Below are 288,358 nucleotides of genomic sequence, written 5' to 3'. Positions count from 1 at the left end.
CCCCATTTGGCAATGTCACCTCTACAACTCGCAAAAATTTATCAAACAGCGATACCCTTGATAACACAGATGGCTGCCGAAACAGGGCTTACACAGGCAGTGGAAATACACAAACAGCTAGTGATGGAACTGGGGGATGTCTTCTATCCAATAGCCAGAGCAAAGAGGTATGTGCCTAAAGCTTATCCTTGGTTTAACAGTGTCTGCAGAAAATTAAAAAAGAACCTTCTTACAGCAATTAAATTAAAAAAAAAAACAATATCCGAGATGCTAGACAAGCATACAAGAAGGAATTGTCCAGGAGCAGGTCGGAATGGGAAGAAGAGAGGTGGGAAACGTTGAGGGATGCCCTAGTGACAAAAGACGCTAAACTTTTCTGGGCATTAGTGAATTCCACTATAGGAGGTAGTGGGGAATCTTTTTTGCCAAATATTGCTCCCTCAGTGTGGGAAACGCATTTTGCCACACTGTATTCTTCCCCCTCGGTCGCAATTTTGGAGCGACCGAATAGGGCTTTGACAATGCAATTAGATGATCAATTCTGTGCCCCACCGGATCTAGATCCCATACACGAGCATTGTCCGCAGGAGTTTCCAGACTATGGAAACCAGCTTGGCCATCTAGGAACAGGGATGCAGATGACTTCTGAAAGTGTCGAGAGTATCACAATTAAGGAAGTAGAATCCGCAATTGCTAGACAGCCCCCTAATAAAGCTCCAGGACTCGATAAAGTGCCAGGTGATCTTTTTCGTTCCCAACCTAACATCTGGGGACCCTACTTAGCTGTATTATTTAATGCAGTTCTGTTAGGAGCAAATCTACCAGACACCTGGGCAGGGGCTGAAATTGTTCCTATTTATAAAAAAGGCTGCCCCTTAGTTCCCTCAAATTATAGGCCTATAAGTCTCCTGGATACTACACAGAAACTTATGGGCCGGATCATACTAGATAGAATACTTGGGTGGGCGGAGGAGAATAAGATATTAAGTACCTTCCAGGCAGGGTTTAGAGCTGGGATCTCGACTTTGGACCAGCTTTTTAGATTACAGGTTCTGTTCTGGAAGACCGTAATTCTGGGGGGCGGTAGCCTTTATTTGGTTTTCGTAGACTTACGGGCTGCTTTTGACCTCGTGCCTAGAGAGAGTCTATGGAGGGTCCTGGAAAATCTAAACCTCCCGCCCTATTTACTAGATGTCTTGAAGTATTTTCACAAAGAGAACTACGCCCAGGTACGCTGTGGGAAAAATGGAGAACTCTCGGACCGCTTCCCCGTTACCAGAGGAGTACGTCAGGGCTGTGCCCTGGCTCCCACGCTCTTTAGCCTCTACATCAACGGTCTGGTGGGTGAGCTAGATAATGTCAAGAATAGCGATGTCCCTCGGTTGTCATCTGGACGGGTGCCTGCTTTGATGTTCGCAGATGACACTCTATTGCTGTCTCGAACCTCTACAGGCATCCAGAGGGTATTGGACGGCTTTGTAACATTCTGCGCATCGCGGGGGCTTGAGATCAATCTAGAAAAGACAAAGTTTATGATCTTTGGCCCCCCGAAGCGCACCCGCCCCTGCCCAGTTCTAAATGGCATCCCACTAGAAAGGGTTGGCACTTTTGTTTACCTGGGTGTTACCCTGACTGAAGATTTTGGCTGGGGCCCACAGGTAGTTAAATCTGCCCTGAGGCTCGCACAGATAGCGGGGGTATAAACAAATTGCAAAGGAAAACGCTATTCAAACCAGTCTCCCCAGGTCTCGAAATATATAAAGCCCAAGCTAGACCCGCTGCAATGTACGGTGCAGAGCTCTGGGGCCATACCCGTGTATTGACCCTTTCCAAGGTCGAACACACATTTATTAGAAATTTGATAGGGCTCCCCCAGAGAACCCCGTTGATACCTCTGAGATTAGATCTAGACCTAGAGCCTATTTCTGAACTCCTGTCGAGCAGACCCCTCCTGTATTGGAGAAGGTTGTGAACAGCACCAGAGCTCGATGACTATAGAGCCGAGTTCTCAGCAATCTGGGATCAGCTGAAGAGTAGAAATATACCTTGGCTATCTCATATTAAGGCTGTATTATATCAGATAGGTCTTCCTCAATTATGGGAGACTCCTGAGAAAAGTTGCATAGCGGTAAAGAGAACGGAGTTGCTAGCTCTATTTAGACAGTATAATTTGGATCAGCTATACCGTCTATCATCTATGGGTAGGCTGACCATGGAATTCCTGCAAATAAAATTGACACCTAGCAGGGAGGAGTTCCTAGACTTGATCCAGCCCCCCAGAGCAAAGAAATTATATATACAATTAAGGTATGGTTGTCTTCCAATTGGGGAATTGACTTGCAAGTGGACGGGAAGAGGAGCGGGGGTTTGCCCTGTCTGTAATAAAACCAAAGAAGACCTTGCTCATGTTTTATTTTTCTGTACCGCCTACAACGAAATACGCAGAGCCTGGCTTGTGCCATTGTGCAGAAATCTGGGTCTAAAGCATTGTGCCCAAGCCTGCAGGATTCTACGCTATGACACTTCCCCCCCAATTGTGTTCTCTGTTTCTCGCTTTTTATATGGCATATGGCGAAGAAGGTCTGCCTTGATAAATTAATTAACAAATTGCTTTTAATTATTAATGAAATTTAACTGTTTATTGTTGCTTCTTTGATAACTTCTGTTTAATAACTTTTTATCTCAAGTGCTGAACTATTTATGTATTTTATCTGTATGTACATATTTTATTTGTGCTTTTATGGTCATTGACCGAAATAAAGCTATCAAAGTGAAGTGATTTTGAGCTCCAGAGGTACCAATGCGCTGGAGAGTTTTCTCGCTCCGAGGTTGGAGAGACCACGGAGGTTTGTCTCTGTATTACCTCGTCGATGGAGTGCCGTGGTGTGTGAGCGTATGGACAATGATGGCTTCGAAGGGAGCTACTCGAGTTCAGCGTGGTAAAGGCACTGCACCAGTGGCTGGGACTCCCGTCAAGACCAGATACGCTACGGCTGCTGCGGGAGTTAAGACTGCGAGCAAGCAAACCGTCAAAACTACCAGGTCTATGACCCATAAGGGTTCTCTAACGCAGACCCCTCCATCTTTGGTTACGGACTGCAATGTTGTAACGCCCGGCCGTGTGTTAGACACACAATCAAACATTCAAATTGCACCTACAACTGTTCCGGCAATGTTTTCGCGGATTGCGAAGAGAGGACCTGCTTCTGAATCAGCGGTCGCGCCTATGGAAGGTAGTAGCATGTTGTGTAGCGATGTGGAGGGTGATACTGATGGCGTGGTTGGTGAGATCACTTCTCTTCTCCAGGCTCGGTTAACTTCCATATCTGCCGGGGGGGGCCCAGGTTTCGGATGTGGCTACAGATCTGGGTCCTGATTTCCGTGTGCTGAAACTATCCCAGAAAGTCCTAGTAAGCATCTGCCAAAACAATGCATTCTGGGAAATGCAGGCTCTCTTGAAAATTCTATTGACTTACGGGAGATGCAAGCTCCATCGGCACCATGTCTGCATGAACCTATGTCTTTAATAGAGCTGAGAACAATAGAATACAATACTGACGCAGGTATGAGCAGCGTGGCCAGCAATGCACCTGAAAACCTGGGGGCCCCTGATAGTCTGGATATTCCTGACAAAATCTCAAACACGGATGATTTTTTTTCACTGTCTGAGCGCTCCTCTGTCGAGAGTCTAGTCAAAGAATGGCTGGAAGACTCCAATGCTGATGATGATGAAGGGAACTCAGATATACCGGGATATGCTACTGTTGAGCATGGGACTGGGCATAATAAGAATAATCTTGTGGTGGACATTCAACAGGGATCCGATGCCTCATTGTCGTGGGATTATCAGAACTCTCCGAATGTAGCCCCTCTTCCTACCAATGTGGGCGGGCTTATATCCGTAGAGAAAGAACAAGGCTCGGGGGAAATTACACTTACTACCATTCACGACCTCATAATGCCTCACAGAGCAGAAACCCAGGCTGAGCGTAATCGCTCTCAGAGTGCATGTAAGCGGCTACAAAGTGCAATACGAAGAGTATCTAAGACTTGCTCTGATATCGCAACACGGGTTGGCGAGACTGAAACTAGGATATCAACACTAGAAGATGACTTAATAGCACAGAAAGAAGTAACAGCATCATTAAGCTCTCAGAGAGACGATATCCAATGGAAATTAATTGACTTAGAAAATAGGGTCAGACATAATAATCTGCGCATTTTGGGGGTCCCGAAAGGGAAGTGAAGGTTCTGATGCTAGGAAATTTGTTATTGAGTGAGGCTTTCCCGGGACTAGGGGACTGGGATTGGCAAAAGAAGGTCTTGAGGGCGCATCGCTATCCATTTAATCAAAAGAAGGGAAGGGGTCAGAATGAGTCTCTACCACATGCTATTCTTATTTCACTCAATAATTTTTTAGCGAGAGAAGCTCTATATGATTTGGCAAGCCCTCATAAAAAAGCCCATGGAAAGGGTTGCAAATTTTTTGTAAGACTGGATTTTTGCCAGGCTACGGTTGACTCCCGCTGGAGAATGCGTCCGCTAATCCCACTATTCCAGGCTAAGGGGGCACAATTCTTTTTACAAAATCCGGCTAGGCTAAAAGTAACCTTTAAAGATCGTACACAGGTTTTTTTTTCTGAAGTGAAAGCGAATGAATTTTTGCAAACCATGTGCTCTTAAATCGTTTTTGTGAAGGCTACATTTTGATTCTCAGATCTGCTGGTTACTCTGTTAATCTCGGTTTGTTTTAAGTTAGATATGATATTTCTCTTGCTGAGGTTCGCACTGCATCAGGGAGGAGGTCTATGGGAGGGATTGACTCTACATCAAAAGGGACATTTGTCCCTAAGCTCCATGGGTTGGGTGGAGGGGGTGAGGGTGTGGGCGGGGCTGAGGGGGAGGGGTGGAAGAGGGGTGGTCAAGGGGGGTGGTGTCGGTGAAGGGGGGAGGGGAAAAAAATCCAGCTACAAACTTTAGCATTCTTGAAAGTTATTATTATTGGCCATATTATAACCCAACTATGTGCTTTTTTTGGTGTCTATTTTTTGGTGTTCGGCTATCTTGATGGAATTAGATATTATCGTGCAGAGTATGAAGCTAAAAAAAAATTTACTAGTCTATGTCTCAGGATTGTCTGCCTATTCATCTATATTTTTTTTCACATTTTTTATGTTGTAATAGCTGGGAAAAAAAAAAATTATATCATCAAAATGAGGAAACTAATTTTCTGTACCCTTAATATATCTGGGCTAAATAATGCTAATAAACGGAGGGTCCTAGCTGGGGTAATGAAGTCGCAAGGATGGGATCTTGGGTTTCTCCAGGAGACTCCTATCTCATGGGCTCATAGGGCATGGCTGGGCATGCTTGGGATGGAAATGCTAGGCTGCTCACGACAATCAACTAATACTAGGGGGTTGCAATTTTGTCAAAAAAGTGTATATTGGAATGTAAAAGGAAAAAGGAGGATCCGTGGGGAAGATGGGTGATTGTGGAGGTGAAGATTAATGGCGAAGGTTTTACGATTTGTAGTCTATATGGTTCAAATTTGGATGATGCGGAATTGATGGATTCGATTAATAATGAATTAGCATTATGGCCACAACCTTTAGTATTATGCGGGGACCTAAATATACATTTGGAGGCTGAATTCAATGCTGATATAGGTCAGTCCTATGTGGGCCGTTAACCTAGGGTTTTCAAAAGGATTAATGCAGGATCAGGGATAATGTGATGCTTGGGCCAGATTAAGACCCACTCATCCCGGCTATACATATTTTTCGGCACCACATAGCAAGCTGGTACGCCTGGATTATTTTTTGGTCTCACACTCTATATTGGTAAGATTTGTTGTTAAAAAGCTTCTAAGAATAATTTCGGATCATAATCCTCTCATTTTGGAAATTTCAGGCACTGATTCTCCGCTGTTGGCAAATAATTGGTTGTTTGATAGGAAACTCCTTCTGGATCAGGAGTATTACATTCATATGGAGGAGTGGATTAAAAAAAAAATCGTATTAATAAGGGATCTGCCTCTGAGCCCATAGTTTGGGACGCCTTCAAAGCTGGGATCCGTGCTGTACAAAAAAGGAAAAAAGACAAAGACAAACTTGATAGAAGTATCGCTATTCTGTCGGATGTGGAGACAGAGCTGGCATGGAAAATTAAATATAAATTAGATTTAGCAGAATGTCAGGCAAGACTTGCAGCTAAACGATCGATGATCTATCAACAGCTCTCAGAAGAGGTGGCTTTAAAATTCGAGACATATAAAAGGGAGTGTTATGAATTTGGGGAGCAGACCGGTAGGATTCTAGCTAAAATATTACGACAGAGGAAGTCTCAGAATAAGATCTTAAAAATTAAAGATGTGGATGATAATGTGCAGACTTCCCCATCAATGATAAGGCAGGCATTTAGGGAATTTTATCAAAGGCTCTATATGAATGATAAGACTGCGACAGCAGAAGAATACTTAGCAGGGATAGAAAGCTTGTTTTTATCAGATAGTAATAAGGATCATTTAGTCTCCGTAATTACTTTGGAGGAAGTGGAATTGGCTCTCCTCTCTCTCTCACGGGGGAAGGCGATGGGTCCATATAAAATTCCATTAGAATTTTATATAACATTCCGCCATGTCTTAAAAGTGGAATTGCTGTCTGTAATGCAGGGTGCTTATAATGACCTAATACACCACCTAACTCAAGGTCAAAAACCACAATTGTGGTATTTAAGAAAAAGGGTAAGGATGCCCTGGAACTTCCAGCTTATTGTCCCATCTCTTTAATAATTGTGGATAGTAAGATTTATTCTAAAATCTTAGCTATTAGATTTGGGAAAGTTATTACTCCATTGGTGTCCCTGAGGCAGCATGGTTTTATTGGTGGACGAAGTACTACGGATCATATTCGACGGGTTATAGAACTATTTGATTGGGCTCAGGACATGAAATCCCGAATGGGATTGGCCCTGTTGGATGCCGAAAAGGCATTCGACAGGGTCTCGTGGGATTTCCTCTGGTCAGTACTTGTTTGGAAGGGATTTCCGATGACCTTTATAAAAGCGGTGCAGTCTTTATATAAGAATGCGTCGGCCACTGTTAGGGTCCTGGGTGGAGAGTCGGAGGAATTTGCGGTGTACAGGGGGACCCGTCAGGGGTGCCCCTGTTCACCCCTCCTTATTGCTCTGTACCTGGAACCTTTAATTCACAAGCTTGAGACAGACCCTCTGATACTCCCTGTAGTCTCCCCGACAGAATCTCCTAAAGTTTTGGCATATGCCGATGACTTGGCAATAATATCCTCTGATATTAAAAGTGCATTGGATAGAATTGAAATCATCACTAATTCATTTGGTGCGGTCTCAGGATATAAGTTAAATCTGGATAAGACCCAAGTTCTTCATTCTGAGGTGGGTCTTCCTCAACAGGTTGAAACCGTGTCTGAGGCAGTTTATTTGGGCATCCGTATCTCATCTGATGTCCAGAAGATACCTCGGCTAATATAGATCCGATTTTGGACTCCTCGAACAAATCTTTAGAAAAATTTAACCTTTTACATCTATCACTCTATGGTCGATCTAATGTTTTGAAAATGTTAATACTCCCAAAGTTTTTATACTTATTTTGTGCTATACTCCTGGTATTTACAAATGCTGTATTTACTAAGACAGAAAGAATGTGTGCTCGCTTTATTTGGGGATATAAGAGAACTAGGAGGGCTATGAAGTGGCTTTATTAACCCAGAGTACGAGGTGGTTGGGATGTGCGGAATTTGAGGTATTATTATTGGGCTTCTTTACTCCAGTATTTGGGGGATTTAATAGTTGACGAAGAAGCAATGTATGATTCTGCTCACACTCCGTCAATTTATAAGATGATTTTGAGCAATAACGCCCGGTATCTCCTTGTGAGGATTGCAGAGCCGAGCTATTATAAAAAAAACCCAGTTTAAGGTTCTGGAAGCTGCCTTTTTGATCTGGAAAAAGATACGTATCATGTATAAGATTCCTAAAATATCAGTTTTGACACCATTTGAATCTATAGGGTTACTTCCTAGTATCTTACAAGATCCTGTCTCTCGTAGGTGGGCTATGGTGGGGATACGGGTCATCGGGAATCTATATGAATCTGGCCAGATTCTATCTTTTTTACAGTTACAGGATAAATTTGATTTGCGTAGGGGCGACTTTTTAAAATATCTTCAGATACATAGTTTCTTGGATAATGCCCGGTCGAAAGGAATTTTTTAGGAAGGGCAAGTTAAATTGATAAAAATGATCGCGACCAAGTGCAAAATCGGTCAGCTATATCGAAGTTTAATCTCCGCTCAAATTGACGACTTAGATGTACAGCAGGAAAATTGGAAACAGATATACAGTCGATGTTGGAAATGGCCAATTCAGTGCTATTTTCTGGGAGTTTGAGAAGCCAATTTTATATGTCCGCCTTCAACCTTTACTATACACCCTCTAAACTAGTAAAGTGGAAGACGGGAAGGGGGGACAAGTTTTCTAGATGCAAGTTGTATGCTGCTGACTCAATACATATGTTTTATGCGTGTCCTTTGCTGGTTGTATTTTTATCTGAAGTCCAACATTTTCTAAATTTTTCTCTGGGTATAACAAGCAAACTAACTGCAGAAGTTGTATTGTTTGGAATGTCATCGAGCATTGGTGATAGTGGGGGGTATGCTCCTGAGTCTCATTTTTTATTTATTTGTATGTCTATTGTTAGATTATGTATTTCATCTAAATGGAGAGATCCTGACCCCCCCCTACGTTTTTGGAGTGGAGAGCTAGGATTCTAGCTTTATATCATTTGGAAACTGCTTTGTATAGGCTTAAACGACCTAGGAAAAAAAGATTTGGTCTACAAACTTGGGACTTTATCAAAAAATGGCTCTAATTCTTTTTTGTTGGAAATTTTAACTGTATACCTTCCTAATATGTGTTTTATTTTATTTTTATTTTTTTTATGCCTGAATATCTATGTTGTGCTTCGCTTTCTTTGAATGCTGAGGATCAATTTTTTTGTTTCTGTGTGCTGGTTAAAATAATAAAAAAATATAAAAAGAAAGAAAAACAGAGGTCCTAAAATGTATTTTCTCCATGCAGATTTCCATAGTAAAATTGTACAGCAATGCCGCAAAAACGGCTGAAAAGCATTGCCCCAAATTTTGCAAAAATCTCGTTCTTGCTCCACAAATTATGCTTTTTGTCATTTGGTGTGAATTCGTTTATTCATTTTTGAGAAATTAAAGCTTAAAATGTATGTATATTTCACATCACGGAAGATCCACAGAGCTGACAGATCTCAAGATAAGACCTGATTAACTGCCATCACATGAACAAAGACATGGTGGCAGTACTTTTAGGACACAAGGATTCAGCTCCCTGGCCTGTAAAAAATAAAAAATAAAAAGTATATAGGGCTGTGTAAGGATACCCTGTCCCCTGGCATGGTGGAGGGTTCCCAAAGGGGCCCCCACTGGGGTCAAGAACTTAATTTATTTTCCCTGCACCACAGATCCAAGGATGATCCGTGGCACAGAGATAAAAAACACAAAAGGCTCCTGCACTTATTAAATATGAGACCCCCCACCCCAGCGGCCTCGGTGGGCCTAGACTCAGAGGGTAGGTGTATTTATTTTTGATTTGGGATAGGGGCGTGTGGCCCCACTCACCCAGCCTTATGGAGGCCAAGGGGTCCTATCCCTAGGGCCAATATTTAAAATTAGGGGAAAGGGTGTGGAGCCCTGCTTCCCGACCATTATTAAGGCCTGGAGGCACCAGAAGGAAAGAAAGCTAAAAGGCAAATTATGCTGCAATTTGTTACATGACATATTCTCTGGCAGTATTCTTTTGAAAAATGTGAGCTAGAACTAACATGTTTGTGTTGCATCTGAAAAGTATTCCACACATTATATGTCAATAGAAGTAGATCCATCATTGGGTGACAAACACCAGGCCACAAAATTGCACTATTTGACTGGCCTTGAACATTTTCCATTATTTATTCAGCATTCTTCTCATGAAAGGTATTCACAACCTAACCATTAAAGATATGAGTTTTGAACAACACAAATGTTGCTTTCTAAACTTCTAAATTCTAAACTACATCATTTCACACTCTCTTTCTACATAATGCTTCATTTAATACATCTATTAGAGAGGTGCAGTCATACTGCTGTAATTAATGTTGCCAACTCAAGTCATAAGAAATATGAATATTCTACCTCTAATAACTTTGCCCTTCTTGAAAATCCTGTGTCAAACTTTGTGAACAATTTTTTGGGAGTTCAACTATGAGCATGCTAAATTTGGTGCAGATTGGAAAAACAGCTCATACTTGGTGGGGGGCACTAAGGTTCTAGCAACCGCAATGACAATGGCTACCTAATCTCATGCAAGGAGATAATGAACACATTTGGGACGCCTGCCTCTTCCTAGCATATAAGAAACTTTTTGGCACAATACGTGATGTTTGGGACCCAATAGTTAATTTCTGAACCTGTCAATATCTCAACTCTGAATATGCTACTAAATTGGGAACTAGACGAAAAGCAGTTACCCTCCTGTGTAGGGCCATACATTAGGACCTTGATGGATACCGCCAGTCACCTAGGATACAGGGCAGGGCATTACTGACAAGAATGGACTTCTAGACTGGAATGCCCCACCCAAGTCTCTAGAAATCCGAGACTCGCTTACAATTCCACTTCTTACACAGAGCTTATATCTATCCAGAAATAAGGGGAAGTAGAGGTAAAAGTTAGGTTCACCCTCCACAAATATATCTATCAAAAAAACTATCTGAACAAGTCAGGTAGACAGGAACCTAACTGGGAGAAACAGAAGGTGTAGGAAACAATTTGATCCTTAAAGACACCGTTATCCGAAAGAGAAATATTATCTCTTTCTATAGTCCCCTCACTCACCAGGGTTTCCCCACGGTGACATGCTTCATCATAGGGGTCCTCCCAGTCCTCTACGGACTGAGGCGTGCTGCGACTTGCGGTGTTACGTAGGAGCACTGGAAATTTTGTAAACTATGTGTAGTGTAAGTGAAGTAGTGGTGGAGTGGGAAAATTAAAATAATCAGCTAGTGGGCTACAAAATAAACTTTATTGGTGCTCTAAGCTGAAAAAATTAAAAACGGGGTAATATGACAAGGGGCCCTAACTATGATGGAAAGGTGTGCCTAGCATATTTTGAAGTCAACTAGTTTCGAGCTCCCCAGCTCTTCGTCAGGACTACACTGGGACCAGCCCAGTGTCGAGAAACTTGCCACTCCTAGTCAACCTTAATAGGGTGAAATAAGTGTGATGCCACAATAGTAAGGCATGCGTTTTAAAATATATATACATACGTAATGTACGTTAGCACACTGATCTGTAAAGTACAAAATCACAGTTAATTGCGAGGAAAAATATATACATATATATGCGCATAGTGTAATACGTAATAGTTGCTAAAGTTGTGAGCACACTACACACAGGTGGATGCACACTTCCATGACTGGCGTGCCGCTAAGTGAAAGATAGAAGAGATGCAATTATTCACTCCATGCCGGCGTGGTGATGGAAAAGGTGTGCTGAAATTGAATAAATTATTAGGTCTGACTACACACACACAATAACATACAACATAAAACATGTAACCTACTTAAGAAAAAGCAACACTGTGCCTCATGGTCACTGGAGGGGATGTGGAGATCTCGTACATCTAATGGACGAAGGGAATCGAGATCGTTAGGAAAAAAACGGCGTGTTCCGTCATGACGGATCGCCCAGCATGGTGTGGGGGAGAAAGAGAAGGGTCTCCACGCTTCATCCAGGAGTTGAGAATGGCAGCACTTACTTGTACGTTGAACCCCACATGCTTCTGACACCTACTGGAAGCCAAACCTCTCGGACCGCATTCTGGCGTGTCCTCGTAGCCGCAATGTTTTTATGTGCTGGCGGGCGTATCACGAGGCTAGAGATAGAAAAGGGCAAATTCCAAATGCCGGTATGCAAGTGGAGCCGCCATCTTGGAAAAGGATGAGACTGTCGGTTATGATACTATTAAGTATCCAAATATATTTTCTCTGTGAGGACTCAATGCTCCAGCGTGGGTATGCGATCGCTCACAACTAAATTAGGTTATGAGGGCGAGAGATGGTGAAATTTGGAGCCGCATAATGGTAAAGCTCATATTTTGGGGCAAAATCGAACTTTATTGGAAAGACAGGTTGGAGCTGTTCAGACCCGGGTCAGTGGGATCGGCTAAGATGGAAGCCGCCATTTTGGAATGGGAAGGGAAAGTGATGAATGGTCATGAGGAATTTGTTCCAATTGTGCGCTAGTTACAATTCGCTGTGGGGCCGTGAGGAAATAGTAATAGTAGCCAAAGGGGGATACAGATTGAGGGAATGAAGGAGGGATAATGGCTAATGGAATGACGTGAATGTTATCATAATGGATAACAACGTGCGAGGTTGTTTTTCAAGTACAACCTGATGGAAATTGAAAGCTAGATCAGCAAATGTTCCAGTGATTGTTGTTTAAGTAAACTGGCCCCAGGGTATGTCATCATTGAGACCCCTGTCGTCCGAGCGTAGTTTGAACACCCAACGTTGTTCCTTCTCATGTAGCTGTTTCTCTATGTTGGGGTGATTCTTGATGTGTTCTAAGACAACCCAGTTGAAGTCATTAGGAGTATGGCGTTTTTCCAGGAAATGTGTGGTCATCTTTGTGTTATCACGTTTACATCTGAAATTACTACGGTGCTCGATCATTCGGGTGTTTACTTTCCTGGTGGTCATGCCTACGTAGTGCAAATTACAAACGCAAGTTATTAGGTAAACGACACCTGTTGTGTTACAGTTAGTGAATGACCGAAGATTCCAGGTTATCCCATTGTTGCATTCTACTGTCTTAGTCACCTTGGTCAGATGACACACACTGCAGTTACTGCATGGGAAATGGCCCTCTGGTAGGGGTTGGAGCAGGCGTTGGGGACCTGCGGTTTTTGTCGTCGTGGGACGTGTATGGACAAGATGATCCCTTAAGTTGCGTGCTTTGCGATGGCTGAACATAGGTTTCTGTAGGTCTAGGCCCCCGCTGTTCAGGGTGCGCCAGTGTTTCTTGATTATTTTACTAACCAAGTTGGATGCAATACTGTATGTAGTAATACAAATTTGTCTTCGTGGCTCATCCTGTCTGGTTACGGTTTTAGTCTCTAAAAGGGCCTCCCTATTGTTATTGAGAGCTCTTTTTCTGGATCTGGACACAAGATGTTGTGGGTAATTTCGCTGTATCAATTTTTCTGATAGTTCTTTTGCCTGAATGTTGTAGTCTTGTCTTGTTGTACAATTCCTTCTGAGGCGCAAAAATTGGCCAAAAGGGAGGTTGTCCTTGAGGCTGCGAGGATGGAAGCTGTCATATACCAGCAGGCAGTTCCTTGCTGTAGGTTTGAAATGTGTGGTACTGTAGAGACGTCCGTCTTGTGCTGATATATTAAGGTCTAAAAAGACCATGGTGGATCGGCTCATCGAGGAGGTGAATTTCAGGAAAGGGTCTTGTTGGTTAAGCCAGACTAGGAAATCTTCCGCTTCTTGTTCATTGCCTTCCCAGATCAACAGTACATCGTCTATGTACCTTTTCCATAGTTTAATATGTTCAATGTGAGGATTGTGTTGGTGGAGAATATTCTGCTTTTCCAGATGATGCACATACAACCCTGCCACACTCGGCGCAAATGTGCTTCCCATACTGGTACCGTGGGTTTGCTTGTACAGGACATCGTTAAATTGGAAAAAATTCTCAGTCAAAACCAAACGGCAACATTCAAGGACCACATGTCTGGGTGTGTGATAACCCCAATCATTTAGGTAGAGTACCTCTTCCAGGATGTCTAAGGTTTCCTTATGAGGGAGACTCGTGTACAGACTCTCTACATCTAAACTGATCAAAATGTTAGTTGTGGGGTTGAATTCGAGATCCTGGATTAAACAAAGGACTGCTTTGGTGTCCTGTAGATAGGTTTCAGTAGCCTGAACCAAGGGTCTTAAAAAGGCATCCGCAAATTTAGACAAGGGTTCCAAAATCGAACCGATCCCTGATACTATGGGTCTTCCTGGGGGAGTTTCCATAGATTTATGTATCTTAGGGATCGTGTAGAAGTAAGGTGTTATTGGTTTTTTGTTTTCTAGGAAATCTGCCTCTTTCTTGCTGATCCAGTCGTTAGTCAGAGATTCTTCCACTAGGCTTGCGATCTCTCTGCGCAGTCGTTCAGTGGGATCCTGTTGTATTGTTAGGTAGTTACGTTCATCACCTAGTAGTCGTAGGCATTCGTGTTGGTAATCAATAGTATTCTGTAGAACAATAGCTCCGCCTTTGTCGGCTGGTTTAATAGTTAGGTCCTTGTTATTAGATAGTTGGTAGATCGCCTCCAGCTCAATTTTGCTCGTGTTGTGAAAGACTTTAATTGTTCTTGGATCTATCTCGGTCACCTCTTTTATAACCGCTTTCTCAAAAGCCAGTAATTCAACCGGAAGGTTATGTGGTGGAGGAGTGAAATTAGATTTTTTATGTAGTCCAGTGTCGGTGGTGGCATTATCGCTAGGATCTTTATCTTTGAAATAGACTTCTAGTTTGATTTTGCGAATAAACTCCTTTAATTCGCATATCAGCTTGAATTTGTCCAAAGCCGCTGTGGGGACAAAGCCTAATCCTTTTTCTAACACTCTTTTTTGTATAGGTGTAATGGTTATACTGGATAGGTTCACTGCTAGGCTTGGTTGTGGCTTGTTGAGGGCAAGTTCGGTGGTCCCATACTCCGGGTATGGCTCCTCGTCACCTCTAGTGGTTGGGCCCACTGCACTTGTTGTCCCTGTCTGGTTTTTCCTCTTCTTGGGGTCTTGCCTCTTCCTAAAAAAGACTGATTCTGTCCTTGGTTTTGTGGACCATCCCAGTATGGGTAAGGTTGGGGTGGGAAAGATTGATGAAAAGGTGGTGGTCCATAGAAAAACTGTGGGGGCGGGGCAAATGGTGGCATGTTCTGATAAGGGGGCCAACCAAATCCAGGTCCACCTCTGTTTCTCTGACGTCCTCCTCTTGATCGTCTGTTCCGATTGTTGGGGTTATAGTTTCTGCTAGTATCGGATAGATCCGAACCTGTGTCTGAGCCATCGCTCTCAGTATTATAACCTGGATTGCGATTAGTGGGGACGTAATCATCTCTGGTGTATGGGTAAACCTTTTCTAGTGAGAAATTCTGCTGATCTTTGCGCAGTTTTATATATTTTGCGTCCTTCAGACTTATTTCGAACTCGGTCATGGTTTTATTGAGTTCATCTAGTCTTTTTTTCAGTTCAGCTGTACTCTGATATGTTTTGAGGCGTATCTCCAGATCATGAATGTTAATTTTCATTTCTTCAGAGAGGCGTGCTGCAGTTTTTATTATTAGCACTAGCCAATCTCTGGTACAGTGCCAGGATATTAGCGACCAATCCTTCTTGAAAAGTTTATCATTTTGGAAAATGAACGGTTCATTTCTGACTATAAGGCCTCGTGGGGCCATGTTTGCTCTCACATATTCAGTCATCATGATACCATGTATTAAGGTCTTGATTTGCTCGCGTTTTAATTCCGTCAGTTCATCCCAACATTGACTAGCTTCATTGGAGTCCCTGGTACTGGTCCCAGCCAGGGGAAGCATAGATGCTATTATTCTGTCAACCTCATCCTGAGTGTAGGTGAGGCCTGTAATCTCCGTCATGGTGGTAAGTGGAGTACTGATGTTGGTAGAGTGAATGAAAGTCAGACTGTGATTCAAACTAAAATTAGAGGGGAAGGGGTTTCCCACAGCTGTGCGCTGTAAATGTATTTATCCAGAAATAAGGGGAAGTAGAGGTAAAAGTTAGGTTCACCCTCCACAAATATATCTATCAAAAAAACTATCTGAACAAGTCAGGTAGACAGGAACCTAACTGGGAGAAACAGAAGGTGTAGGAAACAATTTGATCCTTAAAGACACCGTTATCCGAAAGAGAAGTATTATCTCTTTCTATAGTCCCCTCACTCACCAGGGTTTCCCCACGGTGACATGCTTCATCATAGGGGTCCTCCCAGTCCTCTACGGACTGAGGCGTGCTGCGACTTGCGGTGTTACGTAGGAGCACTGGAAATTTTGTAAACTATGTGTAGTGTAAGTGAAGTAGTGGTGGAGTGGGAAAATTAAAATAATCAGCTAGTGGGCTACAAAATAAACTTTATTGGTGCTCTAAGCTGAAAAAATTAAAAACGGGGTAATATGACAAGGGGCCCTAACTATGATGGAAAGGTGTGCCTAGCATATTTTGAAGTCAACTAGTTTCGAGCTCCCCAGCTCTTCGTCAGGACTACACTGGGACCAGCCCAGTGTCGAGAAACTTGCCACTCCTAGTCAACCTTAATAGGGTGAAATAAGTGTGATGCCACAATAGTAAGGCATGCGTTTTAAAATATATATACATACGTAATGTACGTTAGCACACTGATCTGTAAAGTACAAAATCACAGTTAATTGCGAGGAAAAATATATACATATATATGCGCGTAGTGTAATACGTAATAGTTGCTAAAGTTGTGAGCACACTACACACAGGTGGATGCACACTTCCATGACTGGCGTGCCGCTAAGTGAAAGATAGAAGAGATGCAATTATTCACTCCATGCCGGCGTGGTGATGGAAAAGGTGTGCTGAAATTGAATAAATTATTAGGTCTGACTACACACACACAATAACATACAACATAAAACATGTAAACTACTTAAGAAAAAGCAACACTGTGCCTCATGGTCACTGGAGGGGATGTGGAGATCTTGTACATCTAATGGACGAAGGGAATCGAGATCGTTAGGAAAAAAATGGCGTGTTCCGTCATGACGGATCGCCCAGCATGGTGTGGGGGAGAAAGAGAAGGGTCTCCACGCTTCATCCAGGAGTTGAGAATGGCAGCACTTACTTGTACGTTGAACCCCACATGCTTCTGACACCTACTGGAAGCCAAACCTCTCGGACCGCATTCTGGCGTGTCCTCGTAGCCGCAATGTTTTTATGTGCTGGCGGGCGTATCACGAGGCTAGAGATAGAAAAGGGCAAATTCCAAATGCCGGTATGCAAGTGGAGCCGCCATCTTGGAAAAGGATGAGACTGTCGGTTATGATACTATTAAGTATCCAAATATATTTTCTCTGTGAGGACTCAATGCTCCAGCGTGGGTATGCGATCGCTCACAACTAAATTAGGTTATGAGGGCGAGAGATGGTGAAATTTGGAGCCGCATAATGGTAAAGCTCATATTTTGGGGCAAAATCGAACTTTATTGGAAAGACAGGTTGGAGCTGTTCAGACCCGGGTCAGTGGGATCGGCTAAGATGGAAGCCGCCATTTTGGAATGGGAAGGGAAAGTGATGAATGGTCATGAGGAATTTGTTCCAATTGTGCGCTAGTTACAATTCGCTGTGGGGCCGTGAGGAAATAGTAATAGTAGCCAAAGGGGGATACAGATTGAGGGAATGAAGGAGGGATAATGGCTAATGGAATGACGTGAATGTTATCATAATGGATAACAACGTGCGAGGTTGTTTTTCAAGTACAACCTGATGGAAATTGAAAGCTAGATCAGCAAATGTTCCAGTGATTGTTGTTTAAGTAAACTGGCCCCAGGGTATGTCATCATTGAGACCCCTGTCGTCCGAGCGTAGTTTGAACACCCAACGTTGTTCCTTCTCATGTAGCTGTTTCTCTATGTTGGGGTGATTCTTGATGTGTTCTAAGACAACCCAGTTGAAGTCATTAGGAGTATGGCGTTTTTCCAGGAAATGTGTGGTCATCTTTGTGTTATCACGTTTACATCTGAAATTACTACGGTGCTCGATCATTCGGGTGTTTACTTTCCTGGTGGTCATGCCTACGTAGTGCAAATTACAAACGCAAGTTATTAGGTAAACGACACCTGTTGTGTTACAGTTAGTGAATGACCGAAGATTCCAGCTGTGCGCTGTAAATGTATTTATCCAGAAATAAGGGGAAGTAGAGGTAAAAGTTAGGTTCACCCTCCACAAATATATCTATCAAAAAAACTATCTGAACAAGTCAGGTAGACAGGAACCTAACTGGGAGAAACAGAAGGTGTAGGAAACAATTTGATCCTTAAAGACACCGTTATCCGAAAGAGAAGTATTATCTCTTTCTATAGTCCCCTCACTCACCAGGGTTTCCCCACGGTGACATGCTTCATCATAGGGGTCCTCCCAGTCCTCTACGGACTGAGGCGTGCTGCGACTTGCGGTGTTACGTAGGAGCACTGGAAATTTTGTAAACTATGTGTAGTGTAAGTGAAGTAGTGGTGGAGTGGGAAAATTAAAATAATCAGCTAGTGGGCTACAAAATAAACTTTATTGGTGCTCTAAGCTGAAAAAATTAAAAACGGGGTAATATGACAAGGGGCCCTAGCTATGATGGAAAGGTGTGCCAGATCCAGAAAAAGATCTCTCAATAACAATAGGGAGGCCCTTTTAGAGACTAAAACCGTAACCAGACAGGATGAGCCACGAAGACAAATTTGTATTACTACATACAGTATTGCATCCAACTTGGTTAGTAAAATAATCAAGAAACACTGGCGCACCCTGAACAGCGGGGGCCTAGACCTACAGAAACCTATGTTCAGCCATCGCAAAGCACGCAACTTAAGGGATCATCTTGTCCATACACGTCCCACGACGACAAAAACCGCAGGTCCCCAACGCCTGCTCCAACCCCTACCAGAGGGCCATTTCCCATGCAGTAACTGCAGTGTGTGTCATCTGACCAAGGTGACTAAGACAGTAGAATGCAACAATGGGATAACCTGGAATCTTCGGTCATTCACTAACTATAACACAACAGGTGTCGTTTACCTAATAACTTGCGTTTGTAATTTGCACTACGTAGGCATGACCACCAGGAAAGTAAACACCCGAATGATCGAGCACCGTAGTAATTTCAGATGTAAACGTGATAACACAAAGATGACCACACATTTCCTGGAAAAACGCCATACTCCTAATGACTTCAACTGGGTTGTCTTAGAACACATCAAGAATCACCCCAACATAGAGAAACAGCTACATGAGAAGGAACAACGTTGGGTGTTCAAACTACGCTCGGACGACAGGGGTCTCAATGATGACATACCCTGGGGCCAGTTTACTTAAACAACAATCACTGGAACATTTGCTGATCTAGCTTTCAATTTCCATCAGGTTGTACTTGAAAAACAACCTCGCACGTTGTTATCCATTATGATAACATTCACGTCATTCCATTAGCCATTATCCCTCCTTCATTCCCTCAATCTGTATCCCCCTTTGGCTACTATTACTATTTCCTCACGGCCCCACAGCGAATTGTAACTAGCGCACAATTGGAACAAATTCCTCATGACCATTCATCACTTTCCCTTCCCATTCCAAAATGGCGGCTTCCATCTTAGCCGATCCCACTGACCCGGGTCTGAACAGCTCCAACCTGTCTTTCCAATAAAGTTCGATTTTGCCCCAAAATATGAGCTTTACCATTATGCGGCTCCAAATTTCACCATCTCTCGCCCTCATAACCTAATTTAGTTGTGAGCGATCGCATACCCACGCTGGAGCATTGAGTCCTCACAGAGAAAATATATTTGGATACTTAATAGTATCATAACCGACAGTCTCATCCTTTTCCAAGATGGCGGCTCCACTTGCATACCGGCATTTGGAATTTGCCCTTTTCTATCTCTAGCCTCGTGATACGCCCGCCAGCACATAAAAACATTGCGGCTACGAGGACACGCCAGAATGCGGTCCGAGAGGTTTGGCTTCCAGTAGGTGTCAGAAGCATGTGGGGTTCAACGTACAAGTAAGTGCTGCCATTCTCAACTCCTGGATGAAGCGTGGAGACCCTTCTCTTTCTCCCCCACACCATGCTGGGCGATCCGTCATGACGGAACACGCCGTTTTTTTCCTAACGATCTCGATTCCCTTCGTCCATTAGATGTACGAGATCTCCACATCCCCTCCAGTGACCATGAGGCACAGTGTTGCTTTTTCTTAAGTAGGTTACATGTTTTATGTTGTATGGTATTGTGTGTGTGTAGTCAGACCTAATAATTTATTCAATTTCAGCACACCTTTTCCATCACCACGCCGGCATGGAGTGAATAATTGCATCTCTTCTATCTTTCACTTAGCGGCACGCCAGTCATGGAAGTGTGCATCCACCTGTGTGTAGTGTGCTCACAACTTTAGCAACTATTACGTATTACACTATGCGCATATATATGTATATATTTTTCCTCGCAATTAACTGTGATTTTGTACTTTACAGATCAGTGTGCTAACGTACATTACGTATGTATATATATTTTAAAACGCATGCCTTACTATTGTGGCATCACACTTATTTCACCCTATTAAGGTTGACTAGGAGTGGCAAGTTTCTCGACACTGGGCTGGTCCCAGTGTAGTCCTGACGAAGAGCTGGGGAGCTCGAAACTAGTTGACTTCAAAATATGCTAGGCACACCTTTCCATCATAGTTAGGGCCCCTTGTCATATTACCCCGTTTTTAATTTTTTCAGCTTAGAGCACCAATAAAGTTTATTTTGTAGCCCACTAGCTGATTATTTTAATTTTCCCACTCCACCACTACTTCACTTACACTACACATAGTTTACAAAATTTCCAGTCCTCCTACGTAACACCGCAAGTCGCAGCACGCCTCAGTCCGTAGAGGACTGGGAGGACCCCTATGATGAAGCATGTCACCGTGGGGAAACCCTGGTGAGTGAGGGGACTATAGAAAGAGATAATACTTCTCTTTCGGATAACGGTGTCTTTAAGGATCAAATTGTTTCCTACACCTTCTGTTTCTCCCAGTTAGGTTCCTGTCTACCTGACTTGTTCAGATAGTTTTTTTGACAGAGCTTATATCACCCCGAAGACAATAGGACTAATTCACCACCCTGCCATTTCAACATGCCCATGCAATCTTTCCTCATATGGTCTGATCCTGCTACATAGTGAAGACCTTCCGGGTAGCAGTAGCATCTCACCTCGAAGGAACTACTGGTCACGCTAACTTGATGAACCCTACGAGCTGCCTTCTAGGGACAATTCCCCTACCCAGGTCAGTGCTTTAAATGGGCCAGTACTCACCGGGACTGCTTAATTTGAGCTGGTGGTTTTCAGTGCTCAGCACTGGCACTTAGCTATCAACATTTGCACTTATGACTGTCTGCTGCATGGTGGTACTCCTTGTCTCATTTAGAGACAAGCAGAACAACAGTTTTGGGTGTATGGAAGAGTTATAATTGTCCCACTTGTAGGTTTCTGATGGTTAGTAATTGTGTTGTTCCTGTTATTGACAGTGCTGACAGCAGTAATGGGCGGTGCAAGCGGAAATAGCCTCCTGAAGAGGGTCCTGGCACGTCTATTTTTACAAATTTAAGCACCGCTCACCGGTACTAAGTACCAGCACTTCTCAGTTTTATCCCCCTGAGTACTGGAACTTCTTTTCGGGCAAGGAGAGTGCTGGTACACCCAAAAGCAGCAGGGCTCAGGCATTGAATTACGAGTACGTGCACGCAAAAACTACTGAAAATGACCCTTTCAGGTGGAGCGTGTTTATGTGCCGTTCTGGCAGGCAACGGGTAGTGTATTCCTGCGCTGGGTTGCTCCTGCAGTTTTAGGTTCTAATTGGCATCGCAGTAAGAATGAGACGGCGGCTAGAGCTGTCTACAGTGGAACTGGCGAACCAGGTTTGAATCCTGATGTCGGCTCATTATCCCGTGATTCTGGGCAACTCCTTTAACCAATGGTGCTTAAAAAAGAAAGCTTTAATACAAATGTTCTGATTGTCATTAAAAGCTCTCTAATGCCCATGGGCCAAATTCCTGCAATGTCAAACTGCCAAAAATGAGGCCCTGCACGTATGACATAGAAGCTGATGCTTGCCATGTCTCCTAATGTATGTGTTGGGAGCTGAGTTTTTGGTGACCTGGCTTAGTAAGGAGGTAGTGAGCTGAGGCACAGAACACATAAATGGGCCGCAGCCACATGGATAACAAAAATAAATTGTAGGTCGCTGTAGTGACCTGTTGGTCATTGTTCTAGTTGTTTGCTGGACCAGCCACTCCCCAAGGGCTAAACAAAACCAAAGGGAATGATGGACGGAGTGTTGAACAATGCAAGCACTCACCCCCAGTCAACTGATCTGGGTTTAATCCATCATCATTCTTTAGCTCACTCCTCCACCCCAGTTCAGACATGGCCATATGCAAATCAGTCTGACTCTGTGCCTCATGGGAACAGTCCAGCTCGAACTGCAAAGCCATGTCTTCCCTGGACCGGAAACAAGCATCCTGGGACCGGTTTCGGGTTCATAACCCTCCTCAGCCAGGCTATCCTGAATCCAGTGGCAAAGTGAGCAAGGGACCAACGTCTGGACATACCCTGCCAACTTCGGGCGAGCAAAGCAAAACCAAAGGGGATGATGGACGGAGTGTTGAACAATGCAAACACTCACCCCCAGTCAACTGATCTGGGTTTAATCCATCATCATTCTTTAGCTCACTCCGCCACCCTAGTTCAGACATGGCCATATGCAAATCAGTCTGACTGTGCCTCATGGGAACAGTCCAGCCCGAACTGCCAAGCCATATCTTCTCTGGACCGGAAACAAGCATCCTGGGACCGGTTTCGGGTTCATAACCCTCCTCAGCCAGGCTATCTTGAATCCAGTGGCAAAGTGAGCAAGGGACCCATGTCTGGGCATACCCTGCCAACTTAAGGTGAACAAAGCAGAGCCAAAGGTTATGATGGACAGAGTGTTGAACATTGCAAGCACTCACCCCCAGTCAACTGATCTGGGTTTAATCCATCATCATTCTTTAGCTCACTCTGCCACCCCAGTTCAGACATGGCCATATGCAGCCCCGAGGGCTGGCTTACACCTCACCCCACACCCATTCACCACAGGCATCACAGGACATGTGACACTTAGAATAACAGGGGCAGGGCGCATGTGCCCTGGGCCAGTTCACCACCTAAGTACAGTGTCTATGTCATCACTAATAGTGCATGGGGGTCTAGGGCCCTGCACCAGGTGACGAGCTGGTTGGACCCGTGCGTGCAGCTGTCTAAATGGTGGTTGAGGGGGAGAGCATTAGCCTGTGTCGAGGGCACCCCCCTGGTATTCAGCATTGGAAGAACCTATTTGCCCACAGAGCCTTTGAAAAGCCTGTGTGGAGGGGGAGGTGTTTGGGAGCCCACCCTGCACCTGAAGTGCCCGCAAGTGAGTGGTGGCACGCAAACGCGGAAAGACCGCACGGCAAGAAAAGGAGCCAGTGGCATGACCCCTGCTGAGTCCCCAACCAAAGAGGGAGCAGAGCGGGAGCCAACCCTGCATCAGAAAAGCTTACTGAATGTTGGGCACGAGGGGAGCCCGGGCGCGGTAGGTGAAGGAAGCTGGGCCACCTGATTAGCCCACGAGTGAGAAGAGATGCCCCGGAAGGCAGTGAGTGCGAGTCTGGGAGCCTTCGCATAAACCCCCACCATTGAAGTAGATATTACCGGCTGTAACACCCTCAGAATACCGGCCTGTTCGCTGTGCGGAGTGAGAGTGAGTTGCAGCCTCGTCACCGCCGAGAAGGAAGTACTGCAGATCACCCCGAAACCGCATGGACATAGAGCACCGTGTCGTCAGTAAGGCGGCAGCATGACCAGAGAAGTACCGACCAACTAGAGCGCACTGCGGTGAAAAGGAAAGCAGCAGGCTGCATGGTGTGCGTAAGGCAGTGCATGCAAGAGAGAGCGGTGTGGCCAGCAGAGCCTGAGGGAGATTGTGGATAGGGCCGCACCCAAAGCGGACAAATGGATGCCCCTGTGCCAGTGAGAGGGGACGCCAGCGGCATGAATAAAGCTGCTGAGGCCCATCATGCCACTGAAAATGTGATTCAGCCTTCACTAAAAAAGGACAGAAGAGCAAGAAGGCTGCCGGGCGTATAGGGAAAGGAGCGCCACGTTGCGGCTTTACCTGGAGGACGACGTGCTGGAAGTGAGCAGGTGAGGCCGCTATAGAAGACGGTGAGGCCGCTATAGAAGACAGTGAGGCAGACGAGCAGAGCAGCATCTTAGGCCCCACGAGAGCAGCAAAGCGAGAAAGTAGGCAGCACGAGGGGAGCCTGTAGACCGCGTGGAAGGTGCGATGGCAGCACCATCTAGTGGCCGAGAGAGGCTCTGGCTGAACCCATATTGCATGCAGGAAGGACCGGGAGGAAAACACTAAGGTCCCCACAAGCGTTGATGCCATAGCATGAGGCGCCTTTGGCCGTCTGCAGTCCCTCACCGGCAGAGAGAAGAGCAGCAACTCAGGGCCTGACCAGCTGGTGCACTGGTCCCAGGAACAAAACACGACAGCCGCAGCGTTGGGAAGATGCCAGGGTTCTGAAATAAAGAGGCATTGTCATCTTGTGGCCATTCAGCGGTACCGCACCCGCTAAAGAAACTATTGCAAAAGAGTCGGTGTAAGGGGCAAGCACAGAAGCTCTGGGGCAGCTGCTGCTGATTAAAGCGGTTGGGGGAAGACGGACAATTGACCTAACTGGAGTGGCACACCCCCCCCCCCCCCCCAAGTCTCAATTTTGGCTGTGGTGAAGAAGGGATCACAGCAGCTATCTGCAAATGAGCCCTCAAGGGAATCTCAAGGAGACAGGCTGGCAGGGATAGTCTGAGTGGCAGTGACGCTTACTGGCCATGGGTGGACATTGCAGGAGTGATGACATCAGTGGGCAATGCACCTGGATGGTAAGTGTGGATTGGGCAACAACGACAGGGAGCAAGTCCCCGAAGGACCAGAGAAAGTGTGTAGAAAGGACGCAACCTGCAAGTGTTAGGAGTACGCAAGATGCCCGATGGAGGAGTACCATCCAATGAAGAAAGTAGAACGCAAGGGTAGGAGTGCGCCGAAGGTCATACCCTAGACACTGACTGTACAGGCCAGAGCTGGAGAGCGAGAAGTCAGTGGAGATGACCAGCGAGGTTAGAGAAAGAAGATGACCTGCAAGAGGTCAGCAAAGATAACCTACAAGAGGTCAGCGAAGATGACCTGCAAGAGGTCAGCTAGGACGACCTGCAGGAAGTCAGCGAGGATGACCTGCAGGAAGTCAGCGAGGATGACCTGCAGGAAGTCAGCGAGGATGACCTGCAGGAAGTCAGCGAGGATGACTTGCCAGAGGTCAGGGAGAAGATGACCTGCTAGAGGTCAGAGAAGCGGTGACCTAAGAAGAGGTCAGAGAAGCGGTGACCTGAGTAGAGGTCAGAGAAAATGCCCAAAGGGAGGTCAGTGAAGATGACCGAGGAGAGGTCTGACAAGATTGACCAGAAGTCAAGATATGAAGGCCAACGAGAAGTAGTGAAAGGAAGAAGGTTGCGACGACAGGTCTGGTCACCAAAAGAAGAGAATGCATTGTCTTAGGGGTAGGACAGGACCAGGGAGACCTGTGTGAAGTGCACGTCACTTGGAGAAGCCTGGTCAGAGAAGAAGTGAAGACTTGATGGGACTAGACCGCGTCACGAAGTGAAAGAACAAGTAAGTGGAAATTGCGTGGCATGATTCCACTGCAGAAGTTCAAAGAAGAAGAGATAAGAAGAAAGTGTGTGATGAGACAAATCGCACACCCCAAGAATGAGGATGACTGAGTGCAAGAACATCTGGAAAGAACCACAGCACATTGGTAACATCGGTGACACCCTGAGAAGCTAGCTGTACAGGAACCTTTGCAACACCAAGCAAACCTGGTGCCTATAGAGGTGAGCTAACTGGACCATTTGTGACATTCACCTTTGGGGTTGAACGGGAGACTAGGTGGTGAGACTGCTCAGACGTCCTGAAGGAGAGGACCTGACCAGACTGTGGAGATCCAAGGGGCAAAGGCCTACAGGGATTCTGGTGAGAGTGGTTCTGCCACGAGAGAGGAGTCTACAGTCGCTCTTCTGCAGGTTCCCAGGAAGATGAATATCTTGTGTTCCCAATCAATTCTGTGAAAGTTGGTGCACCCAAAGTCTAGAAGGCAGGAGTAATCCTATTCAGAAACAACTACCCTCTTGGTGGAGCAACAGACTTGAAGGTGGGACTCGGAGCACTTCCTCCACGAACCTAGAGGGTGGCGTTGGAGTGACACAGCGAGGGACACCCAGTACTGTGGAAGCCTAGTGAGGTAAACCTCAGGGGCATCCCGTGAGACGGGAATACCCATGAGAGGGGCATCCTGGTGAGAGAGGAATGTTTGTAACTACTCCACCATTCTGTAGCAAGACACTATGCTGCTGTTGTGAAGAAAAAACAACCAGGACCGATTTGTGGAAGTGTGACATCTACCAGATTCATTATCCATCCACCTGTCCCTGAGAACTGTACATAGAGACATTAGTGTCAACTACCACGTATTTAGTCCACGGAGGGACAGACACGTAGGGCACCCCTGAACTGTCCAAAGCAAACCGGTGATCCCAGCTGTAGTTGCACCAATGTCTTGTTCTGCAAGCAGCTGAAGAGACTCAGTGGAAGTTTCTGTTATGGTTTTACTCTCTCCCACAGGTTGGACGTTTGTTGTTCTAGTTTGAATAAAGTTTGGGAGGGATGTAGTGACCTGCTGGTCACTGTTCTAGTTGTTTGCTATACCAGCCACTCCCTGAGGGCTAGCTTACACTCCACCCCACATCCATCCAGCACAGGCTTCACAGGACATGTGGCCTTGAGAATAAAAGGGGCCGGGCGCACGTGCTCTGGGCCAGTTCTACCAACTAATTACAGTGTCTGTGTCATCACTAAGAGAGGATGGGGGCCTAGCGCCTGCATTGTTACAGTCGCCTCAAATTTGGACTTGAATCTTCTTGAATGTATGTGTATGTGCCTAGGCATAATAACATACATTCAAGAAGATTCAAGTCCACATTTGAGGCGACTGTAACAATGCAGGCCCTAGGCCCCCATCCACTCTTAGTAATGGAAGAGACAAGCTGGCACTTACTCCCTCTCGCCCAATTCCAGAAGCAGAAGGATTGGAATGTGCGTCTCATGGTGACAGTTTACAACTATCCAGACTACACCCTCTCTGCAGTTCTACATCTTTAACATTGTGCTATACGATGTTTGTTTGAATGGTTTAAAGTTCACCAACCTCTGATCCATGCCCAAAAAATGTGGCTATTTTTAAATGCCTGGCTCACATCCCTGCCCCTAGACAAGCCACTAACTGGCCACCCAGTCTAATTAGTGAGTACCGACACTTCTAATTTTCCATTTAAAGCCCTCCTACCCTAACAAAGGAAAGATGGATAATCATTAGGGGTGGGCGGAATTTGCGTAGTCGTGCTATGCAAAGCTCCGCGAAACGGTAAAAAATCTCCGCGCACACGCAGAAATTTCACGAACACGCGGAATTGCTTGTTCGTGATGCTTTTTTCCTGTTCGCGATCGCTGTTTGCGTGGTCGGGGGGGAAATATCTCGCGAACACACATTTTGAGAACGCGAACAAGCATAAATTTCCGCGAAGCCGCAGAACACAGAATTTTGGGCAATTCCGCATTCTCCGCGGAACGAGAAATTACCCAAATTCCGCATATTCCGCAAATGGAACGGAATTTACCACCCAGGCCTGATAATCATTTAATCAGTCTAGCCTCGCCATGGCGAAAAGAAGCATAGCAACTACCAGGAAATCGCAGAGGACCCAGCAACCCAAATGAATGGTCCTAGTGAAATACTGGACACAGCTAGAATTATAGACCTTCCTTGGGGAAATCTGCAGTGGCCTGGGAGCACCAGGACACTCTCAAAGATGGGTGGTGCATCTCATGTCCTTCCAAAGCCCTGTAAACACAGATGCAGACACCGGTCACATTGCAACCCCAGCCAAAGCCCCGCAGAGCTCTAACAGAGGGATTGCCGATCCCTTAGACCCCCCCCCCCCCGGACCCTGAACCCAGGACAAGAGCATTGTAACACACAGCTACACCTCCACACCCTCCTCTGGAACAACGTTGCCATTCAGGTGAATGGCAGAGCAGTGCTCTAGGGCATATGTCGAACTACCAGAGTTCCAAACATACATGGTGCGCCTTGCACAGCAATGCAAGTGGCAGCCAAACGATCAGATACGAGAGCCCAATGTAATCCATTATAATCAACTTTATTCATATTTCTTCAGTAATTTCGGAGTTTAACCAGAAGCAACGTGGTTCCAATCTTCCAATGCAGAAGAAATGCATTTATCCTGCATTGGAATTTTTGTTATTTTGTTTTGTTATTTTGGTATTTCTTTTTGTTATTTCTAAAACATGACAGAATTGACTTTGAATCCTAGTACATGATGTTCACCCAATGCATTTCAGGCGAAGAAGCCCTTTGTCAAGGGTGACTATAATATAAGGAAAGTCCCATCAGTAATCATCAAAAATCACTTAGCCGAAAACATAAATCAACCAATAAAAATGTATAAAACATGCAGTTCATGCAGTCATTATCAAACTGTGCTTCCGAAATAAAATAAAATACACTAGTGTGCTATTATTACTGAACACTGCACTGACCACAGCCAAGATCTGCAACTTACAATATTGGAGGTCACCACAGTTGCCCACTTCTGAAGAGTGGATGACCAAGATATATAAGGTGGCATTGTATGAGCCAATCATATATTAACTCTAAGACCGCATAATACTTTTCTTTGCCATATGGGTCCCTTTCCTGGGAGCAGACGACACTGGCCCCTAGTAACCCCAATGGCCCCAAAGGACCCTTGATTGCTGTCAATGACACAGATGGCGTATACCCTGCCTGTCATCATCACCATGGCAGTGAACCCCCTCTCTTTCATTCCCCCTGTCTCCTGCCCCCTCATACCCAGTCCCCTTATCCCTATCCTTCCTCCACTGTTGAGACCTCTCCAGTATACCCTTGGTCACTCTGACTTAATGGCACTTTTATAATCCGCAGTGAAGACTGATTTTTTTCTGTGTCCTGAACGAGAGTGAGCCATGTGATCTTCATTTTTTTAATTTCCAATTGATGTTTTTTGATCTGAGCATATGTTGTTTTTCTACCTTATACCATGGTCGAGTTAGCAATTGTTGTTAATTCATGTCACTGTCTCTCGGCCTGGCTTGGGCAACTATTCTCTCATTCCTATTCTTTGCCAAGTGATGACAATGTTGTAAGGGTGTACTGCTGTCAATAAAGCCTCTGTGGATTACAAAAAGAGACTCAAACAAGAAGATGGCTGCTGATGTGGGCAGGGTCAAACATGTGTTATGGTGTACAGTCCAGCTTAGCAAATGCCTTGTGAATCTGACATGTAGAACCTGATTACAAGTGGTGAAATTTCACCTACAGTGATAACTTCGGGTAGAATGAAAGAACCTGCTATTCCTAGTCTCCAGGGCAGGGACTATTGGGTCCATACCCACTAATCCCTAGCCCAGGTACAAAGATTGCTGAAGCCTCTTGCAGGAGTATAGTTTGCCCCCTGTCTGTCTCCTACAGCAGCTCAGGGGAAGGGAATAATACTCCCCTGGCCAGCCTCAATCAAGCCTGCCATGACGTGCCAGGCTCCTTCACCCAGACCCTCCAAAACTACTGGCATCACACTGACACTTTCCACCTGTTTAGAGCAGGAATGAAGTGTCAGTGGTTTTCTCCCTGGACTCATGGGAAATCACACAGAAAAGTAGAGAATCTCTGGGTGTAAATGGTTATTCCCCATTCTGCGAGAAAACTCACAATTACCATACTTTGTTGCAAAATGCCTGCTGGTTTCAGAGGGCCTCATTTACCACAAAATAATGCATTGCTGTGCCACAAGCCATGTTGCTGCGCTGAGCTGCGTCCTTTTAAAAGGACAGAGATTACTCCTATTAACAACAATACGACCTATCCGTGTGCTTTCCCCCGCAGTGGAACACAATTGGCTGCCATGCACGAGTGCAGTGACCCTTGCGTCATGTTGCAAGAGTGCCTGCGGTGCGGGGATGATTATTTTATGCAGGAAAGGACACCTCCCTGCACAAAAACAATAATTGATGCCATTTTCCTCTTTATGTGTGCTGCAGAATGCAGCACAAATATAAAGAGGAACAAAAATGGAGGAATTCAAGTATTTCTCCTCGTTGTGCCACTCCTACGCCTCCGAGGTGTAGGATTCTGACGCGCCAGCTTTGCAAAACTTTGTAAATCTGGGAATGTGTCAGGTTCCGTGTATGTTGCGAGTGAACACCCACAGCAACACCCATGGAGTGCCCCTTTCATGCAGAGTAATGTATAAAAGGGGCCCATATTTACAAGGACATGAAAAGTCACGCAGGGTGCCTATACGTGGTCTTGTAAATATATGGGGCCTCATCTATGAAAAATGACGCATCACTGCGTGAAAACAGTGATGCGCCACTTTTCACTGCGCCCTCCCTGCGACTCCAGTGATGCGTCATATTTACAGTATGACGTATCATGTCGCAAGGAGTCACAGATACGTCAGTATTTCTGACGTATCTGTAGGTGCAAAAGTGACGCATCGCTGGAGTGTGTCACAAAAGTGACGCAACTCCAGCAATGTGTCCTTTCACATGGGGCAAGCCCCATGTGAAAGGGCCTGCGTCAGTCTTACGCCTGCTGTGAGGCAGGCGCAAGAAATTGACGCATTTGCACACTAAAAGTGGCGCAGTGAAATCTCGTAGATTTCACTGCGTCACTTCTACGACCCTTTGTTGCGTCAAAACGCCCCCCTTGCATACATTATACCTGGTGCAGGTATAATGTGGCACAGGGGTTTACAAAGTGACGCATCTACCTAGATGCGTCACTTTGTAACTATGGCGCAACATGGCGCATGTTTTATGCCACTGGTGCGTCACAAAAAGTGACGCACCGGCGGCGCAAAAGTGACGCAGGGGCTCATAAATGAGCCCCATGGCATGTCCATTGTGCTGCTGGTACACTAAATAAAAGTGATGCAACGGCTGCACAATGGGCTTGTAAATGAGGCCCAGAGTTTCCAGCCCTCTGGCATAGACCCACCAAACGCCAGCACGCTCGTAACCACTCTCAAAGTGATTAAACAATGTGATGAGGTCCTATTTACAACTTAACACTACCATTTATTGAATGTAAAGGGAACAGAAAAACAAAAAAATAGGAAAGAGAATAGGATGAAGAAGAGCAAAGACGACAAAGAGTAGAGAAAACATGAGAAAGAAATGTGTTAAAATGGAATACATGCACATAATGAAAAACAAGGAATTCCGCTACTGAAAAGCCAAAACTATGGATTAGATTTTATTAGTAAAGGCCATGGTTCCCATTCTTCACGACCATAAATTGTGCAGCAATCGACAACAGTATGGAGGCCTAGTCAGTGTAAAATACACAATTTTTAAATGAAAGGTACATGTGCCTTCCCTCAGTAGATTTGGTCAATGAACTGTGAAGCACTTTTCTTAGAAACTGAATTTGCTCATCTGGCAAACTCCTGAGAACTGGTCTGTCAGAGGTGAGTGATGTTCTCATTGTCTTGGCCCCCTCCTGCCCATTTCCTGATGCTACTTAAGGGGTTTCCTTTGTCAGTGGAGATTCATTGAGACACTGCGAAGAAGAGAGCTGCTGCACCCTGTCCAAGGTAAGGCCTGGCCTGCCTCACTTCCATAGCCTGGAGGAGGCCCATTGCAGCTGTGTGACCAGTGTATACAAAATAGGAAGTAGCGAGTCCCTGTAACTACGAAATCTCCACTATTTGCCCGCAATTATTTAATTTAAAGCCGTTCAGTAGGTTTTTGAGAAATGAATGTTTAAATAGCTCACAAGCAGACTGGTGTGTCTGAAAGGAGTTGCATTGTCGCACACAGCACCGGACAGCCTGAGTAGACATGGAAAAGCGACTCAAGAGAATATGGAGGGGGGCCAGGGAAGAAGCCATTGGCTGGGGCACAAGGAGAAGTGAAGGGTCTATGCTTGAAGGAGTCTACTGTGAGAAAGATGCAGTGCTAATCTGTCAGAAATGCCTAATACGATTCGAAGGACATAGCTCCATTAGAAAATGGGCCAATAGGTTTCAATAGGCGCTGAATTCCTTATAGGAGCTGGAAGTTTATTCCACTGAAAAGTGATTATAAATCCTAAGCTCTGCCACCCGTGGATTTGAGGTTTAAGACCAATAATTACTGTTAACTCCGGATCTCTAGCTTGAATAAATCTCTGTGTGACAGATGCATCCATCTTCTCTAACAATTATGAGGACCATTGGAAAATTATGACCAAGACATTGAACTGGATTCGGGATTTCACCTGCAACCACTGCAGACTGTACCGGGGTGGAATATAGCATGTCACATCGCATGCTATTACATCTGGTTCTATTACAACGTGGTCATTACAACGACCACGTTGTTAGAACGCGACACCTTTACATCGCAACTCATTAGATCGACTTGCTGTAGGGGCGCGCTGGACTTAGGTATAGTGTAATTTACTATTCCAATTCCAGCCTGCACCACAGTAGGGAAGGTGTTGGAATAGTAAATTATCCTATTCCTTAGGTTAGAGTGCCCCCTACAGCAAGTCCATCTAATGACTTGCGATGTAAAGGCATCACATTCTAACAACGCGGTCGTTGTAACGACCGCGTTGTAAAAGGAACGTGATGTAAAGGCAGCGTTGTAAACGCTGTTGTCCCCAGGGTGCCTGAGATATAATTGTGCATCCTCAGGCAAAAGTTCACTCACTTAAGTCAAACTTTAATTCGGTTTTTAGAGTAACCATAAAAGTACATCACAAAAAAGAAGACATTAAATAAAAACATCTCAGGACGGAAAAGTGCAAAAAAAGAAATAAAAACCTCACAGGTAGTAAAAACAAATGCATCAAAATCAGAGCATAAGAGGGTCACCAACAGATGACAAAAGAAAAAGTTTCAGTCTCCAATTTTTGGGGTATCCCATGTCCAGCAATGATACAATTGAGTACAGTGCCAAAAATGAAAAGAGAATGAATACTCACAGGATGATAATAAACACAAAAATAAAAGGGTTTAAAACCGGATAATTAATTTTAAGGTTAAACAGGCCACCATGATTACAACAGTATTAAATTGCTCCTGTTGGCAACACACTTTAACCCCTTTACAGCTAGACATCCCCCACCCCCAGTGCTAAGCCTTCTTTTGGCTATTTGAGGTAGTTTGCTTTTAGGCCCCCGTAACTTTGGGTCCACATAAGGTATTCATGCAAAATTTGCTTCCTTTTCTTCTAACATCCTGATGATTCTAAAGGTATCCAGGGTTTGTGGATTTACCTGAGGGGATGGAAAAAATTGCTAAAATACAGCTACGTGTTGGGTTTTTGGGGAAAAATGGGGAAAAAGTGCATCAGAAAGCATCTGTTTTTTCCCTACAAGTGATATTAACGAAGAGTTTGTGGTGCTAAAATCACCATCTTCCTAATTTTAGGAACAGTCACACTCTTGTCAGAAAACTAACATTTTCTACACAGTTTTGGTATTTTACTGGGACATAGCCTATTTTTTCCTATTTTTGGTGCTTTCAACCTCCTTCCAATTAGTGGTAGAAATGGGTGGAAACACAATAATAGACCCGGAGAGCTATTTATTTACAAAAATTTGACAAACGTTTTAATGCTAGTGGTCATTTGTGTAGATCCTTCAAAGTTTTCCTACAGAAACCAACAGTTGAAATAAAAAAAATATTGAAATTGAGTTGAAAAAATCAGCCAATTGTGCCAACGTTTTTACCTGTAACTTCTTTTAAGTATGGCATATTTTTTAAACCAATATACAGTTACGTCTGGCCATTCTAGTTGCAGGGATATATAGGACTTGTAGGTTCAACAAGAACCCGAGTTACCCAGAACCAATAAGTGAGCTGCGCCTTGCAAAGGTTTTTTATTGTGTACTGGACCGACTCGACAACAACGCCCACAACAGCAAGGAACTTTTCAACATCGTCAAGGAGTTTTCCAATCCCTCGGCCAACTCCAACGACATCACCCCCTCTCAAGCCCTCTGCGACTCCCTAGCCTCATTCTTCCACAACAAGATTGCAGACATCCACAACAGCTTCGACAACCAACCCGGGGCCCAACCCACCCAACCACATGCTGAACACTCTCCCCCCGCGAACACCCTTAACGACTGGAACCCAATCTCCACTGAGGACACCATCCGCCTAATGAACTCCATCCACTCAGGATCCCCCACAGACCCATGCCCTCACCACATCTTCAACAAAGCAGACTCCGTCATAGCACCGCACCTCCGAGACGTCATCAACTGCTCCTTCAACTCCGCCACCTTTCCGGAAACCTGGAAACACGCTGAACTCACCGCCCTTCTGAAAAAACCCACAGCGGACCCCACCGAACTCAAAAATTACCGCCCCATCTCGCTCCTTCCATTCCCGGCCAAAGTAATCGAGAAAGCTGTCAACAACCACCTCACCGCTTTCCTCGAAGCCAACAAATCCCTCGACTCCTCACAATCTGGCTTCCGAGCAAAACACAGCACTGAGACCGCCCTTATCGCAGCAACAGACGACATTCGAACCCTACTGGACAATGGAGATACAGTCGCCCTCATCCTCCTCGACCTCTCTGCTGCTTTCGACACAGTCTGCCACAGCACCCTTTTACAACGCCTCACCAACATCGGAATACATGGAAAATCACTTGAATGGATCACTTTGTTCCTCACCGGAAGAACCCAGAGAGTCCGTCTTCCACCATTCAAGTCCGAGGCCACCGAAGTCATCTGTGGCGTACCACAAGGATCCTCTCTCAGCCCCACCCTCTTCAACGTATACATGAGCCCCCTCGCGACCATCGCCCGCCAACACAACCTCAACATCATCTCTTACGCGGATGACACTCAACTGATCCTTTCTCTCACCAAGGATCCCAGCACCGCCAAAACTAACCTACACGAAGGAATGAAAGAAGTTGCTGAATGGATGAAACATAGCCGTCTGAAACTGAACTCGGATAAAACAGAAGTCCTCATCCTAGGTACATCCCCCTCTGCATGGGACGACTCTTGGTGGCCGGTAGCCCTTGGAAAAGCACCCATCCCGACAGACCACGCACGGAACCTAGGCGTTATCCTGGATTCTTTACTTTCAATGAACAGACAAGTCAGCGCCGTATCTTCATCTTGCTTCAACATTCTTCGCATGCTCAAAAAAACATTTCGATGGATCCCCACCGAAACCAGGAAAACAGTCACCCATGCTCTAGTCACGAGCCGACTGGACTACGGAAACACCCTCTACGCAGGCACTACCGCTAAACTCCAAAAGAAACTCCAACGAATCCAAAACGCCTCAGCCAGAATCATATTAGACATCCCACGCAACGAACACATCTCTGGTCACCTGAAAGACCTCCACTGGCTACCCGTCAATAAGAGAATCACTTTCCGACTGCTAACCCACGCACACAAATCACTCTACGACATCGGACCAGAATGCCTCAACTCAAGAGTGTCCTTCTACACCCCCTCCCGCCAACTACGTTCCTCCAGCCAAGCCCTCGCCACCGTACCTCGCATCAACAAGACCACCATGGGAGGCAGATCCTTCTCTTACCTGGCTGCTAAAACATGGAACTCACTCCCCACTCACCTTCGCCTTACCCAGAACCACCTAGCTTTCAGAAAGCAACTTAAAACGTGGATTTTTGACAAGTAATCCTCCCCCCCCCCCTCCTTAGCGCCTTGAGACCCTCTGGGTATGTAGTGCGCTTTATAAATTCTCTGACTTGACTTGACTTGACTAGCAATTAATTTGGTAAAATATAAAGAGTGAAAAATAGGTATCAAGGAAACCAATGTATTTGCGAAATAGGAATAAAATATAGAGTTTAGACGCAGTGGTTATTTGCACATCGCCCTAATTGTGGGAACCCGTACTAGTATACGAATTAGAGGACATTTTTCAAAATGAATTTTTTTTTAAACTTTGTCTTACATTTGGAAGGCAGAAATGCATGGGAAGTCAGTTCGTAACAACACTTGTTCTTCTATTCTGTGTTTCCCAAAATCTCCCGATAAAAATGGTACCTCACATGTGTGGGTAAGCCAAGTGCCCGCTAGAGGAAACGGCCGAAAACGCAACTTGGGCACATCACATTTTTCCACCGAAAACTGACCCCTTTTTTGCAATTTGCCTAGCTGTGTATTTTGGACGCTAGCTCAGCTGGCACCTAGGAAAACCTAGCAAACTGGTACATTTTTTAAAACTATACACCAAGAGGAATACAGGATAGGGTGACTTGTGTGGCTCTCACAAGGTTCTGTTACACAGAAAAAATATATTTTCCTCACATTTCCGTGATGGAAAGTTCTGGAATCTGTGGGGACCCACAAATTTCCACCCACTCAGCATTCCCTCAAGTCTCCCAATAAAAATGGTACCTCACTTGTGTGGTAGGTCTGGTGCCCATGACAGGAAAGGGCCCAAAATGCAACGTGGGCACATCAAATTGTTCCCGTGAAAAAAGACCATTTCATCTCAATGTGCCTAGCTCTGAATTTTAGACCCTAGATCAGCTGACACCTATGGAAACCTAGCAAACCTGTACATTTTTGAAAATTAGACACCCAGGTGAATCCAGGATGGGGTGACGTGTGGCTCTCTCCAGGTTCTGTTACCCAGAATCCTATGCAAACCTTAAACTTTGGCCAAAAAAACACATTTTTCTCACATTTCTGAGATGGAAAGTTATGAAATCTGCAAGGAGCCACAAGCTTCCACCCGCCCAGCATTTCCCAAATCTACTAATAAAAATGGTCCCTCAATTGTGTGGGTAGGCTTAGTGCGCTCGACAGGAAAAGACCCAAAATTCAACTTTGGCACATCACATCTTTCCAGTGAAAACCAGCCCTTTTTTCACATTGTGCCTAGCTGTAGATATGGGACCTTCGCTCAGCCGGCACCTAAGGAAGCCTAGCAATCCTGTAAAAATGTTTAAACTAGACACCAAGGTGAATCCAGGATGGAGGAACTTGTGTGGCTTTCAGCAGGTTCTGTTACAAAGAATCCCTTGCAAGCCTCAAACTTTTCCTCACATTTCTGTGATGGAAAGTTCTAGAATCAGTGGGAAGCCACAAACTTCAACCTACCCAGCATTCCTCCAAGCCTCCTGATAAAAATAGTACCTCACTTGTGTGGGTGTGCCGAGTGCCGCCAACAGGAAAAGGGCCAAAACTCAAAGTGGGCACATCACATTTTTCCAATGAAAACTGACCCTTTTTTAGCAATGTTCAAGCTGTGGATTTTGGACCCTAGCTCAGCCAGCACCTAGGAAAATCTAGCAAACCTGTACAGTTTTTGAAACTAGACATCCGGGGGAACCTAGGGTGGGGTGACTTGTGTGGCTCGCGCTAGTTTCAGTTACCCAGAATCCCTTGCAAAACTCAAACTATGTAAAAACAAAACACATTTTCCTCACATTTCTGTGATGGAAAGTTCTGTAATCTATGGGGAGCCACACACTTCCACTCAGCCAGCATTTCCCCAAGACTCCCAATAAAAATGGTACCTCACTTGTGTGGATAGGCGTAGCGCCTGGACAGGAAACGGCCCAAAATCTCTGGGGGCTACCACCACGGGGGCCTGGAGTCATAGATAGCGGTCGTGCATTCCAGGGCCTCACTTCTGCCTGGACTCTCAAAAAAGAAAACCGTCCCCAAACCTTTCATTAGGAATTAAAATACTTCAAGCTGCAGTGCCTTTCAGGGAGTGTTCTCTTGTACTGTGAAACCGGAGCTAATCAGACAACTAAACAAGGTTTCCTTCTAGGATGCCTGCTTGCCTTAAAGGAATGGAAATATGCTCTAGGAGTTCATCTGAAAATGTAAAAGGCAATATGCAGTTGTAAAGAATGCTTAGCAGCGGGTACTGGCTTTAATTGATTGAATCACTGGAAGCTTTGTGATGAGCTGTGAAGTGCGTGCTTCTACTTGTAAATTTATTTACATAGCATCTACTATCCCAGAGGAGGTGTTGAAGACCAGTAAGGAGCAAGAAAAAAGGGAATGCTGGGGTAGGGCGGGCAAGCTGGAAAATAAATTGTGGTGAAATGTGTTGGAAGAGTAGGAGTGTTTTGTTAGGAGGGGTCCTTACACCTAGAAGATTTTGACAAGAGGGTCTCGGCATCAAAACGTTTGAAGACCTCTGATCTAGGGAAACCTACCAGATCCAGACAATTCTGAAAGCTATACACCGGGGTGAGTCCATGGAGGTGTTGCTTGCATGGATCCCTCAATATTTTCCTACCCATAAACCCCTGCAAACCTCAAATTTTGCTAAACAAACCCTCAATTTTCTCACATTTGTGTGGGATCACTGTGCCGGCACATATTTCCTATCACTCAGTGTTCACCTCTGTCTCTCGAGAAAAATGATACCTCACTTGTGTGGGTGTCCAATGCAGAGCCAGCTTAAAACGTATATAAAAAAATATATAGCGCTTAGAGCTCTCTGTGTTATCCCCTCAATCTCCAGGTCTTTGGCCCTTCTTAGTAGCAGATTCTTGGCCCATCCACACAAGTGAGGTATTATTTTACTCTGGAGACTGAGGGGAACGCTGGGTGGTAGGAAAGTTGTGCTGGCGTGGTGATCCCACACAGAAAAATTAGATTTTATTTAGCAAAATTTGAGGTTTTCCTGGGATTCTGGGTAAGAAAACGTTGGGGCATCCAAGCAAGCCGCACCTCCACGGACCCCCCGTGTGTCTAGTTTTCAGAAGTGTCTGAGTCAGTAGGTTTTCGTAGATGGCCGGCGAGCCCGGGATCAAAAACGCAGGTGACTTACTCGCAAAAACCAGGATGTTTTGTGATTGTTAAGTTTGAAGTCTCGACAGTACATTTTGGGCCATTTCAGGTTGCAGACACTAGGCATACACACACAAGTGAGGTACTATTTATATCAGGAGACCTGGGGTGACACTGGGTGGTAGGATATTTGTAGCAGCCTGGTGATCCTAAAACTTTCCCACACAGAAAAGTGAGGAGAACATTATTTTTTAGCTAAATTTGCGGTTTGCAGGGGAGTCTCGGTAGGACAATGTTGAGAGATCCACGCAAGCCGCACCTCCCTGAACTACCCTCGGTGTCTAGTTTTCACAAATATCTGGGTTTGGTAGGTTTCCCTAGATGCCTGCTGAGTCTGGGACCAAAAATACAGGTTTTGCAATCAATAATTTTGAAGTCTCCACAGTATGTTTTGGGCCATTTCCTGTCACAGGCAGTAGGCCTACCCACACAAGGGAGATACCATTTTTATCAAGAGACCTGGGGGAATGCTGCGTGGTAGGAAATTTGTAGCGGCCCACTAATCCCACAACTTTCCCACGCAGAAAAGTGAGGAAAATATGACTACTTTAGCTAAATTGGAGGTTTGCAAGGGATTCTGGTTGGTAAATTTTGGGAGATACACACAAGCCTAACCTCTCTGGACCCCCAGGGTGTCTAGTTTTCAGAAATGTCTGGGTTTGGTGAGTTTCCCTAGATGGCCGCTGAGCCCAGGACCAAAAATGCAGGTGACTCCCTCGCAAAACCAGTTAATTTTGAAGTCTCCACAATATGTTTTGGGCCAATTCCTGCTGCGGGCACTAGCCCTACCTACACAGGTATTGTGAGACCTGGAGGAACACTGTGTGGTAGGAAGTTTGTGATGGCCCGGTGATCCCACAACTTTCCCACACAGAAAAGTGAGGAACATTGGGGGATTCACGCTATCTACACCTCCCTGGATTCCCCCGTAGTTTTCAGAACTGTCTGGGTTTGGTAAGTTTCCCTAGATGGCCGCTGAGCCTGGGACCAAAACCCTTGTGACCCCTTTGCAATACCAGGGCGTTTTATGTTAGATAGCAGGGCACCTGTGTTTTTGGTCCTGGGGTTGGCAGCCATATAGGCAAACCTACCAAACCCAGACATTTCTGAAAACTAGACACCCAGGGGAGTCTAGGGAAGTCTGGCTTGCATGGATCTCCCTACATTTTCCTACCCAGCATCCCCTGCAAATCTCATATTTAGCTAAAAAGTCACATTTTCCTCGCATTTTTGTGTGAGAAAGTTGTGGGATCACAGCAAATTTTCTATCATTCAGCGTTCCCCTTGGCCTCCCAATAAAAATGATGCCTCACCTGTGTGGATGGGAAAGTGCCTGCGACAGGTATGGGCCAAAATCCTGCAGAGATTGAGGGGGAAACAAAGTGGGTCCAAAAGTGTAGTTTCTTTATACTTTTTTAAGCTGACTCTGCTTTGGTGAGCTGGGGAACGCTGGGTGTTAGGAAATTTGTACTGGTGCGGTAATCCTACAACTATCCCCCACAGAAATGTCAGAAAAATGTGACTTTTTAGCTAAATTTGAGGTTTGCAGGGGATTCTGGGTAAAATAAAACCACTGGCGGATCCACCCAAGGCTCACTGCCAGGCCACGCACACCCAGGCGTGGCTTGTGCACTGGATGAGCGGTGGGGAGGACGGGGCTGGTGGGGAAGGTGGGGCAGGAATAGATGTCACGGGTGGGAAAAATAAATAAAAGGAATAAGAAACGTACCTGCAGCCAGTCGCGTCGAGCTCTCCTCTGCTTCTCCAAGCGGCACAGTCTCCCAGAATGCCCTGCGGCAATCCTGAATCTGCTCCCACGCATGAGAGCAGCTTCAGCATTGGCCTGAGTGCCCTCGATTGGCTCTCCAGGGCAAACTGAGTTTGTGCCTGCTATCTCTAACCGAGCTGCATTGATGGGTTGGAGAGAGCTTTCATTGCGCATGCCGGTTTGGCTGGCCTGAGATGTCCAGCCAAACTGTCATGTGCAGTGAAGGGAGTGCATCTACCACTCCCCCCAGTCACCCACCTCTGGCCCAGCACCCAAGACAGGGAAAGAATAAAAAATAAAAAGTGTTTATCATTTTATTTTTCCTTTCCTGATGTTTTTGGGAGGTATTGCTCCTCTGCCATAGTGGAGGAGCCGCCGCTGTGCACACCGCCAGCCAAGTGTAATCCACACACACCACCAGCCAAGTACCATCCAAACACACCACCTGCCAAGCACCATCCATGCACACCTTAAACCAAGCACCAGCCATGCACACCACCAGCCAAGCGCCAGTCCACACACACAGCCAAGCAAGCTCCAGTCTACACACACCGCCACCAAGCGCTAGTCCACATACACACCACCACCAAAGTGCGAGTACACACACACCACCAGCAAAATGCCAAGGGGGGCAGAAACAGACAAAAGTTGTCCCTAAAAAAGTGGAAGTGACCCTTGTCTATGAGGCCTCTCTCTGACATGCACATAAACATATCCCTGGTGTCTAGTGGACTTTCTGCCCCACTATGAGGCAGATCGGGGGTGATAACCCCCATCTGGTCCCCAAGGGGGCAGAAAGACTGTCCAGTTTGTGTTTGGGGACTCTTTCCCACCCCTACATATAAATAACATAATCCCTGGTGCCTAGTAGGCATTCTGTCCCTTAGGGGGGCACCTCAGGGGCTATAGCCTCCCATCTGCCTCTGAGGGGGGGCAGAAATACTGTGATAAATCTTTTAGGTGGTGGCATGCCCATTCTAGGAAGCCCCCACCCCTGACCTACAAAGAAAACAATAGTCCCTGGCTTTCTGTTGGGCTTTCTGCCCCCAAAGAGCAGATCGAGGGCTATTGCCTCCATCTGCCCTCAAGGGGAGCTGAAAGACTATCCAATTAGTTTTGGGGGGTGGGTGCACTGGAATGCCCATTTTAGGTAGCCCCCATCCCCACAAATATAAAAAAAAACCAATCCCTGGTGCCTAGTGGGCTTTTTGCCCCCCCCCCCCCGGAGGGAAGATAGGGGGCTATTGCCCTCATCTGCCTCGTGGGGGAATAGAAAGACTGTGGACCTTTTTTAGGGGTGAGGAAATTGGCATGCACATTCTGGGGGGCCCCCACCACTCAACTACAAAAAAATAGTCCCTGGCTGCCTAGATGGCTTTTTGCCCCCCAGGGAACAGATCAGGGTAATTCCCCATCTTCCCCCAAAGGGGACAGTGAGACTGTCCAATTAGTCAGGGTGGGGCTGCCCAGTAGGGCATGCCAGTGCCCCCACCCCTACGTATGAAAAACATATAATACATAATGCTTAGTGGCTTTCTGCCTCCGGGGGGCAGATCCGAGACTATAGCCCCCATCTGCCTCTGGGGGTGGGGACATAAAGACAGTGGCAATTTTTTTATGAGGGTAGGAGCATAGCCATGTCCATTTTGGGCAGCATGCACCCATAAATGTACATAAATAAAAATCGCTGGTGCCTAATGTGCTTTCTGCCCCCTGTGAACAGATAGGTGGGGGCAGAAAAACTGTTTTCAAATATATTTTGGTGGGAGCATGGTCCTGCCCATTGCGGGCAGCCCCTACCACTGTTTCATCGAAAAATAAAAGAAAAATCCCTGTTGTCTAGTGGGCTTTTTGGTGGGTGGGGGCATTGGCATGCCCATTTTGGGCAGCCCCCACCTCTATATACACACATAAAAAAAATTCCTGGTGCCTAGTGTGCTTTCCCCCCCGCAGATTGGGGCTATTGCCTGACACCAGGCAAAAACTTTGGGAGGAGCAAAAGCCCTTGCCCAAGATGTCCCTCCCCCTCCCTGGTGCCTAGTGGGTGGATCGCTGCTTGGGGATCACCCTGCTGTGGTGATCCTCAAGCATGGATACTCTAGGGAGGTGTACCATTGGAAAGCGGAGATTCTACCCTTTCTAATGATACCTCTCACATGTGTTTCCGTGCTCAGTGGCTGAGATAGACCCACAAGCACCGATACAGTGAAACTGAAATGAGCCAATCGGCTCATGTCAGTTTCAATGGAATGACGTCAGCAGGCCATGCACATGATCGTCGTTACATTGAAAAAAAAAATGCCTCAGGCGGTGGGGGTAGCTCTTCCCCACCTCCTGAGGCAAAGAAAGGAAATCCCTCTGCTGTTTACAGCAGAAGGATTTAGTGCTCATGTGCACATGACGGAATGGGTCTATCATATGCACACGAGCACTGTGGCACATGATGGAACCATTCCGTCATGCGTATGGAAAGGGTTCACAAAGAACATACAATAATACATTTAAATAGGGAATCCAACAGTTACAGATATTTCAAGGCCATCTCCGAGCTTCTAATGCCCCATTTCTTAATAACTGGAAGCAAAAACTGTTTACTAAAATCAAAATCAAATTTTCTGAAAACAATAAAAAAGGAAACAGACTCTGGGGTGAGGATTCATTGTATGGTCACAGCAAGATTTTAGAAACGTTGAACTGGCCTAAAGAAAAGCCCAAGTGCCATCTGACGAAGCCCAGTCTAAAGCTTGTTAGCAACATTCTATCCCAAGAGAGGTCAATCCACTCCAAGTATGGTTCTAGACCGGGCGTGCTGTTTAGGGAAGCATACTCCATAACAGACGTTAACAATTATTGAATTAATCTCTTTCAATGTGGGACAACACTGTCCCCAAATTTTCCTTGGAGACTTCTAATCTTCACTGGAATGACGTGAATGACCCTGCAGTTAACAGCCTCAAAACCTTCTTAGCTGACCTTAACCTAATTCAAATCTGTGACAGCCCAACACACATTTTTGGCTTGATCCTGGACCTCATCATCGCTAAACCCAATTCTATTCACCTGAATCAAGTGTCCCTTGTGACTGGACTGATCATCACTACATCTCCTGCTGCATCACTGACCCTTCGACTAAGAAAAGATCACAACCTAAGAAACCCAGGCATTGAAAATGATCGTTTCAAAATGCAAACATAAATGCAATGATATCCCTTAGTAATAAGACATTGCCTCCACCTATTGACATGTCTGAGGTACTGGACCTCACAGAGTTTTGCATCAATTCCATATTGAGCTTTCTAGGTGCAATTGCCCCCTTCCAACTAAAAAGAAGGTCAACCAAAGACTACAAACCTTGGTTCAGCAATAGTATAAAAACCGATGGACACAGTCTGAGACTAGCTGGACAATCCTGGAGAGGTTCTCCGTCCCTTCAACATCTTATGCTCCTGCGAATTAGGAGGAGCACTTACAATAAACATATCAGGAGTGTGAAAGCGAACTTCTTCTGAAGCACCTAGAAAATGCCAGAAACTGACCAAAAAAACATTTTTAATCAATTAAACTCCAATCCGACTATTTTCCCATTCTTTTGGCAACGGTTTCCACTACACAGCCGAATTGTGATGATTTTGCCTCCTTCGTCCTTGAAAAGACGAAGAAAATGTAAACTGATCTCCAGACTGCAATAGTCTATCCTATCCTCTATCAACCTCTATCAACCTCTCATCCCCTCTTCCCCATCAGCCTCTGCCTGCTCCAGAGTTCAACTCCCCTGAAAAAAGACAGCTGTCAGAGAGGATAAGGTTAAAAGAGTAACTTTGACCCATGTAGCTAGGCCCGCTCTGGCCCTGCCCAAGGGGGAGCAAACAGCAGGGATGGTGTAGGAATAATAACCATCCATACTAATATCTTCAATGGCCCATATCTCCTGGAAAAAGATAATGCATGCCTGTATATGAAGTGTCCATAGTCCTCAAAGCCTATGTTGCTGGAAAGGCAGGCAATATTCCAACTCAAAGTACTCGCATCATGGGCCAGAACCCCAGAAGTAGTTACATTTATCTCATTTGATGGACTGAGTGTTTCTTTCCACCTAGGGTTAATAATATTCAGGCAAGATTCCAATGTGTTGGGTGTGCTATGTTGGATAACTGAGTGTTCCAGACCATGGCTAAGCTTCAGAGTTGGGGGAGGATTTTCCACAATGCAGGGTCGTAGTCAATCATTTTTAGACAAGTTACCTAAGTGGGGAAAACATTAATGAACAAGAATGATGAAGGGAGGTAGTTGAGGTGGGGTAGGATGCTGGTGTGAGCCAGTTCTCTGTAAAAAAAAGAACAAGTGGCAGGATCTTGATATTACCACGTTTGAGACAGCCTTGATGGAAGGCATGAATTAAGTCCCCAGACATCATAGGGTTCCTTGATGTTGCGATGACACAAAATCTGCCTGGATTTACTTGCGCATTTTCCCGATCCAACCCACCCTTGTAGCCATAAGAACCTCAAGAAATAGGCAACCCTGAAATCAATAGTTCCCCTTAATCCAATGGACAGTTGTATTCATAAGTTACAAAGTGGACTTACTTGCTTCAGGGTGCAGCCTCAGGACATTTGCCGTAATGACAACGTAAGGGCATGCAGCATGGGGGAGATCACATCTAGGCACACGACTAGAGGTTAACTCTGGAGATTTAGCAGTATGGGTAGAGTTTCCTGCTACACAATGACCACCATGATCACGTGTCAGGTGGTTCAAATTCCATCAGACTGAAGAAAGAGAGAGCAACTGGGTATAATACAGTAGGCTTACTAGGTGGGCACCCACCCCCTTACCTCGTTTAGGAGCCGTTGCTGCTGGGCAGAGGTAGGAGGCCTGAACCCAAGTTGTTACTGTCCCTCCCACCAATCTCACCAAGGTTCGGTCCAGTGGTCACTGTATCTAATTTCACCTCAATGCGGCCCAGGTGATCATACTGCCCTCACAGTTTGGACTCGATAAGGTCAAAAATCGCCTTGCCAAATTACTAAGGTCAACAATTTCCTTGCCAAATTGTTTGAGCAAAAACCCCAATGTTCTCTTTACAATTAACATTTTTGCATGAATAGGCATTGGCATCTGGTTAAAGGGGACTCTACATTGAGTCTAGTTACATGTAAACCCCTCATCTCCTGTAGAAGAGCTAAATCTATGAGACAGCAATTGGTGAAGCACAGTCCTGAGGTAGTTGAAACCGAGAGTTGGCTGAGAGCGATTCCAGGTTTCAACAGCTGCTTGAAGTGCAAGTTGTGTAAACATGGAATAAATAAAAAAAGGAGATCTAACTACCATTAATAAATTAACCTTGGAAAATCCCACACTTTTTTAACTGTAAAAGCGACCATGTAGTGTACGTTCTTCAATGTACCTGCCCAAAGTTCTATGTGGGTAGCACAATCCATATGGCTCATGTCAGAATTCTCTAGCTCCTTAGGGCAGTAAACACAGAGACAAGTCATATACTGTAGCCCGTCACATTAATGATGTCCATGCAGGCAAGGGTGAGGAGCTGATGTATTTTGTAGTGGATTCTGTCCCCAGAAGCATACGAGGTAGAATTCGCGAATGCAAGCTTAGGTAACTAGAATCTCATAAGGGCATCTCGCCAGTCCACCTCGTCCAAGGGGCCCACCCACTCTACCCATTGATCCCTCAGCTTATCCAGTGAGGTGGGGGTATTATTAACTAGGGTGCGATAAATGCGGGAGATGCCCCCCTTACACAGATCTCCCAGCAGAGTCTGAGCCTCAGTAGGGCTGTATTCCAGGAGTCGGGTATCGGCGGTGATGTGTGGCTGGAGAGCGTTTCTTAGTTGTAAGTACTTATAGAACTGGGAGGGGTGCAGGGAGTAACGGGTTTGCATTTCTTGGAAGGAGAGCATGTGGCTGCCGGCCCAGACGTCCCCGAGTTGCATGATGCCAATAAGGTCCCAGGTTCCAAACCCCCTCAGGCCACTAGCCTCCCGAAGCCAGGCCCCATGCCAAAGGGATGTACATTGCGTCAGTTTACCCGACCAGACAGTGTGTCATAACGATGCCTGCCAGGCCAACAGCACAGACCGTATCACGTCCGGTAATTGGGATGAGAAAGTTGCCCCATACATCGTGACTTGGTGTTTGGACAGTCCCAGTTCGCTCAGTTCCAGCCGGTAGGCCGGGTCAGACCAACTCCCATTAAACCATTCGTGGACCACTAGGAGACGCGTTGCTAAAAAATATAAATACAGGTGCATCAACCCCATACCCCCGTCGAAGGAGGGAACCCGGCATTTGGACAGGGCCAGGCGCGCCCATCCCCCGCCCCACAAAAATTTGGTCACTAAGCTATCCAGTTCCCTAGAGCAGGGCCTTGGGAAGCAGAAGGGAGTGTTTTGAAGGACATAGAGAAACCTGGGAAGGATCATCATTTTAAACAAAGTGACCATGCCCAGGGGGTTAAGGGGTAATGTCTTCCACTTCTGGAGGTCTTCTCTGGCCTTTTTAACCAGCGGGGTGACATTTAGGGACCAGCCTGCTCCGGAAGTAGGGTAATCAATATGCCCAAATACTTAAAGGAATTGCGCTGAATCGGTATGTGGGACTGCCAGTCGTAACATTCTCTCAATAAATGGAGTGGGACCAGCACTGATTTCCCTGGGTACAGTTGTAGACCTGAGGCCTGCCCAAACGCTTGTAAAGTCCGGAGGCATTGCGGTCCAGAGGTGGCGGGCTCGGCCAGAAAGAGCGATTTTGTCCAGTGTGGTATTTGCCCACTCCCAGCCCCTAATGCGCTCCTTGGCCCGCACCAGGGACCCCAAGGGCTCCATCGCCAAAGCGAACAGCAGGGGGTAAAGAGGACAGCCCTGCCGTGTACCCCTTGCAATGGGAAAGGCCTCGGACAGTACAGCGTTAACCAGTACGCGCGCACGCTGCTGCGCGTAGAGTACCCGGACCAGGGCCAAGAACCGGGGACCGAACCCCATCTCTGCCAATACCTTGTGTAGATAAGCCCAGTCCACTGAGTCGAAAGTTTTTTTGAAATCTATATGAAGTAGAGCCAAATAAGGGGTGAGTAAGTGTCGGTGGGCCAGAGCCAGCTGCACCCTCCGAAGACAGAGGCGGATCGCGCGTTTGGGCATAAAGCCACATTGATCCGGGTGGACCAACAGAGGCAAATAAGGTGTCAGGCGCTGGGCCAAGATGGTGGTGTAAAACTCCGTATTGAGGAGGGATATGGGGCGATAGTCCACACAAGAACGGGAAGGAGGCTGGGAGTTTGTGATGACCACAATAGTGGCAATGTCCGTTTCAGCCGGAAAAGAGCCTTTTTCCAGGCCTTCCCAGAATAGACTGTCCAGGTGGGGCACAAGAGTGTCGCGGAACAACGCATATTATTCTTGGGGAATACCGTATGGTGCTGGAGTCTTGGCCGATGACGTGAGAGAAATTGCTTACTCGATTTCTTTCCTAGATATGGGGCGGTCCAGGCCTTTCTGGGCAACTGTCTCCAGTCGAGGAAGACGTATGTTACCTCTCGCAAGGAGGACGTGAAGCGGTAGGTCGGGGGCTTGCGCTGCATACAAACGCCGATAATAAGCAGCGAATGTGCAGGCCATAGCCAATGGGGCGCTGTGCATCGTGCCCTGTTCATCGACCACCTCTGGAATTATGCGGTTTGCCCTGGGGTAAGTGGCCAACCTGTCCAAAATCGTACCATTTTTGTCTCCCCACCCGTATACATTCACCACCGGCGACCTCCATAGGAGTTTGGCCGCGTCCAGGGATAATTGCCTGATCTCGGCCTGAAGGTGATCGAGTTGCCGGCTTTGGGAGGCGTCTCCAGAGTGGGAAAGGGATTGTTCCAGGCGAAGCACCTGCGCTTCCCCGAAGTAATCTCATGCAGCTGCGCCTGTCTCTGCTTCTTAAGCTGCCCCTTCGCGATACCTCTTATGGTTGCCTTCCCCGCCTCCCACAGGGTACCCGGGGAGGACACTGAACCCGCATTGGTAAGAAAGTATTGATCGAGCTCCTTCCCTACTACCTTTTTAAAATCTTTATCTTGGAGGAACCATGCGTTCATCCTCCATGTTTGGCGGGCCGTGGGAGTGGGAGCACCTGTACTCAGGAACACTGGAGAGTGGTCTGAAATTCCTCTAGGTAGGATGCGAGTTCCAACAATTACCGAGCAATCCGTAGCGGGGACGAAGATTGCGTCTATGCATGCCTGTGTATGGTGGGCTGCGGAAGTGTGAGTGAAGTGTCTGGTGTAAGGGTGCCACGTGCGCCTTGCATCGATGAGGCCTAAGGACTCGGACCAGGTCCTTAGCTGTTTCACTTGCGCTGTGTGGGAAGCCGAGGGAGGGTCCGTAGTGTCCATGGCAGAGGAGGAAACTACATTGAAGTCTCCACCAACGACAGTAGTGCAGAGAGGGAAAGTGGTCTGCAGGGCCGCGGTTTGCGCAAGTGTAGGAGCGAGCATCGAGGGAGGAGAGTACATGGCCACGAGATTGAGGGGGGAGCCAGCCAAGGAGCCACGAATCGCTGCAAAAGTACCCTGGGAGTCATGGGTCACCTGGGAAAGGACAAAAGGTAGAGCGAGTTTCATAAGGATAGCCACCCCGCGGGAGCCTCTGGAGAAGCCGGAGTGCCATACTCTATAGAACTCGTAGCGAGCGAGAAAATGGCAACAATTACCCATAAGGTGTGTTTCTTGGAGCAGGAGGATGTCCATGGGAAGGTGCTGCGCGTAGCACAGGACTGCTGTGTGCTTGAGCCGGTCCAGAAGACCATTAACGTTCCATGACAGGACATGAAGGGATGTCTCAAAGGTGGTGTCCTCGGTCATGGCGGGTGCTTCTTGGGTTTAAGACCTGTTGTCTCGCAGGGGTGTGTGAATGCATGTGGGGGCCCATGGGTACATGAGTGACTGCATGCACTAAGAGCGGGTGTGACCTGTGGGGAAGATGCAGATGTCGATCTGTGGAAGCTGAAACAGCAAAACAGGAAGAACAACAACCTAAAAAGAAAACAGCCTGGTGATCCTAAAACTTTCCCACACAGAAAAGTGAGGAGAACATTATTTTTTAGCTAAATTTGAGGTTTGCAGGGGAGTCTCGGTAGGACAATGTTGAGAGATCCACGACGTGAACCAGTTTTCGACAAAGGTGGCCGCCTGGTTTTTCTCAACCCCCTCGGGAAACCCCACCAGGCAGAGGTTGTTGTGGCGAGCGCGGTTTTCCGCATCTTCAGCCCGCCTATGGAGTTCCTTGGTGTGGGTGCGAAGGTGGGCCACCTGCTCCTTTAGTTGGGAAATGTCGTCTTCGGCTGAGGAGATACGGGAGTCAGCTTCTGACAGCCGCGCGGTGGCATTGCAGAGGTCTTGTCTGAGGAGGGACACGTCTACCCTAATTTCCCCAATCTTCCCTTCCACAGAGGCTTGCGAGGCACTAATGGATGGTATCAAGGTCTCTCTCTTGAGGGGGGTGGACCCCCCTGTCACCTTCCTAGGGGGTTCCTCCTCAGAAGTGGTAAACCAATCCATTTTGGTCTGTGTGGGAGCCGGCGTGGACTTGTGGGCCCTGTCCCTCCCCATGGCTGAGAGTAAGACCCAGAGTCTCCCTGAGGGCGAGAGCCCGGAATGTGGAAAACCAGTGCTCACGAGGAGTCTATGCGGAAAGGAACACCCAGGAGCACTGAATGACCGTTCACGGTCTGTGGATCACCCATGGCGCAGGCGGCTGGGAAGCGCCGTCCACCGGGGAGATGCAGCGCTGGCAGCACCAACCGTAGGTCCAGGGGGAAGCGGGAGGTCGATCAAGCCTCAAAAGCAAAGTGGGCCCAGCGTGGGTGAACCCGGTTCTGTAACATCAGCCAGTCCACGGCATCCCCGGTGACCCCACGCCACCAGTGCAATGTCCAGGTGACAGGAGGCCTACCGCCACCAGGGGCACCCCCAGTGGACAGCCCAGAGGACGCCCAGGGCAAAACCCCCCACCGCCACCCGATGTGGTGGCCGAGACCGCCCATCCCCAGATGCAGAGTCCAGCGCCCCAGAGCCCTAACCGGGTCAGTCTCCCAAGAGCCCCAAGGTCATGGGCCCAGGTTCGACAGCACGGGCGGATAAGGGCCACAAGCGTGCAGCAGGGCCCAGCCCGTGAAGGGACTTGCGCTCGGGTAACGTCCTCTGTCACCCGGCAAGGTGGCCAAGCTCTGCCAGCGCCTCAAGCCACAGTTCAATCCCCTCAAATCTCCAAACTTCTAGGCCGAGGAAGGGAAGGCCCTCGGATCAGTCCGGGATCCGGCTGGGTAGGGGGGCCCACGTGGTTGTTCATGCGTCCTGCCCCCCGACAGTGCAGCCGATCCCCCACCCCAGGCACCGGAGTGGAATGAGGCTCCCAGAGACCCGGCCAGACGCTTGTCCAAACGGGGAAATGGCCCAGCCCGGTGCCGCTTTCTCTGCAGGCCTGCCGCAGGCCTCACTGCCCAAGGCACCTCGGGTCAGCCAAGAAGGAGTCTCTCGAAGTGCCGGAGCACGCCCGCTCACATCCAGCCATGCTGCGGGAGGGGCACATGGAGCGTCCCATAGGTTCGGGCCCAACAGGGGAAAGGGGGGACGGTGGATGTCTCCCACCCTCTCTGTCCGCTACCTGATCCGACAGCCGGTCCCCTTCCACTCACTGGTAGGATCAGCGGGGTCGCTCTTGCTCTAGGCCGGTCCGGGCCTGTGACTCTCGGGCCTCCTCTGCCGCCGCTACAGCTGCCCCTCAGACGCCAGTTGCCATGCTGGCCGATCTCTCACCGGAGCCCTCCAAGTGCAGGGCTGTGCACAGGATAGGGGCCACAGGAACGGCTCGGGCTGCTACAGATGTCGCCAATCACACGACCTCTCTCCTCACTACCACTCCTGCGACTCCCAGGCCCTGCCGGCAGGGGGGTTGCCCAAGCGGAGACAAGCAGGCCGCAACGGGCTGAGTGCACTGGATGACTTCAGAAGGCCCGCACCGGCCCCCGAGACACAGCGGGGTAGCGCCACCGGTTGGGGGACACACAGCGACCAGGTAGGAGTGCTGGGTGGGTGCTGATGTCTACTGGACTCGAGGCGGATGACGGAGGGGTCTGGAGCACTCAGCCCACGCCATATTGAAGCCTCAGCCCACGCCCCCTGGTGCGCAATGATTTAGAGGGTCCAGCTAAAGGAACATGGTTTTTACAAATGCAGATCCTGCAAGGCATGCCAACACAGCATCAATGCAACCACCTACAAGACCCCCTTCAACCCAATAGAGGTTCCAATCATCAAGGCCCTGTCATGCAAAACGAATCATGTGATATATGTGCTGGAGTGCCCTTGTGGTCTCAGATATGTTGGCAGTACAATACTGCAGGGACACAAGAGGGTACTCCAGCACATTAGGGCAATCAAAAATCATGACCAGACATATCCGGTAGCCTGACACTTTGGGGAAAAACATAATACAGATCCAACACTTCTGAAATACTTCCTAATAGATAGTGTCCCGATCAAAAAGTGGGGAGGAGACCGAGTGAAAGCCCTGCGACAAGTAGAAACAAAGTATATCCTAAACCTCGATACCAAACACCCGGGGGGCTTGAACCAAACGGAGGATTTATATACTTGCCTCTAAAGCAGAACTAGAAAGTATAGTGGGGTGCAGGATTGTGAACACCATAGTCAAGATAATACTGAGCTGGTAGTCGACTTAGAAGAATTTAGATCAAAACACTAGGTTTTAGAATATCTCACCGCCACTTCTAAAGTTTTTTACACTTACACACGGTTTATTAGTATGCATATTTAGGGTTACGCGTTTTTTATTTGCACTTAGCACTTTACACAAATTATATTTGCACTAACAGGACAACTTCAGTCGATCAGTTTACATAACAGATGTTTACATCTTTTTGTACTGTAAAAGCACTAGCACTTTCACTAATTGTTGAAAGCAGCTGACAATAGGTATTTAAACCTGGACGTTATACAGCAATATGGAAAAGCGATGTTTTAATCTTATTTAACACTATGAGATTTATTACCAGCTTTTTAAATACATTACAGTATGACTTCAAATGCTTTTTAAATGCTTTTAAAAGGGTTGATTTTATGGTTTTAAATATGTATTTAACCAAGTGTTTCATGTAAACCATTAATCAAGATTCCTGCCGATTGGAAAGCATTTTGTCTATGTCTACAAGATTGGCGAATTAATAATTAATACGCATGTCACTTTAAAAAACAGAAAATCTGTATTTAAATGAACCTCCCACCATGTAGCGCGTCATGTGATCAAGAACCCTTTGGGATCGAAACGCGTCATGCTGATGGAGTTGTTATACATGAGCTGAATTCAAATTCTGAAGCTGCATGTAACTGTTGTCCTTACTCCATTTGTGTGCAGAGGAGAAGTCGCTGCGAGAAGGAGTTTGCTATATATATATATATATATTCTGCACATCTCCCGGTAACTCAGGAAAAAACGGGCCGCACTCCTCACAGGTTATGTACGTAATACTTAATTTATTCTTCCATTATTATCAATTCTTCAGCTTATTATCAGACGACAGGATTCCCTACGCGTTTCGGCATTACAAATGCCTTGATCACGGTAAATTCAAACGCTCGTTTTCTGTTTTTTTAAACTTTCACAATTAGATTACATCATATCCTTTCCACCCATCTTGCCCCACAGCATTTTGGGATCTGTAGTTTCTACATCAATACTTCTAGTTTTCTCAACCTCGTTTGTGAAAACGTGGACTGGAATGTTGACTTACTCAAAATATTGGAAGCATGACTATAAATCTATACATTCTAACTTGATAATTTTCAATAGTTTAACACATATAAGAATTATCAACTGAGCTGCATTTTTGTGATCTTTAACACATATATCTGCTAACCAGGCTCCCAATTGAATAATAGTTATATAGTTCACTTTTTAAATTCATATACTTTTTCAAGTCTTGTGTCCTTATGGGATTCATCAATTTGTCACTTTGATGGTTCCATAACTATTATTATAAATCAGATTTTTCTCTTTTTCTTTAGGGGCAACTTGTTCTGTTTTTTGTATATGTGTATTTGTATACAACTTTATTCATTTCGTATAGATCTTTTTTTCTTTTTTAAAAAAAGCTTTCACAAATGCATATAAAGTTCCTCCGATTGGTTCAATCCGAACGGGGTCATGCGTCTCATATTTAGGATGTGCCTAGACTCTTTTTGACGAAGGATTTTCTCCCTGTTACCTCCTCTTATATGGAGCGGTACCGTTTCTATTCCATAGAACTTGAGGCTTTGCCAATCACTGTTATGAGCAACCTCCATGTGCTTTGCCACTGCATTGCTTTTGTCTTTATTTGTCGTTGCACGTACATTCTCTAAGATTAGTTTCTTTAACTCACACGTGGTGCTCCCAACATATTTGAGTGCACACGGGCACTCAATTATGTAAATTGTATATTTGCTTTTACATGTGATCAGTTCACGTATCTTCCAACATTTTTTATTCGCCATTTGGAGTTCCGTCATTGGTTTCGCAATTTTGCAGACCTTGCAGTTGAAACATTTTACAAAGCCTTTTGTCTGTAGCCAAGACTCTTTTTCATCTTTTCCATTGAAATGGCTATGCATGAGATGCTCTTTTAGATTCTTGTCTCTGCGATACGTTACAAATGGATGATTTCCCATGATTTTAGATAACGAGCTGTCCAACTGTAAAATTTCCCAATTTTTTCTCAGTATTGCTGTGACTGCTTTTGAGTCATGTGAAAAATCTGTGATTAATCTGATCTTTCTCTGATCAGTTTGATTTTCATCCATTGGTGGAAGTTTTGATTTCAGACATTCATCTCTAGTTTTTTCATTGGCACGGGTCCATCCTTTATTGATGACATTCATATTGTATTTTCTGTTTTTGAATCTTTTTTTTAGCGATGTCACTGTGTTTTTCCATTTCGTGTCTTCACTGTAAATCCTTCGAATACGAAGGAACTCACCATAGGGGTATGCTTGTTATAAGGGAGGTTTGATGGAAACTACTCGCTTGCAATGTGGCATTGGTGGCTGTGCTCTTTCGGTGGAGTGTTGTCTGTATTTTACTTTCACTTATATATATCTCGATGTCCAAGAAGACTATCCTCTGATTGCTTAATTCAGAAGTGAATTTTAGATTGTTCAAGCTCTCATTCAGGATGTTAAAGTATTCTTGGAACTCCACTTGGGTGCCATTCCAAATGATTAGCAGGTCGTCATCTCATCCAACTTACTTTTTTTCTCACAAATCTTCGATTTTGAGGGTTCCAAGCCACCTCTTGTTCCCACCATCCCATTAGTAAGCATGCGTAGTTTGGACTAAAAGAAAAACCCATCGCAGTGCCACTTTTTTGCTGAAAGATTTCCTCTCCAAATAGGAAGATGTTCTCTGTTAAGCACAGTTTCATCATTTCTAATAGCATTGCATTGTGCTCTTTCAAATGAATGCTTCTTTCTCGCAAGAAATGGTTACTGGCCATTAAGCCTGAATCATTATCAATAGTTGTGTACAGTGAGATAACATCCATTATTATCATCTGGTATGTGTCCTTCCATTCGATCTTTTGCAGTATCCTCAATACATGGCTGGTATCCTTTATGTAGGAACTTAGTTGTTCCACAAATGGCTTTAAAAAGTAATCAATGTAATTGGCCATGGGTTCCAATAGCGAACCTTTTGCAGATAGTATTGGTCGCCCGGGTGGATTGTCTTTGCTCTTATGGATTATTGGGAGGAAATATATTGTGGCCATAACTGTTAGATATTTTCTTTCTTCCTCGTCAAGTAACTTGTTTCTTACATTCTTGTAACTTTGAATCAATCCCTCTTTTGATGCTTAAGGCTGGATTGATTTGTGGTCGTTCATAATACTGAGTATCATTCAACTGTCTGTGGGCCTCAGTGACATATGCTTCTTTTCCCCAGATCACAATGTTACCTTAAACTTAACAAAACAGATGAAATCATGGAAAAAAAGAGAAGCGAATAGGAAAGAGTTTTTGTCAACCATGTTTGAGAAAGGGAACGTGGCTAAGGAAGTGGAAACACAAAATATAACAGTAAAAAGGAATATAAAAAGCAAATTACGGATGTGGGAAAAACTGAGCAGAAGAGAAATAAATGAATCTTGACAATTAATCACTCTTAAACAATACCTTGATTTACAAAGAGTCCAGAGAGGGCTACACATAATATTGATGCCAAATCACCAGTTTGCAACCAATGAATTGTTACAGGATTGGGGAGAGCATGTGTTAAAGTCGTCATTAGGATTGATTGAAATTTTAGTGAAACACATTGAAATTTCATTAAACAAATTAAAGGAAGAATTGCAAGAGGTGGAAAAAGAGCCACCTTGAAATTAAATCCGGATATGAGCAAATTTAAAGAGGACTTAGAAAGCCAAATAGAAAAACATGAGGAGGTGGTACGCTTAAGGAAACATACAAAGTTTGTGCGCGACACAATTGACTACTCAGAAGGAAAAATATTCACCTTCAGACGGAAATTTGATTCTTTCAGAAATCAGACTCCATCAAACATCTCAGGAAGTACATCAAGCAGTTTCTCCTCCTTAGCTTCCGCAGAGTTAAATGTGAAAGAAAATGAAATCCCAACAGAAGGAAGCAAGCAAACTTTTTTAGGCGATATGCGCCTCGTTTTGCAGCAAAAACAGTGGGATCAAAACCGGGAAGCGCAGCAATACCAAAGAGGAAGAGCAAGAGGACGCCAATGGCAAGGAAGAAACTGCAACGCAGAGGAAAAAGGAGTAAGCACCTCATCGGACAGGATAGGTGCCACGACCAGGAGTATGAAACAGAGGAAGGAGCGGCAATAAATGAGTTACAAGTAGTTAACTTGTCTGAACGTGCAATGACCGAAATGGAAACATCTCTATTGAAAAAAGGAATAAATTACTGTCCAGTACAAAAAATGGACTTGGCACAAACAAGAATAGATTTATACTTATATGTTAGAAAGATCAAATTGGCGAAATTCTTTGCGGAAAACAAAAATAAAGAAGAAACTATAATACATTTATCTGAATCAACCCTAAAAGCAAAAGAATGAGAAGATTATCTAACACTGCTGAATCTCAACGCCTTGGAAGGAGAAGAAATTTCCTTAAATCTAGCATGCCCACAATTGGGAGCAGGATTAAGTGACAAATGCCCAAACTCTAAATTCTATCCCCAATTACCACCGGGCAATAAGGTGGACCTCTTCCAGGAAGCTATCATCCAGGACCTCTACAATTTGATCAAATCAAATTATAGGGACAACCTGAAAGGAAAGCCTTAACGTGTTTGACATCAGACAAAGAGATCGAAATTAAAACCGCAGATAAAGGCGGGAACATTGTGATCTGGGGAAAAGAAGCATATGTCACTGAGGCCCACAGACAGTTGAATGATACTCTGTATTATGAACGACTACAAATCAATCCAACCTTAAGCATCAAAAGAGAGATTGATTCAAAGTTACAAGAATGGAAGAAAAACCAGTTACTTGACGAGGAAGAAAGAAAATATCTAAAAGTGGATCATCCAGTTATGGCCACGATATATTTCCTCCCAAAAATCCATAAGAGCAAAGACAATCGACCCGGGCGACCAATACTATCTGCAAAAGGTTTGCTATTGGAACCCGTGGCCAATAACATTGATTACTTTTTAAAGGCATTTGTGGAACAACTAAGTTCCTACATAAAGGATACCAGCCATGTATTGAGGATACTGCAAAAAATCGAATGGAAGGACACATATCAGATGATAACTATGGATGTTATCTCACTGTACACAACTATTGATAATGATTCAGGCTTAATGGCCAGTAACCATTTCTTGCGAGGAAAAAAGCATTCATTTGAAAGAACACAATGCAATGCAATTAGAAATGATGAAACTGTGCTTAACAGAGAACATCTTCCTATTTGGAGAGGAAATCTTTTGGCAAAAAAGCGGCACTGCGATGTGTTCTTCTTCTTTTAGTCCAAACTACGCATGCTTACTAATGGGATGGTGGGAACAAGAGGTGGCTTGGAACCCTCACAATCGAAGATTTTGTGAGAAAAATAGTAAGTTGGATGAGATTCATCGACGACCTGCTAATCATTTGGAATGGCACCCAAGTGGAGTTCCAAGAATACTTTAATATCCTGAATGAGAGCTAGAACAATCTAAAATTCACTTTTGAATTAAGCAATCAGAGGATAGTCTTCTTGGACATCGAGATATATATAAGTGAAAGTAAAATACAGACAACACTTCACCAAAAGAGCACAGCCACCAATGCCACATTGCAAGCGGGCAGTTTCCATCAAACCTCCCTTATAACAAGCATACCCTATGGTGAGTTCCTTCGTATTCGAAGGATTTGCAGTGAAGACACGGAATGGACAAAACACAGTGACATTGCTAAAAAAATATTAAAAAACTGAAAATACAATATGAATGTCATCAATAAAGGATGGACCCGTGCCAATGAAAAAACTAGAGATGAATATCTGAAATCAAAAGGTCCACCAATGGATGAAAATCAAACTGATCAGGGAAAGACTAGATTAATCACAGATTTTTCACATGACTCAAAAGCAGTCACATCAATACTGAGAAAAAATTGTAAAATTTTACAGTTGGACAGCACGTTATCTAAAATCATGGGAAATCATCCAATTGTAACGTATCGCAGTGCAAAGAATCTAAAAGAGCATCTTATGCATAGCCATTTCAATGGAAAAGATCAAAAAGAGTCTTGGCTACAGACGAAAGGCTTTGTAAAATGTTTCAACTGCAAGGTCTGCAAAATTGCAACACCAATGACGGAACTCCAAATGGCGAATAAAAAATGTTGGAAGATACGTGAACTGATCACATGTAAAAGCAAATATACAGTTTACATAATTGAGTGCCCGTGTGCACTCAAATATGTTGGGAGCACCACGTGTGAGTTAAAGAAATGAATCTTAGAGCACATACGTGAAACGACAAATAAAGACAAAAGCAACGCAGTGGCAAAGTACAAGGAGGTTGCTCATAACAGTGATTGGCAAAGTCTCAAGTTCTATGGAATAGAAACGGTACCGCTCCATATAAGAGGAGGTAACAGGGAGAAAATCCTTCGTCAAAAAGAGTCTAGGCTGCTGGGGTTTGTTGTGAGTTTTTCTGTGTTTATTTAAAATTGGACCTTTTGCACTAATCCTTGTACTGTACTGGGGACACATCACTGTATCTGACTCTCCATGCTGCCGAACCTCCGGGCTGTCGGCTGAATAGCTGTGTCCTGATTTTTGAAATAAAGGTTTAAAAAAAAAAAAAAAAAAAAGAGTCTAGGCACATCCTTAATATGGGAAGCATGACCCCCTTCGGATTGAACCAATCGGAGGAACTTTATATCCATTTGTGAAAGATTTTTAAAAAAAGGAAAAAAAGATGTATACGAAATGAATAAAGTTGTATACAAATACAAAAAACAGAGAACAAGGGGCCCCTAAAAAAAAGAGAAAAATAGGATTTATAATAATAGTTATGGAACCATCAAAGTGAGAAATTGATGAATCCCATAAGGACAGAAGACTTGAAAAAGTATGTGAACTTAAAAAGTGAACTAAATGACTATTATTCAATTGGGAGCCTCGTTAGCAGATATATGTGTTAAAGATCACAAAAATGCAGCTCAGTTGATAATTCTTATATGTGTTAAACTATTGAAAATTATCAAGTTAGAATGTATAGATTTATAGTCATGCTTCCAGTATTTTGAGTAAGTCCACATTTTCACAAACGAGGTTGAGAAAACTATAAGTATTGACGTAGAAACTACAGATCCCAAAATGCCGTGGGGCAAGATGGGCGGAAAGGATATGATGTAATCTAATTGTGAAAGTTTTAAAAAACTGAAAACGAGCATTTGAATTTACCGTGATCAAGGCGTTTGTAATGCTGAAATGCATAGGGAATCCTGTCATCTGATAATAAGCCAAAGAATTGATAATAATGGAAGAATAAATTAAGAATTACCAACATAACCTGTTTTTCCTAAGTTACCTGGAGATGTGCAGAATTAATAGCGGTATTGGTTTCTACTGCAGGAGCAACGCACCCCAGATGAGTGCCACAAAACTGGTGTCGGGAAACCGTTGTTGTGGAATATATATATATATATATATATATAACCTACTGGCAGTAGGTAGTTATAGTAAGGACCTATTATCCATAGGAAATCCCCAACATTCTATTTGGAATACCTTTGGCGCCGGTTGACGAATCTTCGCGAAATTTTGAAACCTCGTGGCCCGCTCCGATCCGCTCCTATCCTGAAAGTCTAGGGGTGATTCGTCAAGCGGGGCCCGAGGAAAAAAGGGGGGTCCCAAAACGTGTTTTCCCCATGCAATTTTCCATAGGGACCTTTAGTCGCAGCTACAGCCCGAACTGCAGAACGGTATTACACCAAATTTGGCAGAAAGTTAGACCTTGGTTCAGAGTCGTGCCTTTTGCTTAAATGGTGTAAATCCGTTCAGTAGTTCCTGAGAAAATCAAAATCACATATATATCTATGGCCGCGCTGGATCCGCGCACACTGAGTGAACCGTCCCGATCACGAGCTGCATGCTAATTAGCTGTCAACTGTCTGTCAACACTCCAAATCAGGAAGTGTTGGTAGCCATTTTGTGCCTCGGTAGAAGCGAGGCTGAAGAAATCAGTGGAACTAGTGTGTAAAACTCATAAAGGGGGCAGGTTAGAAATACCCTGACCCTCTAGACCTGCTTAGGGGGTCCCACAAGGACCCCCAGGGCCGTAATTTTTTCTCTTCTTTTTTAAATGGCGAAATATGCGCAGGGTGCGTGGATCATGCCGTAAAAAAAAGAAAAAACGAAGCACGGGCTTTAATAATTAGCTCCCGGGGGGGCCAAATCCCGGGGACAAAAGTTTTACATTTTATGGGGGCCAAGAAGGGCTCCCCAGCCCCGGGGACCGCCACCCCTGTGGCTACAACATAAATGGGTGGGGGGGGGCTCAACCGCCACCCCCCCAGCAAAATAGATGGGTGGGGGTACTCAAAGGCCCCACCACCCCAGGGAGCACTACCCCCTGGGGCTTTTCTCAAAAATGGTTGGGGGAGCTCAAAGGCCCCCCCAAGCCCTGGGCAGAGACGTTTTAATGCATGGGCAAAGGGGGCTCTGGCCCAGGGCCCCAGCCTTTCAGGGGGCCCCCTGACAGAGTCAGCTCCGTTCTCCAGTGTTTTGCCCTAATGACCTTTGAATATTTCTTAAACAGATTGTTTAAAATACTGTTTTCCTTTCATTTATTTTTTTATGTACCTGATGTGTGAGTCTAGTACAGCCATTTTGCAGAGAAATGTTGTGTTTATGTTTCATGCAATATACATAAAAAAGTTTCTTTTAGATCAAAACAAGGCCTAACATATAAGAAATGGGAGGGCGTCACAGAGATTATTTGCAGTAATATTGGTGAGCTGCTGCTGTGTTACAATATTGAAAACACACATACCTATCCCTGAATATTAGATGTAAACACATTTAGGGCCTTATTTATGAAAAGTGATGCATCGCTGTGTGAAAACAGGGATGCGTCACTTCTTAGTGCGCCCTCCTTGCGACATGATGGATGCGTCATATTTACTGTATGACGCATCATGTCGCAAGGAGTTACAGATACGTCAGTATTTCTGACGTATCTGTCGGCGCAAAAGTGAGGCATTGCTGGGGTGTGTCTGAAAATAGACGCAACTCCAGCAATGTGTCCTTTCACATGGGGCAAGCCCCACGTGAAAGGGAATGTATCAGTCTTACACCTGCCATGAGGCAGGTGTAAGATATTGACGCAATGGAGTCCTAGAAGTGGTGCACTGAGTTCTCATAGATTTCAATGCGCCATTTCTGAGGCTTTTTGAAGGGGAACACCCACCCTGCATACAATATACCTGGCGCTGGTATAATGTATCGGCCTAGATGTGTCGCTTTGTAAATAGGGCTCAACATGGCACATTTTTTTATGCTGTCAGTGCGTCACAAAAAGTGACTCACCGGCGGCATAAAAGTAAAGCAAGGCCTCATAAATAAGGTACTTAGAATTTGGACGAGTGTTCCTTTGCACTGTCAGGGACCAAATGAAATAGTGTATTTAATAAAACGTCCAGCTACTCAGACTACAGTATCCTGGCGAGTGACAGCGGGAGGAAAACGTGCATAAAAGACCCATCAGTTATTAAAAAGGCAGGTTTTTAAGTTCTTCCTGAAAGAGAGTAGGTCTGTGGTTAGTCTCAGAAAATCAGGGAGTCTATTCCACAATTTTACACCTAGAAAGCCGAGGGATCTGCCTCCAGTGGGGGCACGGCATATTTTAGGCATAATGGTAGCCAGGTTGGCATTGGAAGATCTTAGGGGTCTAGATGTTGTGTAGCGATTAACACGCTTATTTAGGTAGCCGGCTCCTAAGCCGTGGAAAGCTTTAAAGAAGATGGTCATCGCTTTGAAGTCGATCCGTTCTTTTATGGAGGGCCAGTTTAGAGACTTAAGAATAGGGGTCATACTAGATCTGTGTTTAGATCTCAGGATGGCTTTGGCTGCCGCATTTTGTACCACTTGTAGGTGCTGTATAAGGGATTTGGGAAGACCGAGGTAGAAGGTGTTGACATAGTCAAGCATTGATGTCACCACTCACCAGGGCTTGCACCACGATCGTTCTGCTCTCAAGCGGTAACAGTGGCAGAATTTTTTTTTAGCATCCGGAGTATGCCTAAGCAAGCTTTTGGATTTTAAAGTGCATAGAGAGTGTCTTGTCTATGACCATTCATACGTTTTTTACTTTCTCCTTTTCCGCGGGTGGGGGGTGGCAGCTCTTTTGGCCACCAAGAGCTCCAGTCAGGCGTTTCTGGATAACCAAAGAAAACAACTTCAGTTTTGTCAGGATTGCACTTCAGCTGATTGATCTTAAGCCAGTTAAAAACCTTTGTGAGACACGACCTAATCATTGCCCCGTCAAAGTCGGTTCCTTTTTCACATGTAAAAATCAGATGAGTGTCATCAGCATAGGAAACTATTTTGGCGCCCTCTTCCTCTACCAGAAATGCAAGGGGGATAGATATATATTAAAAGGGTACTGAGAATGGAGCCCTGAGGGACACCTATATTCATGGCCAGAACCGGTGATGAGAAAGAGGGGAGCCAGATGTCTTGTGATCTATTTGCCAAGAAGGATGACATCCACATTAAGGCGGTCCCCCCCCCCCAGGCCGATGTTAGCAAGTCTTTCCAGGAGCCTCTCATGTGGGACCGTATCGATTGGCGCTGACAGATCGAGCAGTATCAGAACAACCTTGCCTCCCTGGTCCAGCTTACCCTTGAGAAATTCAGTCACTTCCAGCAGAGCGTACGCTGTACTGCAGTTAGCCCTAAAACCGGATTGGGACTCATGAATGAGCTTCCCAACTTCACTGTGTTTTTGGAGGGCCTTGTTTACATGCTTCTCTGATACTTTGCAGAGGGCTGGAAGAAGGGACTGTCGGTGTGGCGTTAGCCTTTTTTATCAGTGAAAGAATCTTGGCATTCTTCCATAATTTCGGCATGTTGCCTGAGGAGAGGGAAACATTAATGAGCTGGTTTACCATGGGGTTTATGGTGGGAACTAATAGGTTCAGGATATTCGCTGGATATTGGTCAGTAGGAGAGCCAGACTTAATGCTTTGGAGAAGGGTCAGTGACTCTTCAAGCTGAAACTCAGGGAAAGCTAGTAAAGATGGAGCATCCAAGAGGTGAAATTTGCTAGAAGAACTAAGGTATAAGGTCAGTTCTTCCTCTGAGATGTCAATGAAGGCTTGTTGGATCACAGAGATCTTTTTGTGGAAGAATTGAACTATTTGATTATACCATTCCTCCGTGCATGGCCCTTCCTTTGTGCTGGCTTTCGGGCGGTAAAGGTAAAGGATTTAACTATGCTAAAGATTTCCTTACTCCTATTTTGGGCATTTTCTATCTTAGTTTAAAAGAAGTTTTTCTTGGCTGCCTTCACGAGAATGCAATGATCTTTTAAGGTGTCTTTATACAGTTTCTTGTCCTCGGGTCGATAGGATTTACACCATTTCCGTTCCATTTTTCTACAATTTGTTTTGCTAGATCTGAGGGAATCGTTTAACCATGTAGCTGGTGGGGCCGACCTCTTTGAGGAGCGGGAAACAACCGGTACCGCTGCACCAATGTTGGTTCAGAACCATGAATCTATTGAGAGGGTGTCCGAGTCGGGGCAGCCAGACAGCTCTGTTGAGGAACGACCAAGGGCATCTGCTAACATCGGGATGGATATTTTATGGAACTTCCTATAATTAGGGACCCTCTGGGGGGCTGTGGCAGATTTGGGAATGACACATTTTAATATGAGGTCGTCAGACCAGGTGATGGTAAGAGGTAGGCTTACAGATATGTCAAAGTTGTGAAAGATTTGGTTTAGGGTATGGCCCTTCTCATGGGTGGCCGAAGAAATAGATGAAAACATGTTGCAGGCCTGCAGCGTCTCCAACAAGGAAATTGTTTGAGGGCCTTTTCCATTGTCCATATGTATAATGAAATCTCCCAGAATAAGGCAGTTGTTGTATTTTAAGGCCAGGGAGGTGGTGGCTGTTTTAAGCGTAGTAATACATTTTCCAATTGCACCGGGAGGTCTGTAAATCAGAAGAACAGCTATGCTATAATGGGGGACTAAGGTACAGCGGAAGCCTAAGGACTCTGCACCCTCGATGTTTTCCATCGGGATGGGAGAGCAGTCTAGTTTTTTATTGTAAATTATGGCGACACCGCCCCCCCTTACCACTCGTTCGGTCCCTCCTAAGGATTTTATAACCTGTAAGGATGGTCGAGGTGATAGTAGGGTTGGAGGCTTCAGACAGCCAGGTCTCAGGAGAAGTAAAAGATCAGGCTGTTCGTCTAAAAGTAGGTGTCACATGTGTGGCTCATGCTTTTGCATAGAGCGACAATTCAAAAGGGTGGCCTTAAGTTCTCTGTTTTCTTATTGTTTTTACGCTTATTGTTGCGTGGAAAGGTCTTGGGTGCAAGGTTCCTGGGCTGGAGGAGGGACCAGTTGCACTTATTGCATCGAAAGTCTACCTCCAGGCTCGGATCAGCCGTTGTATACTGACGTAATGGTAGCCGCCTAAGGCTAAGCAGTTTTTCCCTATTGTAATATAGTGGAAGAAACTCACCGGAGGAGAACTGGGTAGCATGGCCGGTGCCAGATGCCTCCGGGATGCTGACGGGCAAAGACGAGCCTGCCTTTGGGGCGCCAGTGGCGTGCCCGCTGCACGTATCCGTTTGCATCAGGAATATATAGGCTAATGCCTATGATGCAAACTGGATTGCTAACGCAGCTGAGGAAGCAGAAACTGCATGGGTGGAAGTGAGGAGCCTGATAGTAACCCCAGCCCTCCGCACAATTGGTGTATCAGCCGTGGCGGACCTGGACTGGAGGAAAAGCGAGATGCGAATCGGAGCAGCTAAGGAGGTGTAGGCAAGCAGAATCAAGTAAAGTGCAAGTGCGCGTAGGTAGGAGAAATTGTTAAAAAGCACAGAGTAATTCAGCCACACATATACAATTTTGAAAGTATTAAAAACCTAGTAGCAGGGCAGAAAACACTAAATCCTACCGCTGTCAGCTGCACGCGTCCGTTTACATCGGGAATATATATAGGTTAATGCCTATGATGCAAACTGGATCGCTAACGCAGCTGAGGAAGCGGAAACTGCGTGTGAAACAGGGGCTCAAATTGGATCATAAATTCAAAGCTGTTCTGAAGCAGGGCCCCCAAAATATGTTTGGCCCAGGGCCCCCAGAATCCTTAAGATGTCCCTGGGGGGGTTGTGAGATACCACGCGTTGATTGGCGCCACACGGCTAACCGAGGGTTCCCCTACCTCCATTCTACACAGTACGGGGGAGTGATCCGATATTTCCCTGGCCAAGTGTTGTATTTCTTTGACGGTGTGAAGATGATGTGTAAGTGTGAGCACGTAATAAATGCGTGACATGGTGCCCGAAAGATGCGTGTATTGGAGTTCCTCTGGGTGTAGGCACCGCCTGACATTTGTCAGTCCCAGTGCACCCAAGACTCTTTTTCACTTTTAATACACAAATTAACATTACGAGTTTGACTTTTGTAGCAAGTGAGTATACAACATATACAAACACAGTTGAGTTTCTCAGAACACATTATTAAAGTTTGTAATCACTTTTTCAAAACTACAAACAGTAATACCTATGTCCTGTTCTGCGATTCCTGTTGTTACCAACTCTTCCTTTTCCCTACTCTCCTGTTTGGGACCAAAGAAATTAAATAGTATATCATCACAGAGCTTTTCTACCTCTACTGCTACAGTACCATGCAAAAGAACTCTATTAATTTGCTCCAAAAAAACATAATCTCTAACATCGCATTTCATTTTAATTATATAATTTGAGAGAGGATGTAGCCATACGGCTAGAGCCGTCGACCTCGAAGCTAGGGAACCGTGTTCGAGTCTCGGCAAAGATGCTCAACTGCCTGTGATTCTGGGCAAATCACTTAATCCCCCCGTACCTAACAAAAATGAATGTGACCTTCTGTAACAAAACTTGTGCTATGTAAAGATCTCTGATACCTGATGTCTCCGGTCTAGTTCGCGCTATATAAAACTCCCAAAAAATTAAAATACAAAAATAAAACAATTTCTTATAGAGATAAAGCAGGCGTTTTTACATAGTAAACCCTTCTAACGAAACTTCTCCTATTTGAGTGGTGCACACCTAACAATCTGAAATAATGGAAGCTGCTTTGACGCAACTTTTTGGATAGACAAGCTAATTAGTGTCCTTGTAAATTAGTATATTTTCTCACTTTGCATTGCTCTAATCCTTGCAAAGTAGCTTTTTCCGTTTTAAACTTCTGAAAGTAAACATATGAAGGAAATTTATCAATATATCAATTAATTGTTGTTGAATACTGCATACACTACCACAATTACATTTGTACACAGGGGCCTGTCTATGCCTTCCTTGCACCTCATCAGCAATCACTTCCTCTACATTTCTAGGTACCATTAATTCTTTCCGAATAGGAGCACCAGTCTTCATCTCATAAAGTTGTCCAGATTCAAAAACTGCATTCAGTAATGTGTTGTCTTGCAAGTGGCCCATTAAAGAAATGCTCAGTATTTGAAGTATGTATGCATTCACAATTAAAAACTTTGCAAAAGTTACTTCTATTAACAAGTCTTTTATTTTGGCTCTGTCTCTTTATAGACAATACTATTTTGTCCAGTGTCTTCATTCTGTTTAAAATCAAGATAAATAGCTTCCTTTTCACAACAAACGCCTTATCAACTACACCTTCAACATTTTTTTCTGTTTGCTTGTGTTATTTTATACGTCTTCATAGGCACTGATAAGTTGTGTGTTACTCTAATACGGAACATTCTAACTCTGAATTCCTTGAACTGCCTCTGCCTTCTGGTTAAAGTCTCACCTTTTTTGACAATTTCTTACTTTTTATATGAGAGACTGTTTGTCTTTTGATAGTTGGTGTTATACTTTCTTTTTTAGGTCTCGCTAGCTTTGCAGCGCATGCGCTGCTCGCTTTGAGAGGCATGCAGTATATACTATAGCGTGGAAGCTCAGTGTAAGCTCCGCCCACTCTCCGCCCATATTTTGTATTGGCTTAGGTCCTAAATGCAGCCTTCTCATTGGTTTTAGGCTTGTTAGTCCCTCCTCCTGACGGCCATGTCATCATTTGTGTCCTTCAATGGCTACTGGCCCCTTCACTGTCAACACTATTTGGTTCCTGTGCCCCCCGTTCCCTCCCACAGTCCTTGACTTGTCCGACCAGCCACCCCCTTCACTCCCGTTCGTGCCTTTTTGCCCACCTGTACTCCCTTTTAAAATGCAATAGGAATCGCGTAAATGTGAGTTCTATTCCATTGCAAATGCTTGTTTTTAAAGTAGTGCCTTACATAGTACGCATGTGTGCCAAAAGCGCAACGTGCTTTGTTCATATTTCACTTCCGATGCTGCCGGGACACTTGCGATCGCTTGTTTATTCATTAGTTAACACATAATCCCCTTTCTATGTCCATGACGCAGTTTCCCATTGCTTGCTTCCAGATACACTGCGCTGAGTTGAAGACGAATTTCGGGGCCGCCGATTCTGGTCATATCTGACTGTCTTTCAGCCTATATTGACCCCTCCCCCTGTGTACCAACCAACCAATGCTTACTCGGCAACACAATTGCTAAAGTCGTAAAGATGTTAACAACGTCTTTAAATGTAGGCTCAATTGTGGGAATTTCTTGAGGGTAAATAATTTTTAAAAAACACTAATTGGTCACATTTATAGTATATTTCAAAAGATGGAATGTGTTGGGTTCAACACGGAGAGTAGGCATGTCCCTGCCACGCTATTTGGGATCTCAATAAAATAACAAATAACAAGCATTTAAGGAAAAAAGTGTGCTGTCAGTTGCCTCGAGACCGGCCTGCGCAGGGCTGTTTAAGTACCCTTGTAAAACAACAAACAGACTCTTGCTTACTGGCCACCTTCCCTCGCCAAGCTGCAACCTGTCCCAAAGGTATGCAAAGGAAAGTCCCTCCTGCGCACACACTTTTTTCTCCCATGCACTGTTTTTGTCTCTCCTCCCTCTCACATACACTCTCTCTCTCTCCTTCTGGTACAGAGCCACTACCAATTTCTTTCTCGCTTGAGGTGCAAGTTGTGTTTCAGCGTCAAAATCCTGTCTTTTCTCTCTCGGATGTATGATTCCTCTTTGAGCTACAGGTTATCTATCAGGAGCAAAGCTCATGTTCTCTCTCAGAGGTGCAAGCCACAGGCTCCCTCTCTTGCCTCTCTGAAATGCTAGCGTATCTGGGCTGCAGGATACAGGTCTCCCTCACTGAACTGTAGGGCACTTGTTCTCTCTTTAAAGTGCGACCTGTCTCTTAGGGCACACTCTTCATCTATTTTGTGTGTGATGCATTCCTCAAAACATTTGCGGGCACAGGATCCATGCTTCCTATGTGATGTTTAAGTGCCACATCCGTCCTTCAAATGCAGGCCACAGGCTCCTTCTCTGATTTGTAATCTCCCTCACTGAAGTTCTGGGTGTGGAATCCCTCTCTAATGTGCAGTGCGCATGCTGTGTCCCTAAGGTGCAGAATCCTTCTCCCCAGTGAAAGGCTGCACCTCCCTCTTTAGGGTGCAGGATTCAGACTTGCTTAGTTGCTGTTGTGCGAGTGTCACAGCTCAACATTATATAATAATGGACTTCCTTTGCCATGTCCGGGTTAAAGTGTTTAAAGGCCCAAGCCCTTGCTTTGTGAGTCTGCGAGGAAAGCAGTCCCCTCATCAGAACATGCACATCCGCTTCAGCTTCCATCACAAGTAAAACAAGCATATGCAAAGTTAGAGGTCGCTGATTTGAGATCTGTTGACTTTGTCAATGTTTTTTTTAGTGATGTTGTAAAGCAGCGCATCTGCTGTGCAACATGGGTGAAAGTTTTAAAAAAAAGTGTTAGAGCGTACTCAACACTTGGCGTATCATATCGCTTTTTTTAGCTTTTCGCCATGCTGCACAGGTCTGCACAATTCTATGTACATGATATGTACAAGATAGTAAAAAACTGACAGAGCCAAAAAGCTCTACTATTTGGCTTCCTCAGTCTTTTCAAAGATCAGTTGGCTCTGCCAATGCTTGTTATTTATCACCTCCCAACTCTAGATTCAGATCCTGACAATTCATGTTTTTCATATCTAGAAATATGTGCCCCTGAACACTTTAAGAGAGAAGGTAACCACTGCTTCCAGACCACAGTAGTAGCAGCAGAATGCCATATCACTTACTTTGTTCACTTTGTAGGTCTCGCCTAGTGTTGCAGCGTGCAAAGTGTAAAGTGCTCTGTGCATTATAATAATTGTGCTGGGGCATTCAACGACATTTTCAAACCAAGTACCACAGTTAGGGACGCAAACAGGAAGTGCACAGTATTTAATCTAAAGCACGTTTATATCTGTGTTGAGGCTTTAAAACCATAGGAAGGTAGGCAATATTTTTCTCCATGTGTTCCTATACCTGCCGTGTCACGCAGTTTGGTGATTACTTTACCTCCATGTTAAAGAACAGTAGATGTTTCAGCACCCAGGCTAATGTGCTGCATAGCTAAATAAATATAAGGTCCAAAAGGCGAGACTGTTTGCATTGCAAATGCTTGTTGTTAACTTGTTTTTGCACAATTTCCAATTGCGCACAAGCAATTTTATGAACTGCCTTTGTCCTCTTACCAGTAGTTCTTTTTTCTTTGAGCACCTTTTCCGCATTTTGCCGCTTTTGTTTCTCAGTTCTGTGGAGAAGGTCCATTTGCCATGCGGATTACGATGCACGGTTTCCGGCATGGTTTCCATGCTGGTCTTTCTGACATGGAAATCCTGTCGGAAAGCATGTTTGGAGGTCCCCTAGCAGGTCCCTCTTTCCCTTGCGGACTCTGATTGGGGGCCATTGCCCCCTCTTAATCCCTGCACCTTGTGGCAGTCCCTTGAGGTGCCTGCCACACGGTGCAGGAATTAATACAACCTCCCATTTCCCTATGGGAGCATATGTTACGGCCAGTTTACAGCCGTAATACATGTTCCCAAAGGGAAATGTGGGAATGCGACCTCCCCATGTGCCGTCGCATCATGATGAGGCGGTCGGGCCGCCAACCGGAGGTCGATCGGTCCCATTTCAGCCATAGTGTAAATCGTGGGAAACTCTCACCGACCTTGTAATAGGCCCCTTCGTTTCTATGAGCACATACAGCTCAGTGAATCTCCAAACTACATGTGTTACCTTTGAAACACATACCAGCCTACCCTATGGTCTAGTTACAGCCTATCTCAGTGGTGACTTATATGTAGTAGAAGATCAGTTCTTGTCTTGTGTAGGAGATTGTAATATGAAGGTTGGCCTAGCAGTAAATCTGCATTAGCATTGCTGTACAAAGACCGAGGCATGATGCAAGGGCTTCTTCTTTGCATGTTAGAATTAAAAGTGTCACTTCTTTAGCAGATACGTGAATGAATGCCTCAGTTCATATCTAGGGCTGTTATTGCATGTGTATATAAGTTTGTGGGTAAATGAATGCCTCTCTTTGTAACCTTTATGGGTATTTAAATGTGTCTGTAAAGAGCTGCATTGTTTGCCTCCTGGATGTGCTAGTAAGTATTAGTTGTTTTAGGTGTGCGTGCAACTACCTTCATCAGCGCTATATAGACATCACTTGTGTCTATCTATTTCAGTGAATGTTTAGGGGCTTCTGTCAATATGTCAGTGATTATTTTATGTCTGTCTTCTATTCTACTGATGTGTATCAGATTAAAGTGTGGGTGGCAGGGTAGATGTTTAATGGGGCAAATGATTTTGTATGAGTGCATGTAGCTCAGTGAATCTTCAGACTACATATGTTACCTTTTAAGCACATTGCCCGCCTTATGGCCTCCCTACAGCCTATTTCAATGGTAAGTCATATCTAGTTAAAGAGCAGTTTATGCCTTCTATAGGCACATAAAATATAAAGGTTGGCATAGTTGTAAAAATGTATGCTGAAGGTTGACCTGTGCAAAGCCTAAACCGTGATGCACAGACTGCTTCTCTGCATATTACACTTGAAAGTGTCAGTTCTTTAGCAGATATGTGAATCAATGTCTCAGTCCCTATCTGGGGCTGTTTTTGTATGTGTATGTCACCTCATGGGTAAATGAATGCCTCTCTTGGTAACCTCTCTAGCTATGTAAATGTGTCTGTAATGGGCTGCATGGTTTGCCTCATGAATGAGTTAGTAAGTGTTAGGTTCTTTAGATGTATGTGCAACTAGCTTCCCCAGCACTATAGAGATGTTACTTGTGCCTCCCTATATCAGTGAATGTTTAGGTGCTTCTCTCACTATGTCAATGGGTGTTTTGGTACCTGTGTGGTTTTCTACTAAGCTGTATGAGATTAAACTGTGGATTGCAGGGTGAATGTTTAATGGTGCACATGAGTTTGTATGAGCGCATATACCTCAGTGAATCTTCTGACTACATGTTACTTTTAAGCACATATCAACTTCCACTATGGCCTAGCTACAGCCTATCTCAGAAGTGATTTATATTTAGTAGAAGATTAGTTTATGTGTTGTGTAGGAGTTTAAAATATAAAGGTTGGCATAGCAGTAACCCTGCATCCAGAGGCTAAACTTTACAAGGCCCAAAACATGATGCAAGGGAGACTTCTCTGTATGTTAGACTTGAAAGTGTCAATTGTTTTGCAGTTATGTGAATGGATATCTCACTTTGTATCTTCAGCTGTCATTGCATATGTATGCAAGTTTCTGGCTAAATGACTGCCTCTGTTTATAACCTCTATGGTTATCTAAAATGTGTCTTGTTAGACCAGGCATCCTTGGTGTTGTTTTCCCCTGTCTTTTTGCCTCTGTCTCCTGTATTTTTTGCTGTGTGCTGGGTTTTGTTTGGCTGCTGATCTATATGCTTTGGGCCTTTGCCAATGCTGATCAGTGCCAAAGTGCAAGTGCATATTCCCAAGGAGGTGATCAATGATTTGGTGTTTAGTGATGACATTAGTCAGTGGTTCAAGGGGTATGAGGTAGCAATGAGGTCCTACAGAGTCCCTGAGAGAGACTGGGGAGCGGGGTTGTGGAGCCGCTTCACTGCAGAAGGGAGGGACACCTTACTAGCCTTGTCTGAGGAGGATAAGATGGTTTATGCTCCCATGAGGGAGGTCTTGATTAGAAGGTATGGATTGATCTTAGAACTGTATAGGCAGAAGTTCAGGGCCTGTAAAAAACTTGAGTCACAAACTTGATGTGAGTATGTTGCTTCCATTTGCAGAGCACTGGATAGTTGGGTGAAGGGTAGCCAGGTAACTGATTTCCAGGGGCTCCATGATTTTATAGCATGGGAGCACTTTTTTCCAGAGATGTTGCATCTGCCTGAGTGGGCGTGTACGATCACCCAGTCAATAGCAGCACGTAAGGGCAATTAAGTGGACCTGGAGCCTGAGAGAGTTACCCAGGTGCCTGCCAGAAAGAGAAGAGGCAGAGGGCATGGAAAACTACCCCCCAAAGTTCCCACGGTCCAGGAGGAGGCAGACCTTCAGGGGGATGCCCATTGGCAGCAGGAAGAGAGCCCCTCCAGGGAGAAATTCTGCAAGGAACAGCTGGAATGCCCTTCTCTTGTTGGTTTGCTGCAGCAGGCTGCAAATCGGGCATGAGAAGTTGGCCTGGTATATGCTGTCCACTAGTTAAAGTGGGCACCTTGCATCAGTTCAAACAACCCCTTATTGATGGGAGGTTTAAGACAACCTTTACTGAAAGCTATCCTAGTGATAGCTATGGAGAGAAGCCTTCAGGCTAAGACTTGAAGGAGTGTTAAACAGTTTGTTTTACCAGTATATAATCTCTTGAATGGCTAAATGAAAGGAGACCACACCAGGTATATATATAAAATATATGTATTTATTACTAAACACCCCCCCCTAGTCTCTTTATGAGTCTAGAGGCAAAAGTACATATGTTACCCTTCAAATAACACAGTAAATTAGCACAATATACGATAGGCCCCAGGGGCGAACCAAACCATATATTAGGAAAGTGGTATTAGAACCACAACTTGACTAAACACAAGGCCTAGAGCTTGTAGAATTGCTGGGACCCCAAGGAACCACCCTAGGTAGTGACACAGGAGACCCACGGGGAGACGTGTGCAGTGTGAGAACACAGCCGCGAGCTAACATTAGCTTCAATGGAGAAAGTTGCGGTTAGAATTTTAAAGTGTAAGGACACTTAGGAGTGGACTAGTAACAAACCCTTTTGGACTTAGATGGTTCTAGGGCCAACACCCACAGGAGCACCGGAGTACTCATGTTACCTCACCCGGGAAAGCCGGGTGCATAGGTGTCAAATGGTGTCGGGTTGCGTCATCGTTTTCATTGGCAGCTTGCTGAAAAGGGCTGCTGCCAAGTAGATGAGAAGTGTCCGAAGAGATCCAAGCCTGGATCGAAGATGTGAAGAACCTGAAAGCAGAGGGGACAAAGTCTGGGTCACTTGCCAGTGACCAGGGACACGATAGTCGAATGCCCACCGATGTCAGGTGCTTCAGGTGAGAAGAGAGGAAGCTTGACTCTTCATCCATGAGGACCAGGAGGTGTCGATGACAACCAGGAGCTGGATTCGAGCTGTCCCACAAAGGATGTCTAGTGCTGCAGTGTCGGTGCCTGGATTGGACACAACAAGCCTTGGCAACAGCAAGGAAGAGTAAAGATGCTTCGGAGCGGACCAACAAGGTCCAGGGGACTCCCCAAGTGATGGAGAGTAAGGGCACATCTGGAGCAACCAGGGAAGCCCAATTGACATAAGAGTTGCCTTCACAGTGTCCAACCAGTCGACGAACCAGGGATCGCGAAGGAGACTTGAGCGAACACACAAAGGGCGGGCTCACGGAACACTCGTGGAGTGTAGGTCAGCAATCTCAGTGGAAAAGGTGCTTGGGGTCTGGGCTACAAGTAACCCAATACACAGCCTCAAAAAACGTTGAGAAGCGGATGCACTTGCAAATGTGCATGTTGTCCAGGGGTTCTGCTTCTACGGTACCCACAAGGGTTACGGGTCTCAGCTTTCCTGGGGACTCGGGTCAACCTCTGGGAAGTCTGGAAACCCACCTCCTGGGCTGCAAAGTATTCGGCAGATGCGTCTTTGGTGCCTGCCAAGCAAGGGAGTAACTCCTTTACTCCAAGGGAGATTCTTTAGTCATCTAGTCATGTAAATTGTCGAAGTTCCGGGATTTCTATAGCAGAGTTTCGTCCAGGTGTAATCTAAAGTCCTGTACTCAGGGGTTCCTTTTTTATACCCAAGGAAGGGGTTGGACTAACTCTGGGGACCCGTTTGGAAAGAGGGGTGACTACACTCATTTCCTTTGTCCAGTTTTGTGCTAGAGCAGGGGCTGGTAGCTCCTGCAACCGGTTTGAGCTAGACTATGCACAGGGACACAAAATGTGCCCCCAGTGTAGGACTTCAAAGCACTCTTGGAGTGCACCCACCCAGCCCCAATCCACTAAGGCCTGTCTGGGAGGTGGTAACACCTCCCTGTGACAGGAAACCTATTGTCCAGGCCTTCCCTGCTGGAGTTTCGGTCAGCATCAGGAGGCCAGACTTGTGTCTGTGGTTGGCAGCATCCATTTTGTGATGCCCGGGCTCTGTTAGCTGCTACTGGGTATACCGGTGCTGTCATGTCTCTCCCTCTAGAACGGTGAGATCATACTCCCACACCAGCTACTGGTGTGGGGGTATGATTCCAAGGGGTTTGACACCAAACACGACATGTTGCCATGCAGCCATCCCAAAGTTAGCATTTACCGCTAGGTTATAATTAGGGCTCCCGGTTTTCCGTTTTTACGGATTTCTACATATAAATACAGACGGAAATCTATATTTCCTTTGTCTGTATTTATATTTATAAACGGCAAAATACTAGCAAATTTGGCCACGCTGCCGTCGGGTATTTTTCTACCGACGGGGCACTTCGAATGCCATCCACCAAACAACGAGCATGCCTCTGATGTATGCACAAAAGTCAGCAACTGACTGCACAAACATGAAGGTCAGTCAGCCATTGCAGGGGCGTAACATACACCCCCGCAGCCCCCGCGATGCGGGGGGGCCCCCAGTCTTCAGTACATGAAGGGGGGCCCCCTCAGCTCTTCTGCAACCATGAGCAGCCGGAGCTGTTACTCTGTGCCATCTCCAGCAATTATTTGCCGCTGTCTCTATTCATAAAATAAGATGAATAGCAGGAGATGCGTGTCTTTACTGAACAAACTCATCAAGTATCGTGCAGCCAGCTCGTCAGCCTGGCGCACGACCATGTCTCACCTTCTCGCCTTCGGCTCATGAGTGAAGGTGCGATGCTGTTTGTTCTCCCCCCCCCATTAAGCTATTTTACGAGTTGGAAGGAAATGAACTGTTAGACTCTCCAAAATGAGCCTCGGGCCGCCACCGTGACCGAAGACCGAACAGTACTTATTGGTCCAATTTAGGCGGCAGTGAAAAGGACTCTTCGACTCAGCTGTGGGCGCGTGCGCCCATTCATCACAATCACACGCCCACAGCAACATATGCTCTGGCTGGCAGAGCAGGTGTTGGCGCCGTTCGTGTGTGTAAAGCCCTATCTCAATTATGCGGAAAAGATGCATGAACTTAAGGTACACTGGTTGGGTTAGCGTGGAGAGATGAATCAATTTGCAATGAAGCTATTCTGCTCATGGCATCTTATCCTTTCGGAGCAAATTGAGGTGATAAATCAGGCTCGTCACTCAACAGGCCCCTTTCAGCCCAGCCTACTGCAGAGAACAAGGAAACATTCCGCTGGTAATGTCGGGTGCAAATTTAAGAGCCTAACTCGAAATTAAAAGTAAAAACAATAGCAAGGGTTGCACTACAGGTGCCACTGCCAACGGGAGGACAGGGACATAAACAGTGGTGGAGTTTGATGGAGGAAGACCAGAGGTAAATTAATCTTTTGATCACAAGGGACATGGCACTGCGCTAATACGCCTGTGCCATCATGCCTCGAGCCTGAACATGGGCGGCGTCATATTTGTCAATCTGTCAGAGCACTAATAGGTGCAGTCTGGTATCAGCAGCGTTTGGTCACAATGTCTTGCTGTTTTAAGGATGTTTGAAGGGGCAGAGATAGTGGCTTATTTTACTTGGTGTGTTTAGTTACAAATGTGCCCGGAAAGTTAGGAAATGCTGCCTTCTAAAACGTCAGGCAAAGTTTACCAACGTCACCTGAGGAAAATTCCCCCTCTCCGCCACTGAGTCACTTCAGGTGGATATGGGCCCCTGAAGGTCAGAGTATGCAGCTCCCACCCGTGTCCCGTGTAAAAGGCAACTCTCACAGGGGGTAGACACTGCCCCAGTCTGGTAAAAAGGGGTGAAATAAACAACAAAGCCTCATTAACATGTGAATGGTCTTTTTAAAGACCTGTGAAGTACTCGGGTGCGGCTTGTCAGCTTTGTTATCTCGCACAGCAAGAAACTCCATCTGATTTGAAGCACAATCTTTTGGAGCTGTTGCATCGCCTTTAGGAGTAAGGGATACATAGTCAAGCAGGAAGGAAAGCGAGAACGACAAAGCAGCACAGCCCACTAATTAGCCATCCAAGATCTATCATTTTTTTGTCCTAAATTTTTTATTTGTTTTCTAGTACAATATAGCCTATATTGTACTAGAAAACGAATAAAATTGTCAATTTAAATAAATGTGGAAAAATACTAGCTGTAGCGTCGTCTTTTGCTTGTGGCAAAAATAAATGTGGATAAATACAGAAAAAATGCCCCAAAAATAAATATGGATAAATACAGACGGAAATGGCAAAAAAATAAATACCATAAAACCGGGAGCCCTAGTTATAATGCACTTAAGAGTATATGGTCAGGCTGCATCACAGACAACCTCGGAGCATAGATTCCGAAGGCTGCAGAGGGGCTCTGCTCATGCATGGGCACCCTCTCACACAGAACCAAGCACCCTGCCTTCAGGATTGATAAGGCCTGCCATAGGGGTGACTGATAGGTTTATATGTGTAGTGATAGGGTGAGATATAGTGAACCTATATCTCAGTAAGGGGTGCCTGCACCACCTCACTCAGGCTGCTGTAGCAGTGCTGTGGTGTCATTTTGGAAGGTTGCCCAGGGGTGGCATAATACATGCTTCAGCCCCTGGTAGGCCTCTGGGGTACCTATGCCCTGGGTACATAGTATACCATATATTCGGGACTTATAAGGGCACCCCAGAATCCATAACGGTTTAGGGAAAAACAAGTACGATATCTGTACTGATAAATGGATGGTGCAAATGCTTACCAATGAAATCGTAGATGATGGATACCTTAACATGATCTAGAACCAGCAATTATCAATTTGCGTCTTAACTCATCATATGAGGATAACATATTAGTTGTCTGCTGCAAGCCCAGGATGACACCAACAACAAAAGAAGGCAGAAACCTTCAGTTACCTTCTATGCTACTACTAGCCCACGACAAAGTTGAGGGCGCGATGAGTAAAATTGAAAATCATCAAGTTTCCTGGGGGCAGTGATACACCTACCAAACCTGCTGACTTTGCCCCCAGTGGTGCAATCATTGATTAGCTCTTTACCCTGTGCATCCAATTCACTACTCACTCCCTGATGTTGCCCATCCTTTAACTCCACACCTTCAGGGGTTTGCTCACAGATGTTATCATGATCACGAGAGACAACTCCACCTGCTCCATCCTGCGAAGTCTGAGAAACCAAAGGAGGATTTTTTAATTTTTTTTTTTTATAGAATAAAGTTATTCCCAAATCGTCGCCAAAATTGTGTAGGAACCTCCCAGAAGTCACGAGAGAATGATGAAGTAGAAACGCGGTGAAATGTAGCTTAGGTATTTATTCCAAAGGAACTGAATACATCAAGGACAAGCAGCTCTGACAGTACAACGGATAATGTCCCCCAGACTCCCCGTTTCAAGTAACAACATTTCAATTCCATATACAAGTTCTAGTCATGGACCACGAACCCACTTAAAGCGATAAACCATCGCTACAAGGTGGAAAAAAGGTAACCAGGGGGTAGCAGTAAATGGCGCGGCCATCTTTTGATGGGTGAAACAAAAGGGTGTAGTTTAGATTCCAGGTGAGATGTGAAACAAAAGGGTGTAGTTTATATTCTAGGTGAGATGTGACACCTAGGGAATCTAAGCGTTAGATACTGATCCAAGAAGGACAGAATTTCCTTTTTTCCTTATCAATATGTCAAAACCTGATAAAGATCGTAAACACAGCATACATCCAATGACAAAATGCAAAGACCAATATTATCCATGTCACAGCAGGAATGGACCCAAAGGTGTGCGTGTGTTGCACTACCCGATATTAAACAGAGGCGCTTTTAAATTTGAATACAAAATGGTCACGTGACTGAAATTAGAGAAGGTAGCAAAGTAGGTAACCAGTGGATGGCAGTGCATGGCACGGCCATATTGAAACGAGTAATACATATAAGTATAGTATAGATCCCAAGTGAAGCATGATACCTTTTGAAATCTGAGCGTTAAAGCTGATCAAAAAGGTCAAAATTTTCCATCTTCCTACCGAGTTGCTAAAAATTGATAAGGATCATAAATACAATGTAAATACAGTGGCAGAAAGTAAAAAACGATGATATTAATGCCACAGCGGACATAAAGGGAATTGAACCCAATGGTGTGCAGATGTTGCACTACCCGATATTGGACAGAGGCATCTGAGCCTTAACAAAATCATGTGAATCCAAATCCATAATAAACAAAGAGAGGAGAGACTAGTATGTGATAAAACATCTCCATGGATTTAACACAAGACATTCTAGTGCAAGATTACCATGCAAATTATGGGACATAGTGACTGTTAAGGCGAACCTATAGACTTCCGCCTATAGTTTTTTGTATAAACGGAGGTTTAGATTGTAGTCTGGAGTGAACAACTAGGTCTCTCAGATTTTTGTTACGCTTGTGTGCATACATTGGGCATGGAAGAGCCATACCCGGTTCAGCATTGACATTTAGTAAATGCCACTGAGCATTAATGGTTTGTCAAATTTTCTCATTAAAAGGAGAATGTCTTGTGACGCAAACCAATTTGGGAGGGTCCTTCTTGATGTTAGTTTGTAGTAGATAGTCACGATCATAAAAGCGAGCCTTTTTATATGCTTCTCTTATTAGTCTCCTAGGGTAGCCTCGATCCATGAATTTCTGTTTCATGGCTATCGCCCTAAGATCAAAATCATGTACACTAGTGCAGTTAGGTCGAAGGCGGTGGGTTTTATGTAGAGATCCACCTCAAGTGTAGAGTCTACATCTTTTATTTCAATGACTAAAAATTCTATCCTTCGGTCTCCGATGTTAGCTGTAAAACGCAGGTTAGTGTCACATAAATTAATCCATTCCAAAAAATCTTTAAGCTTCTCAGGGTCATCTCTCCAAATAAACAGAATATCATCGATATATCGTGACCATTGACATATCGACTCGAAAAAAGGTGTTACTTCGTTGGATATGAAAAGATGCTCAAAATATGCCATGTAAATATTGGCTACCGTGGGGGCATATGATGCCCCCATACTGACGCCTTTGATCTGCCTTTGATCTGCTTAAAAAGGTTGCCGTTAAACTCAAAAGTGTTCTCATCAAGCACAATAGTTAATAGGTCAATGATGAATGGTGCATCACATTCAACGGAGTAGGTTAAAATGAACCATTCTACCGCTGAGAGGGGCTCTAGCTGGAGAATGTTGCTGTACAAGGACTCAATGTCCAAGGATACCAAAGTGTATCTGTGTCTGTTAAAATGCAAACCTTCTATTTTTTTAATCATATCTTTCGGGTCTCAAACATGCAATAAGGTTTTAGGTATGTGTGGTCGCAGTATTTGATCAATATATTTAGATATATGTTCAGTGGCTGACCCTATTGTGGTGACGATGGGTCTGTAGGGAGGATTGTTACTATCCTTATGAATCTTTGGGACCCCATAGACGCTGGCCATATGGGGTGCCGAAACATTCATATAGTCACTTTCCTGTTGACAAATGATCCCCTGTTCTACTGCATTTCTAGTAAGAATGCGTATTTTTCATTGGACTCTAGAAGTTGGATCAGTAGTAATCTTTCTATAGTGTTTGGGGTTGTTTAAAAGGGTATACATGTTGGTGATATATGTATCAGTATCTAAAATAACAATCCCACCACCTTTGTCACAACTTTTCATTGTGATGTTTTTCAGATTTTTCAAATCATTGAGGGCATCTAATTCCTCTCTCTGCAGATTAGGGATAGGCTTCGGAACATACTTTGTAATATCTTTTAGTTTGGTTATTACGACAGATTCAAAGATGCCTACTTCTGGACCAACTTGGTCCAGGGTAGGGGTGAAAATGGACACAGGACGAAGGCCCGATTTGTTCTCTTCATAGACGGTGGCACTTGGTCTATTTTCAAATAATTTTTTCATCCTGGAACATTTCAGAAGTATCCACTCTGGTGTGAGGGACAAATGAGAGACCCTTTGAAAGTAGTGTGATTTTAGGGTCTGTAAGAGATTTTTTAGATAGGTTAAAAATGGGTATCATGTCTATGTTCGCCAGTACTCCAGACAACTAATATTTTATCCTCATATGATGAGTTAAGACGCAAATTGATAATTGCTGGTTCTAGATCGTGTTAAGGTATCCATCATCTATGATTTAATTGGTAAGCATTTGCACCATCCATTTATCAGTACTTATATATCAGTACATATATCGTACGTGTTTTTCCCTAAACCGTTATGTTGATCCATTCTAAGTCTGCTTTGGTCACTGTATTTTTTCCAGCAGGGTGTGACCTTGGAAAAAATTATACTCATTATTCTACGTTTTCCTCTGCGGATATTTTTCAATACTCTGGTAAGGGGTCATTTGTTTGCCCTCTTTTGAATGTTGGTGATGTATTCCTTATTTGGAACTTGTGTCTGTTGCACACATTTTAAATCTACAAGTCTGTATGCATGTTTGCACTTCTTGATAATATGTGTCTATATGTAAGGCTCTTTTCGTTATTAAAAGGATGTGAGTTTCTATCCATTTTTGTATAATTAGTAGACTAAATAAGGCAAATATACCACTTTGTACATAATAGTGACACTAGTATATACATTCTTATTGTGAGGTATATATTGTCATTACAGAGCACAACATTCGATGGTGGAACTCCTGATAAAGGCAGTGGTCTGCCGAAATGCGCGTAGAGATATATTGGAAACCACCTTAATAATCATGTGTTCATTGAAATGTTTTGCTATATTATTTGTGATCTAATTGTGATCCGCACTATTTTTCAAATAGATCATGTATATCAACATGAATAACAGAGTGTAGTATGAATGTGTGATGAATGATTGTAGTTAGGATGTTGTACAAATGTCGGTCTCTGTATGACTAGATTTATCATGTGTTTTATATTTATTACAATAATTATGAAGTTTGAATAAAGTTATTTTGTATTTTTCTAACTACTAGTGTCACTATTATTTTTTATTCTGATATGTTGTGAGAATTTTATTGTTTTGAAGTTGCCCTAGATTATTTACATTACAGCTGCATACTGGCCTTCAGAAACCAGACAAAGCGCTTTAGGCAACTCGCTCAGTTGAATATGGAAGCCAACCAGGAGCAGATGAAACGCTGGTATGATCAGAATGCCACTCTGATTGAGTTTCATCCTGGCCAGAAAGTGTGGGTCATGGCTCCAGTAGAGCCAGGTGCTCTCCAGGACAAGTGGACACAGATGAGGAAATGGAAGAGGAGGCTGAGCCTCTACCCGGCCACCTATCTGCCAAGGAACATGATGGGTCAGTGGAGAGTGTAAACCTCTCCCCCACCCTGACCCCTTAACCGCAAAGGGACTGCCGCCAGTTGTTGGGGCAATTTGACACTCTGTTCTCCCTAACCCCAGGTGTCACTCAGTGGTGTGTCCATGATGTGGACCCTGAGGACAGTCCTTCAGTAAAAAAAAAAAGTACAAGTTGACTGACAGGGTAAAATCTAGCATCAAGGAGGAAGTCTCCAAGATGGTGGCACTAGGGGTGATTGAGCCCTCAAACAGCACTTGGGCCAGCCCAGTGGTCTTGGTCTTGGTCTTGGTCCCAAAGGCTGCCACACCTGGTGCCACCCCAGAACTCTGATTCTGTGTGGACTATCAGTGATGAAGGACGGAGAGGAGGAGGAAGGAGAGTGGCCATGGCGAGGAGGAAGCAGCCAGTGCCTTTTTAATTACTTTATAATTACTTTGGGAGGGTGTAGGGGCCGGCTAACTACACTCCGCCATGGAGTTGTACTTTTGCCTAAACTCTGCGTTCGCAACGGAACGCGGAGTAGGCAAAACTACGTAAACTACGCTGGCGGAGCGTAGTTACCCGCCCTGGCTTAGATTTTAGGGTCAACTACAAGGATAACATCACAATGGTCAGTGCCACTTAGTAGGAAGATCTGCAACACCTCTGGGAACTGTTGAAGGCCCAGCAGAGGGCAGGCATCATGATCAAGGCCAGCAAGTGCCAAATTGGGCAGGGATCAGTGGTGTATTAGGGCACCAGGTGGGAAGCGGCCAGGTGACACCCCTACAACTTAAGACTGACACCATCCTGGCTTGGGAGCCCCCCCAGACCCAGAGAGAGGTGAGAGCCTTTTCAGGTCTCACCGGGTACTACAGGAGGTTTGTCAAGGGCTATGGCACCATTGTTGCCCCCTTGACTGACCTGACTTTCAGGAAGCAGTGCCAGAAGGTGAACGTTACTGTCACCTGTCAGAAAGCTTTTGATGCCCTGAAATCTGCAATGTGCATGGTGCCCATGCTCAAGGCGTCCAACTTCTCAAAAGAAATTGTAGTGCAGACAAATGCTTCAGAGCATGGTGTAGTGGCTGTTCTCTCACAACAAAATTATGGGGGCCTAGGTCAACCCGTAGCCTTCATTAGTAGGATGTTCCTTCCGCGGGAACAGAGGTGGAGTACAATTAAGCTTGAGACTTTTGCTGTGGTCTGAGCACTGAAGAAGCTGAGGACCTACTTGTTTGGGATGCACGTCTGGGTTCAGACCGACCACAGGACCCTCAGATGGTTGATGCAAATGAGGGGTGAGAACCCAAAACTGTTGAGGTGGGCCACTTCCCTACAAGGGATGGACGTTATGGCAGAACACGCCCTGGTACAGAACACGCCAATGCTGATGGTCTGTCTATATTTTTCCGCCTTAGTGAAGAGAACTCCCAGGATGGTGGGTAGTTCGCCCCACTTTTCAGCTGGAGTGGACACGCGTTAGATCTGGCATCCTTGGCGTGGTTTTCCCCTGTCTTTTTGCATGTGCCTCCTGTATTGTTGCTGTGTGTTGGGTTTCATTTTGCTGGTCTAGATGCTTTGGGGACTTTGCCACTGCTTATCAGTGCCAAAGTGAAAGCGCTCCTTATGTAAATTATGCTATGGATTGGTGTTTTCACTTCTTCCTTTCAGGCATTTGCTCAAGTGCATAGGAATAGCCATTCTTTAAGTGCCCCCTCAAAAGAAAAGGTGTTTCTTCTGTGCCTGTTGCTCCCATGTTGCCTGCAAAGGGGACTCCAATCCCCACAAGTCACCAGTCTCCCACAAAGGGGAGGAGCCACCAAAGCGCTCAAAAGTGCTGCTGTTATCCCGCCGCGCGGGACGCCTTTCTTCTGTGCCTGTTGCTCCCGTGTTGCCTGCAAAGGGGACTCCAATCCCCACAAGTCACCAGTCTCCCAGGAGGGGGAGGAGTCGCCAGCGAGCTCAAAGTGCTGCTGCTATCCTGCTGACGGGATGCCTTTCTTCTGTGCCTGTTGCTCCTGTGTTGCCTGCAAAGGGGACTCCAATCCCCACAAGTCACCAGTCTCTCAGGAGGGGGAGGAGTCGCCAACGTGCTCAAAAGCGCTGCTGCTATCTCACAGCAAGGGAAGCGCCCGGGCAAAGCCCGTACTGCACCCGTCATCAACAGGAAGAGGCAGGGCAAGGCCAACCCCCTTGGCTTATGGTCTCTGCATTCCACTTCCAAGTTAAGTCTCTATGGGACTCCATACTCAAACTCAACACAAAAACTGTGAGTTAAAAATACAATATTTGCTGCTGCCCCGATTGGTATCTCGCCCCAACTTTAAGATTTGTCATAAGGCTACCCTGTTTATAGCTGCCGCGTTGGCGTCCCTGTTCAGGAGCTACATTTAATGCTATTTGGCACGGTTGACCAATATTATTAGATTACCCTCAGGTCCAAACACCATAGCGTTGTTGTCAACTGATCTATTTCTATGGGGAAAAGGAAGGCCATTGCAAAAGATGGGGGAGGGATGAACGAGGGACCACGCAGGAAAGTCAGTAAAACTAAGATGACCCACAAACTCAGTGCTACCAATTGTGTTCTCAATGGAATCGATGACCTTTTGGAAGAATGTCATTACTTCTTGGAACCGGCTCCAAATGTAGCTGCCCTAGGCACTTTGCAACCCTCTAGCGCACTTGATCCTCTCCCTAGTACACATTCCAACCCATCTAAATGAATTCCGTCCATATTTAATAGGCGCACTACGCGAAGTGCTATGATCATGGTTCCGGCACTAGATTATTGTTCCCATTGTGAAATAGTGAAGGCTCCTACGAAAGCAGGGACAGTCCCCTCCTCAACTGAAGTGGCAGACAAAACCCCAACTGAAGACACTACAGAAGTAGTTGAGATAGTCGATAGTAATATGATTTTTAATGTTCCTATAATTAATCGTTATTCACTACTCCATGGCTACCTGATACCACAATGGGAAGATAGGATGAAGTAAGTAGGGTGCCCTCATCTGCAATTTTAGCTGAAGAACGCCAGGTCCCTGAGATAGAGTCCCCTGAGAGGAGGGGGAGGGTCACCTAGTTGAGCCTACAATATTAGGGACGGATACCTATAGGCTAATCACTGATCTCAGGGATGAAGTTGCTCTTCTAAAATCACTAATTGTAGCCCTCACCAAACAGGTTAAGATACTTGTGGATAAAGAACACCTTAGAGTGGAGACTCCCATTCAGCCATTGAGCTTGCAGTTGAGACAGGACAAATCGCTAGGGTCTAGTGTTGCCCCAAAGTCTTCAAATACTCCAGTGCTTCTTATGTCTATTCAAACGTGGCAGTTGAGACAGGTAAACCCAAAGGGCCTGGACCCAGTGGGTATAAACGATAGAAACTCAGCCGAGATAGGGCACCTTCATAGTTCAAGATATGATCACGGCCGATCCCCCTCCAAGAGCATCTATATGATCAATGTACCAGAAATGTCACCATCTTCTGCAAACTATGAAGACAACAACTCGTTGGTTAACAAATCAATCCACTGGATCCGTAAAATAAGAGGTTGCAGTTCTGTCATCAGGGAAGACTAAGCTCTAACACCTCACCAATTGACTTGATCGAACTATATCTAACAAACGAGACCTTAGCACATACCCTTATAGTGTTGGAAGCAAGATTGTGCTCACCCTCATGTACCAATATACAGATCTAATACAATCCCCTGCTATGTTCCAGCTCAAAGCATGTAGAAGGCATGACATCTTGATGGGGACCGACTCATCTTTGGCCCAAAATGACTGACAGATGGGGCATGATACTGCATCCCCTACAATTTCACGCCACCCAGCCAAGGTAGTGATGCCATCCTTCGAGTCTAACATGGCTGGTGACCTAACAAGCGACTTACCAATGAAGTCCCAGTATCCTTTGAGGGAGATGTCAGATCCAGCTCAGACCATGTCCAGCAACTCACCATGGACAAGATTAGGATTAGATCAGGAAGTATGCTCTGTCTTCCCACAGATGAGCAGTATAACGGAGGACTCCCAACTAGCAAGAAATAGCCCAGAGGAATCGACATCTAAACTTCGCATACTGACATGGAATGTGGCAGGACTAAGATCCAAGATGGAATTCCCCATTGGATCCAGTATACAGAGCACTTCGACATCTGCATCCTACAGGAAACATGGGCTACTGCCCCTGTTTTCATTCCTGGTTACATCACAATAAGCTGTCTAGCGGTTAAGAGTAGACCGGGACGACCGGCAGGGGGGTTGGTGACCTGGATTTAGATCGATCTACAATGTGCTGTTACGGAGATCAAGACTAGCAGCCCCGATATTCTTGCGGTCAAACTGAGGGGCAGGAACGATGAGGGGGTGGAAATCTATAATGTCTACGCCCGCAGAGTGAAGGTGGGATCCAGATCGCCAACTATACAAGCTCTGGAAGACTGCCTTGAGGAAAGAGAGACCTCATCCCCGTTAATTATAGTGGGAGATACCACCTACGAACCGATGGGCATAGAAGATTTAACAGACAGTGGCAAAGTAGACGAGTTGTGGCATGTTACTTCGCTTGATTTCCAACCAATACAAAAATGGACCCAAACTGCTTTACAGCTTCAAGCCCTAACTCTTGAGTATGGACTTAGGGCTGCAAACGGCCGCTCTTTATCTGATAAGAAGGGGGCCAACACATTCAATAGAACTGACAATATGAGCTGAATTGATTATGTGCTAATAGATTTGAGATTATGGCCCGATGTGCTGGATATGACAGTTGGCGAAACTACAGATAGCGATCACAACACCCTTGATCTCACTCTGACCAGCATCGGGACCGTGAACACCAAAAGCTCTGATGCAAAGTTTTCAACCAAGGAGATATGCCCTACGAACAACAACAGGCGCTTCAAATGGGCGCGTTTAGCTATCAATACTTGCGAACCCGAAGCTATAAAGCAAGCACACCTGGATAGCACCATTAAACTTAGTGCTTTAACATCTCAGCGGGGCAATCTTTCGGCGGTCACAACAACCCATACGTCCTTGTTTATTGAGCTAACTTCTCACTTCAGCCTCCCAAAGTCACATCATAAGAAGACATCTGATAACTCTTTATTATCCTGGTTTAATCTGAAATGTAAGAAATTGCGGCTTGAGCTTGCAGCTGCAATAAGAGCTACGACTGGCCAGGAAGCTTTACAAGTTAGCGCAGGTGGAAGCAAAAAAGGAGTGGACCAAGAATCGCTGGCTCCAAATTTGTGATGCCTGCCAAAGGAAAGACTCCTGGCAGTTTAGGTTGCTATGTATGTACATGTACAAGAAGTGATGCTGAGAAATTCAAACCACCAACAAATAACATCTCTGAAGCTGTTTGGTTTGAACACTTCACAGCAGTCTACACAGGATTGGAAGTGATGGACCCCGAAGGCTCCCCCGGGGAACATAATAGGGTCAAGACCTTCAGCGACCTATTCTCCCAAGCTGAGAAAATGCTAAGTATTCACACCATAGTTAAAAACAACGCCTCTGGCCCTGATGGCATACCTGGAGATGTTTTCCTGTACAACATCCCAAATTGGTCTAACTACATCCTGATATTAGCAAACAAAATTGCTGCTGGGGCTCCGATACCTCCGTCATGGAAAGGAGCCGAGGTCATCCCTGTATTTAAGAAGGGAGATCGCTCGCTACCCTCCAACTATAGGCCAATCAGCTTAATTGATGGTGTACAGAAGGTCTTCTCCTGTGCTCTACTTAATAAAATCACTGATTGGATGGAGGTAAACAACATACTATCCCCCTTCCAAGCGTGGTTCAGGAAGAAAGTCAGCACCATCGATCAAGTATTCTGTTTTACCTTGTTGGCCTGGACGACAGTGTCAATAGAACATGGCAGCCTTTACACTTTATCGATTTAAAGTCAGCTTTCGATCTCATACCCAGGCCCACACTATGGCAGGTTCTACGCGATCTTGGGCTTCCACATGACATCCTGGCGCTTCTAATTTGTTACATGAGGACAACTACTCAAGGGTGCTATGGGGGGACCAAGGGCAGCTGTCAGACCGAATAAAAGTTGCCAGAGGGGTACGGCAGGGATATGTCTTAGCCCCCACCCTATTATCACTCTTTATAAATGGGGCGGTGAAGTACCTAGCCGAAGTCCACGCAGATGCCCCCACAATGGGGGAAGTAAAAATAACAACTTTACTGTTTGCAGATGACACACTACTGATCTCAAAAACTCCAGCTGCTACTCAACCGTTTCATGGCCTTCTGTGGACTGAGAGGACTGGAGGTCAACACCTCGAAAACCAAGCTTATGCTGATAAATCCCCACAAATCATTCAAGGGCAAATTGCTGTTGGGGGGGCCCTCTGGAGAGAGTGAACACCTTCGATTATTAGGGTATAACCCTTGAAGATAAAATGTCCTGGGAACATCATATGTCAAAACGAATCCTTCAGCAGAGGAGAACCACAGGGGCATTAACAAAGGAACATAGGGCCTCGCAAACAAGGCCGATAGCAGCATTGCTTCAGATTTATGACCAGAAAGGGGAGGGGGGTTCAGCTCTTTATGGGCCGAACTTTGGGGGTTCGACAACTTAGAGGGCATTCTCCGTACAGAAAATACATTTCTGAGGTCGCTCTGCTCTCTCCCACTGAGTACCCCGCTTCCTCCCCTAAGGTTTGACATGGGCAGATCCACTATAGTGGACAAAGCAAGACTTCGTCCCCTTCTCTTTTGGTTAAGATTGAAAAAAACACCTAAGTTTATCCACTATGTGGCAGCCCTTGATGAGGTTTTTGTCCTAGACCATTTTAAAACAATTGGGTGTTCAGTAACATCCAGATGCTCCTCTCTGCAGTAGACCTGGGGAATCTGTGGGCTGAGCCTGACATTTGCTTACTCCCTAGCAGAGACTATGTCAAGACCTGCTACTGGAATTGGGTGGATCAGAGAAATGTTAGGTCAACATGCGGCTGTCTTACATCAGAATTCTTTGAATCCAAGCTATTAAGCGTGTACGAGCAGTATATGGAGGTCATCACCATCCCGAATGATAGAAAGTTATACATTCAATTTAGATTTGGTACCCTCCCTCTGAAAACGTTCACAGTGACCTGGCAACAAGGAGCTACTGACGCACTATGCTGCTACCCTCTTTGTCCAGAAGCCCATGAGACGATCAAACGCATGTTTGCTTGTCCGCTATACAAAATCCTGAGGCTCAAATGGTTAGCCCCCATCTGTAGGCAGATGGGTCATCAATGCCACCAAGAGGTGCTACGTAGTTTAAAAACAGACTCCAGGACACTAATAGCTTGTGCAGTGGCCAAGTTCCTGGGGAAAATGTAGTACATCAGTAGGCTTAGATTAAATAATGGCTAAACCATGTTCTGTAGCTTTCTAATTAGATACCTGTCCCCAATAGTTCTTATTCAAAAACAATAGAGTCCCTATTGGTTTTTTAGCATTCAGGAGGAAGCAATGCGCTCCTAGAATACAATTGTATTCAAATACTAATGTTGCCCTCTGGTTCAGATCAGATCATTAGAGAACATGCAAGCACAAAACCAAATGTATAAAAAATATTAAAAATTTATTGACAAAATCGGTGATGACAGTTTGTACTTCTGGCCACTTTATGTTTAGGAAGATATCTTCCTTTACCTCCTTTAATCGGTTACAATCTAAGTCTTTCACCATTTGTTAGAAATAGACGGACTGTGTTTCAGTTTGAAATAGTCAGTACACATGTTTAAAACAATAATACAAATACAATATACAAAATTAAAATCATATACAGTTATACAGTTCTTTTATTCTTGTCTGTGGGGTTGTCAACCCATTAGTTCTTAACCATAGCCAGAGCCACACATACCAATAGCATCTAGACTTACAACTATGGTATTGCGATTTTGCACAAGAATTATATGCATAAAACTCTTTGGTCTCTCTGGTTTAAGGCAATGTTGCTGATCTATCTTGCTATGTATTCCTTGTCCGTCTCATTTGAACCTTCTTTTTTCTTTTAATGACGTTAGGAGATTCATACTGCAAGCAGTGTCGGCACTGGTCTTTTTAATATGCATGTAATATGGTACCCCTGCACTATATGCACCTGTACTTTTGTCTTTTCTATTTCACCACAAGGTTACATCTCTGAGAGTATTTTACTGCGTATACTTCTGTCTCGATCATCTCCTATATGTATAAAGTTCTTCATCAATCAATTTCCTGTAAACCTAGCTGCTCTATTTGATGGAGCGACTTAGTTGGATTATGGTTTCATTTTGCTCATAACATATTAGTCTTATGGTTTTAACAATGTTTTTTATAGCATATGTCTTTGCACTTTTATGTTAATTCCGAAGAACCCTCATTAAGTGTGAGCCTATTATTTGATATACTCCCACCCAACACCCCAATTTTAAATTTATTTTATTCGTTTTAACGACGATGCTATGGTTTTAACTGTCAGTTAACTTTGTTTGTTGAACTTAATAAGGCATTATATGTGTTGGCGGATCCACTACTTTGTACTTTTGCACTTTGATGGTCATATTGACTGAATAAAGTTCTTTGACTGACTGACTATATATATCCAAGCAGTTACAAAGTTTGAGAGTTTTGTATACTTGACTGAATTGGTTGACACCCCAGTCATGATTTGTTGCAAGCTCACTTTAAAACATGGCTATATCTATGTGCATGAGGTAATTCATAAGCATGGCTGTCTGCACTATACTTACCAGTACAAAAGATAAGATAACATACCGGTCTTCAAAAGCTAAATGGCACCAAAGCCTTTAGAGACAAATGGAATATTTTTGTCATTCATACACTTTACCTTTTCAAACTCATTTAGCTACAGCTAATGCTAGCTATTGCAATATTGGAGCATATGTTTGATCCTTATGCACATACATGCAGCTATGGTAGGTAGTGATGGCAGGTAGGTCAATGATCTGTTGGATGGTGAATATAGATCAAAATGCGAATGAGTGATACGGGCCAAAGAAGCTGTTGTGAGAAACATTAAGAATGGAGACAGACAACTTCTGTAATGCACATCTACTCCTAATTAAAACACAGACTTTAATACACATAGGGGTTTATTTATGAGAGACCTGTGCCACTTTTGCCCCACATAAAGTGGTACATGCATGATGCTGGGCTGTCATAATGATTACGATTTATGATGCCACGCAAAGCCACCCTAGGTGGTTTTGAGTAGCCTCATAAATCATGACTAAAGCTATACAGCCCAAATTGCTGCATCACCTTACTCTGCGCCCAGGAGGCATTCCATTGGTGTTGCAGTGGATTTTCCAATGTATCACCCATGGAATTTGATGCTGCCTCAGATTTACAAAGTGATGTAAACTTGGGGAAGCGTCAAATCCGTACGACTCCAAAGGTGAGGCATAACGAAAAGAAATATGTTTATTTTTCCACGTATTTTCTCTTGCCATGTGTGCTGCATTCTGCAACAAACATAGAAAGAGAAAAATGCCTCGCAGGATTGTTCTTGTGCAGGAAGGTGGCCATTATTGCACAAGAACAATCCTGCCTGGTGCAAGGGTGCCAACATTGGGGCTTGGCTGCCAAAATGGTGCCAGCGCAGGCAAAAAAGACAGGAACACACCATATTGATTAAATATGTGCATTCTGGCCCTTTTACTTTGGCATAGAGCAGCACAGGAGCTACCCTCTGCCAAAATGCCATAAAGGGCCTCATTTATCATATTTCTCCTCTTTGTGCCTCACCTCAGGAGGTGTACAAATTAGATACTTCCCTGGATAAATCTTTATGAGAGCCCTGCGTCATACATGAACTCCTTTACGTGGTGCAAAAGTGATGGGGGATTAGCTCCCTTTGGCTGCTGAGGGTTGTTGGTGACAAAGAATCCCTATTGTTGCGATAAGTAAGTCCCTCACAGCCGGTATGCTGAGATTCAACCACTCTGCACTGGGGCCTCCTGGTGTACTACTGCCAGGGGGATCAACAGGCCCTGGCTTCTGAGGGTTGTTGGGGGCCAAGAACCCATATTGGTGTGACAACTAAGTCCTCCACAGCTGGTTTGCTGAGACCTCGTCGGAGGCCCCACCACCTTTCTCCACCACTCTGCAAAGGGGCTTCCTGGCACACTACTGTTTGGGGATGAACTCCCTCCCCTTGGCTGCTGAGGGTTGCTCGGCTGCTGGCGAGCACCCATAAAGTCTTGTCGCACTCTCTACGCATGCAAAATGGCTTGTCGACCGCGCAGAAAAATATGCTCAGTTGCAGGGTTTATTTGCAACCCCACATTCTCCACAGAACTGCTGTATTCTCTGTTAGAAGAGTGGAATTTGACGCCTAGGCCTAGAAAAATCAAAGTTTAACGGGACATTATAGTTATGAAATCAAATTTTAAAAAACCTTAGAAATTCACTGAAAAAAACAAAGGTTAGAGAGATGTTATAGTTAAGCTCATATTTCACTCATACACAACCAGTGAAATTCAGTAGTTATAGTTACCTGAGCTAAATATAACTTAAGCCCCTGCACTGAACTGCACTGCTTATAGCCTCACATGTTACATCACTCATGACATGGTCAGTGGCAGCACTGGTGATGTCTCAAATTACATCACTGATGACATCATCACAGAAGCACTCACACACTCACCACACCCTTATACAACCTCTTCACTCACATACCCATGGACTCACACATCCATTCACAGATCAATACAAGCACTCGCACAACCCTTCACTCATCCATAGTGCTACTCAGACACCCACTCACTCACAGTCTGATCATACAACCATTCATTCACCCATACAGAGACTCACACAGCCCCACACTCACCCATACAGCTACTGACACATCCAGTTTTTAACCTATACAGCCACTCACACACCCACTTACTCATCCGCACAGCTTCTCAACAGAGCTACTCACTCAAGCATACAACCATTCTCACACTCCCTCACACACTAACATGACCAATTCATTAACCATTCACACATCCATGCAACCACTCACACAGCCACTCATTCTCCTTTACAGCCAATCCCACAGACACTTACTCTTCCATGCAGCCACTCAAAACAACTCACTTAGCCAAGCAGCTACTCAAACAGCCACTCACTCATACAGCCATTTACACAGCCAGTCACTCACTGATACAGTTATTGAGACACCCATTCACTCACCCATATAGTCACTTAAATACCCACTAATCCACCTATACAGCCACTCGCTCACCCACCATAATAGCAATTGACACACCCACTCACTCACAATACAGTCACTCACAAAGCCACTAAGTCACCTGCACAGCTACTCAGACACCCACATATATACCTAGACTTTATTTTTATTTATTTTTTATATATTTGTTTCCATACAGCCACTCACACACCTGTACAGGTGTTGCCTCACCTATAATGCCTTAAAAGGTAAAGGCCCGTTGTATCTTCAAAAAAAGTTAAGGGCCTATGCCCCGATTCACACTCTCAGATCAAGTGACAAAGCCTTACTGTGTGTCCCTCGTCTCTGCCAAACACACATGGGGGAAAAGCATTCTCATATCTTGGTCCAAGGCACTGGAGCAAACTTCCACTGGCCCTGCGATCCACCTCCACATACTGTAAATTTAGGAAATCACTAAAAGCATACCTATTCTGAATCCACATGGTAGGCACCTCTGGTTAGGATCCGATGAAGCGTCGAGATGCCCCAAGGTGAGTCGAGCGCTATAGCAAATGATGTTAACATAACATAACAACATAACAGTCACTCAGACACCCACTCACACATGGATACACACAGTCACACACAGACTCACATAAACTATGTTAAAAAAAGGAATCACTCAGTAGTACACAAAGTATAATTATTTAACTTTTGTGGTACCTTAGTATATACATTTAACACACAAAAACCTTTTAGAAAACCTCACAATCGCTGGATGATTTCATCAGTGATATCATTTGAGATACCATCAGTGATGTCATTTGAGATGTCATCAGTGATGTTACTGACCATGTCATAAGTGATGTAATATGTGAGGTCATAAGCAGTGCATTGTGGGGACGCAAATTATAGTTAGCTCAAGTAATCATAACTCCTGAATTTCACTGGTTTTATATAAGTGAAATGTGAGCTTATCTCTAATGTTTCTGTAATCTTTAGTTTTTTCAGTGAATATAGTTATATGTATATACTGTTGTAAATGTACAGCAATGCAAAACAAAGCACATTGTATTTTATGTATTGTAAATTACGATATTCATGCAACTGTGATCTTGCGTAAGCAGTTTTAGCATTTTTGGTTTTGCCAATCATGTTATTTTTAATTTCCAACAGGCATAGCTGCAAAATGAAGGCCTGTGTTTTGTTGCTGGTCTTGATTTCCATTTCTTGGAGCTCACAGTCAGATGATCAGGACTACCGCAGTTGCCTACAGATAAAGCAAAATGAAAGAAGCTCAACAGGTGAGGAGAAAGAAGTGTCAGACTCTAGTTATGGTAGCTCTCCTTTATCAACACTCACTAGGGGCAAGATACACTAACATTGGGAATACTGATTTCCTAATTGCAATTCTCTCTGAATCAAAATTAGGAAATTAGTATTCCTATTGTGTGAAACTTTTTGAGTTTCATTAGTGATTCCTAGAGGGTCACAAATAGACCTACCTCATACATATTAATGAGGTAAGTCACAATCTGTGACTCATTAGTAATTGCAGCCATCACAGGGATGGTGGCCTGCTGAGGTCAGCAGACCACCATGTCTGTGATTGTTTTTTGATAAATCATTATTTTTCAAACAAATGCAGCCTGTTTCCCTTAAAGGAAAATTGGATGCGTTTAAAAATAAAAAATAAAACTTTGTGGTTTCATTTTTTAGGAGTAGACGGTTGTCCATTGCAACACTGCCTGCTTTAAAAAACAATTCATTCTTAAAGAGGAAGGTGTGCCGTCAAGGTGTCAGAAAAATATTAATGTTTTGTAACCATAATTCAGTCATAAAACATTTATACATCCTATTCAGATTTGTTATGTGGAAGGGATTCCCTAAACACGCCCCTTCCAAATACCGAAACTTAAACACTAATTGTGATTCAGTAACATGCTACTGAATTGCATTTTGTGTTTTGTGTTTTGTGTAACTGTTAAAGCATTTTTGTGCTCTTAAATGGCTCAACCAGCCATTTATGACCACTAAAATACTTCTTACATGTGAACAATAGTCTTTTCTGTCTTGATCATAGATACTAGACAACTACAGTTCAACACCAACATTCTCATTTACTCTAACCTTGCTATTGCTGACATTAAGTTTTATGAAGACAAGCTTTGTACATATGTGTGAGAGTACAGTGTATAATATGCTATTTTTATCTTTGAATAATACAGGAATATCTCAGATTCATGAGATGCAAATGTATGATGTGATATCATCAATCTCATGGGTGGCATTACTGGTTACATTACATATCACTGGAACACTGACTTTATAACTAACATCTCTGTTGTAACAGTATTCGTTTTTTGTTTGAATATGTGCTGCTACTTAATGACAATGTGTTGTTAAGTATTATTATTTGTTATAAGCAATAGTGTGAGGTAATAAATATAGTGCAAATTAAGGTTTGTGCAGCTAACTATTACTGGGGAATGGCATACACTTTTCAGATTAATTTTTTAACTACAGATTTACATTATGGTCTTTCCCTATCAGGTGCATTATTTTTCAATTAGTTTGTGGCAGACCTTCCACCCTGGACTGATTCATTGACCAAGGAGCTGTCTGACCATCTACAACCCGTGGGGGTGCCTTGGGGACTGCAACTATGTCACTATATTCAGGGTCTACAAACCCTGAAATAAAAGAATTGTTTTTTTTATATTGAGGGCTGCAGTGCCCATTTGTGTCTCCCCCTTTCCCCATCAGCCAGTGGGATCAGCGGGTGCTGTCCCACCATGTATGCCATCTTTAATTTGATTTGCACAACATGGGCACCATGCATAATTTTGTGTAATTTCAGACACAACAGGAATCTTTGTGCCATTGCAACACCCTCTGGTTCGCAGACCCAGAATTGGTTCCTAGAACACCCACTCAATGGCAGAGGAAAATACTCTTGACCCAGGTGCGTGAACTACCCAAAAATAAGTGGTCAAGATACATAAAAGTCCCAGTCTAAGTCACACTTGCCTCTTTTTGGAACCTAGATGTCTCAAAAACAACTGAATGCCTTTACATCAGACTTAGTGAAGGAAATCCTGTGAGTAAAGTTCTAACTTCATGCCAAGTTTGGTGTAATGAACGACTGGGAGAAATTTTAATTACGCTGAGTAATTGGTCTAATTTCAGAAATTAAGCATTACTCTTGTGATGTGAAATACCCAAATTATGCGATTACTCCATCTTGAATATTTAAGGGTAATCTGGGGCAAAATTCCTACCACAGTAGCACAGGAAAACAAACTAAGAGAGAGTGAGCGGTTGCTGGCTACTGCTATATGTGTCCTGTAGATTTAGTGCTATTGTTTTAGCACAAAATGCATTTTGGGCACATTTTGAAAGCAAGGGTGAATTTTGCAGAAAATAATGCTTAGTGCTTGAGTACTCTTCTAATTAGGCTAGTAAGAATTACACCCGTTACGCCCACCCCTAGTGTAATTCTGTTAGTGGTTTTACTGAAACAGACGGCAACATTTCCTTAAGGTCATTGACATAAAACCACATTTATTTCCCCTCACCTATCAGACAGATCTGCATACATTTTGACTTGCAAAAACGTACTCAATTGCACTATGGAATGGAATATTTGTATGCAGACTATGTTACTGTATGCCAAAATTATAAGCAAACCAAAAACTGCATTTTAATGTAAACTTGGGGCCTAATTTAGATCTTGGTGGGACTCCCGTCATCCAGCTGTGGCAGAGTGTACAAGTACCCGCATCCACTGTATTTAGATTTGCACTGGCTGAACCACCGTCTGTGTTGACAGAGTGTTTTCTGTCACGTGAACGGCTCACAGTTGTCAACGCAGCAGAAGTCTCTGGCCGTAAGGGTGGCAGGATTGTGCTGAGCTATTTAGATCTCACTGTAGTGCTGGTGGTGGTCTAGCGGCAAATTGACGATGGAGTGATACCTTTGTGGAATGCATTCAACATTGTACTATTCCTGTGGTCTTTGGATGGATGCTAGTATCATTCACCTGATATGTTTTGGCTAATTCTTTTCACCTGCATACCACTCTATAAAAACACTCCATTTCAGATCATGATCCTTTGCCATTCCTCTGCAGTGCAACATTGTCAAGCAGAATGTTTGTCAGTGATTTCAGGTATTCTCTGTTTATTGTTTTTATTTTCTTCTGACATTTATTTTTTTGTGGGTCATAAAATTAAATTCAATGAAATTTTCATTTGATAATGGTAGGGAGGAGAAATCCTCATTTTATAGAGGGAGAATTGTGAGTCATGGTTGATGAAATTATTAGAGTCTAGCCACAATTGTTTGGAGCCCAAGTACAAAATATAACCATACCTCAGAAAAAGCAAATGTAAACCAGAATAGTTGCCTAAGTAAATGCCGTAGCAAACAACTTCTGCACACAGAAGGAAATTAGGAAGAGGTGGAAAGAGCTGCAGGGGTGAGTACATTTCCTGGCCGCTAAGCGTCACCTGGTGGCCCAGAGGACATGTGGTGCATCTCCCAGACCCCTTTACCTTTTCCCTGGGAGGAGAAGGTCTTGCAAATCCTATATCCCGAAGGCTTGGCAGGAATCCCTGGTGGAGTGGAGACTGGTAAGTTATACTCATGAATGCGTTACTAAACCTAAATGTTGTTATTAATGTTCATTTAGCTGTTGCTAATGTGTTGTTACACCTTTTGGAAACATAGAAACCTATATATATTTGTAAAGAATTTTAGCCCATGTTTGTTTGGATGTAGGTTGTTATATCTAAGATTACAGGTTTCAATCTCCATTACATTTTACATGATGTAATGGTGCTTGAAAGTATTTTTCCACCAAATTTCATATATGTGTTTTATATTGTAAATGCCTGTTCATATTTTACTTCATATTTTCACTAGGCCTTTTCAATGTAACATTGTGCAAGTGTTATTAATGCTTAATTAAAATGAGTACAACTACCACAATGTCTTATTTTTGTTTTTTCAAAATAATATTGCAATGTTATCTTGCTGATTCTCTCTGTTCTTTCTTTATTTTCACATATGTTAAGGTGTCATGTATTTATCAATCTCTATTTCATGCTATGTTTTGAAATACTTTTGTGTGTTTAATTTAGTATGTTGTCCAATCCTTGTTCTTGTATTGAATTGATTTTCTTTGTTTCACAAATCAAAGTTTGTTGATTTAAACATTTTGAGGTAGGCAAATTTGTATGCTGAAAATGTGTAACTTTTGAAATATTTTTCCCTCCAATGTTTATATGATGACTAATGCAATATATCCTACCAAGTTGTGTAATTGTCAGATTTGTAGCCTGTTTGGGCTTGGAATGGTATCTGTCACATTTCTCCTCTCTACTGTTTTGTTTTGCATATGTGGCATATGTTATGTATACTTTCTAAATGTTTTTTTCATTGCAGGACATCTTTTTACCTGCTTTTTATAGTAGTATTGTGTGTAATTTAAAATATTTGTGTAATTGAATATCATACCATTGAAAGGTACAATAATTAATTATTTTTATTTTTTCCATTTCTTTTGCTTCATTTTTAGTCGCAAACTCATTTGATGTATAATCCAGACTTTTATAATAATAATATTTTTTTTAAATTCATTATAGGTCCAATGCCCAGTGCACGTGGACAACAATCTTCCACTAAGGATTCAAGATCAGGACCAAGCCTTGAGTGAGGACTCTACTACTGGAAGTCCATATGCCAAGGAGCTGTCTGGGAAGACCGCTCCAGTGGGTCTCAGTCGGCCCACACCTGCACCTCCCACCCCAGCTGTTACTACACCTCAGCCTATGGATATCTCCACTTCCTGTGTCCAAACCAGCATCAACCTAATCTTGTGCCACCAATCCTGGCTGCTGTTTATCTACCACTACCTCCAGTTCAGCCAGGAACAAGTGGGAGGATGAACACTGTGTCAAGGACACAGGGTAGTGGACGTAGGGGTCATGGGAGGGACTCTGTGGGCCAGCATAGTGACGCTGCATGGCTTTCCGTCACCCAGGTCACCAATGGCCAAGTTTTGGGATCTTTCCATCAGTCCCAAGACATGATGAGCCAGGTCCTTACGGATCTCCGGGAGATGAAGCAGTTGCAGAGGGAGCTCAATATTCAGATGGAAATTCACAACTCCGATATGGCATCCCTGATTAGGGTGCTGCATGATTGTTTTACTCTCATGCAGGGGTTCTCAAGCAACATCTTCCCCTTTCTGGGGTCCAACAACATCTGGACCAAGTACATCTCCTTCCGCCACAGAAAGGGAGGTTCTGCCACAAGAGGAAATAGCTGCACCGACCTGGAGTCACCAGCCTCCAACAGGTGTACCCATTCATCCAGACCAGCAGGAGAGGATGGCAAGATCTCCACTGGCAGCAGCAAGAAACGCAGAACCTAACTTCCTCCAGTATTTGACTACTGTGGACAATTTTCTTTTTTGCCTCACAATAGGAAACCCATATCAATAACATAATTAGTAAAAACAATGGCAGTACTCCCATTTGTGGTCACAGGATCATTCCAATACACTGTTACAGTATCTGATGGAATGTCACAACAAAGTTTCAGTGATGTGCTACAGGCAGTTCTTTCTTCAGTAATGAGACACATCAACAGCTACATACAGTTAACACAAAATGTGGATGTAGCCTATGTGAACAGATTTATGTATGCCTTGTGTGGCCTATCACATGTGGTTGGAGCAATTTAAACAGCACATATTGCCTTGGTGGCAACACTCAACTTTTGTTGCTGCTTCCAAACTCTGAGAGCCACGATGCCCGTAAACGCAGGTGACAGGGCCACAGTCTCCTTTTCAGAGGAGCTGGAGTTGCTGGCTACAGTGACCCTGTCCCTTCACAGCAAGCTCTATGGCTCAATAGAGGAAAAGGTACATATCTAAAATTAATATGTAATTCTGACTAACTTGTATTGTGTTAAAAGTACAGGCTAGAATGCCCCTTCTGGTTACTGAGCAAAGTGTAGTGATTGAAGTGAAGTTTAGTTGATCTTTTAAATTACATAGAACAACGCTAGTGTGTGTTTTTAACACCACAACATTAGTATGCGTTGTGTGTTTGAGTCCTTATATATATATATATATGCAAAAAAAGAGAACTCTGGGTAGTTCTCAAGTTTAGGTGGAAAGCAGCTCCTGTATAGAGCACTCTCAACACCAGCGTCACTCTAAATTTGCTCCCCTCAAACGTCTGCTTTTCTATCAAAGTCTTTAAGCATATGATTAGCACAGTGCCATTCATGCAGAGATAGAAAGGGACAAAGTATTTTGCCATTTCCACAGCAAAGTCTTTAAGCATAGGATTAGCACAGTGCTATCCATGTCGAGCTGCAAAAAGACTAAAGCCTTTTACCACTCCAGGCACAGTATTACAGCTTTGGATTGTTAAAATACCATCCAAGCAAACCTGAAATGAATAAAAGCAACCACTGGCACTTGTTTCGCTCTCATTAGAGCTCTTCAGAGAGGTATAGCTTTGTCCAGACACATGGGAGCACCGGGTATAAGTCAAAACAATACCCTTTCAGGCATAGAGTGATGCATAAATTATGCAAAAAAATAAACCGATAACTCTGGGTAGTTCTCATGTTTAGGTGGAAAGCAGCTCCAGTATAGAGCACTCTCAACACCAGCGACACTGTAAATTTGCTCACCTCAAATGTCTGCTTTTCTATCATCGTCTTTAAGCATATGATTAGCACAGTGCCATCCACGCCGAGATAGACAGGGACAAAGTCTTTTGCCATTTCCACAGTAAAGGAATAGAAAAGTGCTGGTGGGGGGATGAGATCCTCTTATGAGGACCTGAGGACTAAAGTGGACTTCCTCCCCCGAGCTGCAGTGCGCCAGGAAGCGCATTTGCAGAGTGGTGTAAAAAGGGGGCATGGCCTCAGACCAATCCAGCTGTGTGGGGCTTACTAAAGATAACAGGAGGGCTAGTTGGCCCCCAGGGACCCTCAGGAGGCAAGAGGACTTCATCCCTTAGCCAATAGCAAGCCAGAAGGCGCATTTGCAGAGTGGTGGAGAAAGGGGGCATGGCCTGTGTCCACCTCTCAGAAATCCCACTGTTTGTGGCTTACTGGAGGAAGGAGGTAGGCTAGTTGGCCCCCAAGGACCCCCAGCAGCGAAGGGGACTTCAATCCCCATCCAAGAGCGTGCCAAGGAGCGCATTTGCAGAGCGGTGGGCAAAGGGGCCATGGCCTGCTATGAGAACTTAGCAATCCTGCTGTGTGGGACTTACTGGAGATAATAGGAGGGGTAGTTGGCCCCCAAGGATGTTCTTGGGGGCCAACTACTCCTCTTGTTACCTCCTAGTAAGTCCCACACAGTAAGATTGCTAAGACATCTTTGGAGGCCACGCCCCCCTTTCTCCACCACTCTGCAAAGGCACCTCCTGGCAGACTACGGGATGGGAGATGAAGTCCACTTTACTCCAATAAGCCCTCTTGGTACTTCCTGTAAGTCCTGTGCAGCGGAAATCCTGATCACTGGTCGGAGGCCCACACCCTTTCTCCACCACTCTGCAAACGCAACAACTAGTTAAAGAAGCATTTGCAATGTAATAGGTTTCGCATTTGCGAGAGTTAGAGCTATTGGCGTAGTAAACGTAAAAGTTTTGTACTAATGTTTTTGGAGTGGAGTGGATGTACGTTGTGTGTAGTGGAATTATGTGGTATGTTGTGCAGTGAAATTATGTGGATAGAAAGTATGTGGTATTTAGTGTATAGGAATTATGTAGAGTGGGATTATGTGCTATGGAGAGTAATTTTGTGGTATGATAGTCAGTGTTGTCGAGTGGTAACCTCAGGTTTAGTCTTCCTTGTTTCCATAGAAGCTCAACTATGAACTCAGTGAGACAAAAAATAGAAGAATCACTGAGGAGCACTTGTTGACCTAGTCAGAGGTATGAGCAGGGCCACTGGAATTCTTGCACCTACTACGAATTTGTATACTGATTTTGGATTTGATGTGCTCAACATTGGTCAGCCGTACGGTTACTTTTGTTCATATGGAATTATGTGACTGTTTGGCTGCTCTAACTTTCGCACAATTATACATTTTCCGCATTAGCCACATAATCCATCATCTGCTCCCTAAACTGCAGATTTGAACAACGAATGCCTTGTTTCCAGCTTAAACGTTACCAAAAATGCAGCGGCAAGTGTTACAGCGTGGTGGAAGGTCCTTTTCAAACCTAGAATGGTCACCTGTAACTTATTGCTAAATGTGGGTGTTAAATTGGTACTACTGGTGTGCAAGCCACTCTTGCTTCCTTCTGCACTTCTCTCTGCACCTCTATTGCCTCTTTCTGCATTTCTGTTGCTTCTCTCTGCACATTTCTTTCTACACCTCTTTTGCTTTGTTCTGCACTTCACTTGCCTCTTTCTGTATTCCTCTTGCCTCTCCCTGGACCTCTGTTGGTTCTTTCTGCACCTCTCTTGCTTCTTTCTGTACCTCTGTTCCAAATTTCTGCATCCCTCTTGCCTTTTTCTGCATCCCTCTTTCTGCACCTCTCTTGCCTCAGCCTTCCCACCTGTTCCCTCTAACTGCACCCCTTTTGCCTGTTTCTGCAGTTCTCTTGCCACCTTCTGCACCTCACTTGCCTCTTTTTGCACCTCTGTTGCTTCTTTTGCACTGCTCTTGCCTCTTTCTGCACCTCTATTGTAAATTTCTGTACACCTCGTACCTGTTTCTGCATCTCTCTTACCTCTGTCTGCACCCCTGTTCCCTCTTTCTGTACCTTTTTTGCCTGTTTCTGCACCTGACTTGCCTCTTTCTGCACCTCTATTGTAAATTGCTGTACCCCTCTTACCTGTTTCTGCACCTCTCTTGCCTCGGTCTGCACCCCTGTTCCCTCTTTCTGTACCTCTTTTGCCTGTTTCTGCAACTCTCTTGCCTCTTTCTGCAGTTCTCTTGCCTCCTTCTTCACCTCTGTTGCTTCTTTCTGCACTTCTCTTGCCTCTTTCTGCGCCACTGTTGCTTCATTCTGTACTTCCCATACTTCTTTTTGCAGATGTCTTGCTTCTTTCTGCACCTTTATTGTATCTTTATGTACTCATCTTCCTTCTTTCTGCAACTTTCTTACCTCTTTCTGCATCTCACTCGCCTCTTTCTGTAATTCTCTTCCTTCTTTCTACACATGGATTGCTTCTTTCAGCAATTCTCTTGCCTCTTTCTCTACTTCTCTTGCCTGTTTCTGCTCCTCTCTTGCCTCTTTCTGCACCTCTCTTGCCTCTTTCTGCACCTCGCTTGCTTCTTTCCGCACCCCTTTTGCCTCTTTCTTCACCTATGTACCCTCTTTGTGCAATTCTCTTGCCACTTTCTACACATCTCTTCACTCTTTCTGTACCACTCTTGCCTCTTGCTGTACCTCTGTTGCTTCTTTCTGCACTTCTCGTGCCTCTTTCTGCACCCTTTGTGCCTCTTTCAGCACCTCTGTTGCTTCTTTCAGTACTTCTCTTCCTTCTTTCTGCACCCCACGTGCCTTTTTCTGCACCCTTCTTCACTTTTCCTGCACGTCTCATGGTTCTTTCTGCACTGCTCTTGCCTCTTGCTGCACCCCTCTTAACTCCTTCTGTACCTCTGTTGTTTCTTACGGCATTGCTCTTACTTCTTTCTGTACCCCTCATGCAAATTTCTGCACCTCACTTGCCTCTTTCTGCTCTTCTCTTGCCTCTTTCTGCACTTCTTGAGCCTCTTTCTGCACCTCAATTGCCACTTGCTGCTCTTCTCTTGTCTGTTTCTGAACCTCACTCTCTTCTTTCTGCACATCTCTTGCCTCTTTCTGCTCCTCATTTTCTTCTTTTTGCATCTCTCTTGCCTCTTTCTGTACCTCTATTGCCTCTTTTTTTAACTCTGTTGCTTCTTTCCGCACTTCTCTTGCCTTTTTATACACTCTTCTTGTCGCTTTCAGCACCCCTGTTGCTTCGTTCTACGCTTATATTCCTTCTTTCTGCACCCCTCTTTCCTCTCTCCTGACCTCTGTTGGTTCTTTCTGCACTGCTCTTGCTTCTTTCTGCACCTCAGTTCCAGATTTCTGCATCCCTCTTGCCTTTTTCTGCATCCCTCTTTCTGCACCTCTCTTGTCTCAGCCTGCCCACCTGTTCCCTCTTTCTGCAGTTCACTTGCGTCCTTCTGTACCTCACGTGCCTCTTTTTGCACCTCTGTTGCTTCTTTTGCACCGCTCTTGCCTCTTTCTGCACCTTCATTGTAAATTGCTGTATCCCTCTTACCTGTTTCTGCACCTCTCTTACCTCTGTCTGTACCCCTGTTCCCTCTTTCTGTACCTCTTTTGCCTGTTTCTGCAACTCTCTTGCCTCTTTCTGCAGTTCTCTTGCCTCCTCTGCACTTCTGTTGCTTCTTTCTGCACTGTTCTTGCCTCTTTCTGCACCCCTGTTGCTTCATTCTGCACTTCCCATGCTTCTTTTTGCACATGTCTTGCTTCTTTCTGCACCCTTGTTGTATCTTTCTGCACTCATCTTCCTTCTTTCTGCAACTTTCTTACCTCTTTTTGCATCTCACTTGCCTCTTTCTGTACTTCTCTTGCTCCTTTCTACACACCTGTTGCTTCTTTCAGCAATTCTCTTGCCTCTTTCTCTACTTCTCTTGCCTGTTTCTGCACCTTTCTTGCATCTTTCTGCACCTCTCTTGCTTCTTTCTGCACCCCTCTTGCCTTTTTCTGCACCCCTCTTCCCTCTTTGTGCAACTCTCTTGCCTCTTTCTACACCTCTCTTCCCTCTTTCTGTACCACTCTTGCCTCTTTCTGTACCACTCTTGCCTCTTTCAGCACTTCTCTTCTTTCTTTCTGCATCCCTTGTGCCTCTTTCTGCACCCTTCTTCCCTTTTCCTGCACATCTCATGGTTCTTTCTGCACCCCTCTAAACTCCTTCTGTACCTCGGTTGTTTCTTACTGCATCGCTCTTACTTCTTTGTGTACCTCTCGTGCAAATTTTTGCACCTCACTTGCCTCTTTCTGTACCTCACTCTCTTCCTTCTGCACCTCTCTTGCCTCTTTCTGCTCCTCATTTGCTTCTTTTTGCATCTCTCTTGCCTCTTTCTGTACTTCCATTGCCTCTTTCTGCAACTCTGTTGCTTCTTTCTGCACTTCTATTGCCTTTTTCTGCACCCTTTTTGTCGTTTTCAGTACCCTTGTTGCTTCGTTATGCACTTCTATTCCTTCTTTCTGCACCCCTCTTGCCTCTTTCTGTGCCCTTCTTGCCTCTTTGTGCACCTCTCCTATCTCTTTCTGTACCCCTCGTGCCTCTTTCTGCACCCCTGTGCTCTCTTTCTGCACCTTCCCTGCCTGTTTCTGCACCTCCTTGCCTCTATTGCACCTCTGTTGCTTCTTTCTGCACTTCTCTTGCCTCTTTCTGCACCCCTCTTGCCTCTTTCAGCACCTCTGTTGCTTCTTCCTGTACTTCTATTGCTTCTTTGTGTACCCCTCTTGCCTCTTTCTGTACCCCTCCTGCCTCTTTGTGCACCTCTCCTTCTTCTTTCTGCACCTCTCTTGCCTTTTTCTACAGTTCTCTTGCCTCTTTCTGTACCCCTGTTGCCTCTTTCTGCACCTCTGTTGGTTTTGTCTACACTGCCCTTGCTTCTTTCTGCACCTCATTTACAAATTTCTGTATCCCTCTAGCCTCTATCTGTACCCCTATTCCCTCTTTCTGCACCTTTCCAGCCCATTTCTGCTTCTCTCTTGCCTCTTTCAGTGCTTCTTTCTGCACTTCTCTTGTTCCTTTCTGCACCCCCTTGCCTCTTTCTTTATCCCGCCTGCCTCTTTGTGTACATCTCCTTCCTCTTTCTGCACCTCTCTTGCCTTTTTCTGCTGTTCTCTTCCCTCTTTCTGCACCTCTTCTGCTTCTTTCTTCACTTCTCTTGCCTCTTTTAGTACCACTCTTACCTCTTTCTGCACCTCTGTTGGGTCTTTCTACACTGCTCTTTCTTCTTTCTGCACCTCTGTTGTAAATTTATGCAGCCCTCTTGCCTCTTTCTGTACCCCTCTTCCCTCTTTCTGTACCTCTCTTGCCTCTGTCTGCACCTGTTCCCTCTTTCTGTACCCCTGCACTTGTCTTGTCTCTTTCTGCAACCCCCTAGCCTCTTTCAGCACCCTCTGTTGCTTCTTTCTGCACTTCTGTTACTTCTTTCTGCACCTCTCTTGCTTCTTTCCGCACCCTTGTTGTCTCTTTCTGCACTCGTCTTCCCTATTTCTGCTCATCTCTTGCTTATTTCTGTACTGTTCTTCCTTCTTTATGTACCTTGCTTGCTTCTTATGCATCCTTCTTTCCTTTGTGCATCCCTCTTGCCTCTTTCTGCAGTTCTCTTGCCATTTTCGGCACCTCTCTTGCCTCTTTGTGCATCTCACTTGCCTCTTTCTGCATTTCTCTTGCGTCTTTCTGTACCTCTGTTGCTGCTTTATGCACTTGTTTTGCCTCTTTCTGTACCTCTCTTGCTTCATTCTGCACCCTTGTTATCTCTTTTTGCACTCGTCTTCCCTCTTTATGCACCTCTCTTGCTTATTTCTGTACTTTTCTTGCTTCTTTCTGCACCTCTCTTGCTTCTTTATGCATCCTTCTTTCCTTTTTTGCATTCCTCTTGCCTCTTTCTACAATTCTGTTGCTTCTTTCAAGAATTCTCTTGCCCCTGTCTGCATTTCTCTTGCATCTTTCTGCTTCTCTCTTGCCTCTTTCTGCACCCCTGTTCCCTCCTTCTGCACCTATCTTGCCTGTTTCTACACCTCTGTTGCTTCTTTCTGCTCTTCTCTTCCTTCTTTCTGCACCCCTCCTGCTTCTTTCTGCACCCCTCCTGCTTCTTTCTGTACCCCTCTTGCTTCTTTCTGTACCCTTCTTGCCTCTTTGTGCACCTCTCCTACCTATTTCTGCACCCCTCTTGCCTCTTTTTGCACCTATGTTGGTTCTTTCTGCACTGCTGTTGCTTCTTTCAGCACCTCTTTTGCAAATTTCTGTACCCCTCTTGACTATTTCTGCACCCCTCTTACCTGTTTCTGCACCTCTCTTGCCTCTGTTTGCACCCCTGTTCCCTCTTTCTGTCCCTCTTTTGCCTATTTCTGCAACTCCCTTGCCTCTTTCTGCAGTTCTCTTGCCTCCTTCTGCAACTCTGTTGCTCCTTTCTATACTTCACTTGCCTCTTTCTGCACCCCTGTTGCTTCATTCTGCACTTCCCATGCTTCTTTCTGCATCTCACTTGCCTCTTTCTGCACTTCACTTGCTTCTTTCCTCACCTCTGTTGCTTCTTCCAGCAATTCTCTTGTCTCTTTCTGTACTTCTCTTGCCTGTTTCTGTACCTCTCTTGCCTGTTTCTGTACCTCTCTTGCCTCTTTCTGCATCTCACTTGCTTCTTTCTGTTCACCCCTCTTGCCTCTTTCTGCACCCCTCTTCTCTCTTTGAGCAATTCTCTTGCCTCTTTCTATACCTCTGTTGCTTCTTTCGGCACCCCTCTTGCCTCTTTCTGCACCCCTCTTTCTGCTTCTCTCTTGCCTCTTTCTGCAGCCCTGTTCCCTCTTTCTGCACCTTTCCTGCCTGTTTCTGCACCTCTGTTGCCTCTTTCTGTACCTCTGTTGCTTCTTTCTGTACTTCTCTTCCTTGTTTCTGCACCCCTCCTGCTTCTTGCTGTATCCCTCTTGCCTCTTTGTGCACCTCTCCTACCTATTTCTGCACCCCTCTTGCCTCTTTCTGCACCCCTCTCCCCTCTTTCTGCTTCTCTCTTGCCTCTTTCTGCACCCCTGTTCCCTCTTTCTGCACCTTTGCTGCCTGTTTCTGCACCTCTCTTGCCTCTTTCTGTACCTCTGTTGCTTCTTTCTGTACTTCTCTTGCCTCTTTCTGCACTGTTTGCGCCTCTTTCAGCACCTCTGTTGCTTCTTTCTGCTCTTCTCTTCCTTGTTTCTGCACCCCTCCTGCTTCTTGCTGTACCCCTCTTGCCTCTTTGTGCACCTCTCCTACCTATTTCTGCACCCCTCTTGCCTCTTTTTGCACGTTTGTTGGTTCTTTCTGCACTGCTCTTCCTTCTTTCTGCGCTTCTTTTGCAAATATCTGTACCCCTCTTGACTCTTTCTGCACCCCTCTTACCTGCTTCTGTACCTCTCTTGCCTCTGTCTGTACCCCTGTTCCCTCTTTCTGTCCCTCTTTTGCCTATTTCTGCAACTCTCTTGCCTCTTTCTGCAGCTCTCTTGCCTCCTTCTGCACCTCTGTTGCTCCTTTCTGCACTTCACTTGCCTCTTTCTGCACCCCTGTGTGAGAAGTTGGCCTGATATATGCTGTCCATTAGTTCTAGTGGGCACCATGTATCAGTCCAAACAACCCCTTATGGTGATTGGTTAAAGACAACCTTTATTGAAAGCTATCCTAGTGGTAGCTATGGAGAGCAGGCTTCAGGCTAAGTCTTGAAGGAACGTAAAGCAGCTTGTTTTACCAGTCTATAATCTCTTGAATGACCAAATGAAAGGACAACCACACCAGGTATATATTTAAAATATATGTATTTAAGATAAAACACACCCCTCTAGTCTCTTTATGAGACTGGAGTTCGAAGTACTTAGGTTACAAGTTAGTAATCAACAATATTAGCACAATTACACATTTGGGCCCTAGGGGCGTACCAAACCATATACCAAAAAAGTGGTATAAGTACCACGACTAAACTAGACACAAGGCCTAGAGCCTGTAGAATTGCTGGGACCCCAAGGAACCACCCAAGGTAGTGACACAGGGGACCCACGGGGGCCATGTGCAGTGTGTGAACACAGCCGCGGGTTCCCGTTAGCTTCTATGGGCAATGTCGCAGTTGGAAATGTAAAGATTAGGGACACTTAGAATCGAGTCAGGACCAAACCCTTTTGGACTTAAGCAGTTCTAGGGCTAGCACCCACGGGAGCACTGGAGTACTCATTTTACCTCAGCCAGGGAAGCCGGGTGCATAGGTGTCTTTTGCTGCCGTGAAGAGGAGAAGTGTCCGAGGAGATCCAAGCCTGGATCTAGGATGTACGGAGCCTGAAAGCAGAGGGGACAGAGTCTGGGTCACTTCTTGCCAGTGACCGAGGGCAGAATGGGCCAATGCCCACAGATGTCGGGTGCTTCAGGTGAGTTGATGGGTGTCTTGACTCTTCGGCAACGAGGTCCAGGAAGCGTTGATGAAGTCCACGACCCGGATTTGAGCTGTCCTACGAAGTCTATTGAGTGCTGCGGTGTCGTCGACCAGAATGGACCCAACAAGCCTTGGCAATGGCAAGTCTTGTGGAAAGAGAAGAAGGACATCGGTGCAGACCAGCAAGGTCTGAGGGACTCACCCAGTGAGGGTAAGTCAGGGCATGTCTGGAGCAACCAGGAAAGCCCAAGCAGAAGAGGATTTAACTTTGTGGGGACCCACGAGCCAATGGGCTAGCGATCGCGAAGGAGCCTTGAGCGGCCGCACTGGAACCTGGCCCACGGGTCACTCGTGGAGCGGAGGCCAGAGATATTCGGTGCAGTCAGTGCTCAAGGCTGATGTACCAGCAATAGTATGTGGTGTCCAGGGGTCATGGTTCCTCATCACCCACGATAGCCACGGGCCTCAGCTTCGCTATGGATTCAGGGTAGCCTCGGGGAAGTCAGGAAATCTACCTCTGGTGATGCAGAGACTTTGGCGTCCAACGGGAGCTTCAGAATTTCAGACCGGACAGTTGCTTCTTTGGTGCCTGCCAAGCAGGGGAGTCACTCCTTGACTCCAAGGGAGATTTCTTCAGTCTTCTACTCAGGATAGAAAATCGAAGGCCCAGGATATATATTGCAGAGTTTCGTCCAGGGCAATCTAAAGTCACAAGGACTGTGTTCCCATACTTATACTAAGTTTGGGGGTTGGACATACTCTAGGGGCCCACCTATGGGAGGGTTTGGAAAGAGGAGTGGTTACACCCATTTCCTTTGTTCAGCTTTGCACCAGAGCAGGGGCAGGTAGCCCCAGCAACCGGTTTGAACTGGACTATGCACAGGGACACCAAGTGTGCCCCCAGTGCAGGACTTCAAAGCACCAGAGAGTGCTCCCGCCCAGCCCCAATACACATCTGCCTGTCTGGGGAGGTGGTTACACCTCCCTGGGACAGGAAACCTATTGTCCAGGCCTCCCCTGCCGGAGTTTCGGTCAGCAGCAGGAGGCCAGACCCGTGTCTGTGGCAGAGGCATCCATTTTGCGATGCCAGGGCTGTAGAAAGTCCTACCGGGTTAGACCAGTGTGAATATGTCTCTCCCTCTAGAAGGGTGGAATGCTACCACCACGCCCAGAACTGGCAGGGGGTAGTATTCCAAAGTGTTTGACACCAAACACAACATGCTTCCATGCAGCCAGTCCAAAGTTAGCATTTACCGTGAGGTTATAATGCACTTAAGAGTATATGGTCAGGCTGCACCACAAACAGCATCTGAGGAGATACTCCAAACACTGCAGAGGGGCTCTGCTTATGCATGCAGGGGCACCCTCTCACATAAAAACCAAGCACTCTGCCTTCAGGATTGTTAAGGCCTGCCATAGGAGTGACTTATAGGTTTTATATGTGTGTGCAATGGTAGTGATATAGGTAGCCTATACCACTGTAAGGGGTGCAAGCACACCCTTACCCAGGCTGCAGTAGCAGACCTGTGGTGCCACTTTGGAGTGCTTCCCAGGGGTGGCATAATACATGCTTCAGCCCCTGGTAGGCCTCTGAGGTACCCATGGCCTAGGTACATAGTATACCATATACTAGAGCCTTATAAGGCACTCCAGAATCCAATTAGATATGTATCTAATGTACATGGAAACCATTTTAGAGAGGAAGCAGATAGGCTGGGGTCCTGATTAGCAGGGCCACAGCCAGACTAAGGTCGAAAAACAGTGAACACCAGCAAAACGTGGGGGTACCCATGTGAAGCAGATCCTACTCTCCTACACAAACCCCCCAAACGCAGGGACATTAAACTAACCTTGACCAGTTGAGTCTTCACGTTCTAAGTGGAAATACCTAGAGAGTCCATCTGCATTGGCATGGTTACACCCAGATCTATGTTCCACTGTAAAGTCCATCCCCTGTAGGAAAATGGACCACCTAAGCAGTTTGTGGTTTTCACCCTTCATTTGTTTTAGCCATAAGAGGGGCTTATGGTCTGTCTGAACAAGGAAGTGAGTACCAAACAAGTATGGCCTCAACTTCTTCAGAGCCCAAACCACAGCAATGGCCTCCCTCTCAATGGCTGACCAACGTTTCTCTCTAGGGGCCAGCCTTCTGCTTATGAAAGCTGCTGGCTGATCCTGACCTTCATTATTCAATTGTGACAATACAGCCCCTGCCCCCAATTCAGATGCATCTATTTGGACAATGAATTTCTTGGAGTAGTCAGGACTCTGCAGAATGGGAGCAGTGCACATGGCCTGCTTCAGGTCATCAAATGCCTTTTGACAGCTAGCTGTCAACTGAACCTTTTTGGGCATCTTTTTAGAAGTTAAGTCATTCAGGGGTGTCACTATTGATCCATACCCCTTGACAAATCTCCTATAGTACCCAGTCAGGCCTAAGAAGGCAGTCCATTATGGTCTGGATTTTGCTCTGTAATGGTTGAACCTGGCCTCCACCTACAAGGTGGCTCAAGGTACACAACCTGACTCTGCCCTATCTGGCACTTAGTAGCCTTGATAGTTAGGCCTTCTTTTTGAAGGGCCTCCAACACATTCCTCAGATGGACCAGATGATCCTCCCAGGTGGAGCTAAAGACCGCAATATCATCCAGATATGCTGCACTAAACTCTTCCAGGCCTGTAAGGAGTTGATTCACCAACCTTTGGAAAGTGGCAGGTGCATTCTTCAAACCAAAGGGCATTACCACAAATTGATAGTGCCCACTAGGGGAAGAAAATGCTGTCTTTGGCTTTGCATCATCAGCTAGTCTGATATGCCAGTAGCCAGCTGTCAGGTCAAATGTGCTTAGAAACTTGGCTGAGGCCAAAGTATCTATTAGCTCATCTTCCCTGGGGAGGGGATGGGCATCAGTCCTAGTGACTGCATCGAGACCCCTGTAGTCTACACAAAACCTCATTTCTCTCTTGCCATCTGTGGTGTGAGGTTTAGGTACCAGGATTACTGGACTAGCCCAAGGGCTAACTGAGGGTTCAATCACACCCACATCCAACATCTTTTGGACTTCTGTCCTTATACAGTCCCTTACATGGTCAGGTTGCCTGTAGATCTTATTCTTCACAGTTAGAATGTCCCCAGTGTCCACTTCAGGAGTGCACCAGGTGGTCTGACTTGGAGTCAGAGAAAACATATGTCTGAACTGGCTGAGAAGGTTTCTGCAGTAAGTTTGCTGTTGGGCAGTGAGGCTGCCTGCCAAGGCTACACCATCAACTGACCCATCCTCAGGGTTCTGAGAAAGCAGGTCAGGGAGTGTGTCACTCTCTTCCTCCTGTCCTCCATCAGTAGCCATGAGCAAGCCCATGTCTGCCCTGTCAACATATGGTTTAAGTCTGTTGACATGAAGTACCCTATGGGGATGCCTAGGGGTTTCAAGGTCTACCAAGTAGGTAACCTCCCCTTTCTGTTCAACTATTGTATGGGGGCCACTCCATTTGTCCTGGAAGGCTGCTCGGGCCACAGGCTCCCACACCCACACCTTCTGTCCTGGCTGGTAAACAGTCAGTACAGCCTTTTGGTCATGCCAGGCTTTTGCAGTTCCTGGCTCGCCTCAAGGTTTTTGTTTGCCTTTTTCATGTACTCAGCCATCCTGGAACAGAGACCAAGGACATAGTCCACTATGTCTTGCTTTGGGGGCTTGAGAGGTAACTCCCATCCTTCCTTCACCAAACAAAATGGACCCCTGACAGGGTGACCAAACAAAAGTTCAAATGGGCTGTAACCAACCCCATTCTGAGGCACCTCCCTGTATGCAAATAAAAGGCAGGGCAAGAGTAGGTCCCATTTTTGCCTAAGCTTCTCTGGGAGTCCTTTAATCATGCCCCTTAAGGTTTTGGTGAATCTCTCAACTAAACCATTGCATTGTGGGTGATAGGGTGTGGTGAACTTGTAGTTCACTCCACACTCCTTCCACATAGCAGTCAAGTAACTAGACATGAAGTTTGCATCCCTGTCAGATACTACCTCCTTAGGAAAGCCTACTCTTGAGAATACACTCAAGAGAGCTCTTGCCACCACAGGTGCTGTAGTGGTCCTTAGGGGAATTGCCTCTGGGTACCTGGTGGCATGATCCACTTTCACCAGTATAAATCTGTGCCCAGATGCTGTTTGGGGATCCATGGGACCAACAATGTCAATCCCTACCCTTTCAAAGGGTACCCCCACCACAGGTAGTGGTATCAGGGGGGCCTTTGTAGTGCCACCTGCCTTGCCACTGGCTTGGCAGGTTACACAGGAGCGACAAAACACCTTTGTGTCTTCAGACATGTGAGGCCAGTGAAAGTGAGGGACACTTCTGTTCCAAGTCTTGTTCTGGCCCAGGAGTCCTGCTAGGGGAATATCATGGGCTAGTGTCAATAGGAAGCCCCTAAACTTCAGAGGTATATATAACCAACCTCCTGGATGCACCAGGCTTGGGGTCTCTACTCTCTGAGTGAAGGAGTCCATCATCCCAATAAACTGTATGGGTACCACTAGCATTCCCAGCAGCCTCATCAGCAGCTTGCTTTCTGAGGGGCTCAAGAGAGGGGCAGGTGTTCTGCTCCTGGCTCAGATCAGACCTGGAAGGGCCCCCTGTCCTCAAGAACTCAACCTGGTCAGGTTCAAGCTCCTCTGGGACAGTTCCTTCTTCAGGCTCAAGATCATCTCCCTGAGGAGACTGATCAGCATTCTGAGTCAGGTGGGAAGGCTCTGCCTTAACCCTACGGCTCCTCCTCTTGTGAGGCACCTGGTCCATTTTTCCAGAATCCAGGGCCTGTTCAGCTTTAGACATTTGGGCCTGTGACCTAGTCACAGCAAAGACATGAGCAGGGATCCCTAACATTTCTGCATGTGTCCTGAGTTCCACTTCAGCCCAAGCTGAAGTCTCTAGATCATTGCCAAGCAAGCACTGTACTGGTAGGTCTGCATTTACCACAACCTTCTTAAGGCCAGTTACCCCTCCCCAGGAAAACTTAATAACTGCCAGAGAATGGTCTGTTCTGACATTGCTAGCATTGGTCACTTGGTACATTTCACCAAGTATAATCTGCCCAGGATCCACAAGATCTTTTGTCAACATTGTGACACGTGCTCCTGTGTCCCTGAATGCCCAAGCCTCTACTCCATTTATTAAATGCTGTTGTCTGTATTTGCCCAGATTACTGGGACTCACGAAGGGGGACATATCCATACCCCCATCACAGACAAGCACAGTCTGAGTTGGAACTCTGACTAGGCCAGAGTCCATCTCAGAACCCAGGGTCAACCCTACTACACCCTTATTCTGGACATTGCCGCCACCTATTGTAGCTGTACTAGGGGGAACAGTTGCCTTAGGGGCAATGGTGGCTGGAGTAGATTCATTGGACTTGGTGCAGTCACTGGTCCAGTGAGTTTTCTGTTTACAGATTTTGCACCAAGGTTTCTTTTGGCCTTTTACCTTGTTTGACTGTGACTCCCCATTAGAAGAAGAATTTTGGGGCCCTTGAGAAGACTTCTGGTCTTTACCCTTGTCCCCACCCTTGTCAGAGTTCTTAGAATCCTGCTTCTTTGGGTCACCACCTTGGTTCTGTACCTTCTGCCTCACCCTGGTTCTGACCCATTTGCATGCCTTCTTTCCTAATTCTTGGGTAGAGGTCAGATCAAAGTCTACCAGGTACTGGTGCAACAGCTGATTTTGACAGTTATTAAGAATCTGCACCCTCATTATCAGATTGTACAATCCTATGAAGTCACACACTTTACTGCCCAGTAACCAACCTTCCAGAGCCTTAGCAGCACAGTCAACAAAGTCAACCCAGTCTTGATTTTGTGATTTTTGGGTATCTCTGAACTTTAACCTGTATTGCTCAGTGGTTAGGCCAAACCCATCTATTAGTGCACTTTTCAAGACCTGGTAATCATCAGCATCCTCTTCTCTTACAGTGAGGAGCTTGTCTCTACCTTTGTCTGCAAAGGTGAGCCATAAGATTGGTGCCCACTGACCTTGAGGGACCTTCTGTACTTTGCAGGCCGTCTCCAAGGCAGTTATCCATTTGTGGATGTCATCCCCACTCTGGTAAGGAGGGACAATCTTACTTAGGTTTTTATGGTCATAAGACCTGTGAGAAGTTGGCCTGGTATGTGCTGTTCACTAGTGAAAGAGGACACCTTGCACCAGTACAATTCGACTCTTATGGTAATAGGTTTAAGACAACCTTTTAAAGAAAGCTATCCTAGTGGTAGCTGTGAGAGCAGCCTTCAGGCTAAGTCTTTAGAGGAATGTAAAGCAGCTTGTTTTACCTTATAATCTCTTGAATTACTAAATGAAAGCACACCACACAGGTACATATATATAAAATATATATATATTTATTACTAACAACTCTCTGCTAATCTCTTTATGAGAAGTCAAGAACATATGCATATATCAACATTTCACAACAAGTTATGCACAAATATGGCTGGGGCCCTAGGGGCGTACCAGACCATATACTAAAAAAGAGACTTAAGAATAACGACTTGCACAGGGATAAGGCCTAGGACCTTCAGAAGCGCTTGGGCCTCACGAATCCACCCAAGGTAGGTAAGTAAAGGACCCACGGGAGACGCATGCAGTGTGAGAACTCAGCAGCGGATCCCAATTGACTTCAATGGAGCAAGTCGCGATTGGAAATTTAGAGTTTAAGGGTACTTCAGGAGAGTCTACAAGCAAGTCACTTACAGGGTAAGTAGTTCTAGAACCAACACCCACAAGAGCACTGTAGTGCTGGAGTTACCTCACCCAGGGAAGCCGGGTGCATAGGTGTCTTTTGGTGTCGGGTCGCGGCGTCGTTTCAATGGGAGCCAAAGAAGACTTACTGCTTGTGAAGAGTGGAGATGTGTCCGGTGGAATCCAAGGCTGGATTCAGAAGAAGGAAGACCTGAAAGCAGAGGGGACAGTGTTCAAAGTCACTTGGCAGTGACCCGGGGCAAGGAAGCTGGATGCCCGCAGTCATCGGGTGATTTCAGATGATCATCGTTGTCTTGACTCTTCAGCCACGAGGTCCAGGAGGCTTCAATGACAAGCAGGAGCTGGATTCAGTGTGTCCCACAAAGTCTGCAGCTTACTGCGGTGTCGGTGACCCGATTGAAGCCAACAAGCATTGGTAACAGCAAGTCTTGTGGAAAGGACAAAAAGTCAGCGGTGCAGATCAGCAAGGTCTGAGGGACTCACCCAGCAAGGGTAATTCAGAGAAGGTCTGGAGCAACCAGGTGAGCCCTTTGGAACTGTAAAAAAGTCTTCTGGGGACCCACAAGCCAACCGGCAAGGGATCGCGATGACGCCTCAGGAGGATTCACTCAACAGGGGCTCACGGTCACTCGGGACAGGGTAGGCCTCTGATCCTCAGTGTAAGTCCTACTGGAATTTTGGACCACAAGTGGTCCAATGCACAAGTTCATAGAACGTCGTGAAAGGGTTGCACTCGAAAATAGTGCACGGTACCCAGGGAGTGCGGTTCCTCGTCACTCGTGGGATCCACTTGCCTCAGCGTCACTGGAGACTCACGATGGCCTTGGAGAAGTCAGGAATTCCTCTTCCTGGGCTGCAGGGACTTCAGACTCTGGCGGGAGCGGGAAAGTTTGCGACCGTTGATTGCAAAGTTTGGTGCCTGCAAAGCAGGGGAGTCACTCCTGGACTCCAAGGGAGATTCTTCTGTCTTCCAGAGGTAATGGAACGTCGAAGGTCTAGAATTCTTCTTCAGAGCGATTGTATGACATAATTTCGAAAGACAAAAATTCGACCTACAAAAATATCGCAACAAAAATATCGTGGTCAAGAATATCGACATCCTATCTACAACATGGTAAGTACAAAAATATTGATAATTTAATATCGATGTCAAAAATATCGTAATTCAAAAATATCGTTTTTTTTTAAGTTTAAAAATATGTGTAAAATAAACCAAATAATACTTATAAATCAAAGAAACATAATTAAATATATTGTATAATATGTAAAATTTATAATAAATATATATAATTAACTGAAACTTTAATTAAACATATATATATAATATATAATATATACACTTACTTAATAATTACTTTTAATAATAATTTCTGTAACATATAAATTATTAAATATTTATTTAAATTACCAATACATCTATACACATAAAACAATAACATTAATAAATATTAAATAATTACATATAGCAAATAATAATCAATAATTTGAATTTGAATAATTTTTATTATTAATTATATATTACAATAGCTAAAATATTACAAAACATATTTAATATCAGACACAATAAAACTACTAGTCCAACTTCAACAAAAACAACAGTAAGGAAAATGTTGGATAGCGTAGGGGTAAAAATATCTATTCCAACTCCCGAGAGTGCAACAGTAGGGAAAACATTGGATAGCGTAGGGGTTAAAATTACTATTCCAACTCCAAAGAGTGCAACAGTAGGGAAAGCGTTGGATAGCGTAGGGGTAAAAATTACTATTCCAACTCCAGAGAGTGCAATAGTAGGGAAAGTGTTGGATAGCGTAATGGTAAAAATTACTATTCCCACTCCAGAGAGTGCAATAGTAGGGAAAGTGTTGGATAGCGTAAGGGTAAAAATTACTATTCCCACTCCAGACAGTGCAACAGTAGGGAAAACGTTGGATAGCGTAGGGGTACAAATAACTATTCCAACTCCAAAGAGTGCAACAGTAGGGAAAACGTTGGATAGCGTAGGGGTAAAAATTACTATTCCAACTCCAGAGAGTGCAATAGTAGGGAAAGTGTTGGATAGCGTAAGGGTAAAATTTACTATTCCCACTCCAGAGAGTGCAATAGTAGGGAAAGTGTTGGATAGCGTAAGGGTAAAATTTACTATTCCCACTCCAGAGAGTGCAACAGTATAGAAAACGTTGGATAGCGTAGGGGTAAAAATAACTATTCCAACTCCAAAGAGTGCAACAGTAGGGAAAACATTGGATAGCGTAGGGGTAAAAATTACTATTCCAACTCCAGAGAGTGCAATAGTAGTGAAAGTGTTGGATAGCGTAAGGGTAAAATTTACTATTCCCACTCCAGAGAATGCAATAGTAGGGAAAGTGTTGGATAGCGTAAGGGTAAAAATTACTATTCCAACTCCAGAGAGTGCAACAGTAGGGAAAGCGCTGGATAGCGTAGGGGTAAAAATTACTATTCCCACTCCAGATAGTAAAACAGTTGGGAAAGCACTAATAGCATAGTGATTCTATTAACATTATAACCAATTCAATAATTTCTTATAAAAAAATTGCATGTTAACAATGTTTTTAAAAAAAAAAAAATTATTAAATACCAATTATGTAAAATAAATATTTAAATAAATAAATATAAATTACATCCCACACTATTCCCCTTTAACACACTACACACTACACATACAAAATACACAATAGATTTAAATATCAATTTATCTCTTATTCACAATTAATAATACATTCTTTATAATTAATATAGTTATTAATTCACTAATTAATACATATTAACTACGAAATTACAAATATTCACCTATTAATTATTAATTAACAATACATTAATTAGCAATAACAACAAATAAAATAAAATAATCAATTATTTATATTTACTATATTTAACTAACTAATAACAATCAATTAATAATAATTACAAAAAAATAAAATATATCATTATTTATTTTATTTTAATTACATCCAACCCTATTCCCCTCTAAACCCACAACCCACTACACATAAAAATTCACATAATTAATTTAATTATGAATTAATCACTTAATAAAATTAAATCACCAATTAATTACTAATTAACAATTAATTAATTAACTATAACAATAAAGAAATATTATTAATAAACTAATTATAATTTATATAATTAACCAAAGAATAAATTAATTTTACAATTAATAATTAATTAAAAATTAATTAATCTATTAATCAAATTAATTACCAATTATTAATTGATTACCAATTAATTAATCATAAATACCAATGAAACAATACATATTAATTCATTAATTATAATTACATTACTTCCCACCATATTCCCCTATAAACCCACAACCCACTACACATAAAAATTCACATAATTAAATTAATTATCAATTAATCACTTAACAAAATTAAATCACCAATTAATTACTAATTAACAATTAATTAATTAACAATAACAATAAATAAATATTAATAATAAACTAATTATAATGTATATAATTAACCAATTAATAAGATAATTGTACAATTAATAATTAATTAACAATTAATTAATCAATTAATTACCAATTATTAATTAATTACCAATTAATTAATCATAAATACCAATTAAACAATACATATTAATTCATTAATTATAATTAAATTACTTCCCACCCTATTCCCCTATAAACCCACAACCAGCTCTGATACTAAAACGCTAAATTAAATGTAAAATAATTATAAATCTCTAAACATTTATTTTTAAATGTATTAAAATACATTACAATAATCTTTAACATACAAATAAAATACATATTAAATGACATTACACTAAATAAATATCGATATTATTGACATCGAAATTTTTACTTACGATATTACTTACTTCGATATTAATTACTTCGATATTAATAACTTCGATATTACTTACCTTGGGATCGATATTCTGTCCATCGATATTCTTGACTTCGATATTCTGTACCTACGATATTAAAAACACGATATTATTGTAGGTCGAAATTTAAAACTCGATATTTTGGCTAAACACCCTTCAGAGCGTCATCCAGGGATATCTCGTTTGCAATTGCAAGGGTTCCCTAACTTATACTAGAAGGAAGGGAGGGGCTAGCTCTATGACCCCACCTATGGGAGGGTCAGATGAGTGGGTGGCTACACCCAGTTCCCTTTGTCCAGTTTTGCGCCAGAGCAGGGGCAGGTAGCCCCTGAGCCGGTTTGAACTGGTGTATGCACTGAGGAACCTACTGCTCCCCCAGTGCAGGACTTCAAAGCACTCTAAGAGTGCACCCACCCAGCCCCAATACAATAAACCATGTCTGGGAGGTGATCACACCTCCCTGTGACAGGATACCTATTGTTGGGCCTCCTCCGCTGTGACTTTTGGTCATCAGCAGGAGGGCAGCCCAGTGTCTGTGACTGGTGGTATCCATTTTGTGATTCCAGGGCTCTTCAGGATTCTACCGTTCTTCCACAGTAGGTACTTGTCTATCCCTCTAGAAGGGTGGGATCATACTCCCACACCAGTTACTGGTGTGGGGGTATGATTCCAAAGCATTTGACACCAAACACGACATGTTTTGATGCTGCCATTCCAAAGATAGCATTAACCGCGAGGTTATAATGCACTTAAGAGTATATGGTGTGACCGCATTCACAAACAGCCCCAGAGAATAGACTCTGAGAGCTGCAGAGGGGCCCTGCTCAGGCAGAGGCACCTCTTCACATGGAAACCAAGCACCCTACCCTCAGGATTGATAGGGCCTGCCTTAGGGGTTACTGATAGGTTTACATGTGTGTGCAGGGAGAGATATAGTGAACCTATATCTCAGTGAGGAGTGCTAGCACTACCTCACCGAGGCTGCAGTAGCAAGCCTGCGGTTTACAATTTAGTCTGCTTCCCAGGGGTGGCATAATACATGCTTCAGCCCCTGGTAGGCCTGTGAAGTACATATGCCCTTAGTACCTAAGGTACCATGGCTCATAAGGTACCACAGTATCCAATCACTAGTACACCTAATATGCACTCCAAGTTGTTTAGAGTGAACAGAGAAGGCTGGGGCCCTGATTAGCAGGGTCCCAGCCAGACTATAGCCAGAAACCAGTGTAAACATCAGAAAAAAAGTGGGGGCAACATAAGGTGCAGATCCTTCTCTCCTACAGTCAACTTTTAAATTACAATAATATTCCTTAAAAATCACTACTGTAACCAAAACGCTTTTACTCAACTGTTTACAGGAGATGTCCAAGGACTGAATCTCGGATCCAGTCCTGTGGTTAGAAAAGTAATCCATAAAGTAACTAATTGCATTTAACTAGAAATGCACATTGAGCTCAATGGTGCATTGTGTTTGAAATTGCGCTGCCCATTGCAACAACTGTAACTACTGTACTTAAAAGTATATTGCCTATTTGCAAAGTATTTAAACTAAAATAATTCATTCTGAGAAAGTGTATTTTGTAATGTAATGTATACTGTAATTATAATGTAATTTAAAAAATAAAATATCTAAAAATAAATAGTTTAAAAAATGTAGTTAATCAGTATAAAAAAAATAACAATTAATACATTTAAAAATTGTCATTTACAAAACCTTTGAAATTCACTGAATAAAACATAGGTTTGAGACATGTTATAGTTGGAAATTAGCATTTAAAAAACCTTTGAAATTCACTGCAAAAACCATAAGTTTCAGTCCTGATATAGTTAGGAATTAGCATTTAAAAAACCTTTGAAATTCACTGAAAAAACCATAGGTTTCATGCCCGATGAAGTTAGGAATTAGCATTTAAAAACCCTTAGAAATTCACAGAAAAAAACATAGGTTTTAAGGGTGTTATAGTTAGCTGGACAATTCACTCGTACAAATCCCTTTGATACAGTTAGTTGTACTAACTACATCTCGTGCGCCCGCAATCCACTGCTGATGATGTCACATATTACATCATTCATGAGATGGCCAGTGACATCACTGATGACCTCTCAAATGACATCACTGATGACATCACTGATGACATCATCCACGTGACAATCAGATACACCTCATCATACACTAGTGTAACCTTTCATCACTCACTGTAAAATACAGAGTGCCATATTTGAATCCATTAACACACCAATAAAAGTTTCTAAACACCCACTCAGTGCTTCCTAGATCTATACACACATCTAATCACTTACCTATAGATTCACTCATACATGCTGTCAAAGATCAATAGAACACTATCAAATAAACGTATACACCTATATCGACATTACACACCAGCACACATCCTAATCACTTATGAAGTCATCCTACTCACTTATGCAAACAATGGATCATACTTACATTTACTAAGCTACACACTTATACAAACACCACTTCATCGATTCATATAGATAGTAACTCATACTTAGTGTGTTAGAAAATCACTATTACAAGTATACAGTTATCCATACAGTCACTCATACAATCACTGAGTCTTATGTATACTTATTTAAATTCAACAACTGACACATACACGGGCTTTTATTTTTCTAGTTTGTTGGACATGTACCATTGAGACATATATTTGCTCATCACCACATCCATAAAGATATTCACTCACCCAAACAACTGTTATAACATGTAGTTTTAACTTCAGATACCTACTGAATTAACTATTCACACATCTTTGGGCAGTCACACACCCCCCACCGAACCACACACACATTCACTCTCCCATACAAATACTCAGTTAACTAATCAAGAACTAATATAGACTTTCACATAGCTAGTAACCAACTGGAGAAGTAGTTTACACAACAACTGACAAAGTCATAAAGATATTCACACAGTTTAGTCACTATCCAATATATTTAGTGAGACACTATAAATTAGTCAAATAAACAGTCAATCACACTGCTACTAAATCCTCCATCCAGATATTTATATTTATATATCCACTCATTCTTCAATGCAAATTGCTATATATATATATATATATAATACAGTTTTTAAATAACGAACTACACCACATTCATTGGATGATGTAATCAGTGATCTCATCAGGGATGTCATTTGAGATGTCATCAGTGATGTCACTGACCATGTCATGAATGATGTAATATGTGACAGTACAACTAACTATATCGGAGGAATTTCAATGGTTTTGTACAAGTGAAATGTCCAGCTAACTGTAACACCCCTAAAACCTATGGTTTTTTCTGTGAATTTCTAAGGTTTTTTAAAAGGTAATTCCTAACTATATCAGGCCTGAAACCTATGGTTTTTTCAGTGAATTTCAAAGGTTTTGTAAATGACAATTTTTAATGTATTAATTGTTGTACTGATTTTTTTATACTGATTTACTACATTTTTTAAACTATTTATTTTTAGATATTTTATTTTTTTAAATTGCATTATAATTACATTATACATTACAATACAAAATATACTTTCTCAGAATGAATTACTTTAGTTTAAATATTTTGCAAATAGGCAATAGACTTTTAAGTACAGTAGTTACAGTTGTTGTAATGGGCAACACAATTTCAAACACAATGCAACATTGAGCTCAATGTTAATTTCTAGTCAAATGCAATTAGTTACTTTATGGACTACTTTTCTAACCACAGGACTGGATCCTAGATCCAGTCCTTGGACATCTCCTGTAAACAGTTGAGTAAAAGAATTTTGGTTACAGTAGTGACTTTTTAAGGAATATTATTATATTTGAAAAGTTAACACAGAATTTTTTCACATAGAATCACCAATGTTATCCTATGGCAAAAAATTCACGTAGCAGGTAAGTAGTGTTATCGTTACTTTTTCTTACTCAGTGGTGGACCCTGGATCCAGCACCGGTGAATCTCCTGTAAACAGTTGAAAGAATGTGTTTAAGTCATACAGACGATTTTTTAGGAATATTTTTAGTTTGTGAAAATAGACACATAGAATCTTTTCTGCTGAAAACCACACAATGGATTCCTATGGAAGGAAATACAAGTTACTGGTAAGTACGCTTAGAATTACTTTTCAGGGTCAGTTCTGGGCTACAAGATGCAGCACTGGGTTCTCTCCTGATAACAGGTGAGTAAATCGGAATTCGTAGTTCGGCTGATTTTAGAGGAATATTTGCACAGTAGTGAAGGAAGGGGGCGGGGCCTGAGGTGACATGTGTGCAAACACGCCCTGTGTTGCGTTTTAAGTTGGGGAATTAATTCCTCTTCAATCCTGAGGTCCCCTGGGGGCCAACTAGTCCATCAGGTACCTCCAGTATGCACCCCGGAGGTGCGTTGCAGAGAGGTGTTCATAGGCCACGCCCCTTTTTACAACACTCTGCAATGCAGCTCCGTGGCGCTTACTGGAGGTACCGGGTGGGCTAGTTGGCCCCCAGGGGACCTCAGTATTGAAGAGGAATTAATTCCCCAACTGAAAACGCGCCACAGGGCGTGTTTGCACACATATGACCTCATGCCCCGCCCCCTACCTTCACCATTGTGCAAACGCATCCGTGGCGCGTTTTAAGCTGGGGGATTAAATCCCTTTGATTCCTGACGGTCCCTGGGGTCCAACTAGCCCACCAGGTACCTCCAGTAAGCGCCACAATGCTGCGTTGCAGAGAGGTGTAAAAAGGGGCGTGGCCTGGAGCACCCTTCTGCAACGCAGCCCTGTGGCGCTTACTGGAGGTACCTGGTGGGCTAGTTGGCCCCCAGGGACCCCCAGTATTGAAGGGGAATTAATTCCCTAATTTAAAAGAGTGTGCTTGTGAGGGGGCGGGCCCTAGGGACGATCGTGTCTTTTTAAAAAAAAAAAAAATTTAAAGGGGGGCTGTGTGGCTCCCCTTCCTTTTACTTTTTTGTGACCCTGGGGACCCCATCCCCCATGGCCTAACCCCCAAATTAAAATTTAAAAAAATAATTTACAGGAAAAGGGCCACGTGGACCCCCTCCCGTGGCCAATTCCGGGCCCCGGGGACCCCATCCCCCGGGTCCGGCCATTGATTTTTTTATTTTTTGGATGCTTAATGGGGAGGGGGGCCACGTGGACCCCCTCCTGGGCCACTTATGGTCCCGGGGACCCCCTCCCCGGGGCCTGGCTCTCGTTGGGGACCTTGGGGGGTCCCCAATCCCAGCCGGCTCTCCGCCTCCTGCTGGAGCCGGCATTGCTTTTCCACATGGGGTGCAGCTAACATGCTGCTCCCCATATGGAAAAGCAATCTGCTTTGCTTCATTGAAGCGAGAGCAGGTTTCCATGCTCTCGCTTCAATGAAGCAAAGCAGTTTGCAATGGCAGGGTGGGAGCCGCGAGGCTCCCGCCCTGCCATTGCAAACAGCAGTGTCGTGGGGATGGGCACCCCGGGACACTGCAGGAGCCGGCCCTGGGGGGTGGCAGTCCCCAGGGTCTGTAAAAGGCTCCAGGAGCAGGGCCGCGCGGCCCCCCTCCAACATTTGTAAAAAGCCCCGGGGGTGGTGGTTCCCGTGGCTGGGGGGGCCTCAGTGCCCCCCACACCTAATTTTAAATATCCCCGGGGGTGGCGGTCCCGGGGGCTGGGGGGCCTGAGAGCCCCCACCCAATTTGAATAAGCCCCGGGGGTGGTGGTCCTCGGGCCTGGAGGGGCCTGAGAGCCCCCACACATAATTTGAAATAGCCCCGGGGGTGGCGGTCCCTGGGGCTGGGGGGCCTGAGAGCCCCCCACCAAATTTGAATAAGCCCCGGTGGTGGTGGTCCCCGGGGCTGGGGGGGCCTGAGAGCCCCGTACATAATTTCAAAAAGCCCCGGGGGTGGCGGTCCCCGGGGCTGTACATTAAATTCATTGCCCCCAGGATTTGGCCCCCCGGGGGCTAGATAACAAACCAGCTAACTATAACTCGCGTCTCCACAATGCACTGCTTACGACCCCACATATTATATCACTCATGACATGGTCAGTGACATCACTGTTGACATCACTGATGCCATCCTAAATAACATCACTGATGAAATCATCCAGTCACTGTGAGTATTTTGCAAATTTTATGAGTGTTAAATAAATATACCAAGGTGTATTGGTGAATCTGTGGTTTCCTATACAGATTATTCAGTGGGTGTGTGACTGACTGTATACATGAGTGATTAGGTGCCTCAGTGAATGTATGGGTGAGTGACTGGTTGTGTTAATGTTTGTATCAGTCTGTCAGTTGGTATCTAAGTGGCTCTATGGGTTTATGAGTGGGTATGTGAGTAGCTGTATAGGTGTATAGGTGATTGATTGGTTGTCTGAGTACCTGTATGGCTATCTGAGTTTCTGTGTGAGTTGTTGAGCGGGGGTGGGACTGCCTGTATGGATGAGTGAGTGGGTGAGTCAGTAGCTGTATGGATTAGTGAGTGTGTGTGTGTGTGGAGCTGTATGGGTGAGTGAGTGTGTATATGGCTGTGAGGGTGAGTAGAAGCGTCAGTGGTATATGGGTAAGTAACTGGGTATGTGAAAAGCAGTATAGGTGAGTGATGGGGTATATGAGTGACTGTATGGGTGAGTAGGTGTAAGTGAGAATGGCTATAGGTGTGAGTGTGTGCTTGTGTCAGTGACTATATAGGTAAGTACATTTTAATATCTTTATGAGTCAGTGGGTGTATGTGCAACTGCATGGATGAGTAAGTGGCTGTGTGGTTGACTATATGGGTGTGTGAGTAGGTGTGTGAGTAGCTCAATGGGTGACTAACTCAGTGTGTGAGTGGCTGTCTGGATGTATACATGGATATGTCAGTGGTTGCATTAGTGAGTAAGTGGGTACATGAGTGGCTGTATGGGTGAGTAAGTAGATACATGTGTAGATCTATGAATCAGTGAGTGGGTGTGTAAGTACTGGTACGAGTCTATGAATGGTTTTGTGAATGGTTGTGTGGGGGTGCATGAAAGGTTGTATGGGTTATGAGTGGGTGCGTTAGTGATTTTATAGATGGTGTCATCAGTGATGTAATTTGAGATGTTATGAGTGATGTAATATGTCAGGTCATAAGCAGTGCATTGCAGGGGTGCCAGTTATAGCTAGCTCAGGCCTTTGAGGGTGAACCGTGTCACGTCGGGTTTATGAAATCAATAAACCCCTTTTGAATGATCCTTGGAATTGGTGGTCTTTGAAATTGTTCTGAGTGTGAGATTGGAACTCCATTCTCCAAACGATATTGATTCACCAGCATACTCCACCCGCATCGTGCCATCCCTCGTCGGGCTACGATCTACGTGAGGAGTGCTTTCATTGAGGAGATTCAGCCCGCTGTGCTCCTCGATCTTGCTCTTATTGGAGAAAGGATTTGGTTGTATATATGAGTGTTTTTACCAATGACACGCAATGAGGAGACCCTTTCATATAGAGGTTGTGACTACATTGGCAGAAGGAGGTGTGTTGCCGAGTAATCGGATTGTTGCGACCCGCCATCTGGCCCCTGGAGAGCAGTGGTGACTGTCAGCATTGCTGAGCCATGACTGCATGGTTTGGCGCAGTCATTGTACCTGCGTCAGGAGTCCCCATCCTCTGAGAGGCCAATGTGCTGAAAGTTGGGGACTAGAGACCTTTAATTCCAGATTTGCCCTAGTCCTACCCCTGAATTCACAGCAAAAACAACTTACCGACATTCAGGTCACCAGAGTGTTGCATTGTGGGACCGGTAGTTGCTGCAACCGAAACTATCGTGTTTGCTGTGAATCAGGTGAGTTCCTCATCACGGAGATAGGAGGCGCCTAATAAAAGACTCTTATGGTGTGGGACTGAAGTCTAAGATGGTGGCATCTGAGGAAGGCTGTTGCCGAAACACGTCATGCCCGATTCTTTAGAGTAAAGGTCTGTTTGAAGCCCCGCTGTGTCCCTCGATCTTGCTCTTATTGGAGAAAGGATTTGGTTGTATATATGGCGTGTTTTTTCCAATGACATGCAATGAGGAGACTTTTTCATAAAGAGGTCGTGACTACATTGGCAGAAGGAGGTGTGTTGCCGAGTAATCGGATTGTTGCAACCCGCCATCTGCCCCCTGGAGAGCAGTGGAGACTGTCAGCATTGCTGAGCAATGACTGCATGGTTTGGCGCAGTCATTGTACCGGCGTCAGGAGTCCCCAGCCTCTGGGAGGCCGATGTGCCGAAACTTGGGGACTGGAGACCTTTAATTCCAGATTTGACCAAGTCCTACCCCTGAATTCGCATCAAAAACAACTTACCGACATTCAGGTCACCAGAGAGTTGCATTGTGGGACCGGTAGTTGCTGCAACCGAAACTATTGTGTTAGCTGCGAATCAGGTGAGCGCCTCATCACGGAGGTAGTAGGCACCTAATAAAAGACTAATATGGTGTGGGACTGAAGTCTAAGATGGTGGCATCTGAGGAAGGCTGTTGCCGAAATGCGTCATGCCCGACTCTTTACATTAAAGGTCTATTTGAAGCCCGCTGTGTCCCTCAATCTTGCTCTTATTGGAGAAAGGATTTGGGTGTGTGTGTGTATATATATATATTTTCACTGAAAAAACCATAGGTTTCACACATGTTATAGTTAGCTGGACATTTTACTGATAAAAAACCAATGAAATTCCCCCGTTATAGTTACTGCAGGCAACTATAACTCACGCGACCGCAATCCTCTGCTGATGCTAATACTGTATTTAGACACTTATTTGCCCATGTCTTCTTCCATTAAATTTTAGCTTTACATATATTACAAATATTTTTTTTTCATAAAGACACATATGTCATCAGCAGAAGATTGCGGTCGCGTGAGTTATAGTTGCCTGCAGTAACTATAACGGGGGAATTTCATTGGTTTTTTATCAGTAAAATGTCCAGCTAACTATAACATGTATGAAACCTATGGTTTTTTCAGTGAATTTGCAAGGTTTTTTAAATGCTAAGTTACTTTACGCCATTCGTGGCGTGCGCGCCCAGTTAACGCAGTTCGTTCCGTGCGCGCACGGTGCGCTTCGCGCACCGTGCGCACACAGTGAGCACGCGGTGCGCTTCGCGCACCGCGCGCCCACTTTACGCAGTTAATGCCGTGCACGCACAGTGGTCACGCGGTGCGCTGCGCGCACCGCGTGCCCACGTTAAGCGGGATGGGCCATGTACGCACGATGCGCTTCGCGCACCATGCGCACATAGGGGACATATTTTGCGCATCTTTGTGAAATGTATTCTTTGTTAACTTCTTAGCTGTAATTTGCCATGCACAACTGGTGCCCTTCGGGCACCATTTGCACACGGGGTGGGGAGAATGTGGATAATTTTTTTTTTTTTACAAATTTTTAACGTACACGTACGGTAAGCGTAATCGGCGATTTTCCCCCCCAAAAAATTTGGTTTTTTTTTGGCCTTGGGGGTTGTTTGGGGACCCCTGTATAAATGCTGGGTGGTGCCTCTTTACACATTTTTGGGGTTCGTTTTTGCTGCCCAACTCAGGAAGCGAGAGAGAAAATGGCGGCCGCCGCTTCCAGGTTTCGACCGATTCGAATGTTTACTAAGATCTAAGAGCCAATCAGTATCGCGCTCGCGCACGCCACCGTACGCGTACGGTAAGCGTACCGTAAGCGCACCGTAAGCTGGCTCAGATATATATATTGATTTAAAGGCTATTTTCTCAGAATCTACTGAACAGATTTACACCAAACCTACAAAAGGCACTTCCTTGACCTGGGGACTACCTCTCTGCCAAATTTCATTAAATTCTGTTCAGCCGTTCGGGCTGTAGCCCTGTCTAAAGGTCCTATGGAAAAATGCATGGGAAAAACGCGTTTTGGGACACCCCTTTTATCTCAGCCCCCGCTTGACGAATCCCCCCGAGACTTTCAGGGTAGGAGCGGAGCGTAGCGCCCCACCTATTTTGAAAAATTCGCGAGGATTCGTCGACTGGCGCCAAAGTTATTCAAAATAGAATGTTGCGGATTTCCTATGGAAACGTGGTCCTAACTATAACTACCTACTGGCGACCGCCAGTAGGTAATATATATATATATATATATATATATTATCTACTGGCGGTCGCCAGTAGATAGTTATAGTTAGGACCGAGTTCCCATAGGAAATCTGAAAATTCTATTTTGAATAACTTTGGCGCCGGTTGACGAATCCTCGCGAAATTTTCAAAACGAATGGGGCGCTCCACTCAGCTCTTACCCTGAAAGTCTCGGGGTGATTCGTCAAGCGGGGGCTGAGAAAAAAGGGGGGTCCCAAAACGCGTTTTCCCCATGCATTTTCCCATTGGACCTTTAGTCGAAGGTACAGCCCGAACGGCTGAACAGAATTACTTGAAATTTGGCAAAGAGGTAGTCCTCAGGTCAGGGATGTGCCTTTTGCATATATGGTGTCAATCTGTTCAGTAGTTCCTGAGAAAATTGCAGTTAAAAGTACATAAATATCTATATGCGTACACCGTGCGCGCACGGTGCCGTGCGCGAGCGTAATTCTGATTGGTGGTTAGATGTCAGTCAACATTCGAATCGGTCAAAATCAGGAAGTGTCGGCCGCCATTTTGTTTGTTTTCAGTGCGAGAGTGAAAAAGGAAGGTGGCGAACGTGAAAAGGGGGCAGGGTAGAGAGTTCCTGACCCCCTAGCCTTTGTCAGGGGGTCTCTGAAGGACCCCGAAGGCAGAAAAAAACATTTTAATTGTTTTTTAAAAAAAATCGCAGGGGTGCGCGCACCGTGCGTGCACGGTGAAAAACCAAAAAAAAAAATAATAATACATACATAACTTAGCATTTAAAAAAACGTACAAATTCACTGAAAAAACCATCGGTTTCACACACGTTATAGTTAGGAATTAAAAAACCTTGCAAATTCACTTAAAAAACCATAGGTTTCACACATGTTATAGTTAGGTGGATATTTCTCTTGTAAAAAACCAATGAAATTCCCCCGTTATAGTTAGTTCAGATAACTATAACTCGCGCGGCCGCCACTCTATCACAAGGATGATGTCATCAGTGATGTCATGAGTGATGCCACTGAGCATGTCATGAGTGATGTAATATGTGACGTCATCAGCAGTGGATTGCGGTCGCGCGAGTTATAGTTATCTAAACTAACTATAACGGGGGAATTTCATTGGTTTTTTACGAAAGAAATATCCACCTAACTATAACATGTGTGAAACCTATGGTTTTTTAAGTGAATATATATATATATATACATATGGGTTTAGAGCATTCAGAGACCTCCAGGCGCACAGCGCGCGGCGAAAATGAATGAACGAACTCCTCTTCGTCGGTTGAAAATGTTTGTTTATTCACTCCCTTCTGCTTGCCATGACGCGTTTCGACCGAAAAACAGCCTTGATCACATGAGGCTTGCTTTACAAGAAGTGTCTTTTAAGTGGATAGCACCCGTGTCACGTGATTTATAGACATGGAAAATATACTATGTTTACTGAACATGCTGTTTTCGAACATTCAGGAAAACAGGCTAAGTGGTCAATCAAATTGATTACAGAAAATTGTACCAAAGTCTATGTTTAAACCTGATAAATCGATGTTATCAAATGTATTATGCTCTTGATACAAATTGAGAGTAAAAGACATAAATGCCAATCATAATGCCTGGTCATCGCTAAGGGTATAATCATTAATACATTAATACAGCATGGATGACCATATTGTCTAAAACATACGGTAAAATAAATGCATAAATGCCATTTTGTCAGGTGGTCAACCATCTGATACAGTATGTGCTGTCATAACGAATGATTTAAGGCAATTCAAACATGAGCATAAATATGAGATAGAAACCACTTAAAAAAATTATATATGTATATTCCATGTTAATACTAGATAAAATCACGTATAAATAATCCCAATGAGATAAAGTGCATATGTATGAAAGTGCAAATGTATATGTAGAGTGCAAATATGTGCAATATATAGCTAAATTTGCTTAAATAAAGAATTTCATATGCATGATAAAATAGATAGAATGTGAAAACCTAACAAGAACCCTTATTGTCAATAAAGTTTGTCACATTCAAAACATTTGCAAAGTGTTTTCTCAAACAAAAAAAACACTATGTGTTGTGCGAGGCGAAGTTGTGTGCTTACCAGATGCTAAAGGAGTAGCTAAACATGAAAGATGGACTCATCCAATGGGGACAAATGGGAAAGGGCTATCATCTTATAGAAAGTTGTGTAAGTCTTCAGTGATGTTTAATCCAGGTGGGGTCTTACTATCTAATTCCAGTATGTAGCGCGTCTCTAGTTGTCTTAGCATACGTTCTCTATTGCCCCCCCGTTTGAGTTTTGGGATGGCATCAATGACAAAGTACGTGAGGCAGCTGAGATCATTGTTATGTGCCATTTTAAAATGCCGAGCCACTGGGTAGGTGGCATAGTTGTTAACGATGGCTCTAAGGTGTTGCAAAATTCAGGCGTGTGCCTGAAGTTTGGTGCTACCTATATAGTTGAGGCCACAGCTACATGTAAGGACATACACCTCATATTCAGTGAGGCAATTGTAATGACCACCTATTTGGACTAAGGCAGGGCTAAATGGAGTATTGTAATGAGTCTTATTAACCCCAAATTTACAAGCCCTGCAGGATGAACATTTGAAGAACCCCTTAATAGGTTGCAGCCAAGTCCCCTTTGTTACGTGTTCTGGGTTTTTGCTGACCAATTGATTTCTCATAGAGACTGCCCGTCTAAAAGTGATATTAGGTGCAGATGGAAGTCTAGGCGCCAGAACCGCATCAGTTTTAAGAATTGGCCAGTTGTCATTGATAATGGCCCTAATTTGTGTGTGTTGCCGATTGTAAGTAGTGACTAATCGGGATGTGTTACTAGCCAATGGATCAGTGGTTTCTGATGTTGCCTCAGTTCTCTTGTTTGCACTCAGCAGAGTTTCCCTCGTTTTCAACGCGGCCTTGGCAGTAGCTTGTTGGAGGATATTGTTGCTATACCCCCTAGTCTTGAATCTAGCCAGTGCCTGTTGTGAACATTTAGAGTATTCCTCCTGTGTACTACATATGCGTTTAATTCTAAGGAGTTCTCCATAGGGGATACTCCTGATAAGATGGTTGGGATGAGAGCTAGAGGCGTGGAGAGTGGCATTACCAGCAGTTGGTTTCCTGTATAAAGTGGATTCCAATCGTTTGTTGGCTACATAGATAGAGGTGTCCAAAAATGCGACTTTAGATGGACTGAAGTGTTCAGTGAACCTAAGGTTAATGTTGTTGTTATTAAGCTCTGATATAAAACTCTCAACACTATCCTGGTCACCTTTCCAAATAAAATACACATCATCGATGTATCTAACCCAATGTAATATCTTTTGTTCATAGATATTGGCAAAGGTGCCCATGAGAGCCTGCTCCTCCCACCAGCCCACGTGTAAACACGCGTAGCTGGGAGAGAAACATGCTCCCATAGCCACGCTCCGTTTTTGGCGATACACATTGTTGTCAAACATGAAAAAATTATTGAACAGACACCACTTAACCATTTCCAAAAGCATCATATTAAGATTGTAAAGGGCCAAAGGTCTTTTGTCCAAATAATGTTTGATAGCGGTTAGACCAGCATGATGGTCTATGCTGGTATAGAGTGATTCTATGTCCATCACAACTAGTAGTTGATTGTCCTCCCATGTGATGTTTTGAATTTTATCCAAGAAGTCAACCGTATCCCTGATATATGACGGGAGTGATTGCACAATTGGTTGTAGAAAAAAGTCTACATATTCTGATAAGTGTTCACTAATGCCGCCAATGGCAGAGATGATAGGTCTACCTGGTGGAGGATAAACTTCTTTGTGAATTTTTGGTATTAGATACAACGTAGGTATAATGGGAAAATCAATCAACATGAAATTAGTCTCTTGGTTGGAGATAAGTCCTTGCCTTTTCCATCCCATAAGATCTTTTTTAAGGGTGTCTTTAGCTTTGTTGCATTCCGCTAAGGTAGTCTTGACATAGCAGTCTTCATTGGATAGTTGTTTCAGGGCTTCTTGGGTATATTGCTCACGTAGCCAGATCACTACATTCCCCCTTTGTCTGACATGTTAACTACAATATCCTTGTTGTTTTTCAATTTACGGATAAGTCTTTCATATTGTACATTTTGATATTTAGACCTAGACTTGCTGTGGTTGGATTTACAGTACAATTTTTTGATGTTGTCTATTATTCGCTCGTGGAAAATGTCTATAGCATCTTTGGGCATCATTGGATATAATTTAGATTTGGCTTTAAAAGCGCTGATGCCAGCACTAGATGTAGTGAGGTTGGGATCAGATAGTCTCTCTTGGGTAGGAGTTTGACTGTTGGACAATATTCTTTCTGGAAAATTCTCATTATCAAGCTCGCTGATGGTAAGCATGGTGGTAGCATCCGATGCCAAGAGATTACTGAAATTATTGGATGTGGAGTTGTTGGAGGTATCGGTCAATATATTTTGTGTATTGCCATTTTGTTATAGTAAAGAATTTCTGTAATTTCAGCTTTCTAATATACTTGAAGATGTCAATACGAGTTTGCTGTAATTAAAACTGCTTTCTGGGCAATACGACAGTCCAAGAGCTAATATTTGCATTTCCGCTCTGGATAATGTTAGTTGCGAGAGATTGACTACTGTATTGTTATCAGCTATTATCTCCTGCGCCATTACTTTATTGTTTTTCCTTTTCCTGCATTGGCGCCTTTCGCGGCGCCGCTTGTTCCTCCGTTTGATTTTGTCTGGGGAACATTATGGTTCCGCGGCCGCAACGTTTGCAGGCGATCCGCCGCTAAAAAATTCAACTTCTCTGCTGGACTGAGAATGTTAGTTGCTTCTTCAGCTCGCTGTGCTCTGAGCATCCCATCATCTGAATCGATGTCACTAGTGAGAGACCCTGTATCTGAGCCTGAATTTGTCACGTTTGTTCCAATTGTTGAGATTACATCGCTTTGTGTTTTGTTATTACCGTTGGGATTGCCTGGTTTATTTTTCTTGGCATGATCATACTTTCGCGAGAACGTAAAGACTTGTCCCAACTCATAATCAGTTTTATCCCTTGCATATTTAAATGCTTTACGTGCCTTGATTCTATCCTCATGTTTTGTCATTCTCTCTGCGATTTCCTTTTTGGTTTTGATGATGTACTCTGTTTGCTCGAGGTGATTGAGCTGTTTGTTTATACTTTCAATTTCTTTCAGCAGAATTTCCTGGTCTATCTTGGCGTATTTAATAAGAATTAGAACCATGTTCATTGAGGCTGTCAGGTTATTGGATGCCCATTCTTGAGCATTTCAGGGTTGGGTTTTTCATATGAGGGTGCTACAAAAATCCTCAGTCCTCGAGGCACCCTTCCTGCTTCCTCATATTTTTGTAATGATCTGTGTTCCCACCATTTCGTGATCTCATTTTTTGTGCATTTTTCCAGACGTTTAAATAAGACTTTGACAGCATTGCTGTTATCATTGGGTGAAGTAATTGAACATTGTGCCACAGTATTCGTTAAATTGCTAAAAAGGGCATCAGCTGCTGCCTCGCGTTCTCGTAAAGCGTCCATAGACATAGTAAGAAATGTGTGAAAGTGCAGAGTTGGAATCTAAAAGCGCTGAAAACGAATCACTGCCGACACCTCCTCACCTGTGTATATGCCGATTACACTCACCGCTTACACCGGGTAAGTCGCTGCTGGCGCGTCCTCCGACCCATCTGCTGCTCGTTTCCACGGTTGGATTGAAGTGCCTGTCCTCGGTAACACAGGGGGCTGCCGTTGTTTGTTGTCCTACTGGACTGCTGCTCGTACACATTGGCTGATAACGGCTGCCTACTTCAGACAAGGGGGTTCGTATCAGGAAGCAGACCCACTTCCTGTCGATAAGAATATGGGTTTAGAGCATTCAGAGACCTCCAGGCGCACAGCGCGCGGCGAAAATGAATGAATGAACTCCTCTTCGTCGGTTGAAAATGTTTGTTTATTCACTCCCTTCTGCTTGCCATGACGCGTTTCGACCGAAAAACGGCCTTGATCACATGAGGCTTGCTTTACAAGAAGTGTCTTTTAAGTGGATAGCACCCGTGTCACGTGATTTATAGACATGGAAAATATACTATGTTTACTGAACATGCTGTTTTCGAATATTCAGGAAAACAGACTAAGTGGTAAATCAAATTGATTACAGAAAATTGTACCAAAGTCTATGTTTAAACCTGATAAATTGATGTTATCAAATGTATTATGCTCTTGATACAAATTGAGAGTATATATATATATATATATACATACATATACATATACATATACATATATATACACATTACCTAGTGGCAGTCTCCAGTGGGTACTTATAGTTAGAAAGTACTTTTGATCTGAAAAGTGTTTTTTAAATTGCCTGTAACTTAAATGCCGTTTGACAAATCTTCCCAAAATGTTCCCAAAAAAGCAGCTTCCTAATTTTAGTTGTGCATGGAAAATTTCAGGGTGATCTGTCAAGTGGGGGCAAAGAAAAAAGGGGGGTCAAAAAAGTGTGATTCCAATGTTAATTCCCATATGGATTTTGAACATGACTACAGCCCAAACTCCTGAACAGATTTACACCAAATTTGGCAGAAAGCTAGGTCCAAAAAGAACCCTTTTTGCAATTTGGTGTAAATCCATTCAGTAGTTTTTTAGATAATAAAGGTAAAATACATTTGCACGTCTGGGAGGGGACTAAGCATAGATCTCATGGTGACATCTGATTGGCTGTCAGCACTTTATCCAGGAAGTGCTGGCAGCCATCTTAGGACACATTTACACGATAGGACGCCATTGAAATGCATTGTAGGGAATGGCAGGTTTTGAGGGCCACAAAAAGGAAAAGGTATAAGGGGCAATAACAGATTTTAGTTACAATAGAAATAATTTGTTATTATTACTTATAACTTATTTTAGGAATTGTGATGTGTTCTAAGGTGGTTTTTCCCTGTGAAAAGGCCTTCAGCGGGTATTTCATGAATCATGTTTAAGAGAAAACTGTTTTTGCATGATTTTTTAACAGAGTTTATGGAAGGTGCTCCAGAAGCTAAAATGAGAACATATTTTCTGTAAGCCTCAGAAGCTAAAGCTTGTGAGGAGAATAAACACTGAAGCAGTAAATATTATCCAAAAGTAAGAAAAATTCCATGCCCAAGTATGAATCTCAGAAATAAAGTTGTTGAGTTTAGATGGGCAATAATTATAAGAATACATCAGATATGTGAGTACATATATACACCAACAGCTATACAACATATATACAAAAATATATACATCCTAGGATGTATATATATTTCAGGATAATCCTTGTCTCTTTGTCCTTTGCGCATGCTAGAAATTGTTTTATTCTATGTCAGGACTGGAGGCTCTGAATATGCCTGTTCAAAGCTGAGCCGCCACTACTGAGACAACATTGACAATAGGCTTACAATAAAAGGATTTAAAAATAGACTCGTTGAACCAGTCTGCAGCTGTCATGATATCATCCAACCTGGACCCTAAGGAAAAAAGTAATGAAACCATTGCCCCCCCCCCAGCTTAATGTGCACCAAAAGTGAAATATAAATTCCAGCCTTCGATAGAAGCCAGCTTACTCACCTGACCAGTGTTGCGGTTACCACAGGTTTGAAAGGTTTCTTCAGGGATATTAACAATTGACCACTAGACCCTTGTCTCAGAGCACTAGTATAAGCCTAATAGATTTTCCAACAATGCACAAACCACAGCTCGGCATGATTCGGAAAAGCTGGATAAGTCACCAATCTGGAATTGCATTTAATATTTCTTACAATAGCAAATAAAACTCCTTCTGGAGAAAATACTCTACTTGCAAGATCCAATGCAGGTACCTCCACTACTCTCTTACAAGATATTAAGCATAACAAAGTCATAATCGTGGCGAAAAGCAACTGACATGACAACACAGCATTGTTTGACCATTGCTCTAGAAACCTAAGGACAATATGAACGTCCCATAAGACTGAATATTTTAGAAGGGAAGATTGGACATGTAAATATACTTCATGAGTTCACACACCATTGGATGCTTACGTACCGGTTTTAAATCTACTGGCAGATGTCTCACAGAGATTGCTGATCTAAAGGTGCTTACAGACCTGCATGCCATGCCTGCAGAAGCTAAAGACCAGCAGTATATCACTAAACAGCAAAAAGCTCCAATGGCATATGCACCTCATTCATTGTACCAACTTTACCAGTGCCTCCAGGCCGAGCAGGCACGGCTGGCAGAGGTTACAGCGGTGGGGCGGGGGGAAATCAACAGACAACTGGATAGGGAAAGTAAAATAAAAAAAAAACACTTACCTTGCACTTGCATGTACGTTGCCCTGGAGAGTGCTCATCTACTACTGAGATCCGATGTTGGGTACAAAGAGCTAAAGACTTGACTATCTACGTCAGGAGATGGGATTTGGTGCCGCCCAGTTTATCCCCATACTAAACTGCTTATATGTTGCTATCCGCATAAGGATTCAACAAGCAATCTTTTCTGAGGAGAGACATCTTATTGCAAAAGAGCCCTCCAGGAGCTCCATACAGTTGATGTGGAGGTTGGGTTCCACTTCTGACCACCGAGCTGGATCGAAGAGGCTATGAGTCCCACAATTTGTGCTATCCACCTCAATGATAATGTCTGGCTGCACAAGGCAGACCTCAAATCTTTCACGAAATTCTTAACCACTGAGGAGGGAGGACTAGTAGTGTCAAGACAGTGTCTATCCGGAACTCCAGGAATTTTACACATTAGAAGTGAATTTTGGTCACTATAGATAGATCTTAAAGTAGCTTGATTGTCCAAGCTAGCAGTGTTTATACAATCTGGGAACTCCGTGTCATCAGGGTATTTATGTCCAGATAGATGTTCAAACCACACCCTTCGCCCAAAGGAATTATACTTCTGGCATCATTATCTTGGTGAAGTGCTGAAGAGCGAAGGATAGGCCCAAGGAGAGGGTTTTAAACTAATTACATTGTCCGAGCCATAGGCACTGTAGAAAATGTTGGTGGGGTGAAAGAATTGGAAATAACAAATATGAGGTTTCTACGTCTAAGCGCAAGATCCAGACTCCCACTTGGAGGATATCACGATGAAGATGGATGCCCTCCATCTTGATGTGCCAGTAAATAATCCATGCATTGAATCCTTTCAGGTTTAGCACTAGGCCCCCTTTCTTCTTCCCTAGGAACATAGAGCTGAGTATGCCGCTAGGGATATGTGTTGTTACCTTTATAGCTCCCTTTCCTAGGATGGATGCATTTCTGACGTGATGAAATCTAGCACTTGTTGGGAAAAATATATCGATATGGGAAGGGCAAACTGGAAGGAGTTGTTGTAAAATTCTAACCTGTACCCCTTTATCAACTCTAGGACCCCTTAGTTCTGCATCAACATTAGCCCATTGCTGAGGAATAAGTTTGTTCTGTCCCTTAAAATAACCTCTGAGAGAGGAAAAAGTCTCACCTGCAAAATCCGGCACCCTTAGAGGATCTTTGTGTCCCCCTGTTATGCCCCCTCCTGAAGCAGTTTCTTCTGCTGCGGGTGTGTGACAGGAAGAAGGTAGAACTATATGAGGTGTTTTGCCAACCACCTCTGCCTCATGGGTAAAAACCACATTGCAGTTCTTGGTAGAAGCTCCAGTTGACTTTTTTGAGGCACCCCTGAGCCTTTTCAAGTGTACTATATGTTGCATCAAATTTAGCAAGTTCTTTGATGAAAAGAGTCCCAAAAAGGAGGACCTTGGCCACTGGTCCACTTCCAAGGAAGTCAGCTTGTTCAACGTTGGGTCGATCTGCAGTAAAATGGAGCACCTGCATTCTGTCGAGATCGCGCAGTTGGCATTGCCAAGTTGGCACATGGCCCGCTGTGTCCATCCCATCAGAACGCAAAAACAACAATGGATGGACAGAATGCAGAACAATGTCATACATTCACCCCAGTACAGAGATCTGGGCCTAAATCCATCATTTTTTTGCTCACCATGCCATTCCAGTTTGAACCCAGCCATATGCAAATCAGTCTTGACCCTGTGCCACTGGAGTCAAGCTATCCTGGCTGATGACGGCTGATAGCCAGAAACCGGTCCTAGGATGCTTGACTCCGGTCCAGGGAAGACATGGCTTGGCAGTTCGGGCTGGACTGTTCCCATGAGGCACAGGGTAACAAGACTGATTTGCATATGGCCATGTCTGAACTGGGGTGGCGTAGTGGGCAAAAGAACGATGGATTTAACCCAGATCTCTTGACTGGGGGAGAATGTCTGCATTGTCAGCATTCCGTCCATCATTTGTTTGTTGTAACGCTTTTCGCCCTAAGTGGGATGGGTATGCCCAGACGTGGGTCCCGTGCTCACTACGCCACTGGAGTCAAGCTATCCTGGCTGATGACGGCTGATAGCCAGAAACCGGTCCTAGGATGCTTGATTCCGGTCCAGGGAAGACATGGCTTGGCAGTTCGGGCTGGACTGTTCCCATGAGGCACAGGGTCAAGACTGATTTGCATATGGGGGGCGTGGCCAGCACAATGGCCGAGTAAGACGTGCTCCGCGAGAGCTCCGGCAGAGCTGCTCTAAATCCGGCGATTTCCCTGCATCTGGCTGTCCGCGGGACCTGGGAATCCCATGCCCCGAGACTGGAGACCTTCGGGGTGGCGAAGGAACGACTCCCGGAGCGCCTGGCTGCAAGATCCAGCGTGTTGCTGCTCGAGGGAGGTACGAGGCCGGGAGGCGACAAGATGGCGGCGGCCGTTACGGCATAGGAGACGGGGCCGAGGCCAGACGGACGGAGGCGCTGGGAGACCAGTACGGACCGCCTGCCCCGAATAAACAGGTGGGGGACCCGATTGCGCTGGTGAGGCAGGGCGGACGGGAGCGGGGGGGCTGGGACGCGTGTCGCCCCCCCCCTTGACGCACCGACGATCCGGGGACAGCGCCCGCATCGGACTGCTTCCGAGGAGGGGCTCGGCTGGCCTCTGGGGTGAGGAGCGCGGCACCTGATCCGCCCGGCGAGCCGGAGAATTGCGCCGACTGCTCTGAGTGCGGAGACATTGGGGGCAGCGACGAGGGACACCCGATCAGCCACCAGGCTGGACGACCGCTTGAGGCCCCGGCGAAACGAAGGCCCGGGACACGGGTAGACCCTGGGCCCGCCCTTCAACGGCCCTAGACGTCGCGACTGGCGCGAGCGGCGGCCGCGCCTGACCTTGCAACGGAGACCCGGGGGCGCGGAGGGGGTGTGAGAGGCGGACGCGGGCCCCCCAACAACAGGGACTGCAAGGCGAATCACTGGCCGGGAGGGGGCCCGGTGGGCACTGGAACCCGAGGTCAGAGATGGGGAAGAAGGCCCCGCCAGAGAAGCCTGCCCGGCAGGGGCCGATGGACGATTTTACCCGCACCCGGACGCAAACGGGGGCGCCGCCTCCCCCCCCGGCGGCGCGTTCAGACACGGAACTGCTGATGGAGGCCATTCAAGCCTCCAGGACGGACATTCAGGAATCCAGGGCGGCGCTGGAGGTCAAGATCGGCGAGGTGGGCTCCGACGTCACGCTGCTGCGACAGGATTTTCGCAACCTGTCCGAGAGGGCGCAGACGGCCGAAACTCGGATCAGTGAGGCTGAAGACACCATCACCCATCTCCGCAGAGATGTGGCGGAACTGCAGGCCTCGCACCGACAACTCTTGTGGAAGGTGGACGACGCGGAAAACAGGGCAAGACGCAATAACCTTCGCTTTGTGGGCTTTAGGGAAGGTATTGAAGGGTCGGACATGGCGTTGTTCCTCCGCACCTGGCTGAAGGACACGTTCCCGCGGGCCCCATTCTCGAACTGCTTTATAATTGAAAGGGCTCATAGGGCGCTCCTGGCAAGGCCGCCGGTGGGGGCGAGGCCGCGTCCGGTCATTGCCCGGTTCCTCAACTTTGCCGACAGGGATCTGATCCTGCGAGAGGCCCGGAAGAAGGGGGCGCTCCGGATAGAAAACACTAACATTATGATCTTCCCAGACTACAGCCAGGAGGTGCAAAAACAGAGGAGGGCCTTTGACGCGGTCAAGGCGAAGCTCAGAGACCGACGCCTCCAATACATGCTGCTTTTCCCAGCTAAGCTGAAGGTGATCTATGCAGGGGGCACGCATTTCTTCACCCACCCGGAAGAGGCCTGGCAGTGGTTGGAGACGCGACCGCCGACGGGCGACCTCCCCGCCGCCGGGGAGGAGGGCCGAGTGCGGCCGAGTAGCAGTGGAGCGCCCCCCAAGGAGCTGACACTTCGGCCCCCCAGGGGACAGTCGGGGCGGAGAACTGGGAAACGGACACGTAAAACGCCCTACTCAGCGGATGGCTCGCCACGTCGTCACCAGCGGGGCTCTCCGTCCCCCGGAGGGGCTGGAGTGCCGGGATCTCGCTTCAGTTGCCTGGCAGACAGTGTTAGCTCAGAGGAAGACCATGAGGACACGTCCCGCGGACCGGGACAAGAGGGAACGGCGCAGGGTTCCATGCACCCGCTGGAAGTGGCGATCCGAGATCTAGAGCAAGATGCACCCGACCCTGCGGAAGAGCGGGGGCCGGACACCCAAGACTCCCACTCCTGAGAGAGACTGGTCTGGACAACCCTGATTGCAGCTCTGGCCAGATGGAGCACGCAAGTGGTCACACACCCCCTTTTCCCCCTTTTTTGTTTTCCTGGTTGTTCTTTCTTGTTTGGGTATATCGTTTTGATAGTCTTCCCATTTAGTCGCTAAGGTTTGGTGCTGTTCCCATAGTGGGCACAGGATAGGTTAGCGACGGGTGGGATAGAGAGGGTGGGCGACAGGCCTACTCCGCCAGCAGTCCTGTGCCAGTGGGACGTGGGACTGATGGGGGGGGGAGGTGGGGAGGGGGCGGGAGTGGGAGAGAGTTGGGGATTTCCAGTTGGGGTTTGCATTGGGCGGGGAGGGGGGGGGGATGGGACAGTTGGGGACAGTTGGGTACAGAAGGGTGGGAGACAGGTCACTTCAGGCACACATGCAGCGACACGGGGCTTGCCCGGCAGCGCGGTACCCCCGAGACAGCACACACGGTTTAAATTGCCATGCCTACCGCGACGATACCAGCAGGCGTAGCAGAGGGAGGGCTCTCAGTCCTGACGTGGAATGTCAATGGGCTTGGGAACAAAATTAAGAGAGGACTGATCAACGCTTACATTAGAAGGGCCGGCCCTGACGTAGCGTTATTACAGGAAACACACCTTCTGGGGACTAAATGCGGATTCCTCGCCCGGGGACGCTACACAGTTCTAGCACATGCGGGCTTTACTCAGGGTTCACGAGGGGTGGCGATACTGGTCCGGAAAACTAACCCGTTTCAAGTGACGCAGACGTGGACAGACCCTCTGGGAACTTACGTTGGGGTCCGGGGAATGTGGTGCCGCAGGGAATACACGCTAGTTTCGGTCTATGCTCCACCTAAACTGCAGGCGTCCACGTTAAAAGGCGTGGCGGAGATATTGCTTGCCACGTCCGACACAGTGCAAGTGCTCGGGGGTGACTTCAACGATGTAATGGCGACGGCAGTAGACAGGACGGGGGATAGGGCAAGGGACCGGCATCAGACGGCACTCGCCACCACGATGGAGACTCTAGGCCTGACAGACGTATGGCGCTGGTTACACCCTACACGGCGCGAGTACTCCTTCTTCTCAGGGGCCCACAGGGTTTATTCCCGGTTGGACTATCTTTTCATGGCGCGCCACACGTTGCATGAGGGGGTGCGAGCTGAATATCAAGCACGGGGTTTGTCGGACCACTCTCCCCTTCTGGTGACAGTGGCTCCCCGGGTAGCGGGGAAGGGGCAATGGCGTGTCACGGCATGGGACCTCCAGAATTTAAAGCTGCTGAAAGGTATCCGGGCGGATGTTAGAGTCTGCCTAGCGGACAACGTGGGCTCGGTGACCTCGCCGGTGACCCTCTGGGAATCCGTGAAGGCGGTCATGCGGGGCAGAGTCCAAGACAGGATAGCTGAGGACAGCAGGGAACGGCTTAGGGAGCTGCAGGCGCTAGAGAGACAGGTTCTCCAGCTGGACAGGGAGTATCTGGCAGACCCGACACGGGAGACGCTGCGTCGGTTGCTGGACGTCCAGCGACAGTACCGGGATCAGGCTACGGGAGCAGCCAAGCAGCAGGCGTTGGCCACGCTCCACCGTTTATATGACGTCGGGGACAAGTCTGGCAAGCTCTTGGCGTGGCTTAGTAGAAGGGAGAGGGATGCCAGGTGGGTAGAACGGATCAGAGATGTTAAGGGGAATTTGGTGAACTCGGACGCGCAGATCGCGGAGGCCTTTGCGGAGCACTTCCGGGCATTTTATGCTGCCCAAGATCTGGGTTCGCAAGAGGACGCGCTACAGTACATGGCAGATCTGGATCTACCGGTGCTCACAGATGGGGACATCAAGGAGCTGGAGGCCCCCCTTACGCTAGACGAAGTTACTAAGGCGTTGACCAGGTTGCGGATGGGGAAGGCGCCGGGCCCGAACGGGTTCCCCGCGGAATTTTTTAAAAAAACGGCGGATCTTCTGGCCCGCCATATGCTAGCGTTATTTGAGGGGGCGCGAGAGGAGGGGTGTCTACCCCCGGATCTTAGACTGGCCACGATCGTCCCGATTTTCAAGGAGGGAAAGCCGCCGGAGGAGTGCACGTCGTACCGCCCGATTTCGCTGCTTAACACTGAGGCGAAGCTGCTGGCGACGGTGCTGGCCCTCCGGCTGCGGCGGGTGATCCCAGACCTAGTCCACCTGGATCAGACGGGTTTTCTCCCCAGTAGGGCGACGAGATTGAACCTAAGGCGCTCGCACAACTGGCTACAGGCGGTGAGGGGCCGACGGGACCCTCATTGGTTTCTCTCCTTGGATGCGGAAAAGGCGTTCGATGCGGTGCACTGGCCCTTTTTGGAGGGCGTTCTGGGGCGTCTGGGATTTGGTCCGGTCTTCCGCCAATGGGTGAGACTGCTATACACGGGCCCGAGGGCGCGGGTGAGGGTCAACGGGGCTACGTCAAGGGAATTCCCTATCTGCAGAGGTACGCGGCAGGGATGCCCGCTGTCCCCCCTGCTCTTTACGCTGACGATAGAAGTGCTGGCGGCGCGGATCAGACAACACCCAGAGATCCGGGGTTTTCGGAAGGGCCCGCTGGATGACCTGGAGGAAAAAATATCTCTCTATGCAGACGATGTCCTTTTATATGTTACGCACCCTGATACGACAGTCCCGGTTATCTTCTCCGAGCTCGAGCGCTATGGTGCCCGCTCGGGTTACAGGGTGAACTGGCATAAGTCAGTGCTATATGCCCCGGGGGGACAGGGGGATTGGCCGAGTCTCCCAGGCAGGCTCCAGGCGACGACGGAGGGGTTCCAATACCTGGGAGTGTATATAACGCTGGACCGGACTGTCTCCTACGACAGAAATGTGGGAAGGGTTCTGTCCAACTTCGTGGAGGATGCGCAGAGATGGCGCCGGCTGCCGCTTACGCTGTTGGGGCGGGCCGCCATGTTTAAGATGATAACGTTGCCCAGGTTCCTATACGCGGTACAGAACGAATATTACCCGGTCTGTCGGCGTGTATTCCGAGAAATTGACTCGGAACTCCGGAGCTTCCTCTGGCTTGGGAGACAACCCAGGGTAGCGATGAAGACCCTACAGCGGCACCAATATAGCGGAGGGATCTCGCTTCCTAACATTGAGGCCTACTATTGGGCGGAACACCTGGTATATATTAATGACTGGCTCCACGCCCCGGCAATGCACCCGACGTTTGCCTTGGAACGATATGTCATGGGCGCCCACTCGTGTCATTATTACCTATATGGTGGTAAGGGTACAGGACGGCTGCTGCAGGCCACTAAAATCACCCTGGGGATCTGGAAAAGGGCGACCCGGGAGACTGGCTGGGATAGGAAGTTGAGTAGACAGACGCCCCTATGGCACTGCGCGTGGCTACCAGAGCTAAACAAATTGCGGGGGTTTAAGCACTGGGATAATATCGGGGTGTCGACGCTGGGAGACGTGCTAGTGAGAGGGGAATTGAAGTCCTTCTCGGTGCTCCGTAGAGAATTTGGACTGCTCCCCACGCAGTATTATAAATACGCACAACTGAAGCATGCTTGGCAGGCGGGGGGGATACAGACGGCTTCTCTCCCCGAGTACGCACCCCTGGAGGGAAGACTGCTGCAGGAACACATGGTGGTAAGGGCGGTGTCCCTCACATATCGGACCCTTATGAACAATATGCCTGATAGTATGGGGGCGCTCAGGGCGACCTGGGAGGCGGACGTGGGTGAGATGGACGACGTGGACTGGGATACAGTCCTCATGCACCCGCGTGAGGTGGCGATTAAGTCCCGGCTACGGTTGATTCAATTCAATATTCTGCATAGAACGTATTTTGATAGACGACGACTGTTTCGGATGGGGCGGGTGGGGGACACGTCGTGTCTGCGATGCGGGCAGGAGGGAGGGACCTTCTTTCACATACTTTGGCTCTGCCCGCAGATCCAGGGGTACTGGCGAGGGATCCTAGGGGAGCTGAGTAAGGTGCTGGGGGTGCCACTACAGGAGGACCCCAAATTAGTGTTACTAGGTATGACAAATGATGTGGACCTCCCCCGCCCGCTGCTGATTTTCCTTGTACTGGCGCTGGTGGTGGCGAAGAGAGACGTAGCTAAATACTGGGGGGCGCCCTCGCCTCCCTGCCTGGAGGAGTGGAGGAGGGGTCTTGACATCTATATGGCGGCAGAAAGGGTCACGTATAAGGCGAGAGGATGCCCCAAGAAATTCACCAGGGTGTGGTCCAAATGGCGGAGATATCATGGCCTGGAGGGGGGACTCTAGGGGGGTGATGCACTGGAGGGGGCAAACATGGTATGTGGAGGACATCCAAAGCCCTAGGGCACGGACAATTGCTTGTATTGCTTGTATTAAAGACGCTGCTGTCAATCGCGGCATAGGCCCGAAATGGACTTCTGGTGTGCTGAGAGAGGGGTGGGGGTGGAGGGTGGACGGGGTGGGGATGTTGCTCGATACTGACCTGTCTGTTCGGATGTTTCATTCTGTGTGTGGTTATGTACCAAAAATGCCAATAAAAATACTTATAAAAAAAAAAAAAAAGACTGATTTGCATATGGCCATGTCTGAACTGGGGTGGCGTAGTGGGCAAAAGAACGATGGATTTAACCCAGATCTCTTGACTGGGGGAGAATGTCTGCATTGTCAGCATTCCGTCCATCATTTGTTTGTTGTAACGCTTTTCGCCCTAAGTGGGATGGGTATGCCCAGACTTGGGTCCCGTGCTCACTACGCCACTGGAGTCAAGCTATCCTGGCTGATGACGGCTGATAGCCAGAAACCGGTCCTAGGATGCTTGATTCCGGTCCAGGGAAGACATGGCTTGGCAGTTCGGGCTGGACTGTTCCCATGAGGCACAGGGTCAAGACTGATTTGCATATGGCCATGTCTGAACTGGGGTGGCGTAGTGGGCAAAAGAACGATGGATTTAACCCAGATCTCTTGACTGGGGGAGAATGTCTGCATTGTCAGCATTCCGTCCATCATTTGTTTGTTGTAACGCATCCCATCAGAATGTCAGGGACGATAGGGATGGATAAATCTTTTGCCTGGAATAAAAACATTTCTTGAAATTTGGTAAGAGGCCCGGTAACAACCAGTACCGTGTCCTGACAGTTATGTCAGACTGTCCAGCCCCTTCATGGGGGCTTTTGAATATTTCTTGAGGAAAGTGACCATAGCTGGGTCAACTTCAGGGGTATCAGTCACTTCTCCAGGAAGGCCAGGACTGGGGCAATCCGACCGGATTCGGTTCCTGACTAGAATGTGAAAACTTTGACGGATGTGTGAGTGGACATAATTGGACACGTCTTGAGTGGAATGGAAATTGATGGTGCGTGGGTGATTTCGTACACCCAGCTCAAAGTTCAGTACCTCAGTGAGCTTCTGGGACTCAATGCAAAGAGATTTATGCACCCTTTTGCTAGGGCCTGGTTCATCTTTACCTTCTGTGTCACGGGAGATGGCAGAATCTGAATCCCACAATTTCTGCAAGAAAGAGGAAGCGTAGTCTGACAATTTACAGACTTGGCCTTGGCTTTTCCCCACCTGGGAGGCAGGCAACTTACTTTCTCAGTAAAAGAGTGGTGTAATGATTGCTGAACAATGGAGTCCAGTGCTTCAACTCCGTCTTTTTCTAAAGACCCTTCTGGTCGTCGTAGCAGTGGTCCATCTCTGCTTCAGAGGCATCATAAATTGCCATATTGCTAGGAATCCTGAGCCGTAGAATATAAAAGAAAATGGCCCAACTTCAAGGAAGTAGTTCTAGGGCGAGTGCCACTATTATCAGACCTCTGGTAAGCCAGATTAGGAAATATATATCTATGTCTGTCTGTCTGTCTGTCTCTGTCTGTCTGTCTGTCTGTCTGTCTGTCTATCTTTCTATCTTTCTATCTTTCTATCTTTCTATCTAATCTATCTTTCTATCTAATCTATCTTTCTATCTAATCTATCTTTCTATCTAATCTATCTTTCTATCTAATCTATCTATTCTACTGGCGGTCGCCAGAAGATAGTTATAGTTAGGGCCTATTTTCCGCAACATTCTATTCCCAATAAGTCTGGTGCCGGTTGACGAATCTTTGCGAAATTTTCCAAACTCCTACCCTGAAAGTTTTGTGGTGATTCGTCAAGCGGGGGCCGAGAAAAAAGGGGGGTCCCAAAACACGTTTTCCCCATGCAATTTCCCATAGGATCTGTTGTCGCAGCTACAGCCCGAACCGCTGAACGGAATTACACCAAATTTGACAAAGAGGTAGTCCTCAGTTCAGACTCATGCCTTTTGCATAAATGGTGTGAATCCGTTCAGTAGTTCCTGAGAAAATTAGAGTTAAAAGTACATATATATCTATGGCCGGGGAGGATCCGCGGACCCTACCCGCACCATAAGCGCACCCTCCCCGAACCGAGCGCGCACCCTCCCGATCGCGCGCTGAATGCTAATTGGCTGTCGAGTGTCTGTCTACATTCGAAACCAGGAACTGTTGGCGGCCATTTTCTGCCTCGGTAGAAGCAAGGCTGAAGAAGCAAGGGGAATAAGTGTGTATAACATATAAAGGGGGCAGAGTGGAAATACTCTGACCCTCTAGCGGTGCTTAGGGGGTCCCAGAAGGACCCCCTGGAGCCCTCTTCTTTTTAAAAAAAAAACGGCGGCATGCGTGCATGGTGCGTGCATCCTATCGTGTTGGGTGCACGGATTCTCTCGCGTTGGGTGCGCGTATCCAAGGAAAAAAAAATTGAAATTGTTGGGAGATAAAGATCAAGCTTAAGTGTTTTGTTCTTGAGTGGTTCTAAAAAGAGCTGTTGTGTTCATTGAGAGTTTGTGGTACTTATAAGTAAGTACCTATACAGAGTCTAAAGTTGTTGAGGAAGACTCTGTTTCCTTCATCAGTAAAGTGTACTCCATCTCTCCTATACATCTCTTGCATATGAAAGCGCAGATTGTTATTGTAAATGGACCCCATTCTATAGTCTCGGAGAAAAGCAGAAACAGATTTATTCACATGTTTCCTAGCTTTCTCAATTTGTGGACAAAAATGATCGGACCAGTTCCATTTCTGCCTTTGGCATATGTTAGAATACATAAAGGCAGTTTTGGGAAAAAGTTATATCAGTTCTGCAAAGGTGTCCTTCATAAGCATTTCCAGACCTACCCCAGTCAAAGTGCCTAGGTCATTGCCACCACAGTGCACTATTATGAGGTCAGGGTGTTGGATATGCATGAAGGATTTCACCAATGGCATCAATTGGTGCCACTTTAACCCTCTCTGTCCAATCCATGTAATGTCTACATTTGGCAAACCTAGGTCTTTGTGAATGCCTTTGTTTTCTGCATACCTTTGCCTCCAGAAAATATAGCTGTGTCCCACAATCCACACTCTAAGCATCTTGAAAGGAGGTCTGGATGCACTCGGATGGTCTCTGTAAATGAAATGGCAGTTTGGAAAGTAAGATGTTTCTAAAATGGTGGCTAAGATGCAATTTTGAAAAAAGACAAGAAATCATTGGTTGTTTGACAATCTCCTACACTGAAAGGTAGGGTGTATATTTCTGTTTTTTAAACACATGATTCTTATTGGTTAACAAAAACTGATTGTAAGGAACATTATATATGATTAGCTGATATGTTGAAAAGTCAAGCACACTTGCTGTCTTGATTAGCAACATTGTGTGCTGAGCTTGTCACCTGTGTGCTCAGTTCAGTGTTCCATGATCTGTTTCTATGGTAACGGGCAGAAGGCAGATTGGGGGAAGGGTTGAAATGTATTTCAGTTGGGAAGGGTTGAAATGTTTAACCAATAGAAATGTGTGTTTGCTTTTGAATTTATGTGGGAAGGAATGTGATTTGATGTTTACATGTATATGTGTGGAAAATGAGAGGGAAACTTTGCCATTCTTTGGTTCTGCTGACAGGTGCACAGTGCAGAGATTCTGTATAAGAAAATTTGGTGTGTGACTGATATCTGGTATGTGACTGATATACTTCTTAATCTACAAAACAACTTGAAAGGTGAGTTATTTAATTGTTAGGGGATGTATGTAGACTATTTTGATGTCAGACTAATGTATTTCTCCTGCTAAAGTGTAGGGAGTACTTTTTTTCTCTACAATTTTATTGACAGTGTGTGTGCATGTAGAAACCATTCTGTGATAAGCATTTGTGTTTTTCATGTGTTTGTAGACCGACAACTGTGCTGTTTTTATATTTTGGTAGAATTAGAAACCAGTCATTGTTTATGAATTTGTGAAATGAGTTATGTTTCTACACTCAAATGCAGTACTTCTTCTAGATTAAGAAATGTGTTTTGGTATAGTGCAAGGGATAGTGCTGTTTGTCTAGAATCACACAGTGAGTCTGTGTGTATTTGGGAACCACTGTGAGAGAAGTATTTGGTAACATCGTGTATTTGCTGACAGATAACTGTTTTAAAACCTGTCTTGTTGTCAACTTTTAGTAGCATTAGAAGGCAGTTTTTGCTTATGCTTTGATTAAATGAGTCAGGCTTTGACACAAAAGTGCAGTCCTGAAATGTGTAGATTGTGTGCAGTTCCCTTACCAGTTCTACTGTAGTGAATGAGTTTTGGCAAACTCCTAGGGATAGTGGTGCTTGTCTAGAATCACACTGAGTCTGTGTGCATTTGGGAACCACTGTGAGAGAAGCATTTGGTAACATCGTGTATTTGCTGACAGATAACTGTTTTAAAATCTGTCATGTTGTCAAATTTTAGTAGCATTAGAAGCCAGTCTTTGCTTATGCATTGATAAAATGAGTCATGCTTTGACACTAATGTGTTGTACTTTAATATGTAGATTGTGTGTAGTCTCCTTATCCCTTGCACAGTAGTGAATGAGGTTTGGTAAGCTGCTAGGGATAGTGTTGTTTGTCAAGAATCACACTGTGAGTCTGTGTGCATTTGGGAACCACTGTGAGAGAAGCATTTGGTAACATCGTTTATTTTCTGACAGATTACTGTTTTAAAACGTGTATTATTGTCAAGTTTTAGTAGCATTAGAAGGCAGTCTTTGCTTATGCGTTGATTAAATGAGTTAGGCTTTGACACAAAAGTGCAGTCCTGAAATATGTAGATTGTGTGCAGTTCCCTTACCACTTCCACAGTAGTGAATGAGTTTGGATAAACTCCTAGGGATAGTGGTTGTTGTCTAGAATTACACTGTGAGTCTGTGTGCATTTGGGAACCACTGTGAGAGAAGGACTCGGTAACATTGTGCATTTTCTGACAGATGACTCTTTTAAAACCGGTCCTGTTGTCAAGTTTTAGTAGCATTAGCAGCTTAGCAGCTAGTCTTTGCTTATGCATTGATAAAATGAGTCAGGGTTTGACACTAAGGTGCAGTACCATGTACTATTCTCTTTACTGTGCCAGAACTGAAAATTTAAATGTTTTACCCAGGCACTGTCCTAGCAGTAGTCTGATGATTTAGTCAGTTTCTAAGTAGCTATGTTGTGAACCATACATTACCACAAAGACTGCCTCAAATGTCTATGCAGTATGCATGCAGTCTTCTAACATACTATACACTTGTCTTTCACACCTTCAATTCGCTAGTCAGTATCCATACACTTCCAGGAAACACCCTGTCACTCCCTTTGCACTCCTCTAGTGACCCATTCAGTACCAAGTACTAATCCATTCACTGTGCCAAAAGTCAACCACTTATAAATTCACTCAGGCACTCTCCTTGCTGTACTCTAATCATTCAGTCAGTTCCCAAGTACTCATGCAGTGAGCCAGGCCTTATCACATAGACTGCTGCAAACGCCTATTCACTATGCATGCAGTCCTCTAACCACCTACACAGTTGTTTTTCACACCTTCAATTCCCTAGTCATTATCCATATACTTCCAGGAAACACCCAGTCACTCCCTTTGCAGTCCTCTAGTGACCCATTCAGCACCATGTAGTAATCCATTCACTGTGCCAAAACCCAAACAGTTATAAATTCAGCAAGACACTCTCTTTGCAGTACTCTAACCATTCAGTCAGTGCCTAAGTATATTCATGCACTGAGCCAGGCCTTAGCACATGGACTGCTTCAAACCCCTATCCACTATGCATGCAGTCTTCTAACCACCTAGACACTTGCCTTTCACACCTTCAATTCCCTAGTCGGTATCCATACAGTCCAGCAAACATCCTGTCACTCCCTTTGCACTCCTCTAGTGACCCATTCAGTACCAAGTACTAATCCATTCTCTGTGCCAAAAGCCTACCACTTATAAATTCACCCAGGCACTCTCCTTGCTGTACTCTAATCTTTCAGTCAGTACCCAAGTACTCATGGAGTGAGCCAGGCCTTAGCACATAGAGTGCTTCAAATGCCTATCCAGTATGCATGCAATGCTCTAATCACCTACACAGTTGTCTTTCACACCTTCAATTCCCCAGTTAGTATTCATACACTTCTAGCAAACACCCTGTTACTCACCCAGTGTGTCTCCTTATAGTACTGTAATCATTCAGTCAGTTAGCATGTAGTCTTTTAGTGAGGTAGGCTTTAGGGCATGAACTGCTTCAAAGTAGTATGCACTATGCATGTAGTGTTTTGACCATTGTCACACTTGTGCTTCAGTCCTATAGTTTCTTAGTCAGTTTTTATATCAAAAGTGTTTCTACAGTAATAGAATAGTATATATTTGAAAGTTATTAATATACATTTATTTGTGATTCTTTTTTAAAGATACTGTTTTTCAACGTTGAAATAGAGAAATCATGCCAGAAAAAAAAGAAAAAGAAAAGAACAGAGACAGGAGGATTATTTGAAGAAACATCAACCAGAAGTATTGAATGTACAAGATAATGTGGCTAAAAGGAAAACATCTTCTGGTAAGATCACGAAGCAATTTATTAAAAATGTTTGTAGGAGCAAACAGAATGTAGATAATGCTGGAACTACTGAGAATTCTTCAAGTAAGAAAAAAAATCAAAATAGGAGGAAAAGTAAAAAAGCAAATGGTTAGTCAAAGGAGATAAAGTATGGTAAAAGAAGGCAAAATCAGTATAAGGAATTACACAAAAAAATATTTTACAAGAGAGTAGTGCATAATTTTCTGAAGGAAGTAAAGAAATATAAAAATAGAGAGCTTTATTTTATAAAAAGAAGAAGCGTATTGAAAACGTTTTGGAAAAGGCTTTTGAAGTGAAAAGGAAACTGTTTATTGTTGTGTTAAACAGAATTCGATCACTAGATAAACCAATACATGTAATGAAGGCAAAAAGTAGGAGGAAAAGAGCTATTAATAAAAATAATTTAAAAAAAATGTGTGATGTTTTTTTGGGAGAATGGAAACACAGTTCCTGTTCAGAGCCTTTTTTTAATGAAGAGAGTTATTCACTGAGCGAAAAATTATTATATGCAGTTGACACCAGTGGTAGAGGTTATGAGGTTAGCGACGGTTGTCCAATTGAGAAAGAGAAAATGGTTGAAAGAAATACAGAAGAAGTGATAGCTGATGAAGTTTTAGGGAGACGTGCTAAAAACCCTGTGTACACTTGGGATTGCAGTAGTGTTTGCAGTGTACGACAGAAATCTATTGAAAAATTATGTCGTTTTTTACGAGCCTATACTAAAAAAAGTGTAAAACAAAAGATTAAGCTGTTGCAAGGACTAGACCCTTGCAGAGTGAGAAAACATACTGATTTGAAAGGTCATTCTCTGGCTTGTCTTTCTAGGAAAGTTTGTCAAAGTGTTTTTCACCATTTTAGAATGCTGGCAGTACATCATACTCAAATGCGGAAGTTAGTGAGAAGGTTGTATTATGCAAAAAGTCCAGCACTAAAGTTAAGTGAGTTGAACAATGCTCTTTTGCGTGGGTCAGTATCAGATGTGAAGCAGGTCTGTGATGATATTGAGTTTTGTTACTTTGGTCCTCAGCAAGAGAGTGAAGAAACTGACACATTAGTAGAACAAATTGTTGACGACAATGTACAACACGTAATTACAGAAAACTTTGAGGATGAAATCACAAAGTTTAAGGTAATTTCAGGTGAAAGACCAAATGTTTCTTGTATTTGTTGTCGGCAAAGTCACTATCAAAATCAGACTAGGGGTGTCAATCTGTATTTAAAAAGTGAAATAGAAGATAATGATAAGTGGATGGAATTTGCAACTTATTTGCTGGTAGAGGATTGTTTTGATTTGGGATGTGAGCAGCGTATTTGCAAATATTGTTATAACAAATTAGATGAGACTAAAATGCCTGCTAGAGCTGTTCATAATAATCTAGAGTTGGTTGCTATTCCTCCAGAACTGATAGATTTAAATACGTATGAGTCTATTCTCATACAATGTGTTCACCCGTTTCAGGCTATTGTTCGTATGGAGCCCAAAACAAGTAAATTACCTCCATCAGAGTTGCAAAGAGGATTGAAAGGAAGAGTTGTGTATTTGCCATTATATTTAAGGAAAAATATTGAAACTATTGGTGTAGACCATGCAGAAAATGAGCCACTAGTCATTCTAGTTAATGGTGTTCCTACTAAGAATAAGAAAATCTGGCAAGAGTTAGTGGATGTTAGAAAAGTGCAAAAGGCGTATTTGTCTCCTGTTTGTTGGTGAAGAAGAAATAAATTTAGCAGAAGATACTGAAACATTAAGTGGGCAAATAGAAAAAGTGGACATGTCCAGATGTGAAGAGATCTATGAACATTACAGTGTACATCCACTTCATTCCAAAGAGGTGATGGGGAATACGATTGAGTTGTTTCAAATGAAAAAAGCAACAGGAAGTCCCATGAGTATATGGGAAGAGAGCTTGGAAGCTCGTTGTTTCCCGCAGTCGTTTCCAACAGGAAAAGGTGAACGATATGATGAACGTCCTGTGCAGATTCCTGCATCTGAATATCGGACAACAAGATTATATGCAGAAGATCCAAGATTTCGACAATGTATCCCTTATATGTTTCATCTTCTGTTTGAAAGTGACTTGTCTGGACTTTCATATGCAGTAAATCACATTTTAAAAACTGGAATGCATCTTCAAAATGTAACTGCAAAGGATTTTATGGATAAAGTGCATCAGAGAGATGATCATTTAGAATCTCAGTTGATTAATCTGATGGCATGTCAGCGTGGGACTAATGAATATTGGTACCGTCGACATGGAGAACTGAAATGTATGCTACGGAACTTGGGAACTCCTACATGGTTTGTTACACTAAGCTGTGCTGAGTATGCTTGGGATGATTTACTTGAATTTCTTCGAGAGGCAAATTCCAATATAAAAGATATTGAATACAAGACACCTGGAGAATTGTGCTCTTTGGATCCTGTCAATGTATGCAGATATTTCAATCATAGATTTGAAGCTATGATGTCTTTCATCTGCAATAAAAAGAATCCTCCTCTTGGAGAAGCTGTGGATTTCTTTTGGAGAAAGGAGTATCAAGCAAGAGGTGCTCCTCACATACATATGTTGTTATGGGTCAAGGACGCCCCTAAATTTTGAGCAGATTCAGATGAAACTGTTTTGTCTTTCATTGAAGATTATGCTACATGTGCTCTTCCAAATAGCAGAGAAGACAAAAACTTAAAACAGCAAGTCTTACGATTTCAAAGCCACAGGTGTGGAAAATACTTTCGACGAAAGTACAAGTCAAAGGATAAGTTCTATACCAAATGTCGTTTTGGATTTCCACGTCCTGTATTATCCAAAGGAAGAGTGAACAGTTTTATGTCAGCTATACGACATACCATCACAAGAAAGTCTCTGAAAAACACCCACAACTTAAGAAGATGCGAAGAATCAAAATACATAAATGACTACAATCCAGTTATTTTATCCATGTGGAACGCTAACATGGATATTCAGTATGTTGCGGACAATTCTATTGCTGTTGCTCGATATGTAACGTCTTACATTACTAAATCAGAAAAGACTGAATTGAAAAATGTGGGAAGAGATTTCTCACAAGAAGACTCTAAGTAAGAAATTATACAGTTTCAGTTTGAAGATGTTATCGCAGCGTGAAATTGGAGCATATGAATGTTCAGATCGGTTATCATCCGCAAGTCTATAGTCCAAAAGTAGAAGAATCATTTGGGTGAGTCTAGTTCCTGCATGAATGCGAAATCGGGTACTGAGATCTGTTCAAGAAATTGAATATTGAGCAGAAAATAACCCAGAAAGTACAGATATTTTGAAAACGAATATGTTGGACACCTACTATCCAAATAGAAGTCATCATCTTGAGAACTTGTGTCTCTATGAAGTGCTGCAAAACTACACTTTTAAACGGAATACTACAGAGAACATCAACGATGGAAAATATGGAGTGATTGGTTCCAAAGGATGTCTGGTGAAACAAAGGAAGGAAATTTAATTAATCACAGGAAACTGAGTTGCGACACTGCTGACAAAAGAGAATTTTACTATTTAGCCCTTTTGCAAATGTTCAAACCATGGCGTTCAGAACTGGAATTACTTGGAGATTTTCCCAGCTATGAAGATTCATTTAATGCTTGTAAAGATAGCATACAATGCAGTGCTTTCGCAAATTATGTCAAAATGTTGAATGATGAAATTGATCAAGAAGCTATAATTGCAGCTGAGACAGCTGCTAGAGACAGTTCTCAAGACAGTCAAAGTTCTGCTGCACTGAGTCAAGATCCACTAGGACAACCAATTGTTGAAAATGAAGCAGCGATTGCAATGAATGAGGTGGAAACAGCAATGTATCAAGCACAAGAAGATGCAATTCAGTTAGGAAACTTGGAAGAGCAACTAAATGTTGAACAGAAACAAATATATCAGCAAGTGAAAGAGCAGATTGACCATGGATTACTTCATGAAAAGAGAGGGTGCTCATGTACATCATTTCAACCTATCCGAATGTATGTGAGTGGTCAAGCTGGAACAGGAAAAAGTTTCTTAATTAAAGTAATTACAAGTTATCTGCAGAAAACAACTGATTCGCATTTTTCTTGTGTTGTCACTGCTTCAACTGGGTTGGCAGCTCATAACATTAAAGGAATTACTTTACATCGTTTACTAATGCTGCCAGTAGAGCATGAGAACAACTTGGAATACCACAAGCTATCTGGAGAAGCTTGTAGTGAAGTTTCAAGAGTCCTGAAGAAAATGACACTTCTCATTATTGATGAGGTGAGCATGGTCTCAAACTAGATGCTTGCCTTTGTGCATTTAAGAATGCAGCAAATTCTTAAAACAGAGTATGACGTGTTATTTGGAGGAAAACACGTCATAGTTTTTGGAGATCTACTGCAACTGACTCCGGTAAAAGGACAACCGGTATTTAAAACACTTGCCCATGAAGATACCAGAAAGTCTCTTGGCAGTGTTGGTAATGTGAACATTTGGAGTAATTTTGAATACAAAGAACGGACAACAAATATGCAACACAAATGATGCTGAATATGGAAGTATTCTTCAAGATAATTGGAATTCTTTCAAAACAAGAGAAAGAAGCTTTGGAGAGTCGATTACTTTGCAATGTCTTTCCAAATGAAAATGCAGTTCCTGCAAAAGTGTACGTGGAAATTGCTAAAAATAAGTCAGTGATTTGCTTAATGCCAACACTGCGCGAGTGTTCAATATTCAACGAAGAATTATTAAAAATGGAAAATAAAGAAATTGTAAAAATGGAAGCCATCGATAAAATACTGCATGAAAATGGCAATAAGAAGAAGAAAGATTTACTCAAATTTAGAAGCACTGTCACATGATAAGCCAGCAGAGTGTAGGTAGTTATTTCATGTATTGCCCATTAAGACTTATGATAGCACAATGCACTTTACGTTTGCATATGTTGCAGGTTACGTTGCCCATTATGTCCTGCGCATTATACTGGGATACCTAATAACATCTTGCACTATTTGTATTTATTTGCTATAGATTATGTAGTTATTTTATGTTTTGCTTATAGGGACATATGATAGCACAATGCACTTTCTGTACCTATATGATGCAGGCCATTCCGATTATTTTGTACTGTACCCTATACTGGGATATGCACTAGCACTTTTTGTATACAAAAGATATAGGCCTTTTTGCTTATTTGCACTATACATCATGTAAACGTGTACTGTACTCTGATGTATTCATTGAGTATGAACTTTTTCTGTCTTAAATTTGACCGTATACTTTCCTTTTCTTTTTTAAATTGTGATGGTTGTCTTTTACTTGAATGCTTTCATGGTGGTATATTTTGCACCGAATAAAGCTTGTTTTGACTTGACTTGACTGCATGAAGGAATCACTATTATTTTGACGGGAAAGTTGAGATCAAAACTGGATTGTTTAGAAAAAAAAAATCTAATACTGCTGGTTTAGAAAAGACACTATATGCGTGTGAAAACTGTCGGGTAATTTTAAGGCGTAATTTGGATGTACAGAAAGGTTTAGTTAATGGTGCAATGGGCAAAGTGGTGGATTTTGTAAATTATCAGAAAAAAGAAGGAATTGGATTTAAAAAAATTACATTTCATCAGATTGATGAAGTTAAAGAAATTGGTCGTTTGTCAGTTCGTTTTTTGCTTGTTAAAGATTTATATGTCCGTAGGAAACGATTTCCATTTTCTCTGGCATATGCAGTGACTATTCATAAATCTCAAGGATTAAGTGTAGACAGTGCATTGGTGAACATTGGATCTACCGTATTTAACAGGGTATGGCATATATTGCTTTGTCGCGAGTCAGAACATTATCTGGTTTGTTTTTGATTGATTTTGATGAGACAAAGGTTACTGCAGATGCAAACTGTGTAAAAGAGTGTAATAGGTCAGGAAGGGTGTATGCTCCCAATTAGGGTCAATATCCTGTATTTGAAAAGCGTGTGGTTGGTCGAAAAAGAAGGTTAGAGAATATCTGTTCTGAAGGTGTCAAGAAGGGAAAAGAACAAGATAATGTTGTGATTGCAGGTAAAAAGAAATTGGACACTGTTGGAGAGATTGTTGGTTATCAGTTTGAAAGTAGTTCTGGTGTCAACTGCTATGCTAATGTAGTGGTCATTGTTGTTTTTTATCTTGAAGGTTTGCAAGAACAAATTATGCAGAATCGGCAAAAAAGATTTTGTTCCCTGTTGCATTCTGTTTATGAAACATTGACAACAGATAGAAGTAAAATACAATCTGTTTCAGATGTTCATAGTCTTTTGGATGTGTGTCTGGTTCTACACAATTTACACAAAATATCCAACAAGATGCTTAGGAATTTTTAATGTATATGCTTACCATTTTTGAAAATGAAGGTGTAGAAATAGAAAATATTTTTGGCCTTTCTTACAAATGGGAACATTATTGTGAAAATTGCATGTATACATGTAGCACCAATGTAGACACTGAGAGATTTCTGAATTTAACATTACCAGACTGTGAATCAGTGTCTTTCAATAAATTACTTAAAGGTGCAATTCAAAACATGGAGTGTAGCCAATGTAAATCAGAAATGTTATCCACATTATTCTTAACAAAATATGGAAAATACATAATTTTAATGATGCAACGCTGTACAGCTGACGGAAGAAAATTGGATACTTTAATAAAGCAATTTGTAGCAGCACAACTATCAATATCAGGAAGGACTTTTGTATCAATTGCAATAATTTTCCATGATGGTCCTTCCACAACATCTGGACATTACACTGCCTATCTAAAATGTGACAAAGGCTGGACACTTTGTAATGATGCCCAGTTGGTTTTCAAACAACGTTTGCCTAGTGAATTACCAAATTCCTACCTAATATTTTTAAAGCCAAAGTTTTAGATAATTCACACTCTGAGTATTTTATTATTATAATTTAATAGGACTACCATTGGACAATTTACACAAAGAAGGAGTGCAAAAATACCATTTGGCCTCAAGGAAAGGTATATTTTTGACTTATGGACTTTTTGGTGGTCATTCATTCGGTGATTATTTTAATGCGGCAATATTTACAGTTTTTATAAGTTAAAGTTATAAAATGTTGTAAGCTGTAAGCATTTCATATATGTGTGATTTGTATTTTCTGGTATTTTACTGAGAATAGTATGTTGTTTTTTTTTAACAATCTTTCTGATTGTTTTTTTTTTGCCCGCTGTTAAGTGATGAGTACGATTGAAATCACTATTTCTAGTGAAATTCAATATATTCTGAGAACAGCAAAAAAGGCAAACAAATTACTTTGTTGAAATTATGCTGTGTTGTAAAAAATGTATTATTACATGTTATAATGTTTTTTTTCTTTTCTTTCACAGATCCAAATGTTAAAATAAGCAATTTATATGAATTTAGATTGCAATGAAAATCTGAAAAAAATGTATACCATTTTTTATTCCTATTATTGTGAAGGTAATTTTAACTAAGTCTCAATATGCAGAATGACGAGGTCTGCAAGAAGCTACAAAGTTGAAACACGTTTCTAAAAACACTGTTTATACCTATGTAGTTTTGAAATCTGACCATAATCAGATATTATATGACCTGCAAAAGAGATTTGAGGGGTTCATAATATTTCCCATTGTACCTATTGAAGGACCGCAATCATTTCAATCATTCTTCTTTGAGCATCTTTGCAGACAAAACTCTGTGCTTGCCTTCCATCATTCGCAAGGAATTTTAAAACTGGAAATATGTCACTTTCTGTAACATAGTTATTGCGCAAGACACTCTTTTATATTTACAAAGAGAGGAAAAGGCACTCTGTGTACTTTTTCTACTCCATGTAAATACAACCTCATCATACACACCACTTTGCGTTGAAAGGGTGTTCTATAAGTGTTGTTGTGCATGATTGCACTGAATACTTATAGAACAAGATATATCTCTAGATAAATCAGAAATCGCGATATGTATGTGAATTCTGCACCATTCTAAAATTGGTGTAGGAAAGTACAATAAGGAAAATAATTTTTATTTCTCCACATTTTTATATCTTCAATGCATGCTAAAATGTTCAGCAAACATTGAAGGAGAAATATGCATTTTCTCATTGTTTTTGTGCCGGAAGGTGTGTCTTCCTGGAGAAAAACAAACAGCACATGACACAGATATCCTTGCACTATAGTGCAAGGGTGCCTGTGTCACCGCATGGCTGCAGGTTAAGCAGCCGTACAGAGAGAAGCATAGTTTTGCAACATATTTATGTACATATGTTGCATCCCTGTGCTTCGGAAGTACTACAGCACACAGCAGTTAAAGAGGTTACTGTGTGATGCTGCAGCACTTCCTCATAGTTCTGCACTTATACATTCACCATACGCTACTAATGTGTTCATTCAGTCAATTACGTACTACACATACATTCATCTAAACTTTCACACACTAACAAAGAAATTTAGCTCTTTTTTTAAACCAGGAAAGTTAGTTCTTACAGGAACAGTTTTTTTTCTTCTTTCTTCTTTTATATTTTTTTGGGGGGTTTTCTAACAATTTTGTGATTTTTTTGGGGGGGGGATTTTCTGGAAGAAAACAAAAAACAGGAGGAACCAAACAATGAACTTCAGGGAGCAAAAAAAAAAAGAAAAGAAAAACTAGCAAATGTGACTTTCTTGCCGGCGGCAGATCAGATCCATCGACTGCTCACCGTAGCACAAAGTCGCATTGCACGTAGTGCAGAGCACTTTTAAATATTGAAATTGAGGACGGATGTCCAAGTTTTGGGCTGATGGATGCACTCTTGAAGTGCTCGGCTGCGATGAGGTGGAAGGCGCAGGAGTGTTTCTCATCCGTTTGCACTCTTCTCGGGCAAGATTGTTTGGATGAAGGGTCCTTAGGTGCTTCATCATACTAGCCGTGCTGCACGAGTATTTCTTGTTAGGATCCCTTCTCGACAGCACTCTTTTGCAAATCTTGCATGTGACCAAGGTGGCATTGGTCTTATTCTGCCCCTCGGGAAAAGTAAAAAATGTCCACACCACTGAAGAAAAAAGTTCTTTGGGTGGTGCCTCCACCAAAAATTCATCCGCCGATGTATGAGGAGATGCAGGTGATGGCTGCTGCCCTGAAGCCATATTTAGGTGAAAAAAGTTAGAGCTAAGTGTAAACGTAGTCTAAAAAATCTTCTTCTCTGCAAAGAGATGCTCCTCCAAAGAAGGTCAAAGAAGAATGATTGAATTGGGTGGGGTCTTTCAATACTTATAACAGGAAGTGTAATGAACCAATCCAATCTCTTTTTTTGCAGGTCACATGGGATCCGCGCACCCTGCGCTTACGCAGCACGCGCTCAGTGCACATCCGCGAAATTGAATTAAAAAAAATTATAGGATTAGATGTAAAAATATATTAGTTTTAAGACTAGTTTAGAGTTTGTCTTCAATTAATATTCACATGAAATACATATATATATGTTTTTTTAAATGTTAAATATTTCGCGGGATCCGCGCACCTACCGCTTCATAGACTCATATGACGCATCGTGGAAGCGCGTAAATGTCGCGTTACGTACATCGAACGTGTCGCGTATAGGCTGGGAGTCGCGTACCAGTCGCATTGCGATCGCACACTAAACACGTACCCAACTCGTACCATGCGCGGATGCTAACACATCGAGAACGGTGCGCATAGGGTGCGCGGATCCAAAAACAAGGAAAAAAGACATATAAAATAAAGTTTTGAACATATAGTTAAAAAAATATTTTGAAAAATATAAGAAAATATGTTTGAAAAACCCATTAAATTCAAATAATATTTTTTAATTTTTAAAAGAATTAATTGAAAAAAATAAGTTTAAAAAAATGGTGATAAAAAAGTATTTAAAAAAAATAAATAATGAAATTGACACACTGAATTTGAAAAATATAGAAATCCAATGAAAATCTTTAAACATAACTTTAGAGATAAGTTATAGATAGGAATTAGCATTTAAAAAAACTTTGAAACTCATTGAAAAAACCATAGGTTTCATGCACGTTATAGTTAGGAATTGGCATTTAAAAAACCTTAGAAATTCACTGGAAAAACCATAGGTTTCAGGGGTGTTAAAGTTAGCTGGACATTTCCCTCGTACAAAACCCTAGAAATTCCCCTGTTATAGTTAGTTCAGCTAACTATAACTCGCGCCCCCGCAATGCACTGCTGATGACGTCACATATTACATCACTCATGACATGGTCAGTGACATCACTGATGACATCACTGATGACATCTCAAATGACATCACTGATGACATCACTGATGACATCATCCATGTGATAAATTAGTGCATCTTCTCACACCCTAATATAACCTTTGATACACCGACTCAAAATTTCAGACTGCCATTTTGAAACCCATAGATACTCCAATACCAATAACTACATACCCACTCATTGACTCTTAGGTCTACATACACCTCCACTCACTCACCTGTACAGTTACTCATACTTACAGTCACTCCGTACAAGACTATCATATGCATTTATACACCTATATAGACACTCACACACCGCCAATCATCCATTGAGGTACTGACACACCTATTCAGTCGTGCAAGTAATTAAACACAGTCCAATTTACTCACCTATACAGTTAAACACACTCAAGTTCACTTACTCAAAAAAATAGTACCACATTCTTACGCTCTTATAGGATCATTGATACAAGCACACACTCATCCATACAGCCACTCTCACAATCACACACTCTCACATATACCCACTTATATACTGTTACACACATATATACTGCCTTTCACATATGTAGTTAGTCACACATGTACCACTGAAATATACATTAAATCCCTAACACACCCATAAATACACTCACCCAACCATACATTCCATCGCAGATGCACTCTTAAAACCATGCACCCATAGAATCACCCACTCACACATCTATGCATAGAGTCACACACACCCTACCCACACAAACACTCAGGCACCCACAGAGATACTCAGACAACCAATCAATAACCCATATAGACATTCATATAGCTATTCACAAAACCATGCAGCCACTTATACACCTACACACAGATCCCTGCTGAGTTTTTTTAAAACATTTGCGAGTGTAATTGTGGATTATTTCCTTTTATTGGCAAATTAAATTTTGGAAGGAGGCGCCATACCTCTTTCTTTTAGAAAAGGGAATGTAGTCAGCTATTTAAAAAAAGGTGAAAATAGTGAGGACCCTAACTCATATCGCCCAATAACGCTTTTAAATTCTGACTACAAATTAATTACTAAACTCTTAGCCAATCGTTTTAATGAGAGCGCCTCGCATTTAATCCATCCTGATCAGAACTGTTTTATAACCGGGAGGCAGCTCAGAACCAATACGCATTTCTTAGTGGAGGCACTAGACTACTTCGAGACCCGGAAGATTCCAGCATTAGTACTTTTTTTAGACGCCGAGAAGGCATTTGATTTGGTTATTTGGGAGACTTTGTTTTGTATTTTAATGAAATTTGGCATACCCTCTAAAATTACAGGGCTTGTTGAGAAATTATACATGAATGCAGAGGCCAATATTATCTTCAATGCCACTCAGGTTGGCCAACTAAAAGTCAAAAGGGGAACCAGACAAGGATGCTCGTTATCCCCGGTGCTATTCGCCTTTTTCATTGAGCCCCTATAGATAGCAATCAGGAATAATGGGGATATTTGCCCTCCGCTTCCAACCATGGGGAAAGTTAAATTATACGCAGACGACATTATGCTTATTATAAAGCCGGAGGAGGAAGTGCAGGCAAAAGCTTTCCAGATTTTTTATCTTTATGAGTCGTTCGGTGGCTACAAAATTAATAAAAGGAAAACAGAAATAATCCTGTGTGGGTGTCCATCCAGGGTCTTACACGCTGACATTCTTCCGTGGTTGAATTCGAATCCCAAAAGGTATTTAGGGGTCTATTTTGTGCCATTTATTTCAGAGCTTTATGATTTGAATTTCGTCCAATTGCTACGGAAAGTTCAGGACTTATTTACACAATGGAATTCTCTCCCCTTAACCATTTTAGGAAGGGTGTCTCTGATTAAAATGTCGGTGCTTCCACTGTTCAATTTCCTTTTTTCAACAATTCCCTGTGTGTTAGTGAATTCTTTTTTCACGAAAATAGAGTCAATGTTTACATCGTTCCTGTGGGATAGGAAAATTCCCAGAATCACACTTAGCACTTTATATGAGAAATTAGAACATGGCGGCTTAGCCCTCCCCAATTTGAGGGACTAATATTTTGCGTATTTTGCACAATACATGTTTAGATTTAAGCAGGATTTACAGTCGGTCTTTTTATCAACTTTTTTAATGAATTTAATATGTAAAGAAAATCAGATTTACTGTCCATTTTCAATATTCAGATCGCCTAAATTAGTAAGATACAAGTGTTTACATTGGTTTTTTCATAAACGTCAGGCATTTTTTAGATGGTACTCCATCTCAGTTATTAATGTTACAACCCCAATAGCTGATATTCTTGTCTCAGCAGGTATTAGAGATCCTTTTTTACTTACACAAAATTGGTCCAAGGCTGGCTTTTATCGACTCTCCGATTTTCTCTGGAATGATAGATGGATGAATGTAAGGAAAATGACTCAATTAATCCCCGGCGATTTTCTCCTCCTAGGGTCATATAATATTCTTAGTAAATTCCTCAACAAACTTGATTTGCTTCAGATTTGTGGCCAGAAACAGTTAACCTATGACTTGCTGGAAGAGAGAGCAGGGAAAAAGCCGGGGAATTGGAAAAAATGTCTAGCCGTACTTAAAGGGGTAGATCTGACTGCCAAGGCTATAACAAAATGGGGTAAACATGAAGATTTGGAAATTACAGCAAAAACGTGGTCCCCAATTAATAATTTAAATTTCAGCTCAGTCAGAGGGGCTAACTGGAGAAGGATGTTATATTTTAGCAAGTGGCTATTATATAGAACTCTCTGTTTTGTAGCCAAGGCTTATCCCAATCAATCGGGGCAGTGCTTCCAGTGCCATATTCCTCCTGCAGCTAACTGGACTCACATAATATTACAGTGTCCCCTGATCAAGAAGTTCTGGAATTATATTTTTGAGTATCTGGCAACAGAGTGCTTGATACCAATCGGGTTTAACGATCGACTGATACTGTGGGGTTATGACCCAGATCTGCAGTTACCCGAGAAGTTGACTAAACTTTTATATATTGGCATGGCTGTCGCCAGATCACTCCTACTCCAAAGATGGTGAACGGATTTAATTCCATCTAAAATTGAATGGATTCGGAAAATGGGTCAGGTTAAAAGAAGCGAACAAACTTATGCTTCACGAATTGAAGGTCTTAAGAAATTTGAGACGATTTGGGCACGGCATTTTGACTTTGATCTCTAAAATTTGTATATAACCTGCTGTATCCCTTTAATCTGTCCTTCTTGTTATGAATCCTAGAAGCTGGTATCTTAATATCCATAGTATATTTCATGTCATTTGATCAGATTTCTTTTTCTTTCTATCTTACGGTTTGATAATGTGTTTTAAAGATCCCCCTGCATATTCAGTATAATTAGATCTGTTGTGTATTGATCAGTGGCGGTATTTATTATCCCTTTGAATGCCATGGCTGGATTTTAACAAAATGTATATTTGGATGTCATTCTATGTATTTTCCATGGTTTTCAATATAAAAAAATAAAAAAACATTGCGTAGCAATTATTACTACTATTTTAAACATACCAAACTTGACCACGCTGCTCCTCTCATATCAGGAATTACCACTGAAACACTTATCAGGGAATCCCCAATTCATTCCTATGGGAGGGCAGCCCTACAGTAGTGAGAAACCAAAATGGCTGTTTGTCATTACCACCAGGACATGTCACACACTTAAGGTACATGTCCTATCTTTTACCTACAATGCACCCTGCCCATAGGGCTAGTTAGGGCCTACCTTAGGGGTGACTGACATGTAGTAAAAGGGGGTTACGGACATGGCACACACTTTAGGTGCCACATCACAAGGGCAGTAAAACTGCGCACACAGGCCCTGCAATGGCAGAGGCCTGGGATAGGTTTGAAAGGCTACTTTGGGGGGGTGGCGCAATCAGCGCTGCAAGCCCACCAGAAGCATTTATTTCACCAGCCCTGGGTATATGAGATATCACTTTACAAGGGACTGACAGGTAAATTAAATAGGCCAAACAGGTATAGACCAATCTTACCATATTTACCACAGGGAGCACACACACTTTACACTGAACAGCAGTGCTAAAGTGTCCAGAGTCCTAAAACCACCAACGCCAGGTCAGAAAAAAGGCTAGGAGAAAGGCAAAACGTTTAGGGATGACCCTGCAAAAAGGGCCAAGTCCAACCAAAACACAGGGTAGATCAATCACCACCTTGGGCGATAGAACACGGACGCGGACCCGCAACTGCAGGGACACCCTCCAGTTCTACACCACTCTGAACCCACGTGGTTCCCTCTGTCAATGCTCTCAGCACCAACTAGGCCACCCAACTGGTACTCCCTAGCTGTCCACAGACAGGACCAGGCCCTAGGTCACCCAGATGTCACTGGTCCTTGCCAATCCACAGAGTGGGGGTCGGTAACCCCTGGCACATAGTAACCATTCTCCACTCTTCCTCTCATCAGTGCAGTTCCAAACTGCCACTGATCCGCCAACCTAGGGTCCGCACCCTCAGGCTGACCAGAAGTAACGGGTGAGGCTCTCCTCCCCTACCTCTGGTTCCAGGGTAACGCACTCTCGTCCTATGAGAGGCAACCACAGAACACAACTCACTCATCAGCTGAAACGTCCTAACAGGTGGCCAGCTCACACAGGCCCTTGGAGACTCTTGTCTTCAGAAAAACAAAGCACGCAGTACAGTTCCTCTTCAAGCAGGGGACAAAGCACACAGCACAGTCTCTTAGATCTCTCCTCAGTAGAAACAGCAACTGCAGGTCAGCCCCCAGACACACAGCAGTGGCAGCTGTTCTCTTTGGCAGAGATTCCTCTTGATCACGATGTTTCCAAGTCTCCAAGGGTCTAAACCCTCAGGTCGCACCAAGGTCAGAGGCGAGGGTTCCCTCCCTCTGCAGCCCCTTCCAGAGTTCTGCACCCTCCCACCTGGATCGGTACCCCTGGAAGCCAAAACCGGTCAGGACACTGATCACAGATGTCCTTCCCTCCAGGTCAGGCTGAACCTGAACCTGGCCTCCCAACCTTGGGGCTGAGCCCCGCGGCTGAGCACTTGCCTGCCAGGACTTCTGGGGATGCACACAGTATCCCCCGAGGGTAACACATGACTAATGTGTTGTGTGACGGTCTGCCTAGCGCAGATCTCCCAACTCCTGTCCATCTGACAGTACGCGAAGATCCCCCAGGACAGAAGGGGTATCACCATAGTCACTTCTAGGAGACTGAGCCCTTCTGGCGGATTCCTGACGCAATGGCTCTCTCACTGGGGAACACATCCCCTCTCACCCCTCACTCTGGACTTCTGCACCCTCCCAACTGGAGCCGTACCACCAGACACCAGAACCACTAGTGCTCCATTTACAGATGCTCCATTTTCTCCTGACACTAGGAGATCCTCCTCAAATGGTCTACAAGTACAGCCTAGGCCCCCAACCTGGCGCTCCCTTAGGGAACCCTCCAGGCCCTGAGACTGGGTTTTGGGCACCTTGGGGGACACAGTTCCACACTTCATCCTTCTCCACTGAGACCGAACGTGAGCCCCTATACCCCTCCCACTATACTGGGACCTAGCTGGGCTACACTGAACCTCTTCCACCACACAGGACCAGAAAATACCCAAGCCACTACTCTTGGAATCACTCCCCAATGCCTCTTCAGACCCTCTAGCACACAGCCAGAGGTCTGCCTCCCATGCAAGCTCCTTGGGGTCAGAGAACTCACACTCCAACAGGTGTTGGCGCAACTCTGGAAAATAATTACTGAACACATGCTCTCTGATAACCAGATTGAACAGCCCTTCAAAATCATTTGCAGTGCTAAACATCACCCAATCGTCGAGTGCATCACAACATTCATCCTCAAACACCCCCCAAGACTGGGAACCAGGTACAATACTCTGGGAACTGGGAATGGGACTTCCTGCAATGGACTCCATATTGCTACCACCACTGGATCCCACCCTTACCGGTGAATCCAGACAACTCAAACTAGACTTAGGGGATTAACCTACCCTCCAGAGCTAGCTTTTTCTCCTCCACACTCAGCTGTGCTAGCTCCACTTGGAGCCTTCCCAACGTCAGCTGATGCTCCCTATCTTTCCTCCTATCCACCCACTCCTCTGGGGACAGGGAAAGGGAAAGGCACTTACCCATCAAGGGTCTCCCTATCTCTGGGATCCTCCCCACCTACTGGCGTCCCCCACCCTGTCATTTTCTCTCTTCTGCCACCAAAATAAAAGAGCAGAAAACACCATTTGAAAATGACACTCTTGAGGAGAAAAGAAAATCCCCAAACATGTGATTCTCTAAATGCAGAGTTTGTAGTGCAACCAGTTGTTGCTGTGGTACTGCACAAAAGAAAGTCCTATCCTCACCGCTGACAACCAATGTTAGAAATGGGATTTCTGGTTGGCTAGGGTTTGTGCCTAAGCCAGGCAGACACTACCACTCTAGTCAGGGCAAGGGAGTTACACACTGAGGATAACCCCTGCTCACCCCCTTGGTAGCTTGGCATGAGCAGTCAGGCTTATCCCAGAGGCAATGTGTAAAACATTTGCGCAACACACACACACAGCAGCAACACACTAAGCACACTACAAAAGAAACTCCACACAAGGTTAAATCAAGGATAGCCTTTTTATTACCATAAACACATTAGAAACATAATCACAAATTTACACTGTGCCAACAGGCACTGGCAATATTCACAGGGGATTATATACAGTACCAGGCCAATTGGGCCATGGTCAGAACCATCAGATCAGGTAAGTAAATCTAAAACACAACCAGTAACTACTGGCTCCATAATGACCTAAGCATTATCACATTAGCATTAGACACCCTCCTAAAAGATCATAGCATGACATTAGGCATAACCACATTAGCGTTAGAAACCCTCCTAAGCATAACCACATTATGCATTAGGTCTCACCAGCATAAACACATTATGAAATAACATCATGAACATCAACATCATTAACAGCATACAGCGGGGTGGGCACCAGCTGTTTTTAGCACAACCAGCGGGGTGGGCTCCCGCTCGGTCTCACGGCAAAACGCAAGGTGGGCTCCCGCTCCTTCCCCAACAACCCAGGGTGGGCACCCGCTCCCCATGCTGGGTAGGGGAATCTTTAGGTTGCAACCCAGTGCTGCAAATTAGAAACAGAAGCGCTCCACGAGGCGCCTGGTCCTTAAAGGAATCCAGCAGGAAGGAATAAAAATTCCTTAAGGTTCAAGGGGCATAGCTGGGCCCAGGGAGTCCAGCACCAGGGCCCTGCAGCAGGGAGGCAAGCCCCCATGGCGGTTCCTCCCAGGCCCCAACAGCAGCAAGCCTCCAAATGTCCAGGAACAGAACAACCCATGAGGTCACAGCCCCTACATTTATATTACATTCCTCTTTTGTCTGCGCTGGCACAGGGGCTTGGGGGAACCAGCCAAAACTGGTTCAGGGGGGCCTGGGATGGGTTTGAAAGGCTACTTTGGTGGGTGGCGCAATCAGCGCTGCAAACCCACCAGTAGCATTTAATTCACCAGCCCTGGGTATATGAGATACCACTTTACAAGGGACTGACAGGTAAATTAAATAGGCCAAACAGGTATAGACCAATCTAATCATATTTACCACTGAGAGCACATGCACTTTACACTGAACAGCAGTGCTAAAGTACCCAGAGTCCTAAAACCACCAACATCATGTCAGAAAAAAGGCTAGGAGAAAGGCAAAAAGTTTAGGGATGACCCTGCAAAAAGGGCCAAGTCCAACATCATCAAACAATCTGATACGGGCGAATGTTGTAGTTTTGTCAAGAGATTTTTACAAAGAGGAAGCATTACGCCTTCTGGGCGATACACCTAGCTATAAGACAATTAGCAAGGGAGAATACAACATGAGTGTGCTACCCTTCTATGATTTGTTAAATAACTGGAAAGAGAAGGGCATCCTAGAAGAGGATGAATACTAATACATGAAGGTTGACCATCCGGTTCTCCCCACATTCTATCACCTTCCTAAGATTCATAAGGACATGAAGAGACCTCCTGGTTGCCCAATAGTATCTAGTAAAGGCAGTCTGCTAGAGAAAGCCTCCATCAATGCAGACTTCTTCCTTTTTCCAATGGTGAAGGATTTAAATTCCTTCATCCAGGACCCCACTGATTTTATAAGGCTAATTCAAAATATCCGCTGGGAAGATTACTTTCTTTTGATTACCCTCGGCATCACAAGTCTTTATACTTGCATAGCACATTCCCAGTGTTTATCTACTCTCTTGAATCGTGGTTAAAAATGAGACCTTTGAAATTCCAAACACATAGCAAAATGATACTTGAAATTGTGGAGTTTTTTTAAAAATAACAACATCTTTTTATTTGCTGGTCAGCTATACCGGCAGATACAAGGTACCACTATGGGCACGTGCTCCCTCCCCCCTCCAGCTACGCGAATCTCTTCGGGGGCTGGTGGGAGAAGCACATGGCCTGGGCAGATGACTGTGGAGAATGGGTTGAGAAAATAGCACGTTGGGCGAGATATATCGATGATCTCTTCATTGGTGGAGAGGAATACTCGCCGAAGCAGAATACATCAGCCATCTGAACAAAAATTATTTAAATCTTAAATTTACTTGTAACATTAACAGTGAGGAAATTGCTTTTTTGGATCTGTTAGTTTTTAAATCGGATGGCAAACTCTGTACTAAACTCTATATGAAACCGACTTCAGGTAATACAGTTTCACATTCACAGAGCCAACATCCGCGCAATTTGATCAACAGCATCCCATATGGGGAACTACTGAGGCTAAAACAAAATTGTTCACTCCCTGGGGATTACGAAGAAGATGAGAAGGAATCCCTTGCAAGATTCAGGGCTAGGGGTTACCAACAGACAATTTTGCAGTGTGCCATGGAGAAGGTTCATTCAAAGGATAGACAGGAATTATTGACTAAGAGACCAGCCAATAGTTCGAACACAGAGGAAAATACTTCGACAGTCAGGTTAATTCTTGGTTTCTCAGCAGAATCACCAAAGAAAAGGGATCTGGTCCAAAAGAATTGGGGGATTCTCCAAACTGACAGTGTAATCTGGCGCATAATATCTGATAGACCAGTTATTACATACAGGAAAAATGCTTCTTTGAAAGACATTTTAGTTCATAGCCATTTCATGGAGAAACCTGCAAATAAGAGAATGTCAATTACAGGATTTTTTCCTTGTACTAGTTGCAAGGCGTGTAAAAACAGTTCCAAGGTGAAGACTATGTAGTTCCTGGAAAGAAGGCTAAACGATGTATTAACAAACTGCTTAATTGTAACTCCAGCTGCGTTGTGTACTGTTTGGTGTGTCCGTGTGGTCTCCAGTACATTGGCAGCACCATCCATCCGGCCAAAAAACGAGTGCTGGAGCACACACGGGCAATCACCAACATAGATACCTCATATCCCGTAGCCAGGCTTTTCTCTGAATTCCATTATTCGAGTAGTGACAAACTACGCTACTTCTGTTTGGATCAGATTCTTCTGACAAAAATAGGGGGAGACAGTCAAGCTCCTTAGATAGCTGGAGGCTAGATACATAGTCAAACTAAGAACTTGTGCACCTTGGGGCCTCAATACCGAAGAAGAATTATGGTCTTTCATAGGTTGTCGTAACCTTTCTCCATTCACAGTGTACATATTTTGAACACAGTATAAGTGGAATGTAAATAATGAAATAGCCCATTCAGGGCATGATTGACATGCAAATTAAACATGTTTAAATAATAATATGGCTATGAAAACAGCACTATTGGGTGTGACACCAGGCCCAATATGGCAATACCGATTAGGATAACTTGTACTAATAATGTTTAATGTCTTGTGCTGAAAATTCATGGTAATAAGGGACAACACCAAATTATGAAATTATGACACATTTCTTGCTCTTAATCAAATGTAAATTTATTGGTATTTATATAAAGTCGTAAATCTCTTCACTTGTAAATAGGAGTATGGCAATTATAAGGCAGTGTAAGATGGCCGACATTTGTTTTTGTATGGATTGTTTAATTTTGGTCCTTTGACTATTTCGATGACTAGTGGGATCCAATTAAATCAATTATTGTTAAAAAGCCCGATGCCACGGGCCGCCACTGACCCAGACGAAGGACAGGTGGCTGAAACACGTTTGTCAGTTCTTCTTTTTTTCATTTACGAGTGGCATGGAAAAATAAATCTTTAAAACCTCAAGGAGCCTGAGTGCACAGAGTTGTTCTTTGGACTGCTGGCGCTTTTGTTGCATGGGACCGCCCCCATGAGCTGCGACATCCACCGTGTGGAGAGCGGCAACCTTTTGGGTGGTAAATGTGTTTCAATTGAATATATATATATATGCACTATATCCCCCATAATGCCTACAGCACTGTCTGATTGCAGCTGCCCCATTCAGGGGCGTGTCATTGTTGATCAATATATGAGGGGACAGGTACACCCCAGCACGCTTACCTTCCGCCAAAAGCCTTTGAAATAGCTAATCAGCGAAACGCGTCAGGCATCGCGAAAGGCTGCTTTTAACCTACCTGCTGCATGAACTCTGCCCATACCTGTGATTGAGGCTGGTAACCTCCGTCGTCTCTTCGAGTGCTGCTCAATTGGGACTACCACATGTTTGCATATATATATATATATATATATATATATATATATATATATATATATATATGGACACAAAGCATTCACCGGTTTTCTCCAGGAAAAGAAAGAATGCACGAACTCCTCTTCGTCGGTAGATACTGTTATTTTATTATACAGTTGTCAAATCTCCCTTATGTCATGACGCGTTTCGGCCGACGAACGGCCTTGATCCCATGAGACAAACTTTGCGTATGACGGCGTTTAAAAATGCTGACACCCACATCACATGATGGACAGAAATGGAAGAAATACTATCACATCAAAAATCAGTACTTTGCGCAAAATAACAACATGACGAATTTGTTAAATAAATACTTAATTGTGTTCGTAAATGTGCTTACAATAACATAAATAAATATAGTAAATACAATGTTGACGATCCAACTTGTTCGAGTCATATGCTAAATCCCCAGTCTAAATACTGTGCATAATTGAAAATTCAAACACATGACACCAAAATGATTCCCAAGTTGGATCGTATGGAGAGAATAGACAATTTACATATTTCCTCCAGAACAAAACGAACCGAGTTAAAAAAAGCATATTGTATTAAATGACACATTGCAATTCAACTCATCAAAGAACAAACAAACACATTGTCATCTGGATAAAATCCGGTTTGCAGGTACCTCATGTCATGGATGCAATTCTAAATATGTCCAATCAGTAAATGTATATAGCGTGACATTAGATCGGTGCGTATTGTAATTTAACTATTTAAACTGTATGTTATTTTTGTAATGATATTTCTCATTTTCTTGTTTTTTTATTTTTGTATGTATATAAATATTATAGTCCTATTAATTTAAAGTGCAAATAGTGCAAATACGTGCAATTTGATAATGTGCAAATTGAGCAAAAGTGCAAATCAATTCTATGTGCAAATACGCAATGAATGTGCAAGATATAAAACTTTGATAAAATGCAGACATTAAAATAATACGAACCGATTGAATCCTAATATATTTTTTTTTTCACTGAAAAAACCATACGTTTCAGGCACGTTATAGTTAGGAATTAGCATTTAAAAAACCTTAGAAATTCACTGAAAAAACCATAGGTTTCAGGGGCGTTCTAGTTAGCTGGACTTTTCACTCGTGCAAAACCATTGAAATTCCCCCGATATAGTTAAGCTAACTATAACTCGCGCGCCCGCAATGCACTGCTGATGACGTCACATATTACATCACTCATGACATGGTCAGTGTCATCACTCATGACATCACTGATGACATCTCATATGACATCACGGATGACATCATCCAGTGAATGTGTGTTTTTCTGAAAATTACATATGTTTTATATATGTATATATCAAGGTCGATGGAAGAATAAATGGGTATATAAGTGTCTAAACGGATGATTTGTTTTTGAAAAATTGATTGTATAACTTACTGATTAAGTGTATCTTTGTGAATACATGGCTTAGTGAGTAATGTTTAAATATGTAAATATCTGTATCAGTCTCTCACTTTGTGTATAAGTGGCTGCATGGGTTGGTGAGTAGCTACATGAGTGTCTATATAGGTTATTAGTTGTTTTTTTGAGTATCAGTATGAGTGTCTGAGTGTCTGTATGGTTCGGTGGGGGGTATTACGTAGTGCATAGGTGCATGAATGAGTGACTCACTGTATGTGTTGAAGATAGCATGTGTGCAGGACTGTATGGGTGGATGAGTGTGTGCATGGGTGTGTTAGTGAGTGAATGACTGTCTCAATAGTGTCTTTATGAGTAACTACATATGTTTTAAACTAGTATATGTGACTATTGGTGTATATAAGTGAGTATATGTGAGAGTGAGAGATTGAAAAAGTTCCTGTATGAATAAGTATGTGTTTCTACAAGTGATTGTTTAAAAGACTAAGTATATGTAAGTTTCTGTAGAAGTAAGTGTGGTGGTGTGTGCATAGCTGCATATGCAAGTAAATGGATGTTTGATTCTTTATTAGAATGAGTGACTATGTGTGTGAGTAACTCTATGGATGAGTGGTGTTGTGTAACAGGATTTATAGGTGCATGAGTACATATGATGAGTGAGTACATGTATGAGTGACTGTATAGGACTGTTGGTGAATGAGTATGTGTATGTGGATCTTAGAATTACTGAATAGGTGGTTGTACTGGTATTGGTATGTCCATTGTTTTGAAAATGTTAGTTTCTACCTTTGAATGTGTGTATCAAAGGTTATATCAGGGGGAGAGGAGGTCTGCCACTCTATCACAAGGATGATGTCATCAATGATGTCATTTGAGATGTCATCAGTGATGTCATGAGTGATGTCACTGACCATGTCATGAGTGATGTAATATGTGATGTCATCAGCAGTGCATTGCGGGCGCGCGAGTTATAGTTAGCAGAACTAACTATAACGGAGAGAATTTCTATGGTTTTGTACGAATGAAATGGCCAGCTAACTATAACACCCCTGAAACCTATGGTTTTTTCAGTGAATTTCAAAGCTTTTTTAAATGCTAATTTCTTTCTATAACGTCTCTGAAACCTATGTTTTTTTTCAGTGAATTTCAAAGGTTTTTTAAATGCTAGTTTTTAAGTGTGATAGTAGTTATACCTATTTTTTTGTATTGATTTTCTACAGTTTTTTAACTGTTTATTTATAAATATTTTATTCATTAAATATATATTTTTCTGAAATTTTTTTAAAAAAACATTCAAATGGAAATATTCATTATTTTTTTAGGTTTTCATTTTTTTTTTCTAATATATTTATAGTATTTTCTTTCAAAAAAATGTTTTTTCCAATTTTTTTTCGGAGTCGTGCACTCAAAGCGTACACATCACGGTGGGTGCGCGGATTCTAGCCGCTATTTTAGAAAAGTCGTGAAGGATCCGCGTACGGTGTGCGACTGCTGCGTGTTTTTCAGTTACATCATATACATTTAATATTACGTGATGTGCGCGATTGGTATGCGACCAGTCCACAACTCCTGCTCCCATGCATTCGCGACACATGCACATTACGTTACAAGATGCTTTCGCGGTGGCGGGTCCCGCGTGATGTCATATATGTGCTGGGGCGCGCTGGGTGTGCAACTCCAGCAAAAAATATGTTATGTTCCAAAATGATATGTATGTGTCTTTAATATACATATTAGGGCAAGAGATTATCTAAGATAGTCATAAAAATAACATATTTTTACTTATAATAAACTTATATTATTTTTAAATATATTTTCTCGAAGTAGGGTGCGTGCATCGTGAGTGCAGAGAACCAGGTCAGCAGAGGTGCTGTAGAGCCAGAGAAACCAGGTCAGCAGAGCCGTTGTAGAGCCAGAGAACCAGGTCAGCAGAGCTGCTCTAGAGCCTAAGAAGCAGGTCAGCAGAGCTGCTCTAGAACCAGAGACCCAGGTCAGCAAAGCTGCTCTACAGCCAGAGACCCAGGTCAGCAGAGCTGCTCTAGAGACCGAGAACCAGGTCAGCAGAACTGCTTTAGAGCCATAGAACCGGTTCAGCAGAGCTGCTTTAGAGCCAGAGAACGAGGTCAGCAGAGCTGCTCTATAGCCTAAGAACTAGGTCAGCAGAGCTGCTCTAGAGCCAGAGAACCAGGTCAGCAGAGCTGCTGTAGAGCCAGAAAAACCAGGTCAGCAGAGCTGCTTTAGAGGGAGAGAAACAGGTCAGCAGATCTGCTTTAGAGCCAGAGAACTAGGCCAGCTGAGCTGCTTTAGAGCCAGAGAACCAGGTCAGCATACCTGCTCTAGAGCCAGAGAACCAAGTCAGCCGAGCTGCTTTAGAGCCAGAGAACCAGGTCAGCAGAGCTGCTCTAGAGCCTAAGAAGCTGGTCAGCAGAGCTGCTCTAGAGCCAGAGAACCAGGTCAGCAGAGCCGCTGTATAGCCAGAGAAACCAGGTCAGTAGAGCTGCTTTAGAGGGAGAGAACCAGGTCAGCAGAGCTGCTCCAGAGGGAGAGAACCAGGTCAGCAGAGCTGCTCTAGAGCCAGAGAACCATGTCAGCAGAACTGCTTTAGAGCGATAGAACCGGTTCAGCAGAGCTGCTTTAGAGCCAGAGAACCAGGTCAGCAGAGCTGATGTAGAGCCAGAGAACCAGGTCAGCAGACCTGCTGTGGAGCCAGAGAAATCAGGTCAGCAGAGCTGCTTTAGAGGGAGAGAACAAAGTCAGCAGAGCTGCTTTAGAGCCAGAGAACCAGGTCAGCGGAGCTGCTCTAGCTGACACTGTCTGACTGACACTGTCTGACTGACACTGTCTGACTGACACTGTCTGACTGACACTGTCTGACTGACACTGACTGACTGACACTGACTGACTGACACTGACACTGACTGACACTGACACTGACTGACAATGACTGACTGACTGACTGACTGACACTGACCGACACTGATTGACTGACACTGACTAACTGACACTGACTGACTGACAGTGATTGACACTGACACTGACTGATACTGACTGACACTGACTGACACTGACTACTCTCTACTACTCTACTACTCACTTTCTACTACTCTCTCTCTACTACTCTCTACTACTCACTCTCTACTACTCTCTACTACTCTCTACTACTCTCTACTACTCACTCTCTACTACTCACTCTCTACTACTCTCTACTATTCACTCTCTACTACTCACTCTCTACTATTCACTCTCTACTACTCACTCTCTACTACTCACTCTCTACTACTCTCTCTCTCTACTACTCTCTCTCTCTACTACTCACTCTCTCTCTACTACTCTCTACTACTCACTCTCTACTACTCTCTACTACTCACTCTCTACTACTCTCTACTACTCACTCTACTGCTCACTCTCTACTACTCACTCTACTGCTCACTCTCTACTACTCTCTACTACTCACTCTCTAATACACACTCTCTACTACTCACTCTACTACTCTCTACTACTCACTCTCTGCTACTCTCTCTGCTACTCTCTGCTACTCTCTACTACTCTCTACTACTCACTCTCCACTCTCTACCTCTCTACCTCACTCTACCTCTCTCTCTACTACTCTCTACCTCTCTACCTCCACCTCTCTACCGCTACACCTCTACCTCTCTACCTCTCTCTACATGCACACAAATGCACATATATGCATATGCATTTATATATATATATGTGTGTATATATACGCATACATGTATAAACATATATATAATCTGCATATCTATATAAATACAAATATAAATGCATGCATACATATACATATACTGTGCTGGCTGAAACGCGTCATGATCGACTGCACTTTATTATGAAATGAACGCTGAATTTGGCATCAAGCGAATCCAAGTGGCCCGTGTGACGACAGCACGAAGGAGCGGTAGTTTGATATATGCATACATATGCATGTTATGTACATGAAAGTTTGAAAAACACTAATACAAGCAAAGCTAAAAAGCCACCTAATTACAAACAGAATTGCTTTAACTTAAATGAGGGCGAGACCTATTGCATTTTCAATGCTTGTTTACTTGGTTCCATCAAGAAGGCATTCAGATGTATCACACCTTTGCCATAAATTATGAATGGTAGCACTCTAGTTGCTCATTAGATCACTGTAGTAAAGCTACTGCTTACCAGGGAAGTATGCTACTGGTATTCAAAGTGCATGTTTCAGTCTGGATGTCAGAATTTTTTTTATGAAATAGAAGAGGATTTGAGAAGTCAAAATGTGCCCTAATTTTTCTTTCTGCAGCATTAATCATAATTTATATGGCAAAATGAACCCCCTCATTTTGTTCCTTTGCAAATTAAATGTTTTAAGTGTTACCACTTTATTCCAATCAAGATGGCTACAGGTGTGCCATACTTTTGCCATAAGTAAGACTGTTAGCGCTCTAGTTGTTATTTAGAACACTCTGGGACATTTTGTCATTTGGCTATACTTGGGCTACACCTGGGTGATATTTGTGCTACATTTGGGCTCTTTTGTATCTGGTGGCCATCTTGGGAAACTTATTTGTTATGAAGTTTCCTAATTTCCTCATTTACTACAGTCTCCTCAGTAGGAAATACTTTCAGTTTTTTACTTCGATTCCATCAAGAAGGCATTCAGATGTGTCACACATTTGCCATAAATTCGGAATGTTAGCACTCTAGTTGCTTTTTAGATCACTGTAGTAAAGCTACTGCTCACCAGGGAAGTCTGCTGCTGGTATTCAAAGTACATGTTTCAGTCTGCATGTCAGAATTATTTAATGAAATATAAGAGGATTTGCGAAGTCACTCAAAATGTGCCCTAATTTTTCTTTCTGCAGCCCTAATCATACTTTCTAAGGCAAAATGAACCTCCTCATTTTGTTCCTTTTTAAATTAAATGTTTTAAGAGTTACCACTTTATTCCAATCAAGATGGCTTCAGGTGTGCCTTACGTTTGTCATAAGTAGGACTGTTAGCGCTCTAGTTGTTCTTTAGAACACTCTGAGAAGCTGCAGTAGAACACAAAGGAATCAACTGACAGTCTCTGCCCTTGTTGGATGTACATGTTTTACTGAGAATGTCAGTCTTCATTCTCACATGATTGAGAAAGATAATGTGAATTTACAGAAAATATGCTCTCAGGTTAGCTTATAGATCACCTTCCAAACCTCTGTGGGAAAAGCATGAGAAAATATTTTTCTCTCAAACATGATTCATGATATCCCAGCAAAAGGATTTTTCACATGGTAAAATCACCTTAGAACACACCAGAATTCCTAAAATGAGTATGATACCATCAACAAATGATTTATAATGTAACTAAAGTCTTAAAACCTTCTATTAACTGCAATGCTTTTTAATGAGGTGCTATCATGTATATTGGTCCCAAGATGGCTGCCAACACTTCTTGGATGAAGTGCTGACAGCCAATCAGATCTCACGATGAGATGTGTGGTTAGGCTCCGCCCAGATATTTATGTGATTTTACTTTTGATTTTCTCAGGAACTACTGAACGGATTTACACCATTTAAGCAAAAGGCACGACTCTGAACCAAGGTCTACCTTTCTGCCAAATTTGGTGTAATTCCGTTCAGCAGTTCGAGCTGTAGCTGCATCAACAGGTCCTATGGGAAATTGCATGGGGGAGTGAGTAGTATAGTGAGTAGTAGAGTGAGTAGTAGAGAGTAGATGAGAGCGAGTAGTAGAGATTGAGTAGTGGAGAGTGAGCAGTAGAGAGTAGTAAAGAGTGAGTAGTACAGAGTGAGTAGTACAGAGTGAGTAGTACAGAGTGAGTAGTAGAGAGTGAGTAGTAGAGAGTAGTAGAGAGTGAGTAGTAGAGAGTAGTAGAGTGTAGTAGAGAGTGAGTAGCAGAGAGAGAGTAGTAGAGTAGTAGAGAGTGAGTGGTAGAGAGTAGGAGAGAGTAGTAGAGTGAGTAGTAGATAATAGTAGCGAGTGAGTAGTAGAGCGAGTAGTAGAGAGTAGTAGAGTAGTAGAGAGTGAGTAGTAGAGAGTGAGTAGTAGTAGAGAGTGAGTAGTAGAGAGCGAGTAGTAGAGAGTGAGTAGTAGAGAGTGAGTAGTAGAGAGTGAGTAGTAGTTAGTGAGTAGTAGAGAGTGAGTAGTAGAGAGTGAGTAGTAGAGAGTGAGTAGTAGAGAGTGAGTAGTAGTTAGTGAGTATTAGAGAGTGAATAGTAGAGACAGAGTAGTAGAGAGAGAGTAGTAGAGAGTGAGTAGTAGAGTAGTAGAGAGTGAGTAGTAGAGATTGAGTAGTAGAGAGTGAGTAGTAGAGAGTGAATAGCAGAGAGTAGTAGCAGAGAGTAGTAGCAGAGAGTAGTAGCAGAGAGTAGTAGCAGAGAGTAGTAGAGAGAGAATAGTAGTGAGTGAGTAGTAGAGAGTAGTAGAGAGTGAGTAGTAGAGTAGTAGAGAGTGAGTGGTAGAGAGTAGTAGGAAGTAGTAGAGTGAGTAGTAGAGAGTGAGTAGTATAGAGTGAATAGTAGAGAGTAGTAGAGAGTGAGTAGTAGAGAGTAGTAGTATACAGTGAGTAGTAGAGAGTAATAGAGCGTGAGTAGTGGAGCGTGAGTAGTAGAGAGTGAGTAGTAGAGAGTAGTAGATAGTGAGTAGTAGAGTAGTAGAGCGTGAGTAGTAGAGAGTGAGTAGTAGAGAGTAGTAGCAAGTGAGTAGTAGAGAGTGAGTAGTAGAGTAGTAGAGAGTGAGAAGTTGAGAGTGAGTAGTAGAGAGTGAGTAGTAGAGTAGTAGAGAGTGAGAAGTTGAGTGAGTAGTAGAGAGTAGTAGAGTAGTAGAGAGTGAGTAGTAGAGAGAGAGTAGTAGAGAGTAGTAGAGTAGTAGAGAGTAGTCAGTCAGTGTCAATCAGTGTCACTCAATCAGTGTCAGTCAGTCAGTGTCAGTCAATCAGTGTCAGTCAGTCAGCGTCAGTCAATCAGTGTCAGTCAGTGTCAGTCAATCTATGTCAGTCAGTGTCAATCAGTCAGTGTCAGTAAGTCAGTGTCAGTCAGTCAGTGTCAGCTAGAGCAGCTCTGCTGACCTGGTTCTCTGGCTCTAAAGCAGCTCTGCCGACCTGGTTCTCTCTCTCTAAAGCAGCTCTGCTGACCTGGTTTCTCTGGCTCTACAGCAGGTCTGCTGACCTGGTTCTCTGGCTCTAGAGCAGCTCTGCTGACCTAGTTCTTATGCTACAGAGCAGCTCTGCTGATCTAGTTCTCTGGCTCTACAACAGCTCTGCTGACCTGGTTCTCTGGCTCTAAAGCAGCTCCGCTGACCCAGTTCTATGGCTCTGAAGCAGTTCTGCTGACATGGTTCTCTGGATCTAGAGCAGCTCTGCTGACCAGGTTCTCTCCCTCTAAAGCAGCTCTACTGACCTGGTTTGTCTGGCTCTGCAGCAGCTCTGCAGACCTGGTTCTCTGGCTCTAGAGCAGCTCTGTTGACCTGGTTCTTAGGCTCTAGAGCCGCTCGACTGAACTGGTTCTCTGGCTCTAAAGCAGCTCTGCTGACCTGGTTCTATGGCTCTAAAGCAGCTCTGCTGATTTGGTTCTCTGGCTCTAGAGTAGCTCTGCTGACCTGGTTCTCTGGCTCTAAAGCAACTCTGCTCACCTGGTTCTCTGGCTCAAAAGCAGCTCTCCTAACCTGGTTCTCTGGCTCTAAAGCAGCTCTGCTGGCCTGGTTCTCTGGCTCTAGAGCAGCTCTGCTGACCTATTTCTTTGGCTCTAGAGCAGCTCTGCTGACCTGGTTCTCTACACTCACGATGCACGCACCGACTTCGCGAAAATATATTTAAAAATAATATAAGTTTATTATAAGTACAAATATATTATTTTGATGAATAGCTTACATAATCTCTTGCCTTAATATGTATATTAAAGACAAATACATATCATTTTGGAACATACATTTTTTTTGCGGGAGTCGCGCACCCAGCATGCCCCAGCACGTAAATGATGTCACGCGGGACCCGCAACCGCGCAAACATCTCGTACCATAATGCACATGTGTCGCAAATGCGCGGGAGCAGGAGTCGCAGACTGGTCGCATACCAATCGCGCATATCACGTGGTATTAAATGTATATGATGTAACTGAAAAACATGCAGCCGTTGCACACCATACGCGGATCCTTCATGATTTTTCTAAAATGGCGGCTAGAATGCGCGCACCCACCGTGATGTGTACACTTTGAGTGCGCGACTCCGAAAAAAATTGGAATTTTTTTGTTAAAGAAAATAATATAAATATATTAAAATAAAAAAAGAACATTAATCAATGTTTCAGTTTTCATTAAAAAAATATTTTTTTTGCAATTTTCAGAATATATAATGTTATTTAATGAATAAAATATTTATAAATAAACAGTTAAAAACTGTAGAAAATCAGTACAAAAAAATAGATATAACTACTATCACACTTAAAAGCTAGTATTTAAAAAACTTTTGAAATCAACTGAAAAAAAAATAGGTTTCAGAGACGTTATAGTTAGAAATTAGCATTTAAAAAACCTTAGAAATTCACAGAAAAAACCATAGGTTTCAGGGGTGTTATAGTCAGCTGCCCATTTCACTCATACAAAACCATAGAAATTCCTCCGTATTTGAGATGTCATCAGTGATGTCATCAGTGATGTCACTGACCATGTCATGAATGATGCAATATGTGACATCATCAGCAGTGCATTGCGGGCGCGTGAGTTATAGATAGCAGAACTAACTATAACGGAGTAATTTCTATGGTTTTGTATGAGTGAAATGGGCAGCTAACTATAACACCCCTGAAACCTATGTTTTTTTCTGTGAATATATATATATATTCCTAGGTATATATACACACACTTCTGGATGATATAATAGCAAAATGTGTTAAATTAGAAAAATAATTTCTAACTATTTTCTTGATGCTTTCCAGATGGAATATACAACCTTGTCACTGAAAATGGTGAATCCTATCAGACCTACTGTGACATGAACACCAACGGAGGTGGCTGGACTTTAGTAGCCAGTGTCCATGAAAATAACATGCATGGGAAATGCACTACAGGAGACCGCTGGTCCAGTCAGCAAGAAAACAACCAAAATCAGCCTAGTGGCGACAACAACTGGGCAAACTACAACATATTTGGATCTGCATTTGGAGCTACAAGTGATGACTACAAGGTAAAATGCCCACTAACTTTTAATATCCAAAACAGATATTAGACACTGATTATTTCAGGCTGGTCGGACTACCAGTGGGACACCACATGCCAGTACACCAGGTACCTTTGCTATTTCGTAATACAGTGTTAGGTCAAAAATTTTACCTAAAATACAGCAATCCTTAACATACCGGAAGCTCATACTTACTTGCCCATGGAGCAATGGGTACCACTGGTACTCAACACATATTGGCAAATGGTATATTCAACTAAAGAGTAAATGAGGCACCATTTTCTTTAGCTCAAATTTCCATTCATGGTCTACATATCACAAAGCTGTCAACTAGTCATTCTCCAGCCATGACTGAGAATCTGTTACCAACCTGCAGTTGATCTTAGACAAATAATCTAACACTTTGACCCTAAATTCCTACCTCTCCAAAGAGGCTTAAAGATGTATCTGTTCAGAATATTCCTTAATGTCTATTTGTTTTTTCTCTCCGTCCCCTCATCAACCTAATCAAATCTCTTGTATATATCTGTATTGTGCCTGTTTTATGTGATGTGCCCTGCTTGGTTTGTGGCCAGGTCCCTGTTATACAAACATCTTAATAAGATAAAACAGAAAGGCTAGGAGTCCAAGGGACATGGGATCTGACTTCTCTGAAGCACAAAAGGTTGGAATTAGTCTTGTGTAAAATGGCACCCATACATTCAATTAACTTGTTTGGTGCAGAAGTCCTAAAATGCCAAGCATAACATTTTAGAATTCATTCCTATTTTTCAAACTCTAGATAAATCCAAGCCTAGAACTTTGGAAAAAAAATGACTGTTAAGACAAAAATTGTTGTATGAGGTAACAAGAGGTTTTCTTGTGTTGCCTTTTTCATGTCTGCGAACAAAAGTCATGCAGAAGAGTAAATTTAATTTATAGAAGTTCCAATCTGGGTGAAGGTAGTGAAGCAAACACACTGAAGGGAGACATATGCAGCATTTACTTGCATAAAAATTATTACAATCTAGACGCAATTTAAAAGTTTTAGAAGACTTATTTGCTCCTCTTTATTATAAGAAAGTTGGCTTTCTCGGGACTTCAAAACAAACATTAAAAAAACACCTGAGAAAACTAGCAGTTTGCACAAGACAAATGTGGTTTGGGGTAAAGGATATGAAATATCTGCTCTCTATCTTAAACGTGTCCTCAAGCGTATCACTGGGAGTAGATACATTCATATCTATTCATATTGTATACACAAATGTCCAGTGAATGCTTTCTTGCAGAAGTAATCTGTTGATAAATCTTAACTATATCTAGTATGATGTCTGTGTTCCTTGTTGACAGAATCCTGGCTACTATGATATCAAAGCAAAGGACCTGGCAGCGTGGCACGTGCCAAATGTCACACCAATGAAAAACTGGAAAAACAATGCTTTACTGAGATATCGCACAAGCAATGGCTTCCTTAACAATTATGGAAATAGTCTGTTCTCACTTTATCAGGTAATGTAAGAGGTTATGGTTTCTACATGACTTTCCTGGTGCTTTTCATTGAATAGTGTTCATTACCAACATAGAAATGCTGCTAAGTTTGACACCCTGTTGATCTATTATCGAGGCTTGATACCATCATTTTTACACATGCTCAGCCCAACTTGCTGTCCAAATTACTACAACTCATATGCAATTTGATCAATTATTTAATTCAAGCATCTCCTCACCCCATTGACAAATCAACTCTTCCTTCTCCTACTGGACCTCTTTCTTCCTACCACCCTACTTCTTCAACTAGGATCTACTGGTAGTTCATGTAGCCTTGAAACACATGTACAAGGACTACCATAAACCCAAAGTTAAGATTTTAGCAACTCTACCCCCCAATCAGGCTCACCAAAAACAACATTTTCAATTAAAAGTAATTTATGTCTTTGAGGCCAACAATAGTAGCGCCTTCTCCAGATGAGGTTTTTTCTGCCCTCCATGGAATCACATCTCTTCCTGACGCAGGGCTCCATGACTTTGATACCCTTAATAAGACTTGCTTTTTTCCCAAAAACAAAATGTGCCCCCAGCTTTGCCTAAATAATGGGGGCTGCTCATATGCAGCGTCTTTCATGAGTCACCAATCCAACGTCATATGTTGAACTCTGTGGATACCCAGCTGATGTAAAAAACTTTCTAGGCCCTTCTATATAATCTGCAAGACGGCATTTGAAGAAAAAAAACAATATCCAACTGAACTCTCCTATTCTGTACCAATGATAAGTCTTGTTTCAAGGCAGCTCAATCAATGTGGTCAACCACTGACTCCATTCATGTCCCAGGCCTCACGATTGCACTTTAGCCAAATCATAGGGCAAAGTCTACTTCATTCTATGTGCCTACTTCTGCCTATTATCATACACTTTACCCAGGGGACATTCTTGTGAATCTTATACAGGATGCTTGGCTGTATGGAGTGAAGTTGAAAAAAGACAGCTATGTTGAATTGAAGTGGAGGATGGGGAGGGAGGAGCAGTGTTGAATATTAAAGGAGCGTGAATACCTGTAATAAGGGGCCTAAAAGTCCTATCAATCGGCAGATACTTGGTCAAATTATTTATAGTTTGTGTATGTAGCACCTTGTTCACAAGTGGTATATTGCTATGTGACTCCATTGCTAAGCCAATACAAAACTTCATTCCTTGTGCCTTCTTATTGAAATGTACTGTAGACCATTTTACAACAAAACGGCCTAAAATCAAAACATCAAATTTCAATCGAACAATCATTCTATCATTCGATCTGCCAACAGACCCAGGCATATATGGGGTCCAAAACCGCTTTTTACAGCGTACCTCTTCACCTATTGCATTTATATGAGTTGTCGTCTTGCAGAGGTTTAATAAAAGGTACTCAGTCAAGTCCATGTGACAAATTGTTCCTCAAGCTAATTCTACAGTACATTGGGTTAATGTGTCTGGACCTGAAGGTAGGTACTAGGGTGAAATGTGCGATATATGATTGTGTTTGCTCCTTGATCTTTCCCATTACTGCACACTTATCATGTTCTCTCCCATGCCATATTGCACTCTGTGTAACCTCAACTGATATACTTTCCATAGTCGGCATGATGTTTGCTTATCATAAATGTAATAAATAAAGCTTTACAAAAAAATTGTCAATCGACCAAGAGGGGCTTGGAATAAAGTTATGAGAGAATAAAGACTTTGACCTCAATCAAGATCTTAATCAATTTTTATCAAACCTGAACTTGAGATAAAAAAGATGTAAGATTGCAAACTGTTCAGATATGGTTTGCCTCCAGTCTAATACAACATTGTTTCCTTTTTCCGACCTTTTTACTGCTGATCATCTTCTGTGCCCATGCCAGTCCAGTGGTTATGCCAACGCTGATAGCTTGGTCTATTCCGTTCCCTACTACTTTCGTCTAAAACCTGATAATTGCAGATATTGAATAATAGTCCTGAGATCTGTACTTCTTGGAACACCTTGAGATCTTCATGGCAAAAGAACCAACTGCTCCTCGTCTTTTACTCTGCCGCAACTAGGAACAATGCTCAGAACACAGAGGGCCCGATTTAGATCCTGGCGGATCGGTTACTCCGTCACAACCGGTGACAGAAACCCCGTCCACTGAAATATAAATCTCATAGGATATAATGGGATTTATATTTCAGCGGACGGGATATCTGACGCTGTTGTGATGAATCAACCTATCCGCTAAGATCTAAATCAGGCTCAGATAATTTTATTTAGCACTCGTTCCTTTTGTCATTTAATCCTTCGTATTCTTTTCCACCCATAACCTGAGCAAACCATCCACCATATTTTATCCTCCTTGTAGAAAACTTGGAGCACCTTTGAACCCATATCTTAAAACATGAATGCTCCAGAGAACATGACAATGAAAACTAATTTTGAAAAATAGACGCTTAACTGAGTGGGCCATATATTTTCTCTTGCTCTCAAACGTTATCCTCTACCGTTTTCCAATATCTCTTGCAGCTCTCTCAATGGATCATATCTGCAAAACCATGTTAAGTAGGAAAGAATGGCTGATAAACTGCCTGAAAAGGGGACTGTTCAGATATTTCCCTGATCCTTGTGATTTCTGGGACAATCATGCAAGATCACAGGTCCGAGTGTTGATGTCCCCCATTAACCAGGGCACTTGGTACATTCCGAATAATGAAACGTTGGTGTGGCAACCTTCTTTGACTCTTCATATAGCTTTAGACCAGCAATCAGAGCATAGCTGAATCAAAGTTGAGCAGCAAGGTCATTAGTTTTGGAAAGAAAACATTGTAATAATATCTCAAAATTAATATAATTTAAACATTGGAATGTTAGGAACTCCACTGAAGACAATGAAGTGGTTCAGGGCTTATGATGGCTAATATATGGCATCTGCTCGAACATTCCAATGTTTGTCTTTCTGTTTCTCCCTTTTTTATTTACAACATTCTACCCTCAGTGGGTGGTAGGTTCTAATAGCTTTATAGCCCCTCTGCCTTAGGCTACACAAGTTATTAAGCGCCCTTGCCTGCAGCTCAGGCAGCTTGGGTTCACGGTCCTTAACAACTTGTGTAGCCCTCTGCAGCAGGCTATAATACTAATACATTTACAGTGAAAACTGAGAGCACACAGTAAAAAGAATATGTATCACATACACAATAAAGAGATTAAGTAGAAAATAACATAACGAACCCTGTACTATATACGTTTGCAAACTTAAATGTAACAAGAAAACATAAGCACAAAATAACACAGTTATGATAATTGGATGGTCAATTCTATTTTTACAAACATGTATACACATTTGTGATTCCCACCAAATTGTGAACATTTCTTTATAAAATGCAGGATCACAATCCTCCTACAAAATGATAACTTTGTGCTGGAGTCAAAGACATTTATTGTTTATGTTCATAGTGACCACAAAGACAATTCAATTCAATATTTAGTAAGAATTTGGATCTCCAATGAGGTACACATAAAACATACACACAATTATTACATAATATGTATAATAAAATATATGCTTAGTTCATTTCTTAGTCCATCGCAGAGGTATCGAAACCTATCAGAGCCGGTTCTGGGTTCTCCCTCAAATGGCAAGATAAAAATGTCCACAACAGATGAATGAAATCAATTGCCCCAAATGAGCGAGATGCACATAAAGGTAATCATCATTGAGACAAACAAGCAAATTGCAATACCATTATTAAGTCCTTTACCACACCAAGTAGCTCAAGTTTGAATCCATACTGTACGATAACAGCTTCACAATAGATCCAATTTTAGATAAAATGCATCACGTAGCAGCTACAAGTTAAAATAGAAAGGTATTCTAAAAAAGCGAACATATTTGTAACAAACAATACATTTTTCTTTAGCAACAAAACATAAAAGCAAAATATATCCCAAATTTTGTGCAAAACACATTTGAATAGCAGCAGTCACATGTGCAAGTTTTAGAATATTATGCAATATTGTGCAATAGCAGCTTCTTGAAATGATCAATTTTAAATAGAGTGCATCATATAGCAGCAAAAGTTATAACCAGAGAAAATACTAAGAAAGAACTAGCACATTGATAACTAACAATTCCGTTGTCCCTTAGCAGCAGAGGGTTAGACGCACAGTATATCCCAGTTTTGTGCAAAGAGCAGTTGAATAGCAGCCATAACATGTTCAAAGATACAATCTAAAAATAGCGCTAAAACTCCATTAACCTTAAAAATACAAAGGGGTGGAACTTAGAAACATAATTGTGAAGAGGTCCATGTATCTAAGAAGAAAACCTGCTTAAATAAGTTATGAGGTCTAAAATATATGCAAAAACTCCTTTAAAAAATGTAACAATTTTATACATGGGCTGATGTTACATTTTTTATACAGCTTTGTATAAACATTGGACGAAGCCTACGATGACGAAACAAAACCAATGCTGGAAAGCAAACAAAATATGGTCAAGATTCTGAGTGCCCAGATTACATAAATTGCAATTTTTCCCATTTTTCGTAGAGTAGGACCAATTTGCTGTTACGTCATGTAAAGGCAGGAGATTCATGCGGCATAAAGTAAGCCAACATCGAATATCATGTTCTAAGTTCCAAGATAAGTATTTCTGGGGAACCCTCTGTGTATTTGACATAGCTATTATCTTTAGCCTTTCTTTTGATCTGCAAAATTTGACATCTCTATGATAGCTAACCATACAACTTGTGATTTTTTAAAAGGATTTAAGTTCTAGAAGCGGGAGGGAAATCACTGACTCCTCCTGTGTACCGAAAACATGCAGTGCCAAGGAGAAGTCACGGAAAAAGGAATATTTGTCCATGGTTCCTCCAAAAATGTATTGACACATGAAACTTCGTAGCGTGTATGACTCACTATCTTTAACTGATATCCCCTCACGTAATATCCTTGCTAAGCCTTGAGTAAAAGAACTTTTCAAGCCAGATTCCCATTTAATAGCAGATTTTGAGACCAGTTTGTTAAAATTACATATTTAGCGTGAAGTATGGACTTCAATCTTATCTAGGAAACTCCAGTCCTTTACTGGAATAGATCCAACAGCATATAGCAAAGTAGGAGGAATTTTTGCTTTAAAAACAGTAACCAGGTGTAAAAAGTGTCTTTGACCCTTTGCGCTATAAAAAATACGCAAGCCATTTGCATGTGCTACCGCTTTACAAGAACTATGTTCGATATGTGGCTTATTCTTTGTGCTGCCCGTTATTACTTTCCCTGAATAAAGGAAAGAATGTACAATCTCCAGCTTTTCAGGACCAAATTTCTAATTAAAATTACATAATTTTCTGCTTCTGCTGCATTTCATAATCAGGACTTTACTTTTAAAAACATTGATCTTCAAAAACGGTGCCATACTATATTTCTGTAATGATGTCAACTTCTTATTCAGCCTTTGGGGCTTATATCCATAATTGCTATATCATCTACATACATAAGACATGCGAAAGGATGGCCGCCTATCTTCGGTGCATCTCCTTCTAAGGGAGAAAAGCATTCAGGTAAATCTGCTACATACAAGGAAAAGAGTAGCGCGACCACAAAGACAAAATATGCTGAAACCACGAAAATTAAATAAATAGCAATCAGATAGCTCTGCAAGGGAAAAGTGAAGTTACTTGGAGTTGGAAAGGTTAAGTAGTGTGTCCGGGAAGATACATTTATCTCCAAGTTGAGGGTGAATTGTAGTCCGTTCCCAACCCACAAATGTGGATGGCCAGCAGCTTGAAAGCGTTAGAGGATCAGGGCAGTCTCGCCACACTCAGGGGACAAACCTCAATGATGAAGCGGGCATATCTCAGTATAAGCTACAAAAACAGGGTGTGTGGACGTACACCCAAAAAAGGCACACAGATGGGCTATGCAGGCTCTCAATAATCTGTGTAATATGCAGGCCACTCGGGTGCTAGATCTCTGCATGGAAAAGCATGGCCATGGGATCAATAAACAATTAAATATTGCTCAAGGGGAGGGAGCAATCTTATCAGGCACCATTCAGTTCACTAGCAATTGTAAATGTGGATTTATACAGCTGATAGTGATGGTAATGAGTATGTTAAGGCCTTCTAGGTGCTGTGTCTCTGCACCTGTTTGGAGCTGTCACACAGGTAAGGTGACAGCATCAGTAGTGCGGGGCAGCTGAGCTTCCACAGGGACCTGAGTCTTGTTCCCAGCTAACAGAAAACATGCAGCCCTCAGCTTAACATTCAGCACAAGATCAGGATCTGTGCAGCTCTGTTTGATGCTAGTGAGGGTTTCCTCGACTTGGAGTAGGACTCCAGGTCATATGTCCAGGTCAAAGCAGGTGCTAAGCAACCAAATGTCTGTCATAGTCAATGTACCTTTTACAGATTAAAAGTCATCTAACCAGTGTGGGGCATAGTTTCATTCTGCAGAGGGCGTGTGCACCCTTATAGCCCTCTTATATCAAAGAACTTTTGTGGCAATTGTCTACATGCAACTGGCCATGTATAACCTTCAGGAGGCAGGTGAGGCAGAAACCTTGTATGTTCACCAACAGAGCTCCTTAAAAATCAAACTAGACGATGAAGAAGAAAATTGTACTTTTATGGCAGCAGTGAACCTCCTTTTGCTAAATCCCATTCATAGTAACATAATTATATTCATGATCAGCTCAGGATAAATTTAAGAGCTGGTGTGGCTTGGGAGCCCAAGAGGGCAGACACCTACTTAAGCCCTGGATGTGATGAAGAGGACCTTTGAAATAAAGTGACATTAGGATGATTTGTGACTACACAAAACAGAATGAGATATTAGGTTAATTTGTGGCAGCAGTTACCTTGAAGAAAAAGATAGCTTTCCAGCCTTTTAGCTGATATGTAAGAAGAGAGGCAAAATGTTTCTGAGTCCCTTTTGTCTGTCATGTTTTTGAAGAACTGCTGAGGTGATTTGTGAGCTTGTCACCACTTTCACTTTAGCTGTATTCTGTGAAAGGCTACTTTAAACACAGATGTATTTGCAGTATTGCAGGTCAGGGGTGATTATGCTTAAAATAATGTTGTTCTGTCTATGAAGTAAATCTATTTGTTAAGTAAACAAAGGATTTGAAAACCTTTCTGAAATGAATGTAAAGCTCTTTTCCAGATACTGGATAAGAATTCTATTAACAAGAAGGTACTGAAACAGTTTCTAAAAGGCACATGAACATTTAAGTGTGCAACATATTTTCGATAAGGCCATTTGATACAGGGTAAACTTACGGAAAGATGCGCCTACAGGAAGCACAAAGTATCTTCTATGTGTACACATTTTGATGTTCATGGTCATTACTGCAAAACTGATGCTCTTAATATTCAAAAATATTTTCATCCATAAAAAATAAACATGAAGGGGCTCTATCTGCCCCAGACCACTAGACTTTTTTTTTTTAAACATATTTTTATTCCAATTTATGATATGCAATGGTTAGATTAATACATCTGTAACATCACTTATGTCACCTTCCCAAAAAATCCATAACTGACAAATAAGAGATCTCTAGTATTAGTATTGATTTAACAATGCTTGCCGATACAGGGTTATCCTTCATTATAAACAATTTAATCAGTTGTATTATATTTCGAGCCCAGCTTGGAATAATTATCGTTGGGGGTGTGTACAGATACGGTAGGTCAATTAGCTTTCATTATTTCTTTAACATAGAGAAATCTAGCTTCAGCATTAGCATATATCTGAGGGGTAGGCTGTAACCAACTTCTCAACCGTGTAAACCTAATAAAACCTGTGCAGGAAGCCCAGTGTAGTAATGATCCAAACATGTATGGGTTGGGACCAGCCTTCAATGGTACCCAAAGTTTCTGCATTATTTAAATGCCAGAAGTTCTTGTCCTTGCGCCACTGGGGAGTATGCAAGGCTCAAGGGGGAATTCCGCTCTCTATCATCTAGTACTACTTCCAAGATGGCGCTATATTCTTAAGGAGTGCATTTTTCGAGATCGGGGAACCAAATCAGGGTTTATCAACTTCCTGCTGTTGCTTTTGAGACCTTGTGTCCCCTTCGACACCAATTTCTCTCATCCTTCAGGCCGCCCGTCAGTTCCCTCTCCGGGTGTTCCCAAACATCAAGGCCCTCCTTCCATAGCCCAGCAATGGGACGCCTTCTCAGCTCCGAGACTCCTCTCTAAGCAAATCCCTCCCCTGCGCCCCAGCGCATGTGTCACATTTTTCACACACGTCCCTACATAGGGTCCGGTGTTGGATGTCCAAGCTCTGGCTATCAGTCTCTTGGCTAGTGCCAAAGCCAAATCAATGAATTTGGTTCCAACTTTCCGCTTAGGGGGGGGGGCGTGGGTAAAGCCCCAACAGGCACACCTCAACGGTTGGGTCGAGTGTGCAACCCAGAGTATTCCCCAGGGTGATCATGTCTCTGTCCCAGTAGGGCCGGAACACTGCGCATTCCCATGTCATATGTATAAAATCTGCATCCAAGTGGTGGCACCTAGGGCAGCCACATGGGTCACCGCCATAAGCTAGTTGCAACCTATGGGGTGTCATGTATGTCATATGTAAATAATTAAATTGTGTGTATTTCACTCTTGTTTTTTCTTGAGACCTTTGGGTACGCCAGGATTTTATTCCAGTCTGAGTCTGGGATGTCCCTACCCGAAATCCCACCTAACTTCTGATGCAATTTCGTCAGTGGCTTCAGGGTCATCTCCAATAGCGATTCTTAAACCCACCTCATCATATATCTTGCCATGCCTAGAGAAAATAACATGATCAATACTGTATGCGTGGTGGGTTACTCCGGGCCCCCACTGCAGAGGCCTTGGAAGGTGCGGATCAAAGCTTTGTAAGTAAGAAACTGGCCTGCCGGTAGACCAGTACTAGATACCAGGTCCCCAAAGGGAATTAGGGTGTTTGGCAAGTAGCAATCTCTAATTGTCACTAACTCCCCCTCTGTCCAGGCCATCATTTGTCCAGCTGGGAAAAGTGTCAGGGGGTCACAATGTAGAAGACCCACCAGTGGTAGCTCTAGAGCATACAGAGGAGTCACCACAGTTTTGGCAACAGAGCGCTTCAAGCAGTATTATGCCGTCGTCAACAATAATGGCGAGTGCGAAATTTCAACAGCTGGGTTAAGCAGTCTAGCCAGCAGCACCCCCATATGTGCAGATGAACCCGCTCGACCCAACTCCTCCTGACTGAGCCCATCCAGCCACTGCGTAATGCACTGCAACTGAGAGGCCAGAAAATACAGTTCGAAGTTCGGCGCTCCCAGTCCACCCTCTGTCATCGGCGCTGCAATGTGTGTAGGGACACCCTCTGCCTACCCCTGTCCCATATCAGCTGCCGCAAATCAAGCTGGTGGAACCAACCGGTTGGCACTATCACTGGCAGATTAATAAAAAAATAGAGCAAACATGGCAGCATGACCATTTTGGACTGAGAAATATGGGCCATCATTGGTAATCGTAAGGAGAACCAGACGAGAACGCTGGAACAGAGGGATCGGAGTACCTTCCCAAGGTTACAGTGCCACAAGTCCTCCAAGGAGTGAAATATCCGTATTCCCAAATATCGGAACGTGACCGGGACCCAGTTAAGGTCTACAGGGAGCTCCCACGGCCGATGGGGATCCCAGGGATACGGGGAACAAATATGTTTTGTTTTTATTGACTTTCAGTACTGAATGGCATCCAAATTCAGACAGGAGGTCAAACGCCCTGGAGGATCCCGTCATGGCATCTGTCAAGTAAAGCAGTAGATCATTGGCATATAAGAAGATTATATGTTCTCGACCTCCAATAGCCAATCCTGCTCCCCTCTTTCAGAACAACTCTGCTGTAGTGTTGTTCCTACAAATCTACAGAATCTACATTTTGTTTGGATAACATAAACTTAGGGCTTGGTGTCTTAACTGATTCCAGACACCCCCGCAGGATATGTTGGCCTATAGACCAGCTAGCTCACATTGCCACCATAAGCCCACAACCCTTACCAAGGAGCAAATCGTTTTCTGGCAACCAATGAACATGACAACTCTCGAACCCCTCAGGGATCGTGGAAACAGTGCAGTACTTTTCGCTCAGTCATTTGTGCTTACTTATTCTCAGAGGGTAACACAGAACAAATGATGGGAAAGTTTCTAATAAGTCTTTATTGAACCAGCGTCATTCTAGTGTAAAATTTATTTGCTGCTGCAATCATTAGAAAGACACATATATATAAGAGTACAAGCACAGAGTAAATAAAAGGTAGAACCCTACCATGGTGCTAAAACAGTGAATGCATGTATGCATATCGATACATGTCAGTAATTAGGCGTACTCCTAATATGCTAACCCTACCTTAGTGTACCTAAGTGTACCTAGAATGTATTTTGATGTGAAGCCAAGAATCCCCTTAGGAAAGAGCCAGCCCCATTACCTGATGGGAGAGAAAGAAGGACCCAGTCTCAAACCAGGTATGGAAGCCCGCCGCAATGCAGTGGGCGGGAACCCCAAGTAACGAGGGATGGAGTGGTCCAGGGTGACATCCGCCACAAAGGTAAAATCGCCACCAAGAAAATTGTCCTCAGCCTCCAGGGAAGCCATTGGAGCAGAAAGTGTTTGTAAAAAGACAATCTGATCTTGGTTAGGGGCATAGACAGAGTGTGATCTCGTGGCCCAGCAGTCTGCCCACCACCAAGACGTAACAGCCCTCTTTATCTATGGAGGTATGGAGGGGTTCAAAAGGGACTCCAGCAATAATCCATATCAATGTTCCTCTGGCATATGCCAAGTAAGAGGTAGCAAATAACTATACCCTCCACCTATGACACAGCTTGTCAACCTTGCATTGTATAAGATGTGTCTCTTGTAGCATAACTACCTGCACCCCGTCTCCACAGATATCTGTGTATAGTGTGGCGCTTAGCGGCCGACCCCATCCCCCTGATGTTCCAGGACAGAAACTTCAATGTACAATGTGTGGTTGCCATGTATGGGCAGGTCTTGACCTCCCCTTCCAGCCCCCATTCCCCCCTGCCCATGTCCCTCATTCAAAAGTAGAGGAGCCATCCCTGCAAACAGAACTAAAACCAGCAAACAAATAATCCCCTAAACATGAACTGCCCTTCCCAAGAGCAGCCCAGCAACTTCCAGCCGCCCAAATTGCTTAAGCACCAACATTTTTATTGGAAAATCCCCACCAGTCCAGAGTTGAGACCTATCTGGAAGGGGGGTAGACCACGGTCCGAAGACAGTGACTCTCATCTCCGGCTGCACCAGCCCAGTTTAGGGTTGGGGGTCCAGGTGCGGCACACCATCCAGAACAGTAGCACATACCCCTCTAACACACCTCAACATCCTCATAAAGAGCCAGTTCGGAGGAGATTGTCCGCTGTCCTCTGTGTTACATATGGCAAGGAATCTGAATCAAGTCCACCAGACCCTTTAGCAGAAGGGGTGCTGGTTTCTGAAGAGTTCCTCTGTGTTCTCACAATGTCTGCCACTGCCTGGATGGCCACGGCACTCTCCTGTTTGGTTTGGGATGGGGAGGCTTCTTTGGAGTTCCCCCACTGGGTTTCTGCCAGGTACGCTTCCTCACTATCCATCCCCGCTCCTTGGAGGCAACGCCAGCCCGCAGGAGCTGTCCACCAGCTCTGTGTGCCTCCAACCATTCCCAAGCATCTTTGGGGTCATCACAAAAATACGTCTTTTCTTCTAGGATGATTCAGAAATGTGCAGGGAATATTAAGGAGTATTGTGGGCCTTCCGCTCAAAGAGCTTTCTTGACCTCTATATAGGAGGCCGGCCTTTGCTTTACTTCCACTGTGTATTCTGGGAATATAGAGACTTTATTGTTGTTGACAACAAATGGGCGCTCTGAGCGAGCCCTCTGGAGTATCCTGTCTCTATCTTTGTAGTGGAGAATTCTTACCACCACTGGGCGGGGAGGGCGACCCGGCACCTGGGGGCACGCGTGCACTCTGGGGCAACCACCAACTGGAGCCACTGTTCAAGGTATTCTATCATGTCCTTGCTGTCCACTCCTTCAGGCAGCCTCACCACTTGAATGTTATTACTTCTGTTGTGGCCTTCAGCATCTTCAACTCTATTTTCATGTATGTGTACTCTGTCAGACAGGGTTTGAACTTGGTGCGACTAATTTTGCAGCGCAGGCTTCATTTCAGCAACCAAATCTTCTGTCTCTTTGACTCTCTCTACCAATTTATGGTGCTCCGCTCTGAGCAGCCCCAGCTCCACCGACACCGTGCTGATATCCTTATGCAGCATGGCTTTTGTGTCTGCGATGGCTTCGAGTATCTTACGGAGCTGCAATTGAATAGGGTCCTCGATGGGCCCGGGGTCCTGTTTCTCAATTACTTGTTCAGGAGGGCCATCCACCATACCAGGCGGGACCCTTTTTAGCCTATTCCGGGTTTTACGCATTTTTGCGGGGCCAAGGGTCTTCCAACATGGGGGCAGCGGTCCCCTAAGACTACAAGATGTATTGTCTCAAGCGCCTCCGGGTTGTGAGCTCTCTAAGGGCACACTACTGTTTGGGACCCCCCACCCCCGCTACTAGTTTCAAAATGTCTTGGTCTATGGCACTGCGCTGCCCTCTGATGGCGCAGGTAATTGCCAGGTGGAGTTTGTGCAGGGTTAGATACCAGTCAGGAGAGCATTAATGAGGGCTGCCAAATCAGAGCGGCATCCGGTTTGGGTCCACAACCCCTCACTTCAGTTCAGGGGTTCCCCCATTATTGTCTGCCTCCTGTTGCCAGTCAGGCCACTAAGTCCCCTAGCTCCTCATGTTATTCAGCCGTACACCGGGCCGCCCTCCCGTTGCATCTTTACCAGTGGCACTTGGGTCCTAATATTAGGGAGACTTGGTGGTTCGCATACAGTAGGGCCTGTAACCAAGTGAGGAGTAGATCCAGGTTGCTTTCTGCTACCCAGTTGCAGGCCTCATGCCGGGCCCCGACCTGAGCCCTGAGTTCTTCCTGTGCCCTGGGGGGGGGGGCCTCCAGCCTCAATTTCTGCCTTCTCGTCCCATCCCCTGCTCACTGTGTCTGTCGCTGCATTGTTCAGAGCTCTGAACGTCCACCCTCTAGGCACCCAGCCTCCTTCGATCTCTGTGCCACCTCCGGACAACCCGCAGCAGAAGCCAGGTGGTTCTCCTCTATAGCTACGGCCGCCGCCCGGACACCTTCAAATCCCTAACCTCCACACTCTACAGAGGTAATCCTCTGCATCTCTGCACTTAGCCGGGCAGCTCCTCCCACCATCACCATCAGCCGGTGCAGGCCGCTCTGTGGTAGACCTCGGCCTCTGCCCTCCGGCTCCGTTACAGCGAGCCACACAAGGGACATCTCCTTCGCCTTCTCTCACAGTTTCGGCACAGCACTGCCTCCGGAGTCAACAGGTATCTCTGGATGACGAGAGCCATCATAGAGTCACCGCAACAGGTCACTCGTGCCATTTTGGGATATGGTCGACAGGCCGCTGAATCTCTCCTTACCTGCCCCGGAATGCACCACAAAGCGCCAGAGTCTCCCTTCGGGCCCCCAGGACACTGTTATCTGGGGTGTGCTCCACAACCCTTCTAGGGTGTCGACAGCTCGGGTATATCAGGATATATGGTGGGCCGGCGAGAAGCAACTGTCTCACGTGTCCGCCATCTTCAGCAGCAAGCCAAACCCTCTCCCAGACCACTAGACCTAATTTAGAAGGCGAAGTCAGTAGGAACCTCCTATTTAATGCACTATAAACCTGCGATCTGGCAGGGTCTATTCGAAGCGTGTTAAGGGGACCTACATTTTCAAAACTACATGGTGGGGACACCAAGGAAAGTTTCTCCCTAATCTCAGAGAACACCAAGTGCATCTGTAAGGAGCACCAGATCTGCGGTTTGAAGGCTCCTTCAGGATAAGGGGCCCCACAGAATGTTGCCAAAAAGAATAAGTGCTTGGGAACTTTTGGACAGAGTCATTCAATGATGGGTATGGAGACCTGCACAGCTGGGTTGGGCACTTCCATCCTTCTAGTGAAGGAGGACCCATGTCCATCAGAAAAATAATAACACTGTACCTCCCTCTTTTAATCCCCTTGAATCATGGGTAGGCCTTATTGTACTAGTTTCTATAAGATTTTCACTAAGAATCAGAAAATGTTTTTTAATGTCTCCGTTTTAATGTCTCCTTATTACCAATTTATTTAGCGCACATCAGAGGGCAATACGGACATTTTAATAATACAGTTTTATGATAACTTATTTGATTCCACAAGGGCTGATGTGGTTTAAGCCCTTGAATTCAGTATCGACCATTTTTTGTCCAGTTCAGCAAGGACTACTATGTAGTCGGGGGATTGGGGCTGGTGATTTTAACATTACAGTATGCCCTCTTCCATCCAAACAGGTGTGCGATCTCACCGAAATCAGAGAAAACGACGTGGCCCATTTTGAACATTGTCCTTAAGGCTCAGCACTAAATTATTTCATGCTGAAATATAATCTGAATATAGTAGATTTTTGCAGCCCTAATTGCCACCTTCAGCCTTCAACCTTCATAGGGAGATGTTGTAATAGTAGCATCGACTACTTCCTTACCTCGGATATTGACAGAATTATTCCGCAGGAACTACAAGTTTGAGTAAACTGTATTAATGACCATAACCCACTTACTTTAAAACTAAGGATTAATTTACACTTAGCTCTGGATGCAGGTAAAATTCATAATATAACTCCTGCTGGCCTGAATGGCATAAAAATTAATGGCGGGTGTTGATCCCTCTACCTTTCTAAAAGACCTGGTAGTGAGGAACTTTGAGTCCTTCATGATACTCCTGGCACCAGAAAACAACTATGAGGAGACACTGGAAGCCGATATCTCCATATCTAATTCAATCAACTAAATACTAACTGTGAGGTCAAAGGGAACAAGCATTGGCATAGCCAATAGGTCTCGCCTTTGGGACCTTATAAGTGTTTAGTTATCCAGCACAATATCCTTGGTGCAACAACATTCATCGTTGCATGGCTAAACACTTATAAGGTCCCAAAGGCGAGACCTATTGGCTATGCCAATGCTTGTTTAACGTGGGGCTCGAAACGGGTCTCTAACGGGCTGTTTTGTTCCCTGGCACAGGCGGTCCGGTTTTTACCAGACTGTGGTGACAGCAGGCACATCGATGTGCGTGTGCTCATACTGCTCACTTTTCACTAGAGGCGAAGTCACGGCATGACGTCATGCCAGGTTAGCGTTGTAGGGGAAGGGAAATCCTTTAAAGAGTAATTTTCTCTCTGGATTTCCCTTCGCTTCTTGAAACTTAGGAAGAGCAACATTGTGGCGCTGTTACCAGGGCTTTAAGTAGAAGCTTTTTCAATATTATATACAAGCCATGGATGTTGCTTACTTATCTTATGCAACTAACAACCATTGACAAAGCCAATAGTCCTGACTTGTTGCAGGTATGATGTTACTAGTTGTTTCATATGTCTGGATGCAATGACAGAAACAGCCAAATACAAGTCGGGTGGCACACTATGCTCAGCATAGCTTTTTAGCTTACGTGTTTTAAGCCACGCCCTTAATTGGATTAGCCACGCCCTCTTTGAGAGACACCCCCCCCCCCAGTTTTTTCATCCCACTTAAAGCCCTGGGTATATCTACTTACTGCAGAACATTCTCAACTAAAGAATCAAAATGCTTTTTCTATGCTCGGTTCTTCTAAAAGACAGCTCCCAAGCTGAAAACACGATGGACCTCTACACAGCAATTACAAGGGATTGCGATTGCTGCATATGGACATGCAAAACATGAAGCAGGTGAGTTAGAAGATAAACCCCCATATTATTCATTTGAACATTACTGAAAAGCTTAAAATTACTCTCAACAGAGTGATATTTCAGCACCAGTCGTTCCTTTAACGCTAACATTACAGGCTGCTTGTATTAATAGAAACTGGAATTTGATCACAGTTTCATGAAAACAAATGTACCGTTAGAACACAAACCAGGAATCGGGGGGGGGACGGCTGATTAGCAGCCCACCCCAATCGTACAACTTGAAAAATCCCGTCTGTTCATACATCCAGGCAGACCTGTAGGATTCTCTGGAAGCCACAGCGACAAACAAGCGTCAAAGAAATAAGATATTCTACGAAGTAAGATCCCTACACACAAATAAAGATCAGACATTCAAATACAATTGCCCGAGGCATGATCTGAGGGCGGGCCACAGGTTGCCCCAACAAGCAGGTAAAACGGCCATATTAGAAGGAGAGCGAGAGTGCAAAATGCGACGGCCTTCAGTTAAAACCAGTTTATTTCAGTGTGGGGTATCTACAGGACGGGATGACATTTTTCTAGAAATCATTCCTGGTTAAGGAGATCTCAGAGCGAAAATGTTACGTTTTCAAATTCCAAAAACGAGTAGAATGATATTTGAGTTTTAACCTTGGGCTGCCAGAAAAAAATACAATCAGTGGCAATGCATTTGCTCATGCTTTCTTTTCCCTCCTCCGATGCATTTCTAATCCTTTTATGAAACCTTCCTTTGTCGCTTAAAGCAACAGGTGGGCGCCTTCTGCCGGTACGAATGTATTTTGATACAAGAGAAGTTTCCATGCAAGTATTCTAACACAAAAATAACAAGCACAAGCGGGCGCGCCTCGCACGGCAGCAGGGGGAGGGGAGAGAGGAGGGGGCCTGCACGATTCCCTTGCGGGAGCGAGCAGCAAGGTGCAATAATTGATAACATATGGCGCCAGCTGCTCGCTCCCGCAAGGAAATCGCTAGATGTGAACGCGTTGCCATTGAAGGCAATGGAAAGCATGCACGTTTTGGGGCGAAAAAGGCAACCGATGGCTAAAGGTCTCTTTCCTATGCAGCGCATTCGCGCTGCGTAGGCGAGACCTAAAAAGAAGCAATGATGTTATGTTATGTTATGTTATATTCCATTTATAACGCGCTCGGCTACTCATGAGTATCCCGGCGCGAAACCTGAGACAGACAAAAGATATCAGACAAAGAGAAATGTTTTCAGCTTCCTTTTAAAGGCAGCAAGCTCCTGAGTGAGACGAAGAGCAGGGGGGAGGGCATTCCAGGCCTTACTAGCTCTAACCGCCAAAGAACAACCTCCCATCCTCTGAAGTCTGAATCTGGGAACCAGGGCCAGGCCCAGAGAGGCCGAGCGCAAGGCCCGTGCAGGGGCGTAAAAAGAAAAACGTTTCTGGAGATAGAGAGGACCATGGCCATGAAGGGCGCGGTGAGCCAGAACCAACGCTTTGTATTTGATTCTGGCCGCTACTGGAAGCCAGTGGAGGGCAATCAGATGAGAGGAAACACTCATCCTAGAGGAAAGGCCCAGTAGCAGTCTGGCAGCGGTGTTCTGGACTGTCTGCAGTTTCTTGATGAGGTATCCAGGCGAGCCGATGTAGAGGGAGTTGGCATAATCAAGCCGGGAAAGAATCAGCGCGCTGGTAACTGTAACTCTGGCTGCCTGCGGAAGGAGAGGAAAGAACTTTATCAACGTTTTAATAAGTCCAAAGCAGCAGCCAGCAGTTTTCTTAACCTGGGTGGCAAACAGCAGACTCTCCTCAAACCAAACGCCCGGGTTCTTAGAGGGCCGACCCTCAGACGAGGGGAGGGAGAGCTCCTGAGGCCAAAGCTGAGACCAGAAATTAGAGGGAAATGAGCCAAAGAGCAAAATTTCCGATTTTTGGTCATTACACTTAAGCTGCGCCCCTGCCAGCCAGGCAAAGACGGAACGCAGACACTGTTGGGCACCCAGCGCTGAGCTGACCACCTTATCCCAGGTAAAAAGCAGCTGAGTGTCGTCAGCGTAAGCCATTACCTTGGCGCCCAGTGCTACAGCCAGATGAATCAGAGGCGTGACATAAATGTTGAAAAGCAAAGGGCTCAAGGAAGAGCCCTGCGGGACACCCGTAGTGACCGGGCGAGGGGAGGAATGGCAAGGCTGATGAAGGTTTGTCTAACCACCCATCCTCCCGGGCACAAAATGACCTCCAAAAATTATTACACCCGAGTCCTAGGGACTCGATGGCGGTCCCGGAAGCTAGATTTAACTACACAAAGGCAATAAACAATACGAAGAAAGAATTGCAAGCACAGGCATGGAAGAACTTAGTACAAGCTGCAGAGATCAAGGAAAGTGCATTGGTTTAGAGAACTGTTAAAGCCCCACTGTGCTTCAAGGGGCAAGGAACTGACTTGGAATCTTCAATCACTTCTGCACAATGAGTGGACCATTTTGGTACACTTTTTTTCCCATATCAGTGAAGCAGGAGATGGGATTAAGACTCCTGTGGTAATTCTGTCAACTATTATGTTTTTTATCTTGGAAGTGGTAGTAGGAGCAATGAATAAAAGCCCCAAGGGGAAGGTCCCCAACTCAGATGGAGTTCCAATGGATGCCTACAAGTCTGAACTTGCCGTTTGGGCTTCGCACAAGGCCAAGGTACTAAACGCGGAAGGAGCAGGACACATACTGCCAAACCTTGATTCCTCAGAACTCGTTTGTCCACCTGCAGGCACCACCAAATCTGAATGCCTCAATTGCGCAGAGTATTGGAGTGGCCAGGTGAGGGAAAGGGTGCTAGGGAAGGATCTGCGGGGGAGGAGACCTGAAAGAGAAAATAACAGTTTGTTAATTCTGTGCTAACTCTATTCTGTTTGACATCTTTGTCCTAAATATTGTGTAATTACCTGTTTTGTATACTGATGCTTTAGACTGTCTCTAAAACAAAACATAGAGCAACAATTAAACTAAGAGAGATATGACCTTAGTAAGGAGGCATAACAACAGAAGACTTAAACTGAAATAAGCAACACCGACCAGGTCTCGCTCTTTGGATGCCTTGTTGGAAGTCTGTAAAACATAGGAATTTCCACCGAGAAAACAAGACTTCTGTTTCTTCCTGAGTTGACCTTAAAGGCGGTCTCAAAAATAATCCCCAGTTCGCAATGTGTATAGAAGCAGAAACATGCTGTCTCGCAACGCATGTACAATTTAAGGAAATCTGAAATACTGTAGTTGACAAGCACTACTTTAGATTCTAAGGCTTCTTCAATATCAAGTTCATAATGTGGATTTGTTTTAAACAAAAATAATGTCACTAGAAAATAATATCCACCACATGATATCCAAGGATTTCAATGATAGCAAAACAAAAGGCTCAACACAATTGTGTTAAACTCTGTCTATGAATACTTTTCAGCGTATGGCGCTCTTACTCCCTGAAGACTCTGTCACGGTTTTCCAGGAACCTCCCATGAGGCTCCTGGGATTTGGCTCCTATTGTGCCCTGCAGAGCTACCCTTTGTTACCCATTTGCTTGCAGATCACCCTGTAACTCCGCCACAGCTCTGGAGGTGGCCTCGGTTGCCGCCAGATCCAGCCGCGGCCCGTGGAGGGAGTTCCGTGGGGCAGAGAGGCGGGGAGGGGTAGGATGGGGGGTACTAAAAACTGGGATATGGATACTTGGAGGTAAGTAAACAATTAAATAAATAAAACAAATTTCGTAGCGCGCGCTGCATTGCATTTTGCGATGCAGCGCGCGCTACGAAATTCTTTTTATTTATTTAATTGTTTACTTACATCCAATTATCCATATTCCGGTTTTTAGTACCCCCCACCCTGCCCCTCCCCCGCCCCGCCTTTCCGCCCCACGGAACTCCCTCCACGGGCCGCGGCTGGCCAGAGTCCCCCACCAAAACAGCTATGGTCTTACATGCAACATCTCCTCTCTAGAGCCTCCTGCAAATCTAGAAGAAAGAGATCCATCCCTACTGTTAAGAAATGAACCCCATCATTATCAAAGTATCCTTTAACCTTAGCTCGAATCATCTCATGCCTAATGAAACCCAGACCCCTCTGTTCTGTGAACTTACGCATTGAACTATTCACCCTCTTCCGGGAATGTTCAACGGCTTCCTCTGATTTAGCCCCGTGCCACACTCTGCGGGGAATACCTCAGATCCGAGAGCTCACATTGACCCATGTATTTGCTGATCTCCCCTAAGTCAGCTTTCATGGCTTGTAAGAATGACCTCCTCCCCATGGCAATGACGTTGGTGGTCCCTAGGTGTATCACTAAGAAATTGGGGGGAACCCCCCCTTTGGCCAATCTCTGAGCAAGGGTGTCCCCCTGCACTTGCCATTCATCCCTTTTCCTCATGGGAATTATGCCTGCTCAGCTCCCTCTGTGGTGAAACACCCTAGGCATACCAGCTTAGCTAACCTGTCTGCTTTAACACAGTGCGCACTGTCTGCAATATGGTGCCTAACATTCAGGATTGACGAAGACCTGCCTTCCTCCATACTAGATTATTCCCCGATAAGGGGGGGGGGGGGGGGGGGTCACACTGCCCACTCTGTGCAGCCCAAGCAGCGGAATCATTTCCTTCCCCATTAAATGTAATTTTTGTTGAATACTGGACGTGCCAAATGTTCTTTATACATGGTAGCCTTTTGTGCTTGACACCCTGTTTTCCCCTTTATTGGAACAGCAGCACACTATGTGGGCTGACAGCGTCCACACCCAGCGTGGCTAATATAGCTGACCTTGCGGACTTTTGAGCTTAACTGCAGCAACAGGTCACCTACCCTTGGTTCTGGGGTGCACTTACTTCGCACCGTTGACCAGACAATTGCACAGACCCCTTTGATTGCTAAACCCTGGTGAACACCTTATTGGTGTCAAATCTGGTTTGAACCATATATGTATTGTGCCCACTCTTGGCGACACCTCACTCTTTTGTGTAGTGACAACTTACGCAGCACACCCTGCTAGCTTAACTGCTGTCGGATCACAGATGCCAGTACCTGCTAACCATCTCTGACCCTGGATGCTTAAACTCGAAAAAAGTGTCGGAATTCCAGATTCCCAGTTTCATGTTAGCTGCAATACACCTTCAGTGGATGCGCTGGGAGATACCACAAACCGCATTGGTCATGAGAAACTTAAGAAGCACACAATTCTCACCTGGTTGTACCTCTAAATGAGACTGGCTCCACACAGCCGTAAGGCCAGAGACACATATATATTAAACCTATTTACTGGTTTTTGCCATTTGGCATTCTTCTACTTGGTGATGCGGACCTCCTACCCAGCATAAGCTGACCGTCTAGCATTGCTGCCACACCACCGGTGTCCCTTGAATCACCCTCCATCCTCCTGTGTAATAGTCATACTGCTAAGTGGGCAATCAATTCAACATCCCTCCTTTCCTGCCGGACTGTTGCCTGCTCAGTTTGATCTGTGGTGACTGCACCCAGACTTCCCAGGCAGCTTTATTGCTGAGAATGTGAGCAGTTGACCTTGGGGAATTTCACGCTTGCAATTTGCCACTACAGCGATATTTTAAATTAAAATGATACTGTGTATCTGAATGAATTATGTACAGGTTTTGGACTCTCACATGTGCAGTTGTTGTGAACAAAAAAGTGGGTGGCCAGGATGTGTTGCGGGACCTCCCCCCCACCAGTCTCTGCTGTAGTTATCCCCCAACAGAACAGCCTGCTGTAGCTCAGCGGACAGGTGAAATTGTATGCCAAGCCTTCTAATGTGTTGTTCACATGGTGAAAATTGGGGATACTTTTAATACCACTGGTGGGGGAGAACTGGTGGAGTGATGTGGACCTACTGACAGCATCTTCCATGCTCCATTAGGGCTTCCTAAGCAACAGTCCCGTACCCTCCTAGTCCACCCTAGGATTTAACAGAGTTGACCCCCCAACCTGGGGTGAGATGGCCCGGTAGCCACTGGACCAGTACGTGAGTACTATCAGGTACCTAAGCTATCATCTATCTCAAGCAAGGAATGGCCACCTGCAGTGCTCAATTGCTCCCTAATGAAATTACCTTCACCGGCAAGTTAGCATAGCTAAATTGTTACTTGATGTCCAGTATGGGCCCAACCCGAACACCCAAAGAAATGCTTGCTTCCTAGGTGTAGGTGATGCAGCCTGCATATACTATGCTAAAAGCAGAGTGCACCTGCTCTGTGATTCCCTGGCTGCTTGTCTGGTCTTCCTTTATGCCCAGGGATACCTAAGGCAACGCTTCAATTCCGAACTGGTGTACAAGAACTGTAATGAGCTTTCGCCTGCACAAGTCGCCCAACAGACAAGTTGGCCCTGACTAACCTTGTGTTCTGGTGCCAGATTTGGGAAAGTGTTTCCCATGTTCTGTCAACTATTGTGCTGTTGAAATGCTGAAAGCAGGGAGGGGATGCTAACCTGCCCCAAACTCTGCGGACACTTCAGCCTGAGCAAGCTTGCGAGATAATGGAATATTTTTACACGTTCAGTAAATGTGAAACATTGGACTTATCCCTCAAAGTTAAGCCAGGCACCTCTAGGTGAGGCCTGGCTCTCCCAAACTTCTGCTAATGTGCACCAGGGGGCAGAGCAGTCAGTGGGAACAGGGTGGGAACAGGGTGGGAACAGTACGTCCAGATACCTGCCCTTTCTTGAATCTGAGATGTCTAGTATTCCTTACTACCTTATTGTCCCTTGTGCTCTAAACCAGTGTTTTCCCAACTTTCCAAAACACAGAGCACTTGTAAGGTGACATGGCTAAAGGCGGGTGATTATAGCTTAACTTAAGCAACATGCCCATCATAAATGGCATCGACCAGACATCAGCGCAGGCAATTTTGGTGATAAACTACAGCACCAATTAAATTGTATCACTCTGGTTTGCGAATGTATGTCTATTGTGCATCAGACACAGAGTGCCCTGCTTTGTTTCGGCTGGGTTAAACTTGTTGCCTGCGCCACCCATCCGGCCTATGGAAATTGTGCGAAACTCTCGCTTACTACACTGCTGAGTGAGCCCACAGCATACCACAAAATTCCTTTACATTTTCAATTTCTGACTAATTGTGAATATGTTCACCCCATGGTATCTTGGCGCTGAATAACATGGTTATTGTTACCCAACTCAATGGTACTGATTTTATCAACCTCTGAAGGATGAAATGCTAAGTGGACCTACCAGGCTCTGAACCTGTGACCAGGAGGTCGAACACAAGCCCCCTTCTGTTCTGCCGCTACACAGACCTGTGAAATTGTATCCCAGTGCCAACTTTTGGCAAATGAACCCTTGCTTGGACAGGCGGACAAGACATCCGAACTGTCCATGATACTTATCAGCTGTTGGGTAACTCACCCCCCTAAACGTAACCCAGCTGGACATGAACAAATTATAAGTCGAAGAACTATTCCACAGCACTGCAGGTAAAGTTTCCTGGCTTAATGAGATTGCTATTTGTCATCTAATAATCGCAGTTTCATTATCTCCCACAAACCACCTTATTGAGGATCTACTTAGTATAACTTAGAGGACCGGTGAAGTTTGTGGCTGACTTGGCAGAGCAAGTGGCATTATACTCCTATCCCCCACATTTCTGGTTCAGGAATCGGGGTCAGTCAGTCCCCATGCCGCTTAGCATGACCACAAAAATTGCAATATGCCTTGCCAACAGAGTCTTTTCACTCAATTACAGCTGAGGGGGGCTCTCTACATGTTGTACTCTGGCGAGAAAACACACAAACCCCACTTTGCTGCACCGACAGCGACAAAAGGGCACTACACCTACAACCTGCCCACCTATTGGCTTTGTCAATGCTTATTAGTCGCATAAAATAAATGAGCCACAATTATAGTTTTGTTGCATAGCATATTCTTTAGGTCAAAAAGATTTTCGTTCATCGGGGCTTCCCGCATTATACGGTGGGTTTCGTGCTAACGCTTGGTAGAATGAGGTGCATCTTGTTCCTCATCCGAGGTTGAGGTCCTGGATGAGGGGGATGTTATGTTCTCTGCCCCAGGGATGGGAATGGTGGGTTTATCAAAAGTATGTTTCATGAAAGAGCTGCCATACCCATGGTCCTAAAGGACTGATGACACCATTTGCTAAAGCACCTCGGCAGAAAAAGAATTTCTGGAAGCCACCTTGCAGGCAAGGCCTGGCTCACCCAACTTCAACTCTCTGATTGAGGAATCCCCCAAGGGTCCTCCTAAAACTGGCCTCCTAACACTTTTCACAGGTTAGGTAATGGGCTGTAAACCCTTGATCGGTGCCCAATTCACTGACTCCTGAACATGCGAATCCAGAGCCTCAACAAGCTTCTCTTCCATATGGTGCACATAAGGCACCACTTCAAACTCTGTGTATTCTGCATATTCATCACACTCTTCAGCGAAGTATGCCATTGTGCTAACCGAGGGGTAGAAGAGATTCAGGGAGAGTATGCCCAGGGGTGAAACTAACCTGACTGTCTTGGGCCAAAAGCCTCAAGTCAGCAAAGTGCAATTTTAACAGGCACTACAAAGTACTCCAAATTACTAAAAAGCAACAGAGCATTTAGAGAGCTACCCCAACTTTTCTAGGCAAAGCCTAACAATGTTTATGTGCTCCGTCGGGCGTTCCAGGGACCAGGGATAAGCCGGCTTGTCAACACTGCCATGGCGTGAGGAGCCGATCAGAGTTAATTAACCGTGCTCGGCCGATCGCACATGCATCAAAGGCAGATGGGGTAGCTTAGGGAGCTGGCTAAAACAAGGATAGATATGCTGTGGAACCTGTATGAGGGATGGAACATAAAAGACTTTAATGAGCTACAGGGTGAATATGACATCCTAGGAATTCACTTTCAAATGTATGGAGCAATGCAGAAGTGAAATAAGTCCCTGAGGGTGTTGAGTGCGGAAGAACAGCTACAACACACAGAAATACAAACAATATGTATACTGGCGAGTAATATAAGGAAGTGCCCATTGTGTACCAGGCTATGATATACTAGGCAACAGGATCTAGAGATGGGTTGAGGTGACTATGGGTGAATACATTATGTAGGGTCATACAGAAAGAGGAGTGGAGTAGGACACCTCAAAACGTCTGCAACATCCATAGAAATGGCAGATTTCACATGATTCGGTTGTATTATGTCCACATGGTCTACCAGACCTTCAAAAGAATTATTAGGATTTACCCTGGCACACAGGCAATATGCACTAGGTGTGCATCCCTAGATGAGCATCTTACCACATGGTCTGGAATGGCCCAGAATTGGGAGAATACTGGGACAAAGTGCCTGCTGCATTACTTACCATGACTGACGGATGCATTCCACGCAACCCCTGTAGGATATCGCCTGGGCTTATTTGCCAGACTGAAGGCAGACAAAGTTCCAACTAGACATCGACTAGGCACTTATACTAGCTAAAATGAAAATCACTCGACATAGGAAGCAGGCAATGGATCCAACGTGTAGAATGTGGTTGCAGGAACTTAAACAAGCATTTGCAATGCAATAGCTCTCGCAATTGTGAGATTTTGAGCTACTGGCATTGTAAATGACAATGCCTTTTATTTATGTGATTAAAACCCTACAATAATAAAAGGCATTGTCATTACAATACCAATAGGTCAAAGTTTCTCAAATGCGAGACCTATTACATTGCAAATGCTTGTTATATCCTCTGCAGATATATATATATGTACACATATGGCTTTCTGCTTTTTCCTTGCACGGCGCCAGGGGCTTGTGTTTTCTGATCTTGTGTGTTCATTTTACTAATCACGGACCGTATGAAGTTTTTTTTCCAAATATACAATATAGGATGGGTAGAGGCTCAAAAGGTAACAAATAAAAAAAGATCGTTAGCAAGAAGGGGCGGTTGCAAACGCCATGAGCAGCTGAGAATGCAGGACTCTGGGGTTCAGGAAACCTGTACTATAACATTCTGTAAAGTCCAAAGCTCTCCCCGAAGCAAAATGCACCGACCTGCTTTTTTACAGGAATTAAAATACTTTCTTAACAACAACAATTTGAAAAGTGCAATTTTAAATAGTTCAAATAGTAAAGTTCAGGTACTTTGCTGTTTTTATGTTGTGTTGAATTATAGCCCACGTTTAATAGGCAGTGAGTATCCTGTTAAAGACCATCTTGAATGCTCGATGTTCGCATATAGTGAGGAAAACATTCGTAGTGCAGAGTGCTGCAAAATGGTTATTAAATAGTAAAATGGCAAAAATCTTGTAGCACAATAAAATTGCAACACACCAACATGCTGAAAGGAGCATTGCAATTTATAATACGCATCTCGCATGCCTGCCAAGTATCACACATCGGGTGTGACACTAACGCATTTCAGTGTGGTGTTCCGCATCACCGCACTGAAATGCATTGTACTGCATTTTTAATCACGCCAGTCTGAAACTAGATACGCGGCAGTGCCAGCGCGCGCCGCCGGCACCTATAGCTTATTCTGTGCCCCGGGTCTGCTCCTTCCCACAGACTTGCGTTGCCAGCAGTGCTCTGCCTCGGTAAGTTAATAGTTAAAGATCTCACTGCTCAGCTCTGGAGTCAGAGTGCTACAATGTTACAATCTGCCTCCCCTGCTGCCTGGCTGCATTTAATTTCCTGCCGCAGCTTTCAGACACCACTGACTCGCATTCTCATCAGACCCGGGGGCGGCCAGGACCTGCCCTCAGCAGTGGTTGCTACTGGCAGCTGTGGCACCGTGGGGGGCCCCGGGATTGGATGTGACCTTGTGCCTCGTCACGTCCTGGAGGAGCCGAGAGGGAGTGAGGTAAGGTGGTTGGCAGGTCAGAGAAACGGCGGGGGATTCAAGAGTCGGCGAGTCCTGGTAGTGGTTCGCTGATGTCTGCCCAATAAAACCCGCGTTGGACTGGCGGGAGGCGGCCAGCATCGAGTGACTTGACTAGCCACTCCCTTGACTTGAGTGTTTCATGGCCGCCGGCCACGGCGCATCATCAGAGGCGCCATCAACATCGTGGTGATGATCACCGCGGGCGCAAACTAAGAAGTGCTGGCGGCTACCGTTCAGTTAAACTCGTGGCAGGCTGCATGCAACGGCAGCACTGCTCGCTGCATGACAAAGTTGTGCAATGGGTATTTTATCAAACAGGCAACGGACCCAACCAGCGGCTCAGCTAAGACCCCCGCACAGACTGGGGCAGCCATTGGAGTTGCTGAGCCACACCATCATGCCCAGGCTGGTGTTTGCTGTGGAAGGAGGGACTCGTTGAGCAGCTCGTTTTCTGAGAGGTTTTCATGGAGTGCAAGTTTCAGCTTTGTGCCGAATTTAACTGCGCGTCTTTATTTTTCTTGGTTTAGTTCATGTGCGCAGGCCTGCTTGGCAATACCCCTGATAGTTCATTTTTTTCTTGTGCCACAGCCATGATTTTCTTCTGAGCTGCCACCTGTCTGCCCTGTTACAGCTGATAATTGACTGTACATCACATAGTAGTCTATCTTCTCACTGACTGTAAGATGTGTTAGCAGTCGCTTGCACCTGGGTCAGCTGATTGTGAGAGCCACTTTGGTGCTTGCCAACGTAATTTCTCAGTGCGCCAAGCATCACTGAGTCAGCAGAGCCTGTAGTGTAGCTCTGTGTGACAAACTGCGAGTGGGGAGATGGTGCCACCAGCAGGGTTTGGCAGGTAGTGGGCGGCATGCAGGACCAGTGTGCGCTGCTTAGTAAATGTAGTATGCTGAATGATGACAAAGTCCAAGTAGTTTCCAAGAAGGTTTATTTGATTAGCAGGTTACATAGAAGTTAATCAAATGTCCAAATGATATCCTAAAGAGAGCCCCACCAGGAGCCGCTTCCCTGCTGCTCAGCCCATACACCAACTGACTCAGGCACTCCAACATTCCACCTTACATTCCACATTCCAAAATTCTCACAGCATTCACTCTGGCTGAGCAGCAGGATACCACATATCTCCCTTCTTTACAATGGAAAAGAAGGAAAAACCAAAGTACATCAGAAGATAACCATGGAAAAATAGAGAAGAAAATACACCGGAAAACATGAATTGAAAAGAGGAAAAACATGATTTGAAAAATAGAAAAGTAGGAAACGCAACCAAGAAAAACGAAAAGAAAACAATGACTAAAGCACTAACACCCTTTCTCACAGAAAGACAAACCCACATCCTCCCGCACATAAATAACAAAAGAAAACCCATGTACAAAGATACGAAAGCTGGCCAGGCAAACATAAAAATATACAAAGGTATAAGCAACAAAGTGAAAGAGAGAAAACAGAATCAAATAGATTGAAAGAGTGAAAGACAACTATAGGTAGAACAAACAAAAGGATAGCTGCTTTTGACTCAAGCAAGAGTATGGAGAAAAGTCCCCAGAAAGACAGCAAATCCTGGGTATGGCAGAATACATTGCAGTACATTGCAATAAATAAATGCAAAACTGAAATAGGTGTGGGAAGAACCACACAATACATTGCCATACAGAAACGTAAAACTAGTGTGACGTAAAATATCACAGTAACACAAGGTATGGTGTAAAATACTTCCCTTGTTGCCTGGTTACCAGCGTGTGGCTGAAGAGCTACTTTGAGCACGTCTTCGCTCACCACGCAAAACGGCCATATTCTGCACGCAAAGTGGCCATATTCTGCAATTGGAAAAAAAAATGTCAATCTAGCAGCATATCGTAACGCTGTAGAGCCTCAGAGAAAAAGAGCCTGCCTGTGCACACATCTGCTAACGTTTTAATCTACGGCCGTCCCTGGAAGCGAAAACACCTCACCAATGTCACTGCAACCGCTGTAAACAGACACTGCTCGCTCTTCTTGAACCTGTCAAATTCCCTCTCCAGACCTGCTGGAAAATAGGAAATGCCACAAGGTAATGACATAAGTCTTGCAGGTAACTCCAATAGAACTTGAGCTTTGAACCAGCTGAAACTTCGTTTCCTTTGAGAAAATGCGGTGCAAAATGTTCCCAAAAACGGCTTATCTCAAAACACATGTGAACAGGCAGCAATTTCTAAAATAAATAACTCTTCTATTCTTTTCGAATCAAAAGGTCAATCCAAAAGTCTCTTCACATCAGCTGTTAATTGTATCCACTTCAGGCCTCCCTAGATGATTTAGAAAACATCTCACTCACCCCGTTTATTTTTCCTTCCCCTTGGAGCCAACTTGGTGTAATGCCCATCACGGTCAGTACTCAACAGGACAAACAAACTTCACGAAGACACCAACGAAAGAGTCTTTCTATTTATTGATAAGGAGCAGTGGCGCCAAACACCACTAGATGGCACTGTAGCATAACTCCTTACTCCAAACCAAAAACAAAACGAAAGAAAATATTTAAAAATAAAACATCGGAAAACGCAACTACTGGCACAGAACAAAAGGCAAGTGGGACATAGAACCACGAAGATCCTCAGCCTCACGCTTTTTTGAGGTAAATGAAAACGTGGTTGGCAGAGGAAACGTGGTTGGCAGGTTGTTGATGCAATCCCAAAATGGCGGCACGCACGGTGACGCCACCCCGGATGGCTTCCGGCATCACCGTGCACCAAATAAGCTTAATATCTCTGAACACTTGAAGACGTCACAGTGGAGTGACGAATGGATTCACGAGGCAGCAGAATGTAAGGCTGAGGAGAGGTAGGCTGCGCGCTCTGTATGTGCTCGTGGCAGGTTTTTTAAAAATGTTTTCAAAACGAATGAGCGGTTAAACTGGCAATAGTAAAAACGAAGTAAAATGGCCAGATAGTTTAAAGTATTAAATCAGCCCGAAAATTACAATGTCGCCTTGACTAAAAGAAATTAGGCAGTCTCCCAAAAACACACAAATACAGTACCTGCGCCGTGTTTAATTGTCGCATGAAACTAATTACCGGAGTGAAATGAGAACGGAATATTTTCTTTCAACAAAACGAAATTGCAGGCAAATAAAATTCCCGGTTACCTCCAGTAGATGGCAGCAGATATTTATACAGTTCCGTTTTTAAAAACCAAGGAAATTAGAGTGCAGCTTAAATTGTCGAAGTGTGAAATTGACAATGCAACTGGCTCCTGGGTTTGGTTTGTCAAACGGCCTCTTGTTATACAAAATCTCTCTGGTTTTTGATCTCACCAGCTGGCATTGGAAGCACCGGTTCACATTTCCTCTCCCCGATCTGGGCTGTGTAATTTACTCTGTAATCTGAGCAGGAAACAATAAAATGAGGTCGAAGGATGTTATAAGTACTGGAGACAGCAGGCAGGAAGAGATGGTGAAATAAAGTTGTCTCAGCTTGCGGCAGGAAATGGCAGGCAGTAGGGACTGGCACTTTTAGACTGGGTTGTGGGCCTTCGATGTCGCAGGAATGGCTGGCAGCAGTTCAAAAGCAGGCAGGAAGAACTGGTAAAATAAAGATGAAACTGGCACTTTAATATTGAATTGCGGGCGACCCATGGCAAGGTCACTGGTGGGGCTCGTTGGTGCCAGTTAAATTGAAATCCTCCTCTTAAGTATTAAATGAAATCCTCTTGATCTTGAATCTTGATTGTGGGTTCTTTTTCTTCAGCCTCTTCTATTTTCAAGCTGAAGATACCCCACTCCTGGTACCAAATGTAGTATGCTGAATGATGACAAAGTCCAAGTAGTTTTCAAGAAGGTTTATTTGATTAGCAGGTTACATAGAAGTTAATCAAATGTCCAAATGATATCCTAAAGAGAGCCCCACCAGGAGCAGCTTCCCTGCTGCTCAGCCCATACACCAACTGACTCAGGCACTCCAACATTCCACCTTACATTCCACATTCCAACATTCTCACAGCATTCACTCTGGCTGAGCAGCAGGATACCACAGTAACACAGCTTGTGGATTATGATGTGACTCGTTTTAGAGTTCCTTGTTGCTCAAATGGGTTTCATTTCTGAAATGTATGCGTTTCTCTTGTCTTCATTGCAGGATTTTGCTCGCGAGAAAGTGTCACTCGTAGTCGCTGAAATGACACTCATAATTACACTGAAATTAAGGACATGTCTCACATAGCAATCTGAAACCTAGGCAGCTGTGATCTTGCACTGCCTAGCATGAATTCTTTCGGACCAGTTACCAGTAGTTTTCACCGAATCCTCTAGCAGTGATCGTGTTTTTCTCTGCCAGCCCGTGGACGTGCTGTGTGGGGCAAAATTGTAGTCATTGAGAGTAACATCCCTATCTAATGGTGTAGATTCATGACCTGCGTATTTCACCAGTCCAAATTATTTTTGTTTTCTGCCGGGAATTGAAGCGGCGGGATCAAAAATATGGCGCCACACCCGAGTACAGCAGAAACATATTTGTAACTACTGAATTAGAATCTCCAAACGGGGATCCTGCGTATTTCATTTTGTTTCATAAAACAGTAACGGAGAAAAAGAATTCACTTGATGGCGAAACAGAACATTAAAAAAGCAAGACAACTCGCTGCTAAAGCAGCTGTTAAAGGAAAGTGTTACGAACATGTACTGTGGTGCAACAGAAGCCCCTACAGCCTGTAGTGAGCGCCAGGTCACAGCAACAGCTAAGCCCCACTACTTAGGTACACTCTTTATTTATGGACTGAGCAATGAGAGAATGGAAAAACGCCTGGACACAGTTGAGGGAGCGGAAGACGAGAAATACTCACGTAGGCGAACGCCGCCCTCAGTAACTCTTTCACTTTATCAAAGAAACAACCATGGCATCTCTCCCCTGTGCCAGCAGCGAGGCAGCCATCTTCGATTGTGACCTCACCCGGACGTCACACGGGTATGCCCACAACATTAAAGAGATTGCCAATAGACTAAACGAATAAAGTAGTGCCCGTAAACTTGTGCTGCGCTGTTGAGAAAGTTATTAATATCAATGTAGTTAATTCCTTGTAATTGACTTTGCATATGCCAGACTAACAAGGAAGTGGTTTGGTGCTTTTGAAGTTTCAAGAAGTGGAAAGCGCACTGGACGTCAGGCATGTGTGGTGCTGAGGCAGGGAAATTCATGAAGAAGAGAAGTAGTCCCGGCACTAAGACATAAACACGTAAAGCGTAATGATGTTGTACTTAGTCACTGCTGCACGGAGAAAACCGGAAATGAGAAGGAGGGACAAAGACTGCAGATTGTCCATTGGGAAGCAAATATTTTTAAAGGACACTAACCCAGACAAATAAAAAAGCATCAGCAAGGAATGGGTGGAGTTTAACTCCTAAAGCATACACAACAGGTTGCTAAGCAACAGCGCAAGCACTGTTTGCGCAACCTAAAAATAAGCAGAGGCAGAAGGCACCATTTAACATAGGGAATTATGAAAGGGTCAAATGGCGCTATACTTTGCAAGGGGGAACAACCTTTACAACGCAACTTTTACAACGCACTACCATTACAACGCATTTTTTACAACGCATAATCCATTACAACGCATGACATTACAACGCATGACACTACAACGCATTTTTAAAAACTACCTTTACAACGCATTCCATTACAACGCATACTACCATTACAACGCATACCATTACAACGCATAATATTACACTACACTATCCAACACTTACCCTACTGTTGCACCCCCTGGAGTTAGAATAGTAATTTTTACCCCTACACTATCCAACACTTACCCTACTGTTGCACCCCCTGGAGTTAGAATAGTAATTTTTACCCCTACACTATCCAACACTTACCCTACTGTTGCACCCCCTGGAGTTAGAATAGTAATTTTTACCCCTATACTATCCAACACTTACCCTACTGATGCACCCCCTGGAGTTAGAATAGTAATTTTTACCCCTATACTATCCAACACTTACCCTACTGATGCACCCCCTGGAGTTAGAATAGTAATTTTTACCCCTATACTATCCAACACTTACCCTACTGATGCACCCCCTGGAGTTAGAATAGTAATTTTTACCCCTATACTATCCAACACTTACCCTACTGATGCACCCCCTGGAGTTAGAATAGTAATTTTTACCCCTATACTATCCAACACTTACCCTACTGATGCACCCCCTGGAGTTAGAATAGTAATTTTTACCCCTATACTATCCAACACTTACCCTACTGATGCACCCCCTGGAGTTAGAATAGTAATTTTTACCCCTACACTATCCAACACTTACCCTACTGTTGCACCCCCTGGAGTTAGAATAGTAATTTTTACCCCTACACTATCCAACACTTACCCTACTGTTGCACCCCCTGGAGTTAGAATAGTAATTTTTACCCCTACACTATCCAACACTTACCCTACTGTTGCACCCCCTGGAGTTAGAATAGTAATTTTTACCCCTACACTATCCAACACTTACCCTACTGTTGCACCCCCTGGAGTTAGAATAGTAATTTTTACCCCTATACTATCTAATACTTACCTTAAATGTAATTTAATATTATGCGTTGTAATGGTATGCGTTGTAAAGGTAGTATGCGTTGTAATGGTAATGCGTTGTAAAGGTATTTTTTAAAAATGCGTTGTAGTGTCCTGCGTTGTAATGTCATGTGTTGTAATGGATTATGCGTTGTAAAAAATGCGTTGTAAGTGCATGCGTTGTAAAAGTGTGCGTTGTAACGTCATACATCCCTTTGCAAGAGCATGTGACAGAATACTATCTACAGTAGAGGATGTACAAGAGGTAGTGTCACCGTCTCCCAGGGCAACACCACCTGGGGAAACCAGAGAAAGAAAACCAATGGGAGCAAAGAAATAAAACAACAAATGAACTATTGGGGTGCACCCTACCCCCCTCCGTTAAGCTTTTACATTACTTCTGCAGGGCCGGCATTGCCTTTGTTTGATCCTTTATCTTTCTCTCTTGCCCCTTGGCAGCTGGGATTAAGGAGCATTAGGGATGCGCCCTCCCATTGATCGAGGAAAAGGGGGACACTAAGCAGTTCAAGACTAAGGGCGGCAGGTTGCTCACCTTGAGTCATCTCAGACTGTGTTGTTTAGAGGGAGGTGGCGGGGTTGAGTGGGTACTTCTGCACATGTGCTGGTCAAGGTTCCACTCTCCCTCTAGGTCCTTGACAGTGGACTGATGTCAGGACCGGTGGCATGGCCTGTGTTAGCAGCTCTGCATACGTCTGACACTGGGCGCTATTTTTATGGCCCAGGGTGGAGTCAGCAGAGCTTCATGCAAGTGAATGGCAGGAGGCAGGGTTGGCTTACAAAATGTGGGAGTGGGTGGTGCTGAGGGGTTCTGTTGGAAGGAGGAATCTGGCAGCTGTTCCAGTCCTGTAAAGCTGACCTCAAGGAGCGGAGAACATGTGTAGCCTACAGCTGTACACTAAATAGGAGCAGTTCTTCTCAGCCTATCATCCCGCCAGTCTTTGACTGCATCTGGCAGTGCCAAGAGGCTGGGGTGGGGCCACCAATAGCGCTGCAGCCAGCCCAGGCCTCCTTTTTCCACTCCATTATTTAAAAGCTTTCTGCGGTTTCTAGATGCTTGGTGAGTGGAACTTTACTTTTTTCTGCAAAAATCGATATATAAAAAACAACTAATGGTGTCACAGACTATACATGTTGATATTGATTTCCTAAAAGACAGGATTAAATTGCAGCTCTGTTGATTTTCATGTCGCCACAAGCTGGCTTTGTTAGCTTCTTTGTTTTAAGACAGCAGTGATACGATCAGTAAGATTGGAGGGGTGTGAGCTTCAGATATTCCAGCAACTAGACTGGCATATAATGTTACAAAACATTATAGGCAGGGCTTTAAGTGGGGGGGGGTCTGTGGGGGTCTGAGCACCCCCAGTTTTGTGTGGGGGGCCTCGAAAGGGGTCTCTAGGGGGCTCTATTTTTGGGCCTCAAAGGTCAAAGGTAGGGTGACCAGACGTCCCAGTTTTTGTTGGTGTTTCGGGTGAGCAAGCACACGCACTGCTTAAGGCGTGACGTCATTGTAGCAGGAAGGGAAATCCTTTGAAGAGAGACACTTTCTCTCGGGATTTCCCTTCTCTTTGAACACGTAGGGCCACCTACGTCATTGTGCCAGCCATCGGCACCACAACAGCTGGTTAGAACCGGCACAACCCTGCTTTTACAGCCTGCAACAAGATTTCTCCAGCAACCAGTGTGACCCTGCTCTGCCTTAAAGCAAGCGAGGGACGAGGGTCTACAACAGAATCCAGCAGCAGTGAAAAGGAAACTTACCTTTGTGACGCCTCCCCAACCCTACCAGCGCCGTCGGGACCCTGTCTCCGCATCAGAGCTGCCTCAGCCAGGATCCTTCTGAAGCCACACAAGACTTGCTTTCCCAGCCTGCAAGCCCGCAACGTGAGTATTTTAATGGCTAGTTTTTTAATCCCCTTCCCCGCAGCTTTCTCATTCCACCGCAAAGCTCCATTCATCTTTTTGAAAACACTCTCAATGCCAATGCTGACTTGTTCTGTTTATTGATTTATATATGCGGTGGTAAAGCACACTCATAGAAAGCACTGCGTATGCGTAGAAAAGATTGAACAGCCCTCCGAAAGGGAAATCAAGGCAAATATTGAGCGCCACTGTTTCCCCAGAATTCGAAAATATTGTTACAATTGAGAATTTTAGTTTTGCTTGTGGCTGCACAATTCAGTAGTAAGTAGATATCTCAAGTCAATAGTAAAGCCGACCCAGACGGACCCCTCTGAGTTTCATTTTCATCGACTTTCACATTGCTCTGCTCTTCCTATGTTTACTAACATTGATGTAATTAAGTCCTGTGTGACACTCTCCACAGATGGGTAATATACAATCACACTGACTGGTACCAGTTATAAGGCTGATGTGCAACTTTGCTTCGAATCGTGATTTGACAAATTACACTTGGGTTTCTCAGTGAGGGAAAAGTGATGTGTGGCATGCTTGTATTATACCATATTTTATGTTTTTGAAAAATGACATCAAACATCTTAAGTGAAACCATCAGTCAGCATCAAGTGCCTTTGTTAACTATGCAGTCTCAGCGAAATTGCTTAGTTCCTACTGGGATACCAAATAACACTTACTTGAAATTAGACAGTTTCCCTTAAGTGTGTAATAAGAGAATAATTAAAGAAAAATGGAAAGGGATGGACCCCAAGTGCTCACTTAAAGCCAGCTGAATAAACTTTGGGCAAATTTGCACCAATTACTGTGGAATTTCTCTCTGGTGATGGTTACGTTTGCTCCAGTCTTGAATTGGCATTTTCTCCAAACAACTGTTGGCTAATATCCTCCCCTAAGTACACTGTTAGTTTTTTTTGTTTTACGGAGTTTTATATAGCGCAAACTTGACCCGAATCGGGTATCAGAGCGCTTTACATCATAGCACCAGTTGCGTTACATGAGGATACAATAATTTTTTTGTAGTTGGTACTTAATAAATATACCTTTTTGCCTATTTTATTATCCTTTGCTGGATGCGACTTCATGATTTTCGTAAGCACACAATGCTAGTTATCTTGATTTAGACCACGCCCCTACTCGGATAGGCCACACCCCTGTAAGAAATTTGCCACGCCCCTTTGAGAGCACCCCCAGGTTTTTTTTTTCCACTTAAAGCCCTGATTATAAGACATGCAGGGTGCATGAGTGGGGCCCAAGGGGCAGTGGAAAAGGAGAAGGATGTGGATTGGTAGGGGTACTAAGTGAGAGAAAACACAATATTTTGTAAAATAACCAGCATTTTGAGGACTTTCAAAACAGAGAGAGGGAGAGGGTGTGTGTGCGTTTTTGTCTCTGTATGTAAATATTCTTGGTGTAATCTGTTGTGTCCTACTAGACGTAGCACAGTTGTCTTTCATGTAATTCTTTATTAGCTTTTTAGTTGTCGGATTATAAATACATACACCTGTCTGTAACACAAGCAAAATCCGACAGACACCTCACCATACACGACTGAAATCGCCTGTACCCAACTATTTATCCGAAAATACATTTATTGCGGGATGTAACATCTCAAACACCCCACCCACCCCCCCAGCTACGCTTCGGGATTGTTGCTTTGAAGCAGCCAATTTGATTTACTGTTATATTATTTTTTTAACAGAGTCACAGAATTGAGTGGACGGCTTGCAAAAAGAAAAACTCAGCAGCACTCCCCTTAATTTCGGAAGTGCTTTCTCGCTCGTTTAATCCCAACCACTTTTAGAATCCACCAACCTCCACTGCGTGTCCCCCCCCATTCTATCCCTCCCCTCGCACAACAATAACCAGGTCAGACTGGATGGAAATGTATATGTCTTCCTAAAGTTCACTTGGTTAAGGAGTGGACCTTAACTTTGGTCATTCATGTTCTGAAGAAGGAAAACTGTGACAAGATGTCCATTGTGTTTAGACTGTGGTGATGGATGGAAATCAATAATAGTATGATGGAGGAATTACGCGCAAGCTCCATGTTTCGTTGGGATACCCCTGGGCGGTTCTACAGTGTTTCATGCAATGCTCTAATTCAACAGTGTTAACATTTGGCGATTAACTTTGAAAATAACACCTCAGCCTTGGTGCACAGTGTACATAATTCCAGAAGACACTTTACAGATTTAGTTGCTCCTTTGCAGACTTACTCAAAGAATCCTACTGTAAAGGCTGCACTTCCTGTTCTCATTACACATCTTCCTCCTTTTTTCAGACATTCCCAGTCACATATGGCATTGGTACCTGCCTAACCAACAATGGCCCAAGTCAGCCAGTTACTTTCGACAGAGGAAATGAGGCGGCAGTCAGAAATTATTACTCACCAAATGGGAATAGTAAGATATTTATTTATTTATTTATTTATTTATTTATGCATGTATTTATTGTAATATATAGCATAGTATGGAACTTGCACTCGTTTGACAAAATTATGATGCTTCCATCTCTGATCACCCTCTGTATCACGTCTCATTTCTTGAAGAAAGCTTGTACACCACAGTTAATTAGAAATGGATACAATTAAACATGATCCAACTGGGAAGGCTGGCACATAGAACTTGGCACTACGCATTTTTACAGTCACAAACAGTCTGAAGCTCTGTTTGCACCCACAAAAATTGTTTTACCATGCTGTTAACCTATTTTAGAAATCAGTAAACTTTTCTCGACTTCTTAAGTGGGTTTGTGACTCCATACTGATTCGGTGTTTGGAAGGGGTGTGCTGTAGGCCTCCCTCCCAAATAGCAAATCGGCATGTGATGTGTCAATGTTTTGTCACCAAAAGTGGAGGGATCCCTTTGGTACCTCTACCCATTTGTGAATGTAAATAAAATAGTTTGAGAATAAGCAGGGATTCCAGGGGACCACAACCAACTCTCGAACAAACTATTAGAAAAAACTTTCTTTTTTAAATGCAGTGAGCTTCCTTTAAGGAAAACGGGTTGTATTTGAAAACAAAGTTCCTTTTATTTAAATTAAAGTTGATGACAGACATGTGGTCTTCTGACCCAAGAATCCCACCATCCCTGTGATCAATTGAGGTGAATTACACACATAAAACAAAAGCAGGACTATAATGAAAATTTGGTACTGGTCGCGAAAATACTAGCTGCATATTGGATCCAGTTTTTTGTGACCAGTATTTAGTTCACCTGGTCATTGTTCAATACAGCGGCATAGAGGACTGAAGTTTAAAACACTGCCCTAAGTTAGTGGCGTAATTGTCAGGCGCAGACTGGCCACGCCTGGCTCAGGACCCTAGAGTACAATGAGAGCAGACTCCCCAGGTCTTCGCAGTCTTTGTCTGCCAGAGGTATGGACAACCGCTTCGGGTTGCCATGATGCTGCCGACGCTGGAGTTACCCAAGCATATAGTCCCTTCCAGAAAAGGCCCTGTCTGGAGGAAACATCCAATTTGGCAAAAAATCCCCAGAAGATGGTCATAACTGGAGACGGTAACTAGAATACTGGTGGTAGCAGAAACAGGAGCAGGAGGAAATGAGCAGAATAGCAGGATACAAACCAGGACACAGGAAAACAGTTGGGAGCGTAGAACCCTACACAGGACTGACAAGTCGTTGTGACAAAAGGCAAGGCAGTCCTGAGCTCCTTATATACATTAAATCCCAGGAAATGACATCAGGAAAAAGGAAACCATCATAGATTAGTAAGAGACCATTGGAAGACTAGGGATGGCCGCCATATTAAATTGGGGAAAAAAATACCTGCTTTCCTAGGAATTCTGGGAGGAAGAAACACCGGGAACATGGAACCTCCTAGCAGCAAGTTCCCTGGGATCAGAGTGGAGGCACCAAGGACAACACCGGCGGGCCAGCCAGCGTGAGGTCAGCAAATAAGGTGAGCGCTGTGGCACGGCAGAGCTCCTAGTACTATCACCACAGGAGAAGGGCGTGCTCGTGTAAGACTGCACCTGGAGCTAGTGCTGGACGCTACAGTGGCACCATAGTAACTGGTTTAATTATGCTTGCATCCACACTTTGATCATATTCTACTTCCATGGGTCCTAAGTTATGCCTTGAACTGTTACTCAGGTAGCAAAAGATAGTAAAAAGATTCTTAAGGGGTTTGGCCAAGATCGCGGAGCGCCGGGACGCATCCTGCTACAGCTCTAGCAGCCCCAAACGCAAATGCGGTCAACCATGCATTCCTCGAGCTCCATCTTTGAGTCTGAGATGGACACTGAGTCCCCAACACTGTGGTGGGGGCTAAGAAGAGTTCCTGCTCTGTGGGGCGGGCTGGAGGGAGTTGGGCCTTGGAACTTGTAGGAAAGGATTAAGGGAGCACCAAGCGCTGCCGTGACCGCAGTGGGCCTGAGGGCAGAAAAAACGAGCGCTGGTCCAGTGGCCTTACCAGTAGCATGACCAGGAGGGTTACTGCTGCCCAACCTTGAAGAGACATAAGGCCCAAGAGGAGGTGAGATCTGCGAGCTGTGCAGCGGTGATTCCTTGTAGGACATAGCTCATGAGATAGGGAAACTTGGGCAACGGTGGCCAGCAGGAGAAAGCGGGGAAGCCCCGATTGGGATGTGAGGATTGATGGGGGCCAAGTTGAAGTGAAATACCCCATGCCTCTCTGGAGCCTCATGCCTTGCAAGATCTACCCCGGGGGGCCCGGAACTTGGGCCGTTGACACCGCACATTGGCCACCCCACCCCATGGGGGAATTAGATGGCAGCAACCCTCTTGCATGTACTTTGACTGGTGGAAACTCCTCTAGCATGATTGCACCATTCTGGCTGGAAAGGTGAGGTTGAAGCTGTGAGATATGGAGAGACCAGCCCTCTCTGAGATGAAGGCAGACTGTGAGGGTTCATGAACAGTAGCCATGATCCTTGGTGAACATTGGCATGAGGCACGGGACCCGCTGCTAGAAGGGGCAGAGTGCCATCCCGCTGGCAATTAATGACCCAAGAGACTACAACAAGACCCACGGAGCAGAGAATTGACTATTGACGAAAGGAAAGGAGGGAGGCCCTCCATGCTCCTATAAACAAAAACACCCCCCGATGTGGCCTTCTAGCATACCTATACGTGTTCAGAGCAGGACATGCTGCTTCAACAACTGCAATGGCTCAAAAGATTTAGTGGAGACGTTCAGAACCTTCAAAGAAGAGCTCAGAGCAGAGTTCAGACATGACTACACCACAGGCCTGGCTGAGCTTAGCTTATATTTAACCACAAAGATTACAGAGCTACACACGTATGTAGACATACTAGGCCACAAATACTGGATGCTAAAAAGCAAGTAGCGGCAGTGTCAACAACACAGAATGATGAAACGGCTAGATGGAAAGCATTGGAGGAGAAATGTATGCACCCGATTGATAAGTTGGAAGATCTCAAAAACTGATCAAGAAGAGAGAACCTATGACTATGATGACTCAGTGAGGAGGTCGCAATGTCAATCTGGAGTTCTTTTTCATTGGTATGTTTTCATACCTGCTGGGAAACGACAATCCTGAAGTTCAGATTGACCGAGTCCACAACATAGGACTGAAACGTCAATCTCAGCAAAGAAGACCAAGAGATGTCTTGATCAAGTTCTACTACTTCTCTTAAAAAGTAAAAATTCAATGGTATGCTAGGAAAGCAGGTGAGGTGAGCTTTCAAGAACACTCCTCTGCAGTATAACAAAATGTGTCACCAATCGACGAGCCAAGTTTCTCCCAGTTACACAAAAGTTCCAGGAGGATGGTATTTGCTACAGGTGTACACACCCATTTGGTCTCTCCTTTGAACTCAGAGACCAGGGTCGCACACTCATGAACTCATGGAAAGCTGCAGTCCTGGTGGGGCTCCCCCTGGACAGCCTGCCAGAGGACTGGACCACAGGAACTACGGATCCAAGAATATTCCAAACCCTGGACCATGCCTGGCGACGCCGTCATGCACACGGCCGGGTCAGTGCTGGATCAGGGTCCATACAACACCAACCACCAAAATGACTAGAAGTTTGTTCTTTTTTTGTATTCTGAGCTGCCAAAGAGGTTTAACCCTAGGAATCATATCGCCAACAAAGGGGAACAAGAACAGTTCCAGTATCGCCCTGGCGTGGCACCCCAATAGGTGTGGAGTTAAAGGGAACTTCTGAATGTGACCTCACTATAACTGTTCGCTGTGGGTCAAAGGCCATGCCTCTGGACAACTAAGGTAACTCTGGAGGCTGACTTCTGGAATCTGTCTCTCAGCCTGGGGGGGCTGGGCAGAGCACTGACATTATGACTATTTGGTGGGCTGAAGGGACCTGCATTAGAAAATGGCCTCCTCTGGCCCATGAAGCTGCCTGTCCCCACAGGGAAGCATATAACATTGGCCTGTGAAAGCCAATCATCCGAGATATGGATAGGGCCTACCGCGGTTGGGGGTGGACCCCATACTCTCTTGGGGGGGACCTTTGCCTGATTGGCCTTCGTGAGACTCAGGAACGCCAACCCATACCATGGAGAGGGTCCTCCCTGATCCTGATCGAGGGTTGTGGAGGACACACAGTGCTCCTTGCTGTTGATCCATGGAGGAGCTTTACTCCTTCCTCCTCGTTCTGACACTGTTTTGGTTTTCAGGTTTGGGGACTTAGGGAGGGAGGGAATTTTACAGTGTCCACCACTGTGCAAGGCCCATATTATGGCAGTCAGAATCAGCTTACACACACTTCTTTTTTTTTTCCATTTTCATAGTTCAAGTATTCTCACTTAATCTATGGGGGTTGAATTTACCTAATAAGTGAGGTGTAATGTTGCTACCCCTTTGAAACTATAACCCAGATAAAATTTGCATCTAGGAGACCCACCTCATCTGGGGTGACAAGGGGAGGTTTAAACACCCCCAGTGGCTTGTTACTTTTTAGCTCCGACAAAACCAATGTAGCCATTTATGTATGGCGCAACTTACCCCTGGTGGTCTCCTTGATTAAGTCAGACAGAGACTGCAGATCCTTTGTGCTGGTGAACGCACTGGAGGGAGAACCCATCTCTATAGCGACAGTATCTGTACATATTACGGTTCAGGACTCCTTTCTCCTTCCATTTTTGGCGAGTCTAGCGGGGATAGTCAAGGAGGGGGGAGATCATCCTCACTAGGGATTTAAACATAGTGTGCGACCCCCACAGGGACAGAGAGGGAGGTGATGGGGCACACCGGGGTCCTTCTCAAAGCACCTTATAAAGACCTTAGATGACCTAGGCCTCCGAGATGCCAAGACAGAACAACACAGAATGAACTCTAACTTTACCTTATACTCCCATGTCCACCATACACATTCCCACATTGGTAACATACTCCTGAACAACCCGCTTATTGGACTGCGCAGCTCTGTGGAGATGGAACTTATAACCGTCTCAGATCATGCACCCGTTCCTATCGATTTGGGAATGACACAGGAGTGGCATCTCCACCATTGGCGGCTCCATCCTTCTTTGTTGAGGGACACCACTATTCAGCAGGAAATAGGTACTGGTATTGACAAATATTTTGAGCGAAGGAGAGTGAACCAATATTCCTGGAGATTGGGCTGGTTTCTAGGCGATTCTGAGGGGTCACTTTATAGTGGCGGCAGCCTAACACAATAGTCTGCTCAAACTGATGGTCAAACAGCTGGAGGTGGAGATCCAGAAATTAGAGGCATAACGTCTCCAACGCCCCTTGCTCCAATTCAACTGATCTCTTATCACAGCCCGGGAGCAATTACATATTTATTATTCAAATAAAGTGGAGATATCATTGCTACACCTTAGGAAGTGCGTATATTTTTGCGGTGAAAAGATGGGCACCCACCTGGTAAGCACACAAGGAGGCAAGAAGAAAAGTAATATATCAGGGAAATTTTCAATGGTACAGGAACTCGTCTAATTTTATGAGGTTCTGTTAGAAATGGGATTTCTGGTTGGCTAAGGCTTTCGCCAAAGCCAGAAACCACCACTCTAGTCAGGGCAAGGGAGGTACACACTGAAGATAACCCCTGCTCACCCCCTTGGTAGCTTGGCACGAGCAGTCAGGCTTATCCAAGAGGAAATGTGTAAAGCGTTTATGCTCCACACACACAGCAGCAACCCACTAGGCTCACCATACAAGGTTATATCAAAAATAGCCTTTGTATTCTCCTAAACACATTAGAATAGTAATCACACAATATACATTGTGCCAACTGGCACTAGGCAATATTTACAGGGGATTATAGACACATGACAGGGCCAATGGGCCAGTGTCAGAACCGTCACAAGTACACATAATAAATGTAGGACCAATAATAAATGTAGAACACAACCAGTAACTGCTGGCAAAATACTGCAACATAAATCATATTATGCAAGCAGCATCACATTAGGCGTGAAATGCATTCTGCGTCAACCTCATAAGCATAAGCGCATTATGCCATAACCTCACCAGCATAAACACATTATGCAATCACCTCATAAGTCTAAACACATTAGACAATAACCTCACAAGCATAAAAACATTATGCAATCACTTTATAAGTCTAAACGCATTAGACAATAACCTCACAAGGATAAACACATTATGCAGTAACCTCATAAGATGAACTCTTAGATTAGGGAATAATCTCCTAAACATAAATACCATAGGCATAAATCATAGTGCGTAAATCACATTTCCTGGCACCACATACATCACAGTGGTGCCTGGTGCCCTATCAATCTCACACAGTCCCCCTGGCCAACTGGACTTCTCAGAGGGCTCAAATGCCCTATGTTCAAAATGTCAGGGCAGCTGCCAATGCAGCAGAATCCAAAGTGTGCCATTGCGCTGGGGCATGGGAGTGTATCTCACTCCTATCTCATCCAAAATGCCCCCAAAGGAATGATGGCCTAAACGTTGCAGCTGCCACTAATTGCTGTGCAGCTGTGAATCAGATAAAGGCCCTGGCACGACTGTGCCCCTCATGTCCCACTCAGGAACTTCTTTGAGCCAATGTGCGCAAAACGTTGCAGTTGCCCGCTACGGCGGCGCAACTGGGAATCAAATAAAGGCCCTGGCACCACTGTGCCTCTTCTGTCCAAATCAGGGACTCTACAACACAAATGCCCCCTAAGGAATTAGCACAGGCACTCACTGTGCCCTCGGGAATAAAGAATTAGGCACTGGCACTTTGCTGCCCTCAGGAGTCCACACTGGGACTCTACAACTGAACTGTGGCCAAGGTTGCAGCTGCCCGCTACGGCGGTGCAGCTGTGAATAAGCAAAGAGGCTCTGCCCTGGGGCACTGTAAATGAAATGGCCCCCAACGTTGGAGCGGCCCGCAACGGCGGGACCGCTCAGGCACCAACACTGTGCACATGGAGCCCCCACTCACCGGGACTCTCTGCTGGGGACTCGCTGGTCTCCTCTGGGCCGCTTCCGACTCCCGCCATGCCTCAAAGAGCCTCCCCTCTCTCTTTCAGCCACCGGAACCCTGGAGGCTCTTCAGCACATGTGGGGCTCTCCCTTTCCTCATGGGAGCCCCGCGCAGACCAGCGCATGTTTGCTGTCTTCCTGATCACGGCGCTACCTCTTCTCGCCGGGACACTTCCTAGGCTTCCCTCGGCTCCGCCCACAGTCAGGCGGCTCCTGTCTGGCTTCCGGGCCGCACGATCGCAGCGGCTGGTGACTCCTTTCTTTTGGCGGCACAATGCGGGGTGGGTTCCCGCCAAAGCAAACACTGCGGGGGGGGCACCCGCCGTAAATAATAATCCAGAAGCGGGGTGGGCACCCGCATATTTAAATAAAGCACTTAAGCGGGGTGGGCTTCCGCTTCGATCTGCAAAATGCGGGGGAATCCCCACATTGGGATTCCCTCCATAAGGGCTGCAGCTCCGCGCTGCGACGCCTTTGCTCCCCTCTTTCTTTGGGAAATTAAAAGAAAGCGCTCACCGGGTGCTAGTTGTTCAAGCAGTCTTTAGAGGTCCATGGAGCAAGGCTAGGCCCAGGGAGGCCAGCCCTCATGGTGGTTCCTCCTGGGCCCCAGCAGCAGCACGCCCCAGCAGGTTCAGGAACAAGCACAGAACAGCATAGGAGAGAACAACTTCATGGGGTCACAGCCCCTATATTTATACCACACAATATCTTTGTCTGTAGTGCAGGGTTTGGGGGAACCAGATGCAACTGGTTCAGGGGGGAATTGGAGCACTTTGTTTTCCAAGCTCCTCTTTTCCTTTGTCAGGTGGGGGCTAGGTGATAAGACACACCACAGGGGGCGGAGCCAGCATTGTCCAGGCTGGGCACAGTCCTATTCAGAGTCAGGGGATTACTCCTCTCACTACTCCCACTGCAGATGTCCCATTCAGCCTAGCGCTGACTCACCCTGCCCGTCCTGGAGCCACACACACCTCCCAGCCCCTGTCACTCACAAGCCAGACATGCAATTCACATCAGGCAGGCAGACACATAGCACACAGAAATGCCAACTTCTAAAAGTGTCATTTCTCAAATAGTCATAATAAATCTGCACACACCATTGCGCAGCATTTATTATTACAATCCCATACATACTAAACACGACCACGCTGCACCTCCCATATCAGGAATTACCACTGACACACTGATCAGGGATTCCCCAATGCATTCCTATGGGAGGGCAGACCAACCTTACCAAATGTACACAGAGAGCGCATGCACTTTACACTGGACCACAGTGCTAAAGTGCCCAGAGTCCTAAAACCACCAACACCATGTCAGAGAAAAGGCAAAAAGTTTAGGAATAACCCAGCAAAAAGGGCCAAGTCCAACAGGTTCTTTATAATATTACTCCCACTTCAGACAGAGAGACCCTCCTCGACCATGTCCACTTACCGCAGCTTTTTGAGATTCAAAGGGATGCCTTGGAGACCCCTATTACACCTGAGTAGGTCCGACTATTGATCACATTTTCGAAACCACACATCAGGAGCAGATGGCCTCACAGCCCAGTTCTATAAAATGTTCTCACCCTGATTGACAAGAGTTCCTAATGATGTGCTTCCCAGTCTGGTGCTCCTGGACAATAATGGGTTTATTCAGTGAGGGCAAAAGCACAATAACCGTAGATCAGCTATCCATCTAATAGAGAAATCCTCTCTTAAACAAATCCCTGTGATATTTCTGTCATTGGAGGCTGAGAAGGACTTCCACAGAGTAGACTGGGCCTTCCTTCGGCTAACTCTTGGGAAGATGTGGTTAGGCCCCAATTTTGTCACGATGATCTTTGCAGATTATGCCAATCTTATGGCAAGGGTCACTCTGAACAGGCACCAATCAGCACCTTTTATGCTCTTCAAGGGTATGAGGCAGGGCTGCCCCCTCTCATCTCTGTTATCTGTTCTTTTTATTGAACCCTTGGCATGCATTATCTGACAATCTCAGGACGCTTCAGGAATAAAGTTTGGCCCGCGGGAATTTTAAATCTCACTCAATGCCAACGATATCAACCTGACACTAGACTTCCCAGGAACCTCGCTACCAGAAGTGGTAAATTTACTTTACACATATGAGAAGGCTGCCGTCTACAAGATTAATAAGGAGAAATCAGAGATTGTCAACATGAAACTGGACAGGGACAAACAGGCAGAATTACCATCACCACTTCCATTCCACTGGGCCAAGTCCTCTATTAAATACCTGGCACTTTGCTTAATGAGAGCCGTAGGAGATCTTTTCAATGTTCATTACACTCCCTTGGTGGTAGCTATAGAAACAGATCTGCAATCTTGGAGGAAATTGATGCTTTTGTGGTTGAGCAGGATAAATGCAGTCAACATGACTATTCTCCCATGCCTACTATACCTTTTTCGATCTGGCTCGACTCCACATACCTGAGGAGCGTCCAGCATTGCCTAATGTAATTTATTTGGAAGAGTAAAGTCTCCAGACTCCCGCAGAACCTGATGATACTGTCCGAGACACCCCTAGCATGCCGCACTACTATGTGGCGTCCCAGCTGCGTGTCGTGGTGGAGTAGACTAGGCTGGACTCGGAAAAAAACTGGCAGGGAATGGACCACGCAATAGTGCGAAGGACCAATTTGGGACCTAGTATGGTTGAATAGTCAGTAGGCTGTCCAATGCATACCTCAGCACCCCAGTAGCCACAGTTCTCAAGACATGGGATATGTTAAATTAAAGAGACAAGTACAATGCCCATCCTCTTATACTCCCACTCATTACAATCTGGCCTCCCCCCCAGCCGCCTGCCCTGGAGGGATGAGTCTTTCACAACTGGTGGGAGGGAGGCTTCCAGATGATTTCAGATACCTAGGAATATTATGTCTCTAGATATTTCTCCCAGTGCAAAACCGCGTTCTGAGAGGCTCTGATAACCTCAGATCTGTCACTGGGTGACACATCACTGCATCCACACTGGAGTATATGGAGACAAAACAACAAATTAATCTTTCTTTTCAGAGCTCATAGGCACCTGGGGTACAATAGCCACTTTATACAAACTCCTTATAAGGCAGGACAGACCATAGACCTGGACACACAACCTGGGATGGGAGCAATCCCTAGGCATACAAGACACTTCTAAACTGTGGAACAGATTAAGCAAGGATTTAGACAAGTCTTTCATGTTTTTCATTGGGGGGAGAAATTCACTTCAAGGTCTGGTATGATTGGCACTACACACCTCCCAGACTACAGTGTATGTACCACAACACTTTTCCCTGTTGTTGGTGGGGCTGTGGTACTCTGGCGGATGCGCTTCATATGTGGTGGGACTGCCCAGTGATTCACCCCTTATAGGAGGAAGTCTCCTAATTTCTACATAACGTCTTGACATACCAGCTCTATTCCACACCAGAGGTGATGCTCCTAAGCCTCAAACCCATCACCCTGAAAGCATTGATGAACCCCAAATGGCACCTAAGACTCCAGTGTGTGGGTGCTGCAAAACTCATGATGGCCCATAACTGGAAGAAGGCGGAGGCAACATCCACCCAGTGGTACCATAGACAATATGAATGGCCCTCATCTAATGTTTGAACTCAAATGGAAACCGCTTTACGAACAACTCAGTAGGGTCCTGCCCAATTGATCATTTCCGCCACAATGGAGAGCTGCTGGACTTTTTCATTAGGAAGGCAGTGAGCATTTGCCGCCATAGCACGCTATATATAAGCCTTAGATGGGAGAGATGGTACTGGGTCATACAGGGATTGACAGAGCAGATATGAACCGCACTCTGGAAGTGAATCACTGTGAAGGGGAGGGTATATTCTGCAATTTGTGGTTCGCAGAGTTTGGGGGAGATTGTTGGGTGAAAGGTAGAAGGAAATTGCCATGTTTCTTTTTGGCATGTTTAGAGCTCTATTATGGTGCACTTGTAACCACCAATTGCCTGATGCCTTTCCTGGACCCCATTCTGGTATAAAGGAGAGACACCTTTGCTGTCATCTGGATACCCTACAAATACCAATAAAAAGATTTAAACAAAAAAAATCCTTAAATCAAACAGAAAGCAATAGAGCTTAGGGCTTGGACTTTTACGTGAATTTTTGGGAAATTACCTAAGGCCTTCTCCGGTAGAACACGGGCAGCGTCATCTTGACATTAGTGTGGGTGCCAAAGCATGGCCCAACTCTTAGATTATATCATTATGAATGCTTCTTTATAAATATCGTTCTGTCACTTTCATTTGACTGAATCTGTGCGAGGTCTCCAAGGTATAGAAGTTAAGGAAACAGTGACTTAGTTTCAAGTAAGTAACAAACCTTGTGCCCTCCCAGCTCCACCACCACCCCAACAGTCAATAGCTATGGTGAAGATAAAGCCGGAACAAATGTTGTGAGCTGCCAATGGAGTGCCAACTGCCATGTTGACAAGGTGTTTTGATAGCCTGCAAGCACAGGGTGACGAGTCCTTGTGGGCCTAATGACACGACTGGCTTAACAAAATGGGGCTAACCTAGGCGAGATGATCAAATAGCGCCTTATAGAAATGTTGGAGGGAAAATTGCAAAATTTATTTTCTAAAGAGGGGTTTGTGAATCTTGTTGCTTAGCATTTTTTTGCAGTTTTTAAGAGTATGCAAATGCAGGGATAGCTACAATTATCACGGAATGAGATCCGCCAGTTATGTATGTTGTATGCCGTTTCAGTCTGGCTATGGGACATGCGTTACAGAATATAAGGAATCAGGTATTAAGCAGCAGGAAATGTTTGTTTTTTAGGTAACAACATCAGTGCATTCTTTTCAAAGTGACCGTTAAAAATGTATTTTGGATTCATTATTTTTAATCCAACATATCCGGAAATTTTATTGAAGTATTCTTCATTTTAATAGAGAAAACAAGAAAAATAATTGTAATACAAGTGAGCCAAGAAATGATAATTCAATAGAAAGATAACAAGCGAGCCAAGGAATGATCATTCAATAGAAAGGCATGTGTGCCATTGAATTAGATTTTCGTAATGGATAAACTGAAAATGAACACTGAAAACGGACATGATCTGAACCTCTTCTTCTCATGGACACCCAAAAGCAATAACATAGCTATGCCAGTCAAGAAATAGAGGTGAAACACTTTGCACTCACCTACTCTACAAGCAAGCCCCATATTTACCCTGCTACAATTCTTCTCCCATAAATTCAGGAACCTAGGAAAACCTTCTATGGAGAGTTCCTAATACCGACATAAACTTGTGGTAGAAAATGAGATGGACCCACCTACACCAAATTCGACCCATTTGGTGTATTTCAAATTCCTTCAGGGAAGGGGCAAATCTAATTAGGGCATTGAGAATTAAAAAAAAAACTGCGATGCTGCGCGATTAGGATTTTTTTATTTTTTATTTAGAAAACAGGTATTTTACTAGCCTTTTGGGTGCGGTAATGCATTCTTTTAAAAAATGTGGTCTGATAACATGTATATAGCAGACTTATGTATTTACTATCTCTAAATTGACATGGCAAAAATAATAGACAAGTCTTTCGCTACAATTCTTCTCCCATAAATTCAGGAACCTAGGAAAACCTTCTATGGAGAGTTCCTAATACCGACATAAACTTGTGGTAGCAAATGAGATGGACCCACCTACACCAAATTCGACCCATTTGGTATATTTCAAATTCCTTCAGGGAAGGGGCAAATCTAATTAGGGCATTGAGAATTTAAAAAAAACTGCGATGCTGCGCGATTATGATTTTTTGATTTTTTATTTAGAAAACAGGTATTTTACTAGCCTTTTGGGTGCGGTAATGCATTCTTTTAAAAAATGTGGTCTGATAACATGTATATAGCAGACTTATGTATTTACTATCTCTAAATTGACATGGCAAAAATAATAGACAAGTCTTTCGCTGCATTTAGAGATTAATGTTTCTACCATGTTTACATTGATCTAGACATAAAAAGACTATCTATAAAGTCGCATATTTATAGTCTTTTATCCTGCATATTGCAGATGACAGTCATTTTACAATATCTAGATAACCAGCAGACATGGTAAAAAGAGTGTCATCTGTTATATGCAGGATAGCAGGCGTCAGCCTTTACAGGTGACAGGTTGTTAAAAAAGACGGAGAGTCCCTGTCGTTCACGCCTAAAAAGTCAGAAAAACGTTTTATAAGTACCACGCTCTTCCCTACAGAACATTACACTTTTTAAAACTTCTGACTGCTCTACTGGTTCCTATCATGCCTCTTAGGGTTTCACTACTCCCCCATAAACGTTTGTGTACCAAAAACATGAGGGGATCGATTCACAAAAGACCTCTGCACTCGTGGTGGAGGACCAGTCATCGTGGCGGGGTTCTCGCTCTCGTGGCAGAAGACCAGTCGTCATGGCGGGTTGCTCGCTCTCATAGCAGAAGACCAGTCGTCATGGCGGGCTGCTCGCTCTCGTGGCAGAGGACCAGTTGTCGTGGTGGGGTGCTTGCTCTCGTGGCGGAGGACCAGTCGTCGTGGCGGGGTGCTCGATCTCGTGGCGGAGGACCAGTCGTCGTGGCGGGGTGCTCGCTCTTGTGGCGGAGGACCAGTCATCGTGGCGGGGTTCTCGCTCTCGTGGTGGGACCTCCGCAATAAGAAACTGCAATGCAGAGGTCCCACCACGAGTGCGGGCCCCCACCACGACTGTGAGGCCTCCGCCACGAGTGCGGAGGCCCTTTGTGAATCGGTCCCACAGTGTTCAGTCACGATTTTGGAGCTCTCGTTCAGTCTCTTCTGAGTGTACTAAACTGCTTTTTTTTTAAATAATTAATAATACTGGTTATCGTTTCAACTATACCGAACACAAATCGATGCAGCTGCTCAAGGGGGAATACCAAATGCTGTATTCCTACTCCAGATGGATTTCCAAGTTGAATACGTGCCACCAGAGCGAACTTGACCTCCTGTTAGACTCGGCGCAGGAGGTAATTCTTACAAAAAAGACTACTAGATAGAAGCGGAATCCAATTTCCTTTTTTTGTTGTCTCACTTCTTAATACTTAGGCATAGTGGCCATTAGGAGACAGTTAGGGATCCTTGGCCTTGAAGAATGCCCCAGTCCTGTTAGGGATATTTAATGAGGGCAGAAAACTTTTGGTCTAGCTTTTGAGATGGTGTAAGTCATTGTTCCTCAGTTATCAACTCACTTGTTTTTTTAACCTTACCTGTGGTCTCCATTTAATAAAGGCTACCTGCTGGGGAACTGTAATGTATTTTTTATTCAGAATCTGGATCCTGCTTCTATCCAGTAGTCTTTTATCGAGGAATTCCCTTGGCGCTGAGTCTAACAGGAGGTCAAGTCCGCTCTGGTGGCACTGTCCTACCAGGGTGGGGAGAGACTGCCGATGATGAAGCATGACACAATTGTGTATGTGAGGCTTCCTCTTCCATAAGGATGAGCTCCCCTTTCCTTCACTCTTGCACAGTACGTCTGTGAGTATCCAGCTTGGAAATCCATCTAACCTGGAGTAGGAATACAGCATCAGGTATTCCCCCTTGAGCTGCCACACCGATTTGTGTAAGTTGTATTTTCTGAGGAGGATGTGGGGTAGCTTACCTCCTTCTCTCCCTTACATGTTATGAGTTGTATTGTTTCAACTAAGACATTGTATTATTACTTGCACACATATAGATTTTACTTTGGATTTACAAATTCTGTACAATGGGAATTTTACTGCAGAAAATGGCTAATGTGCTATGCAGCAAATTTATACAAGCTACAATATTCTAGAAAACTCTGAATAAATTAAATGCATTTTAATGCTGACATTTTCAGGAGAACAGTATGGAGGAATACGACATTCTTTTGCATGGGCATAAGAACCGTGGGATTCTGGGGGAATTTTCCACCCAGATTTTGGAGTAGCAGGGATGCAGGGGACGATAGTTCCCCTACCAGAATATTATTTGATTTATACATTTATACAGCGCCCAAATACCCAGGGGCGTCTTGGTGCTACAGACAGGTGATGTGGGCCGAGTAAGGTGCGTATATGGTGTACATATCATATTAATTGGAAAAGAGCCAAATGTTTAGCACCTTTCTAAAGGATAGCAGCGTTGGACTGCTCTTTATAGCAACCAGGAGTAGGTTCCATGTCTTGACTGTCCCTAATAGGAAGCTTCTTCCGCCCCAGCGAATCGGGGTGTTTGAAGAAGTTTGCTATGTGCGGTTCTTAGACTTCTGGATGGCGCATACCATTTCAAATGAGTACTCAGGAATTGAGGCCCGGCGCCATGTAGTGCTTTGAGGGCTAGGCATTGGGATTTCAACTTTATGATCTTGTCCACTGGGAGCCAGTGAAGGGCTCTTAACCCGTGGGAGACTGGCTGGAACCTAGGGATATACAATACTAGTCTGCCTGCCGTGTTTTGAAGATGCTGCAACCTTTGTAGATGCTGAGATTGGATCCCCATGTACAAGGCTAATGCTGTAACCAGTGTTTTTAGGGAGTCAGGTGGGATGAAAGGGTGGATTTTCTTGATAATTTTTAGGATGAACCAAATGTTTGAGGAGAGGGTATTGATCTGATTGTTTAATGTCAACTTGTCGTTAAAGATGAATTCTAGATTTTTTTACCTTAAGCACTGGGGCTGGGCAGTTGCCCAGACTGGAGGGCCACCATCTAGGTGACCAGAAGGAAGAGTCAGAACCCAACAGCAGAACCTCCAACTTTCTGCCGTTCAGTTTTAGGCAATGGGCGCCCTGCCCCATGCAGCTGTTGAAACGGTCAGCTGTCTCCTCAATGTTGCTTGAGACTGACACCACTACCTGGGTGTCGTCTGCATAAGAGACCACTAGGAAACCAAACTGCCTGAGGATTGAGGCCAGTGGGGCTACATATACAATAATGAGTGTGGGGCTCAGGAACGAGCCCTGTGGCACACGACAAGGAAGTTGAAAAGGCTCGGAGGAGAAGTCTCTGGATTCTACTGAAAAGGTCCTCTTGGCAAGAAAAGATGTCAGCAGGAGCCTGCTGGCTAATATTTCGTGGGTCGCAGGGTCGAAAGCCACCGATAGATCGAACAAAATCAAGGCGGCCTTGCCCCCCGTGTCCAGTATTGCTCTCAGTTCTTCTGCAGCCATGACCAGAGCTGTCTCAGTTGCATGCCCCTCCCGGAACCCGTACTGTGAGGGATCTAGGAGGTCCCTGGAGGAAAATAATGCAGTGAGCTGTGCATTTAGTATTTTCTCTAGCACCTTAGCCAGAAATAGTATTCTGGAGATGGGTCAATAGCTGCTAGGATCAGCAGAGATTCTGTTTTTTTAAGAGTGGAAGGATTGATGCTATTTTCCAGGCATCTGGGAAAATGCCTGACTGAATTATAACATTGAATACTACCCCTATTTGTTCACTTAATATTTCAGTAATCAGGTGCAGTACTTTGGGAGGACAGAGGTCCACAGGGGCCCCTGATTTAGATGTTTTTACCACCTAAATGAGCTGTGCTAATGTAGGGGGAAAAGGAGAGAGGAGAATTGGAAGAAATTGAATCCATGCATGTTGTAGTGTTCTCAGCAATGAAATCAACGCTGTCCCTAAAGGATTTATACATAGTCACAACTTTGTCCCTGAACGACTGTCCCAGTATGTTGCAGAATTCAGCACTGCTTTCCATCCTAGGTGGGTCTGGTAATTTAGCTAATTTTTTAACCACTGAAAAGAGCTCCTTGCTGGAATTTCTTGCCTGAAGGTTTTCTGATGCAAATTATTTACTTTTTTCTTCCAATATCAGTTTCTTATAGTCTACCAAACATTGTTCATACTTAGTTTTTTCTATGGGGTCGTAGTTTGCTCTCCACTGTCTTTCAGCCCTTCTACAGGTTTGTTTTTGTACTCTTAGTTTTTCAGAGAACCATGGTTCTTATGGGTTTTCCACCTGGAGAGGAAGCTCTTCATTGGGGCTAAATGATCTACTGCTGTTTTGATCCAACTGGAAAGCCTATTAACGGCAGTGTTAGTGATGGTGGTGAGATGTGACTTTGTGTGGAGTAGGGACACATGTAGAGTGAGGAGGTTGATATTAGCCCAGTCCCGGCATATGACTGAGACTGGTAAGTTTGAATATCTTGGAATGTGCTGATTCGTACTTAGTTTAAACTTCATGGCTTTGTGGTCTTATCATGGGAGAGGTATCACTTCTGAGACTTAAAGGATGGATTTGATGTAAAGATACCATCTAGGATGTGCCCTGCGACATGAGTATCGTGCTTGAGGGTCTGTGTAAGGGAAAAACTAGCCATCATATTGACTAGTGAGGCTGTATCATGATCTGCCTGTTTTTCTAAGTGATAATTGAAGTCTCCTAATATTGTAAAATCAGACGCATCTCTACTGGATTCTAAAAAAGGGCAAATGGTATTCACAAAGGAGCTTCTTGTCCTAGGAGGCCTATATAACAGAAGGCCCTTTAGTGTATAATTTTTCTTAGTAAGATCTGAAGGATAGTATTTTGTATTTCGGAAAGTATAGTATGGGTAACTTCCAGCTGAGGTTCCTGCAACTTGCAGATTGTCTCTAAAGATAATTGATAGTCCTCCCTCACTTGTTTGCTCTGTCAGCTAATAATAGAAGATCCTGTTGGAATTGCTAAGGCAAGGTCCGGGTCAGAGGATTCATCCGCCCATGTTTCCGTAACAAATGGCAGGTCAAGTTTACATGAGCCCACCATTTCTTTAAAGTCTGTGTTATGTTTTGGTAGGGACCGTGTGTTGATTAGCATGCCCTGGAATACCTTTGTGGTTCCTTGTTGTGATTGTTTGTGCTGTGGGACTGTAACCTTGACTTTAGTGATGCTAAGGAGCATTTTACAATGATGGCACTGCTTAGGCTCACTTTGCAGGTCTATTAGAGGGCTGGTGGAGTTTATATCAGCCTTATTTAGGTTAAGTAGTTCTTCCCAGGAGTATATATTAATGGATCCTGCTTCAAGATGAAAACGCGCAGGGGTTCTGGGGCTGAGCGCAGGCCAGGCGCGGACGGGCTCAGACGGGTTGCCTTTGGCGTTCCGGTGGTGCACCGGTTGCGCGTCTGCCTGGCGACTGCTTCTGCATCTGGCTAAATAGGTGGTGCAGGAGGAAAACTAGCCCGCGCACCGCCCGGAAGTTCCTACCTGCCCCGGAAGTGATTGAGAATCGGAGACCAGAGGAATACACCCTCCAAACAATCGGCACAAGCCGCGGCGGACCAGGGCCGGAACCGGGCTATATCGAGCTAGAGGAATTTCACGTACACAATATTGAGGGACAAAATATAGAAAGGTAAGTGCATGTAGGAAAAGATAGATTTACTATTCCTAAATCTACATATATGTGCATATATGTACCATGAAAATATATGTATAGCATAGGGTACATATATGTGAAGTTAGGTCCAGAAAATCTGGGCGTATTAATCTGTAAATATATATTTTTCAGATATTTTGTCTTTGATATTCTGTAATACTGATGTTGTTGGTTCGATATTCAGGGTGACCTTGCGAAGTGCAGCATGATTTTAGACAGGGATATTCTGTTACTATGTTTTATCTTCAGTGTCTTTGGAAACAGATAAGCACACCAATTCATCTTATGTCTTTCCATATATATGAACTTTGGTGTTAAACATAAGAGAGAAGGATGTAGCCAGTATCTGACCAGCACAAAATGCAAACCTTGATTCAAATCCCAGCTGCTTCCCCACTTGACCAAATTGCGTGTTCTTTGGACCATCACTTCAATTCACTATGTATCATTTTCCTTAACCATACAGTTTGAGAGCACATTGAAGTAATTCATTACAGAATATGTGCTCTACAAAACGTCACATATATATTGTTGATATCACATAATCTTGCTTGATATTTAATAACAATGTAGGCTACATAGAGACCACCAGAAAATGACACATTTTGGGTACCACTTGGCAAGATCATCAGGGCACAAAGGTACTTCTGAATGTTCCAAGTTTAAAAAAAATAGTACTCTAAATAGATACCACTAATTTAAGGAATATAATTGCATGTACCTAATTTAAACTTTAAGAAATTATGAAAAATAGATAGTTTTCATTATTTATTGTCTTTATCATATTTTTTCATGACATTTGTTGCCTGACTTACATCCTTTGATGGTACGGCTTGTGCTTTGTGTTTTAGAGCCAAGTCAGGACCCTGCCTTGGCTCTCCCCGAGGCTGTTCATGCCCGTCCAGATATTTAGGGCCTGATTATGATGTTGGGCAGACATTGCCACGGTCCCGGGACCGACCAATCTCTATCGGCGGTTCCAACACTGCCATGACAATGCGACCACAGACAGGGTCCAATAACGATGCGGTCGTAAAAGGAGCCTTTATGACCGCATAGTAATATGCGAGTCAGATTGCTTTCCGACCGCCTCATTATAATGGAGGCGGTCGGTAAGGAATCTGACCGGACATTCCGGCTGGCTTCCGACGGGTTCAGAGAGCCCGTTGGCCAGTCGGAATGTGGCCTGTAATCCCAAGGGTGGCTCTTTCCGCCCTTGAGATTACGATGTCAGGTTTCGGCAGCCTTTCTGTACCGGCCTTTCCAACACAGAAAAGCTTTCAGAACTCACATTTGGGGGCCCCAGCAGGGACCCCTTGGGTGCACAGCCTCCGGTTGGGGGTCGAGGGGGCACCTATGGTGCCCCCGTGTTGATCCCTCCACCCCCTGGCAGGCACCTTGAGGTGCATGCCACTGGGTGCAGGAATTAACTGCACCTCGCAATTTACAATGGGACACGCATTCTGGCTGTAATGCATGCATGCAAATATAGGAATGCGACTGGCCGGTCGGGATCTCCGACCATGTGTCAGTCGGTCCCGAAACGCTGTCGGGCGGAGGCAACTCCACCTGACATCGTAATCAGCCCCATGGTGCGGTCGCATACTCCCATTTCTCAATGGGAGCTTAATCTGCAGCCATAAACTGACCGTAGCAGAACTTCCCATGGAGAAATGGGAGATTCTGTTAATCCCTGCACCGTGTGACAGGCACCTCAAGGTGCCTGCCACATGATGCAGGGATAAACACGGGGGCACCATAGGTGCTACCTCAGCCCACAACCAGAGGCCATGAAGGAATGAGGGCCCTACTAGGGGCCTCTAAAGTCGCTTTGACAGGCTTTCCATGTCACAAAGCCCAACATGGAAAGCCTGTCGGACACCGACATCGTAATCCCGACGGCGAAAAAACTGTCCTCAGGGATTATTGTGGGGCCTCGGACTGGCCAACGGGTCGGAATGACCGGGCACTTTCACTTTCAACCACCGGCATTGTAATGCGGCAGTCAAAAGTGAAATCGAAGATGGCGGTCAGAAAGCCTCCTCCGACCATAGGTCAGAGGCTTTCCAACCTACATCAAAATAGGGCCCTAGTGTCTCCCACGCCCTTGTCCTTTTGGCTCACTGAAGGGGCTGAAAGGAATGTTTGAAGTCCTGTCCCCTGCTGCAACTGGATACAGACAAACAATGCCAAAGATTGGGACCGCACAACAAAGCCCCCTTTCAGTTTGTGAAACAGAACCAGAAGATAGAGATCTTGGGCCCTAAGGTGGAGCAGTGCTGGTGTGTACGCCAAAGATACAGCAGCCCTCTAGTTTATTTATGAATGGAGGAGGCAAACAGGAAGCAAGGCGGGGCATGACCAGGAATGGCAGGAAATTCATCAATGATCTTGTTATTCACGATTTCTTCGTACACCTCTAAAGCATTTAATCCACCTCTATCTAAAATACATTAAACTTAATGTATGTAGTAGAGTAGACGCATCTAGGACAGTGCACGCGCCATATTACATGTCTATGCACGATTCTAGATGTGACAAAGATAACGCTACGTCTTGTTTGCATTTGTTCAATCTGAATTATGCTCCTAAATGAACTCCTTTTAGAAAGACTTATATTTGTACCATCACGTCTTTCCTCCTGCAGATGAGTTTGTTGCAGGGTATGTCCAGTTCCGAGTGATAAACAATGAGCGAGCTGCACTTGCCTTCTGTCCAGGGATGAAGGTCACCGGCTGCAATCCTGAACATGTGAGTTGTTGTAATCCAGAGATATAAAGCATTTACTCAGATCGAAATGAGAAGTGGAGTAAGAGTCTGTTTTTTTTAAGCTAGACCTAATGTCATGCTGAATCCCTCCAAAAGGTAAGAGTAATGGTTTGTGATGAGCTTTTTCACTGAGAAAACACAAAGGATAAAGTGAGGTTTTGGTTAGCTTTGGCTATAACACCAAAATGTTGGATTTGAAAAAAAAACTCTGGAATTTACTAGTAAAACCGAGTTGTGTGTGGCAATTAAAACTGAAAACCACTGAAATGTGCAAGATATGTTTAGGATCTCAACCAATACCTCACACGACAGACATGCACACTTAAACTCGCAGACCAAAGGCAATGCTCTTGACTTCACCCTTGATTTGACAGAAACAATTACAAATGGCACTAAAGATGAGATTATGTGTCATATCAACATTATCACTGTAAAAAAGATGGCTATGAATTTAGTATTATCATTGGCATAAGTCAAATATGTTGCGCTTTTAGGTGTCATTACCTATTGGTTTAAATATAATGATGTCATAAATGCATTTGTTGTGCAAGGGTGTCAGGCAAGCCGCCCGTTTCCCCTCAGGCTCATTTCATGTTTTTCTGGACTGTAAGACCGTGTGTTAGACCTGGCATCTTTTGGCATGTTTCCCCAGTCCTTTTGCTTTCTGATCTCCTGTTTTGATGGGAGGGAGGACTTCGTTTTTGCTGGTTTAGTGTCTCTACGCACTTTTCCGCTGTTATTCAGTGCTAAAGTGCAAGTGCTTCTACTGTAAATTGTGTTATGATTGATTCTCCATGATTGGCATATTTCATTTACTGGTAAGTCCCCAGTAAAGTGCAGTGTGTGTGGCCAGGGCCTGTTTATCAAATGCTACTAATGGGCCACACAAGTAGCCTTTCAAATGTGTCTCAGACCTGCCACTGCAGTGTCTGCACGTGCAGATTTTAACTGCCATGTCCACCTGGCAAGTGCTCCCACTTGCCAGGCCTAACCTCTCCTTTTGTTACATATAAGTCACCCTTAAGGTAGGCCCAAGGCCGCCCAATGGGCGGGCTGCAGTGTATTTAAAAGGTAGGCCATGTAGTGGTGTGTTTTTACTTGTCCTAAAAGTGAAATATTGTGCATTTCTTTGTTCATTATTGAAAGGCTATTTCTTCCATAGGTTAACATAGGGTCTGCCTTGAAACATCTTTCTAGTGCAGATTCCATTAGGAACATGATAGAAAGTTATAGTTTGGATCTCTGAACTCACAATTTAAAAACACAGCTTTCAGTTAAAATGGTTTTTAAATTGCGTGTTTGAAAATGCCACTTTTAGAAAGTGGTCATTTTCCTGCTTAACCATTCTGTGCCTGCCTGTGGAATCCATGTCTGCGTAGCTGACAGCTGAGGCCTCCTGCATACACTCTAGACAGTCACACCAAGGGGGCTTAGGTGTGCCTCACATATCCTGAAGACCCATCACCAGGCTGATGGACCTTCCTTGGCAAAGAGTAGTAGGAGGGGTTGTCACTCAAACATGAGTCTGTCCTCTTACTAAGAAGTCTCCACCCCCTGGAATGTGTCTGGGGCAGAGAAGGGAAGAGCAGGACAGAACTGGATTTTGTACACAATAAGGACTTTCTTTGAACTTTGTCAACTTCAAAGACCAGAACTGGTATAAATATGGGGGCTCAGACCCCACATCTTCAAAATTCTTTTGGACTAAGGGACCTTCCAAGAAGAGATGGAAGAGCTGCCAGGAGGAATACTGCCCCTTGCTGTGTGTTGATTTGTTAGGTTGGCCTGCAGTTGCTGCTTCTGTCTTGAGCAGTGAAAGGACTGTTCAGAACTTTCTGCAATTTATTGCCTGAGTTGCTCCAAGGGCTTAAAGTCGAGCTTGCCTACTGTTGGAAGTCTCAGGAACATCAAAGACTTCAGGTTCATCTGCCAACAGCACAGGGAAGTGTGTGTTTTGTGCTGCAACAGAAGAAAAGCCACTACAACACTGTCAACAAGCAGCTGCCAGCTCCGTGTCGCACCGCAACCGTGGTCTCCCCAACATCACTGCCTGATGCCGTCACCAAGCCGCTTCTTGCATCGTGACCTCTGGGCAAAGCACTTTGCATTGCCTTGCTTCACACTGCCGCCCTGGTATCACCAACGACGCTGCACTACGCCAACATTGACGCCGCTGCCTGCACCGTGGCCTTTGGACACCACTCATGAGGTACACAAAGCATTGCCCCAGCCCACACCGCAGTACTGGTCCACCGACGTCAGTGCCATCGACTTCAGCCACGTCAACTGATGTTGCTGCATTAACCATGACCTGTGGGCACCTCACGAAGCATTCCCCCATCTCGCATCACAACCTTGGGTCTAAAGGAGGCAGCGCTTCAACAACAACAACAACAACACCGCTGCCTGCACCGTGACCTGTGAACACTACACATCACATCGTTCCGCGTCACAGCTCCTGCCTTCAACCTCACAGAGTTCGATCTGCAACGTGTGTGACTTCAAGGGCCTGATGACTCCCGCTCCTGCCTCTGGGACCAGTGCCTGCTGATGCCGCCTCTTCAGAGCTAATTGTGTTTCCAAGGTACTGTTTGTGGGTCTTCCTCACACCGTAGCTGGCCCACGACCTCATGGTCGGCCTGAACTGTTGGATTTGTTGTTCACGATGCCATGATAGCCCCAGTAGCAGCTCCTGGAGGGAGTGCCGCGGGGCTGTTAGGCAGGGCAGGGGAGGGGCAGGGTGGAGGGTAGTAAACCACGGAATACAGCTGAACGGAGGCAAGTACATAAATAAATAAACAAAATGAATTACACTGCGCACGCTGCATCGCCAGATGGCGATGCAGCTTGCGCAATGTAATTCGTTGGGCTGAACATGGCTTAACCAATTTCAGGCGTTATTGTCAAGGATATAGAAAATCTTCCCATTACTTGAACCACCAGTTTTATGTGCTTCCATACTTTTTCTTGGACTAAAGTCTTGTAACAATCATTAACTTCAATAAAATGCTTAATAAGTTGGTTTTGGTTATTTAAATCTCACTCACATGTACAGTGAAAATGTGCTGGTCATTTTTATTTTTCATAGACTGTATGCAAGTACTTATTCGATTGTAACTCTGCACTCCAGCTACATAATTATATTAAAATAAAAACAGTATATTACTACAGAGCACATTGATACACATTACGACTAGACGGACAGAGCTAGTAAGGAGTTACACAATGGGCTAATAGTAAGGTATCAAATCCTTTCTAGAGGAGACAATGTTTACATTTCTCTTGGACACTTAGGCAACAGCTGGCACCACTATTTTAGTAGAGGTAGCATTATGGACTGACATCAAGATACCTGGGTGCAGCAACTAGTTTTGGGTAAGATTCAATTATGTTTATATATGCCTTTTCCAGAGTTAAAACTAGTAATTTACATTATTTCAGGTGCCTTTAAAAACGTTCAACATGAATGTTGGAAAATAGCCCTCTCTGCAGGGTCACCCTCAAATGTTTTGCCTTCCTACTCCTACAACTCTTTGCTGATCTCGTTTTTGCTGGCCTTAGAAGTCGGAGCACTTTACCATTAACCAGTGCTAAAGTGCAGGTGCTCTCTCCTTAAAACATGGTATCATTGCTCATACTCAATTGACATGTTGAATTCTTGAGTAAAGTGCATGCCAGGTGCCCAGGGCCTGTAAATTAAATGCTACTATTGGATCTGTAGCACTCATTGTGACACCAAGGTAAGTATCCTTCTAACCATGGCTCAGGTTTGCCATTGCAGAGCTTGTCTGTGCTGGTTTCACTGCCATTTCGACCTGGCAAGATAAATCTCTTGTCAAGCCTAAACCTTCCCTTTTAATACATACAAGTCATCCCTATGGTAGACCATGGGTAACCCAGAGGGCAGGATGCAATGTATCTAAAAGGCAGGACATGTACTTCTATGTTTTACATCCCTGATAATGAGAAACTACAAAAATAGTTTCTCACTGTTGCAAGGCATATCCTTCCTAAACGATAACGTTGGGATTACTTAATTACACTTTATAAGTGTAATTTCCAAATTGGGAAGAGATAAGATTCATGTCTGGTGTCTCTGGAATCACAATAAAAATAACCGTTTGTGGTGAAGCCGGATTTTAAATTGCAATTCTGAAAATGCCACTTTTTTGGAAGTTGGCCTTTTCTTACTTTAGTCATATTCTGCCTGCTGTCTGTCTCTGTTCAGTCTGGATTGGATGAAAGCTGGGCTTTGTGTATTCCCTCTAGACAGCCACACACAAAGGGAACTTAGGCATGACTTGATGGGAGTTCCTGGGAGATGGGAATGAGGAGCTGGGCACAGTCTCACATTTACACCGACATAGGCTGCGGCCTGTCCCCACACAGAGGGCTGCATGCCCCCCTGTAGTGAGTCTGGATCCAGGGCAGGAAGGGAGAACCTCTGTGCACTTCAAAGACCCTTCTCTGAAGTCTCTCCCTCTTCAAAGGTACAACTGAGTATAAGTGCTGGACCTCTGACACCATGACTTCATTATATTTCTGCACTTGTGAAAACTGTACCAGGAAGAAGAACTGTTGTGCTGCTAAAGGATTGCCACTCTGAAGGACTGCTGCTCTGCTGGACTTCTGCCATGCTGTGCTGCCCTCCTGCCTACTGTTCTCCTGCCAGGGTGAGAAGGACTGGACCTGCATCACTTGAACCCAAAGTGACCCCAAGGGCTTCCTGGCTTGCCTCCTGATATGAAGTCTCAGGGACATAAAAGACTTACAACTTACCTGCATGTCCACCTGGACTCTACCATCTGTGAGTCTGATCTGCTAAGGGGTGCCACCCCAGTCCTGGGCCCTTAGAAGTGAGGCCTAAGGTGCTTCTTCAGACAACCAACACATCCACATGTGACCCGGTACACCTTCACAAGCTGCGGGGGATCAGAACCAGCGAAACTTCGCCTTTGCGTGAATTGGATTCAGTACATCTTCGTCGTTGCGTGGAGCGAACCTGGCATATTGCTTTCGGAACCAGTGCATCACCCTCATTATAAAAGCATCCTCGGCTACAGGAGCTGAACCGACGCGTCACATTCAGGACCAGACATCGCACTCAGAACCGATGAATTGCGAACTTTGTGTGAAGAAAACCGACACATCTCCTCCTGTTGTAGGATCGGAACCGACGCATTACCTCGGCTGCACCCTGCATCTTCCATCGCGTCGACGAAACCAGCATCAAGGTACTTTTTTTCTGCTGACTTAAGTGGGTCCCTGAATCCGGCCCACACTCCATCGTAGTCAGCCTGATCTTTTGACTTTGCCTCAGTCCCGCACGACCAGATGCCCCAAATATGTGCTTATTGCTTTTTAGAATCTTTTCTTTAAAAATTAATATCTCAAGTTCTACCTATTGGATTTTTGTCATTTTGGTCTTGTTTTATTTATTAAATTAAGTTATTATTTTCTAACCTGGTGTGGAATCTTTTTGTGTGCTGTTGTTACTGTTTTACTATTTAAAGAGTTGCATAAATACTTTACACATTGCCTCTAGGTTAAGCCTGACTGCTCTATGCCAAGCTACTTAGAGTGAGCAAAGGTTAATTTAGGTTTGTCTTACACTTACTCTTACAAGGACTGTGGTTGCGGCCTTACTTGGGCTCATACCCTAGTCAACCAGCAACCTAATTTCTAACATTGATAAACTTTGAATACGCTAGTTTACACCTAGTTCTAATAAGCTGTCCATAAATGGCCAAAGGCTTTGATGTTTTTTCAGCCAATAGACATAGCTTCTAATGAGTCATCTATCACTGCTTACTTTCAGCATTGCATCGGAGGAGGAGGGTACTTCCCTGAAGGTGCTCCAAAGCAGTGCGGAGACTTTGCCGCTTATGACTGGGACGGTTATGGAACTCATTCGGGATGGAGCACAACTAAAGAAATCACAGAGGCCGCGGTGCTGATTTTTTACCGCTAATGATGAGCTTCACAATGGAAAACAGGAAACTCCATTATTGATTTTTACTTTATCCAAGAACGAAATATTGCTTACTCTTGCTTACCAATTCTCACTAATTTTCTTTGTAGTATGACTCTGAAAATTTGGGGAAAAGCCCTGTTGTGGATAAAGGTACTTTTGATGTATACAATAATCTAGAGAAAATTGAACACTGGAATGATATACTGTATTTCTCAAAATATAAAAATATTATGTTCTTCATTTTAATCATACAAAAATAAAGATATCAATTCAAATTGATGATGTCCATCTTATTGATTATCTCCATAAGTTTTACCCATGTTTACATTTAGTTGGCTTCATATAAATTGATGGGACAATATGAAAGCTTTTATATTTTACAAATGTCACTTTAATTTGTCACTCCTCAGTCAGGCAGAAAGAAAAAAACTATAAATTGGACAGGTCAAAACGTAATTAACAAGCAAATGCAATGGCACCAGGTTTTGCCTTTATAGTTCGAGTGCCGAGACTTTGACAATGTCTGTATGTACAACAATATTTACAAAAAGGAAAAGAAAAAACATGCCAAAATACTGAAATAAAAGCAAACACATATCTTTTATGATATCTCAAAAATGTTTCACTCGGGAAACTCTAATTGGAATGGAAAAAAGAATAAGGGAGGGTCAGAAGGTAAACTGAATCAATTTCAAACGACTAATTTTACTTGCCATTGGATTCAGCCATTTGTACAAGCCCAGGAAGTATATTTATTGGCCTCTAGGATACCAGCTGAGAGGGTGCAGACGATGGCTCTTGCCCCAGTGTCATGAAAGCCTTTCTGTGGCCAACTTTGTGCTTTCAGGCAATATGTGGAATGCAGGAGATAAAATACAAACAAATCTTAAAGTCTGCTTTTCAGACATAGCCCAGCACAGTGAAGCAGCACAAGGGAGAGAGAGTTAGCAAACACACACACTCTCGTGGAGTGCTGAATGAAAAAGAAAAATGCAGCTCCCTAAATTTGAGCATTGGAAGGATACAAGTCAGACAAAGGGATTGTAAGGGGGGTTTGCTCTGGGAGGGCCACCTGAACAGGAAGGCAATCCTGTGAATAAGAAAGCAAGCAAATTGGAGTGACAATAGAGCCAACGAACTGTAAGCAGTGGGCGGGCTCTGGGCCCACTGTAAGTTTACAATAGATCTTTTACCACCAAACAACTTGCGGTGTCCGGTGGGCTCGACTTGAAAACTAATGATTACCGAAATACACTTATTCAAACTGAAACCACGTATATTCTGGTTTCCGTGCTGCAATTTTAAATCAGAATATAGCAACCCAATGTAAATGTAAAAAAAAAACAATCGGTCCAAATTTTGAACCATGTATGCAAAACTGCATATAAAGAAGAAACTCGCAAAACCTAGACTGGGAAAATCCAGTACTTTACAGCTTGGGATTCCGCCTGTCTTTTGAGAGCAGTTCCTACTCCAAAGAATTTCAGGAACATGCCACGAAATTTGTAAAAAAAAATGCATATTCAAGAAGTATTTTAATATGCATCTAATTCTTGTTTCTACATACAAAAATGTAACAGGTGTACATTTCATCATGTGCGAATACAGTACAAAAGTGAGATAGTGGTTGAAAATATTTTTATATTGTTTTTCTATGCTAAATGGGACTTACTTTTTCACCTTGCGGAACCATTTCGTCGATATCCCTGAATGTTTAGGCTTTTCCATTCCCAGTCCAACCCTGGAAAAGGTCTTTGACAGGAGCAAGTTTCTGAGTGGTTTCAGAATGGTGAATGTTAATGTTGGCAATTAATGACATATTAGTTGGAGCTCATCGATATTTACATGTGAGTCAGCCAGGAAGGACTACAAACCCTCTATAGAGGTGTGAATGGAGAATTCCCCCCATGATTGGCTGATTTTCTGTGTGCATCCGCCAGAATGATTGAATATGGAGCAATGAAAATGTTTATGAGCGGCGAATTAACTGGAAACGCATATAGGGTGGAAATCTGAAGGCTGGCATTGAGGAGCTGGTGAAGACAATTGCTGAATTAGAACTTGAAACTGTCATTATCCGAGAACTGCAGTGCAATGTGGTTGCTAGCAAGCATAGACGTGGTGAGATGCACACATGCCTTGAGCAGCTCTTTTTAGGTCTCGCCTGACCCAGCGCATGCGCTGGTCTGGCGGGACTTATTGTGAGGGCTCAAAAAAGTGCTACCACTGTAGCATAGAGCTACAGTGCATGTGCGCGGGCGCGCGCGCCTCACTTTGGCGGCCGCTTTGATGTTTGATCGCAATTGCAATCACTTTCACTTTCTCCGTGAGCCAGTTTTTTTTCCTCCTGTTTATTTCTTCTATGTAGTAATGGTGGCACCCGTGCGCCGCCATTACTACAGAGCAGTAATAAACAGAAACAAGCATTGGCATTGCCAATAGGTCTCGCTTTTGGGACCTTATAAGTATTTAGTTATGCAACTGTTGCATGGCTAAACACTTCTAAGGTCCCAAAAGCGAGACCTATTGGCTATGCCAATGCTTGTTTGTGTTTGTCAGGTAGAAACTACAAAAAGAGGATGACAGATGCGGTGGAATGTTAGCTTGGGTGTTAGAGAGGGACCTTTAGAATCAGATCATATCCTGTGTGTTATTGAAACACAAGAGAGTCCCAATGTGCACAATTGACGATTATGCAGCTCTTGCAAAATATGTATCTCTCTTGTGAGACTCCTGACTTAGCAGTAGTCCATGTCTACATGTGTATGGCATAACTAGCAGAGCCCAGCGACCAGCCCTGGAGCATAGAGTGAGGATTAAACAGCTGCCTGATTAAAGAGGGATTGCTGTACTATTTGGGGTAAAAGAAACACTCAGAAAGTCCCCATTATGAATGGGGTGCTAGTTGGGGGCTAGAAACAATATTCAAGAACCCAGCTGTCCAGTTAAAAAATCAGGGAACTGATCTTCCAAATGGATATTACTTTAGTCCTGTTTATCCCTACCACCTCAAGCAGCTCCATCTAGCTTCTCTACTTCATTATTTCGCTCTTCCCACTTGGAGTATTCTTTTAGACCTTTCTGCAAGGATTTCGGGTCGAGGAAGATCTTTGACTTGCCGTTCATATTTACCCTAAGCCTGGCCGGATACAGCATAGCATATTCCATATTTTGATCCCACAGGCCTCTCTTTAGTGGAGCGAACTGTCATCTGGCCTCCTGTACCTTCAAAGTGAAATCCAGGAACGATGGTATCGTGGAGCCCTCATATTGTAGGTCTTTTTTTCTCTGGCCTGCTTCAGGGTGGCATCCCTGTAATTAAGCAATTTTGCAATCATTGGGTACGGCGGGGCTCCAGGGGGAGGTTTAGGTCCAAGTGATCGAAGGGCACGTTCCACAACAAATATTTCAGAGAATATGTCCCTGCCCAACAAAGCGACCAGCAATTTTTCTATGAAGACCTCCATATTGCCCATTGCAGTAGACTCCGGCAGTCCTGTGATGCGTATGTTACTCCTCCTGGACCTAGCTTCCAAATCATCTGCCTTGTCCTGTAGCACCGTAATTGTTTTCGTCAATTGCTTTTGGGCTAGGTCAACTTCAAACTGCGCCTCCTCCACCTCCGACACCCGTCGCTCCGTCAGGTCTAGTTGTTCTGATTGTTTATCAAGGCGCTCCGACATTCTGTCCAGCCGGCATGCCAAAGTGTCTATTTTCCCATCAATAGTTGATAAACTCTTCTGCATCGCTGTTTTATGTCTCCCGCTGCCTCTTTGGGCACATCTGCTCGCTCATCTGGAGTGCCCTCCGTCTCTCTATACCTTGATTTCCGCTGTTCAGACTGCAGCTTAGGCTGCTTCTTGTCCACCTTGCCCATTCTGATGTATGTTGGGGGCTCAAATTCCACCAAACTTCTTTATCCAAGCAGTACGCAGACCCCCCGCCGAGCCAAGAGACTCACAATGCACACTCAGGGTCGATCAAAGTTTGTGTGTATGCAACGGGCCTTTAGCTGGTATATACCCTCAATTCCCAACAGGAGGTCTCATCGAAGGTACATTGAAGAATGCAGATAACCTCAGGGACCAGACGGCTGGGATACAAGCACTCTCCAGTCAGTATTTTGCTGATGTCGGATACAGTGAACAAGCGTAGCCACAGAGCCATTCCATAGGTACAGGCCTGACATTTCAATGCAACTAGGGCGGAGCAAGTGGTCCCTCTAGCTCTCCCTTACTATGAGCTCCTATCTTCTCTCCTCACTATATCTGCACGCCACTGTGCAGATTATGCTATGTGAGATACGTTATATGGCGTGGTTAAAGGCCAAATGCAGTCTAGGATAGTCGCAGTATTTATAGGCACCAGAGCAACAATGCAGTCAAAAGCAGGAGGCTAAGACCTGCACCAGATCTTTAATCCCAGGCAGTTTGAGCTGAGTCTAGACCCTGAGCAGGACTCCCATCCAGAGCTCCGTACCTTCGAGTGCCTCCGCTCCGTGCTCAAATGTGGCTGCAACTTGGAGTACTCAAAGAAGCTTTCCCCGCTGCGTTGTCTGCGTCGGCTAGGCAGTGGGGCCTCCCAGGCCTCAGATGACAAATTACGAGAGTCTGTAAGGTTCGTCTCTAACTCCCAATGCACAGTGTACACCGCTGGGCAGCGCCTCCCACTACCAACAGGGTCGATGGCGTCAGCTCCCTGTCCTCAATGTCCAGGCAGAATTACTCATGGCACAGGTCCCCATAGGCAAGCATGCTCAGGCTGGGCAAATTTCAAGAGGCCCCGCAGTAACCAGGCCCAAGTCACAGCCACCAAAGGGTCCCGGCGCCAGAAGCCAGCAGTCCGGAATGGCGTGTCAGCCGCAGGAACAGGACGCAGTCTGCACAGGCCTTCAGCGTCAAGGGGGACAACTATATGCTCATCGGATGACAGCACGACATCAGCGCAACGCAATCCACTCAGTGTCAAGTGAAATTAGACTACGGATGCTAGGATAGTGACAGATGAATTAGATGGCTAGCGGAGGTCGCTCAGAGCACGGCCATCTTGAGCATCAGAAAGCTCCGCCACCCGTAAAACCTCATGCCTATGGGCCTTTAAACTTTAGCTAGACATGATTGATGGAGTTTATGCAATGACTTCCATGCCCCTAAATAAAGTCTTTGATACAGTGAAATTTTACTTCAAGTTCCAGGTTTTTGAGAACTTCAATTTTGGCCCTTGCAGCTTGAGATGGAACAAATTACTATACTATAGACCTCAAGCCTATGATACAAACTGGGTGATAGTTGACAACTGGACATTCAAGTGTGGAACCTATCAAGGTAGCGGTTTGTCACTGCTCAAGTGATTGAACTCCTGGCTAGCGTTTTCAGGCTGTTGATGAAACAGTGATGGATAAAAGCTGCAGACATGACACATTCAATCTCAATGTAAACTGACAGTACATTGGTATATATTTGGACCTCATGGATGAATACGGAGTCCTGTTTGGTCTCTGCACCAATTGGTCAAATTTCCATAGAATCAAAGTTGAAACATTGGCACAAATAGATGTGTGTCATTTTTACAACCTGTAATTGCAATGCCAAATAGAAATCAGAAATTTTTGGGAATTAGACTTCCACATGATAGAGAGTCTTACATAACTTTCAATTTGGACATATATTGTTTAGCATATGTGAATCAATCATTTCTGATGGATAATTCTGATTGCTGATTCCTCACCTTAGATTATTCCACCAGCACCGGACTGAATTAGGAGATTGATTGTAGCAGTGCCGTCACTAGGTGTCATAACACAGCTGACACCATACCACCATGAAAGTGACGCAGCGGAGCTGCATATAACTGCCTCCCCTGCATGCTCACATCAGTTTCTTTCTTTTCAAGCCTTCCAATACACATTTGGAGCTCTACACCCATCTTTAAAAGTTTTCTGACAACTCAAAAACTTTCCACAGTTTCTAGAGAATATTGTCCCCACCAAAAATGACAGGATTCAAGCCGTAATGTGACAGCAGGAAGCAAGTGTCAGTCAGAGACCTTTAGACCATGCGCTTGTGGAGCCTGGGATCAGGACACACATCCAAGCTGCATGATAAATTAACCTATATATACCAGAAGGCAATTCAAAACAAGGAGGAGAAGTTGTAAGTCACTGAGCACAAGAAGAAGGCCTGACCTTGGCATAGATCCCTCAATAAGTTTTAAGCACGGTCTTGGACCTGATCATGGGGCTATTCCTGGAACCATTCCGCTTCCCACTCAAAGTCCTCCCTTAAGTCTAAGCCCAAGCGGATGCATAAAAAAGTGAAGAGGAATTTACCCAATCCCGCTACTCTGACTCCATGGAGCAGGCACAAGGGTGATAAGGTGCTAGTCACACACAATCAAGTTCACCAGCCATGAATCAGATCCCTTAGTTAGTCCCAATTCATCTCAAGTTTCCCTCGCTGTTGTCAAGACTGCAAAGAGGAGATAGTGTCTCTCCCAGGTATCATTTGTCACCTTTGTCCCCATTACTTGGCGCGGTTCAACCTTGGTACAGACTTCCATCCTGGCCCTGGTAGATGATCCAGTGCTGACATCCATGAACTGACATTGGTTTGAGCACAATGAAGTTGTACTGTGTAAAGTGCGACCTGTTACCATGCTGATACTAAGGAGAAATGGAAAGGGGTGGGTAACTTACCCTCATGACACTAATGACGTCTTATGCCTGGATTTGCAAAATTTCAGTGGGCTTGATAACTCTATCAGACAGACCCTGACTCACCATATGGGCCAATAATGGAAGAAGAAACCTAGTTTGTAATGGTGGTTCTGAGATCATCCTTAGAAATCCTACCGCCTGGATAAGCAGCATATGAGCCCTCATGATACTCTGCTATCTACCTGGTCAGAACCCATGTTCTTGCCGGCTTGTGTACAGTGATGTAGAAACGTCATAAACCAGAGCCCATGACACAAACTCAAAATGGCCATACTTGCACAGATCCTATTTTCTCTGGAAGTCTGGATGGTGCCTTTTGATTTGCAGGACGTATATTTTAATATACCATCCAACAGTCCCACAGGTGTTCCCTATGGTTCAATGTGGGTCAGAAGTATTTTCAGAGTCCATGCTTCATCTCTGCCTCACCACCGCCCATCAGGCATTTACAAAAGTAATGGCTGTGGTCCCTGTACATCTTTGGAGGTCAGAAGGCTGGGTGTTCATTTCTTACAGTACCCCTTGTACTAGCTGCTCAAAACAGGCTTGCCGCAGTCGGTTGTGGACCACCTAACAATGACAGCAGAACTTTTAACATCAAAGGGTTTCACCATAAATGAGCCAAAGGTCTACATGATTCCCTTACAGAAGCTTCCATTCATTGTGGAGATCCTGGACATGGTGGAATTCAAGGCCTTTTCACCTCAGAAGCGAGTCCAGAACATTTGGGTATATTCCCAATGCTTCAGGCTCGATCCTGGAACCAGGCGAGGGCAGCTGGGAGACCTCTTGGCCTCTTAGCTTCATGCATCCCCCTTTCTAACAAAAACATGTGAGCCTGGCAGTGGAACCTAAAACATCAGTGGTCCCAGCATTGAGGACACCTTTCCAACACCATCCTGGTCTCAGAGCAAATGGCTCAAGATCTGCAGTGGAGGCTGACTGTGCACCTTGCCCTGCTGAAGGCCATTTCCTTCCTCACCCAGTGGTGATAAGCTCTTAACTAATGGGTGATGGGGTGGGGGGGGTTCACCTGTGGGAGGTAGAGATCAGAGACCTTGGTCTCCAGTAAAGGGCTGACTCAAAATCATCCCTCTGGAGCAACAAGCCAATCATCTGTCTCTGAAGGCCTTCTTGCCATCCATCGAGGGGAGGATGCTACAGGTTCTCATGGAAAATACCACCACCATGTGTGGTATTGCAACAAGCAGGGAAGAGAGGACCCTGTAGCAGGATACTTGGCACCTCTGGAGGTGGTTGGAGCACCAGAGCATATTTCTGGTCTGCCAGATCAGATATGGGTGGAACCTTGGCTAGATCAGTTTGCCACCGTCTAAAACACGCAGGATTAACACACTTCTGCTAGAACACTTGTTAGAGGACACCTTCTGGCTTTAATTGAACTAGGGACTCCCGAACGTCTTCCAGCCACTACCTCTCCTGCCCGAGTTCATAAGAAGATCAAGAACAGCCATGCCAAAGTCATCATGGGGGCTCTGTATAGGGCAAATGTGGCACTTGGTACTGTATGCATCTATCCTCCGATCACGCTACCATTACTAAAGGACCTTCTAACAAGCAGAGTCCTCCTTCTGAAAATGCACATCTTATACTTCCATGAATGAGAATGAGTGGCAGCAGTGGACTTCTTTTGATTTGAGGATGTAGGTGCCATTCCTACAGCCGGACTCCCCTCCACGAATATCATCCAAGCTTAATGCTGGGACAAGTTTGTAACCTGGTGTGGTACCTGGAATACTGACCTTTACAAGAGACGCTGGGGACAGTCTGACAAGGCCTTTCAGTTGGGGACTGTACAAGGTTACTGGTTAGCTCTTTTGGTTCTTCTGTGTTTGCCTGACCAACTGTCCTTGTTCAAATTGCCTGTTGTGATGGGCTTTATTAAAGATTCTCCAAAACCATTTTTGATGGCACACAATTTAATTTGGCCTTGGCGTTCTTCATGTGTTGGCTTTTTGAGTCTTTTAATAGGTGCTCAGTGTGTGTGCTGACCTTGAAGGATGTTTTCCTCATTGTGATTACATTAATTCATTGTATGAATGAACTACAGGCACTGTCAGTGCAAATGGTCTAAGCCAAGTGCTATGTGGACAACGTGGTGCGGAGGGCTCTGGTTGTCTTCTTACTAAAAGTCATGACTCCCTTCCACATTGGATAATCCATCACTCTACCAGTGTCCACTCACTCATCAAAAGAGTTTTGATTGGATTCCAAAACAGCTTTAAGTTATTACATGAATATTATTAAGGAGCATCGAGTGGACGATCAGCTCTTTGTGGGGCTCTCAGATGCAAAGAAAGGAATGGTTGTGCAGAAGAGGGCCCTGGTGAGGTGGATAGTTGTCTGTATTAGGATATGCTACACACCGGCACAGAAGAAGTGCCAAATCCACTATCACTGAATTTGCACAGGGGTGCATTTCCTTGTTTTTTGCCAAATGGCAATGTGGGCATCAGTGCATACGTTCAAGAAGCACTGATGCCTTGTCAGCCAGGTATATCAGGAAGGACAATTCAACCACTCGGTTCTAAACCCACTCCACAGACCCTTCCCCTTGCGGAGGTACGGTTGGATATCTATTCTAAGATGAGGAATCTGCGATTAGAAGCATCCATCAGAGGAACAAGTTACTTACTTTGGGTACTGCACTTTATGGTAGATACTCCTCTATCTGTAGGTTCCTCACTGCCCTCCAACTTTCCTGTTCTGTGATGTTCTTTTTCACATCTAAAAAGGTGCTAAGTTAGTGATTAGAAGTTACCAACAACTGTTCATGTTCCGGATCCAAGGGTGTGAAAAGGAAATAAACAAGAAACTGATGTCTGCACACAGCGTTGCTGCTTATGTGCAGCTTTTGGGGCATTATGAAGTAAGTGAGGAGCCACCTGACACCACCTAGTGGCATGCAGGAGCACTGTTTCAAAAAACTCTCCAGATCCAGTGTGGCACCTAGGGATATTCTAAGGTGAGAAAACTGCAGTTAAAGTTTCCACCAGAAGGAGAATTACCAAAGGTAGGGAATTTGTTCATTAGCCCAAATCGCCTCCTTCCCATGATAGGCAGAGGAGCATTGGCAAAATGGGGACGCTCTCTTCCTACTTCTTTGACTTTCAGGGAGTGCTTTGTTTATTTCGCATATACATATATCAAGAACTAAATAGTCTGCGGTCTTCCCTTGTCTATTCAGATGTGTTGAAACTACCTTGTGAAAGTGGTGCACTTCGGCAGATATGGAATGAAAATATCTGGTTCCCAAAATGCAGTATCTTCCTAAGTGGTGTGCTGAAATCCTATGAAGAGAATGTCTTTTAAGAGGCTGCCAGAGCAATATGGAACTCAGGTACCAGTTCCACACCCAGATGCCCGAGAGATCCAATTAGTACTCCTAATACCCCCACATAATGGACTGGTGTTCAAACTGGTGCTGGTGAAACTACAGTTTGTGGTGCACTGATAACCGTGGGGACTGAAAGAGTTTGGAAAAGGATATCCAAGAAGCTCTGGCAGCTGCTTGGGTGGATGAGGGATGTGTTTTAATGAGTGACATTTGGGAAGGGGATAACCCTTCCTACCTTTGTGGCAACCAGTGCCCAACTTGCAGTTTGTGTGGGACACTTTTTTTCTGTTTGCCAGCCTGACAAGGCAACTCACACTAGATGGGAAAGAGTTTCGGGTAGTCCACCAACATCTGAAACACTTCTAGAACTCATTTTGTTGACTCATTGTTGATTCTCCTTGGCTGCACTTTATTAAAAAATTGCCTGAAGATTGCCCAGTCCAAGAGCTATTTACGGGGTCGGGATTGTGGCGTGCAGATCCTAGATGGAAATGAGGCCTACGCAAAAAAAGTGACACTTAGTGCTAGGTTTCGCCTACTCACTTCCCATATTTATATAGTGTATACACGATGCAAGCTGCCCTGGCAATCCAGAAACTGGAGATTTGTTTTACAGTACTTGCTTACTTAGTACTTTGACAATAAAACAAGTTTAAAAAAAAAACTTCAATTAAAATTAATTATGAAGTTGGAGCATTATCATTGAAAGATGGTCCTTATTCTCACATCATGTTTCTACTTTACATACAGTGAAAATTTTAAGAGCGATCCTGATATACTTCCACTGCACCACAATGAACATGAGAATGGTAGATGCTAAGCAAACTCAGATGATAGACGGAGCGCTGAAACTTCTCAGACACTCACCCACAGTCACAGATCTGGGTTGAATCCATCATCGTTCTTTAGCTCACTTCGCCACCTCAGTTCAGACCCAGCGATATGCAAATCAGTCTTGGCCCCGTGCCTCATGGAACAGTTCAGCCTGGACTGGCAAGCCAGGTCTTACCTGTACCGGAACCAAGCATCTTGGGACCGGTTTCGGTGTAACACCCCTCATGAGCCAGGCTAGTTTGAATCCAGTGGCAAAGTGAGCGAAGGACCCACGTCTGGGCATACCCTGCCAACTTAGGGTGATACTAAACAAAGTTCAGACACAACTCTGTTTTTCAAAGACATGTAACGACTTGGACCAGTAAAACATCTGCCATTAAACTCCTTGGCAGGTTAAAGGAGAGAGGGTTGCTGTGCTCCTCCTGAGCCCCCACAACACCCTTGTCGTGAAGGGCTCTATAACACAAGCTATCCTTGTGGTATTCTGTCAACCCATTTAGTAGTGCAAACCTGAAGTTGGTCACGGCAAAATGGAATTACGCCCTTGAAACTCGCACATTGTGCATTATGCAATTATGTTGCCAACTTTTTCGTGCAGGAAACTGGTATGAGGATCAAATATGTGGCAGCAAGACATTTTCTGCTAGAAACAGTTTCTTGAGAATATCTAGAGACACTTTTTTCACAAGGTATGACTCGTGAAAAGTTCACGCGAGCTAGTGGCAAACCATACTTCTAGAAATTAAAGACTTTTCACAAACTCTCCATAAAATGCAGTGGTGGGCACAGATCACGCAGTTGTGCACTTGCCTAAGCTGAAGGCTTTCTCTTGGGAAGATTTCTGAGAAGAGATGAAAAGTTTTCAAATCATCTAGTTTAAAAACAAATGGAATGTAAGGTCCTAACCAAATTCAATAAAGTTAAAAACTGTATGAGTAAAATATCACAAAAAGTCACAAAAATAAGATACAGAATTCAGCAGAAAATAAAATTCAGAGGAACCAGTGGAACATCAAGAAACTTATATAGATACTGATGTAGACCTTTTTTTTGGAAAGGAGAACGGAGGAGTAGGATTTTTTTTTATTAGATGCTTTGAAAACGTGTGATCTCTCCCTTTGCAGAAATCTTCCTGGTTTGATCCAGTGGAAAACGTTAACACAAGCAAAGAGGATCACTAGGTTTTACAAATCATCTGAGCTAAAGCTGAGGTCCTGGAGAAGAATCTTGAACCCAAGGCAAGGTAAAGGAAGGGAGAAAATCTTTTCAGTGAGTTGCGGTCACTGAATGAGAATAAGCCGAGTGCTATGACCTATGACAATGGGTGTTGGACCAAGTCTCACTCTAGGAAAGATCCTTGCAGAGCTTCTCCAGTGATCACTTTTTGAAGAGCTATAGTTTTCCAGTTGAAGTTTCTGTGGGTTTTGGGTCTCACAACAATGGACTGAAAAACTGGCAGAAGCCAGCAGCTACATTGTAGTGGTCACCGCATTAAGAGGAATTCTTACAGACTGAGTGTCCCATTCTACTCTAATGCCAGCAGGATCCGGGTTTTAGGCACACAGCCTTTGTCTTGAGGAAGCTGTCAGCTTTGCGCCTTTGACTGCTGAAATGTTTGGGATCAGAAACATCGGACCTGGTTTTACCAGGTGAGGATCTGCACCCAGAAAAATTGAGGTGGTGGCTGCAGGGCATTGGCATAGCTTGCCCCCCACTTTTGTCCTCAAAGCATCACGGGGGTAGGAGGAGGCAATGCTCCCCCAGACACCCTGCATCCTCCCAACCCCAAAATGTCGTCCTCCCTGCTTTTACCACGCACTTGACTCTTCCTGCCCTAATAGATATTGATTGCAGAGCAGGTGGCAAATATCTTTGCTAAATTCCTCAAAATAGGGTAAAACCTTTGCAACGGGAACCAGTAATTCAGGGTCCAGCACTTTATTTGCTATTCCGTGGACTATATCTTGTAATCCATCTTATCCCACAGGGACATACCCACTGGAATTCTTAATTCCAGTCCTGATAATTTCCCATGAAGATAATAAAAATTCAAAATGGGGCCCTAGGTGTCCTAATTCAATTCCCACTGCAGTCACCACTGTGAAAAGGTCACATGCGGTAGCATTCATAATCAAGTCATCATTTTGACAATTAGAACTTTCAAAACCTGAAGAATCTAACCTCTCTTTGTTCACATAAAGTTGGGAAATATTCAGCACCATTTTAAGCTCAGCTCTTAGTAAGGCAGTCTCATTCAGAGACCTGCTAGGGATAGCAGCCAGAACCAGACAAAGCATTGTTTTTTTTTTTTAATTTAACCAGATTCATGTCACTCGAAGATCTGGTCTTGCTCATAAAAAAAATCACTCAAATATCTCCTACGATAATAGCAGACTTAAATCAGCGCTCTGCTGCTGGCAATACCTGCTGGCACCTAGGCTTTGACTTCTGGGAAGCCAAAGCCAATCATAGCTTTATTTCCAATCAGGTTTAAAATTCTCCTGAAGGTTCTCTGCAAAAGACCCCCTCACTCAATGATTGTTGGATGTTTATTAAGCACACTCACAAAAAGGCTTCCTGTGATAAAGGTTGCTGGAGAGAGCATAGACAATAGCTGAATTTAGATTAATTGAAAGGATTGGGACAGATCATAGACAACAGAACAAGCTAGTTTTAAAGTCTTCTTAAAGGGGACATGGCTTTAAATGCTGTGTGGGTGCCCTGGCAGCTGGTTACAAGTTTTTGATCCTAGGATCCTGAATGTTTTCCTCTAACAGAACTCACAATAGATGCACTAAATAATCCCAGTGTGGATTATTGCTCCCATTTACAACCCGCCCTGCGAAGAGCAGTGTGGAGCGGGGTGGCAGAGGGAAGGGGGGATGTGGCCGGGTGGGAGTCTTTACTTTGCCCCCCGTGCCTTAGACAGGGGTCAGGCAGGGTCCTGGCACCAGGACCAGGCTTCACGTTCAGCCCAGTCTCAAAGCGTTTTTACTGCATAGATTTCTCAGCTAGTAAAATCCTGCCTAGGACTCCCCTACCTTAGAAATATGGGCGTGGAGACATACGTCCAGCTATGGTTGGGCAGAACGGTGTCACTACCAGGACTAGTACTCTCCCGCTCGGTTTGTAATCATGAACATATTGTTTCAAATGCCACCGCTGCGATATCGTTGTTTCCTGCCTAGCATTTGGAATATGATTTGTACTGCATGAAATATATACAATTAGAAAATAAAACAGCACAGCAAGATGGGTGCCTAAAAAAATGTTTCTGCAACAAGATGAAAACGCCAAAATAAATATAAATGTGTACAGATAATTGATAGTGTCCGTTAATATGCTAAAGGAGTAGATACTGAGTGCGTCATGGTGTGGAAAGGGGTAGATACTGGGTGCTTCGCAGTGTGTAAAGGGGTAGATGCCGGTGCTTCGTGGTGTGGAAAGGGGTAGATACTGGGTGCTTCATGGTGTGGAAAGGGGCAGATAATGGGTGCTTCGTGGTGTGGAAAGGGGTAGATACTGGGAGCTTCGTAGTGTGGAAAGGGGTAGATACTGGGTGCTTCGTGGTGTGGAAAGGGGTAGATACTGCATGCTTCGTGGTGTGGAAAGGGATAGATACTGGGAGCTTAAGGGTGCTTCATGGTGTGGAAAGGGGTAGATACTGGGTGCTTCATGGTGTGGAAAGGGCCAGATACTGGGTGCTTCGTGGTGTGGAAAGGAGTATATACTGGGTGCTTCATGGTGTGGAAAGGGGTAGATACTGGGAGCTTCATGGTGTGGAAAGGGGCAAATACTGGGAGCTTCGTAGTGTGGAAAGGGGCAGATACTGGGTGCTTCGTGGTGTGGAAAGGGGTAGATACTGGGAGCTTCGTAGTGTGGAAAGGGGTAGATACTGGGTGCTTCGTGGTGTGGAAAGGGGTAGATACTGCATGCTTCGTGGTGTGGAAAGGGATAGATACTGGGAGCTTAAGGGTGCTTCATGGTGTGGAAAGGGGAAGATACTGGGTGCTTCGTGGTGTGGAAAGGAGTAGATACTGGGTGCTTCATGGTGTGGAAAGGGGCAGATACTGGGAGCTTCATGGTGTGGAAAGGGATAGATAGTGGTTGCTTCATGGTGTGGAAAGGGGTAGATTCTGGGTGCTTCATGGTGTGGAAAGGGGGTAGATACTGGGTGCTTCATGGTGTTGAAAGGGGTAGATACTGGGTGCTTTGTGGTGTGGAAAGGGGTAGATACTGGGTGCTTCGCAGTATGGAAAGGAGTAGCTATACAGTGTGCTTCATGGTGTGGAAAGGGTGCTTCATGGTGTTGAAAGGAGTAGATAATGGGTGCTTCATGGCGTGGAAAGGGGTAGATACTGGGAGCTTCATGGTGTGGAAAGGGGTAGATTCTGGGTGCTTCATGGTGTGGAAAGGGGTAGCTAGATACTGGGAGCTTCATGGTGTTGAAAGGGGTAGATAGTGGTTGCTTCATGGTGTGGAAAGGGGTAGATTCTGGGTGCTTCATGGTGTGGAAAGGGGTAGATACTGGGAGCTTAAGGGTGCTTCAAGGTGTGGAAAGGGGTAGATACTGGATGCTTCGTGGTGTGGAAAGGGGTAGATACTGGGAGCTTAAGGGTGCTTCATGGTGTGGAAAGGGGTAGATACTGGGTGCTTCATGGTGTGGAAAGGGGTAGATCCTGGGTGCTTCATGGTGTGGAAAGGGGTAGATACTGGGAGCTTCACAGTGTGGAAAGGAGTAGCTATACAGTGTGCTTCGTGGTGTGGAAAGGGTGCTTCATGGTGTGGGAAGGAGTAGATACTGGGTGCTTCATGGTGTGAAAAGGGGTAGATACTGGGTGCTTCATGGTGTGGAAAGGGGTAGATATTGGGAGCTTCGTGGTGTGGAAAGGGGTAGATACTGGGTGCTTTGTGGTGTGGAAAGGGGTAGATACTGGGAGCTTCGTAGTGTGGAAAGGGGTAGATACTGGGTGCTTCGTGGTGTGGAAAGGGGTAGATACTGGGAGCTTCGTAGTGTGGAAAGGGGTAGATACTGGGTGCTTCGTGGTGTGGAAAGGGGTAGATACTGCATGCTTCGTGGTGTGGAAAGGGATAGATACTGGGAGCTTAAGGGTGCTTCATGGTGTGGAAAGGGGCAGATACTGGGTGCTTCGTGGTGTGGAAAGGAGTAGATACTGGGTGCGTCATGGTGTGGAAAGGGGTAGATACTGGGTGCTTCATGGTGTGGAAAGGGGCAAATACTGAGTGTGTCATGGTGTGGAAAGGGGTAGATACTGGGTGCTTCATGGTGTGAAAAGGGGCAGATACCGAGTGCGTCATGGTGTGGAAAGGGGTAGATACTGAGTGCGTCATGGTGTGGAAAGGAGTAGATACTGAGTGCGTCATGGTGTGGAAAGGAGTAGATACTGGGTGCTTCATGGTGTGGAAAGGGGTAGATACTGGGTGCTTCGTGGTGTGGAAAGGGTTAGATACTGGGTGCTTCGCGGTGTGTAAAGGGGTAGATGCCGGTGCTTCGTGGTGTGGAAAGGGGTAGATACTGGGTGCTTCATGGTGTGGAAAGGGGCAGATACTGGGAGCTTCGTAGTGTGGAAAGGGGCAGATACTGGGTGCTTCGTGGTGTGGAAAGGGGTAGATACTGGGAGCTTCGTAGTGTGGAAAGGGGTAGATACTGGGAGCTTCGTAGTGTGGAAAGGGGTAGATACTGGGTGCTTCGTGGTGTGGAAAGGGGTAGATACTGCATGCTTCGTGGTGTGGAAAGGGATAGATACTGGGAGCTTAAGGGTGCTTCATGGTGTGGAAAGGGGTAGATACTGGGTGCTTCATGGTGTGGAAAGGGGCAGATACTGGGTGCTTCGTGGTGTGGAAAGGAGTATATACTGGGTGCTTCATGGTGTGGAAAGGGGTAGATACTGGGAGCTTCATGGTGTGGAAAGGGGCAAATACTGGGAGCTTCGTAGTGTGGAAAGGGGCAGATACTGGGTGCTTCGTGGTGTGGAAAGGGGTAGATACTGGGAGCTTCGTAGTGTGGAAAGGGGTAGATACTGGGTGCTTCGTGGTGTGGAAAGGGGTAGATACTGCATGCTTCGTGGTGTGGAAAGGGATAGATACTGGGAGCTTAAGGGTGCTTCATGGTGTGGAAAAGGGCAGATACTGGGTGCTTCGTGGTGTGGAAAGGAGTAGATACTGGGTGCTTCATGGTGTGGAAAGGGGTAGATACTGGGAGCTTCATGGTGTGGAAAGGGATAGATAGTGGTTGCTTCATGGTGTGGAAAGGGGTAGATTCTGGGTGCTTCATGGTGTGGAAAGGGGGTAGATACTGGGTGCTTCATGGTGTTGAAAGGGGTAGATACTGGGTGCTTTGTGGTGTGGAAAGGGGTAGATACTGGGTGCTTCGCAGTATGGAAAGGAGTAGCTATACAGTGTGCTTCATGGTGTGGAAAGGGTGCTTCATGGTGTTGAAAGGAGTAGATAATGGGTGCTTCATGGCGTGGAAAGGGGTAGATACTGGGAGCTTCATGGTGTGGAAAGGGGTAGATTCTGGGTGCTTCATGGTGTGGAAAGGGGTAGCTAGATACTGGGAGCTTCATGGTGTTGAAAGGGGTAGATAGTGGTTGCTTCATGGTGTGGAAAGGGGTAGATTCTGGGTGCTTCATGGTGTGGAAAGGGGTAGATACTGGGAGCTTAAGGGTGCTTCAAGGTGTGGAAAGGGGTAGATACTGGGTGCTTCATGGTGTGGAAAGGGGTAGATCCTGGGTGCTTCATGGTGTGGAAAGGGGTAGATACTGGGAGCTTCACAGTGTGGAAAGGAGTAGCTATACAGTGTGCTTCGTGGTGTGGAAAGGGTGCTTCATGGTGTGGGAAGGAGTAGATACTGGGTGCTTCATGGTGTGAAAAGGGGTAGATACTGGGTGCTTCATGGTGTGGAAAGGGGTAGATATTGGGAGCTTCGTGGTGTGGAAAGGGGTAGATACTGGGTGCTTTGTGGTGTGGAAAGGGGTAGAAACTGGGAGCTTTGTGGTGTGGAAAGGGGTAGATACTGGGTGCTTCGTGGTGTGGAAAGGGGTAGATACTGGGAGCTTCGTAGTGTGGAAAGGGGTAGATACTGGGTGCTTCGTGGTGTGGAAAGGGGTAGATACTGCGTGCTTCGTGGTGTGGAAAGGGATAGATACTGGGAGCTTAAGGGTGCTTCATGGTGTGGAAAGGGGCAGATACTGGGTGCTTCGTGGTGTGGAAAGGGGTAGATACTGGGAGCTTCGTGTGTGGAAAGGGGTAGATACTGGGTGCTTCATGGTGTGGAAAGGAGTAGATACTGGGTGCTTCATGGTGTGGAAAGGGCAAGATACTGGGTGCTTCGTGGTGTGGAAAGGGGTAGATACTGGGAGCTTCGTGTGTGGAAAGGGGTAGATACTGGGTGCTTCATGGTGTGGAAAGGAGTAGATACTGTGTGCTTCATGGTGTCGAAAGGGGTAGATACTGGGAGCTTCATGGTGTGGAAAGGGATAGATAGTGGTTGCTTCATGGTGTGGAAAGGGGTAGATTCTGGGTGCAGAAAGGGGTAGCTAGATACTGGGAGCTTCATGGTGTTGAAAGGGGTAGATAGTGGGTGCTTTGTGGTGTGTAAAGGGGTAGATACTGGGTGATTCGTGGTGTGGAAAGGGGTAGATACTGTGTGCTTCGCAGTATGGAAAGGAGTAGCTATACAGTGTGCTTCATGGTGTGGAAAGGGTGCTTCATGGTGTGGAAAGGGGTAGATACTGGGTGCTTCATGGTGTGGAAAGGGGTAGATACTGGGAGCTTCATGGTGTGGAAAGGGATAGATAGTGGTTGCTTCATGGTGTGGAAAGGGGTAGATTCTGGGTGCTTCATGGTGTGGAAAGGGGTAGATACTGGGTGCTTCATGGTGTGGAAAGGGGTAGCTAGATACTGGGAGCTTCATGGTGTTGAAAGGGGTAGATAGTGGTTGCTTCATGGTGTGGAAAGGGGTAGATTCTGGGTGCTTCATGGTGTGGAAAGGGGTAGATTCTGGGTGCTTTATGGTGCGGAAAGGGGTAGATACTGGATGCTTCGTGATGTGGAAAGGGGTAGATACTGGGAGCTTAAGGGTGCTTCATGGTGTGGAAAGGGGTAGATACTGGGTGCTTCATGGTGTGGAAAGGGGTAGATCCTGGGTGCTTCGTGGTGTGGACAGGGATAGATACTGGGAGCTTGGCAGTGTGGAAAGGAGTAGCTATACAGTGTGCTTCATGGTGTGGAAAGGGTGCTTCATGGTGTGAAAAGGAATAGATACTGGGTGCTTCATGGTGTGGAAAGCGGTAGATACTGGGTGCTTCATGGTGTGGAAAGGGGTAGCTAGATACTGGGTGCTTCATGGTGTGGAAAGGGGTAGATATTGGGAGCTTCATGGTGTGGAAAGGGGTAGATACTGGGTGCTTCGTGGTGTGGAAAGGGGTGATACTGGGTGCTTCGTGGTGTGGAAAGGGGTAGATACTGGGTGCTTTGTGGTGTGCAAAGGGGTAGATACTGGGAGCTTCATGGTGTGGAAAGGGGTAGATACTGGGTGCTTCATGGTGTGGAAAGAGGTAGATACTGGGTGCTTCATGGTGTGTTTAGCCTTGGAAGTTTGTGAATGCCCATAAGCATGGCTGTTTGTCAACACTCACAAACTCCTCTTCCTCTTCCCACCCTGAAAAGGGGAAGAGATTTACTCCACTGATGTGCTGGAGTAACTCCCCTTCCTGGATGGGATGGGATCCCTCCCAGATTTTCTAGCCGCTAGGGGAAGAGGTTTCGCCTCTTGGAAAAATATTGTCCCCGTGGAGGGAAAAAATTGTGCGTTTGCACAGGGCACCCCATTCCCCTGCTCGGAGTTTTCTGCTAGATGTATCCTCCTCTCCAAAATGAACTCAAGGAGGCCATCGATGCTAAAAAAAGATATAGCACCAAGTGACGGTTTGCCATTTCGTGCAATTTCCTGTATCCTTTAAAATTTCGAGTAATTGCACAAAGGCAAATTTTGTGAATTTTGCACACACCTAAATAAGCACCTTGGGGAGCCCCTCAAGCGGCATAAAAAACACAGACACTATACAAAGTGCTGGTGTGCGTAACGGTGCTCTACAGTTATGAGGCTGTAATGTGCACTTTGCATCGTAATGCTGTCCCAAAAGACATGTTATGACAGACATTCTCAGGAGTGTTTGCTGTCAATGTGCAAGGATTATCTCCAGAGTAGTGTCCCATGATATATAAGAATAGCATCCCTGAAACAAAAGTGTATGTGAGGTCCCATAAAACCATGCATGACGTAACATAAGTCAATTTCACCCGCTACACCAATACCAGGGAAAGCTTCATGGACCAAAGGACCCAGCTGTGCGTGTCCCAAAGTTGATACTGTGAAGCAACTCCCGCACGCTAGACCAACACAAGATCAAGAATTACAGAAGAAAAGGCCCCACTGCTTATAAACAAAGGAAAATCGTGGGGCTTCAGCCACGTGGCAGACCAACATTATTGCAAGCTTTGCAGACTGAACACTCCATTGCACAAGGACAAAGGTCATTCAGTGTATTTTTCTCCACCAGTAGACCAACCCCAGGTCAAGCTACACAGACCAAATGAGCTTGCTGTGCATTTCCCAAAAGCAGGACTTTCAGGCTTCACCCACCAGGTAGACCACCTCAAGGGACAACTTCAAGGACCAACTGGCTTTGCAGTGCATGGGAAGAGGCGGCGCCATGAGGGTTCAACAGAAGACCATCAGGGCAAGCTTCACAGACTGAAGAGCCCCGCTACTAATGACCAAATGAGGTATGGTGAAGCTTCACTCACCCAGCAGCCCAACACCATTGCAAGCTTTGCAGACTGAAGGCCTCCACTGTGCATGGACAAAGTCAGTATGGTGATGCTTTCACCACCTGGAAGATCAACACCAGATCAAGCTTCACAAACCAAATTACCCCCTCTGCTCATTTCCGGACAGCAGTACCTTCAGGGTTCCCCATCCAAGCAGACCCAACTCCAGTGGAAGCTTCAAAGACCTTACTGAGTATGGCCAAAGGTGGAAATCATCTGCCAACCCTTAGACCAACACAAAGACATGCCTCACGCATCAAGGGGCCACACGGAGTATGGCCAAAGGTAGTACCGTCAAGCTTCTCCACTTGGTACGTCAATGTCAGGGCTAGCTTCATGGTTGGATTGCAAAGCTGCGCATGGCCAAAGGCAGTACCATCAGTCTTCTGCTACCAAGTAGAGCAACAATGTGGCAAGCTTAATGGATTGAGGCGTCCCACTGCATATGTGCACAGGCTGAAGAGTCAGGCTCCCGCCACATGGTAGACAAGCACCTGGAAAACTTATCAGACTTATGGGACATGATTCGCATGGCCAACTGCAGTATTAGACTTCCACCACTAGGAAGACCAACAATAGGGCAAAAATGAGCAGATGCAGTATTTCCAAGCTTCCACAAACCGGTAGACCAACCACAGATGAAGCTTCCTTGCTGGAAGGGCCCCACAGTGCATGGCCAAATGCAGTATTGCCAGGCTTCCACAAACCAGTAGGCCAACATCAGAGTAAGCTTTGAGGACTGAAGAGGTCAACGGCACATGGCCAAAGGCTTGCCCCATTAGTCAGACCAAAACCAGGGCAAGCGTCACTGACTGAAGAGCCCTGCTGCACATGGAGTACTGTCTGCTTCCCTCGCAGGGTGAACCAACACCAGGGCTAGCTTCAAGGACTGAATTGTCGAAAGGAGAAAATCGGTACCATGAAGCTTCCCCTTCCTGTAGACCAATGCCAGTATGAGATTCACAGACTGAAATGTCCTGCTGATTGAGGCCAAAGGTAGAGCTGTAAAGTTCCCTTTTTTGAGTAGGCCAACACTAGGACAGACTTCCAAGACAGAAGGATCTGCATATATGAGGCTAAGTGTAGTAGGCTTCATCTTCCACCACTCAGGAGAACAACATCAGCCCAATACCTGTGCAAGCTTCATGTCCTGAAGGGCCCCACTGCATGCGGTCAAAGGCAGTACAAGACTAAGACCACAACAAACTTTACCGAAGAAACAGGCTGCACATGGTCAAAGGTGGTACAGTTAAGCTTCCTTCAGACAGGTGATCAGCACCTGGGAAAGCTTCACACACCGCAGGGTACAGGGCTCTGCATAACCAAGGGTGGTACCATGAGGCTATATTCACCCAGCAGACCAACACCAGGTCAAGATTCAGAGACCGAGGGACAGCATGCACTTCGCCAAACGTAAAACCATGAGGCTTCTTCGAACTGTCAGAACAAAACCAAGGTAATCTTCCAAGACAGAAGAGTCCCTCAACACATTCCAAGAGGTGCTACCATGAAGCATTCACCACATTGTAGTCCAACTCCAGGGCTTGCTTCACAGACCAAAGGGCTTCATGGCACATATTCAAAGGTGGGACTGTGAGGCTTTTAGCGCCCAGTCTACCAAAACTAGGGAGGGCTTCACAGATTGAAAGTCCCCACCGAGTATGGCCAGAGGCGATGTGGTCAGGTTTCCAGGACCCGGTAGACCAACATCAGGACAAGTTTCACTTACTGAAGTGCCCCACTATGCATGGACAAAGGCACTACCAAATGGCTGATAACAAGCAGAAGAATAAAACCCGGGCATGCTTCAAGCACTAAAGGGCCATGCTGTGTCTGAAAAAGGCGTTATTCAGAGGCTTCCACCACCCAGTAGACCAACACAAGGGCAAGCTTCATGGACTCAAAGGCCCAGTTGCACATTGCCAAAGGCAATACCATGAGGCTTCTCACCCAGTAGACAATGCTAAGGAAAGCTTCACGGTCCGGTAGCACCAGCTGTGTATAGCCAAAGGCAGACGTCATGCTTCCCGCACCTGCTGCCTTTACCTAACAAAGTGCCCAGCTGCACTTTGTCACAGATGAATCCATCAGGCTTCCGCATAGCAATCTTCACAGTTTGAAAAACGCCAAAGGTGGAACCATGGTCATTCCACCATCTAGCAGACCAACAGCAGGGCAAGCTTCATGAGCTCAAGGACCCATCTGTGCATGGCCAATGGTGGTGAAATGCACCCTCCTTCAACCAGCGGAACACACCCAGGCATGCTTCAAGGAGCATGGAGGCCTACTGCAAATGGCCAAAAGGTGGACCAGGAATGCTTCCACTTCCATGCATCAGGTAAGCATCATGGAATGAAGAATCCCGCTGTGCATGGCCAATGGCAGTACCGTTAAGGTTCCCCCAACCGAAGACCAACATCATGGGAAGATTCAGAGACCAAAGGGCCTGCTACAGATTACCAATGGCAGTACAGTGAAGCTTCTATCACCAGGTAGATCAACAACAGACTGAAAACAACTGTTGTATATCGTCGAATGTGGTTATGTTAAGCTTCTTCCCACATTGGATAGCATCCGAACCCCTACAATCAAGAAAGGCTCACTAAACTACATAAGGTGTATCTTAAAGAAAATATATGTTCTAAAAGGGCAGGCAGGGGGAAAGTATTTATAAAGATAAGTAGATTCTTCAAGGATTTTGCTTTCCAAAGAGATATTTGATTGTGCTATGATATGGAGTGGTTATAAAATGTGAACCCCATAGCATTTTAAAAAAGGTTTGTTTCTTCTGTAAACTTTAAAATCGGATGAATTGATTGTATAATCAACTGGGAACCAATAACAAATAAATAAATAAATAAAAGCTTGCTTTACCCACATGACCAATTCCAGGGCAAGCTTCACTGAATTTCCCAACTGTGAAGGGCCAAGGACAGTACTATCAGATAAAAGCCTGTGCCATCAGGATCCTGCCACTCAGTAGGGCAACTCCAGGGCAAGCTTCATGGACGAAAGGGTTCCTCTACACATGGCCAAAGAGGATTCCGTCAGGCTTCGACCTTCCACTTAAACTCCAGGGTAAACGTAACAGTGTGAAGGGTCCTGCTGTGCACGTACAAAGGAGTGATCATAACATTGTTACCACCTTTTAAACAAACAAAAGAGCAAGATTCATGGACCGAAGGCCCCCCGTTGTGTGTATCTAAAGGCCTTACTGTCAGGCTTCTGCCACCTGGTACACCATCACAAGGATAAGCTTCACAGACGAAAGGGCCATCCAGTGTGTGGCCAAGGGCCATACTGGGAAGCTTTCGCCACCCAGTAGCCCAAAACAAGGACAGGTTTTGCCAACCAAAAGGACCATGCAGGTCATGGCCAAAGGCAGTACTGTAAAGCATCTCTCACCAAGCAGACCAACACCAGGGCAAACTTCTCTGAAATAAGAATTCTGCTGCGCTTGGCAAAGGTGGAACTGTGAGGCTTCCACCTCCTAGTAGACCAAGATTGCCAGCCCTAAGTAGAGAAAAAGGTCCCTCGTCCAATAGTGTGCTTTAATTTTTTAATAAGATTTGCAAATCCTGAATATTTTCACAAAACTGTGGGATATAGACCTCTCTAAAGTTGAACCTCTTCATGCCCAGACTGGAATACTTTTTAATGCACACATTTCTCACAAGATACTGAATGGATTTGTGCCAAGCCAACAAAGATCTACTTGCATTCAAAGTTTTGGGTAATTCCACTCAGCTGTTTTTCCTGTATCAAGGAGCAAATTAGCCTATGGGATTCAATAATGGAAATGTCAAGTTTATTACCCATTTATTTAAGATTGATGATGTGTTTCGGCAGACATCCAAGTTTATCAAAACCAAAGTGCCCCCAGCACAGTTCGCCCCTTTGCCTTGTGGTAAATGCGGTACACAATTAGAACTTAGCTCAATATTAACTGTAGTTTTTCACCAAAGATGGTGCAGATAGTGCTGTACATCTCTAGACACCTGCCTCTGAGTGGTCCTGAGACCTGCGAGGACTTTGGCAGCATTTCCAGCAACCCCAGATGAAATTGTTTTTTGTTCTCTACTGATGAAGGGTGAAATACAGAAAAACGTATCTAGTGATGTGTGAGTTGTTTTAGGCCCAGCACATGAATATCAATAACTATATCCAAAGATCAGCAGTAGTTATCAGCACATCAGAGTATTCCACCAATGTGACTTATCTTAGTCCTCCAGATGGGCAGCTAGACCCTCATGAATGCCATAAAAGAATATCAGATCAGGACCCTTATTGTGCTTTTCAGCAAAGCGCCTCACCACAAAGTAAGTCAAAGCAATGGTTTTTATAGCCCTCTTAAACTCTAATATCATTTCCCTAAAGGAAAAGAATGTGCTGACAACACGTCATTCCACAGGGACAGGAGAGGATTTTGCACTGTTCCCCAAACCGGAGTTGATATTCCTTCACATTCCCACATCTCCGACATGCTTTGCAACTTCCACAGGTAACAAGCCCCTGTGGTTGCTTCACCCCCAGGTCTCCTATGCTCTTGTTGATGTCACTTAGTACTAACATTTCCGGTGGGGATTTATATTTACAATATGTTACGCTGGCATGTGATGTTACATTCCCACCAATAATCTTGCCTTAAGCGAGAAATTTCCAATAGCCGGCCATGATTTGGTGCCCCCTTGGTAACTCTGTGGTACGTAGTCATGAATATTACTGTGTGTGAGGTAGTATCCCTTGTGTGTGAGGAATATAATAATGTTTTCTGCTGGCAGTACATGCCTTGTAGGTAGTTATATTAAGTATCCTACTTGGATATTCTCTCTGTACAAACTTCTGAAATCTCTTGCTCATTGTGCTTGGTTACAAAAACATAGTCCTTCTTTTGACCACCCAGAGCAAGTTATCCACTTTTCATCCCCATATAGACATAGTTTTCTTCAGAAGGGGTTAGAGTGTACATTTCGGCTAATTTGCGATATAGCACAAGAGCAAAAGGAGAAGGAACTACCATAGATACCGGAGGCATATACCTTCAGGAGCCACAATTGTTTCTCTCTCAAACTGGAGCTTGAGTTCAGACCATGCATATACTGCAGAGAGGTTAATGCCATAGAATCAGGAGAAGATACCCATTGCACTTTATTTCCGCGCTGTTTGGTCAGATCGAATCATCCAAGCCAAGATTGCTCTACATGTCTCCAATTTGGTAAGGATTCGACCTTTCGCGGGCATTTTGAGTAGTTTGTTATGCCCCGTGGCTTATGTGGTGCACCTGCTGCTATTCATCATTTTGTGAAGTATATTTTTTGAGATCTCTTGAATACATAAAACTATATATATATATGTTACCACAAATGTCCTGCACGGAAGGAGCACCTTGACAGCTGGTGCACACGTCGAGATCAGGACAGCGATCTCGAGTTAATATTCATCCCAAGAATATTTTTTGGGATGAATATATATATATATATATATATATAAATAAAAGACATTCTGATGTGTCTTTTTTAGCATAATCTAGATCAGTGAGACTCAAAGGAAGGCCTGCGGGCCGCTTGTGGCCCTCCTGACCTTCACATGAGCCCCTTGCTGAATGACGGCACTGGGATGCTGCTTATTCAAGAGAGTATTAACTTTTAGAAAGATGTTAAATAAAGGGGAAAACATTTGTTTACCCGATAACCGAAGGAAAAGGATCAACTAGGGTATTCAGCACCACCTAACTTTTGGAACACTCATTTTTCTTAGACCTCTTGCAATAAACATGACAGTCTCTTCAGAATTATAATTTTTTTTTTATTCCATTGACATGCACAAGTGTTTCACTTTAGTACATCAAATTATATCAGTGCACTGAGAAGTATCTTTTAAAAGTGATAGTTTTTAAAAACGAAAGTAGAAACATTCATCGCTCCTCACCATGACAATGCCACTAGTGAGCTAAGAGGTAAGTGAGCTGTCACGGGTTGTTATTATACATGGCCAACATTATACTTTATTAAATCAAACACCAGAGAAGGTTTTGTAATGTGCACATCATAAACACATATATTTAAAGGCACTTTTACATGAAGAAAAGGGAGGCTAAGTGCAATAAATCAATTGCTTTGGATCACACAGTTTAGTCAAGTGGGGAAGCTGGGACTAGGTTTTCTGATTTCACACTGTGCAATTGTATTTCATTCCAATTTAACAATGCAGTAATTTTTTACACCTGACTCTCACAAGGTAGTGCTAGCAAGTAGAGAAGTCTTACCCTAAGGTGTGGTGGTGGGATAGCGATTCAGATACAGCATAACACCGTACTGTAAAATCTATGACTTTTCTAGAGACTAGAGGTTTACTTAAAAGGCAATATGGAATGAAACCCTCAAAATAACTCAATGACTCATTGATCACATCATGTATATGCTTCGCTTTTCCAATGCCCACCTTACCCCCACCCTGGCGCCGCAAAACACTACTCCCAACCCATTGACATCAATGATTCCCTCAGGCAATACACAGACCACACTTTGTGGCCCCGGGAAAAAGTTTGCGGGTACCTATGATCTAGGACATCATATCCATCTCAAGAAAGCACTAACAAGATTAAAAGGGCATTCAGCTTTTGCAAAACTACTGTCTCGTTGAAGTATCAGAAGAGTTTCATTCCTGAGGTTTCATAATTCCTAAAGGGTAATACCCCCACAGTGAACCAATCGAAGTCCGGATGATTTTGGGGTTCTCCAATTTTTATAGACATTTTGTACAGGACTTTTCTGTGACTGTCCACCCAAATACCAAAAATTAACCAAAAGGAGATTCCTTTTCATTGGGTTAAGGAACAAGAAATTGCCTTTTAAACCCTTGAAACATTACCTAGTGAGCCTGTTCTCAGACATCTGGATTGTAACCTACCTTTCAATGTGATTACGGATGCCTCCTCCCCCACCACGACTATTCTGTCACAAAAGAAACATGAAACTGAAGAAATTCACCTAGTAGCCTATTATTTTCAGTAGAAATCAACTACAAGATTTAGGTCAGAGAACTTTGGGCAATAAAAAAGGCTCTCTCTCAATGGATATAATACCTAGAAAAAGCACAACATTGTTTTTTTCAACAATAACAATGACCGGACATTTCCATTATACTACCATAACGACTGCTGCATGTTTGATGTAACATTGCCTTGCACACTACCAGCCCCATGCATGACTGCAGGTAGACTAAAATTTACAATAGTAATACAACAGCAAAACCACCAACCCTGTCATCCTGACTAGCCGATCACATCACCATCAAGTCAAAATGCTTAAATCATGTATTTGACACAATCCATTGCAACAACGTTCAAATCCATACAAAAAAGTGAATGTGTTTGAGGTTGATTTACATCCCTTCTTTCCTCTAGAGTTAATAATATAATGTCCCATGAATCCGTGGAAGCCGTCTCGGTGTTTAGGTCAGCCATGATTTTGCGCACCCTTGGTGACTCTCTTGAAGGTAGTTATGAATCTTAATGTGTGTGAGGTAGTCTCCTTTGTGGGTGAGGAATATAGTGCTGTTTCCCTGTTCTCAGCACATGCCTTATTGGTAACTATATTAAGTATCTTACTCGGATATCCTCTCTCTATGAACCTTGGAAATCTTTCTCATTGTGCTGGGTCCCCCTTGGTTACAAAACATGGTCCTTCCATAGGCCAGCTACAGCAAGTTATTCACTTTTCATCCCCATATGGCCATAGATGCAGTTCTTCCGAAGAGGTTAGAGTGTACATTTCCCTTGATTTGTTTCTCAATGCAAACAACACAGCTATTTCTGTTCCTGTCTGATTACTATGTAACCATCTGCACCCCTCAGGCAGTTTTCACTTTCCAATGCATTGCAATATTTCTTTTTGAAACCAAGATCAGAACTACAAATTTTTGCTTAAAGCTCTTCAGACCCCGTATTAGATATCACAAATGCTGCAGAGGATCTAATTGGATCTTGAATTATGAAATCTCCTTTATTATCAATGGGTTTTCCCACTATGGCTGTATTTTGCACCACTCCCAGTATGGTACTAAAAATGAGCCTAGGTCTGTAAGCATCAGGAACAGGTCTCCAACACATTTGGATGTATTCGACCAATCCTATCAGAGAGACATCAGCTTACATAATTTATTTGGGTAAACTTAAATTGAGAGTTTCTAGTCCCTTTTTTTTAAAAACAAATCCAGAAATGTGTTACAAACGTCGTCCGAGATCTCACCTCCAAAGGAGCCTACCTATATACTCTTAACCAGGGCAGTATTGACCTGAAACGAAGTAGCCAACGAAGCGACTTGAACTTAAACTGCTTCCGTGCAACCACCTAGTGTTATAATGTATGACCGTCCACTACTCTGAAGACTCATTTAGATGATCTGACCAGGATAAATAGGCCAATCTTTCAACGTGTGCCATAAATTGACATGCACTTAGATTAAAATTATCATAGATAAATAAAAAGGCTCTATAGGTGTCACCTTTTTATATCTCATCTACTGTTAGTAACCCCACATCAGTTCATGTTTTCCTATGAAAATCTTAAACGAGCTCACCAGATCTGAAGGGGCACCATAGCAGAATCAGGGTGCGAACACAGTTCAACAGATGTAATGAATGTGACTTCTCACCAATAAGCCACACCCAAACCCTGCACTCCAACTTTGGAGGCAAATATACCACTGCACCTTTAAATAATACACTTTGAGCAGCACTCCCTAAAGACGAGGAAAAGACGCAGGACTCTCTTTAGGCGAGGCAAAAAAACAGATTCAGGTGCATTTAAAATAACATACACTTTGAGCAACACTCCCTAAAGATGAGGAAAAGGCGCAGCACTCCCTTTAGGCGAGGCAAGAAAACAAATCAGGTGCATTTAAAATAACACACGCAAGTTTATTAATGCAACATTTTAGAACGGTAGGCCAAATATAACAGTAAATTCAGATTCCCAAATGTCAAGTGACTAAAATGTACAACTAGAATAAAATGCAGTATATGCAAGTAGCAAAGAGTAGAAAATATATACAAAATGGTTAGGAACACCTTACCAATCGATTAAGCAACATCCTTGCCAACTCAAGCTGGGGGAGCCCTTCACCAGCCCAGGAAGGAGTTCGATGAGGACTCAAATTCCGACACTTCTATAGCAATATGTCTATTCTGTGTCGAGCTTCCACCTGGCCCTTGAAGGTTCCCAGCTTAAATATCATTGCTCAACGTGAGGCAAAGCTTCTAGAAAACTTTGCCCCCTTCTCATTAGAAAAAACCAAGCTGGCTGTACCAGTCTGCATCAAGGCCAAGACGGGGGCTGGCCAAGCTCCCGTATTTTGACTCCGAGACAGTTGTACATTCTCACATCTTCCAGCCTCTATCTTGACGAAGCTCCCATAAGGCCTTCCAGAGTACATTAAACAAAAGCAATCGCTCAGAAAAACAGAAAGACCTTGAATGTGAATAACCCAAACAACGTGCAAGCACTGCTGTGCACACAGAAAAACTGCAGCAAGGCAAAGCCAGGGAAAAAGGATGAAATGAGGCCATGTCAAAGCCAAAACAAATTGCAAGCACTGTTGTGCACGCAGAAAAGCTGAAGCAAGGCAAAGTCAGAAAACAAGATGACAAGGCCATGTCAAAGCCAATAGTAAGAACTCATAATTCTCATAACTGTACAACACAATACACATTTCTGCACAACTGCTTATAGCATCACATATGTTATCTCTCAATGTCCAATAGCATCACATACTTTATCTCTCAATGTACAACACCAAGCACGTGTGCACCACCGCTCACCACACTGCACTTCGAAACCAAAAAGTACATTAGACACCTCTCTCTCCCTCTCACGCTTTCAAATGACCATCCCACACCTTCTATTCTTGGCAAGACTATTCTACTCCGTGACAGATCCCACTGAAAGACAACAAGATAGGAGAGAAGCAGGCATATGCAGGACCGTCTCGTATATCCAGGCTAGAGTAAAATAACACACTAAAGTCAATTAAAATGATGGTAGTCGAAGGTCATCATAGGGTGCCAAACCACAAGAGGGCCTCTTTCAATACATTCCACCCCATGACCTTTGACTATCATCACCTACATATATCAAAAACTTGACTTCTTAACTGAAGGCACAACTATGTTTGAAAAACACTGAAATCATAAAAGCATGTGATAATCACTTCAAAGCATGTCTTAACTGAAAAACACATCTATGATTGAAGAACTGCATTTCTTAACTGAAAGCACAAATATAAAACTATGAAATGATAAAAGCATGCAATAATCATTTCAAAGCATGTAGAAATAGCTCATGCATATCTGGATACTCAGCAAGAATAAATGTTTGACGGAAACACAAAATAAATGATGTAAATAGAATCAAGCATATGAACTCAGTAATACTCCTAATGTCTCAAATGGCTAATACTGGAACTTCTACTATTGAAGCAGCCAAACCTATATATTTTGTGCTTGAAATAAAGGCAACATCATTATTCTCTTTAACTCCCCAAAAATATTTCTCCAAATGCAAAAACTTTTTGTTCTTTTTCTTTTAAACAGTCTTTCTGTGTGAAAGACACACAGCCTTCTTGCATCCAAAACAATAACTGTGTACATTATACTTCATGTTTACTAAATCAGTTAATCGGTCTTGGAAGTCTGTCTGGTTCGTTCAGCCACAGGATGTCAGCTTGAACTTTCCAGTGATCACTCCAGGGCAGAGACATCAGGCAGACCAACATGTTGCAGTATGATGGCCTGGAAAAGAAACAAAGATCACTCTTTTGCAAAATACATTTTTCAAAAAGGGCATGTTTTCCAGTGCCTGTTTTAAGTTTGAAGCCACAATATTATCATTCCTATCTGCACGGTTCACTGCTGGCTCTGGGGAATTTTCTGAGAATTCTACCCATGCTTTAGCCTCTGAATTCTTGTTATTGGAGTGAAACTCTCTTTTTCCCTGCATAGTAAGAAGGGCTGGGGCAGTCTCCTTCCTGACTATTTTTCCACTCACTGCTGAATATGTGCTCCCTTTGTCAATTGGCAGAAGCCCAAGGCAATCCAGCTGCTCTGTCTGCTCCGGTAATTTTCCTTCCTTCAACTCGCCCTTCACCTTCTGTGGGACTGGTCTGGCTTGTGCATTCCGACACAAAAGAATCACAGTTCTGAGTAAATCTAGGGGGAAATGCATCCCTTCATTTTCTGCCCACCTGTTTGTATGGTCCTTATCTCCGAAGTGCTCGTATGTAGTCATGCAATCATGTGTCATCACCCGTCTCCAAGATTTTAGCCTTTTCATCTGCAAGGGAATTAAATGTTCTGTCATGCACAGTAGCTGCGCTTTGCAGTACAATCTGCCACTTCACTGGAGAATCCTGCGTCTCAAACACCACCCCTGGACTTTCTATTGGGACCTGCACAAACTGAATGCAAACCTACAGTTTCTGTCTGTATATGCCATTTTATAACATTTGATTCATTCCATTTACAAATCATATTTTGTCTAATTGTTTTCTGCCCAGTGTATTTCAATGCGCAAAAGCACAAAAACATCTGTATTTGTCCAGCATCTGAATTTAAAAGTATACTCTTCTTTCCCTGTTCTTCACAGCAACTAAAAATATCACACTGCTTCTGAACTGGCACACATGATACACTGTCTCCTTTCTGAATTGACCATGCTTTTAAAACATCTTTTTTCAAGATAGCGTTTTTCCATGTAGAGCAAAATTCATCATTCACTGCTATGTCTGAATTATACTTGCAACCAGCGATCGCTAACAGACTGGTATGTCCATCTCCCTGCACAATTCTTTCTGGCTGAGCAACATTCTCAAAAGAATTAATTAAGACCGTCTGTGAAGCCTGCAGATTAACTGGCATGTTCTCTAAGTTCACATTTTTCAGATATGACTCATCATAGCTGGTTAAAACAAACAGCTTCAGAGCTTGGTACATGTTTAATTCTTTTTTCAAAAACTTTTTTTCAAACTGAACATCAGCCAACTCCCGTCTCAGCTCACTACATTCCTTTTCTAAATGTTAAAATTGTTGATACATGCTAAACAATGCATTCAAAATGACACTACTGTTTGTCTGAAATACCAGATTGTTTTCCCTCTTTGAGAGAGACCAGCTCCCTCTGAAATAACTCAGTTGGCATCTGGGACTCTAAGCATTTTAGAGAGCATTTCCCCCCTTTTAATCTTTTTGGAATCCTATGAAAGTGAAGCCACGATGTAATGAATGTTACTTCTCACCAATAAGCCACACCCAAACCCTGCACTCCCACTTTGGAGGCAAATATACCACTGCACCTTTAAATAATACACTTTGAGCAGCACTCCCTAAAGACAAGAAAAAGACGCAGCACTCCCTTTAGGTGAGGCAAGAAAACAGATTCAGGTTCATTTAAAATAACACACACTTTGAGCAGCACTCCCTAAAGACGAGGAAAAGATGCAGCACTCCCTTTAGGCGAGGCAAGAAAACAAATTCAGGTGCATTTAAAATAACACACACAAGTATATTAATGCAACATTTTAGAACGGTAGGCCAAATATATCAGTAAATGCAGATTCCCAAATGTCAAGTGACTAAAATGTACAATTAGAATAAAATGTAGTATATACAAGTAGCAAAGAGTAGAAAATATATACAAAATGGTTAGGAACACCTCACTGATCGATAAAGCAACATCCTTGCCAACTCAAGCTGGGGGAGTCCTTCACCAGCCCAGGAAGGAGTTCGATCAGGACTCAAATTCCGTCACTTCTACAGCAATATGTCTATTCTGTGGCGAGCTTCCACCTGGCCATCGAAGGTTCCCAGCTTAAATATCATTACTCAACGTGAGCCGAAGCTTCTAGAAAACCTCGCCCCCTTCTCATTAGAAAAAAACGAGCTGGCTGTACCAGTCTGCATCAAGGCCAAGACGGGGGCTGGCCAAGCTCCCGTATTTTGACTCCGAGACAGAGTTGTACATTCTCACATCCTCCAGCCTCTATCTTGATGAAGCTCCCACAAGGCCTTCCAGAGTACATTAAACAAAAGCAAGCGCTCAGAAAAACAGAAAGACCTTGAATGTGAATAACCCAAACAATTTGCAAGCACTCCTGTACACGCAGAAAAACTGCAGCAAGGCAAAGTCAGGGAAAAAAGATAAAATGAGGCCATGGCAAAGCCAATAGAAAACACTTCATAATTCTCATAACCCAAGCAACTTGCAAGCACTGTTGTGCACGCAGAACAGCTGAAGCAAGGCACAGTCAGAAAACAAGATGACATGAGGCCTTGTCAAAGCCAATAGTAAAAACTCATAATTCTCAAAACTGTACATCACAATACACATTTCTGAACAACTGCTTATAGCATCACATACTTTATCTCTCAATGTCCAATAGCATCACAAACTTTATCTCTGAATGTACAACACCGAGCAAAAAGTACATTCCACACCTCTCTCTCTCTCTCATGCTTTCAAATGCACATCCCACACCTTTTATTTTAAGACTATTCTACTCTGTGACAGCTCCCACTGAAAGAAAACAAGATTACAAGAGAGGAGAGAAGCAGGCATATGCATGACCGTCTCCTATATCCAGGCTAGGGTAAAATAACACACTAAAGTCAATTAAAATGATTGTAGTAGAAGGTCATCATAGGGTGCCAAACCACAAGAGTGCCTCTTTCACTTCATTTCTTGAAGCAAGTAACGCCTTGCACTCGGAGGGCCTTTGGATAAACTTTAGATACCCAATCTGAGCAATAGTTTATTAACCATTGGTCCCTCCCCCAAAGCAAGTACAAATTTACAGAACTTCACCCTCTAGCAGGTCCCTGATCCAGTGTGTTGGCCACATCTATTGGGCCTCCAGATAATACATTTACAAATTCAGTGCTCTCATCCCATCTCTGTTTACTTATCCATTTGTTAGTCTTTTAGTTTTAGCCTCCCAAATCAAACTGACACTAGGCTATCTATTTCCCCAAAGAAGGTACGCTTCAAAATTACTGGAATTCCCCAAAAAAATACAATAATTTTGGCAATACTAACACTTTAATGATGGTGGTTTCACTCATTAGAACAAGGAGCATCCTCTAACATGGAAGGGAGGATCTGATTGTCGCTAGAGCTCTCCACAGATTACCCAGTCAGCGGGTAATCCCAATGTTATATCCAGACACTAAAGTATTTAAAGGCTTTGGGGGTTCAGGCCAAAGGTACATCTATGCCCTCCAACATATGTATATGTTCAGCATCATGTATCAAGAATAAGCTAGGCTTACCCCAGCTAACCTACAAGCCAGAAACATAGCCAAACCTGGAAAGAGGGTTAATTCTTTCAGGGAGACTGTTTTTAGCATCCTGCAAGTATTGCACCATCTGCAAAAAAACGAGATAAATGGGGATCATTCATGTGGCCCGGCATGAAGGTTACAAGCCAGAGGTTCCATGCAAATAAAGTCAAAACCGCACCATCTTTTGACGTGCTTCTCTGTAAATAAGCCATTCTCTGTTTTTACCCTCGCAGTTGTATTTTAATACAGGAGACACACCTATGCTAAAAATATCATCAAACCCGAACTTACATAAGACTTCCACTAGAAAGGCCATTATAAAATGTCAAAGGCCTTTTCAAGATCGAGGGGGGTCACCAAAGGACTGTAGACAGCCTTGGAGAGTTTTTTACAGGACATAAGAGGCGTCTGAGATTTCTACAAGAGTTTCTCCCCAGAAAGCACCCATTTTAGTCCGGGTGGACTAATTGTCAAACCAACGGGGCCAATCTGTTAGAGAGCAATTTCTCCAAAATTTATAACCAGAATTCAACAGAGACAGTGGCCAGAATGACCTCAAATCCAAGATGTCTTGACCCCGGTTCGGCATCACCATTGTGGCCAATCTGGTGACCCTGGAAGCACACCTCTATATTGAGAATCATTGTACAGGAGTAATAATTCAGTGGATACATTTATTTTATGCAGAACTCCATAGGCAGATACAAGGGTAGCTTCATTTAATTTGCCATCCAACAGCTTTCCCCGATTCACGAACCAGAGCAGCATTCCTGATACCTTATCTAGGCGGCGACGTGGCTCTGTGCACTGTGCCACTAGTCAAGTCTTATTTTTATTATGTATTTGAAGATATACCAACACAAAAAGAAACAGTTCCAAAGAATGTTACACAAATAATATAAGCAAAGCAGCTACATCTTAATTCATGTAAGCGCAATACCAGACATTGTCCCCAGTTTAGTTGACCATGTGTCTGCCCACAGGATAAATCTAAAGTAAGGGGGGCCCATATATTCTTAGGACATGACGGTTACAACAGTTCTTCAGCATGTTAGGTTATGTTAAGTTATGTTAGAAAGATTTGTACAGCGAGTGGCTGCCTGCGCAACAGGGCATCCCAGCGATATTTAGGTAACACATTCCAAGATGGAAAAGCAGCAAGGAAGTGAGATTAGGTCGGGAATAACCAGGTTTTTATAGCCTTTCTAAAAGCTAGATGGTTCTGAATACCTCTGATAGACACCGGAAGAGTATTTCAGAGTACGGAGGCCAATACCTTAAAAGAGCGACACCCGGCTCTAGGTCAAAGGACTCCGGATGCAAGATAAATACTGGTTGGATGAGCGTAATGCCCATCGCTGTAGATAGGGCACCAGCAGATCAGATAAGACAGGGGGCACTTGTTTGGTCAGAATTTTGTGAGCAAAGCACAATGTCTTAAACTGGATTCTTTTATCAACAGGCAGTCAGTGTAGCTTAGGCATAAGCTTTGACGCTGAGCAAAATTTTGGGACAGCAAACAAAGTGCGTACAGCCGCATTTTGTACCCTTTGTAGGTGCTGGATCGCAGATTTATTAGTGCCTAAATAAAGGGAATTTACAATAATCAACCTAAATAAAATCGTAGCTTGGATAATGGTCTGGCGAGTTTGCGAGTCAACAAAACACTAAAAGAGGCTTGAATCCACCCAGAAGCCCAAAACAAACCCCCGCGACCACTTTAGTTTGGGTTTCAAAGGACAGCCCACTGTCCACCCAGACCCCCATATTTTTCACTGCCTCCTTAGGCAGGGGTGCAGGCCTCAACGCATATGGCCACCATTGCTCTGACCAAGTGAAATGTATATTACTGTCTCTCCCTAGCAGTAGAATTTCGGATTTACTGGCGTTTAACTGCAGACAGTTTGCTTGTATCCAGTCAGCAATAGCCAGCATGTCTTCCTGAAACTTCAAGAGGTTATTTTTGCAATATTTAGAAAAGGAAATAACCAATTGGGTGTCATCCGCGTAAGACACTAATGACAGTCCTTTATTTTTTACTTCTACTACAAGGTTTGCAGATAGATATTAAAGAGCGTAGGGCTCAAAA

The 288,358-nt window shown here is 44.3% G+C and overlaps 1 protein-coding gene across 1 annotated transcript; it reads left to right on the top strand.

The window, feature by feature from the left end:
• The first annotated feature begins 93,963 nt into the window (after positions 1-93,963).
• On the top strand, positions 93,964-251,318 carry LOC146772863 (intelectin-1-like). Its single transcript, XM_085637038.1, has 7 exons — positions 93,964-93,986; positions 94,612-94,739; positions 184,827-185,074; positions 186,398-186,556; positions 223,952-224,072; positions 245,080-245,183; positions 251,020-251,318. Exons 1-7 carry the CDS (start codon positions 93,964-93,966, stop codon positions 251,170-251,172), a joined length of 936 nt encoding a protein of 311 aa, XP_085493164.1. The 3' UTR covers positions 251,173-251,318.
• The last annotated feature ends 37,040 nt before the right edge of the window (positions 251,319-288,358 follow it).

Source organism: Triturus cristatus, chromosome 12 (assembly GCF_964204655.1).
Source record: "Triturus cristatus chromosome 12, aTriCri1.1, whole genome shotgun sequence".
In the NCBI taxonomy this organism is placed as follows: Eukaryota; Metazoa; Chordata; class Amphibia; order Caudata; family Salamandridae; genus Triturus; species Triturus cristatus.
This window is presented reverse-complemented; position numbering and strand designations above follow the sequence as displayed.

What these genes read in the sequence shown, in the direction of transcription:
- LOC146772863 (XM_085637038.1), top strand. Translation starts at nt 93,964, where the DNA reads ATGAAGCGTCGAGATGCCCCAAG. An exon ending in AAGCGTCGAGATGCCCCAAG is followed by an intron (nt 93,987 to 94,611) that starts GTGAGTCGAGCG and finishes AATTTCCAACAG; the next exon opens with GCATAGCTGCAAAATGAAGG. An exon ending in CTACAAGTGATGACTACAAG is followed by an intron (nt 185,075 to 186,397) that starts GTAAAATGCCCA and finishes CCTTGTTGACAG; the next exon opens with AATCCTGGCTACTATGATAT.